The sequence below is a fragment of the Plutella xylostella genome, chromosome 18 (assembly GCF_932276165.1).
Source record: "Plutella xylostella chromosome 18, ilPluXylo3.1, whole genome shotgun sequence".
Taxonomy (NCBI): domain Eukaryota; kingdom Metazoa; phylum Arthropoda; class Insecta; order Lepidoptera; family Plutellidae; genus Plutella; species Plutella xylostella.
The window spans coordinates 7,731,115-8,019,472 of record NC_063998.1 but is presented as its reverse complement, the minus strand read 5'-3'; the positions used below and the strand labels follow the sequence as shown (position 1 = coordinate 8,019,472).

Here is a 288,358-nt window from a genome sequence, read left to right as displayed (position 1 = left end):
TGAATTTAGTAAATAAACAAAAAATATATCTTCAAGTATCAAAATGTTAAGGTTTGACTCAACTGAAACCAGATGAAACCTAACTACAATCAGTGGTATGTAAACAATGTTCGACTTGGGCTCTAAACCTAGGTTTATCGATAAATAAAGCGTTGGTACTAATAAAAAATTAGTTATTACAATTTGTTCAATGCTACATACCCGTCATACACGCTGTACGAGCGTAAACATCCTCCAAATTCGACAAAATGTGTCCAGCTTGATGTTCCGCTAAACATTGTATAAAAACTCGATAAATAACTTCACTAGCTTGACTACGAATATTTTTCTTCATCTTCCTAATTGCAACCAAGCGTAAATTGTTGCTTTTATCTAGATTATCCTTATAATTAATAAGAAAATTCAAAAAAACAGCCAACCGCCTATTGACATAAACAATTGTTATGACTTTTATGTTTCTTTTCTAATGGTGCCAGGCTCCTGACAATTTTAGTTCCTCAAACATTAATTTCAGGACTTTATAGTTTCACTGTATATTATGTTTACCTATGTACCTTGTCAATCCAACAAACCACCTACGCCTAACCATTCATTGAAAAATTTACGGTTCGTCAGTTTGAGTATATAAGAGGTTCAGAAGGTACATAAGCCTATAGCTACTTATGCAGCTGACCGTACTATCTACCAATAATAGATTTGTTTTATAAATTACCTAAGTTGCTTACTTTAATATGAACAAAATAAATTACCTAGTTACATAAATTACAATCTACTTGCGTGAGCTTAATGTAACAAACTTGCCAATAAATGATTTGAGAAAGTACATGAAAAAATAGTAACTGTTTGAAAATGTTTCTTTCCGTAAATTTCCGTTTAGTTAGTTTTATTTATTAATATTTTTTATATTGATACAGCAGCTGTCGATTAATTATTCTAACAACCCCAAGCGATTATATCTCTCTCTCTCTCTCTCTCAGCCTTCTGTAGTCCACTGTTGGACATAGGCCTCTCCTAACGATCGCCACCCCAAACGGTCACCCGCCATCTGCATCCAGCGGCTTCCCGCTACCTTCCGCAGATCATCAGACCAGCGGGTTGGGGGGCGACCGACACGCCGTTTGCCGACACAGGGTCTCCACTCCAGAACCTTTCTACTCCAGCGGTCGTCGGCTCTGCGGGCTACGTGGCCAGCCCATTGCCATTTCAGCGTGCTAATCCTTTTGGCTATGTCGGTAACTTTAGTTCTCCTGCGGATTTCTTCATTACGAATCCTATCTCGCAGGGACACGCCTAACATAGCCCTTTCCATAGCACGCTGAGCGATTATATAATTAATTCAAATCGATAGCTGCAAGCGAATCAAAGAGATCCTATGAAAATAAATTAACTATTTTTGTAGTTGCAGTCTCTATGTGCTGGAATAGTATAGGTGTTTGAGTAGTCTGTGGGCTGAAAATTCAACATTGATGGTAAAGAAGACCATTTTTGTTGTTCTATGCTTCGGAATCACTTTGTATGTCAAGACAAGACCCTTTATCTCAGGAACGCGTAGAGACATCGATCTGAAATATAAACTACCTATATAATATTAAATTCAAAACGTACGTAGAAGTTAAAATAAAAAAATACATAACTAAGTAGTTACATCTATTTTGATAATATCATGTAAATCGAAATATAGTAGGTTCCCACCCTGCTAATTCCCGCTAACTAAGAACCAATAAATTTGACATTTAGGTACCTTTTATGAAAAACCTACTACAAATCAGAAACTGCACATTTGTAATGACTTCGTTTAATAACAATATTACTAACTTTGTTTTCCATACAAACATTATGAAACAAAAGTCATTTGCACTGGCAAAGTATTTAATAGATATTATGCGATTCACACTTGACTACTTTTGTATTTACTAAAGATGAATATCTCGTGAAATTTAAAATTTTACATTATACTACTTTTAAAATATAGCATGAGCCCCATGACAACTGTCGAATCTATTCATTTTATTCGTCATTACATCGTTTCCAATTGAAAAACAACTTACCTGGTATCTGTCAAACAAACGTCAGTGAACTCATGCTAAATTTTATTTTACAAAGTACAGTAAAAAACACCTCAATGGTAGATAATTTTATAACATGCTGGTATTCTTATTTCCTGTTTTTTGACGTTTTGTAATTCTTTCAATTTCATTCATCCATTTTGTGTGAAAAATTGACTAAATTATATTATCAAAAAGCGTGCTGAAATAGCATACATAAATATTTTAGTTGAAAGACTATTTATAGATTTAATTACGTTAGTGAAGTCAAGTCTGACATTGATACAATTTGTGCAAAGTTACTTGTTCTCGCCTCAACTTTCTTTTCTACTGATCATGCCTAAACGTGGTGGAGGAAGAAATAACAGAAACTGGAGAAATAATGACAATGATCATTTTGGTACGTAAAATCCGAAATCTTTATTTTAATAGATATAATATTTCTATAACTATAAATTTTGTTTGTTTGTTGACACTATTCATCCACCATTTTGGTTATGCCCTGTTACAATGTCGACGGAATCACATGTGTGAATAACATTTTCAGAGCACGATGACCGCATACGCAGCAACAACACACGGCGTGTCAGCTTCAAGCCTGGCACCAACAAGGGGAAAAACAAGTTCTCCAACTTTCCCAATGACATGTCCAAGCTAATGTTGGATGATGACATCGACATGGGCGCCCAGGGGGGCCACGGGGGGCACGGGGGGCCGCGCGGACCCATGCACAAGGGCTCGTTCAGGGGCCGCGGGGGCATGCGGCTCAACTCCCCTGTACCGAGAGGCCATGGAATACCCAACAAAAAGTTTGTCGCGGGAATGCTACCATACTATCAAGTCATCATACCGTACGGAGCTAAACACGAAAGGGATGTTGTCCTAAAAGCTCTCCTCAGCTACATGTCACCAGACGTCTTCATCCCGCACTACTACAAGATCACCGGCAATGCTGCAACATTCTATGTGGATGATGCAAGTGTGGCAGAAAAACTGTTCTATGCTGACAGAAAGATTACCATGTCTGATGGTTTCAAACTGGTTGTGATTGTGAGGAATTCTGTGCCTAAAGTCACTATTGATGCCGAGATGAAGGAGAAAATGAAACTGACTATGGCTAAGAGGTACAATGCCACTACAAAAGCTTTGGACCTTACCAAATTTCATGCTGATCCAGGTTAGTCTTGTACATAATATGTATAAAGAATATTATATGACTTGAATATTGTTTTCCTTGTAATTATTTGTATTTTGATTGGTGCCTTACATGTGGAATATAATACAAAGTTCAAAATAAACGCCACCTACATAAACTAAACATGATTATTTGTTTCAGATTTGACTGACATATTCTGTGCCCTGTTCCGACCAATGATAATGCTGGCGGCTATTGACATAATGGAGGAGAACATTCCGGACCTTGAAGCCCTCAACCTAAATGACAACAAGTTGCATGGCATAGATCATCTGAAGGTTCTCGCCACAAAACTGAAGAGCTTGAAGATATTGTACATGGGAGACAACAGGGTAAGATAATTTTATATCTGCTTATATTACAGTTTATAAGTATTTTAGTTAGGGAAGATGGTATGAAACATCCTTGGTAAGCATCATGACCATTGGGAATAGTCAGCTACCATTTTTGTTATTGACAGATCAGCAATCAACAATCATTTTATGAATATTCTGTGGACTATAATTGGTTCTAAATCAGATCTAGATTTATGTCTATAGTTTACAATGGTTCACCAATAGTTGAAATTTTGCAGATACCATTCCTGGGCTCTCTGGAGTCAATCAAAGCCCTGCCGTTGGTGGAACTCTACCTCAAGGGAAACCCTCTTGTGAACAGGTTTCGGGACCATGAAATTTATGTCAGGTAATATTTATGGTTCTCATAACTTTAGGGTTGAAAAGTATTGAAACTTTGTAAGTCTGTCTGACGCTGAAGTAAAGTTTCTGATTGGAAAATATCTTCACTACATGAGTGGAATATATGTAGTGCTCAGCTGCAAATCAGTGAATCATAGATGTGTAAAGTGTGACAGTGTCGTTTGAGAAATGCAGGTTTAAGGGGTTTTCCATGTCTGCCCACCAAATGAGTCAGTAAAATGATTAAGGGTTTGTCTGTATGTTTCGTATATTTAAGCTGAACTTGATGATAACTGAAAATCTTAATACTGACTCCTAGCAAATTTTGTTAAATATTTCATCAAAATCTCGTAAGAAAATCTTTAATACTATATAACAATGTATGTATCATTGATGAAGGGTTAAAAATAATGTATCATACCATTGATTATTAAAATTTATTTATGGGATTATATACAATACTGTTATCATAAATTTGTATTACATTGTTTATTCAGATTACATAGCCTACATTATTTTGTATTATCTAGTTATTGCATAATTACCTACAATGTAATACCATACTGTATGATGTGATATATTTGTCATAACAAGTGAAATTTTATACTGAAACACTTCCTATGTCGATAATATTAATCTAATTATTGGATTTGAATAATTTTGAGAACCACTTCATGGTGTTAAGTTACTTATTTATCTTTGTAATTTATAATGATTATTGATTTTCTTACTAATTACAGTTTCCAGCTACTGTTCCCTTAGAAATCCAATGTCCCCTTCCTTAAAAAAAAAATCTAATTCTAATTCCCTGTAAAATACTAATGTTCTTTTGTATGTAACCAGATCAAACCATTCTTGTGAAAAGTAATCAGATCTGTATATATCCTGTATATTATTATTATTAGAACTGATAATAATATAGAATGCAGGTAACAACAATGAAAATTAAGATGGCTATTCAATAGCAAGTTATATCCTAAATAAGTACGATTTGTTTTTACCTGTAGCCTTACCATGAACACTTCATACCAACTCAACTCCAGGCAAATTCAAGACATATCTAAAGTAGATATGTATACAATTCACACATACATTATGTTACAACTTTTGTAAACACAGTAAATAACACTAAAACTGAATTTGTGTTTCACGAGTTCATGGTACAGTACAGATCTGATTGCTATAGTTCTATTTAGGGACTGGCAGTGCAAAGTTTAAATGCAATAGCTTTAGCTTGGTCAGGCCCTGAATAGCTCACCAGTGGCTAGTTGCTTCCAAATGAAACTTCAGGTATTTACTCAATCTGTCATACCCATATTTTCACATTATCATCCACATAAAGCGAATTGATAAGTAATTCCCGGGTATGCAATAGGGTGTTAGAAAAAGGTTATTGTAAGCAAATATTATTACTGTATAATATTAATAGAGGTTACTGAGGTGGTAATGGTGTTAAGTTCAAGAGAAACTCTTGATTTACCATCAAGTGATAATGCTTGTCTAAAGCTCACCCACTTTTGAATTACTATACCATTATTGTAACACTCTTATTGCGAATAAACACCGCACGGTATCACAAAGATTTTGCCTTGTGATTTGGTAAGTCAAAAGGCGATTTTGCAAAAATCAGAAGGCTAAATCTTTCAAGCACTGTGTGAATGGGCGACAGATTGAAGTACAATATTTGTTGGTGAAATCTGGTGATTTTGCGAAGGTCATTTGGTAGTAATCTCGTCCCTGTGTCGGTCGAGAATGGTTTGATCTGGTCACGAGTTTCAGAGCTGTCTGACACCGTTGCCATAATGTCTCCTTCCCAGCGATGTGCGGAAGAAATTCCCCAAGTTGACCAGATTGGTGAGTTTTATATTTTGCTGTAGATAAAATGCGTATATCAGCTTGTCTGTTAAAACTTAACAATAAAGTACAGCATGTTTTTAATATTGCTCATATTTAATTTTTTATCTACAACAAAGCTTAGTATGGCACGTCAAATTTTGTCGGTAGGTAAGTAAGTTAAAGTCATCTTCCGAGCCATGCTAGGTGATACATCTTACAGCGTGGAAATTAATTAAAACATTAGCGTTTTAATAAGTGCTTGGTAATGGCAAAAAACTTCGATTATTTTGTAAAATGTTTTAAATTTTCAAACCATAATGGTGTACCTAAAGTATGTTTTTTAATCTCAGATACTGAATTGACAGATTCTGTACGGTTCATCAAAAGTCGAATGTCCCGCCAATAGAACGATACGTCACTTACTGCCAGTTTCTATAACTCTATCTATCCATGACTGGTAGTTACTTTCATACGATTTTGACATAATCAAAAGTTACAATCTGTCAAAATCGTATGAAAGTAACTACCAGTTATCGATAGATAGAGTTATAGAAACTGGCAGTTAATCGCGGGACAATAGACTGGATGAACCGTTCAGAATCTGTCAATTTAGTATTTGAGATAAAAGACAGACTTTATATGAATCATCTTTATTAACATTTTCTCCAAAACAGGACGGCGCGGACCTCCCCCCAGCGATTGGCTTCGACGTGTCCGAAGTCCTCACCCTGCCGCCGCGCCAGCAGTCCTTCCTCGTAGACCCGTCAGGCCAAGACCTGGTCAGGGAATTCCTGACGCAATACTTCGCCATATACGACTCGGATTCAAGACAACAGCTGTTGGAAGCCTATCATGAAAACGCTATAATGTCTATGGCGACTAATTACCTGACCAATGATAACAGGAACTCGGCGAATACTAGGTGAGTTGGTTGTTTTTTTGCCGCTAGATGGCAGCACTTGTATCTGGGTTGGATCAATGATTTGTAATTTTGTATAAATCACTCAGCTAAAAATCGCTCAGTGGACGTTGGCATCACCCATCAAGAGCACTATCTTCGGTCTTCCCACTCAACCACTTTCGACTGTGGACCACATGTTTGCCTCTTTAAAGTTTTCTATCGAACTCATTTACTCCAACGGTTATCATATCAATTATCAGGCAGAGGCCAAGGATGCTGATTGCCTGATGTAATGCTTTTGTACGGCTTTAGGGTCTAACAAACCTGGTTAGGTCACTCTGATTGACTGCTGCGCCCAGGGTCCCAATCCCAGGCCGAGGCAGACATAATTTTATTTAAAAAAAATTATTTCCCACTTTCATAAGCACACGTTGTCTCCGTCATTGTCTTAACATTTTTTTCCTTCTTTCTTCATCAATAACATAATTTATTTCCTTTTTTCCAGACTGAACGCCTACATAACGAACAGCCGCAACATCCTCCGAGTGACGGAGCGCGAGTCCCGGCGGCGCTACCTCAAGCAGGGGCGGCTGCAGCTCGTGAGCTTCCTGTCCGACCTGCCGAGGACCAAGCACGATCTGATGGGCTTTGCCGTGGACTTACACGTGTTTACTGTGAGTGTTATGTGATTTTAGAGGCATAGCATAACATTTTAAACGCGCAAATGACGATTAGTAATGCGCATCGTCGGCGCTGCAGACACTGATGGTTGCGTTTGCATTGAAGATACAAACGATAGCAACGTGTGTATATAGCAGTAGCTGCCGCTACATGGGTTTGTTATCGACGTAGATAAACGTCACTATATCGCGATTCGCCATAAATACAGCGCTGTTTTTGGTTGAATGCGCTATAAAAGAGTTTATCGACGTCGATAACGGACCCGTGTAGCGGCAGCAGAGTATCACGAAGCGAGTTTCACGATCATTACGTATGATTTGGTTACCATAGTCTTTAAATTACGCTGTAGCTGCGTATACACCCGGCGTCTGCGCGTCTCAAATACATCGTGCGCTATGCTTTAAGAAGCATGCTTCACTATAAGCAGCGTGTAGCGGCCGAGCTACGTGAGCTTCCTGTCCGACCTGCAAGCACCAAGCACCACCTCATGGGCTGAGCCGTGGACCTGCATGTGTTTACTGTAAGTATTATAAGGCTGTATCTGTGGTTTTAAAGGTATAGCACAAGAAATACACACAAACACAAGGAACGCGCTGCGACGGCTCAATATACGCTGATGGTTGTGCGTTTGCATTAATGATACAAACGCGTCTATTGAAGCGGTAGCAACGTACGTATAACTATATAGCAGCAGCTGACGCTACACGGGTTCGTTATCTATATAGATAAACGTCTCTATATCGCGTTTCGGCATGAATGCGGCGCAGCCATTTTTGAAGATGAGTGTGATATGAACGCACGTTGACGCCTCCGTAGAGGCTGATGCTTGCGTTTGCATTGAATATACAAACGCATGAAGCGTGTATACGCTTATGGTTTCTTCTGTTATCTGCATACATTTTCTGCAAAAAGTTTCACGGCAAATTCCGCAAGAGGCGCCACTTTGTATCTAAAGTTTCATAGATTTCCCTAAATAATATACTAAACCTACGTAACTCGTAATTAGTTTTCTGTACTTATAATCATAATATCTCTAACAGTGACCCTCTCTTCCAGCCGACGCTGATAGTGCTGACAATGAGTGGCGTCTTCAAGGAGACGGTGACAGTGAACACGCCCACTCGCAACTTCCATCGCACGTTCACGATCGTGCCCAACGGCAGCGGCGGGTTCTCCATAGTGAATGATATGCTGTTCATTACTAATACTACTAGGCAACAGGTAAGGTCTTTTAACCCTATATGGCAGAGTAAGTTTAAATATTTCATTTGCTTTGGACCTTCAGTCTTTCAAAACATGATATCCCACAGCCATATAAAGTCTGGTACTAGTCTGCGTTCGCGTAGAAAGGTACAGATGATAGAGGCAACTGACGAGTCCTATGTTTGTTTGTTTACCCTTAAAAAGGGGTTATCTGATTAATCCCTGAGTCTCCAAAGCAAAATGGAAGAAATGGAAGGACCAAGTCAGACTTGAGTCAGTACGTATCCGTGCAGCCTTTCAAAAGTTTTAATATAGCTGTAATATAGCTAATCACTTTTTCGACTTGCTGAAATTACTACTAATTTCTAACATGAAAATGCGACACACATATCTGCATCAAGTAACATAACCCTTCCACTTACAGAGAGACGAGGCGTTCGCCACATCTCTACCCGAGGCTTCAACATCATCAGCCCCGGCCCCCGCACCCGCGCCCGCCCCCGCCCCCGCCGCGGGCGGCGACGAAGCTGCCAAGATGCAAGCCATGGCGTTATTGAGCCAACAGACTGGCATGAACCAGCATTGGAGCATGAAGTGAGTGTGTTTTTAAGTGTTTTTGGTGTGTAGGTGGCAAACGCTATAGCAGTAATCTTTGACCTAGGGCTTGTCACTGTGTAAGATAAGCGTCATTCGCTGACTGCCCAGAGTGCGGCGGAAGCATAAAACTAATGATGCCGGTTGATGAACACACATGGAGAATCCTTTAGTGGAATGTATTCGTTTGTTGAACGTTTACTGGATCATTTACAATGATAATATATTATGCAACCGGGAGGGCTAAATTCTAAGAGATGTTTCTACCAGTTAACTTGCGGGATGTTAAGGAGCAGAGAGTATTATTGTCAATAGATGGCGACACTTTCCGTACAACTGATATTCGGTTTTACGATTGCACAACAGAGGTTCCGTTATGAATCGGAAGTAGTTCTTTGGTTCAACAAAACAAAAACATGACAAATAACATGTAAAATAAATAAATAAATATAAATATGTGGGGATATGTCAATTTCGAATATTAATTTATCTTTTCTTTATTTTTAGCTGCCTTCAAGAAACTGGCTGGGACCTCCAACGGGCGCTCTTCATTTTCAACCAGCTGCAGTCGGAAGGGAAAATACCACCGGAAGCTTTCGTGAAATAACCTGCCAAATTAAGAAGACTTGACTGAGGCTGTGCCCAACATGTGTACATAGAGAATAGAGTGTAAGCTGAGAAGCTGCTGAATTTATTCGGATTGGTGATGTCAGAATCCGATCGGATTCAATTTTAATGTGTGGTTAATTGATTGTAACTAAAATTGTTACATTGTTACCTGGAAAATTAATTTTAATTTCAAAATAATGAACATGAAGAGAGAAAATAGAAGATTTAAAAGTTTAGTTTTAAAACTAAGTCAAAGTTCCAAAGTACAGTAAAGTTTTGAAAATATTAGAATAGTTTAGGTTTTGAATTTTCCATGATCTTTGTTCTTGCATTTGTTGCGATTTGATGTCTGTGTTTAAATTCAAATTACTCTAAGACTTCTAAATATAAAAAAATACTTCAATGTGCAATCATATGCATATCATGTAATAAGGTAAAGTCAAATCATTCATCGTATTATCGTGCAAAGAATATTTTAAATTTAGGTTTCCAAGGCATGTTTGTAGCTATATAGCGTGCTATAGTTAAAATTCTTGAACTTGAAGTCTGTTGATTGTTCCTAAAAGCTCTCTTGTAATTGGTTAGCCCAGTGGCCATTTTGTTTAATCTCTTTTCTTATTGGTCAAGTCCACTCAACAGTACTTACTACAATAACTTATAGATGTTGATTCCATTCCTTTCTATCAAAGATTTTTATTGTATGCATGCTGCCAGAATATTTTTAAATTAAACTTTCTATATTGTTATACTTAAATAGAAAGCAGAACTGAACTAGAGCAATACATTTAGTAAAATATCATACATTATAATTAATAATATTAAAATATTGTTTGTGAATGAATTCAAAACCAGCACAATGTTAATTTCTTTACTGTTACGAGTACTTGTTAAAAGTTTTGTCAACTATTACAATTTTCATGTATAAAAATGTACTTCGACTTATATTCTGTTATAAGGAAAATCGTTACGGGGTTGGGATCTACAAACCAATGGATGGAGTTCTCAAGGCGACGCTCAACGATTGGTTCACGGTCGAACTTTGGTGTTGATTGTGCATTGCTGGCTTAGTGCGAGCCGGACCGAGTTGCCTTCATTGACAGCGATTTTTGTACGACATCCCTTGCGATTGTGTCACAGCGGAACCTCCTAAGAACACAGTTCTTTTGTGGGCTAGCTGTGCGGACATCCAGGGACCAATCACACTAGTTGTAATATGACCACAGCGACCGATTTTAGAGAAAAGCCGAGAGACTCCTACAATGGTCTTGTAACGGGGAAGCGTAGGGCCAAATGAGTTTAAGGGCAAACCTTATGTGTAAATATATTAAGTTTATTTTCGAATAGAGTAATAAATATTTTTTGATGATATTTCAGGTGTTTAACTTTGCGTTGCCGCCCTATACAGGTGTGTTTAGACTACTGATTTTTTTATATTATCTTGGAATGTGATAGGTAAGAATGTACTATAATGACATGGAATTCTTGATAGCAGCTATGTTAACTCAAGAGAAAATTAAGCTAACTGATAAGATGACACTTCTTCATACAAGATAATAATTAATAACCGTATACGAGTATCTATATAGTCCTTGTAAGATATTAGATAAGAAATATCCTATAATATTCCCATATTATATTTTAAAATAATTTAAATCTTAGAGGTATTGCAAGAGATTTGAAAAAAGTAACATCTAAAGAATTTAAAAAAAGGATTTTTAAAAATGAAAAGTAAAAACTTATTTCATAGAAAAAACCATACCAATCTTGATATGAGAATGATAATTGCCTTATTGGCGCTATTTGGAAAAGTCCTATGTACATTATGTAGAACTTTTGTTGTCATTGTGTGAAGAAACATACCTACATAATGATGTTATTAGTATAATATGGTAGGAGTAGTATAATATAAGATATACTTCGCGATGCGGCAAGGAAAATTAATTAACCCCTCCCATTTCCTTTCTTAGAAATGAATTTTCCTTATGTACTCTTTTTCATCCTTAGGTACTACGATTCTCTACTAGGTATACTGATTTTGAGTCTAGTAACTTTCCATTGCGTCCAACAATGGCACATGCGCAGTGTGTTGACTAACGAGATAACATACAACGTAACACAAGGATGTTTTATTAAAATCTACACTTACACAATACAAGTCTCATATTTTTAGGTTACCTACGCATTTTATAATTTTTCCGACAGGTATTAAAAATATTTGTTGTTTAGTAGGTACTTGTGCAGAATAATTTCGATGTATTTTCAACCTCGGTGGGATTTCATCAGTGTAGTTACTTATTTTCTATTGGCAGGTCAATGTACCTACAAACTTACTACTAGCTTACTAGGCCAGCGCGGTGGACTAGACCTAAAACCCTTCCTTCATTGGAAGGAGACCCGTGCACCAGCAGTGGGGACGTGATGGGATGTGATGAGGACAATGTACCTACCCTAAATATCTAGCAGCTTTTATTACAGGACCTACTATGAAATCACTAATAAATAAACTTATAGCACCTATCTTTCCGTCCTGCGTGGTAAGTATTGAACTGTTTCTTGAGCCCTTCAGTTTTTAGCATCACATAAAATGTTATAGTTAACTAGGTACTTCATATTTATTTAACTGCCTGTAGGTATAACTATTTCACTATATGACTTAGAGTGGATTCGTCCAAACATCACGTTACACGAGAATAACTATACCGGAATTAAAATTATACGCGAGTAAATATCTAGGATAAGTACATTTGCATTCTACCAAGTTATACCATGATTAAATTGAATGAACGAGGAACGAAACTGTAATGCAACTAAAATAAAAATAGCTGCGTTTCAAAGCATGCAATAGAAATGACATGCCAACTTAGTTTGAATGGATTATAAAAGTATGAAATTGTTTATGTTTTAATATTTTATTCGCTGTTGTTATTCTGAGACTTTGCCTTTTAACGTACTTTTGTTTATGTTTTGACAGATGTGTTTATATGTCATTATGACGGTTTTCTAATCAGCTGATGTGCTGCCGCCATTACAAAATTACTCTCGGATAAGCTCGTTACACGGTCAATTTTGGCGGTATAACATTTTATTCTTGGGATAAGCTAGTTATCTTGGTTTCAGGTTTGGTAGAATGCAAAATCCTGCTTACTCGCGAGTAACTGGTACTTTACTCGAGAGTAAAATTTACTCGACGTTGGCCGAAGCCGCCCTAAAAGTGATTCATTCGTAACCAAGTAGAATAAAAAATCTAAGGAACCTTGTACACTACGTTTGCTAATTTAGTTTGATCTCCAAAGATCACTGCCCTAAACAGTTTATGCCACGGGTAAACCCCGAGCGTTCCCGTCGTAATTTCCCTAAAGACATTATAAGTGAGTGAAGGTGATGTGGGGAATTCCTCTCCAATGAATTAGGTAGGCAGGTATTATTTACAGGAGATTGTCTAGTTGTCAAGATAAAATACTGTTAACAAAGCTGATCTACTATAGTAAGACGAAGAAAACAGTGGCGAGTCAGTGTCCTCGGCCGCGCACTCGGTCACTTGCTAGCCGTTCATTGGTCGAGGATCGGCTGAGGATACTGTCTCATCACTGTACTCGTTAGGTGTAATCGACCCATTACATTAAGTAGCATGGGACGCGAAATTTTAATCGCCAGTATTGGCTGCAGTGGCTGGATGCGAGTGTTGTGGGCTATAAGTAACTAAAATATCCAGGGCTACGACTGGCAACCCTAGTTGTGGCGCTCGCTTTGTGAGTGGCCTGTGTCTATGCTCGGCCAGCTCAGCCAGCAGTGGACGATTATAGGGGCACAACAATAAATACATGGGCTGATGGCACATTATGTATACCTAAGTATGTTAAGGCTGATGATGAAAATGACACTGAATTTCTTTGTGTCCTGTAACTACTGAGTTCCCATGGCCATCTTTCAGCTCCATAATCAGACCTGGTCACCATCTAACAACGAAACTACCTATTTGGTCTTTTTTCAAGACGAATCAAACGAGCTCAAGTGAGTTACCTAGCGTAACATTTTTCGGGTAACTACCTATATCCATGGTCCGAAAACAAATACCTGCCCGATCGGGAATCGAACCTGGGAGCTTCAGCTCTTTAGTTAATAAAATAAGTAGGTATTAATTTCCTTGCTCTATAGTGTTTATATTTTTGTACAACTTTCTCATTTATATTTATAATCAAAATTGTCTCTCTTAGCTCGTAGGGTTGCCTGGAAGAGATTGCTCGCTTCTAGCGATAAGGCCGCCCTTATTGTATTATAGATTTTAAGTATTAAATGTTATTTTAAGTGTTTTATGTACAATAAAGTTATACTACTACTACTAACAGCCGCACCAGTCATTGTTTCCCCGGTGTTTACTTACTAAGTAGGTGGGTAGGTAAGAAAAACTGTTCCATTGACTTCACAAATTGCTTCGGATGCGTGTTGGTTGAGCGGCGTATATTTACTCAATAGTAGGTGAGTATAGCGGGCCAATGGCCGTGCAACGACTTCCGATTTGTATCGAACCCGGAACTCTCGGCTCGGCAGTTATTAACCGCTGCACTAGCATGTCGTACTTATAATGGGACATAATGTCCTCCTGAATTTCGACCATGGCTATGAGATCAGCCATCAGCGTCGGATGAATCGAATTTGATGAAACATCTAGGAAAATTCTCAATAACGTAAAAAGCAATCGCACAGAGATATTATAGTAAAGCGTTAGGTGTATAAAATTATTTGCTGAAGAAGAAGAAGCGCTGCTTGAATCTTTGGAAGTAGGTAGCTACATACCTATACCATACATAATAACGTTGACCAAATAATTTGACCGGATTTTTGGAGCTAACAATAAAATAACGCTGCGTTTTAGTTTAGGTATTGTTGGGATTTATGCGTAGGTTAACTGTTCCCAACAAGGAAAACAATGGAAAAAGTTCATGTTTTTCCCGCGCATTTCCATTCAATTAAAATCTCTGAAAACAGTTATCACTAGTGTTTACCTGCCAGTTTTGTCTATGAGTACAAGTAGAAGAATTCTATTATAAATGCCCGACTTACGGTATACCGCTTTTACTTGTATTATCTAGACTCGCTATCTGAGATACGAAGCGAGGCGTGTGGTGTAGTCAGTGGATCGGATTGGCCGTTGGCAGTCGTGGCTTGAGACGGTATTCTCAATTCAAATTGTTTTAAAAAATAAAACGGTTTTTATTTTATTTCTGTGAATGAAGTGGCAACGGTAACAGCTGTAGTGGACCGTATCGATCCAGATTCTAAGGTCAGTTTTATTCTTAAGTCGGTTAATGTTTGCTTGTAAAGTGCATGACCCTTTTATAGTAAGTGCTTTGTATTGTATTGTTAAAAGGTGCATGCAGTGTGGAATATGTGTCAAGTGAAACGATTACCGATTAGCTTACCAAGCTTTCTTCTTCTTATAGTGCCTCTCCATCATTGAAGGTTGGCAGTCAGCTCTTTGCAGCGCTCTCTATTCCTGGCTGTTTTAAATAATTCTTCCACGGTTTTTACACCGGTCCACTCTTTGATGTTGCACAGCCACGTCAATTTTCTCCTTCCAGGCCTTCTCTTTCCTTCCACTTACCAAGCTTTGTTTCAGTTCATTTTCCTCGTTTTTAATGTTGTCAACAAACCGGTTTAAAAAGAGTTTGTTAAACTTATGCTGCACCTACGTTTATATAACTACCCTCGTTTTCTGGCATTTGTGTTTCGGCTATGAAAGCTGGATACCTACCTTACCTACCTATATTTGTTATGATATTTTTTGTAGTAGGTATTATTTAGTTAAAAAATATGGATACAATTTGAAGATAGACTCTTCTAGTGTAGGTACACTACTTAAAACTATTGGAGAAAGACCATCATCATCGTCATCAGTCCCACTATCTGTAGTCGTTAAGAGTGCTCCGGAGAAAACCATAGTACCAATGTTCCACTCTGTTTTTTAGCTTAGCAAAAATTAATGTTATCGGAAAAAATATGCATAAGTAGATAGATGTGTAGGAAAGTATGAACGTTTTTGTTTTTAGCTAAAATATAAAAATTTTATGGTCTGGCCTGGCAAAACGTAGGCCAATAATTCCGTGGGTTGTCTTTCCTTGTTTTATCTCATTTTACTCGTACTTGTTTTGACTGATTTTGAAAATCACCGAAGTGTGTCAAAACTTGTTTTGATAATATATATTTTTAAATAGGGTAGATGTGATAAAACCTGTACATATGAAAATGTGAGGTTAACAAGTTACTGTTGTCGAGTGGAGACCACAAACAGGCATTTGGCGTAGCCACAACACACCGTGGCCACATACTAAATATTAATTAGTAACCGTTGGGAGAGGCCTATCCAGCAGTGGAAGAACAAGGGTTGATGACGATTAGATTTTTATAATCAAAAGTTCACAATGTTGGTGGTAACTTCGATTCCATCACTGATAAAATCTACACCAGGAGACAAACCATTGCATTAGCAACAGTACAAACACTAATTACTATAGCCCGTTACTTTTTTAAACCGTTAGGCATCCTCGGAAATGCTATCTCACTGATTCTAGTTCTCGCTCTTAAAAAAGAAGTAAGTATTTTCCGGTTACATAGCTCATGGTTGGTTTTTTGTAAATGCGCCTTTACTTCTAGCCTCGGCCACTTGTCGATGGTGCTTCAGTCCAGCTTTCCCTGACGGTCGAATGGCATAGTGGTTAGTGGCCCTGACTGCTATGCCGAAGGTCCTGGGTTCGATTCCCGGCTGGGGCAGATTTTTTTTAAAGACAGATAACAGACGACCGAATGGCGTAGTGGTTAGTGACCCTGACTACTGAGCCGATGGTCCCGGGTTCGATTCCCGGCTGGGGCAGATATTTGTTTAAACACAGATATTTGATCTCGGGTCTTGGATGTGCCCGTAAAATGGCAATAGGCCCGCCCCCTATTACATTGGGACTAACATAACACTCTGGCGAAAAGTGGGTGCAGCAATGCACCTCTGCCTACCCCGCAAGGGAGTACATTAGTACAAGGCGTGAGTGCGTGTGTGTGTGTTCTTCTCATACTATAGATGCGGGTTGAAATACCACACCTATGTACCTACCAATGAGTTCTTTTGATATTAAATTCCAATGTATACCATCGCCCTTATGGTGAAGGAAAACATCGTGAGGAAACCTGTATATCTAGATTTTGCACCTCACACATAGTGACATATATGTGTGAACCCACCCGCAGTGGACCAGTGTGGTGGGTAATGGTCTAACTTTAGTAAGGGAGTTTAGAACTTAAAGAAAGATGCACAAAGGTTCCATTCGAGAGAGCCAGGTGCATGTACTTAGGTACACTTCCACAGAAAATAGATAAGAATAAATAAAGGTGAGACAAAAGACTTCTTACATAATATCGCATAATACCAATACAGTCGAAGACAGATAGATAAAGATCAGCACTTGCTATTAAAAGTTTCGTTCAGGCCGTTTCAATACATTAACGTAACCATGATTTTATCATTGAAACAATTAATAAACCTGGAAGTAAACTTTCCATTAGATACGTTAATAAATTCAATTAAAAATGCCAGCGAAGATAAATGCACACATACATATAAACACCTTTTGTATATTGGGTGCGGAAGCGATCACCAATCTGCAATACCACGAAATCAGAATTTTGCACCTTGCTCCATTGTATTAAATGTTACGTTTTGCTTTGTTAAATTGCGTGATCGAATACGAGTATGTCGGAACAATGAGAGGTGTCGACATCGGCTTTTTTATCGATTCTAAAATCAGGACGCTTCCGAGATTGGCACAGACTGAAGATTTCGCGATATGTGCGAGAATCCATCTCACTTTCAGATCGCTAATGCTATGCTAATCATTGTGGTTGGCGCAAAGTCACGAATGTTACTAATTACTTACCTTAGGAAATCTTATCAGTCGGCTCATGCCTTAAACTGAATTGCAATACAATCTTATGATATTTTCATTCATTGCGATTCATAATTTGATTCTTACTTATCACTTATTTCTTAGACTGTCGGTGACAAACACTATGCTAGAATGATGGTGTTGGATGTGCTATGCCAGGAGGTTCATTTAGTATTCTGCATTTAAGAGGATTTTGTATGCATCCACTTGTAACCAGTGAACGTATATAGTGCAAAGCAGACGGATCGATATAACTTTTTATTTTTCTTTCACAACTTATTAAAGATGTCTTATGTTAAATTAAATTAAAAAGGGTTTATCAGTTATATTATTAAGTAAGGTCATTTTCTTATACTCATTTCCCCTTATTTAAAACGGTTCAATAGCTAAAACGTTATATAACTTTTCTATGAATATAAGGGGAATTGCCTTTACTTCTGTCGATGCCTTCACTACTAAAGATGGGCGCAAATCTTTCAATAAATAAATGTCACAAAAACTAGTCCACAGAAATTAGAAAGCATGCAATCCGTCGCACCTTTCTTTACCATTCAAAGAATGCGAAACCATCGAATACATCAAAATGATATTGGATTACGTTACAGCCAAGCAATCATCTTTTTTGTCGTGGTATATGTTTACAAATTATACCAAACACAGATTGTGTTGTGAAGTGAAAGTATGAGCATAATAAACTAAAAAACAGACTTGAATGTATTGTTGGTCTTAATTTTCGACTGTAGGAAATGTTTTATAGGTACGAAATTACAATTTCTGATGCAGATTATGAAAATAACCTAAAATTTTACGTATGTATAAGATATTTAACCTAAAAAAATATAAGAGTATAAACAACTGAATGCAATAGTTGGTTTGTGTTCTCTCAATCTGTTATGTTGGTAGAGAAAATATCAATCTTTTTCAGTATTTGTCTGAAATAAACTTACGAAAATATTTATTCAGTTTACCTATAGTTAAGATTGCAATATACGAGGAGCAGGTTGAATAGCCGACCCCGACATTGCTACAATCATTTTTGTGTATACACAGATCTTAGTCCATATATTATGCACATAAATAGTAAAAAAACGGCCTGTGGATTTTCCACGATCACGAGACTTGAAGCAAACAAAGTTATCTTTCAGTTAAGCCACAGCTCATGTAAAACACACCCATAAAGGAGGGTTGTTGTGTGTTATCCTTATCAGGAAAACTGTTTTTTTTCAGCTATCGATTTACAAAAGTCGTAGATCAAAACTTTTTCAGAATGAACCCCTAAGTCACTCTCCCTTTCAGGTTATACTCTTTGTTTAACAACCTGTAGGTATACAGGATGTTGCAATAAGGGTATACTAAGCCGAAACCAGCATGTGCAGCATAGATAGGGGCTTAGATATCGTACGGGCTTAGATATAACATGCTGCACATGCTGGTTTCGGCTTAGTATACCCTTTTTGCAACATACTGTAAAGTAAATCATAAAAATACATCTACGTCTGTGCTATTATAAAAATAGACAAATCAATTCAAACCACTCGCTCCCTCTGATCTTAACTCGTTGATATCAATTGAAACGGCGTATTTCATGAAGGCCTTCAATAGGTTAGTGGATTTTCTTCATCTTGTAGGTACCTTCTTTTATAGGCGTAAGGTTCATATTTGTTTTCAGTGTCATAGAAACTTAGTTCTCAAATTAGTCGCAGTCTAGATTTTAGTACTTACCTTGGATGAGATTAGGGTAAGCTTGAACAGTTAACTTTATGGCAGGTGTCTTTTCATTGGCGTAATTTCAGTATTTTATAATAAATAACCACGATTTTAAAATAATTTCCTCCCATTGGACAGAAGTGACGAACGGATGATCTCGTTAGCCGATGCAGCGTCCTGATTGGTCGATGAATAAATCACAGACACGACACTTTAAATCAGTTCGTCGGTCGTCGTGATCATGGTGACTTTCACTCCAGTAGGATTAGCGAAGATTTCTACCAGCACCAGCACTTCACTTGAATTCATCGTACCTTGTTATAAGTACTAGGTATAGCTAGATAGATAATTAGATATGCAGGGTTTAAATTGAAACGAACGAAATTAAACGAAAGATTTTTCAGAGGGTGTAATAAGTTCACAAAAAACACCCGAATTCGCATAAAAAATTGTTGTAACAATAACAGCAGCTTTACGTTGGTTTTCTTAAATATCACTTTTTGAAATTTGCGTTAAAAAAGGTTTCGTTTTATTGATGCAGTAAAACTATTATGTCCTGAAAACGGAAGTGGATTCTAACTAATTGTTAAAGACCGTATTTAATCAATCTATTATATTTATTAAAGGACAAATCAGTTAAAAATCCATTATCAATCGGTACTTTATTTTTTAAATGTATATATAAGTAAGCAATTATACCTGACAATGATAAAAAGTGTTAGCAAAATCGCACTCTTTATTGTCAGGACTTTATAGTTCGACTGTACATTGTGTCATGATAGTTTCTGATAGAGGGTCATCTTTGTATTTTGCGAAAGAACCATGAGGTTCGGATGGTGATTTTATCTCAGTCTATACCTAATTGTTGTTTAGTAATAAAAAAATCGCACTCTGTACTTAAAAAGCTATTTAAAATTATTGTGTCATCTAATCGGGAGCCACTCTCACTTTAGACAAATTCAGATTATCGATGTTTTTATGTGAAAATCGTGGGCTAAATTATATTACACGTAGAAATTTCCTTTGGTATTGATTGCTCCATTCTAGTGTATCTTGATGAATGGTCTGCTATTATTGGGATTCTGGTTATTTCACTTTTTTTAAGCCTATTTACTTTCCTACTGCTGGCCAAAGGCCTCCCCTTTTTCCTTCCATATCGTTCGATCCTGTGCACTCTCAGCCCAGTTATTATCAAATACGTACAGGTCGTCCCGCCAGGTTATTTCACTTAGCTTAACTTTATAATGTAATTCAGCGGTGTGATTGGCTAAATTATCGATGACTGGCGCTTGAGTTCATGCTTAGCTATATTTAATTAACTGTGAAGCTGGGTCGTCCATCGTAAAACCTACCAGTAGGCCTACATTTGAGATTGCACAGAGGTCAACACCTTATGCAAGTCTGGTCTACCTGTATTCATTCAGATATCTATGTACTCTATGTACAGGGTGTCCGTTAAAATGCACTCACGAACGATAGTGATATAACTCGTAATTTTAAAGAACTTTCGTTCTAAGCCTTTTAACAATTCGCGATATTTTTTTACTTCTTTATAGAGACTTTGTTAGGATTGAAACGTATAAGTTGGGTAGTTTTTTTAGCACGAATATCCATAATTCGTAGCAAAAATGTTGTTCAGAATGACAAGTTCACTACCACTATATTTCACATGTGCAATTTAACCAGGGACATCCTGTATATGTGTTTAATGTGCCTGTATGTCTGTTTGCGTGTGGTTTACCGTTATGACTTGTTATCTGGCCTCAGTTGAGAGACCAGCGGTAATTGGATCACGAGTCTATTCTATTCTGTTGGACTGGTGCTGGTGAAGTAACAGTTTAATTCAAGAGTCAACGTTGACTAGATTGAGAATATACGAACACGATGTCACATATTTTATTATATTCTATTCTATTCTCTGTGGGGGTGTAAATACCTGCACCTGGCTCTCTCGAATGGAACCGTTGTGCATATCCCCAAGGTCCAAACTCCCTTCCTAAGCTTGGACCATTTCCCACCACGCTGGTCCGCTGCGGGTTGGTGGGTTCACATATCTAGATGCGCTAGATCTAGATATGCAGGTTTCCTCACGATTTTTTCCTTGGCCGTAAGAGCGATGGTATACATTGTACTTAAGTTAAAATAACTCATTGGTACTTACATGTCACCGCCGATATACGAACCCGTATATCTTGCGTGAGAAGCGGGCGTTTACCACCGCTCTTATCACAAATAAAAACCAAGCTAAAAACTATCCGCATCCTCTTTACTGTCAAACCGTTTTAAGTTCAACCATTGTACCAATGAATAAAGTCACTAATCTTATAACAGAATTAATTCAAAATAAGAGCTCTGTGCTACAGGTAGGGTGTTATTTGCGTTTATTTTGCACTGACACTCCATCTTCTTCGTACATTATTAATCTAAGGTAAGAGTTTAATTCAAGAGTCAACGTTGATGGTGGAATGTTGTAATGTTAGCTGTGAGTAAACTGATGCCATGATAAGCGATCCGTGCTGCCTTTACAGGTGATTGTTAGTCAGTGTATGTTACTGTGAAATCATTATCGGAATACTTAACTATTGAGTGATAATTTTAGGAAAATTTACCGGATTTACGTTAGTTATGAGAAATAACAAACTCTCATAATATTATTTCCTGAAATACATACCTAGTAGGTAGATAGTACCTAAGCTTACTGTACATGGTGGAATATTAGTGAAATAGCTTAAATCCTGAAATAATCAAGTTCTCATTTATTTCAAATAAGATATTCTTGATATCTGGATATCAAATAAACAGTAATTTATAATTTGCATACATATAAAAAAAGATCAAGGAAATATGGGAAAGGAAATGTAATAAGTGTACAAAAGAAAGTATACCATCTGCAATGTCTCATAGTATGGTAAAGTACCTTCTAATTACTTAAAATACGGAATAAAAAAACTTCCCAGACGCAGATAGCATCTTGTTTGTGTACAAATTAGTGTGATTTCCGTTTTAAAACAAATGTCAGAGGAAATTGGGGTCATAAAGATACAAAAGGTTCTGGTGCGAAGTGTATATATAATTAAGGTGGTTAAAAGGAAAGAGTAATTAAATTTTCAACTCTCACTTTCCCTAATACAAAAGTAAGATTGAACGCAGATGCTAACTTGTTTTTATTTTTTATGAGTACCTGCCTAAATTGTTGGTTTTGCACTATATCTATCTGCTTTATCATGATTCAAAATACGTGACAATAAAACGAAAGCTACTTTTATTTTTTATTATTTAATAAGGCTTTGAGGGGCCAGAATGGGGCTGCCAGCCTGAAACTTTTATACTTATTTATGTATTTATTTATTAAACTTACATATTATTACATAAATACATATCCATGACCCCTGTTTACCGTTACATGAACTCGCAGGCAACATCGTCAGTTTTTAAATTTAATTAGGTATTAAGTATAAATACTTTATTGCACATATTATTATTAAACAATTATGTAATCACAAAATACGTAAAAAGGCAGACTTAGTGATATTAAAAACTATCTTCTTCCAGACAAGCTTCCTTTATCCATAATTATCCTCAGGATTTTTACCACGCTTTTGCCGCTTGACCAACATTCTATAAGTAGGTCCCTACTGAAAATCAAGGCCAGTGAAGTATTAAAATAAACAAACATTGAATAACAATAACAACATTTAGTGTCGGTTTTAAAACACTGTAGTAGGCAATGCAGCAAGTTATGTCGTTGCATAATTTAGATTTCTGAACGTGACGTCAATCAATGGTATTGTTGGATAAGGGTTTTCACGATTGTAGGCACTAAGCATATAATACATACCTTAGTTATACTGTACATGACCTGCGTAGATAATTATTATGATCTTTGTAGCCGACTTTAAAGGGAGGAGATTCAGTTTAGAAGGTATTTATATTTATATCGGGCTGAAGATGACTCTTCTTAGGATTTCAGTGACTGACACACATGAGACACTAGAGATCGCCAGAGTTTTTCACCGTGGTGTTGAAAAGTTTAGCCAGTCAGAATAGCATCAGTAGCTGATTGCCCAGGGTGCACCAGTCGTATACAATAGTACCTATACATATAAAATGCAATTGATACGTCACTCGGGGATGCTCATTTTATACACCCCGTGCATATAGGTTTGATTATGTATTATTAGAATAAGTACACATACTAACAAAAATCGTAGACGCTGTGTCTGAGAGGTCATGTTTTTTACGATGGTAGGAGAATTTTCGATTAATATGACCCACAGTTTGCCGACACCGTATAAACAGAATTGCGTAGAACTTAGTGCATTCATAGGTAACCTTGGATATTCCTTATCGCTATGCTGGCTTAGGCTATAATGCGATGGCCTAGAAATTTCGTTATCTGAAATTGAAGCCTTAATTTTTGCTTGAAAGCGTACAATTTTATACAGGATCTTACAAAAAGGGCATACGTAAAGGATAGTAAGATAAAAGAAGGTGACCTTCTGAAAACCTTTTTTTCTTCATGTTTTTGATTTTTTCAAAGGGTCTTTTTGTATTATTGACCAATTTTATAGAATTTGTTTAGTCAAAAATTATGAATGCTGATTAGACCAGGTACTAGTTTAAGCTTTTATAATTTAAACAATCACACTAAACATTTGTATATAAATTACAAGATTTTAATAGACGGATATTTAGTAACAATATCTATTTTAGCTATTTCTGTTCTTGAGAATAAATAAGTTGGGCAACGCTTCAGAAGACTTATGAAATACAACATGTAAATACTAAGGCACTATGTGTTAATTGCATTGTGTGTTTTATGTATTTTAGCGATTTTTTAACTAGATAGCAAGCTTAATTGCCAAAATATGTGTAGCGTTATTTAAATAAAAGCTGTTAATTAAGCCGACTACTTATACTTTTGTTGCACAATTTACATTACATTACTTTTAAGTAGGTAATATAGTATTATCAGGTGGACTCAATGCATTTTCTACCAGTCAACCTGCAGGAGGGTTTTCTTGGTGATTTGTACGATATACACCACTGAGTTCTTGGAAATGTGAATACTGTCGTGCTTGTCCTTACGGTGAATAAAATAAAAACACGAACATATGGAAAAACTTAAATATAAAAGTAATAATCTATCTATTATGTATCTATGCGTTTATTTACAAAGAATAAAAAGGAGGCGAAAATATATTTCACTTGGATACGTAAACTGTGTCAAATAAACGTTTCTTTAGCTCTTACTTATTTAAATTAGAGATCCATATTATCTACTTTTCAATAATTATTAATACAATTAATATGGATGGAACAATACGAAGATAGTTGATATAAGATTGAGATATATCCAACTAACGTAGACGTAAAAATGATTGCAGCATACCTACCAACAATTTAATATCTTCGGAATTTTAACAAGCGTAGTGTATTATTTATCGTTAAGAAACTGATGGGTTATTTTTAATTATGATAGATTTGAATTGTAATGTCTGTGTAATAAAGACACACATAGTGAAAGGAAGATAAGAAAAGCTAATTTAAAAAAAAAGCTAACCTTATGTGTGTTATCAAATCATATAAGTAACATGTTTACCTCATATTAACTTATCACAATGGAGACAGGTCATGAAATAATAGAAACATGTAGAAGGAATGTACCTAAGTACCTTGATTTTTATTTTATTTTTATTAGTTTCATGGTCGATTAACCATTTATTTTGACTATAATAAATATATACATAGGTATAAATATATTTATTTTGTAGTTTAGGGTACAGTGATCTGCGTAGAAAGGGGGTCCAAATTCTTTGTAACCCACTGTACACTTCTTTGGAGAAATTATTACCTAAATCAAAGATTAAAAAACTTATTTCATGTAGGTTCTTATTTTATTTTTTTAAATAATTAGGTTCTTAACTGTATTTGTAAAATTAATTGAGTAATAACGGTACGTCACGGTTTCTAGTCCCGCAATGGCTGTAATAGATCGAATTTTAGTATCGCGTTCAGAATATCTAGATCTTGTCAAAGATCCTCAATTTCTGATAAATAACTAACCGAGTCTGCTTTAATTGAGCAGTTTGCGTGCTGCCACATTACATAGGAATACTAAAAAGACGTGGTGGACATTCACCGGAAATTAAAAATGGTTGCAGTTAGGTAGTTCCTACAATTATGTTTTTGTGTTGACATGTTCAGCCATTAGATGTTTTGTTAGTGAACGGTGTTCGATGGACTATAACCTAATCTATAATATAAGTATAATGGGTATGTTTTTTGTATACTTACCTAATATTTTTGTCGTGTCCGGTTACTGTTGCATGGATATTTCTCTATCTATGTTCCTACTATACATATACCTACCAATTTTTTATTGAGTATCGTATTTTCATTGATTGCGAAGGTATTTTGACATCTATAAATCAGATTCATAGTTTATTTCTTTCAAAACAGAGTAATAGTCTGGTGGTGGTACTGTGATATTGCATAAAAATTGCAAATATTCATTTAAAAGAGCATAAAATTTAAAATGGATTTTCAGAAAGCACTTAAGGTCCTACATGGATTATTTGAGGTGTAATACAATCACGAGCAATAAAAAGTTTCATATTTAAAATATATATTTAATTTGGATTTTGATCTGTATAATATTTCCTAAAGTTTTGTACATCAACATTGCTGACGGCTTCATTAAGCTAGTCTTTTCCGTTTATGATTTACTTTAGCTGTTCCTGCGAGCTTCGCTTCGCCTTAAAAAGTTTTCCCGTGGGAATTTCTGGATAAAAAGTAGCCTATGTTCTTTCTCAGGGTCTAGCTAGACCATATGTATAACAATTTTCATTCAAATCCGTTCAGTAGTTTTGGCGTGAAAGAGTAACAGACAGACAGATATACACAGTTACTTTCGCATTTATAATATTAAGTTAGGATTAGGATTAGGATTAGTTAGGATTTGGTGCTATTGTCACTGGAACTTTTTCACTGCTCGTTAGTCTTCTTCATCTTCTTTAGGAGGTTATGTACACATTCAAATCACGGTAGCCACCACAGCTTCAAGATAAAGGTGTGTTTACACTAGCTCGACCCCAAACCGTCAGATCCGTGCCTTATCTTGCCTGATGTTACTCAGATTGCCCAGACGGACAAGGTTGATCATTGGCTGGGTGACGTCTACCTTAGCATAACCTATTTTACCTAACCCAGTTAAGTGAGTAATTAATAATTAAGGCATCTAGGGTATTTCGCAGGTATTGGTTTACCAATATCAAATGTTTTTCATAAATACTGAGTGTTTGGCACATGGCTGTAAATGGCACTGGTTTGTGTGCCTTAAATAAATAGAAAATTTTGTACACATTAACGCATAACGTAGGAACGTTTGAATAAAAATACAGTCTGCGAAACAGATACCTGACCCTCCACCAAACTTATTTTAGACATGCACTTTGTCGACACGTACAAAACCACAAGCCTCTTCCATCTTCATCATGCGTCAGAGGCAAAATTCGCACGTCATAACTTTTTTCACTAACTTTTTTAAAGGAACCGCCACTCAATTAGTCTGCCACTACAATAGTTGTCTAAATTGAGTCAATTTGTCGTGGATCAGTTTAAATTAGGCCATTTTAGTCGAGTAAGTATCACTTCCATTGCCCTTACTCAGCGCAAGGCTAGTTCTGACGTCAGTCGTGGGGACACAGTTTTGGGACGTTGATCTATGAATCAAGTGACGTTGATTTGGATGGATGAGGCAAACTTCCGTAGGTTTTCATGTTAGTCTATTTTTAAAATTAAATTGGTATAATAAAGAGTGTTTTGACAGTTCATTATAAAAACTGGTTTATTTGAATGATTGCACCCGATTTGGTGGTAAAACGGTTGTCGGTGACAGCCACTAGAGCTAGTCTAGACTTTGTCACCGTGGGGATAAGATTAGCTAACCAGGATAGTTGTAAGTCGCAAAATATTTCTTAACCCTAGTTAAATCATTAAGTCCACCTTTTGTACACTTATATTTCATATTTGTGCAATAAAGTATCAAATAAATAAATAAATAAATTTATATTAATAGAAGGGTAAATTCCAGAGGCCAAATTAAAAACACACTGACCTCAGTAACGTGGGTGGAAGATTACACTGTTTTACTCTAGTATTTATTTAACTCGTGTAGTTATCAATTAGTTATGTTGAAGTTATGATTAAACATTATTTATTTAAGGTGTTTGTTCGTCCAAGGACTAATTAATTTATATATGTGTTTGGGATGTAGTAAAATAACCACTTTCAAAATGTATTACGCAGTTTAAGAACACGTAAATTATGGGGGCAATGTACTGATTTTGGATAAAACCTCAGACATCTATAAAGGGTGATTACAGTTTACTGAACCCTATAATGATTTATACGAAACTAAACAATACTGCTACACACAATAAGTTTGAACAAACACACAGAGACAGTTGAAAATAGCGATACTCATTTTTTCGTTTGTAATGTTTCTTCTAAATTTGCCTTCTCCGGTTGTGCGAAGATACGTACAGATCTTCACATCTCCGTGTCAGGTAGTTACAATTTAAGTCTCGTTTAAATAATAAATCGCTGTGTAAACTGAGCTAAGGTTATTTTCCGTGTTTTTTCATCTTAATAACAAGTCTAAGATTATCATCCTCTTTATTATGGCTATGAATGCTGTAATGTAAACCTTCATTGTGATAAAATATATTTTCCGGTTGAATGTGTGATTTGAATGGCGTTTGGATTGAGATAGTTTAAATATAAAATAAATTTAGTATTATGCCGTAATACCTACTATGGATGTTATGGTGATGGCGCCTTAAATAAGACATTTATTTAACATAATTATTCACGATAGCCATAATAATAGAATTTATAGGTTATGACTAGTTCTTATTATAGGATCCATAATTATGTTTACTAATTGTAAGTGTTTAAGTACTAATCTAAAAATGGATTTAATTTCAGCTAGAAACAACCGGTTTTAAAAATTAACGTCTAGAGTCTAGACTCTAAGTAGGTATGAAGTAGGTTCTGAAAATTTCATGACGAAAATTTACCTTACAGTTTAAAAACAAACGCTTTACAACAGAATGAAAAGGGTATATATTTTTTTCAATTGGCTCTAGTGAGCTATTAAACTATGTATAAAAGCATTTATGGCGTAATAAAGGTAGGTTTAACACCTAACTATTGTGGTTAAAAAACACAAAACCCAAACATTTATTTCACAAATACCTACCATATAAGTATGTATAGGAATTAGGTACCTGCGTAATTATTTACTTGCAATAACGAATGCAGTTGCGTATTTGTATGCATTTGCTGACGACAATCACATTTCAATTTCGTGCGTAACTACATAATATAAAATAAATAATTTGCATTGAAGTCAGTACTCCCTACACCCATTACGCCATTAGGTAACTTCTACAATATTTATAATATTAGTTGTAGCAATAGTAGAATAGCTCTATTGTAAAAAATATTTAAATTAACTTAACATCTTATAACACAACACAACAGCTACCGCGTCACCACCAACACCAACACAGCATTAGCAGCGTCAAAATATCTGTCAGATCCATACAAGCTAGAGTGCGACAAACTTATCTGTTCCGGTGACAGTTCACTAAATTGGTCCATATCTAATTATTTACTACTAAATTATATATTCATATAGATTAGATGGGTTTATTAAAACCGCAAGGGTAAATTACCATTACGAGAAAATTTAACATCTTAAAGAATTAAGAAATATTAGACATTTACGTGAGCTCTCACCGGAACAGTGCCCTGAGTGCGAGTGTTTTAACCTATCGAGAAGTGAAATCGAAACGCAGACTTACCGCTAGGTGGCGTGTCTAAAACGCCATACAAATTTGCGTTTCGATTTCACTTCTCGATAGGTTAAAACACTCGCACTCAGGGCCCAGATAAGTTTGTGGCACTGTACGTCAGATTTGACAAGCGAGTGAGGCTGCTTTTGTTAATTGCCAATGTTCGGTGATGACAATCCCATTAATCCCACAAGTTGTGGCAGTATTGCTAAAAGCTCTCCCTTCCATGCAATCTTAGGTTGAACGAAAGACTTTATAAGCATATGGGGTAGTCGAAAAATATTCTAAAATACCTATAAAGATAAGAGTGAAATTAATGAGTATTCTTCTTTATTCCAGGATCGTTGGCGATGCGTGGCACTGCAACTATTGAAGATTAGCTGATAATTTACCGAACACTTTAAAAACAAAAGGTAAGAAAAAAGAAGAGGTTGGCTAAGAGAACAGTGCATATCCCCTTAAGGTTGAAACTGACTTCCTAAGCTTGGACCATTTCCCACGCCTAAAGTCACCCAACATAGTCAATGCTTTTAAATAAAATTATAGATAGATAGATTGCAGCAGCTTTAAGTTACTTCTTGATACCACCTTTAATAACCCTGTGTATTGCTGCCCTATATAACCCAGGGTATATCGGCCCTTACGGGACCCCCTGTGCCCAGAGTAACGCATAAACTGGGGGGTCATTCTATATGACGAAAATCTAAGTTTCAGAGCCACGACTCTATCTCGAACGTGCCGATTGCACGACCGCTCCCGTTCGTTTGTTTTCCGTTAGTATAGAGACTATAGACTATAGAGTATCCCTCCTACTTATGTAAAGTTAGTATACGAGATTGTCTGACTGGCTGACTCGCGAATACAACTAAGATAGGTATCAGGATCAGATTTTCGCCAGCTCTGTTTGTTGCCACGTGTATCTGTCTGTTTACGCGACACACGTGTACTATGACGTACTTGATGATTAATTCAGCCATCAGCCGGGCCGGGGTGGCGAAAGCATACAATTGTGTTTGTATTCACTTTCAAGGTGTTCCGTTTTAGTTACTGTGTCAATTGTTTCATACTATGAAGGGATACGGATTTTTACGATGTTTCATATCTGTGACCTATCACTATATATCCCTCAAGACGGAATCATTATGTATCATAGCTTGTTTTGTTTCAGTATTTAACTGAAGTACTGAAAGAATCTCAAAATGAAGTGCCCAAATCTAAAGACCTACTTAATACTACTTATATCTTAATGTAGTGTAAATTTCTTTAAACCCATGAAAATTTTCTGAAAAAAAACCGCTCTGCCCAATAATAACCTAATCAGACTGAAAATACCCTCCGTCTAGGGAATTCCCGTCAAATCTACTACTCTCCTAACCCGCCCCTGCATCTCATTCCAGGCACAATGCCGCGCGTGGAGCAGTCCCCTGAAGACTTCCGCCAGCTCCTGCGAGAGAAGGCGCTGAGCCACAGCCTGTTCTACCTGAAGCTGGGGGCGGGCGAGGCGGGGGGCGCGGGGGGGAGACCACGCCGAGCGTCGGCCAGTGCGGCCGCGGCGCCCGCGCGAGCCCCTCGCGTGCAAGACCTGCTGCGGCGCTTCGAGCCGGCCCCCATGCAGTACCTGCGCCCGCCGCGCGCCTCCTCCCCTCTGGAAGACATCACGTCTTCCGATGACGACGACCGCGCCGCCGTCAGACGCCGGAGTCGCGACCTGTCGGACGACTCGGCTGTTGAGTTGGAGCCGAGGCGGCGGCATTCCCACCCTCGAGACATAACTCCTCCGCCATCGGAGACGATGTCGCCGCGTCGTGAGCGTACGTTGGTAGAAGCTCATGATGTGGAGCTGCGGAGGGGGAGCGAGGGGTGCGAGGTGCGGGGGCGGTACGTGCGCACGCCCAGCGTGGTGGTGAGCGACTACTCGGAGGGCGGCGTGGGCGCCACGCGGGAGGAGCTGGCGTGGCTGCGCGCGCGCTCCCTGTCCGCCGACTCCGCGTGTTCGTCGTGCTCCACGCTCTCCAGCCGCGATGATGAGGAGTTCGAGTCGCCGGCGCTTGTCAAAAAGGTTAGTGTTTTGTTTGGTACTAGTGCTACCAGGGTGCCTACCACCGGGGATGCCGCCAGATGCGTTTGATATCCTCCAATCATATTCATTGGTCTAAATAGCCTAGCTGGTGGATACAGATTTCTTTTATACAATCGCAACAAAGCTTCATAGCACATCTCTGGTGGAAAGGCACCCTTATCTTAAAAAGGATGGATGAAGATTATCTTCAACTGCTAATCAAATTGATAACTAGATTTTTTTTCTTATTTACCAAAGTAAATGTACCCAAGCGTAATCTTATACTTTTCAATGACAATTCAGCCAATCACAGCTCAAGTTCTGCTTAACTGCTCTTAGCTTAACGTCCGTTAAGGTGAGAAATTTCAGTACACATTACTAAACTACATAATACAATAACATAATTTGTTTACTAAGCGCTCGCTCAGAACATTTTCCTCCGTAGCAATGTTTCTCTCCCACGCCTGTAAAGGAAGTAGCCAATTATTTTGATTTCCTTTTTGACTCTAAAGTGATACCTAACGTCAATTAGATGCATTAACATCACCTAAAAAGGAGGCTATTAACATGACAGTCAGTATTAGGTAATTAGGACTTCAGTATTAAGTAGCAAGCCTAGACTAGACCTAGACTATTTAGGTAATTCATTATATAAGCTAAGTAGGTATAATACTTATATGAGTTGATTAGGAAATAGGTAGTTTAGTAACCATTAAAATCGTACCAACTTAGGACTAATAATAATAATAGGTAATCATATAAAAAGAATATACAAGAAAAGAAGATATTTTTATAAGTATCAGTTATTTTTGACTGAGTGAGCAAGTTAGTAGGTATTTCAAGGAATTCAGTAGGTAAGTATGTACTTTTAAGATAATTGGTGTAAAGAGGCGTAATGAAATGTGACAACCTGATTCATTGTAAGCAATTTTGCGTATTTCTCGGATAATTGCTTTAATTTGTAAATGACACTATGTTTACGAAAAACATTGCTTGGTATTTATAAAACATACTTGACAACATGCATTTAATTATTATTGATTTAAAACTGAATACATAAGTGCACTACAGTGAAACCTCTACGTAGCAATCCAGATAGGATAACTGCATGTAAAAAGTTTTATAATAATTATGCATTATCCATCATAACCAAACATAGCAATTTAGTTCATCCCAATCAACCAATAATTTATTGGGCCTCTTAATTATTAATAATTACAAAGTCATCGGTATATAATATTTTTTTACGCATTTTCATGCAAAATGACCGTTAACCTTTGTGACGCTAGTACGTACTGTAGGGTTACTCTATACTGACGAAAAACGAACGAGCGAGAGCTGTCGTGTAAATATACGTTTAAAATACAACGAGACAGAGTCGTGGCTCGCGCAGCAGCGTTCCAAAACTTCGTTTTTCGTCAATATAGAGTGACCCCCCCTGGTATATACAATATACAGCATTTTACTGATAACCGGTTGATTGTTCCTCGGGCCAGGACCGTCCGGGCCTTGACTCATGTCCTTTGAACAAAGCTTTTCTTCAGCTATAAACATGCAATGCAATACCTAGGTCATTCAGATTGGAATGTGCTGGCGCGATGGAGGTCACATCTGATCCTTAGGCTGCGTTTTCACCAGATACTGGCTATATCTGGTGAAAATCTGGATGTTTGTCATAGTGTGGCGATATTTATAGTGAAAATTTAGGTCTCAGCCTCAAAAGCTCAAAGCTAAAATGATTAAGTTAAGCGCATTATTTGTAGATAATAACAACTTAATTAGTGAGTAATTTAGAGACGGCATAAGTTAGCTTTTGAATTTTAAAAGACAATAATCTAGCTAAGTATTCTTTTATTTTTCTTGCATGATGCAATGCGTTTGACGAAACTCTCGATCATTTACCTCTTCAAGGTCGTCCATTATTAGATGTACTAAGTCTAATCTAGAAGTCTGAGACGGGAAAATACCAATTTTGAATCCGATCTGCTATTTAAAAAACAAAATAAATATAAAGGTGGCATTTTTTCGGGTTCGCGTGACGTCAATTGTAACATTTTCGGATTGTTATAAAATTCCTTAAATGTGTTGCTACGGCCTGTTAGTACTGTATTTATATTTAAATATATATTTATGTTTAAACATGTACACATATAAATCATGGCTTTAAATCTACAATGAATTAAATATCTGATATGAAAGGCCTGTATTACGTATATATAAACGCTGTATTTTTCCATCTCTCAATCTTATAAATTTTGCTTCGTAAGTGCAGGTTTTCACGAATCCCTAGAGAAAGTTCTGCTGTATGATATCTAAATGATCACACTATGATCGTTACGATTTTGACCGTTTTATCAGTAAGTTATTTTATTTAAAAAAGGAGAGCTGAAAAGAAACCAAATCCCATCTAGTGATCAAAGCACTGATGAGATTGCAGTAAAAGAAATACTTAGGTATCTATAGGCCTGGTATTAAAGTCACTAGCGAATAAAATACGTTGGCTTACTTAAAACACACACTTTAAAATTATTCCCGAGATTACTAATCAATAGGATTAAAATTGTAAACGGATGCCGACGTCCGGTCGGTCTTTATGTCCAGTTTGATAATTCAATGAGGGTATTCAGGACTTTAAACTAACTATATACACTCACGGGCAATGAAAAAGTCTCACTCACAAAATGACCAAAACCAAAGGACGCCAATTTTTTCAAACATTTAAATTAAAATTTAAACAAAATATTACCGTTTTTGCTGGTAAAATCCTGATGCTCTATTCAATGTACTGCAATGTTGTAGAAGGCGTCATTAAGCTAGCCTTTTCCGTTTAGGAATATAATTAGGTGCTTTTCTCAGTAGAACCTTTTCATTGCCCGTGAGTGTAAATACAATACAACAGTATTACTTTATTGATAAAAAATTACACATGAACAAAAGGGGGCAAGGGCTTATCGTTAAAAGCTGTCTTTTTCAGGCAACCCTTTGTTAACCAATGCTGCTCATGGATTTAATTTGATGTCTAGATACTGCCTTCACTCTGAACTGCACGAAATGAGGCTAGCTAATAAAACACCAATAACCCACAGAAAATACAGTAAATTTCTGTATCTATTGTATGTACATTCTGTATAAACCATTCATTTAGACACCATCATCATTAACCATGCAAAAACGACCTCTATAGTCAGAGCCGAAGAAGGTTATCATGAAAGTGCAGGGGACAGAGTTAAATTGAACGGTTATACAGTCATAACAAATCTTTACAGGGTGTTGCAAAATGGCTATACTAAGTCGAAAGGGGGTAACTCAGGGGGTCATTCTGAACAATTTTTGTTCTACGAGTTTTGAATGTTCATGAAAAAACAATCCTTTTTATAAAATCTTTGTTGGTCACATGACTTTTTCTATGCAGAACGTTTCTTTTTTCGCGAATTTCTGAAACTTTTAGAACAAAAGTTGTTCAGAATGACCCCCTGAGTCACCCCCTTTCGGCTTAGTAAATATTCCTGTTTTACAACACCATGTATAAGCAAAGCACAGGAAAGGAAGTAGAGCGTGCAGTAATTGTGAATGAACAAACAACATGGTTTAAATTTCGAACAATGGGCCGGCAGGGTTACTCTATACTGACGAAAAACGAACGAACAAGAGCTGTCGATGTCGTGCAACGTTTTATATTATACAAAGAGATGGAACCTTTTTCGTCATGTAGAGTGACCCCCCAGTTCATGTTGCATTCATCAATCTTTGGTTCAAGCGTTGGGTGCAATCTGGTGGGTGTTACGGATTTTATGCCGTATTTAGTAGTGTATATGGCGTCCACTGCTGGACGTAGGCCTCTCCCAAAACACGCCACTGGATGCGATCTAGTTTAGTATACCTCTGAGCTATTGCAGTGATTAGTAACGCTGACTTTTGTACGAAGTTCTTGGATTCGATTCCCGATTTGGTTAAATTTTACTAGCTTATCCCGCAAGCTTAAAAGTTTTTTTTGTGAATATAGCCTATCTATGTCATTATATTTATCTCGAGCATGAGTGAATTACAAACTTATGATTTCTGGGATGTACCTACCAATACAAATATATACACTTTTTATTAAGTGAAAACTTGTAATTGGCTTTCAACTACATACTTTTAGCATCTTTCCATAAACTGTAACTTTTCATTAGAAGAATAAATAAAATAAAATAAATAAATTAATACAAAAAATAATTGACGAATTATGGGTTCTTCATAAATGCATTGATATGAATAAATGACATCTTTAGTTTATTTACAGATAGAGAAGGTTTCTTCGCATATAGAAATAAATCGCTAAATGACGTTAATAACACCAACAATAGATCAGAAAAAAACGTCTAATTAATTATCGACTGAAAAGGCGCAAAACCTGACGTTTCAACGAGTTAGATAAAACTAGTCTATGCTTAGGGTTGCCAATTTTATGTTTTGTAGACTTACATTAAAAAAAAAAACATTACACCTCTATAAACTATAGCCGCTACCAAATTAATTTCAAAATTGTGATATAATTTAATACGGGAATGATTGAAAGTATTGTTAATTTTGTAACAGAAATCGACAGGTAGACCGTACTATTCTACCTTAGGTAGTGTATGTGTAATTGTGTAAAAAAAGGGTATAGTTCTCATAATTAACATAAACTAAAATTACATAGAAATGAAAACATACTTTCGACAAATTCAAAGTAATAAACAAAAATAACTAAATAGGGTTGCTATTGCTACTATGTAACATTTTAAATATAATGTGGAAGTGGCAGCCCTACTTGTGTTCAGAATTTACTGCGTAGTTGTGAGATAGCTGACGGAAAGATAAAAAATACTCACTATTAAATGAAGTTCTCTGCAATTTTCCATGAGAATACAATTTATCGATAGAATTGAAACCTTCGGGAAAAGGAGCAGTTTAGAAAAAGATAAGTTATAACTAAATTCAGAACGAAAATCATAAATAATATTTCTAGCTTTCCCAGAAGCTTTGTTTACTTTTCACAAGGAAATTAAATTGTTCATAAAAAATCTATGTTTTCGTTAGCCGCTTGTGAAACTTCATCGCCAACGCATATTTTGGTTAATTTAGGTACAGAAAGTAGGTACATCATAATGATTAGTAGGTAGTCATATGACGACGAAATGTCATGTAAACAGAGTGTGAACAATTGCCGGTTATGGCGCTCGCACTCGCGACTTCCGTTGATAGTAAATTGATAGTTTTTTTAATGTTTTTTTTTTTATTTTTATTTATTTATAATAAAATACATTTATTGATTAGCTATATAAAGTGCCATTAAACCAGATAGGTTTGTCTTGACACTTGAATCTGTAATTGAAATTAATTTAAGTATATCTTAAGTTTATACATTAATTTACGTAGTACAAGTACAGTTAGGTAGATTATTGTATCCTATATTATTACTTATACGGTAATTCGCCTAACCACCCAACACACATATTACAATTACAATCCACGGCTCAGGTATTTGGCCGCTCGCACGACTCGCATGCAGAAGCGACGAACCAGTTTCGTTATCAGCAGTGACCAGGTGCGATCTTCCGTCTCGCTCAGATAATTACCGGTGTACATGGTGTTCTAGGATCAGTAGTATGATATGAGCAGTGATAATATAATATAAACAATATAAATATGTATAAGTAATGAGTTATTAAATGTATATAATGTTCTTATATTACGTGGCAAGTAGGTATGTTATTTACTAACTATAAGCGGTGTAAATAGATAGTGTAAATAGATATGTATACCATATGTGTTGTTTTTTATTATTATTATTATTATTATTATAATTATTTATTTATTTTTTTAGTTTGCTAAGTGTAAATAATGTTCTTTTAGTTTATATTTTATATTATTTTTATTCATGTTGTCTTTTAAGGAATTTGGTAGGTTATTAAGTAATCGAGGAATTATATATCTTATTGTTCTTCGTCCGTAGAAGTTGTTGGCTTGATAAGTACGTAATTTTTTATTAGTAATTTGTCTAGTTTGTATTTTATGTTGTACCGGCTGCCAGTCAGTCCGGTTGTGTTGTTCTACCAGCAGAGCATATTCTAACTTGTTATAGACAGGCATAATTTTGCAATATTTGAAAAGTTCTTGAATATTTTCTCGATTTTGGAATTTAACTTTTTTTGGCACAATGGTCTTTAGGAGCCGCAGTTGGATGTTATAAATTTTTTCTAAGTAAGTTTTGAAGGTTCTGCCATAACTAGTTATGCCGTAGAAGATAGTAGATTCTGCAAGTGCCGTATATAGGTTGAGAAGAATCCTGAAGGGAACTTTATTTTTAATTATATATAGTTTCGACATGATCGCTCGAAGCTTGTCACAGACATTTACAATGTGTGGACCCCAATTAAATCTGTGATCTATTGTGACCCCAAGATACTTTGCAGTGTCCACCTGCTGTATTACATCGCAGTTGGTACATTTATGATTGTTGTCATGCATACAACTATGGCTATGGGCAATCAATTTCATAGACTGATCACAAGCGTTATGACTGGATCTGATGTGCATTGCCAATGTTTTTTGAGCATTAAGTACCAGTCCTGCATCGTGTGACCATTTACATATAGCTGTGAAGTCCTTTTGTAGCCTTTCCATCGCCCTAGAAAAGTTCCTATCGGCTGCAACAAGGCAAGTGTCATCCGCATATTGATACAGTGATGTGTGTTTGACTATTTTAGCTACCTCATTGACGTATACTAAATAATGTAGAGGGCCCAACACCGAACCTTGTGCAGTGCCTATATTGGTATTTACAACGTTACTATATGCATCATCAATTTTCACTCGATAACTGCGATTTTTGAGATAGTCCTTGCACCAATTTAGCAGTGGTCCTCTGATTCCTGTGCCATCCAATTTATCCAGTAGGTAATCGTGTCTCAGTGTGTCAAATGCCTTACTATAGTCGATAAATACCATGACAACATGCTTTTTTTTATCTAAATTGGCATTAATTTCATCCGTAAATTGCGATAGTAGCAATGTAGAACTTTTATTGGGCCTGAAACCGAATTGTGTCTCTGTTAATACATTATTATGTTCGTAGTACGAGTGCATAAGTCCCGCAATGTATTTTTCAAATATATTATCTAGTATTGGTAGAATCGTTATTGGTCTATAGTTGCCATATGAGTCATATGAACCTTTTTTATGGATTGGTCTAACAATACCTTGTTTTAGGTCGTTTGGGTATATTCCGGTTGTAATACTTTTATTAATTAATCTTGTTATAGCTGAGATAATTTTATCTCCTAAGTTTATTATGTCGCATGGTCGAATATTGTCTTGGCCAGGTGATTTGTGTGATTTTATGTTTTTAATAATTTTTTTAATATTAATGTTCTGGGGGGTTACTCTATATGACGAAAAACTAAGTTTCGGAGCGTTGCTGCGAGAGCCACGACTCTATCTCGTTGTATTAAACGTGCCGATTGCACGACAGTTTCGTTAGTTTTTCGTCAGTATAGAGTAGCCCTTCTGTAGCACCCACCGTTCATTGACGTCACTAAATTGTCATCCAACACGGGCTGGCAGATAAATATAAAAAAAAATGCTTAGTTAAAAATGAAAAGGTTTGCAAAGTATTACAGCATATACCTGTAGTTAGATAAGACCATGGTGAGAGTACATAACATTTTTATCGCGGAAATTCCTTTATGAAATAAATACTATATAACTATAATAATACGAAAACATAACTTATATGTATTTTTATAAATAACACTATTCAGAATAATGATAAAAAAATGTGACACCCCTTTAAAAGCCCACACTTGTATATTAACCAAGTGTCAAATCGCTTGAAGTTGAAGCTGTGTAGACAACCTACTGCCTGCCTATAATAATTATGATGTACCAACTTGCTGTACCTAAATTGTGGAACCACGACATCATCATCATCATCATCGAGCTAAATTCACAGGGTGAAATTTTGTCAAAGTCACACTACTCGCAACCTGCCTATGCCTACCGGACTCCCTGAACCAGATTCAGCTAAAAAGTAATGTTTTTTAGAAGAATAAAAAAGGAAATTAAAGGCTATAGCCGACAGAGAGCTGGGCGATCCTTGGGAGGCAATTTGTTCTACAGTGGACTTTTGTTGGCGATTAAATTTGATTATACACCTACTTAATTAGGCTTAATTTATAAAATTAAATGTGTACACTATTTTTTTTTACTATTTAGATCAAGCTGATGTCGATGCATTGCAGTTTACCCCCAAAGATATTCGCAATAAAAAAATATGACGACCATTAAATTTTGTCTTTGGTTTTTCTTTTCAAATAAGATCGCTCAGGATTCATTAAATCCCTGCCGTGGCGTGTGGTAGCATTAAAAAAAGAGATTAAAATAGTAAAATTACTTGTTACAGATCATAAATGCCGATTGAGGGGTTGAGTCCTGAGCGATCTGCGAGCGACACATCACTACTGCAACGGACTTTGCTGCGTGTTTCGAAATTCAAACTTACGCTAATGATTCTAATGAATGACAGTTTTCCAGCGCCATTTTCCTTTTAGCTTGGATTGGTGTTGCCAGTTGTAAAATCGATAAGGATATCATAAAATCAATAAAATTCAGTTTTCTTTTCCTATCAGACAGAAGCAAGTTTTGTTTTAAATGTGATGATTCTAATAACTACGAGCCGCTTTCTCAAGATTATTAGGTATAATTTGTCACTATTTTATATTGATTGGATATTTAAAATTTTGTGAATGATTTTGTAATTACATTGACATCAATAACTGTAAATATTTAATTATTACTCGTATGTTATGAGGTACTTTTAAAGTATTTTAGGATCTACCTAATAGGTTGATTTTGTATTATTCCTACATTGTTAATGTAAATTATTGTTTACTTGATTAATCACTTACCGTAAAGTATTATTTGTAGAAGTAGAAAACCCTAACTAACCTTGAATTGAAAGAATAAAACATATCACCATTTTAATTAAAAATATGTAAATAATGTATGCCTCGTTGTTTTCGAATAAAAACTATAATTATTCCTAACTCTCAAAGAGTAGAGTAAGTACATAGTTATAAACCAATATTAATAGGTAGGTTTATTTGCCAAAATTATGTTTCAAAAACTGGTTAAGTTAAATTATTTTATGATAATTACAGTATGTTTTATCTAAGGATGTTAAAGCCAAAATACCCCCCGATTCATGTTAAGAAATAGTTATGTTTCAGAGAATATAATATTTATATACTGTTTGCCTAATCCATTCAATAAAATGGTTAATAACTTGTTCATATCAGAAACAAAATAGAAAAATGTATCATATAATTTGGACTTGGGCTCCAGTGATACGACCAGAAAAAAAAATCATAAGGAAAAACAATTTAATAGCCTTTGTGTCACCACATATCTGGTGCAAATTTAAGAGAACTGAATCTCAATTTATAATTTTAAGTAAAATATTTTACAAATTCTATGACATTGAATCGGGGAGCTTTTCTTGCCAAAATTAAACATAAAATGAAAAGACTACGTATTTGCAAAATTTTAAACGGTAACAGAGTACAGCCTATGTACGCGTACATAAACGATATATTTTAAATAATATATATGTACATGGATAGATTTAGGATTTAAAACATTCCTGAAAATTTCCCTATTTTATTGTTATTAATTTTATTTAATTATCATGAATACTGCTATGCGAATCGATCTTAGTTAAATGAATTAGATAATCTTACGTTACAATAAGGTACCTTAAAAATTAAATTTGTATTTTGTGAATTTTATTAAATTGTTGATAATTATTATAAAATAACCAAGTGTTTGATTATTTTAATAGATACTTCGCCATCATAAAATACAAAATGCCTATTGGAATTTGTTAATGACCTACCTACATATTATGTGTATATGAATAATATACTTACCTCGAACCAAATAGCATCAAACATTCCTCCTAAACTAATCAAGCTTTAACAAGTAACTAGCCTAGGTGGAAATTAAACTGTTGAACTGATTTTGATGAAACTAGGCTACGAACACTCTTATTTCTTACCCCTCTCAAATAAAAAGCGGTTCTAGATGGCTAACAAAAACGCTAGGTGGTTTGTGAGTTTGCCAAGGTACTACAGTGTATAGCTACCACCGCTATACTTATGAAGCTGGGGGTCACACTATATTTCGAAAAACTAAGTTTCAGAGCGATGCTGCGCCGAGCCACGATTCGTTCTATTTAACGTGCCGATTGCACGACATTTCTCGTTCGTTCGTTTTTCGTCAGTATAGAGTAACCTCCCTGGGACTGTACACATAAGGCCCTTTTCAAACAAAGAACCCCACGCCTGTCGCAGATTCTGACGCACGCAGCGACCTCGCACGCGGCACGCCGTCAAACATATCGCGATCTCCCTCACACGTGCACAGATTGTAAACAAATCTTCAAGCAGAAATACAGCTGACTCTTTCTTTAGCGACCCATAAACGACGGTTTATGATTGAAAGAGCAGACGAAATACTACGGGTTTATGCATGGGAATTAATAATTGTAATACACAAATGCGAGGTCACACACTAAAGATCAATGACAGATTCTTGATTCTACTATTCATCAGCCAAAGGGATCATCATGCATCACGTAAGGATTTGGAAGTACTATTCTAGGACCTCTAGGAACTATTGCAGTACTAAGAGATCTATTCATTATCATAGACAAAAAACACCTACTCAATTTGCCCTCGAGCTTCGCATCTCTTTAAAGTGATTTAATTCCGGCATCCCGTTGTATTTTACTTCAAAAACAGAGGATCATTATCAAAGCATTATTTTCGCTGCACTGGTCCATGCTGGGTGGAGAAAAGCCTTCCCAAGTTATTAATAAGAAATATTATATACCTATAATTTTAAATAATAAAAATATACGTTTGGTCCAAATACTCGTTTTAGTTTAAAAATGTCACGTCATAACTTTATTGTTTGCGAGGCAAATATTATTATGATCATCATGAAAGCTCCTGAAGTAATACGTATAGCCTCGCAGAATCGTTTGTATAATATGGCTTATAACACTGTGGTAGGCGCTATCAGAGAACAAATATGTAGTACGGTCAAGTGCAGAGAAACCTGATCCCCCTACCATAGTAACAATGCTTCTGAGAGGGGTCAGGTTTTTCTGCCCCTTACTGTACCATTATGAAGTATATCGGATACATACATAATAATATAATATATTAAGTTAGCTATTTCCGTTTAGGAGTAAATTGGTGCTGTCACTGAATTTTTTTCATTGCTCGTGAGTGTGACGTATCTCTGGCAGTAGGTATTACTCTTAATTCATACAAATAATAAGATATTAGTTTTCTACTTGCAAGTATGATTGCTATATAAATATCAATTTCTCGAGTGTAATGACTGTTTTTTAATTGACAGATTCTGAACGGTTCATCAACAGTCGATCGTCTCGTCATCGCCAATAGAACGATAGGTAACTTAATCGCCGTTGATAATCGACTGTTGATGAACAAAAAACAGACTTCTATGTCGGAAATATGTCTCCCAGTGAGCCAAGTCTAGGTATCCGTAAATCAATTTCAGTTCCCCGCCAGCAGTAGTTTGTCACACACAGATAACAGGTGAGAAACTCGCTGTTAGTCTGCGCACGAGATATTTTATTCATGCTCTGTGATTTTATCAGCAGCCAATGCCCTTTTAGCTTAGAACAAGAACCGAAGTTGAAAAATGACTTAGGGTTCCGTGGACGGGGATAATTAACCAATACATTCCGTACAATAATACATTTATAGACCAAGGGAAAACTATCTTGGTCTATAAATGGAAAATTGAGGAAACGAGATATAAAGGAAACTTACATCTGATGCGACTCAAATGTAACTGGGTCAAAGATATTTAACAGTGATTTATTGAGAAAAAATAACATAATAAAAGTAATAATAATAATAATATTTATTTATTATCAGACAAGTAGTCCATATTAGTAAGTAATACAATGTTCTTACATCTAGTGTTAGTAGGCATATACAAGAGTGTTTTAATTGGTGTGTAGTATCATCCATCTCTGAGACAGTGGAGTCCCATCGATCAGCATTATGTAAGTGTTCAATTCTGTAAATTCTGTAATTTTGATTTTCATACAGTGGAAATTACCGTATGGTGTTTATTGACCACCCAAGAACATAACAAATATTATATTGGTGTCTACGGAACCGCAAGAACTTCTATGGCAATACCAACTTGACGCGGACTAGACTGAACAAAATGGAAGGAATTTCTTTTGATATTTCATATTAGGATTATCTGCAATTTATTCAACTTGTGAACGCACGAAATGGTAGTAGAAATATATGACGTGTCAATGAGAGATTTATTACGTGTGGTTATCGCTGATGCGTGTGTCCATATTACTGAGTCAATTTTGCAGACTTCAATTTATACATACAGGGTGTTGCAAAAGCGGTTTCAACAATTATTAAATATTCCAAAAGTTGAAGAAGCTGCCGTTGTTCGGAATGACCCACTGATTTACTATCTATCAGCTTATTTATTTGTGTTAGATATGAGGGAGAAAAATATTTAGGTAGTCAGCTAGGTTCCACAAACGTTGCACTATAGGAAAATTGTCTTAGGAGTCTATCAGTAAAATAAAATCTATGCGAATAGTATTTTTAAATATCTTAAAAGCTTCTGAATGACTATTTATGCTGAAGTGGCAGTGGGCTGGTCATATCTGCCGAAGAACCGATAACCGTTGGGGTAGACGAGTTCTCGAGTGGAGACCACGAACAGGCAAACGCAGCGTGGGACGCCCTCCTGCCCGCTGGACTGACGACCTTAGGCGGGTGGCGGGTAGTGGTTGGATGAGGAAGGCCGAGGACCGAGTGTTGTGGCGCTCCTTGGGAGAGGCCTATGTCCAGCAGTGGATGATTATTGGCTGATGATGATGATGACTATTTATGCTAGTGCGTGTATAATATAATATTTTATGTAATAGAGCGTGTACTTAGAGTTGGCTTAGAGTAGCTTGTGAAATAGTTTACAGTAAGTTTGAGACTTTATAACGTTTTGTAATTGCGAGTTTTGGATAAAATTCTATGTAGGAAATGTTTTAGATCTGATAACGACAACATTAATGCATAAAAGTAACATTTTTGAAAAAAAGTAAGGTAACTTCGTATGATCACAATAATTGTTTATCTTAAGATTTATAAGGAGGCCATATGAAACCTGCACAAGTTTCTACAATTAAAATATTAAACCCGTTTCATTAAAGTCTGCATTTGTTTAATAAATAATTACTGTAAGCTTTGTCGATGAGAAAACAAGACCATTAACAATCATTGAAAAGTTAAATTTAGGGTTGTCACCTTATGTGTCAGGTGCATAAATCAAAACTTTTTGAAAAGGTCGTTGCTAGTAAAAATGACATAATAATTGGAATCAGAATAGCAACACACAAAAAAAATAGTTAAAGGGATTTAGAGAAAGATATAATAAGTATTATTATTTGACAGATTCATAAAATCTCAGTAATTGTGTGTGTGTTAAAGCATAAAAAAGTACATACGTATTATTTAAAAATCTTCCTTCACTGGAAGGAGAGCCGTGTCCCAACAGTGATGGTTTGTGATTATGATGATCATGATGACAAAACAAAAAGGTGTAAGAAACCTACGTTTTTCAGTTTACAATATTTAAAAAAACATGAATTTTAATCATTTAAACTCCGAGCATGAGCTGTTTAAGTGAAAACCGTTTCGAATGCACAGTCAGTTGAGAAATTACATGTAATTTTATTGACCGCTTTGGTGAATTGAAGTGGAATCGAAGATGACGTATAATTATGCGTTTGCCTGCAGGCGGCGCGGCGGCGGCGGCGGCGGCGCCATCCGTGCGCAATTTATTTGGTGAGATCTGTCTGTTCTTATGCTGTTTTTTGGAGTTTTTGTTTAGTGCGTAAAGTATCTGGTACCTTGGGGATTTCGTTTTGTTGATTTGATATTAAATTTATTGTTAAATTATGACTATGTATGACTTTCTTACAAGTAACTTCCGAAAACAAAATAAGTAGCCTTCGTCTTAGGTCTGCGACTCATTTAAACTTTTGAATGCATTGTTTTCATTTATAAAATTGGTAATAATCCAATCTCGTAATAGAGAGCGTGTTGTGTAGTGTATAAGTACTTATAATAATAATAATAATAATAAGTTCTTTATTTACAGGTAAGACCCATTAAAATACAAATACAATAGTAAAATTAAAAAATTATACAAAGTTCATGTTTATTTTAATTATACTTAACATATTTTATATTGATAGAAGAAGCATTTTACCAACCCTACAGTAAAAAGGGATCTTAATCGAATTGCGTGTGACTGTACAGCGCTATCTTAAGGACTTAATTTAAATAGTCCCAACTCTTTTACACGAACTAAAAAGAGCTTTCGAAAAGCTTTTTCGCGTGCAATAAGCCTTAACGAGGTGTCTGCTTAATCCGAAAACTGGTTAGTGGTGACAATATCATGTCAGTCTGCCTGTCTGTTACTAAATTATTATACTTACCGAGAAACTGAATGTCCGAGCCAGTCTATAAACTTGTGCGAAATATGTTCGAGCTAGTTTCGCGAGCTGTGATGTTGTTTTGGTGTTACCGTCGACACAAAAAGAGGCGTGTATTTGTATGTGTATGCATGCATCTGTCTCTTTTCATGTAGCTTCGAAACGGATGGGCTGATTTGCATGCGATTTTATTGTTCGACAACTCGAGAATGTTATTAGATATCTGATCAAAATCTGTTACGGAATGTGTTTTGTTTACTGTACGGTGATTTAATCTTTAATCATGCATGGATCAGTGATCCATGTTTCATTTGATTTGGTTATTGTATGATGTACGTTGTACTGTTAACAATGGTCCATTGTGATTTTGTATTAGTAAAATTTTTATGTAAATAATACATATATAAACTGCATTTCTAAAATTACTAAAATTTATTTTGTAACAGAGTTAATAGTACTAAATTTAACTCGGCAAGCATCTCTACAAAATATTTAGTCGCTGGATGAGAAAGGTCGAGGACATAGTAAGGCTTGCGGCATGAGTATTAATAATATTGTCAAAACCTTTACTTTATCCCTTAGGTAGCCAAGCTAAACCGGTGCCACAATATTTTGGACTTACCACATTGAATTACGATCGAAATCCAATGAAAGACAGTACGATTCTACGATTCAAAATAATTATAAAGCGGCTAAATGAAAGTGAAAATGGTCGACTAGTGCAACACAAGACCGGAATGATTCCTCGAATATCGCGGATTACGCACGCAGCTCTTGTTGTGAAATATTACCTACTAGCTCCAATATCACTTCTCATAACTATTGGATCAGCTCGAACTATAATCTAAGTTTACTATTTACCTACCTACACGAATATTTTGATGTAATCGTCGTTATAATTAAGTAGGGTATTGATTTTGTCATGTTCTTCAGATCCAACTTTGGTTTTGAGTGCCATAAATCATGCATACATCATAATCAAAAAGTATTTTTTGTATCATAATAATAATAGCTCTATGATTTTTTGTCGGAATTACCATCGTCAATCCCACTGATACAGATCGAAGCTCACGGGAAAAACCTAACTATACACAGGGTTTTATAAAAGAGGTTTAGAATTTCCCTTCTCGGTTTCAATTCACTATTTATACTGACCCTTTTTAACAACCTATTATGTATGTGAAGAATTATTATTAGAATGTTAGAGACATATATTGAAACCTAGAAAGAGAGCAAGAAAAATATGTTTTTTTTTGTAATCTAATCATCAAATCTAATTCTATAGTTTATTGAACTACAAAATAATAAAATAGGGATAAAATAAATACCGTAAAACTAGCAATGGGGATCAAAGGCGCAGAAACACACAGTAATACGGTCATTAAATGTTACATGTGTTAACATCGGCATCGTTCCCAGTAATTCAGGACAGCCCCAAACACGTGTTTAAAATACGGCCACTGCATTCTCCAATCAAAAACTGAAATATTTCAGTATACTCCGGACACTGAACAACTCTACTAGTCTCACGATATCACAATGAAGACTGATCCCACGTATTTCTGTTTATAGTTATCTTAAATCGTGAATTAATACGAGAGTAATACTGCCTCGGGCTTCGTACAACAATTTCTACCAGTAAGTGGCCATTCCAGTAAGGCAGTGGTCCAGCAACGGGCGACGCGCTCTCACGTCACATACGCGATCGATCAGCGCGAAAATTTCAACAGCCATTTCGAAAATCGAATAGTGTTTTTGTTTTTCTTCCGAACTACAAACAGCCAGCAGTGACCAATGAGGATTTAGTGATGTGCACTTATGTGTGAAATTTTGAGTGTACATACACATTGCAATGTGTTGTTATAGTATAGTGTTGTGAACGCATTTTTTGCTACGAATTTCAATAGTGTTATGTTGAGTGAGTGCAGGAAGCAATAAATTAATAAAGTATGAAATCAAATTTACAACTACCAATTTGATCATATTTTATATTTTTATGAACGCAGTAAAACCATAACAGTGTTGAATGAGAAATAATTTACAGTCAATAAAACATTAAAGTGCACGCGTGGTTAAGCAATTAAAAGCAAAAATAAAAAAAAAACAAACAAACGTTTTCAGTTCAGTAATTAGGTACTAGACTAGTGTTCGATTACTCGAGTTATTTCGTTTTGATTGAAGTTATCGTTGAATCGATCTTTGCGCTGTCCGTTATGGTACACGCACTATCGTTCTTAACCATCTTATCTCGATTATAAAGTGCTTCTGAACTATTTGGCATAAAATTAAAGTGCGAATCGTATCTGATTGACATGTTTGTTCAGGAAAACCAATTGGTTAATGGCCTGTTTCACTATACTTCATTTTAACTTACAATCGAAAGGTGTGTAATTATCTATTTATACTTATATGTGTACTTCTGGTGTATTATATCTCCAAAAAAGATTAATTGATTTACATTTTCGGTTTAAGAAGTGATTTAGAAATCGAAATAGTTATTAACTTTTTGGGTGTTTAATTTGCTCAGTATAAAATTATAGATACAAACTTTATTATACGTACTTAAGTTAAACAATATTCAGTTAAAATTATCGGAAATACTTGGAAACGTTTGGACAAGATAATTGTTAAAAGATAATAATTATATTTAAGGAGAATTTGATACTAAACGCACGTTAAGACATTGAATAACCTAACACATACATACATAAGTACATAGTTTCATACACGGCCAAAGTTGAAACGGTGTTATGAAAATAAACAGTTCATACTTAAGTAGATCGCTATTATTGTACCTTAATAGTATAAAAAATATACAATTCCTAGCTGTTGGTAGAACATGTGTAGGGATTACCCAATATTACATACATAAATACTACATACATACATATGCTCACGATTTTAATCCCCGAAGGGGTAGTCAGAGGCCTCGTTAACGAGCCACCCGCTTTTCGGTACATTTGTAATCACGTGATAGAGGTTGCGAGCCGTATCGCCAATACCCTGGCTGAACGCTGATTTATTTTGAACGCACTGTTTTTTTTTGAAGTACAAATACATTTTCTTTCGGGATGTCAACACCATAATAGCTATAGTCCTCTAGCATTATTTTTCATGTAATTATTTACCTACACATTTACCACAAAACAGTGAGTACATTATTATTTCATTTTGTATAGTTTAAAAAACAATAACTTATTAAGTATAGAACAAAAAATCATAAGAATACGTAAATTAGTGTGAAATATTATATGGTAAGTACTGAGGAAAGTAAATTTACTACAATTTTAATGTTCAATCTTGTTGAAGTTAAGTGAATTTGTACCCACATCAAGTGTTCATGTAAGTAGTACTTAAGGCGAAGCACTGGTCAATATTTGAAAGATGATTAAGTATGAGTCGAAAATAATCTGTATATTTTAGCGCCAGAAGTCAAGGTAGTGGAAGCGACGTGATTTATTATGTCGGAAAAATCCAAAACAGCAAATTTTTTTTAAATGTAAGTTTTCTTTAATTATTATTTGTCTATTCTAACCTAAATGTAAATGTTATTTGTGAATAAATTGTTTCCCCAAAGAGCAAATATCTGTAAATATTGGCTCTTTTGACTTCAAATAAGCGTTAGTGTAAAGCCCACAAAAATATGTCTTTAAATATTTAGTGTGTGCGACAAATATTATCGCATAATTCTATTAGGCAAGGCGCTAAGTAGCTAGTGAAAGTTGTTCACGCAACACCGTCAAAATATAATTATATGTAATACCGATATAGTATAATATATTTTTTGCGAATAATGGGAAAAGTGTTAAATCTACTATCAACAATTGTAATTAAATTAATCAGATGAAATTCATTAAAATAATACCAGTGGATATCAAATTTTCAATATATAAAAAACTTCCCGTTACGATATTCCTGTTAGTATATAGGAAGATAAATTTAGAACGGTCAGTATGTATCGAAGAATGGATAATCTGCTCTTAGTTAGGTACCATATTATTAATTTCAGTGATAAAAAAAACTGTTTATTCAAACAGTGGTGTTATGAACGTCAATATTTACGTAGCACACTACCTTAACAGGCCACCTAGATAAGTCATATGCAAAATGAATGAGTAGACACAACCCCGTGTACTTTAGACTCACCAGAATTAGTTACCTTTTATGATTTATACGATTGCTTTATTTAACTACGTATAAATATTATAAATCTAGACGGTCGTGAGCGTAAATTGAGTTTAGTGCTCGTTTATTTTAATTACTGATCAGTGGATTTAGGTTACATTCAATAACCTCTAGTGCCTTAGGGTCTTAAGTCGTATGGGAGATAGATTATTGCTAAGTACCTGCCATCGGGTATATCCATGTTGTCCCGATTTCAAAACAATATCCCGTGCGAAACTTGTCATGTGTGAGTGTCTTCGTACTTCTTCTTAGTTAGAGTATTGACGTCAAACATAAAAGTGTTTATCTTTATTAAGACCTATATTAAATAAACAATTATTATAAAGTCGCTAAGTAATACCTACATTCCCAGAATTAAGCAACCGATACTGCGCCGTCGGTAGTCAATCTGGGTACGTGGGGCATGCATTTCTACTGTGGGGTTATCACCGCCGATCATTAGCAATCCTTAGGCTGCGTTTCCACTGACGCGGAGCTGTGCGGAGATGAGCGGAGAATAGCGGTGAAAAGTGGTGAGTGTTTCCACTGAAGCAGAGCGGAGAGGAGCGGAGCGGGGCGGTGCGGTGCGGAGCGGAGCAGAGCAAATTACTTTGCGCGACCTTTGCTACCTTAGTTTCGAGAGTGAGAGAGAGTTTCATTCTGTTCTGCAAATAAAAAATGTTAATTCTATGTATGTATTTGCTGCTTTATTTTACATCACATTAACAATAATGACCCAAGTAATAATTACTAATATAAATATACCTAGCTACCCTCCGCAACGCACCGCCCTGTCCTCCGCTCCACACCGCCCCGCTGTCCTCCGCTCCGCATCACCTCGCTTATTTTATATGAATATCCGTTAAGCTCTGCCCCGCTCCGCTCGTGCTGTTTCCATTGAAGCAGAGCGGAGATTTCGAGCATAGTGATTGGACAATTCATGCACCGCTAAGCACCGCTCCGCCCAGCTCCGCGTCAATGGAAACGCAGGCACCGTCGCTCGCTTATCAAATCTGACGTAACTTCTATGGATATTACAGATGTTTGACAAGCAACGCTGCTAATTGATTCCTAATTGCTAATGTGTCGGTGGTGATACGGTAGCTGAACTTGCCTTCAGCAAAGCAGTTTTAGGGTACAACCGGACAATTTGTATTGAAAATGTTAATGACGAAATGTTTTCCTACGTTATCTAACCTTGTTTCAGGAAACTTATCCATGTATCTACGTATTGTATTTCATTGACTTTACTGTTTTATTTTACATATGTTAATATGTTTTGTCATTACGCAGATTTTACGTTTCCGGTGAAGTATGTATCCATTCGTATAACATGCGTAAAATCGGAAAATTATGCGCGGAGTCAAATACTATTGTTATTGATGTCTTTGCCGTCATCAAGTAATCTTCTTTGCCGTCATCGGTTTTCATCTTTCTTGGGTCTTTTGGAATTCGGTTAGGTCTGGTTGTGATTTTTTATAATCTATGAATACAGATTTCCTAAGTACACATCTATGTATTATGCACTCACGGGCAATGAAAAGGTTCCACAGAGAAAAGCATTCTCAACACATTTATCCTAAACTGAAAGGGCTACCTTGATGACGCCTTCTGCAATATTGAAGTACATTTAACAGAGCATCAGGACATAAACAACTAAAAACACTAATAATTTGCTCAAATTTTCAATTAAATGTTTGAAAATATTGGGGCCGTTTGGTGTCCTGATTTTGTGAGTGGAACTTTTTCATTACCCGTGAGTGTATCAGGTTTCATTAGTTCCCATACTGATCCAACTCATTAACTATTTCTTCTATTAGCGTGCCCTTTGGGCTACTTTCGAAATGAGAAGTAAACCTTAATTTTGATGAAATAATACATAAAAGACATATTACGAGATGCAACTCTTGAATGCTTGGGAAATGACTTTGATTGATGGTGAATATTCCAGCACACCTTGTATAATTAATATGCATGTACTTTAATTTACTTCATGACATGGAAATATTAATTACGTGCAAGATATCAATGACTTGAACTTATATACAAGGAATATAAGTACACATATATAAATAACAATCGTCTTTTGAGACTAATGTTAGAATTTTTGCAAAATATTAACTACACTGACGGGCAAAGAAACAGTTACACTTACAAAATGCAGACACAAAATAGTCTAAATTTTTTTAAACTTTTAATCGGATATTTTAACAAAATGTTTACGTTTTTAGTTGCTAATATTCGGATCCGCCGTTAAATGTACTTAAATATTGAAGAAGGCGTCATTAAGTTAGTTTTTTCCGTATAGGGGTGATTTGGTGATTTTGTCAATGGAACTATTTCATTGCCCGTGAGTGTATTTATGTAAATGTCATCAAAATTGCTACAACCGTGTAACAAACATCCATCCCTACAAACTTTCGCCCCTATAATACACTCACTGGCAATGAAAAAGTTCCACTCACAAAATGCTAACACCAAACAACCCCAATTTTTCAATCATTTAATTTAAAATTTGAAAAAAATATAAAATTACTGTTTTTATTTGGTACCTCATATCCTGATGCTCTGTTGAATGTACATACTTTAATGTTAAGAAGGCGTCATTAAGCTGGCCTTTTCCATTTATGAATGCTTTTCTCACTGTAACTTTTTCATTGCCTGTGAGTATATTAGTAGGATAAATTAAAGTTCAATAAATTCGCCATATCTTGTCCTGAACATGAAGTTGATGTCTTAGTAAGCTCTCTAGTGGAACTGTTCAGTTTTTGCGGTGTTGTTGGCCTCCCACGGCGCCGGCGCGACAAACATTTGGTTCACTAGTTACTTGAATACCAGGGACTTGCAATTGCACGGGGACTATCGGACTCAGGACGTATGGATAGATGATAGACATACATAGATTTTTATAGCTATTAACATGTATTTTATTTCTAAATTATCTATTTTTGAATTCAACAAACAGCGGTCTTGCTTGTTGATTTTGTTCTTTGTTTTCCAGTTTATTCGGATGCTTAATTAGCTTTTTAAGCTCATATATTATAACTATGTAGGTATTAACCATGCTTATCATATTAATAAAATACCTAATAATAAACTAAAATTAGTTTCCAATTTCTGCAGAATTTTCTGATCGATAATAATAATTTTATGTTTTAAATATCGATGTCAGAAAGTTATCGATATCTTGATTTAATCATTTATTTACGAATAATTTGGTAATCGTACTACTTAAATCAGACTTTTTAAATTTTGCACTTAATTAACCATGTCACTTTCTGTATTTACTTTAGGGGACGACGTGAAATTATTAAAACTGATATTATCGAATCGTTGGCATTTATGTATGCATTTTTCGGTAAGACTATTATGAAAATTATTATCTTGATCAGTGGTTATATTAAACACTTTGACGGATATTCACAATTTGTGGCGATGAGTAATTCTTTATCTCAAATTTTCTGTAAAAAAAAATAGTTTTAGAATGAATGAATTGAATGAAATTTACTTTAAGAACTATCAGATTTTTGTTAAAATTATTATAACCCTATAAGTAACGTGAATATAAGTTAAGTACGTAAGCTGAAATATATGCAGTCACAAACATACATGTGTATCTTAAGATCAAACCATATGATAGGTTCCACATGTTAATAGTTTCTGATGGAGGTAATTAAGTAATTACTAATTTTACGCCGATTAATCGGTTTAATCGATTTGTCTGATCTTAAGATCTGTCGTTTAGGTCACTTGTGTATCCGGTGAAACATTGTCATCAAGGTTTTTTTAAAGGTACATTCAAACATACGTATATTTACATAATAGCTAGGTACCTACTTCGGTTATCGCTTCTTGTCGCGGTAGTTATAGTAACATGGCATATAAAATACCTTACCACAGTTAATATGTTGGTAAATAAATACACTGTTTATTGTTGTTATGTACATTACAATACCAAAAATATTTTTGTACTTAAATAATGTTACTTATAGTAACTCTACTGTGATTGTTATAATCTAATGATTACATGTTACAGCGAGTTTGGGAGTATTTTTTTCTCACTGAAGTATGCTGTGTCTGACTGTACATATGGCTGGGAGCAATACGTAGAAGTCATGAATTTAAATTTATTTATACCTGACATTACCAGATAAATGATGACACTAGTTACTGGTTTTTAAACAGCCATGATTTTATCCGAGCGCGGTAAATACCACAGTAGTTCGTCTTTTTATAAATTATCGTAAAGGGAGTACATAGGCTTGTTTTATAGATGTTAAGTAATTATTTACCAATGCATAAAATCTTTAGATATTAAATCGAAAAATCGGTATCGGTATAAGTTTCAACAGGTATCAAAAAATCATAAATTACATAAACATAACTTAACAAAAGGTAGCTAAGACAAAATTAATTAATTGAGTATTATAGATTATATTATGTACACGGTTGCCTCATCCAATTTTCGAATATAATTGAAATCTCACTTTTATGATATACGGTATATTATGTTATGTAGCTACATATCCTGAGATCGGTTCGACTTCACAATATTGTCATAAGCGCTGATGAAGTACATCTATGTAATTACCTAAAATGTATTAATTGCAGCCCATTTCTGGTTTCAACCCCACATTCCTAAGGTAATTCGATTTGCCTTATTGAGGGTGAGCAATCAGTGTACACTTTTTATATGTACCTTTCCAAATAAGGAAATTCAGCATTTATGGTAAAGATAATAAATACCTTAGAAAAGGTTCACATGCCTGTGACAAATTACTGTGCGTAAACATATCGGTAACGTTATCCTTAAAGGTTTTTTCCAATGTTTGCCACGCAAAAATCGTAGCTCGTAGGCGAAATATATTTATCATACAAAAGAATTCAACGCGTTGATGCACTTCCTTTTCTAGGTGGTTTAATGCCGAGGCCGTGTGGGGTTCATTTGACTATGTATTAATAAAAAAACGATCAAAAATATTAGTAATTCTATAATTATTTCTATACAGGTTGTAAATGATATTTATGGTCCCGAAATTCCATCACAAGAAACCTATCCTAATTCATTTATTTTGTTGTATGAAGAGCGGAAAAAATCACATTTTGATTCGGCCTTTCTTACACATACATAGATCATTATTTAGTGTAGCAATTGAATCGATAAAACAATAAAATATTACGGCTTAACTCCCAGAGCTGAGCAGTCTATTAAATCTTTCGTTTTCGTAACGAATTTATTGTACAATATAGACATAGATCAAGAAGTCAATATGTAACAAGCTTATGGCGTTTTTAAGCTATGGCAGTATCGGTCAAAGATTAATAGAGTAAATATAAATTTATGAACATGAAAACTGAGTATAATATAAATTTACCTAGAATATAACCATTAGCTATACATATGTTGGTGATTTCTGCGACGACAATTACGTATACATATACGTATATGACTGTAGGTTTAATTTAAACGCATTTCTCAAAGTAATTAAAATAGTTTTGCCAATTAACTAAGGTATTATAACGAAATTTAATGAAGTATGTATTTTAATTTGTTAAAAAATGCACCTGCTCCAATTTTGTGCAACGAAATTAAGAAACAGTAAATCAAGGTAATGAAATTTCTTTCTGTCTGTCTGCTATATTATAATGTCGTGTGTTTATATTTATCATTATCTACCTAATGTATTGTGTATAGTAAATAAAAAAATATTTATCTACCTATCTAAATACAAAAGAGTTTATTTTTCTTTTTTTTAATATTTGATTTAACGGCCCTGGAAACATGTCCTTTTGAGCCACCGTATTTTCTCAAGTTTGAACCGCAGATCAGAGGTTGTATATTTTTTCCCATGCCCGTAGGCCGGGTAAGGTAAAACAAGTTCATACCGGAGTGATTTGTTACCTATTCGCACCGTGCATTCTATTATACTGCCTCTAGAATGATGCCACAAGGAGTATTTGCGCCTTTGGTTAGTTTCTTGTAATGCCTGCTTAGGACTAAATACTGTCCAGGTCATTAAATTAAAAGAAATTTGATTTATTTAACCCCTTTAGGTTTTATACATAATACCTTTACCTACACATATAAAGAAGAAAGAATGAAGAAAGAAAATAAATTGATTTCACACACACTCAGAAACAACACAAAAATAAGAAAACGTTTAAAGTAAGGAGAAATGTGCGAGGGTATTGCTTCCCGGTGCTGAAACGGGTTCCAGCTCAGCTTGTCAGCTCAACTTATCTATTGAACGTGCCATCGGGCCTGTCCATATACTCCATATTTTTAAACGACAATGGTAGGTGGAACTTTTTCATTGCTCACGAGAGTACAACACTTTTTTTATATGATATACCTGTGCATAAAAATACATAAAAATCATGTACGTGCGCAAGTGAAAAATAAATTTTTTATCACGTAAACAGAAATGTGCAGCATTTTATGCGTCCATTCTTCCGTGGCTTCACATAACAAGAGCATTTTATTACCCCTCAGCCAGAATATATGACTTTGCACTTTCCAGAGGCAGTTTAATGTTCGACAACATTTCGCTCATTTAAATGTTTTCGTTGACATCGGCTTTAAAAAGAAAACGTTCGGAATTTAAATCTGCAGTCGCGATGACAGGCTAAACGGTTATTTCGCTGAAGGCATTAAAAGTTATGGGTTATAAAATTAAGCTGTGAAAAGGTTTTTTTATTTTGCATACACAATGCTTAAATTCAATATGTAACGGTCATGTTCATGTTTATGTTTCCGTAATTGAAATTTAAAGACTCAAGGTGATTTTTATAACTTTGACCACTGTAAACGACGCCGAATATACTTAGGTACTGTGTAAATAAGAGGTCGGTATATAGAATAAAAAAATAGCACATTGCTGAAATACCTACAGTAGTAATATTTACTTGGAACAAAGCGTACATCTTAGATCAGACAGGTTAGTGAAAAATGCCAAATACGCATAACTCGCATAAGCAATTTAACTTCAATCACGTAATACTTATTTATTGTTTTATTTAGCCATAACTAAAATCAATTCACTGTTAATGTGAAAACTTCTTCATAAAGAAACAACCTTAAATTGCTGTACCAATATGGATGCGGCTCTTGAGTTATACGCGATGGCTCGACTGTCACATCTAAATGCTGAAAAGCTGCTCAAAGATCGCTATCGGATTAGTTAGTCGAGTACGGTGGCCATGGTATAGGATCATAATATATATTATGAATATATATTATGAGGCTTTATGCTTCATCAGAGAGCTTGGCAAGCGCCTGAAGGAAAAAGGTCATGATGCTCGCTCTGGGTCGTTCCTGGTTCAGCGCATTTCGTTGGCGATACAGCTCGGTAATGCGGCTGGCTTGTTGGGCACTTACGAGCCAGGAACGATACATCTTTGACTAGTTAGACTAAGTTTGAGGCGAATACTTTGAATTTGTAAAATTTTATCTTTTAGTTCAGTTTTCATAATTGTATTTACAATTAGGTTAGGCTTCATTAGTTAAATGTTAATTTATATTATAACCTTGAATAAATATATTAAATAAGACTTATGAATATACATAGTTTGTAGGGCTCAGGAATTATTATTATAATTTAGGTTTCTGTGAGTTTTACAATCATTTATAATTATAGATGGTATTTTTTGCACACACATACATTCCATCCTCTGTGCCTCCTACAGGTTGACAGGTAGAAAATGCTTTAAGAATTACGTCCACCTGATTGCACATTAATATTTAGTTAGTAGGTAATTGTAGAAAATGTATATTTTTGTGTTTCGTGAAATCAATATGTAAAACACACAGAAAATAATTGGACATATACATTATATTTATTTATTTATTTATTTATTTATTTATTTATTTATTTATTTATTTAATACTTTATTGCACAAATATAACATAAGTGTACAAAAGGTGGACTTAATGCTAAAAGCATTTTTATACATTTATACATTTTCTTATTGTAAAATAAGTGGATAGGTTTGGTTCTGACATAGACTAATACCCTAATTACACTCTGTCCATTATATTATTGGTTTTTTGACATTCGAAATCCCATACATATTTGATGACTGCAAAGGAAAACCAACTTTACTTACCAGACATAAGGAAACGTCTAAAATACAATAACATAGTGGAAGCTATATAGTCTATGGTTCTGATAACAGTATTAACATGAGTAATGCTGTAACTTACAGTTTATGTTGCCCAGAGCTTGTAAGGCAAAACTAACTTTAACTGTAGGTGTAGTTTTATCAAACATATGCGGTCCCTACACTTGACTCTATAATCCAGTTGATTTTCTAGCGGAGGGGAGGGCAAAGGCAACGCAGATTATGGCATTATACACCGCACTGTGTAAGAACAGTTAGTGCCCGACTGAAGTGGGGAACTCCTAAATCAACAGTGATCAGAGCCCCTATCGCGAACCTTTTTTTGATAAGAATTTTTGGATTCAAAATGTTTTTGAATTTGACCCTAATTACTTCGTAAATATTAAGTACTTCGTTTGGACAATACATCACAATCAAACTGTACAGTGCCACAAACTTATCTGTTCCGGTGACAGTTCATGTAAATGTGTAATATTTCTTCATTCTATAAGATTTTAAGTTTGCTAGTAGTGGTAATTCGCTCTTGTGGTTTCAATAAACCCATCTTATCTATATCAATGTATAATTAATTAGTAAATAATGAGATATGGATCAATTTAGTTAGCTTTCACCGGAACAGATAAGTTTGTGGCACTATAGCTAACTTAATCGACATGATGACAGCTGACATAAAAAATCTTATGTTTGAAGAAAAAACTGAAACTGAACTGAAAAAGAAAACTGACAGACTTTAGGCAGGCGACTAAAAACTTTTGGTTTAAGTCCACACTAGATGACTTGTTTAACATGTATTATAAGAACGGAAGATAGTACTCACACTTTCAGGTCACGCAAAATCAGGTGCACCAATTTTAATGAATGCAAAGCATACTCTTTTCTAAAAAAATACTGATCTAATCCATTTGAAATTACATGCCAAACATCAGAATAAGTATCAATTTAATTTTAGTATTTCATAAACAATGATATATGAATGAGTGTAACAGGAACAAGCCTTGTTAAATGAAGGTGTGGTGCTAGTTTTCGTAAGTGCAGTTTCAATTGCCACTTTATACCTTTATTACGACACAATAAAGCTCAGAATGGCTCGTTTGTAACACATTTTAACAACTTGTACCGAGACGTGCTCTGCATAAACAACAATGTTTTGACATAAAAGCTGCGGCAGTAAATATAAACATAATTTAATAAAACTATTTGTTAACATTATTTGCTTGTAGACCGTACATTAATTTCTGGTTAATATAATGTTCTAGTGAAACAGGCCCTTATCAATTTATAAATTACGATTTAATTCAAGAGAAAGTGTTTAAGATATTTTGCATAAACATGTCATTTATTCTCCATAATTATTCCATAGTATACAGGAAACTCATTCACTTCAACACCTACATAATATGGGTCTATTGCAGATACCTACTAAAATAATCTGTAAGTGTAAAGCCAAAGTGACAATAAGCGTTAGATCAGAGTGAAAAGTGTTAAATCAACCTTAATTAAAAATCACTGGCAATCAATAAACCGCAAAAAACAAAACATTAGAATTTCAAAAACAAATGCAAGTCAAATGCGCGCGTCAAAAATGACGTCATCGCAGTGCAGAAGTGTCACGCCTCCCCTCTCGAGGGCTTCCTCCACCGACCTGAGGTCCATGTCTCCAGACCTGTCCCGAGCTCGCAACATGTCTCCCGACTTCTCCCGACACCGCCCGATGTCTCCCGACGTTCTAGAACTTTCTAGATACCACCCTCTCTCACCCGACTTCCAAAGACGCTCGCGGTCGCCCGCCAGGCCGCGATCTCTCATGGAATCCTTGCTTGTGGCCAAAATGGAAGCCCTGAGTACTGGCAAGTTGGTGCGGACAGACTCTATGGATAGCTGCAGCAGTTTTGGATCCATGTCTTCGTTGCCCAGTGACGTGTGTCGCTGTGACGACTGTCTGCTGGGGATCGTGGACTTCTATATGCAGGGCCCCATTGACCCGAATAAGGCGTTTAGAAAGGTATGTTGTTTGTATATTTGCTACCTTAAAGTTTTAACAGTGATTAGATGTATGTTTATTTCCGAGCCAGTGCCACCTAGTGTGGATCAATTGAGACTGGTATGCCGTCAGTGTGTGCGCGTGAGTCAAGAATGGCTTGGCCGGTTTTCTCGGTTCCTGCGGTAGGTATTTACGAGTTGTATGGTCGCGTGTAGAGATGGCGCTAGTATACATCAAAACATTACTGTATGAAAATGTATCTCTACATCGTATAAGTATACTTAATACCTTTTGAGTTAATCTATTGCAAATCTCAGTTAAACATTTCTGCAAATTAAAAAAAAATAGGGCTTATAATTTATATTGATAGTCTGCCTGTCTAGTCTGGATATTTAAAAAATAATACATTTAGGTATACCAATTTCAGCCATTTTTTTTTTCATATTAATATGAAAACAAAACAGTTCGAACTTAAAAATAAACCTGCCGCGGATAAAATATTACTACCACATCAGTAAAAAATATTTACTACAGAACATGGACTTTTCGCAAATAGTGGCACAAGACGTCCTCGGCCGTCCTCATCCATCCACTAGCGGCTAAATGTCCAAGCTCTTTTCACAGCTGGCTGGACGGGTCCCCACTCTCACCCTAATAATAATACTTACGATGACTAATTATAAGCTGAAAACCAGTGCTGTAGCCTTATTGTCTAAAGCACATGCTGAGCTGGAGTCTTTTTGATGCTCTAGGCCTGTTATTTTATTGTTTGTTTTGTATTGTATTTGTTGTTGTCAGTGTGTCAAATAAATGTTTCTTTATCGTTAATTATGTCGATTGTTTAGTCAACAATTCACACGATTCAATTAATCACCAATTAAAATACGTATCGTCTACAACTCTATACTAATTATGACTATCAAAGGCACAACCATTCTCACCAAGTACCTACAATACGTATTAACTACGTTTCATCCGACATCACAAACCGTGCAGATCCTCGCTTGCGCCATCACAAAAGACAATGGGAATAAAATTAAAATGGGTCGGGTAAAATGATTCCACACACGTCCACACTTGGACACTCTACCTTACGAAAAACTGAAAAACTAAGTTTCGGATCGTTGCTCCTCTAACCACGACTCTATGTCATTGCAATACGTACCGCTTGTGTGACAGCTGTCGCTCGTTCGTCTTTTGTATTGCTAGAGTGAGTATGATGACGTCAGGGGTGCTGTTGACGTCAGCCCTGGTGGTGTGCGCGTCAGCAAGACCTGTCCCGGCCTCAAGGACTGGAGGTGTGCAGGTGTACTCCATGATGAATGGTGTTGATGACACACAGATACTTTTTTATTATGCCAAGTTACGGTGAGGTCGCCTAGGATAGACAACAATATACACGTGTTTTGGTGTATTGATTCAAAGCTAAGCTTATACAATCACGAGCAATTAAAAAGTTCCACCTTTCATTGCCTTTCCATGTCAATGGAAATTTTTTCATCATTTATTGCTCGTGAATGTATTCAGTTTCAGTATTTTTGAACCGGCGTGGTTCGTTCCTGAGTGGACCTAATAATTTGATTAGTAAAATACCTATACTCTCCTATGTTTTGATAATTCATGTCCATAGAATGAATAATCGAGGGTCATGTCGCTAGCTGTCAAATAAATCCCTTTAGAACGGAACGGTATAGGTATGCCTTTGAAGAAATTGGAAATATTATTATTGAATAAAAAATAATTAAGTAAATGGTGGCCAATGGTATTCCAACCAAATAGGTAGTATCCGCAGTACAATTATAATTTATCCACTTATTGCCTCGCTAGAATATAGTTACCAATACACAGTAATTTTCTAGTTATATAGTTGCTACAAATCTTTTAATAAATGTAAATTTGAAACGGCAGGTATGTCAAGGGCGTAAATAAATTCCGCACTAAATTTTTAAAGACCACTCGAGTGTTCAATTATTTATGGCTCAATCAAAAGCGAACATAGTTTCTAATGATATTTTGTGAAAAATTTATAACGAACTCTGTAGTTCACCTTTAAAATATCCTAAGTGCATAGTGGGTTAAGGCATAACCAGGGATTATTGCCTGACTTTTGACACATCTGTCAAGAATTTAATATGGAGATAACGTATACCTATAATTGATCAACCTTTTCGTTACGATATCACCGACTATGGAGAAATTGGAGCTAAGTGAACTTTTCAGAATCTTGCTTATATCATAGAATATAATCTAAGTAGGTACCTACTCGTTCTAACTACCTACATATCTCAAGAATAAAAAATAGTTTTTCCAAAAAAATATTTCGTCCTTTCCCCAGTTTCAACAAAATGTCTGTCTAGTAGTATACAGAATATTGCAAAAGCAGTATAAAATGAAGTAAGCAATAAGGGTGACTCAGAGGGTATTTTAGAAATTCGCGAGACAAATTTTGTTTATTCCTTGTATATACAGGTGTTGCAAAAAGGGTATACTAAGCGGAAACCAGCATGTGCTGCATGTTATATCTTAGCCTGAAACTGAAATCAGAATTTCAAAATTCGTGAAAAAAAAAATATTTATAGAAACATAGTTGGCTACGTGACTTTTTACTATGGAGAATGTTTTTTTTTCGTGAATTTTGAAATTCTGATTTCAGTTTCGGGCTTAGATATAACATGTATAACCTGCTGCAGGAGGCGCCGCTCACGACACCGCGGATATTGTCGATATATTCACCGTTTCCCTGAATGAGTTCACAAAAGTAACATAGGCTGTATTATGTAATTAGTTAAGTTTTTATAGTTTATAGTTGTTTGTTTCACTGCACTACTGCATTAGAATAATTCTGTAATAGTGGTGTAAGTATTTTGTAATAATAAATAAAAAAAATGTTGCACATGCTGGTTTCGGCTCAGTATACCCTTTTTGCAACACCCTGTATATGTGTTGGTCTCATTTAATTATAAGTACTATGATTGAATATGATTAATGGTTTAACCATAAGCGTTTCGATAAATTATTCATTTAAATTCTATTTTTTTTTAATTGCTATAGTTTTTTGGATGAGTGAATTTATGTACCAAATTTTACTTTACTGTGTTTTACTTATTATTGATCCCAACTGGGTTCCTGGTCTTCATAACCGTGTGCCCGCCCACCCACTCAAACAGCGTGAACGAATTCCGTTCTAAATTATGAAATATTAGCATGCCACAAACTAAAATTAAATATTGTTTGTTGCTCCAGGAATGTTTTATTTTCAAACATGTTGAAAAATTATCAATTTGTCAACAACATTTGAATTAATTTCACTGCGATATTGTCAAGTGGATGTGCCTTAAAAATCATCAGTTAATTATAATAAATATTTATGTATAAAAATAAGTTTAAGTTCAATAACTGTATGTTATTGAAAAATGTATCGATTTCGTAATTATGAGGTGTCCAAAACGTATGAAAGTAACTACTTACCACGGTAGTGACTTTGACTGGTAAGTCATTGGTAGATAGATTTAAAGAAACTGATTGTTAATCGGCCTTACTTTTAAGGCAATGAAAAATTAAAATTATAAATTCGCTCTATATTTTACCTATACATAAACAGGAACAAAAATGATGAAGATGCTTTAAGGAAATATCTTTGCCTATTTCGTTGTTCAGAATAAATAAGTTAGGTAAGCAACTAAGCATATACCTCTAGTAGTTATACATTTCAGAGACTTATTCAAAGGCGGTCTTATGAAAATATGGTAACGTTAGATCGTCCAGTCCAGAATCCAGCGAACAAAGTCATGTAGACAATAATTTATGACTTACGATGTAGACTCTGATGACGTCCTAACTCCATTTAAGCAGCCTATTGCACGCCATACATAGGTGCCAATGACCTTCTAGTTATTATCTGATGGTTAATTTTTTTTTACCATGAGAGTTCTTCTGTTGTGTCGCTCCTTGGGAGAGGCCTATGTCCGGCAGTAGACGATTACTGGCTGATGATGATCATGAATTACTCGTGTGCAGTTGACCATCCAATCAGAATAATGAATTGTAAGAGTTTCGTGGAATTATCTACATCTAAACTTAATATTAAAGGTTTATTTAATCCTACTTAATATTATAAAGGCGAAAGTTTGTGAGTATATTGTGTGTGTGTATAATTTGTTACTCTTTCATGTGAAAACTCATAAATATTTTCATGAAACATCATTGACGACGAATGGCGTAGTGGTTAGTGACCCTGACTACTGAGCCGAGGGTCCCGGGTTCGATTCCCGGCTGGGGCAGATATTTGTTTAAACACAGATATTTGTTCTCGGGTCTTGGATGTGCCCGTAAAATGGCAATAGGCCCGCCCCCTATTACATTGGGACTAACATAACACTCTGGCGAAAAGTGGGTGCAGCAATGCATCTCTGCCTACCCCGCAAGGGAGTACATAAGTACAAGGCGTGAGTGTGTGTGTGTGAAACATCATTCAAATCCGAAAGTACAACTCTAGTTAATGACGTCTTGATGACGTGATTGTATTCGAAACAGCGTATAAACGACCTAGAATTCGATACGTGGAGCCTGTAGTACAATGAACATTACTATTTGTATGTTAATTATTGTGTAATACTAACAAGATCTTACCTTGGTACTTAGTATAACTTAATATAAGGAAAGCTTAAAAAAAATCTTTCAAAAATTGGTCCAGTGTACATACATACAGATGAATTGAGAACCTCCTCCTTTTTTCGAAGTCGGTTAAGAACAATACATATTGTACTAATATTAGCCTGTAACAGAATACCAGTGGACTTTGTATAAGATATCAGCACAAACATGCGGCTGTAAGTGTACTAGTGTACGTTTGTTCAGCTATTACCGATACGTTATCTGTTAACACGAGGCTCCTGCAAAAATGGCCTTTAGCTAATGTTCTTGCACGCCGTAATTCAATTTCACGACCTAAAAGTAGGTCACCAATACACACTAGGTTTTAAAGAAAAAATATAGTCCACTGACTAATTTTCTGTATCTGCTAAGGTAAAGTTCTCTCATTATCGCGTCGTTAAATTCGTTTAATACGCGTTCCACCAATCACAGGGCCGTATACCTATGTTTATAGCGTACCTATAGTGACTTTTATCTACACCGATAACGGACTCGTGAAGCGGAGCCTGTTGGTATAAGAACAGTGAGACAAACGAACTATCGACCGACCAGAAATAGGTGTAATGTATTTCGCATGTCTTGCAAACTATGTACATCTTATATGTACATCATTAGAGTGGTTAACGTATACATACTAATACAATTTACAACAACGCACTCACAAAAAACAGGCACTCGATCCTACAGTTCATATTTTTCAGTAAGTCATGAGGAAATGCGTGTTTTTGTTACTGAAAAAAAGTACTTATTGCAAAATTACTTACATACTTTTGTTACATCATTGAGTAATAGTAGATATATCAACTAGTGAAAATTCTGTAAATCATTCCAGAGAATACCGGTTCTGTAAAGTCATGAAAATTTCATTGTTATTTAAAATATTTTAATTTATATCCGGGTCAAATACGATATCAATAAACAATACGTACTTATTTAATCTTGTGTATTCGTAGTGAAACGTCAGCAATACAATAATCATACATAAATAAATACCTTCACCAAATAATAGTATTTGTAAGATCGATATGAATCAGGACTTTGACCTTTTTGTTCCCGGCCTGAACATAATTGAAATTAAGAATATGAAAAAATTGCGAGTAAAAATTATTGTCAACTGAGAATTTGAAAACCGGTCTTCATCATTCGTGACTTGAAAACAGGCTTTAGTGATTATTTAATTATTTTCCCATTGCACGTGACTCCAAACGTGAGTCCAAAATATTTTAGAAATCCTTTTTGCGTATTTCATGAATCGAAAATATTTTTACATATTTATGTTTCGTACATAATATCGGAAATACTCTGAATTTAAAATGAAAATACTTTTCCAAATACAAAAAAAAACGATATTAAACTACTTCCTAAAATATAAGTACCTACTATAGAGTACCTTATTAAGAAACCCATACCACGGATTACTTAATTTACGTAATTTTGCTAGTATGTAAATGTTTATATACCTCTGTCTGAATATTTCATATAGGTATTTTTCTTTCAAATTATTTAATTCAAGTGACTAGAATTTTCATAATTGTTCATAGTGATAGGAAAATATTTCAGCTCGTAGTACCTAGCTAATATTATTTCATATGGTGAATTTGATACAAATCGTAATGATGATGACACCACCGTTCTAATGCTGTATTTGCCGTTTCGGTTTACATATTATGTAATGTAAGTAGCTGAAGTGGAAATGAAATCAGTGGACGGTCATACATATCTGCCGAAAAACCGATAATCCTTAGGAAAGACAAGCTCTCAAACAGACACAAATTTAATAACATAACATAACATAAACATAAACATTTCTTTATTGCAACACAAATAGTACAATCTAATGTAGCCCTGGTTCCTAAACTAGGGTAACCTGTGTGTCAGGAACCAGTTCCTTCCATTTGGTGGATAATTCACATTGAGTTACAGTAGGTATAAACATTAAAAAATAAAATTACTTAACGTTATGTAGTTACTTATCAAAAATCTATAAACATATCACTTATTTATAAGAAATTCGAATGGCAGGTAGTAATATATATATAGTAGTTAATAAACATCTACTCAGTTAGTTTTTTCTAACTAGGGTGGATTTTTATTAGTATTCTACAAATAATGGAAAGAAAGAAGTAGGTAATTAGTGTATTTTTCATTGACGTCAATCGTAACATTGGTGAATATTAATAAAGTAATGCAATTTATATAGTATTCTAACTGTTACTTTTCAACACCTGCGATTTGAATATTAATGTAGAATAACAACGATATCTTAATAACGTTAATTTAAGTAGAATAAATGACTTATGGACCGCTGGACTGACGACCTTAGGCGGGTGGCGGGTAGTGGTTGGATGAGGAAGGCCGAGGACCGAGTGTTGTGGCGCTCCTTGGGAGAGGCTTATGTCCAGCAGTGGATGATTATTGGCTGATGATGATGATGATGAAGTAGAATAATGACTATTTTTCTCGGGCCTGCGACCAGTTTTTTTTTAGTAAAGTCGACTTCAGCAAGATTTTCATAAAGTTGAGCGTCCACCTATCAATATCGCACGTATCGGAGAGAGATGTCTGGAGAAAAGGCTTCGGCAGTGCCGATGAAGTGGAAGCACTTGTGTAAATTTCAAGAGGTATACAAATAATACTGTATACTTTTTGTTGGTTTTTTTGGTTGTCTGGTAGAGATTGCTATAAGCAATAAGTCCGCCTTTTTGTACTGTTCTTATTTTTAAGTTTTATTTTGTATTGTTTCTGTTTTTTTGGTGCAAATAAAGAGGATTGTATTGTATTGTACTTTGCATTCGATGCGTAGGATGCGAAAGGTGGGCGCTTGAGGATGTCGGTGACAATAGAGAGCTGGTGCAAGGATTTGGCACCGTATTTGATTCTGTCCACTAATCCGAAGATACAGGTGGATGGAAGGTAACATCAGTCATATAGGTACTTTATAACAGGTTTTTTTTCCGTTTCCCACCGCGAACAAAAGCTGATAAGAATCTAGCCCATTACAATGATTACCAACCTTGTTGGTAATAAGCACTTAGGTAAGTGTGGATAGCTGTATGTACATGGTACATGTACAGGGTTTCACAGAAAATGATAGAGTATGCAGACCGTGCCCAGACAACGTTCACTTTTTTTTTCTTTAAGTAGTTTATTATAGAATAAAAATCGCGATTAGGTTAATTCTTTTATGACAAGTATTTTATGTACTTGATATTGTTTCAAATACTTCCACTTTTTAGGGACACATATAAATATGTAAGTTGTGTTATTGGGAGTTTTGTTACTTTATGTTAGGTTAATAATGCATTCTGAACCCGGAATCAAGGCCTAAATTTGTACAAAGGGCATTGACATTTATTTATTTACAAGCTTGTGAATCAACACCAGATATCATTATATATTTATAAACTTACCGTTTACTTCTGCACCGAAAATAACCTAAAATTATGGCAATTGGCATTATCATCACGAGAGAAATAAGAAACACGAAAGGTACTCGTAAATCTTCGGTCATTTTTGTTTTTCATGTAATTCGGTGTTTTAATCGATGATATCTATCGTAAAATTTATAAAATAACTATGTAGCTAGCCGTTTCATTAGTGTTCTAAGCATGGTTATAAAATATATCACTTTTTTTGTCAGAACCTCCAGTGTCATTGTCATAGATTCTGAATGTATTCAGGAGTTAGTAGCCACTGTATTTTATTTTTTTGTTTTTATATCACATTTTTTTTATACCAAGGTTCTTAATTTAAAACATGAGTATTATGAGTCTATATAATCGAATGAAGATTTATTATCTGGTTTATTCGTTTGCTTCTCCTTGCCAGTTTGATAATGATAAGGTGAATAACTGAGGAGCCTTCATTATCGTCGTAATTAACGAGCAGGTTAAGGATAAGTAAGTCAAGGGGTATCCGAGTTACATCACCTGTCACGGTCTAATGAACATCATATATTTTGAACCATTCACCAAGATTAATTTAAATTCTAACGTAATCAGGTGTCATTTAAACCAATAAAACTGACACACATTGATTGTAAACCGTTCAAGAAATTAAGCTTCAATGTTTTCAAAAGTAATTATGCAGTAGGCAGTGGTCCATTAATTTGATAATGATGTCTACATAGAGCGCGACGGCGGCGGCGGCGGCGGCCCGCAGTCCTCGCCGCGCGCGCGCCGCGACCGCCCGTGCCCTCCGCCGCCACCGCCAGCCGTGATCCTCCAGTCTGTTCTAAATTTGAAAATGTCGTGGCCTCTCCTCCCCAAGTCCGGCGGGAGGCAGTTCTCAGTGCAGTGACCGCGGTGACGATGCCGGAGTGCACCGAGCAGTGCACGTTCACGATCCCGATCATCCGCTACACGATGGAGGAGGAGCAGCCGCCGCCGCGCGCGCCGCCCAAGAAGATGTCCCTGCTGGCGCCCGTGAGGATCGACGCGCCGGAGCCGGCCCGCCGCGCGTCCGCGCCCTGCCGCTGCTCCCTGCCGCCGCAGTGCAGCAACCGCCTGTCCCCGCGCAGCGCCCGGCGCCGCGTGCCCCGCCGGAACTCCAAGACTGACGTGACCAGTAACTCTCCCCCGGAGACCCCGCTGGGCCCCCGGCCCTGCAACTGTGAGGATTGCCGCGCCTCCAGCCCGCTGCCGCCCGGCTATGGCCCGCAGACCCTCTCCCCTGGCTATGACCAGATGCAGATGTCCCTCCTGGACGTCCCCTGGAGCGAGGACTACGCCGAGGCGTCCAGCGACGACCTCAGCTCCGAGTGGGACTCCGACGTGCCCGAGCCTCCTCCCCCGCCAAAGGTAAACATCAACATCGTAAAACTTGACAAGTCTCATGTGTCTTTGAAATATGTTAAACGTGAACATTTAAATAAATAACGTGAACATACGGTTCACTTTTAGAATGTACGTAAACATAAATGACAACGTGCGTCACAGTTTTAATGAACGCATTACCAACTGCTGCTGAATAGGAGTACTTACATGTTTTAAAAATTATTACGCTTTTTTCCGTATTCCTTAGCTCGGAAATGGCTTTTGCATCTGCCGCCACATCCCGTGAGTAAACAAGCGAGTGTGAGTTTGCATCATGGAACACGAACGAGTTGAAATACACCGTTTTACATGCAACACGAGATGAATTTGAAATTGCTAATATTCGTAGTGTCGACCTCCCCTGCCCCACATTGCGCTTGCCACATACGCCGTTGCCAAACCTTGTTTTGTAAGGATTTGTACTTATCGACTCTAATTTTGGGGGACCAGTTATGCAAATAATCATTGAAATTCGTGGTGCGATCTGCCTAAATCTGTTAAGGCGACGCGGGTTGAAACAAATATGTGTTTTATTCAACCGGTTCCGTTTTTTTTGCCAGATATAGACAAAAAGTTGTATCTTTCCAAATTGCGTATTATTATAAACTTATCAGATCAAAAAATCTATTCGTCAGGTCAGTTTCTTATGTTTGTTCTCAGTTTCTTATACTACATAGCTCGAAACAACTTGGTGATGCTACTGGATCAAACAGAAGATCAAGAGGCACTAATGAAATCCAGGAATAACACAGTCCGTGCATTCATTTAAGACCTCTTTTACTTCTTTGATACGGTACTCATCGGCGACATTAATTTTTCACAGCCTAAGGATACCCCACTGCAGTAAATTTAGAGGGTCATTGCCACAATCTCCACACTTGGCACGCGGGTTCGAGGTTTCAGACAACACATTTTTAATGCAGAAATACAGTTTTGTGTGAACAAATATTTAGACACGGGCGGGATCACAGCATATCAATCAGTGCTACTAATGCCTGCACCATCCGTTGTGGTCTACCATGTTCCAGGATATTGCATTGGTACTTTTGACCATAAAAACTAAAGTAATTTTGGACCAAACTGGTAGAGCTTTACAAAAACCAAGTTTCATAGGGCTGTTATGCAGTATGATAGAGATGTGATTAGCGCAGCTCTCCGTAACTTTGATTTCGTAAAACTAGAATGACCCCCATAGTCATTTATTTTATTGCATTGGGAACGAAAGTTTACAATCAAACCACTATTTGTGATGAAAATTTAAATGTTAATATCGTTAAGCTCAGCAGAAATCTGCAAGGCGCAAAAAAACGGGTAGAGCCAATTAATGTTAACTAAAGAATATATAGGAATAAATTAAAAGGACGGATTACCATATCAGTAAGTAATGTAATAAAATTATAGAAAAATACCCAAGTATGAAGTATAAAACATGACCATGACCAGTCCAGTTAGCGCCATCATTTATTGATCCTGAATTCAGATCCAAATGATCCGATCCTATGAGTAAATCGCAAAACTTTTATGTCTTCATGATTAAGTTCTCAATATCTCATACCTACATAACGTAATTGTTTATGATTTTCATAAACACAATAGAAATCGGGGCTAGTATTCGTAGGGGCTAGTTACCTATAAGGTGTCAAGACGAATATTTTTAAAACCGCAATGTCACAATATAAATTGTGTGGCATTCACACATTGTTGGTGATTGTTCTTGCCGGTATAGTGCATAGTGCACAATACTTAGTGCATACTATTCACCTATTGTTGCCCATATTTGTGTTATTATAGTGTTACATAACGAACGCACGTGCTATTCGTATACTTTGATATTGTTGTATAACCACAATCCTTGGACTGACGTTCGTCGGTGAATGACCTTCAACTATTGTTATGTTTTTTTCTTTGCTAAAATCTTGCAGTGATTTTGGTTTTGGACAAAAAGTGCGAAGCCTTTTGTGTTAGGTATCACGGTGCTATGTTTATGAAGTAGATTTTCACAGATTTATTGTCTGGCTATTGAGAAGTGCTAATCAAAAGTAGAAGTGGCCTTTTATCATTGGGTACTTATATATTCTGGTACGAAAAAATATACAACATACCTTTATGTATGCTTAATTGCATATTAACAGATTATAAAATTGAATAGGTACCATTTTTTTCTTTATCATCTTTATGTACTCAACTACTCACCTCACTTAAAAGATTATGTTTAATTTTATGAAAAGCTGTTTTCTATTCGCAATTTCATAAAATATTATAATTTTCAAGTGAAACTGCAAAATACAATAATTTTTTTTGCGTAAGTGCAACGATAAATGAAATTTTCAAAAAAAGAACCAACAATTGACATTTTGAAGTGTCACAAACGATCGTAAAGAGGTTATTAGCACAGTGCGTACATCGACATAACGGGACCTTTAATGTTACAAGTATAGTGAAAGTATCGCCCATGCTGGTACTCAACCGGTGCTAGTGTTGCCGAAAATCGATAACTGTAATCGATTTTCGAAGGACAAAACACGTACATCGATAGGACAATCGATGTCTCTCTCACTACAATTTCTACCAGTAAACATGAATATTGTCGATAGCTCGTAGCTGAAGACCAGAAATTTTATTATTCGTTCAAAATACTATCGATAACATATTGTCGATAGTATCGATACTATCGTTTGACTATCGATAAGATCCTGATTTCTTCAACTATCGATAAACAATAATTATGGCAATCTCGCGTAACAACACTATCCAGTACCGGCTTCAACGATGATCGATAGTGACATGTGGAAATTTACTGTTTAAAGGGTTTACAATAACCCTGTATTAATAATTTGATAAACAAATTAAATTGGATAAATACTTAAAATATAAATGTAGGTAAGTAACGCTTCACATTACTATCGCAAACTAAATTGTTAACAGTAATTAGAAATTAATCCTATCGTCAATCCCTAATTAACTCTACTCAATAAGAAGTCTGTTCCGACATGTACTTTGACATACAGGTGCGAAAATAAAACAAAAAATCCTAATATATCTAATATCCATGATTTCCGCCATTAATGCCTATCTATGAAGGGATAAGTTTATCTAAATTATGTACTCGATTCTTGATTGATAGATAGATCTTATTCGATCTGCGTAGACGCATCTAGGCTAACGAGGTCCTTTTTAGGATCTAAGTCAGTAAAAAAAAACTTTTGAAGCCTATGTAGAGCCTATTTGCTTAAATGGTTAGGTATACTATTTAAATAAGGGTTTTGATTAGTTAGCTCAAGTAAATAAAAAATATACTTATCCATTTTAAAGTATAAGAAAATTTTCTTCGATATCTAATAGATAAAACTAAAGACCTTCACTTTGCTTTAAGACATTTTCCCGGGGAATTTCCGGAATCGTTTTTTTTTGTTAAAATTACGTACGTACGAACCCCTACAGTTTTATTTTTTTGCACATGTTGGCCATAATTATTCTTTCTTTATTCAGTGGCACATGACTGTATATAACATAATTTAATACCTACTAACATTAACCCCCTTATTCATAGAAAAGTTACAATACGTTTTAACTAATAAACTGTTTTGTCCCTCTCTGTCAAAGAACAAATTGTACTTTGTCGGAAAGGGGACAAAACCGTTTATTAGTTAAAACGTTCTGTAATTTCTCTATGAATAAGGGGGTTAAATTATAACATATATAATTTAAAAACAAGCTAAACCCAACACGGCACTTGCAGAAGCTAATGGATTGCCATAAAATAAAGTTGAACTCTTGTGACATTCAATTCATTTGATTTTTGTTTATCGGTGTAAACTTTGTACCGGGCGACCCGTTTTGCCGTATTACTTATTTTAAAGAATTTGCTTTTCCTTACGCTAAATGGAAGAAGTATAATATAATATATATGTCGCAGGCATCTGGTTTAATCTCCTGTTTGATTGAACCGCTAGCCCGTTCATTGGATGACGCTACTCAGTTGAATGACTAAAGAACAACTCGTCAAGTGGTTGACTGTAACGTCCAACGTCTTGACTGAACGTTATTCAGCGAAGTCGTTAAATGGGATATAGTATAGCAACTTTGTAATGTCTGGTTAGGATGAACATGACCAGACAAGAGTCAACAAAAAGACTATGTTACAAAGCTCTCATCTCACAAATTAACTAAACAATAACAATAAACGTACCTTGATATTGTTGTTCATAATTATCCAGTTTCAGCACATTTTTTTCTTTGAAACTATCCGCCGGCGGTGTAATAATAGGTAAATCCATGTTGTCACACTATTTTAACATAAATAACGCACTTTAAAGCTAATTTATTTCCAAATATAACAATACAAGTGCTTTTTGTGTCAGCTGTTCGCTGTTAGACGCCATATTTTTTTTATTCACCACCTGACTGATTTTAAGTCCGCTAACTAGTTGGACGTTTTGTGACGCTTGTACAATCAACGTTCGGCCTAGTCATACAACTGAAAAGCGTCATCCAATGAACGGGCTAGCGGTTCAATCAAACAGGAGATTAAACCAGATGCCTGCGACATATACATATAGGGGGAAAAATAGATAATGTATTAACATTTATTAGGTTGAGCTGCATAGACTAAGAAGTTATAAAATAAAATCAAAATTTTCATTTCTTACTTAAAAAGTAAAAAAATAATAACCCAAATAATTATGTACAATTCCTTTTTTTAGGTAAAGCGTACTAAGCAACTTTACTTACAGCTATTAACGTAACGTGTTCCATATTTAAATTTAAAATCCATAACCGTCACAGGTAACAATTTACAAAAATCTGTCAGCGCGCGCCCTTGATTTAATAGCAATTTTCATAATCTCTTTAATGAATATAATTTCGTAATGATTTATGTGCTATGCTTAATTGGCCATTAAATATATATTAAGTAATTTACCGTCATACACGTGTTCTGTCTTTGAGGATAGTCACGTCAGAAGATAATTATTATTTCTACTATACACAATAAAACGTTAAAACCGGTTTAAAAAAACTTATTTACTTTAGTGGTGAAAAAGGGCAAATAATCCGTTCATTCATACAATAAGTACCAAAATACTCTATAGTAATTACTCTAACATGCATTATAATCTAATAGTCAACCTTTATATTATATATGAAAGTGAAGGAGTGAACAATTATTTTGAGGTAGCTGTGGTGCAAAAATATACAATTACCAACCAAATTTCATGAAATGTAAAAATTGGTTTTCTTCTAACGCTGTCACAGTTGCAATATCATTTAAACTATACTGCATCGCAGATATATTAATCCGGCTGTCATACTAATTTGTTATATCGATCGCCACTGCAACTCATGTCAGTTATCTCTTATCAAACAGTCTCTGAGGAAAATAACTTGGCTGATTATATCATCTCTCTATAACTATGGTCATAAGGTCTAAATTACTGTCGGAATTCTGGATCCGTTGCGCCGGCGCCCAGACAGGGCAAAGGTTATCAACACTAGTCTGTGACGTAATATTTTGATTTCGTGTTCTTATTTTAAATTGATTGAATCTATTTTTAAATTACCCATTTTCGGATGATGCAGTTAGTGCTTCACCCGCCGCTTTTGATATAGGTATACCTAGGTACAGTAGGCATAAATTGGCAATTTAAAAAGGCCCTATTGCGAGGTCACGAAGTAGAATTTACGAAGTAATTAGTGTGGAATTAATACAATTCGAATCCCAAAATCGTTGTCGAAAAAAACGTATTTGCGAAAGGTAATGTGTATATACCTGTTATTTAAGTATCATAGTGATCAGCTGATGTAGCTTAGCATAGCCGACTGAATAGAATATTTTCAGGCGATAACAGGTCGTGATCGTGATCAAATAAAACCATAGGTAGATCTGTACGTATTTGTATAAGAAGTCTTTATGTATATAAGTAATATGTTTATCGCATAAAATAATATAAACACTATTTATATACTCGTACTTAACACCAGAATGACCCATCCAACGTCTTCTCTCCGTCCATCCAATAGTTGTCTGGTAGAGATTGCTCCAGAGAAGGAGAGGGATACCTTACAACCTTTGGATTACCTTACCTTAAAGTACCTGCACCTAGTTTGTGTCTAGACCGTATTGGATACTTATAACAACATAATACTTAAAGCAACGGCGCATGATAGTAACATTATGAATTACACAGACTATTACAAACTGATCGGTTGAAGCTGGCATGGAAGTAATAATACAACAGGAATGCGCACTCACCAAAATGATGCAAACAAAAATAGACCTAACTTATTCACCTTAAGATTTATATTTGAAGTGAAAGAGGCCGCGAGCCGATAGAGAGGGTTACCACAGAGCCCTTCCTCTCTTTCTAACAATTGCCAGGATTTAGTTGTGTAAACTTTAGTAGATTTTGTACGAAGAGAGCTGTTCACGCCGACGCCTCCTTATTACGAGCGTCGGGCTCTATGCCCGGCGCTTTAATTTTAGAAGAAATTCACGTGAATCACATTACGAAAATAACATCAAGAAACCACAACACACTTTAATACTTACTAATTCTAATACATAACTCTTAATTCTTATCTTGTAAAATACTTAATTTAATAAACCACTAATAAGCGAATTTCTATATCTCTTCATCGTCTTAATCATCACCGTCTCGCTCATCGACCCTCGTCTTCGAGTCTTCGCCAACATTTTTTGGGGAGCATGTTCACGCCGACGCCTCCTTATTACGAGCGTCGGGCTCTATGCCCGGCGCTTTACGTTTAGAAGAAGAAATACGTCAATCAATGAAAATAACAACACGAAGAAATCTCTACCACAATAATTCTAATTCTTAATTCTTATCTTTTGTAAAATACTCTTTAATATACTATTACTAAACAAATCTCAATATCTCTTCATCGTCTTAATCATCACCATCACCGCACGTCACCCTCGTCTTCGAGTCTTCGCCAACAAGAGCTATGCAAAAAAAATATTAAATTAACTCATAGACTACTGTATATCATATCATTTTCAAAAACAAATTTATAATAAATCATTATAAACATGTAATTGTAATGAAATATTTGGTATTTGTATGAATAATAATTTCATAAAAAATATTGGTAGTTTTTCTAAATACTTTACGACAAGACCGAAGTTGTCAAGATGACGGATGACGTTTATACTGTTGTGAGAGACGTTATGGTTAGGGTGACCATTTATTCGTACTTTTGAATCACTTTCCATTAATTAGGACCTGTTTCATTCAACTTTTTGTTTTATTTTATACCTAAGTATCATTAGGTATTATTGTGGCTGTTATCTTATAAGGCTGGTAAAGAGTTATGAGCTGTTGATTTTTTTGGTGATAGATATGAGTATTATAAGATAGAACAGAATAGTAACGTGTAAATAAAGAAGATCCAATAAATACATTGTATTATACTTATTATAAAAATGTGTGTTGTTTGATTTCGCTCATCTTATTATTTACGTCAATCCTAACTCTAATCGTCAAATCTAAGTCATCTTAGTAGAATTTGGTAAAAATACATATTGTTGTTGCTAGTTCAAACCTTGGGAATATCTAATTGATTTGGAAAAAAAAACATATCAATATTACATTGCAGTTTGCGCTGCAACAACATATCTATACAAATTTTACCTTCTCCCCTTTTGTTTACTCAATTGTCATATCACCAAAATACATTCGTACCTACATTGCAATCGAATTATTCGAATAGGTGACTTTGAGACCATCGACACCTATTCGCGAAATGATAGATTAGAAGTGATGTCTCATGAATTACCTAAAATTATGGTCACCAAAAATAGAAAGAGATGGAGGGCTCCGTGCCGACTATCTCTATCGGCTCGTTTTTTTGGTGCAGTGCGCATTCCTGTTGTATTATTACTTCCATGGAAGCTGGTTCAAGTGACTCGAAGAACTGGTGGGTACTTACTCTTAATCTGTCATTCATTAAAAACGACCAGCCAGTTGATATCTTGCTCACTCGGATCTGATTTAATAGTTTCGTTTTTCACTGGATCAATAAACTGCAATCATTAGGGATTGTTTTGTTAGTTTTCTATAAACTTGGCATACCTATAAAACAGGTACATAAGTATTACTAAGTTTTCTTTAAAAAAATATGGGTTGGCGAGGAACAAACACCCTAATTTAAAGTTATAAAAATTATGTCAGTTTTTTTTAAATGTGTCGAAATAAATTGAAAAGATCTCTTTTATTTTTATATATTTATATTGACTTCAAAAACAATCAATTCTCTCGAATTCCAGTAATCTAGGTATTTAAAAAAGTTTTATTGCTCTTCAATAAGCAATTCACATATAAAATAACATTTACTCAGTAAAAAGGTCAACAAATAAACAGCAATTGCTGCAAGCAATTACATTAAAAACAAATGACAGCCATTTCATTTAAAGGTCAGATCAGTGTTATATTTGGTTGGATAAATTTAAATAAGTAAAATATTTAGGCTTCTGCTTAAAGCATATAGTTAAATGAAGATTAATATACAGGATGTTGCAAAAATGGTATACTAAGCCGAAACCTACACGTGCAGCATGTTATATCTTAGCCCGAAACTGAAATCAGAATTTAAAAAATCGCGACAAAAATTTTTCATTTTCCATAGAAACTTTGTTGGTCACGTGACTTTGTACTATGGAAAAAAAATTTTTTTTCGCGAATTTCCAAATTCTGATTTCAGTTTCGGGCTTAGATATACCATGCTGCACGTGTAGGTTTCGGCTTAGTATACCAATTTTGCAACACCCTGTATAAAGATAGTTGTAGTACAGTGATAATATTGTTAATAGTGTTTGGGAATGCCAAATTTTCGGTCCGCTACCTGACGAAGGAGGTCCAAAAAAGTACGTAATCTATTTAAATTTACCATTCATCACTCATCGAATTTAACGCTTAGTTATTCAAAAAAAGTTAAGAACCACAAACACAATATTTCGTAGAGAAAAGTTCAGAAGCATGCAGGTCACATAGCCAACCTATTAGGACTGTATTAATAACAACCTCTTTGGTGGTCCGCGCTCACATTAAGTCCAAATTTGAAATTCGAACCTAATCCGCCAATGAATGGGTTTCTCTATGGTATAAGAGGACTTATACGAGCTATTTTTATCGCTTGCCAGGATAGTTTTTAGTCAATAAATCTTTATTATGCTATTGTCATAGTTCAAGGTACTGTTGAGTATGTATTAAGGATCGTATTGTAGGTACTCGGTACTGTGATACATACTGCATTATTTACCAACCTTTACTAAATAATAATCGATGATTTTTTAAATCCCACTTACCATGAAGGGTGTCAAATTTTATTTAGTATGAGGCCTTTTGGATATTTTATAGAATAAATAGGTTAAGTGCCAATTTCGCCATAGTCGGTTAGAGAATAACCAGGGATTATTGCTTCACTTTTGACACGTCTATCAAAAATTTAATATTGAGATGACGTATAATTGATGAATCTTTGTTTGGTCGATCTAACCGACTATGGAGAAATTGGAGCTAAAGGTAGGGGCCGGGTAAAAAACATACCTACCCACATCTCTACAAGATACTTACTTACCTCAATTAACAAAGCGATGGCGCCAACTGAACATAAAATGGATGCCCCAACAGGATTCGAACCCGTACTATCTACTAATACGGTAGCCTAATTACCTAATTACACCGACTAATGAGTCGGACAGCTGACGTCAATGTCTGTGTTCTTGTAAAAAAATACTGATAATTGGGTAGTTACTTAGTTACTTACTCTTTACCTCAAACTAGATAATGTAATTATTTTACTTAATCGCTATTGTAGAAATTGTAGATACGGGTGTTTCCATGAGAGGAAATATACAAACCATATCAAAGTATTTTTATCCGGTATTGAAAGTAAATAAATAATGAGACGTACCGTAAACACTACTAGTAAAATAAAAATAAACAACCCATGTGTAGTAGGAAATGCACCCTTAACTCAATAAGTATCTACTTACTTTAAACTGAACAAAAAAATGTATAAAAACTGTCCCTTTATAAATAATCAATTTCACAAAACGAAAAAAACTGCGTTTTTTTAACTCATCCAGGGTGTTAAAATTAGATTAAGTCAAACTTTATATTTAGAACGCTGGAATTGGGTCATTATCGTGGCGTCATCATCAGTAAAAGAAACATAGAGTCAACATTAACACGTTCATAAAAAAACACACACAAACATTAAACTACAGTTTAATTGCTAACAAAATGTAATTCTGATTTCTGAATCTGAACAGCCGCATTTCTGTATTTACTCCACAATAATAACTGATACAACTTTTTGATTTCATTTTGTGTCTGATCAGTATATATTGTGGTCAGTTTTAGTATGGTGCGCCCCTATTTACCACTGTGTACTTACAAATAATTATTTAATTATGTAGCTATATTTTCACATTCAGGCGTATCTAATTTTACGTTATAAATGATTTAGTTATTAACTTTTTAAAATCTTTTGTCACAATAATGTCTGGACGACGCGACGACGTCAGCTCAATAATATTAATACAATAATATCCGTCACAATATTAATATTCCTCGCAACATGCGTCAGATTGACAAATTGTTATTGCATAAAGAATCTATAAACATAATTATTTTCAATTTATTGTAATTCCATGATAAATTCATAAAATACAGTCAAATTTAATTTACATGAAAATACACCTATGACAGTTTACATTTTATAAATGTATATATTTTTTCCATTGCTTTATTATTTTTGTTTCAGTAAAGTTTCAATATAAATTGAGATTACTTTAAAAAACAAGTACCTACGCGCATTTATATGTATAAATATTAGGTCCCCATAATTTTTCAAAGACTTTAGAATTATCGACTGACGCCTTATGGTTTCCAAATTAAAAATAGTTTTTAAGGCTTCTCACCACGGAAAAATGTAACTTCAGCTTATTTAAAGGTGTTTATTATTTATCATTACATAACGATGCATTGGTCGGACTAATTAGATAGATAGATAATTCTTTATTGCACACACAAACAGAAATTACACAAGGAAATGTACAACATAGACGGTACAAATGGCGGCCTTATTACTAAGAGTTATTTCTTTCAGACTACCTCGGAGGAGAGAAATTATACAAGAAAAGGGGAAAGTGCAAAAAATTACAAACAGAAAATATGCAAGCAGAAAAATTACAATTTCTAATTTATTTCATTCCACAAGTACCTACCTACCTAACGGCCGATTAAAATTCACTTGTAGACTAGAGATAGATTTGATTTTCATATACTATAACTTTTACATCTACCTAGAGGTGTATTACTTAGTAAGTTCGTTCCCCATTAGCTTTCCAACAGAATCATTTTAAACTGGGGGCTTTGGCATTCTAGTTAATTTGTATTAATGTTTTTATTGAAGTTGAACCGATAATGCGATCCGCTCGGATCGTTCTCAATAGAATTAACTGTTTAAGTAACAATAAACCAGTTTCCGGTTTTCATTGACGTCAGAAATACGGAAAGTATCGGTTCAGTGACGTCATTGGGCAAAGAAAAAAAGAAATCATGTTTGTAATAAATAAGGGAAGGCTTATTAAAATATTAAATAGTTTTTTATAAACATGTTATTGATAAACATCGTAGATTTCTAAAGTTTTGCGGTTAATGTCCTTCTACACGAGCAGTTTTCTCATAAATTAACCGGCAGGTTTAACCAACTAAACGGAAAGATTAAGTGCCAATTTCACCATAGTGGGTTAGAGCATAACCAGGGATTATTGCTCGACTTTTGACACATCTGTCAAGAATTTAATATGGAGATGACGTATAATTGATCAACCTTTCCCTGGTTACGAGCTAACCGACTATGGAGAAATTGGAGCTTAAGAGAAATGTTTCAGGTGTCATCTGATGCAGTAGATGTCACTAGGTGGACGTTAGGTGACAAGCGTTCTAGGTACTGAATAAACTAGGCAGGCACTATTTATAAACAAAATGGTTAAAATTCTGCCATGTGAAGTAGAGTATATCCTATCAATTCCTATCATTAAACACATTGAGTAATTTTAGTAATATATATATTAAAATTATGTTCTCTTGTTTTTTTCAGGTAATTTTTGCAAGATGTCACCTGTCGGCAATTGGTAAGAATGCAATAATCGGGGATCAAGTCATGATCTAATCAGTATTCTTAATAAAAACTATTTAGGCGTAGACAGAAAAATCTAGGTACAATGTTTAATGAAAAGTTAGCTTTTCGGCTACGGGACCTTAAAAAAACGGATTATGGCACTTTAACGTGAAAAAGAAACACTTAAAATGTAAATTTTTTACCTTCCAATCCAAACTTCCTTACCCAAAAGTCTATCACCATTTGCAAACCTTAGTCTAAGCTTAAGCCTCACTGAGCTGTGGAACTAAAAAGGACATTCTAATTAGTGGAGTCGTCAACTTCCCTTTAAGGAGTTTCTAAAAGTGTTTAGCGGAATGTGAACAAAAAGCTCTTCAAGTTAGTAGCAGTATTATGTAAATAAGCCTCATTATTCACTGTGCACAAGGTTGCATTTATCATGATTGGTATATCGTCACTTATTAACCGACTACGCGATAGCAAAGGAGTATTGTTTAAAGGTCTGTGTGGGAGTTTTTCTATAAAAAAATACATTATAATCAGCCAATACCTACACTGTTGGACTAAAGAAGTTTTAGGTGGTAATTTTACTCAAAGCGCAAATTCTTATAATTGCCCTAAATATTTTTTGCCGGTTGATAGTAGGTAGGTGTATAGGACAAGGTATATCTTATCAACTAATAGACTTTTAGCGGCTGTTATATGCAGAGCGGTTGTTAGATTAAACAAACATACGCTTCCTTAAAGTAATTACTACCTATCTAAATATTTTTTAAATATCATAAGAATAGAATTTCGCAGTTTTTCGAGCACGGTGAAAAAATCATATCATTTTCAGGGATCAAATTTCAGAATAAACTATACTCTCAATGGACTTACGACATAATCATAGACAATGCAATAACAATCATTGATACATACGTGTTTGCGATGTGTCGTTTTCCTACACCATTTTTCAGAACCAATGATATGCGGGACGTTTTCATGACGTTTTGAGTTTGGCAGTTTTAGAGATGTCCGAGAGTAAAATCCTATCGACTTGTACCTATCGATATTTGTACGGGTCAATTTGTATGTGTCAGATTCAACACCGACATTGATGATCAGTTCATCTTGCAAACAATTTATCCGAAAATCAAATAGTCACAGTCCTGTAATATAATTCTTTTTGTTCTATCAACCAAACTCAAATGAATTACAAACTCACGACATTTCGAGTTTAAAAGAGCCTTTCTCGGCATTTTGACAAAAATAAAAAAAAATACAAAAAACAGACCCAAATTTTCCAACAACAATAAGATAATAAAACCATAAATTAAACTTTACTCAAATTATACGAAGGATATCGATGAACTACATGAAGGTAGATTATTAATATTATTGAGATAATAAAAAATTGTTTTTATTCTGAGAGGCGGCATGAGAGAGATATGCACTCTTATTAAAAAACATCATAATCATATAGTTTGTTTTAAAGCTGTTGATGAGAAAGTAAACAAGAAATACTATATACCTACCTACTTACTATAATACAATGTAAAAAATTCTAATATTTTATCGATTTCAGAACGTCGACTTTGATGTGTCCCATCTCTAGTACGTTCCATTTTACCAAAGTGTGTACTCAAGAAATATATAGTGCCACAAACTTATCTGTTCCGGTGAGAGTTCACATAAATTTCTAATATTTCTTAATTCTCTCGGATGTTAAGTTCTCCCGTAATGGTAATTTACCCTTGTGGTTTAAATAAATCCATCTAATCTATATCAATATATAATTTATTTGTGAGTAACGAGATATGCACCAATGTAATTCGTTCTCGCCGGATCAGATAAGTTTTTCGCACTATATTTTATCTGTGGTCGTTGTCAATAAAATTACAGATTTAACAATATTATTCATGCATAAAACGGAATTTTTTAAAGTGTCACCCATGTCTTAAACCCTGAAAAAGAGCGTAGAGTCTTGTATGACTGAAGTAACGTGTTAAAATGTCGTATCTAACTCACTTAGGTAACATCCTCAATTCATTCAATTTTCAAAGCCACTGACTGCGCTCTTCGTGAACTAGGGCAAGAGCAAAAGACTGGACAATAGTGGTCACTTCGTCACTTGTTCTGTAAATAAAACATTGTTAAGAAAAATATATTCTTAAGTAAATAGTTAACATTTTTTAGCCGTAATGTAATTGTGTTCTTATAATAATAATAATAATAATAATAATTTATTTAATGAATTAAATAACACAGATTTTAAGCCTAGTTACAGTCACTTAAAACTAAGTTTTAATATCTAGGTAATTAAAGTAATTATCTTACTTATACAAGTTATCATTTGTATGTTAACAGGACTTAAAATTTATAATAATAACTACTCACCCCTGATACCTGAACTAGGTGTTAACCTGTATCTCAGGCACCAGGTTTCTTCCAACAGGTGCATAAACAGAAGCTACCAATTACAAATTTATAAATGATAATATGTTTTTGTAATTAAGTTGACAAGGAAAAGGACAGCAAGTAATCATCAAAGCATAGTAGGTGCAAATTATAGTATAGGTATAAGTATTATATAATATTATAAGAGGTTTACGTTGGTAAAAAGTTTTATTTGACTATAACCAGAATATTCTCAGTACTGTCATAATTTAAGTCATTCAACCATGCAAACAAAGTTTTTTTACATTCTCTTCTCGTAAGGTCGTGTATTTTCAGCACGAGATTAATTTTGTTATAAAGGAATGTACCCATAAAAGGGAAAAATCTATTGGCAAAACTGGTTTTACGTGATTCAGGGTAAGGAAATAAAAAAGGTCTTCTCCTGTGTTGGGTCAAAGCTTTATTATAGCATATGAGTGAGTGTTTCCTAAGAATAGTTTGAGAGATAAATAGTTGTCGAACGCTCAATACTTTGTTCAATCGTTGGGAAAGTAAATGGACGAAATGTACTAACCTTCAGTATAGCTCTAACAGCTCTCTCAAGGTTTAAAAGAGTAGTCTTATATGTACCACCCCATGTTGTTATACAATATAAAATTAAAGACTGACATAGTGCGTAGTATACGGTTTTAATGACAGTAAACTTAGCAACGTGACGCAAGTTTTTGAAAATGTAAATAAGTTTGCGCACTTTGGAAGTCAAAAACTGTACATGGTCTTTAAAGTTGAGGTGTTTATCAATAATTACGCCCAGGTACTTGATATTGTCCGTTCTCAATAGAGATTTACAGTGGCATACAATATCATTATTATTGTTTTTGCAAGAGTGCGCTATCAGTTCTCCACGATCTGGTTGGGTAAGACCAGAGATGGAGAAGGTGATGTACTTAGTCTTGTCCGCATTTAGTGTCAGCACATTTTCATTTAACCAGTTACAGACTATATTAAAACCGGTTTGGGCCAGATGAAAAACCTCCTCCCAGGTGTCAGAGTTAAAACTTAAAACTGTATCATCCGCAAAAGATGAGACTCTGCCTTTGTACAATTTAAGTCGGCTGAGGTCATTTATGTACACCAAAAATAGGGTAGGACCTAAAATAATTTTTTGACCTTATGATAAAATAAGAAGTTAGAGAAAATACAATTAATAAGTATACCTACATACGGTCGTAAGTGCCATATAATATCATTATGTTAAGAAGGAATAGTGCATACGTTCACCACCAAGCCCAAGGATACAAAATACACAACACTGACTGGATTCGTAAAATATTTTGGTTGGCAGAGTAATGATCTAGTAGAATGTGAATTTTCCATGTTTATTTGCTGGCTCCATGTTAACATATTCACGGGAATGCTGTAATTTGACACATATTTGCTAGTTTTTGTCTAGTTTCTTCACACGTAGCATGCAATAGCGGTCAGTAAATGGAACAGGGGTTAAATTGTATATTTTTTTCTTACAAATCCAAAAAAAAATGCCACCACCTGCAGATTCAAAGACTTTGCTGGTACGTGGATAATAAATTTTAGTGAGTGCATTAAAAGAAAAAAAAACTCTTTAAATCCGGTTTAACGGGTATTTGACAGATGAATTAGGTAATTGACAGCGCTATGTTGGGTTGGATAGCTGGCATGGCTACCAAGTGCTGCAAATACTATTCGAATAGTACGTAAAAGATGAAATAACAAACGAACAGTTTGTAGTTGCAATTCTTATAACGCTATAATAAATATACCTACATATCTGAGAGCAGTTCTGAGTGATGATTTGATGACACTCGAATGCTCTGCGGTTAAAGTGTCGGCTTCCACTCAAGTTGAATGAGTAACACTCGGATTTGCGGTTAACCGCAGGCTGCATAGTAGCTGCATACGCATCCTTTGATAATGGCAGTGACAAAGGACCGATTCTGGAAAAAAAAAATATGATGAACTTGGGGACTACCCTCATAACTAATTAGAATATAAGTATTCTATATTTTGATAGATATCATTCGATCGGTACGTTTAATACCAAGGGCCACTTATTACCAAACGCTAAACGTATTTAAATCAAATTTTAAAAACATTTTCAACTAATTGACGGACGACTAAATTCGTTTAGCTTCAGTCGTGGTAAGCGCAAGAATTCGGCGAAACCGTGGTATTTCGTCAAGCAAATGTCCTTTTTAACCAACTTCGAAAAAAGTAGGAGGTTCTCAATTCATCTGTATGATTTTTAGGGTTCCGTAGCCAAAATGGCAAAAACGGAACCCTTATAGTTTCGTCATGTCCGTCTGTCCGTCTGTCCGTCTGTCCGTCTGTCACAGCCGATTTACTCGGAAACTATAAGTACTACAGTGATGAAATTTGATGGGAATATGTGTTGTATGAACCGCTACAAAAATATGACACTAAATAGTAAAAAAAAGAATTGGGGGTGGGGCCCCCCATACATGTAACTGAGGGATGAATTTTTTTTTTTCGATGTACATACCCGTGTGGGGTATCAATGGAAAGGTCTTTTAAAATGATATAAAGTTTTCTAAAAAACATTTTTCTTAAAGTGAACGGTTTTTGAGATATCAGCTCTCAAAGTCGTAAAAAGTATGTCCCCCCCCCCTCTATTTTTATAACTACGGGGTATAAAATTCTAAAAAAAAATAGAGGTGATGCATGCTAATTAACTCTTTCAACGATTTTTGGTTTGATCAAAGTATCTCTTATAGTTTTTGAGATAGGTTGATTTAACTGTAAATTATATTTGCTGCTACGGAACCCTTTGTGCGCGAGCCCGACTCGCACTTGGCCGGTTTTTTATTATTATTAAAGCCAAAGTGAAAAATACGTAAATTAAAATTAAGTTCTTGATCAAAGATTGAGACGGCAAACGGAGCCATATCATTCATTGCTCATCTTTTTTGTATTATTCAATGTAGGTACAAGAATACGCAATCAATTAGTATGGCTATCTCAATCGGCATCTGAAATAGATATATCGACAAAAAACTAACTCTAAGACGGGACCCAGCCCTTTTAGGGTAAACCTACCGGCGATATTAATAAAGATAAGATGAAATGTCTGATTTATTAGACGGATAAGTTAATGCGATTTGAGTTTTTCGCCCCACAAGTACTTAAGACTTGTAAATGTGTATAAATGTGACTGCTGGCTTAGATCATAGATGGGATATTTAGAGGCCTCTGTACATTCAAGTTTTATTATGTATGTGTACGTATGTTTATTTATGTACCTACTACTAAAGTTTTCAGTGTATGCAAAGACATGTTCAATTATGTTTCTTCTGCTTATAGAGCACAACTATTTCGTTCTATATCTTTTTTGAAAATCCTGTGCATTATTTTTAACAAATTGACTGATTAATTACTGTTAGTTGGTGCCGAGTTCCGACTACGACTTTAGGTGAAAATGCATGAAACTATTTTTGTTACTCTTTCACTGGAAAACGGCTGAACTAATTGGAATGAAACACCCTGAGGCACCCTGGATACACTCATAGCCTTGTAAAGATTATACTTTGTACGGAAAAATTTGATGAATTAGATTCAAATAAAGTTATGTACCTATCTACCTATCTTTTTAACAGAATAATATTGTTTTTTCGCTAACTGTGGTGAGTAATTCGTAATTCTGAGAGCGTTTGTACGCAATTGGCCCTTGACCCACTCGCGGCAAGTGACCAAAAACTAACTAACAGGATACTGAAATTACCATTCGGCCTTTGTACGTGGAGTTTTATTGAAAAAACTTGACCAATTTTCTTGTAACATTTTCTTAAATACCTATTAATATGTAATCAGCTAGTTTCTTTCAGCCTATTTTCTTCTAAGCTAGATCTTATTATAAGACAGCAAATTTTCGTTCAGTGATTTCAGTGTTGGTAGTTGGTACTTATCTAATAAAATTTGCTCATTATGTTGACTCTTGCCAATACAATACAGAAGGTTTATTACGCACTTTATTATTCACTTTACTTGAACCAAGAATTAAAAATACAAAACAGAAACTGCAAGCGGTGGTAGCTCAGTCGGGTGAGCGCCCGCTTCTCAATCAAGAGATGCGGGTTCGAATCCCGGCGCTGACATGTACCAATGAGTTCTTTTAACTTAAGTACAATGTATACCATCGCTCTTACGGTGAAGGAAAACATCGTGAGGAAACCTGCATATCTAGATCTAGCACATCTAGATATGTGAACCCACCAACCCGCAGTGGACCAGCGTGGTGGGAAATGGTCCAAGCTTAGGAAGGCAGTTTAGACCTTGGGGATATGCACAAAGGTTCCACTCGAGAGAGCCAGGTGCAGGTACTTACACCCCCACAGAGAATAGAATAGAATAGAATAGAATAGAAAGGTTAACTGGAAGAAAATGCTATTAGCATTAAGCTCGCCTATGTACCTACACGTAAAATTTGGTATATCAAAGAATTTTAAAGTAATAAAACTTAAAAATAAACAGTAGAAAGAAGCAACCTTATTGCTTAAATAGCAACGTCCACTTATAAATTTCCCCCCTGCATAGCTACAGTATGCCTGCGCACGCACAAACAATAATACGTCCATCTCAAGAGCGCCGGTGACGCACTTCGCGTCTTTGAACCACTCGCTAACGATGTAGCGTCTGTAGCCACAGCCTACAGGCTTCTTTATATACTTACTTGAACGTATATAATGTGATAAATATATTTTATATGCTAACCCTCAAATTCATAGACCGTATTGTAAATTTACAACAAGGTTAAAATTGACTTCGAAACACACGAGTTTCGACTCTTTACGTCAATCAAAAGGTTGAAATTTGTATATCACAATGTCAATTTTAAGCCTATTGTAATGTGTCCTAAAGTTCTATGAATGGACAACATTTCAAAAAACTAAAGCTGCTATAAATCGAAAACCATTTCGAGATTTAGCTCTCAAGGCCACAAAAAAAATGTTTTTGTATTTTTTGGATGTATAATTTTCGAGAAAATCATAAAATAGTTAAAAAGTGCTGATGACGTCATGCATCAGGTGCGATGCATTTTGATGATCAAAGCCTATAGATTTAAAAACAAAGTAACTGTCACTTCCATTTTTGATTGACGTTGACGTTTTATCGAGTCGTTGTTGTTTATTTGGGTCATTTTCATAAATTGTATTCTGACACTTTCTGACTATTTTTTTAATTTATCATATAAAATGGTTAGTACTTATTAAGAGATGACCTCTATTTAATATGTCCCAGAGCATGCCACCGCCTACACAGCTGAAAAAATGCTTCTGCTTATTTTTTTACATGATAAGTACCTACTTTGTATCATCAGAAATATCAATGTCATTTGAAAATGACCCATTTGTTGGTTGGCATGTAAACAAAGTTTAAATGTCACTTGTCAGTGTCATTTATGTTTTTTTTCGAGACTAAGGCAATAGACAAAAATAAAAATTGAGCCTAATATGTGATGTCACTTCCGGTTTTAAAATAATTAACTTTAAAGTTAAAAGTACCATGCAAAAATTAATATATATACAAAATAAAAAAATACGGGTCCTCTAATTTTTTATAACCTTTCCGAATAGCTAATAAAAATATAGGGTAAAGAAAATGAAATGTTGTCCATTTAGGGGTCAGTATATTATGTTACTAGATGTTACCCGGTCTTATTCCATTAAATTTTTTAAATGCAGTTTTTATTGATTCAATTTAGCTCTGTTACCCCATCTTAATAAATAATCCCATCTTGATAAGCTACCTTATTTAAGGTAGTTCCCACCGGTCCCAATTTATCTGTCCACCATATAGCAAGCATATAACAACGCGGACTCGGGTTAGCAAGTTTTTTTAATTTCAATTAAGTACAAACCACAGCAGTTAAGATACGGCCGCTCCCTACAAATTTCAATTTTACTCACATTTATTTAGGCATTTTAATACGTTTACGGTTTTTATAGAGCAGTCGTTAAGATAATTGTAAGTCAGATAAAAACTGAGCGTTTAGATTGAAATAAATTAACACCTTATTACGTATCCTTTGAAATTACTTTGACTTACGTTTTACGCAGCAGCGCTGCAGCCGCGCGACACTTAGCGACTAATTTGAAGGCGCCCATACAATACAATATACTTAATTATTTATTTATTTATTTATCGTATTATTATTATTATATTATTAAATATACTTAGACCTTCCTTGTAAAACTAAATTTATATTGTTTCAATCGTAGTTTTTCCCTATTTCGATAATGTTTTGTCATTTTGAGGATAATTTATCCTCATTTAGCGGCTGACGTAGGTTAATTATTAATATAGGTAATTATGTAAAGTTTTTTATTGGTATTAGTTTATCATTATTTATTTAATCAATAGAATTGCACAAGGTGTCCTAAATCAAATTATAAAACACATGATATAAAAATTTCCACTTGCAAAATGCCGACACCAAATCACCCCAATTTCTCAAACATTTAATATAATGAAAATAATATTTACGTTTTTAGTTGATAATATTCTGTAGCGCTGTAAAATGTACTTACAATATTGCAGACTTTTCACTTAGAAGATGTGACTCTGACAATACACTGTAGATACATTAAGATGTTATCATGAGATACTCGGCTGACATCAATTTAACAAAACTACCGATGTAGTTAGACACCATTTAGAGATGGATAAAAATAAATTTAAACTTCTCTCTGCGTCATTGGTTAATTAAAAGAGCCGCTCTGACACGTGATTCTGATTATTATGGATTTTTTAATCAAGATGTCTGATGGAATGTTCTTCATTTTACCTTTAATTTTACCACCTTCTATATTTAATACGAAATTTGTTTTAAATTACTTAGGCTCTTGACGCCAGATACTAAATTCTGTATCAATACGTCATCCAAGTACACACTTTTGCTACAACACATTTTTGTTATTGTTCATGTTTAAGGTTTGATGTACCACCATATCAATTTTGGTAAAATCTATGTAGAGCTCTTATCCAATCTCTTAAAAGTTTAATTACAAAACCAATTATAAAACCTGTGCATGATAGACAGATATTTCGTGGAACATCTACACACAAATAAAACCTACATATATGAATTGAATACCTCCTTTTTTTGGAAGTCAGTTCCTCGAGCTATTCTCCCTCTTCTGTAGACATGATACAAGCAATAAAAGCGCAGTAGAAGTTGATTTTGTTTGTGGGTCAAATGCCCAGTCCCAGTTGAAACAGCACCTCTAGAACAATAGTTGAGAACTAGTCTCGTTCTCACAGGACCAATTGTTGATCATCCTTTGTATTTGTTGTTTGCTTGTGGCAGCAAATTATATGTTTCTAACACATAATTGTCATAATTCATACTCTACAAGTCTACAGTCTACAAGACATTATATATTATGGTATTGTAGTTATTTATGTAATGTCCAACCTTATGACTGCATGATATTCTTTACATAGCATCTTAATTAAGCTTTTTGTTTATAAGGCTGCTGCTTACGTGTTTAGGTACGGAATTAGATCCTTTTTTAGATCATCTACGTAAGTGTTCTGTATTTTTTACAACATTTCATCCTTAGTAGTGTTGTTTGTTACTAAGAATAGCTATTAATAATATTGTTTTTGTCGTAACTAAGTGGGTACATTTATTTATCAATAGCTCATTACTACTGACCGCCTTGGACATTGACGTGCGTTGCTTCAAAGTTTTTTGCAATAATTATGCTTGACTAGAGTATTATAGCAGAAAAAAATGAACATTTCCATTACTCATGAATACCTACTCTGTTACCCGAAAAGCGGGTGGAAAGTAGATATTTTCCTCCCTAGTGGTAAACATGTAGGTATTTACATCTTGTACATAGGATACATAAAATGTGTCGTTGTTAATTAATATATTAAGCGGTCGTGATTCATGAAAGACCTTTCAACCATTCATATAAAATATATTTATCATTATCGCAGCGGGTTTTAACTTCAGTAAAGTTTTATATAGAAGTCCATGCAAAGTGAATCTATGTAGGTACTGTTACTTAAGCATAATGTTTCCATATATTTTCTTGCTAAAATAAATAAGTGCCTACGTGAATATACTAGAAGTAAGTATAAAATTAAATGGATTAATCTCCTCGATAATAATGTGACGTATTTTTACGTTAATTGATATAAATAACGAACGCAATTAGAAATTACAGTAGGCATTTGATGTATTTTAGTCGAAGGTAATTAAGTTTTTTCTCAGAATCTCTCCTTTTTAATGAGTCATTGTAATTTTCTGCCAAATTTCCGTTTATGTAATAGGTAAATACAGAATGATTTTAGTCAGGGTTTCCATATGCAAAACAATACAATGACGCAAAATTTCAGCATAGCATAATAAGGTATGCTATGTATCAACAATATCAACATGGTTACATAGCATATACCTGATCATCAAACAAAAGAGCATCAGCAAACCTTGCGCAGAGGTTCAGGAGAGGAGCCTGATGTATCAACTGTGCCATATGTCCAGCTAAACAGTCAGCTATTGGGGGTCACTCTTTAAAACGACGAACGAACGAACGAAAATTGACACGCAATCGGCTCGCTTATTATAACGAGATAGAGTCGTGGTTAGCTCTACAGTTTTCTTTTTTCGAAGCCGTCAATTAAGAGTGGCGTCCTGATGATACTCTAATCTAAATGACCAACCCTAGACCAGCTCTATAAGGTTTGTCACCGATACGCCATGAAGAAGAAGCTATACCCTTTAGTGAAAGTATTTTATCACGCAACATTCAAATAACATAATTTCTTTCAACTTTCTCAATAATTACATTAATTATGTGAAAATGCACGTACTATTACTATAACAGTCAACGGCCTACGCCTTCCAAACACGAATTGGACCAATCGGCGCGGTTTTCTCTGAATTACCACGTCCCATTGACGTCATTATTATAGCGACTCGAGTCCATATTTTAACGACCAATGTGAGTCAGTTCATAGATAGTAAGGTTTATATTGGCAAATAATTGTTTGCTCCACTCAGTAGTAAACTACTTGTTGACCTGACGACTTCTCTGTTGACTTTCACATCTTTTTTTAACGAAAGTTCCTTTCGATCTCTGAGGCCCTAGTACTTTTTAACGTCATCATTTGAAAAAACTTGTATGATTATATAATAAATACGTAGTGTTGTGCGTATTGTACGTAGTGTGAAAATAACAATATAGTGTAAAGTGATCTGGTATCGGTTTCGCATGATGTATTCAGCCACACTCATGTTGAACATAGAGGATTTCATGGACGTTGTGTATTGCGTGTATGTCACCAGTCACAAGGAGGTGAGTTCCTTTCGAATCATCGAAATCTGCATCATCATCAAATGATCGGCAATCCTGGACATATACCCCTCCAAAGAAGTGATACAATTTATGTGTTTTTAGGATTACTTCATCAACCATTGTGTGTATGGTACCAATTAAAAAAAAAACTTATGGTGTGGAATGCTTTATAACCTTTCAGTTTTTGATCTGAGCCCTTGAGACGCTTCGGTCTAAAACACTAGATCGTGTCGAGCTGTTTGTCACCGTGTCAAAGAATCTGCCAGACTAGCACCAGTCCACTCACTTGTTTCAGTGATCGAGTAGAACTAGAATGCATGTGGCTACAGCCGAGATACGAAATGAAAGACATTTGTTATATTTTTATCAATGAGGTATACATATAAATAAATAGAAAGTAGGTAGCGATATACGAAATTTAAAGAACCTACCTGCATCAAAAATAGTACTAATAGTATAGTTGTCTAATACTTTACATTTACCTCCATCTCAACTAGTATTCCCAGATACCTACATTTTACGACCGAAACACTAAATTAACTGAGTCATATCAAACATAAAATTTTACCATAAAAGGGATTGAATTCTTTGCACCTTACTGTTGCCACATTCTTGCAACGTCATCTAACCGGTTCCAAGAAATAGACCACTGCAATTTTTGTCCCACTGACGTAGTTGGGTTGCACATAATTGCAAGTAGCTCTTAAGTACACGACGTCATCATTACTATTATTATATGCTGCTCTAGGTCCTTCATTACAATACATGTGGAATGCGTATTTTATACTTGGGAATAGAAAATATTATACATTTTGTCACAGGAAAAACTTAATGGAAACTTGAAATGAAAGAAAGAAAGAAAATACATTGATTTCACACACACACACGGAAACAACACAAACATAAATAATAAAACAAATAAAGAGAGAAATGACATTTGTAATTTTAATTCCAACTAAACCTATCATGATTTACTAAGTATGAAACTTAAGTTGAATATAATATAACATGAACTATAGATCATAATTTTATTAGAGAGGCTTCTTATAAACGGTTGCCTGGTGCGGTACCAAAGGTTTAAAGCTATTGCTTACCGACTTTTTGTGCTATTTTATTTATAAGTTGACATATTGCAATGTTTTCTTTAATAATGGTGCAAAATAGAGAGTATTCTATTCTAAACGTAAGGCTTTTGATGAAATAAGCTTTTCGAAACAATTACCCGACAACTTCTACTAAACTTTCCCAACCCAATTTTACCCTTCGATCCCGTTCAACCCCTCTAACCCTTTTACCCTCTTCTTTCCAGCAATCCGAGAGATGGCGCAAGCTCCGCAACATCGTGCAGTGGACGCCCTTCTTCCAGACGTACAAGAAGCAGCGGTACCCGTGGGTGCAGCTGGCAGGGCACCAGGGCAACTTCAAGGCAGGGCCGGACCAGGGCACGATATTGAAGAAACTCAGCTCGCAGGAGGAGCGGTGTTTTCAGGTTAGTTGGAGCTGTTTATTTTACACCACCGACAAAAAGAGGGGTGTTGTAAGTTTAGCGTGTTTGTGTATCTGTCTGTAGAAACGTAGCTCCAAAACGGCTGAACCAATTTTTGATATTTTTTAAGGTCATAGGTAATCCCAAGTGTTTTTAGCCATGTCTCATGAAAATCTGTTCAGCCGTTCAAAATTTATGCAACTTTAGGTTTTTAACGTTGGTTTGGTTATAAGGCTTTAAGTGTTTTCTGTCGGAAACATTCTTTAAACATAATATTAGTTCATATGATACGAAAAACTGAATGGTGTGAATGTGATCAGAGTAAGCGCTTTATTCGTGGATTTCAGGAAATAATTTGGTACCTTAATATTACTTGCCCCCTTTTGGTTTTTAATTACGTTAGTTTGTACGTAATTGTAAATATGCTTGCGGTGAAAATACCGAACGGATGTTTACCTAATAACAGGAAAAAGTATGAAATTGCAAAGTTGGTAAATTATGTAAGTACGTCATTTCAGTCATTGGAATACTGATGAATCTGGAATTTTCTTGCGAAAAGAACGACATCGGTTATTTTAAAACTATGTATATGTACCAACCACCATATACATTGTGTAAATAAATATAACAAGGTTTTCTTGTAAGATTTTTCGCTGAGACGTCTTTTTGGATAAAAAGTGTTCTTGACTTTGCCGTTTCATCTAACACAGGTACAGTCTGCCATGCATGTATCGGACCTCCCTAAGTAATTTAATATGTGTTTACGTTGCTGAGAATCGTCAACCTCTTTAACAACAGCCGTCAGACAATAACTCTGATTTAGATATTAGTTTCATAGCTCAGAAGTAAATATTGAAAATGTGTTCACATACCTAAATCAAGGGGGTCAGATATCTGCTTGGCATATTTTACCATGCGAAGCAATTCTAATTAATGATTACACAAATGTTTAGAAATTATTTCATGATATGCCGAGTCAGTCTTAGGATGTGCGTCATTCTTTTGTTTTTTTTTTGCAATGTACCTAGACTATTAGTTCGTTGAACTTTTTGATGAATGATTCACAATATATTGTGTAATTATTTAACAAATTAGGTGTGACTGGTAGGAATTGCTCTTTGATTTAGCCTAACATACCAAATCAACATTTTGATTTATTTCATTTTAAGTTACAATGTTGCATGAACCTAACAATGATTTTATTTTTTATTTCAGTTGCTGATGAAAGACGTGTTAAGGCCGTTTGTTCCTGAATACAAGGGACAAGTTACGTGCGATGATGGAGAATGTATCCTTTTCACAAATATAAACATCTATGTATATAGTATAACTGTACAAAATATGTTGCAAAAGTGGTATACTAAGCCGAAAGGTGGTGACTCAGGGGTCAATCTGAACCACATTTGTTCTAGGATTTTTGGAAATTCGTGAATAAAACTTTTGCATAAAGTCACGTCACCGTCAAGAACTTTCTAAGAAGAAGCAACTTTTTCTTTAATAGTGCCTGACTTATCTTTCCTTTTATGTGCTTTCCCAAGGTCATTCAAGTGCAAAGAAAAAAAAACATTAATTTATTTTAACTGACCTGATAATGGACCTTCCACCGATTTCTAGTATCCGTAACCACTACCATAAACTTACACTTTCTCAATTTTTCACAAAATAAACCCACTAGTTCACCACACGATCAATTCCAACCAGTATTCCCTTGACCACCTCCCCTCAGTATACCTTCAGCTTCAGGACCTGCTCAGCAGCTTCGACTGTCCGTGCGTGATGGACTGCAAGGTGGGGGTCAGGACCTACCTGGAGGAGGAACTGGCTAAGGCCAAGGAGAAGACTAAGCTGAGAAAGGTAGGTTTACTTTTATTAAAAAACTAGCTGTTCCCGCGAGCTTCGCTTCACCTTAAAAAGTTTTCCGGTGGGAATTCCGGGATAAAAAGTAGCCTATGTTCTTTCTCACGGTCTAGACCATATGAATACCAAATTTCATTCAAATCCGTTCAGTACTTTTGTCGTGAAAGAGTAACAGACAGACAGACAGACACAGTTCCTTTCGCATTTATAATATTAGTAAGGATATTCAGTTTATCGAACTTGTATAGAGGTACAGCGGTTTTTCAAAAGATGAAAGTAGGTGAACTCTGGGAGTCATAATGAACAACTTTTGAAAAATCGTGGAAAAAGACAAGTTCCCATAACAAAAAGTCACGTGACTAATAAAGATGGAGAAGCAAAATGTTATTCTTCGATCATCTACTACGATATTCTACGTCCCTAATAATACTACGTACGAATACTCCAACCTTAAATGTTATCGTCTAACGAATGCGATCAAGCCATGATTATAAACAATATTGCAGAAATAAATAATTCATTTACGTCAATAGTACATATTTCAATTTATCGTACGTTCAACTTACCAAGATCTAAGGTTGTAATCATAAATGAAAATAACCGCTATGTTACTGGCAATAAAAACCATAATTACGATCACTTAACATACATCTGTAACCTTTATCTGTATCAGAAATAGAACTGTTTTATTATTACAATGGAATTACTTGAAAATTATAATTTTATCGCTTCTTTCACCTTTTTTTAACCTCATGATATATCAGCATTTTAAAAAGTTATGACGTCAAACGTAACATTATTACATTCAGCAAAAGATTATGTGTATTGGTTAATGTTTACAATAATTATAGATAAAACTAATATTTCAACATTCTGAAATAGGGACTCGTGTTTGTAGACTAGAATAGAAACATTCGTACCTATAACTGGCTTTAATACAAAATTCTTGAGATAGAAAAATTGTGATATGGACAATAATTATGCACACATTCCAATTATAATCTAAAAACAAACTTTGTATTTGTGAACTGGTCTCATAAGATATCTAAAAATACAAAACTGGAAGAAGTGCGTAGAAAATACCAGTTACACGGGCCCATTTTGATCTAAATATACCATAATAATAATATGGTGGTGGTAGTAATAAAGCTATAGCAAAGTGGTATACTTGGATATAAGATAAATAAAAGTTGCTTAGCTTTTAAATAAATGCGTAATTTGAAGTTAAGGTTTGGACTATGACTAAGTGTATAACGCACTTAGTCATAGGTACGGTCATGTCATGTGCAGAGAAACCTGACCCCCTTCTTAATGTAACAATGCTTCTGAGAGGGGTTAGATTTCTCTGCCTTGTACTTATTAAATTTTTAAGTACCACAATAAGGCGTTCCTAGTTAGCAAACTGTACGCCGCCAAACTAAGTTCGGCTTAGTATGAGAGTTTACTGCATTAAAATTTTCAGACTGGCTAAAATCGAATATTTTCTTTGAAATTTCAGGACATGTACGAAAAAATGATCCAAATCGACCAAAAGGCGCCGACGGAAGAGGAACACAGGAGCAAAGGTGTGACGAAGCCTCGATACATGATCTGGAGAGAGACCATCAGCTCTACTTCTACCCTCGGCTTCAGGATCGACGGAGTCAAGAAGGGAGATGGCACCAGCTCTAAAGACTTCAAGACTACGAAGACTAAGGAGCAAATTTCTGAAGCCTTTAAAGAATTCACGGCAGGATTCCCTAATGCTGTGGTAAGTTTTAAAATGCTTTTAAATAACTGATCTACCTATAATTCTAAAGGATATCGCCATCGAATTTAAAATAAGTAGTGTTAAAACATTTAAAATATGATTTATTTGAAGAAAATATACCTACATGCCTAACATGATTAACTGCACAATGATATCTACTTATGCCTTTTTCAAACGATGTGTGTGTAAATTATACTAAACTTTTATGTGTATGTGTACAAATAAAGAATATTCTATCTATCTATCTATCTAAACAGTAGTAGTCTTACGACAAAACTATTAGACATAGGTACATGCGATAGACAAAAGTCTAGCATTGCCTTATATCCATCAGATGATCAAAGCCGTAAAAAGCAGGCAGGTTTTAACCATCAGTAGGTTTTTTCATGTAAGTATCTCACACACCGATTCGAACGAAACTATCTCTCGGTTTTACATGTGCTGACGTCAAGTTAATGATGAATTAAGTATAAAAGTCACTACTGTGATTCGCTGAGTGGTCGTTATCAGCAATTTTCATGCTTAAGTACATCTATATAGGTACCTGGTAACCTTTTATAAAAAGCCTATACTTATTTGTTTTCCATTATCAATTGCAGCCTCGCTACCTAGAAAGACTGAAGAACATCCGTGAAACCCTGAACGAGTCCCACTTCTTCAGAACCCACGAGCTCATCGGGAGCTCCCTGCTCTTTGTCCACGACAAGAGGAAGGCGTCTATCTGGATGATAGACTTCGCCAAGACCGTCCCCGTTCCTGACAACATCAACATTGACCACAAATCCGCATGGAAGGTCGGCAACCACGAAGACGGCTACCTCATTGGAATCAACAATCTCATTTCTATTTTTGAATCCATTACGAGCAAAGACGGCAACGGTAACATTGAACAATGTTACTCCAACCTCAGCCTCGATAAGGACGTTAGACAGGACAGTCTAGCCACTTGAATCAACAATAAAGTGTTGCTAAAGAGATCTGACTCTTGTGTACCGAGATGTACATGATGTGAATACGATAGCGGTATGAAGTTACCGCGCGCCTGCTGACGACAGACCTCGCCTCTTGTGACGCGGGACGTCTTGATAAACTGTTTTATTTGTAAATAATTATAGTATTATCCACTTTTATTGTTACTATGTTGTTTGAAATACTCATTGTAGGATAGGATAAGAGCACCACCAACGTTATGTTATCGTTAAGTTCAACTTCATTGTGATTTGAAGAATATTTTTGTAATTAAATCTAAGAAACTATGAACCCATTTACGTTATATTTATTTTTCGTCTGAATCTACACTATATTAGTGTAAATGACAAAATTACATGTTTAGTAATTAAGACAAATCTTTAAATAGACACTAATTAAACTATCGAAAAATAGTTAGTTACTTTTATTGAACTCCTAGTGATTAATCAATTGAAACCACATGATTTAGTATTGGACGGCGTAATTTAATAATTAGTTAGAACTACTTAATCATTAATAATATACATTACAATATAAATAAATTGTTCTAATAAGGCACTATGTTATGTATTGTCTTTATTATTATCTATCACAACATCGGTCAGACTACCTCGCCTACTAGTCGAGGCTTCTTCTTCAATACTATTAACACTTTCTTTGCGTATTCTAGAGAAAAGTCTTGGAACTGGTCCAGTGTTTGCTCTGCCAACATTCCCTGGGGCGGGAGAGAATCTTCTCTGCCTTGGCCCTTGTGTTTCTGCGTCACCCGTTGCTGTTGCTTCAGAATAAGGAGGTGGCGGCGGGTGGTTGATCATAGACATTCGGTTCTCTCTGGCTGCGGTGGCTGTAGTCTGCAGCTCGGCACCGGCCACCACTGTGGCTAAAGTTGGGGTGAACTGTGGCGTGGCGGCCCTGGCTGACACCCGTCTTCTTCTAGGGCCAGCAGGTTCCTCAGATGGTTCAAGCCGGCTTGGCAAATTAGGCATTGCAAAATCTGGACGGATAGATCCTCTCCGTCGGGTTGGCTGAGGGGCCGGAGATGCTGCCTCGCCCGCTAATAACCCCAAAAAACTAGTAGCATCAAATGACCCTCGCTTTTGTTGCGGTGCGACTGCTTCAAGCACTGTTAATGCGCGTAATAAATCCGCTACACTAGTTTGCTCTAGGACCTCTACTTTTTCATCTTCTTCTAAGTTATCCATATTTAGATTGGGATCAAAAAGACTTGGTCGGCCCCTTTGAGTCGAATTTCTATAGTTTTCAATATCACCTGAAAATAGGCTATTACGACCGCGACTGGATTGTTTTTGATACTGCTTAATACTGGCTTCGAGATCACTGGGTTCTTCTTCTGTGGAACTACTTTTACTCCGATCTTTACCAAATGATGGAAACAGGCTTCCACGGCCACGTTTGGTTTTGTTCTGGTACTCTTTGATACTGGCTGCGAGATCATTGGGTGAATCCTCTTCAGCTGAATTATTCTTGCGGTCTTTTCCAAACGAAGGGAAAAGACTGCCACGACCACTTTTGGTCTTGTTTTGATATTGCCTGATACTAGCCTCAAGGTCACTCGGAGATTCATCTTCAGCTGAACTATTTTTACGGTCTTTGCCAAATGAAGGGAAAAGGCTACCTCTTCCACTTTTGGTCTTATTTTGGTACCTTTGTAGTTCATCAGAGTTTTCAGGCATAGCATCTTCATCTTTAGATTTTTTAGATTTTCCAAAAGTAGGAAAAAGACTGAGTCGCCCTTTTTGTGTCCGACTTTGATACCTACGTAATTCTTCTTCATCTATGTCATCATCTTCCTCATCATCACTTTTTTCATCCAAAAAGTCGAATGTCGGGAAAATACTGTGGCGTCCACGTTTCGTTGATTCTTTATATTTTCTAGCCATATCGTCTTCAGTTTCACTAAAATCAAAAGTAGGGAATATGCTGCGTCGACCTGCTTTAGTCTTGTCTCGGTAGGCTTTAGCAGCGGCGGCATCTTCATCCTCGTGAAAATCGAATGTTGGAAAAATACTGTGTCTCTTACTTTTTTCACGATAAGCTCGAGCGGCTGCCGCGTCTTCATCTTCAGAGAAGTCAAACGTAGGGAATATACTGGTTCGACCACGTTTAGTCTTTTCTCTATAAGCTTTTGCCATGTTTTCTTCCTCATCACTTTGATTTCCTAAATTGAACGACGGGAAGATACTACCACGACGTTTTGGTTTATCATATTCTTGGGCTCCGCTAACTCTGCCCTTCATTGTATTTTTAAGATATTCTTCTGGATTGCTATCTTCAGAACTTTGTTTTCTAAATAGCTTGGATAGGAAACTTCTATGCTGCGGCTCTTTCATTTGTATTTCGGGTGGTATAGTAGTGGGCAGAGACATTTTTCCGTGTCTAACATTTACAGCTTCTAATTTGGTATTAGGATCGCCATTACTCCATGCGTGATCAGGGTCCACTGGCTCTTTTCTATAATTAGGAACGGCTACACTCAACGCTCTGTTTCTTTGAGGTGAGTTTGTTATAATTGTATCTTGCCCTATCGTCCAGAGAGGTGGTTTTTCAGTTGCTAGTATTTGATCATCATCAAACATGTGAACTCCTCGATCTTCTTTTGGTTCTAAACCTCCCAAGACATTGACAACTCTTGCAAGAAGTTCTGCTGGTTTAACGATAGCTGAAGCTGTAAATGTTTTTTCTTTATCAATGCCTAATAAATCCGTATCAGATTGTATTCTAAGCATATCCCGTGCGGATAGGGTGATATTTTCGGAGTTTGCTCGTTTTCTCTTTACTACTGGATCCCTTGGTTCTATGTCAAAAGTAAGTGTAGGGCAGCTTTTACTTCGATACAGGTATGGCGCAGTTTCTATGTAGACGGGCTGTAAGTAAAAAAAAAATATTTTATTAAAAAAATACTATAATAAAGCTAACATTGATATAGCTGAATAATTTTTTGATTGGGACAGATATTTGTATTGTGTTTTTTTCTACACAAGCCTATAAACACGCACTAACACATAGCACAGGGTCAAAGTACGTAGGTAGGTGTGGTAATTCATACCTATCTATTTCCCCGCATAAAAGAAAATTAGTACAATTAAGACGTGCATATTTATATTATGTAAAAAAATAGGTTCGTCCGATAGATTAACAAAAATGAAAATAAAATAGCTAATGTATGTCTGTAGATACAGATGAATTGCTTCTATATTAGTTCGATGTCATACTAATTTATTCGACACCGGTCGAACACTATTAATATTTGTATGTGGGTAGATTGAAATCATCCTACTCCTTTGATACGGTAAGTTAATTTTACTTTGACAAGATATTAGTTGTGGTCAGTCTTCGTCTGGTTGTCGCCATTATCGGAATAATTGTGATTTTCGGAAATTTCTGTTATATATCACCAGCTGCCATTACGCATTATATTTGTTTACAAAACAGACAAGTGAATTTTCTGAGTGCACATCAGGATTCCTTCGAGGGGGCCCGATGCCAAGCCCTGGACCTTCAACGTGACTACGTGAGCCTATCAGCCTATCATATTAATTTTCGAATTATTATTATATTTATCTAACATAATTAATCTCACCTTAATCTTAATCAAATTCGCTTCGTTGATAATCTTCCTTATCACATTCATGTCTCGCGAGAACCCATTTAGAATTCGGTTCTGTGTCATCTTAAAGTGATAAGCGAGTTTCTGTTCCATTCTATGGACTCCTTCAGATCTCATTCCACTAGTGATGAAGCCAAGAAGCATGACAATGTAGCCGAGGCCAAATGTGATCCAGATTATGAGGAATATCTCATAGATGAAGAAGTAACCGGACGCAAAGCCATTGTTCACGGTGCCTGAAATTAAGAAAATGTTTGTTTCAGTGGTGAGGTAAGGCTTTAGTTTTTTAAGGCGCTGTTAGAATAGATGACTTATAAGTTATAACTGTGCAGATAGATTGAATACTCTTTATTGGTACACCAAAAATAATAATAAAATTATCAAAAATTTGCTGTAGTAAAACTTACCAGCGACCAAATCACCGAACCCTATAGTAGTCAGCGTGACAAACGCATAGTAGATAGCGGCGACGTAGTCCCAGCCCTCAAACACGATGAAGATGCAAGCCGGGAGGAATATGAAGAAGAGGAACCCTGGCACCAGGTACAGGAAGATCTGCCCCAACATGCCCAGGTTGTGGAAGAAGTAGTCCAATCGATCCGCTCGCTTCTCATCCCGTCTTTTGTATCGACGGTAGACTGTTATGAGCTGGAAGAGAAAGAAACAATGCGTTACCCAAAAATGACTGAAACATTTTTTTTTTACATAAAATAAGTAAGAATAGACGAATAAGTAATTAGCTTTGCAGATGACAATCACCAAGAATTCTATATTACGAACAGTAGACTCCAATAGGTCGAAAAAGTAATGATGACGAACTAAGCGGACATAGAAACTAACCCCCACTGATCTTCGCCTTTGACGATTCTTGAGTTTTGGGACCACCATAATTATAGCACATGGATGGCAAGCGTCTTGGACTAACGTTGGTGCCTTGGGAGAGAAGGCGTAACTTAGTGTGGGAAGCAGCTGTAGCTACAACTTGTTCATTGTTATTGATTGAAATTGAACTACATAGTCATAGTTATAATCAAGGTAGCAGTTGATAAATATAAACCTGAGTAGCGAATCATTTTTAACAGGTCTGTGTTGAAACGTCTTCACAATAAACCAAGTCACCTAAAAGCCAAATTCAGTTACGTTTTATTTCCTATCTTACTACCTCCATAATCTAAGGATATAGCTAGCAATTGCTGGAGCTTTTTAAAACTAATGCAAAGACGTGCATACTTTAAATAATTTAAGAAACTGTACACGTTCTATTGTAGTGCAGATACTTATCATTTTCCGTATCTATTTCAACCCAAGGCTCTAGCAAATCTATCCTAGGTTAACATTCCGAACAAGGTTAATATGCAGTCATATAATCTAACGATTCTTGATCTGCATTAAATTTAATTAGGCAAGTATGTAGGTCGTACTGGCAAATTTAACGACGCTCTGGAGGTCTAGCTTTCTACCCACGACAATATGTGATAAAAAATTATGTCTCATTCGTTCAAAGGGCAACGCGATGTTAGCGAGAGACATAGGAAGCAGTGACAAAAGTTTATATCGAACCTAGAGGTATGTTAGGTCCAGTAGGTAATTTAGGTAAGGACATAGTTAAAGTTATGACTGAAGATTACCTGTAGCCCAAAGTACTCTCCGAGGTTGGCGAGCAGGATACCGTTGATAGGGATGCCGAAGAGACCGTAGAATATCATCAGGATTCTGGACAGGTGGGTGGTTGGCGACAAATTTCCATAACCTGAAATTTAAAGGATGGATGATAAGGTAAGGTACCTACAGAATATCTTGATGCGCTGTAGGTATTAAAACTCTAATTTAGGAATCCAATGTTGGCTGATGATGATAATATATCCAGGTACGAGTAAAATCTAAACAAATAATAGGTGGCAAATATTCTAAACGAACAGGACTACCTACTTTTGTTTCCTAAGCTGAAAGTACTTGGAGGGAAAAATATACAAAACTACTTACTTAAGTATTTAATTAAGTACATGCAAAATAGTCGATTAATTATACATAGACAAACCCACTTTGAGATAGGATAATACATTTCCGTAAATGATACAATTCTTTTATTTATTTTTGTGCTACATTTCCTGTTATCGCTGAACCGTTGATTGTAAATGTAAGTACAAACTTTCATTCATTCATATTAGTAGTTACCTACTTGGGAAAATAGCTAAATTACTTTATAATATTATTCGTAAACCGGTGACTTCTGCCCATTTCACATGAGTATAATCTACAAAAAATTTACGTGTGAGTGTATCTTTGAATTTTTGTGTGTGTATCTGTCTGTGATAGTGGTACGTAGCTCCCAAACGGCTGAATCGATTTTGGTTTAGTTTTTTAAGGATTAGCAAAAATTTACCTGTAAACGCTCCAACAGAAAACCAGGACGTCACAAAAACAGACCAATCACAATAAACCAACTAACCTATAGTGCTGACGACGGTGTAGGAGTAGAAGAAGGAGTGGTAGAAGTCCCACTTTATAGGAGACGCGTACAAACCCTCCAATAGAAAGCCATGACGTCACACAAACAAACCAATCACAACTCACCGATAGTGCTGACGACGGTGTAGGAGAAGAAGAAGGAGTGGTAGAAGTCCCACTTGATCGGGGGCTCCTCATCCTCAGTGGTGTAGTTGAACATGGACTTGCCGCAGTAGTCTGACAGCTTGCGCAGGATGCTGTCCTGGAAGGGGAGAAGGTCAGATTTATTTGGGTGGACTGGACTCGCGTCCCGTCACGTGAGTACAGCGAAAAACGGGTGGCTCTTACTACCTCTTCGTTGATTACAGCAAAAACATACATAAATGTATGTATGTCATTTATATTTAAGGAACCAGAAGTGTGTGTGAACAATGTGACCATCAAGATTTTGTCGGATTTGTCTTCAAGGGCTCCCCCCAACAAACATTTTACCCTCAGTTACAGCTATTTTTATAACTTTAACCTGTATAACTGTGTTATAATTATCTCAGTTCTAACATAAAGCGATAAAGATGAGTTAAAAAATGAAATTAGTGTTAACAGCAGGTTTAAGTGTTTAAATGGTATTAGTCAAAGCAATTATAATTAAGATGTTATAGGTTTAAACTGTTTCTAGAACCTAAAGCTATACAAGAGTGCTCACTGACACCTGTTAACACTTATGGTTGTTAAGTGGTTTCCTTTAATACTCATATAAATCTTTAGGTGTCATATTGACTTTAGGCTGCAGGTATTGGTTATAAAAGAGATTTTGTCAAGAGTGCAGTAAGACAAGATTCTTACAGTGTTGGAAAACTCAACAATGCAGTTTTAATCTTTAAGGTTAACTTAACTTACGCTTATTGCGTTAGGCAAGTAGACTGTAAAAGTAACGGTGTTAAGCAAGACTGTGCGGATCGACTAAGACTGCATAATACCCTTGGCTAAGGGTGTTCTATTTCAAAAAGTGTAATAGATGACTTAGGTGAGTCTATATGTCTTAAATGTAAGTTCGCCATTTGCATTGGCGACCTAACCTATAAATTGCTGGGATAAACAATATTTTGCTTTAAAATACTTACTTATTTATGTGAATTTTGTTATTCCAGTCATGCCAATCGATTTATGAAACTAATGGACATACAGCAAGGATACAAAAAAATACAAAATTGAGTCGTCTATTTTATATTTACTTATGTGTCATTTGAAATCCTTAATAAATTCGGAGCGCATAAAAATTGAGGTGGAAAATATGGTATACATTACAGTAAAATTACAATGGCATATTATTTTCAATTCACAAAACATGTTAAGTCATTTTAATATATTATATTTACTGTTATTTAGTATTAATCAATACTGTCACTCTAATACTGTCGCGTATGATTACTGTTGACACTATTATTTTCAAAGACATACAACTTGTATGGTAAAAGTGTATTCGAAGAACGGTAACATACTCACTTAACCCTTTTTTACCAAACAAATAAGAGTCAGGGAGTCAAATAACCATTCTACAACTACAACTATACCGGCAAAAGTTCTAGCTGAGAGTGATTAAACGCTCTTCAATAGTAACTTTAGCACTTCAATGACACCGTACTACAGGCTTTCTATAACTTAAACACTTCAATGACACCGTTTTACAGACTTTCTAAAGCCTTTACTCTCAAAATCGTGGGCCTCTTTCGTGGTTATAAGTGAGTTAGAGCACTCTCCTACACTCTTATACAGCTATGTCTTAACACTTTAATTTTCGAATGGAACCATTATACAAGTTATATGAGAGTTTTTTAAACGCTACGGTGTTAGTTGGGCCATGCGATATCGTCCTGCAAGCCATTCATAACTCAAATAGGTACATAGGTATTAAGAGGACAGTATACCTACTCGATTCTAGCGAAATAGGTATTTAGGAAAACATTTGGTATCACTTGTGCTCTCATGCCCCGGGCACGGGTGCGATAGAGATGCACTGCAGAACGCGATTGACAATAGGTTTTCTTGATGAAATTCTGGTTTCGGGAGAAAACATTTTACACTAACTAAATATCAACCAATCTCTTTGATTTTGATGTCAATCTCTTCAGCATAAAATATTCTAGGTTTATAGCTTTCGCTTTTTAGTAAAAAATACATTGTTATTGTTCAACAAACGGTTTGATTCAATAAGGTTTTAATCAGAAAAAATACGTTTTTTGAGGTGCCTATTAGTTTGAATCTATGGAAAATTTTGAAAAAAGGAAAAGCTATAAAGCTTAGATATTGACACAAGAAATGACTATTTCTTGTGTCAATATCTAAAAATCATGGAGATTGCATAATATTTAGAAGTAGTAAAACGTTTTCTCTTTTTGTATGGACGAGCAAGTGGTATACTTCCCTCTTAAGAGGAGAGTATAGCACTTGCACGTCCATACAAAAAGAGAAAACGTTTTACTACCTCTAAATACTATCCAATTTCCATGATTTTTTAGTATGTTATTGACACAAGGAATAACTAGGTTTATAGCTTTTTCTTTTTTCGAAATTTTTTATAGGTTCCAAGTTATAGGCACCTCAAATAACGTAATTTTTGTGTGTTGAATCAAGCCGTTGGTTGAACAATAACAATGTATTTTTTTTAAAAAAGCGAAACCTATAAACCTAGAATATATTATGCTGAAGCGATTGACACCAAAATCTAAAAGATTGGTTGATATTTAGTTAGTGTAAAACGTTTTCTCCCGAAACTAGAATTTCATTATGAAAAGTACCTATTGTCAGTCGCGTGCTGCAGTGCATCTCTATCGCACCCGTTCCCGGGACATGAGAGCGCAAGTGATAACAAATCTTTTCCTAAATACCTATTTCGCTAGAATCGCGAAGGTATACTCTCCTCTTAAGTATATTTACTCATATATACCTAACTAAGTTGGATATAGAGAGTGAGACAGTGGCTCACCTGCTTGTCTGGGTCATTCGGGATGTAGTTCTCGTAGAGGAGATCTGTGAAAATGAAATTTCGGGCTATGAATAATATAGTTAGGTTAAAATTTGAGTTAAGGTTAAGACCAGGGAATATGTAGGTATAAGTACTTCTCTAACGAGAAGGTTAAGACCGATATTTGTAGCACATGGTACCTAATGTTGGCGTTCTGCTGCCGACAGTCTCGGGTTTGTATCTGAATGTAAATTATTACGCCTCGTAAGGTGGGTAATCAAGAATCTCATATTTCAAAGCATTTCAAGGCGTGTGTGAAAATCAATTGATTTCCAAACGGTCATATATCATACCATGCCTAATGCTTCAAAGCTATGTATGGGCTTCCAGGGCATAGGTCCTCCTCTTGGGAGCCAAAAAAGATGAATTTCTAGTATAACATAACTATTTTATTTATTTATTTATTTATTTATTTATTTATTTATTTATTTATTTATTTATTTATTTATTTATTTATTTATTTATTTATTTATTTATTTATTTATTTATAAAATATGGAACGCCAGCAGTTTACACAACACAAAATACAAAGATAAATTAATAGGTAACAATTTCGTTGCGAAAACCATTTATAGGCGTACACATCCTTTTTAAAGAAATTATCTTAAAAACAACAGAATATTAAAGATGGAAATAAACAATATAACAAACATTAAAATTATTTGTAGCAAAACAAATTGAAGGAAAAAATATAACTATTATAGCAATTATTTCTGGCTTATTTTTTTCTTAAAGATATTAAAGGAGTCGTGAAAGATGTCAATGTTTAATTTATTATTATACATGTTACGAGTATAAAGATCACATAACCTATTGATTGGAGAGTGGGATCCAACATTCGTGCGAGCTTGGGGTCCACTGAGAAGTTTCTTTATGGGATATCTTGGAAGGTGATATGGGATTGGGAAAGAGATAGATGCAAGAATATCAGGACAGTCTAATAAATTATTTAAAGTTTTATAAAGAAATATTAAGTCATGCGTTTCACGTCTATTTCGTAAAGAAGTCATTTTAAAGAATTTTAGTCGGTGCTCATAAGGAGATCTGTGGGAAATATTACGGGATATAAAGGCTAGATGGCTATTTTGGCTGATGCTAATGAAAATCTTGTGTGCGGAAAGGAATGTTCGATCATTATGTTCAAGAAGAAACACATCAAGTCACATGTAACTAGACATTTTAACAGACAAATAATTAGCTTCTTACTTAGTATAAGTAAGTACTTAGTAGCTACTTAAAGCAAACAAAGTCGGCAATAATTTGCCGGATGAGTAAGTTCAAATTGCAACCTAAAGTTTTTAACGTAGAATTCAAATTAGCGGAACGCTGAAAAAAAACTAGTTTAAAAGCTTTCTTTACGCAGTTTTTACTCGGCCAATTAAATTATAGAGTTGAAGGACCAACGTAATACCTAGTAGGTACTTAGATAGGTATTTCAGAGGAAAAAAATCTGGTCTTGTATTGTATACAGATATTGTATTGTATTAATTCTATATTTTTAGATCCTATATCCTATCTATAGATTCGTATTGCCTAGAAGTAGACGTTATTTTCGTTTCCGCCAGAAACATGCGTTTTTGTCGTAGGGGTATTGATTATTGAATGAATGAATCTACTTTGGTAAATCCTTTATTACAATACAATACAATCCTCTTTATTTGCACCAAAAAAAACAGAAACAATACAAAATAAAACTTAAAAATAAGAACAGTACAAAAAGGCGGCCTTATTGCTTATAGCAATCTCTACCTCTCTACCGAAGGAAGAGAGTTATATAAATAAAAAAAAATAGGATTAGAGGTAGTTGTGGTGCAAGAGTATAATACACTTTATTTCAGAATTGCTTCATTGTCCCGTTGAAATAGTATCGATGCTCTGAATACGGAGGATGAACTTGACAGTGGGATGTGTCCTTCGATTCGCCGGACAATAGTTCGATTCAATAATACAGCCGATATCGTAAATTGGTTTTATATCTATTTGATAGAGCTCGGTCCTGATTGGGACTTAGAGTTAGATACTTATTGGTTTTTATAAGATGTACCTATATGTATTAGCATAGGGTGATATAAAACGAATTAATGGATTATTTTTATAATAAACTAGGTACCAGTATACTTATGCATTGATAAGACTTAACCACTCTTTTGAAAAAAGCTTTATTTTATTTGTTCAGTTGTCGTTTACACAAGTGAGGCACTGCTCATTTATTCCAGAGATACGACACATATCTTCCAAAACCAATCCAACCTACAAGACCCCAACTTTTTTGTCGGGTTTCAAAATGGGACATAGCTACAGTCCCACTGTAAACCGTCTGATTAGTAATCAATTGTACAATACACGAGCCGCACCCTCACCTTTGTCGAATCCTAAACCGCAGTCAATTGTATGGGGGCTTACTTTATACAGATAACAACTTCCTACTACTTTGTAGCACACATTAAAATGGTTAATGTGCCTATTATAATAGAATTACGGATCACAATGGTTGTATTGGTGATCCTACCTTTGGAGATCTAGTACATATATTATGTTGTATGTAATTATGTATGTATGTATGTTGCTAGATATAAAGGTATTGATGATGTCGAAAAGATTATTTTTGCTCAAGGGTGAGGGTATATGTATACCTTGTATCATCGTGTATTAATTATACCATCATCCTTATAATTTGTAACCCATTATGGAGAAGACATGCATGTAGTATTAGATACCCTATAAGTAATATAAGTATGCCATTTATTTAAAAAAAAATAGACTTTTAGCGGTCTTTTGAATTAAAACCTCTGTAATACTGATCCAGATTCAGCTTTCCAAGTGTGTCAACTTTATACATATAACCATTTCATCAGTAAACTGTTCTATAATCGTCCTCGAAAAACAAAAACATTTTATTAACTACTTATAGCAAACTACGAGTAAATATTATAAGTATCCAGGTATGTTAGAGCTTAACTTGTTCATGACATGCCCTTACTTAGTTAACTAGAATCTGTCATGATTATGAAATAGATGTATTCGATATTTGAAATATGCGAGTTCACTGTCAGGTATTTGTATCTCATGTGTAATTGATGCCCTTATTAGGGCTGCTGTAATTGATTTGAAACTGTGAGATCCAGGGATCGATGTCAGGCTTGGATGCAAAATTTATAGATCTATACATAGATGTTCTTTATTTGAATAAACAATTTCAAAGTTCATGTATACCTACTTATATAATAATATATTGGTACTTACATACGAGTAGATTAGTTTAGTAAAAAAACATTTTAGACCCACTTACAGCTTAACTATAAAGTCCTGAAAACGGAAGTGAATCCTAACTAATTATTAAAGACCGTATCGATCTATTTATTATATTTATTTAAGGAAATATCCGTTAAAAGCTAATCGGTATTTTATTATTAAAATCTATGATAATGTAAGTAAATAACTACAATGATAAAAAGTCTTTGCAAAATCTCACTCTATACTGTCATGACTTTATAGTTGAACTGTGGTACAGATTCATGAAGGTGGTAAAAATATACAACTTAGGTATTTACCTAGGTATCTGAATTTAATTTGCGACCTTAATTCGTCAAAATTATTTCGTGCATTTCAGACTCATCCATTTGACATCTTATTGTAACTTCGTTAACACGCAACTCGATAACAGCCTCCATCCTTCACGAACTTTTTATTCAATTGGCCTATTATCACATTAAAAATGTATTGAGTAATATTACTGTTGCGCGTCAGTAAGGTTCGTTCACTTAGCGTCGCTATTATAGAGATGCAGAGAGGAGGATATGGACTGGTCGGGTGATCGTGTCAAGCAATGACTGTAGGTTGGTATAAACTTGGGGACATCACTAATTAGAGAGCTAATTCGCAAGACATGCCGAGCTCCTCACGACATATTTACTCACATACTATTTAACAAGTTGATTTAGATGTCATCTGTCGCCTTCTGTCAATAAAGGCCAATGCTTGTGGAAATCTCTATGAGAGTATTAGAACTAGGAGCGGAAACATCGGAGGTAAAAAATCTAAACCACTTTCAAAAACAATACTTAGTTTGAGGGTAACATCTAGTACAGTACAAAGACTTGATCTTTCAGCACCTATATCTTCGTTTTCCCATACCTCATAATAATAAAGTTTACACCTGTAGGCTACATCAGTACATCTTTCATCAATGGCTGCTCTGGCGGGTCATAGCACCATAGAGATTTGGCCATTCTCCTTTGATCTTCGGGGATTATAGTCGAGTCGTGACAGAGTGTTGTGGCGCTCCTAGGGAGAGACCTATGCCCAGCAGTGGACGATTAAGGGCTGATGATGATAAATATTATGTGATATTCTTGGATCCTATTACGCTTTGACTACCTAATTCGTTCCTTCAGTAAAACTACTTTTCATTGCCACTACTTAATGGAAACCTAGATCCAAGATCATCTGAAGAACTATTTAATTTTATGATCCATATCATTGTAAAGTCTGACTACCCTAAACTACGACCCTTGAAACTATCAAGCTTTATTTTTGAAAATCAGCATTTTTTTTTATAAAAAATATCATTTACCTTACACACACAATTTAAACTCATTTTTTTAGAAGAAACTGTTTAAGTATAAAGGACAAAAATAAACAAAGCTATATAAATTACACGGTTGCATTCCTAGATGTTACGAAATCAATAAATGACTTTATTGTTTTCCTAACAGCGAGACGGACATACTTTACTCTACGGTTTGTACCTGTATGTATAGATAGATAATCAACAGTTACTAATAATAATTCAATAATATAACATAAATAAACTATTGGAACTTTCTTGCGCAGATATTTCTTTCCAATTTAATTTAATTATCGTTGTCTATAATTTTCAAATATTAGGAGCAGATTTTTTTGTTGAAACCCATAGAACTAAAACTTATTTCAGAAAAAGCGATCTCCAGGCAAGGCTTATAATTATAATTTTATGATTATTTGTGTATTTTTATTATTGCTAGTAATGACAGTACAAAACTTAACTTTTGTTTTAGAATCGTTTACATTGAATACGGTAATTTATCATTTTAACGGTTTCATAATATTTATGATGTTCAAATATGTTTTCTTTTGCGTCAAACCACCTAAATAGGAATATGACGTAGACATTCATGAGCAATATATGTACCTAATAATCATTGAAACATTTTATGACCACGTAGACAGATTACATAGGAAAATACACCTAATTATGTTTGGTAGGTATGTTCATAATGAAATTCAGTTCAAGAAGTTAAAAATGTCCGATGTAACATAGGAAAAATGAGTACATAATTTACTAATAGTATGAAGAGATTGTTAAATGCACTGCATCTAGTCAGATGTTTGCATTTACATGATGATGATGATGAAGAAGATAAATATTATTAAAAGTATACAAAAAAGTCACGTGACGTACGGACGAATTTTTATAGAAATACTATGTAATATGTAGTACCAGCCTCTATGTGAATTTTCAAAGTAATTAGTTAGTACCTGCCTTCATACTTATGTCGAATTGGAAAGAACTATTTTTCGAAGCATAACTTTTTCGCACATGATTTCAAAACCGGACGGGGCGGCGCACCGAAACTTCAGTTTTCGTAAGTTAACCCTCTGGAATCTTTGGCACACACAACACCCCACACTCTTTATTATTAACCGCTGCTCCTTCCGGCCCTTGTACCTACTACACTGTACAGATTATCCTTAGCACTTCCTTATATGAGGTGCGGAATAATAAAATTCATCTAGAAAACAAAAGAACCATACTTACCGAATACTATTCGTATTGTGTATTGCTTTTTTTCTTCTTAATTCTTTTTAATTCTATTGATATGTAAAAAAACGTCGTGAACGATAATAATTAATTAATTAATTTTCTGATAACTAATAGTATCAGAAAATTAACTTCGCTATAATTTCCTACAATCGACTAAAATGTTACCTCCAAACCTAAAATTTTAAAAGACGAACTAATAATATTTAGTATAATAAAGTTTGAGGAAAAGTACCCTGGTGTAGTTAGTATAGTTTTATAACAGACATTAAAAATTATGAACTTTTGACGATTGTATCTGAGACTTGCGTTTCGTTCACATTTTCCTTTTATTCTTTATTTAACTGCTGGTCTGCGAAAATGAACAGCTCATAAACTGCCTATGATAGTAACATAGGAGCGTTCCAAATATTTAAATATGTATCTATTATAGAAACTTTGTAAAAAAAAAAAAAAAAACACGCATTCACGCCTTGTACTAATGTACGCTCCCTTGCGGGGTAGGCAGAGGTGCATTGCTGCACCCACTTTTCGCCAGAATAGGGGGCGGGCCTATTGCCATTTTACGGGCACATCCAAGACCCGAGAACAAATATCTGTGTTTAAACAAATATCTGCCCCAGCCGGGAATCGAACCCGGGACCATCGGCTCAGTAGTCAGGTCACTAACCACTACGCCATTCGGTCGTACTATGTAAAAACTGATAAGGCATTATAGGCTTCAATCGACTGAAAATGCCTTCATATAATAAGTAATCTAGAGACTTAATACACTCATGTGCAATGAAAACGTTCCACCTGTAATCGACGTTCCAAACGTCACTGAAACTTTTTCGTGAGTGTGAAATGAGTAATGTCAAAAAAGCTTTTTTTCAATTAGCACTGGTCGATCACTTGTGCACATGGCAGTACCTACGTAAGTAAATTAAAACCAGTTAGTCATGACCTGCCAAAACTAAAGCACAAACAGAAAGCTGATTCTTTTACAGATAAAATTCATAATACGTTTTATACGCTATGAAGATAGGTTAATGGGTTTATTTCTGGTTTCCTACTGTTTTGTTGTGTATTTTTTATTAAATTTCCTAGTTTTATACTTACTGCTTATTTTATAAAATGTATAGACATGACATAAATTGGCCCCATTAAGAACATTTTGCTGCGCTAGTTAAGCTAACTAGATAGGGCTGTCTAACTTACTAGGCCTTACTTAAAAAGCTCTGACGGTCAAATCTGGCTGTTTTATCCACTGCATCCTTACCATATTTATTGTTCATATTCAACTTCTTATAGAATTTCACCTGTAGCGTCTTGCTATGAAAGGGGAACTTTTATAATGTGTTGGTAGAGTATACCTACTCTAATTTAAATAAATTACTCATTTAAACAAGTAATAAATAAATATCTACCGACTTTGACTTGGCGTTGCAGGGCTTTACTGTGTTTCATTACTCCTTAATTATCTATTCACACGTCCGTCTGTTCAGTATGAAATGATTCAACATACACTCCTCAAACAATACACAAACTAATTGTTTATTTAAACAAATATAATATATTATAACTACCCACATTTCCAACTGTATGGGGGACGATTAGCATCGGCGGACTTCGTTTACTTGTGTGAAGATTTCGAACAAAACTTTAATGGTAAGAGATTTGCATTTCAGTGCGAATGGCTTATGATGGTAATATTCAGAGAATGCGAATAAGTACTCATTCCAAGTGAGTACGCTCGAGTGTCGACTGGCGGAGGACGCTATGCCTGGGTGGATGTGTGGTGTGAATGATGTGATGAACTATAATGAGCTTTAATATGTTTATCATAAATGTTAATTATACACACACAGTTTCTTGTTCTGAAGGTACTCGTACCACGAGCCGTGTTTGTTTCATTGTGCTAAATGAAATTTGTACTAGTCATTTATTATTTTTGGAACAAACAGTATATTGCCATTAAAGTACAAACAGTTCGTTTATTTCAGTAAAATGTAGTACAAGTAACCGTTAGATAAAGGTATCAGAGTCAAAGAACCTTAATAATTATTGGAGCTACATGTGCACCAACCCGCACTTGGCCAGCGTGGTGGACTAGGCCTAAACCCTTCCTTCATTGGAAGGAGTGGGGACGTGCTGGGTCGCACGAATATAAGGATTCATTATACATATGGCGGTTCAAGTAAGAAATTGAAGATATTGATTAACTGCTAGTTTCTATAACTCTATCTATCTATAACTGGTAGTTACTTTTATACAATTTTTACATAATTAAAAGTTACAATCTGTCAAAATCGTATGAAAGTAACTACCAGTTATGGATAGATAGAGTTATAGAAACTGGCAGTAAGTATTGTTAAAGTCAAAAAACAACATTTTCATGACATGTTTTCGTTCTTTGTATTTGTTTCTATAAATTTATGCATTTCCCATAATATGATAGTGTAACGTGTTTTTACATCGTCTATTTTAACATAGATTATGAGGTTTATCATTGAATAGTAAGTAGTGGAGTAAGTAATAATTTAAATAAATAAACGAAATAGAACTAAGTAGGTAAGTACTTCGGTTATTTGTTCGATAATATCTGACCAGCTGATGTGTGTATTTTCTATGTTAATTAAAAAAGTATCACTTTGCCATATACTTAGTAATACGTTTATAAACTTACTAATAAGAAAGAAAAGTGATAACTTTAAATATTTATTTATATGAAGCGGTCCTTATGAGTGTTACCAAGGCATATATAATTTGACAGATCGTTGCCAAAATTGATTTGTAGGACGTAGTAAAGCTCACAGGAAAAAACTATTATATGAATTTACGAAGACAAAATCTTTATACCTCGCTAAATTTTTTGATATCTATAGGTACGATGACTTATCTTGTGAATATTATGAATCCATGACTAATAATTAACCTACCCCACAAGGGATAGTCACAGCCACAGCCCACAGGTGACTCAAAAATCAGCCAAGTAACGTTTTGATGTATTTAATACTAGGTATATGGTACGTATATGAGCAGTAAAATTTGCACAATGTCCTAATGACAACATCTAGATACTGTCACGCATTTTCAGCCTTTCGGCGAAGTTATAGTGTTGCGGAGATACATGGGCGAGGCCTATGTCTTATAGCAGTGTACGGTTACGGGCTGATGATGATGATGATGATCCACAATACATTAAGTCACGTGAACAAAAATTTCAGCAGTTAATAATAGGTAGCGGTAGGTCTCAAACGGTACTTTCAAAGTTTATGAAAGCTCTATCGCGAAGTCAAAAAAAACACGTTGACGACCGAATGGCGTAGTGGTTAGTGACCCTGACTACTGAGCCGATGGTCCCGGGTTCGATTCCCGGCTGGGGCAGATATTTGTTTAAACACAGATATTTGTTCTCAGGTCTTGGATGTGCCCGTAAAATGGCAATAGGCCCGCCCCCTATTACATTGGGACTAACATAACACTCTGGCGAAAAATGGGTGCAGCAATGCACCTCTGCCTACCCCGCAAGGGAGTACATTAGTACAAGGCGTGAGTGCGTGTGTTGTGTGTCTATCGCGAAGTAAAAAAAAGTAACATTTACGAAGTACCTAATTAGTCTCAACTTCAATACATTTTGAGTCTGAAAATCTTTGTCTGTAGGGGGGCAATATCCCTGAGCCAGTAAATAGTAAATACATACTGAAAATACGACTTACTTCGTATAACAAAACCATGGTTAATAATAATACATCGATGCATCCAGTATCGAACTGCTTCAATTGATGTAGTCGTCAATTGTTTTTCTACAAAGAAGTTTTTTTTTATGTAGCGTGGAAAAATATACGAATACAATGGCTGTGTACTTACAACGCTATTAGAGAGGCAATAGAAATTATTTGTACTTATGATTATGTTTAGCGAGACAACTGCATTCATAGCGGGTAAAATGCTTTACAGTACCTAACTATATTACTCTCGTTTTTCTTTCGGAGACATTTGTAAAAATATAATAGATATTCTTTATTTGTAACATATTATGTACACGGGGTTGCAATGTTATAGTATGCTAAAAGCACAATAAAAACTTTCGTTCTACATCTTGAATCTCGAATTCCCAAAGGTTGAGAGAAATACTTCCCGAAACCCTTAACAGTTTTTAGTCTGCACTTTTTATTCACAAAATAAATATACAGGTATAATATAAATTCTGATTTCAGATTCAGGCTTAGATATATTATGCTGTACATGCTGGTTTCGGCTTAGTATACCCTTTTTGCAACACCCTGTATTAATCCAATATGTCTATTACGCCCACTCTATTCTAATGTTCCGTGGGTTCATAAACTTAAACACTACAAACACATACCTCTACATAGGACACAGGTCATGTTCCAATAAATACTATATAGCATCAGACAGAGTCCTTGCTCATACGAATGTATGTAAAACACTATTCAATTTACTTATCCAAAGTAAGGCATTGATTTAAGTCTGACACTAGATATTTAAGTGCATTAGCGTTCTAGTGCCTATCTTTGGCACTAAGTGGGTCGATGCATGCGTATCGCTAAACAAGTGTTTAGAAGACCACACTTAATTCAAGTAGCTTATCATTTTATTTACCTTTAGTGTTACTAACCTTTCGTAATGTGTGTACACTTGATTGATTTTTACATGATTCAGGACATCGCTTTGTCTGCTACAGATTATGCTGGCAGGCATTTTCTTCATGAAATTGTTTTCATATGGAACGATCGACCGATAGCCAGTAGAACATACATGGATGGTGAGACTGAGACCAGTGTGGTGTGTGATAAAGCTAAGCCTCTTACATCTTCATAATAGTAGTATAAATATAGATTTATTATAGTGGAAATGTACCTTACCTACATAGGTAGATTTAGATTATGCTGATATTCTTAATCCGTATGAGAGTATAATTATGTACTTTAGGTAGGTATGCCTGGTTATTTTTAGATGCTTTATATCTAGGTTTAGCTACTTAGACCTACAAATTTCGCAGGCTGCTTACCACCTCTGTCCATTGATACAAAAAGACAAATATGCTTTGTTAGATAACAATATTTTCAAACATTTCGTTTTTAGTCTCGTATCTACAAAGTCCGAGTCTGCACATTATTACGGTGTTTCTGTATTATTTCGGTTCAAATCTACAGCAAAAATTATCTCAGAACTATTATTACTTTTCGTAAGCAATTACATCGGTAGAAATAGGAAAATACCTACCTATTTGTACTAGGTGCCCAGGTGACATCGATTATTTGGTAAGTAAAACTCTTCAGATTTGTAAAATTTCATGTTTAGTTTTTCTATTATGTTACTTTCCAGGAATTCTTTATTTCTTCAGTATGCTGTTAGGTACTTTTCAAAATAAGTAACATGGATGCAGATTTACATCAATCAACTAAGTCCACTGATAAATTAATATAGTAGATACCACGAGCAAGCGCAATTAGATCTTCAAAATGTTTATGTAATCAAAACTTACTTTGAATTTCCAGCCGCTCTAGCTTTTCTTCAGCCCTTTGCGCCATTTCCAGAGGACTCTCTATGTGGTAGAAGATACTGGCTCCAAGCAGCAAGTATATAATGTGGAGGGCGAACATGCACGCCAGCTGCTTCTTGGACATCATCTTGACACCGGTTTATGTTTACTACTTCTTTACTTAAAACTTCACAAAGTACTAACTACAGTAAACTAGCTCCAAAGACCTCCGCAATCCATGGTCCAATCGTAAATCTAAATGTAACATTAGAAATCTAGGAATATTTTGATCCGTGAGCCGACCGATCGAGCGACGAGTCGAGCTCACATCGGCGCCGACACACATCGTCCTGGCGAGCACATCTCCAGGGATCACCGAGACCACTGATCACTTATTCCGAAGACCATTTTCCGGCGGCAAAAAATTAAAAAAGATGGCCGCCACCCGATTGGCGGACGCGGTCGAAGCGATCGAATGAGTTTTCCCGTCTAACGGCGCGCGCAAAACTGAGCGAATCATGCGCAACCGAAGACAGAGATCCTTTTTTTATACGCGTTACTTGTAAATGTTTCACTGGCGACATGCGGCATTAACTCGTACAGGATAACGTGTAAGGTTATTTCATCCACGGCACGCAGAGGCTGACGTAGACCAGATAATGCGAGTCTGGGTGAAAGATTTTTCGTTTACAGCTCGGATTAGCGCGGATTGCAATCGAGATAATAGTCGTCGAGGGAACACTTACTTACATCATTGGATGCAAAATTTCCATTTTATTGGCTTTCACCTTGATTTGTAGTTCGTAGTATTAACCTGTGTACAGCTAATGATTCAATGCGCTGTGATCAAGTGTCGATTGTTCTGAGCGATGGAGAAGCACTTATTTGTCGCTTCAGGGCTGGTGACGTCACTTCACCTGAAGTTTTAGTATGAAGATGTGTACAATTCAATCATTGCTATCTTGTTTCGATAATTCTGAAGAATTTATAACATGTGTTATTGTTTGTCTAGTACTGCACTGCAGTAGTTTACGATTTCGACATGCGGTATAACATAAGTACGTAAGTACGTTTTTCAAGTAGTAGGTATTCATATCATAGAACATAATATTATGTTGCTGAAAATTTACTCCAATTCTTTTTGAATAAATACCGATAAAATGTTATCATCATCATCAGCCAGTAGTCGTCTACTGCTAGACATTGCACGGCCTCTCTATCAAGAAGTGTCTCATCCTCGGCCTTCCTCATCCAACCATTACATGCTACTGGGGGGTCACTAAATCAACGGACGAACGTATAAAAGATAAAGATAAAATATATATAATAGAGATAAAATACTCTTTATTGCGCACAAACAGAAACATTTTCACAAACATAGAAAGGAAAAGAAATAGTACAATCGGCGGCCTTATTACTAAAAGAAACTCTTCCAGACAACCACATAGATAGGAAATAGACAGTATGAAAATGGGTAAAGTGTGAAAACAAGAGAACAACGTATCAATCGCACTAGATAGACTCGTGGTTTGCGCTGCAGATTTGGTTTCCCTAAGTTTCGGAGCGCTGCGTTAACTACGGCTCTATCTCCTTGTATTAAGTGTGACGATTGCGTGAAAATTCTTATGTTAGATCGTTCGCCGATTTAAGAAGTCACCCCCAGGCTACCTGTCTTGTCTACCATATATCTTATGGGTCGATTACACCTAACGAGTACAGTGGCGAGTCAGTGTCCTCGGCCGCGCACTCGGTCACTTACTAGCCGTTCATTGATCGGCCGAGGATACTCTCACCACTGTACTCGTTAGGTGCAATCGACCCTTTAGTTATAGCGGGCTAGAGAGCGTCACACGCGTCACACAGTCTGTTCGTGGTCTCTACTCGAGAAATCGTGTACAAAGATTATCGGTTCTTCATCAAATATGCTGACTGGCCAATGGCTAGATTGCTGATTTTATGTTAGTACACATGTCAGGCCTAAACCCTTCCTTCATTGGAAGGAGACCCGTGCCCCTGCAGTGAGGACGTGATGGGTCGTAATGATGACATGCTACATGCGTACACCACTGTATACCTAAGGTGACCATACGTCCCGCTTTCGGCGGGACAGTCCCGCTTTCAAGCTGTCCGTCCCGCTGTCCCCGGCGAGGGCAAAAATGTCCCGCTTTCATAAAATGGCCAAAGGATAATTTAAATTACCTACATTTTGCATTAATCACTTGAGACAGCTATATAATTATCTTCTTATTACCTCTCACATAGACTTAGGGAATGCAATCTCGTCCCGCCGAGATCCCGAACTCGCGAGATCCCGGCCATATTTAACGAGATTGAAACTCGTTAAGTGAATTCGTGCGAGATAACGAGATCGACAAATTTAGCGTGACAACGTGTATTTCATGCAAAATCAGAAGTCGTCTATCAGATGATTCTCTTGACATGGTGAGTTTTTTGAGAAGCCAATGATGTCGATTCGAAAGGCAGAAATTCTAATTTTAACGCTGTCAAACTATAAATTTTGCTAAAAAGCAGAAAAAAATTACTATTACGGAAACACAAATAGAGTCGAATTTTAAACAAATACAATAAGGTTTTGGCAGCTCTAAAATTATAATTAAGTTATATCTTCAGAATCGAAATAATTTTCACAAAAATTAACTTGCCTTTCCGTACCTTGATTACTTGATCTGACTTCTCTTTTGAACTTGTTTTATTTGATTTATACGATCTCACAACATTTTTATTTCGATTTAAACGATTAACGATTTAAGAACTTGTGAAGTTAAGTTTACTCTAGGTTACTAGTACCTACTAAAAATAAGCATTTGCATAATGTTTTAATAGCGATTATTCTAAACTCGCGAGATACCCTAATTTGCTAGGTCTCACGAGATCTCGCTAGGTGGAAATCTCGTACGAGATTTAATTCCCTACACAGACTACATAATAATTGTAATGAATACCAATAAGTTTTTTTTTGCAACATAAATCCGCAGGTGTCCCGCTCTGACAAAAAAAATAAATGGTCACGTTATGTATACCTAATATAATCCACAGTGGTAGTCAGAGCAGAGGTGACACGAAAGCACCATGTATATCTCAATTTATTTCAGTGAAAAATAGGATTTATGTATGGGCTTGACAATCGTGAGTTCCCATTAGTACTTTTATAAATATAGGGTGTCCTAAACGACTTGTTCCCGTTTAAACACATGATCTTATGGTCAAACTGAATAGAAAAGTTTTAGATCTCCCACATAATCATATCAACCAACTTTGTTCGAAGATCGAAGAAGTATGTGGTATAAGTTTTCGGTAGCTTCACTTTTAAGGTGTACATATCTAATGCCAAGAATTTAGCTCCATTTCCATCACTTAAATTCATAATGTGTAATTACATCTCTCTCAAATGTGGCCAAGTACCTACATAAAATATTATGAATAGTGACTTTCATCAAACATTTCCACTGAATCTTAGCCTTGTTCAGACGTCACCCGTGAGTCTTACATGTCACACCTGTATTTACTCATTAATCCTAGAAGATAATCGTGAGTGGATTTACCGAGTTATCCGAGAAAGCCCCGACTTACGTAGCTTTAGTCTGATTGAAGGCTAATTCGGTTTTAACTAGGTTTTGGATACGCGAATGGCTATTGTAAATTCCTTTATAATGTGGCCAGAGGAATACACTTTCCCATACACGGTGGTTTGATAATGTTCTATAACGCTGGCTGGTAAATCTAACACGAAGATTGAATATACTCGTAAACATTGCAGAAAATTATCGATAAATAGGATGCGGATACCGAAATCTCATGTTTTCTGTTGATACGATTTTTTTACGAGGTCTACCCATGTTTATTCTATACAGGTATCTATCGTCAGCTACCTGAAAACTTAATAGTATATCGATAAAACCTTTCTGGCCTACCTAAATTTTTGCTGACTTGACCCAAGCTGGTAGTTTCTATCTGTAAATAATTAATTAATATTTACCACAGATTACAATATTCTTACTTTGGTAGAGTAAACCAAACCGCTAGACACTTTATTTTTCATACCCTACAACACTGACCGAACTGAAGGCAAACAAACATACATTTACAAATGAGTCTTTTACAATTCGTAAATGACAATATGCGATACGATGATATTGCAAACATGTTGGCAATATTTTTAAGTACCATTCGTTACTATCACCAAAGATAAATACATTTTTCAAAGACAGTCCGTATTGGTTAAGCCAATTGCCGGATAATTATTATCTGTCCAATTTCCTTTGATACTGAAGTGATAAACTGGCTCAGTAATCATGAATACAGGATGTTGCAAAAGGTGACTCGGGAGGACATCCTGAACAACTTTAAATGCATGAAAAATAAATCTGCTCCCATCTTGCTCCCATAGTAAAAAATCACGCAAGCCGCTAAGTTTCAATAAAATACAAAGAAAATAAGTTGTGAACTTTCACCCTCTTTCAGGTATATATTTATAGCAGCATTAACCATAGAGAAAATAAACTACGATATTAACTATATGTTAGATATTTTTTAACATTGACCGTGTTGTGGAGCGGAACATCTTCCGATACGGGGGGCCTACTGCGAGAATACGATTATACCGAGCTTGTATATTGAATTCAAGGCTGTGGAGGTCAATACCACTATACCACTGTAGAGGTAGGATGTGTGATGACTGTGTTGCCTGATTTATTGTCCATGGAACATCGAATGGTGGTCTGGTCATTCGAACATTGTGTGTTGTCTAATAACTGACTCAGGAAGCAACGAATGGTCAACCTATGTGTTTTCAAAGTTCGTTGCATATAGAAGTTTTGTACCTACTGTCGAAATTCAGTCCGCAATTCCAATCTTCCTTATATAGGTAGGTACTTTAAGAGACTAACTGCAATAGTGAAATACACTCACGAGCAATGAAAAAGTTGCATATGTCCATGTGAAGGTACATTTTGGTTGTGTATCTTACTACAGACGTTAACTCATGGTAGTCCTACTGATTGGTATTCGCGTCACCACCACTAATGGCGGACGGCCGGTAACTCATACAGCTTGCGATTTATTTCACTGCGACCGACCGCCGATCAAACGTCGACAGGATACACACTGAATATTAAATAACTTCTCAAAGTACATCACCCATTAGTTCACCTTTAGTTCATGTTCGAGATTTTTCTTTATAATCTACTTACCTCCTTTCTACACCTTCACTTCTAGACAAAATATGTTATTTCTAGCAATTAATAACATTACAACCTTCTAGAAGAAGAGTCATCTAAGCGCAGCTACTAAATTAAAATAAGCATAGCATCATCGTCATCAGCAAATTACCGTCCACTGCTGGATAAAGTCTTCTCGAGAACACCTCAAACCTCAACAGTCCGTGGTCATATTGCTATTGCTCATCCTTTATAATATTCGTTAACATTAAATTATTACATTAACGAAAAGCGGAAACGGAAATTAACATACTTAAACCGTTTTCTAAAAAGTTCTTCTACTCGGTAACAGATGTCGCTTCTTCACAGATTGAAGACTTTTTATTTATTTTTTGTGCACATTGAACATTTTTATATATAATTTATACTCATTTTTTATTATTATTTTTATATATATTCAACACCTTTATTTAATATCCTAATGGTAAAAAATAAAGCATATTGGAAGTGAAACTAAACGCTTTATCATTGACAATGGAATTTGACACTGACACTGACAGTGACAGACAGATGACAGTGACAAAAATATTGTCAACACGTCAATTCCGTACTTCTGTATTTCTGTCTGATTTTAATCGAATTTCTTATATATTTCTAAACCTACTGCCTTTAAAAACTTGTATTACTCACCATGGATAGCCAAAGTAAACGGCTGGCTGAAGACATATTTCTTCGGGAGCCCGCCGACGCTAGAATCAGGTAACCTTTCACATAACCTCAAAGTGTTTTATGTTCTCAATTATTTTTGCTAAATCTTTGCCTAAACTTTCAGAAAACCTAAAGATGAGGTCCAGGAAGATCACCACCCTAACCTTAAGGTGGAGATGCAAACTTTACGACTGAACCCTGATTCTCAGAAGCTTGTGATGGATACGTTGCATTACCTACACGGTCCAGACTTTAAACTTGGCAGTGCTAGTGTGTATAAGGTAAATCCTTGTTATTTTTAAGTACGTTTATAATTAGCATGAAAGTAAGGGTAATACTAATTTATTATAAAATAGCATTCAGCTACATAATTTAAATAACTATTGTACCTACAATGTCTAAATTTATTGATAACACCCAAAAAATATGGCAGAAAGTAGCCCTAAATACATAACAAACATTTAAATACAGCAAATATATCAATATCTCTGCATTTCAGATTATGTTTTGTAAGTACCTTCAGTAGGTTAGTTTTAGTAATTATTATTTAAATTTAAATTCTAGGATAAGGGATCAAACCTCAAGAACCGATACTGGATGGAGCGAGGTAACCTCATAGTACAAGGCGGGTGTGACTACTCTATTGTGAAGAAACCTGACATTGCATCATCAGAAGACAGACTGCGGTCTTTTGCCTTAGCTAAATTGGAAAGGTACAACATTCATTATGGTTATGTATTGTCATAAACAAAATTTGTCCTTTTTGAATATTTACAAGCATGCCCTTATGTACGTACACAACATTATTATTTTTTATTACATATGGCCCTTTAAATTTCTTAAACTAAGTTCTTGAAAATTATATTATCCTGGCCACTAAGATATTAAATTCATTTTTTGCAGGTACAACTTTCACAAAGTACACTGCTCAGAGGCGCTGGGTATGGCTGCTGAGAGTGTAGACCAAGCATTAGAAATATTATTTTACAAATATTTCAAAGTAAACTCACAGGAGCGGCCCGAGGTAGTGCCTACCTCAGGAGAGCTGCTTGAAATGAGAAATGATGAGAAAGCTGTGCTAGAATCTATTTACGACGCCAGCTTCCAAGCTAAAAGCAGCAATATATGGACCGTCAAATTAAACCTGAACTACATTACTAAACTGTATGAAAAGAAGGAAGTAGTGAAACGGAAAGAAAATATAAATTACAACAACAAACACAATGGTTTCAAAACAAAAAAGCAAGAAAAGTGTAAACTTTTCCTCAAAGGACCTTGCAGGTTCGGTGACAAGTGCAAATTCTTACACGAAGTCAAAGTAGAAAATGCTATGAAAGAAAGTGCAGCTACTTCAGAAGGAGATAATATTTTTTACGAATTAGAAATAAGATTTCCTGAAGATTCAGTGTATCCGTACCAAGTTCCATTGATATTTTTCAAAACGGGACACAAAACCAGTGTGATACCGGAACTGACTTGTTTAAAAGTTACCGCTAGATTATTAGAAGAAGCTAAAGTATTAGCGCAAGATGGGGTACCTAGTATTTACTCCTTGGTTGAGTTGCTGAATAACGAAGAAGACATAACACATTTTATACAATTTGATACTACACAATTTCCAACACCGTCTGACATTATGTTCCCACAACTTTTGGAAGATCCCGCTGAAAAAGAACAATTGCCAACACACTACAAAAAGGGTGTTGACAAAAACAACAGAGCTAATGTCAACTTTGAGGAGATTTATCGGGAGAACGCTGAAATAGCCAAGAGATGGCAGGAGAAGACTGACAATAACAAGTACAACAAAATGATGTCGGGCAGGAGAAAATTGCCAGCGTGGGGCAAGAGGAAAGAGATACTTGGTGCAATACAAAAATCCCAGGTAGGTATTAGGCTACTGTTATCATTATCAATCCTTGTATCCCTAATCAGGGACTTGCAATATTTTTCATCACTTCGTACCCCTTCTTGAAAGCCAATGCATTGCGTCATTGCGTCTGTCTTGCGTTTTCAACATTAAAACAATCGTTACTTCTCATCAAAAGCGATTAAAAAAAAAAATACAAAAAAAAAACTGTTGTGTCTTAATCTCTTAATCTAATAGTCTTCAATGACCATGATTAGCAGCTCTTAGTTTTTCTAATGCTATTTGTAATTTATGAACAAATAGTTTATCTATTACAAACCAACAGCTTTTAAGGGCCTGCACAGGGTGACGTGCACCGCCAAATTTGGGTTTTCAATGCTCTTCACACAGCACACGCAGTGACACGCACACATGTAAGTTTGCACAGTGGGTCGATAAACTTTTACTCGCCAACTTTATTGACAATTATGTTCAAGTATATTTTGGGTGATTTTAGGGTAAGTATAATTTTTAATTACACTGGTAAGTACCAGGAAAGAGTAGAAATTAATAGGGGTGTCACTTTTCTCTATACTCGGAACCCGATTAGATTTCTAAACAAATGTGGTATTTACTTGTAGAAAGGTAACTACAGGTATTAAAGTATAGATAATAAGTTATACTAAACCGAAAGGGGATGATTCAAGGGGTCATTCTGAACAACTTTGGTTCTACGAGTTTTGCAAATTCGAGAAAAAAATAATCGTTTTCCATGGTAAAAAGTCACGTGTCCACAAAGTTTCTATGAAAAAGGTTTTTTTTAAGGTTAATTTTTAAAACTCGTAGAACAAAAATTCAGAATGAAACCCTGTCTCACTTGTTTTTACCCGACTGCCGAAGGAGGAGAGTAATGTTTTTCGATTGTATGTATGTATGTATGTTTGTAAGTACCTATATTTTTGGTAGCAGAAAAATATATTTTATTATTTTTAGGTTTTCGTACCTCAAAAGGAAAAAAGGAACAGTTATAAGATCTCTTTGTTGTCCGTCTGTCTGACTGACTGTCTGTCACCGCCCTTTTTCTCAGAAACGGGTAAAGATATCAAGCTGATATTTCGCATAGATATGGGGAGTACCCAAAAAAAATGGGGTACTCCCTCTCCCATACAAGTAAATTGGCGCTGATATTTTTTCCGGTTATTTTGATGGTGTAGGTAGGGTATCGTTGAATAGGTTTTTTTAATATAATAGGTATAAAAAAGGTTAAAATATAATTATTTTGCTTTTACCCTTAAATTTGGGGAACACACCATAGACAAATCCTAATTAAAAAAATGATTTCAATAGATGGCGTGATTTTATGTTGGATAACTCAGAATAAGAAGTGATGATATCTCAGAATAATAATGGTTAATGGTGCTATTCCACTGAGCACCGAAACCAGTGGGACGCTAGTGAAAAGTGGTCATGGAAATGCACCAGGGTAGACCCTGCTCCTAGAACAATGCATGAGTTTGTGATTTGTGTACGTGCGTGAAAAGCGAGGATGGAAACTTTGAATATTTTCTTGATTTTTTTATTATTGATGCAATAACATTGAATTTAGTAAACCCAGTAAACCTAACTAATCCAGAGAAAACCTAAAATATCTTTCTCTCTCTCTGAAAAACATACTTAATAGCCCAAACTCGATGCTTTTAGCTATTAACATCTTTGAAATAAAATTCAATCACCACCGTGTTACTGCCCTCATCAGATCCTCACGAGACCTTACCTCAACCAGCACCATGAAACTGTGTTTTTGAATCCTTACCTAATGTTCCTACGTATTGTCATCACTTAGATCCATTCGCTATATTCCTGCTCCTCATCCCAGGGCCGTGGGGACCGCAGGCACGTCAGCTTTTTAAAGACATCAGCAGCAGACTAATAGAAGTCTCAAGGGACCCTAGGGCTGGCACTTACCTATCACAAAGGCTAAGCATCGCTATACAGCGGGGTATCGCGGCCGGCGTCTTGGGTACCCTACCCGACAGTGGCAGCGATCTGGCCAGCATCATCTTTTTAGTTTAATTTTAATTTTATATTAGTTAGTTTTAGTTAGGCATTAATAATTATAATTTAATCAAGAAGTACCATGTAACTAATAAAAAACATTATCATTTAATGTATTGAGTATATTATAAGAATTATACTTCCTCAATTTCAAATAAAATTATGTTGGTGTCATAAAAGTTGAAAAAGTGCAATAACAACCAATGTGCAGTGATTTTGTGTCTGTACACAATTAGATCGCGAGCTGTCAGTGCTGCCTAAACCGACGTGACCCTTCTTTGGAGGCCACCGGCCGACTGAGTCAAACGTCGCTTGTGTTTATGATTTTATAACACAGAAAGCCGCCATAGATATTTGTATGAAGATTTGAGGGAAAAAAATTGCTCAAGTTTGGGATTAATTTACACAAAATAGGTGTGTGTTCATTAAAAAACAAGGTATTTAGCGCCTAGTCCAAGCATTTATCTTTATAATTTGATAAGAATTATATGAAAATTCTTGATAATTACGACACAGTTGTTACAATACGGGAGTGTGATTTACTGGTTTTTCAGATTTAATTTACAGTTATCCATAAGCATTTACTTAAATTCGAATGATTCAGCACCTAGCTAAACTCTTCGGCTACCTTTGTGATTTTTTTCAAGACTGTAGAGCATCATTTACTACATAATTCTATGACAATGCCAACCCTCGATTCCCTATTGCCGACCCTTAATCTAACAGCTTGATCAAATTAAAAAATAAAAATACATATTTTCTTCCCCAGATTGTAGTAATAAGCGGTGAAACAGGATGCGGCAAAAGCACGCAAGTCCCCCAGTACATTCTAGACGACTGGCTCGATAACTACAGCCGCTCGGATCGCAAGCATGTCGACATCATATGCACCCAGCCGAGGCGGATATCCGCTATAGGAGTGGCCGAGAGAGTCGCCGATGAGAGAGTTGAGAAACCGGGGCAGGTTGTCGGTTATCAGGTCAGTGTTACTGAAATTATTCTGTTTGAGTTTCTTCAGAAGTCTATTCTACTACAGTAACAATCGTATTTTCCACCCGCCAATATATTTAAATGATATAAAGCGCATGTAAATATGAAATCCCTTTCAAAAGTACCCTTGTATTAACCCTCTTTTTTCGTGCATTTTTTAGCACCAGTATATATAAACACCGCATTAAATTTACCATCATCCTAATAGTTTCGTCCATAAAAGTTGAAGACACATTTCCATAAGTACCTATATATATACCTACTATAACTTACATTTTCAAACTCCACAGATACGTTTGGAAAGCAAAGTATCGTCGAAAACGAGGCTAACATTCTGCACCACAGGAATATTGCTGCGTCGACTCGAATACGATCCGCAACTAAAATCCGTCACACACATTCTAGTAGACGAAGTGCACGAGAGATCAGAAGAAAGCGATTTCCTTCTACTGATTCTGCGGGACCTTGTCAAAATAAGGAAAGACCTGACAGTCATACTGATGAGTGCTACGTTGAACGCGGATTTGTTTTCGGAGTACTTTGGCAAGGTTCCAGTGTTGGAGATACCGGGTAGGACGTTTCCTGTTGAGCAGTTCTTTTTGGAGGATGTCATAGAAATGACCAATTATGTGATGGAGGAGAACGGAAGGTTTTCGAGGAAGGTTAAAAAAGGTAATTGATGTTTTTTGCATGCCTTTTGTATTCACAGCACGGTTTTTTCACTTGGTAAGTGCTTTATTGAACATAAGTTGATTACTCTTCCTATTGAATAGAAGTTTTTCGATGACCATTTCGTTAACTGTTTTAAGCCATTGCTAGTTTTAGTATATAAACCCTGAGTTTTAATATTTTGAAAAGGTAGAAAAATCTATAAAAACGGCATCGACTGTACATAAATATCAATCAATCAGTTTTGATACCGTTTCTTTTATACCATAAATAAAAATTTAGTATCCCACATCCCTATTTCCAGGAGACAAAAGGCAAGACATAGAGACAGAATTGGAGACGTGTGACCTCAAGTCAGATTCGCTGGAGCCTCCCAAAACGTCTGTTCGAGATGAGAACCTGAGCATTGCGCAAATGGTCGCTCGATACCCGCATTGCTCCAAGACTACGTGCAAGAATATGTACCTTATGGATACTGAAAAGGTATGTGATCTGTGGATGAATCCGCACTTACTTACGCGCAGTTGTGCAAAGGAATTTGAAAAAGACTGCGTGTTTAAACTGTATTGCTGTCAATTTCTGTCTGTATACTGCCAATGCATGATAGCAATATATTTTTTCTTAAATTGTCCTTTGGTTACCACTTCGAAAGGTTATAAAACCACCTACTCTCTGATCATAATTAAACTATGTAGGTATGGTCTTATACATATAAAAATGACTTATTTATAAAAAGAGTATGTGGTAAGTGACTCAAAATGTAATTTTTAACACCTTTTGCTCTACGACTTGAAAACTCCCTGAAAAAGCACCCTTTCGGCTTACTATCCCTTTTTGAAACACCCTGTATTTACTAATCTTCTTCATAATTTTAATCCCAATTCCAGATAAATCTAGAGCTAATAGAACACGTGCTAGCGTACATAGTGGAGGGCGACCACAACTGGCCACGAGAGGGCGCTATCCTGATATTCCTGCCGGGAATAGCCGAGATTATGGCCTTGCATGACCAGTTGAATGATAGCCCTATGTTTAGTCCCAAGTAAGTTGGATAGATGTTTCATTTTAGTTTATATTTATGGGAGTTTTGAGCATATTATCGTGCATTATAAAAGTGGTATAGATAGACGAAAAGCGTATATTTTTGTCATGATAACCTTAAGGTCTTCGCACATTATAACAACTCGACTCTATGCTAGACATTGATATTTAAGCCCTGTGTGCCCTGTTTAATTTCAACAAATGATTATAAAGTAGTGTACAACGAGTGGCCTACGCATCGTACACTAAAGGTCTAGAAAAACTAAAGGAGCGTGAGTAGAGTTGCTGCCGCGTTGGCGTGGAGTTGCTATAATGTGCGAAGCCCTTTAGTCACTCTCTTTCGGACCCTATTTTGTACGATAACGCTTCGAATAATCTTTTATCAACTTATCATTCAGTCATAAAATATGCAGCATTTGCCGCCATTTTGTTTTTCTATCATACTACGATTGATCGATGTATTACAAGTGTCCGTATCATGAATATTGTCGTATCAAGTCGATACCGTAATTCGATATCAATTTGTATGACATCTTGATCAGCGCCCCTGTCGCTAACATTAGGATTTAATAAATCGCATACAAAATCCAGTATTAAAGTCGACCATATTACGCACAAAGGTATAGCTTTCACTATCACACACACTATAAACACTATTGGTGTTTTATTTATGCTATTTTACTTCCAGAACCGGCCGCTATCTGCTAGTACCGCTCCACTCGACGCTCTCAGGCGAGGAGCAAGCGCTAGTGTTCAAGACGCCTCGCCCCGGCGTCAGGAAGATCGTCATCTCTACGAATATAGCAGAGACCTCTGTGACGATTGACGACTGTGTGTTCGTGATTGACAGTGGGCGGATGAAGGAGAAACGGTGAGTTGGATTAAAGAGTAATAGGCTTTATGGTGTGCTAATAAAAATAAAAAAATTGAGACTGACGTATTCATATTGCTTGCTCCTGTAGTAGCTCTGTCTAGGTATATTCTGGTCTGCCATCTTCTATTTACCAATAGCATGTTTCACATTGTCCCTATATTGACTATTAATCATGATTGTACTGAATTTCTGACCTTACTTGATCTGTAGAATGCGGATTACGAGTTCTTACACTGTTCAAGCGGTGTAAACTAAACACAAATTTGTATGGCGCCACATAGTCGCTACCTAGCGGTTCATTCAGTGCACTACCACAGCGTCATATAAATTAGCAAAAACTCCTTCTTAGACCCTGTTCAAACTATAATTTCCTATACACCTACTTATATGTTTCCCAAAACACTAGTCGCTAACACGTACCAACCTTACAGCTTCGACTCAAACCGCAACATGGAATCGCTAGACCTAGTCTGGGTCTCAAAAGCCAACGCGAAGCAACGACGCGGGCGCGCCGGCCGAGTCATGCCCGGAGTCTCCATACATCTCTACACGTCCCACAGACACAACTACCATTTACTAGAACAGCCAGTTCCAGAGATACATAGAGTTCCTCTGGAGCAGTTGTTGCTGAAGATTAATATGATGCCGCTGTTTAAGGATATGACTGTGCATCGGGTTTTGGGTAAGTTTTTTGGTGATATTTATACAGGGATGTTGCAAAAAGGGTATACTAAGCCGAAAGGGGGTGACTCAGGGGGTCATTCTGAACAACTTTTGTTCTACGAGTTTTGAAAATTCATGCAAAGTTGAGTGTGTTTACAACTGTCATTAGTTTCATCATAATGACTACTAGAGGCGCTGGCTTCTATGTACCTACGAATAGTTACCGTAGCATCATCCACAGCTGGAAGTAAACCACTTCCACGTACAGTCAAGTGCAATGGGGACTACCGTTTTTTTGCTCACCAGTTGGCGCCACTGTCGACTGAGGTAAAGAGGTACCATAGCTGTCAAATTTATCAAAGGCGACTTTATCAAATTGGCGCCAAATAAAGTTTTTAAATCTTGAATCTTATAAGCTTATTAATTATAAAATAACTATCATCATATCGAGTTACTATGCCGCAATGTTGTTCAGATCCGTTATATTGGGAAAGAAAAGGAGGACATATGTTACCAAGTGATAAAACTGTTCTAAAACAGTGGCTTGTGAAATAATTATTATCCGATAATCTCGTGTTTGTGAAAATCATTATAACCAATTTCAGAAAGAACATAATGTAAATAAGGATTAGGCATTTAATAAATACACTAAAAATAAAAGAATTACACACTGATTTAACTTTTATTTATCCTCTCCGTTTAAACACACTGCTATACAAAAAATATAACACATTAGTAATCCACACAATGAATGCTGGTTGAGTTGTTAGTTGAAACTTAATAATGGTAGTATAGTATACTAAGTATTCTATTATTTGTGGGGGTGTCAGTACCTGCACCTGGCTCACTCGAATGGAGCCTTTGTCCATGTCCGCCTTAAGGTCTAAACTCCACTCCTAAGCTTGGACCATTTCCTACCACACTGGTCCTCTGCAGGTTGGTGGGTTCGAAAATCTAGATATGCAGGTTTTATCACGATGTTTTCATTCACCGTAAGAGCGATGGTATGTACGGTGGCCTGCGCCTAAAAGTATACAGGCGGCGATTTTAAAATAGCGATCTCAAGCTCACATGCTGCTCAAGCACATCCACATAAACACCACTGCTACACACATCACACACAACACATCCCCGGATTTATAACAGATGTAGCTGGTCCCTTCATCATCAGGGATCGCTATTTTAAAAACTCCGCCTGTATACTTTTAGGCGCAGGCCACCGTACACTGTACATAAATTCCAAAGTAGTTACTCATTGGTGACAATATCTAGATCTGGAGTTTCATTTTTAGTGTTTACACTGCTATACAAAGTTTCTTAAGGCCACTCAACAGTATACACTGAATCATTTTGTTGTATGATGCTGTCCTCTACGTTAACAACCAAGTTACTGTTACGGTCATAGTCTTGGTGTCTGTAAAAAGCAAAAACATAGCTGTTACCTAAGCAAACAAGCATACATTTCGTAAAAAATAAGTTTGTAAACAGTAAACAAACTAACCTCTGAATTAGCTGCTCTTTGAGACCGCTTATTTATGCGCCTCTTTTCCTTAATTCAGCTTTCAAAGCGTGCACATTCATCGATAAATAATCCATATTTGCGATAATTTCGCGAAAAGAGATCACTTTTCAACAGGGAAATGAACGAAAATATAATTTATCACGAAGCCCGCCAAACAAATTATATGAAAAGTAAAATGTCACTTAACCTCAGTCGACACCAGCGCCCCTAGCGGCAAATTCACACGCGTTACTCCCCATTAATCCTGATCCCCTATATAGCTATAACTACAACCCTCCCACTTAGGCGCCACCTTTGTGAAAGAACCTTGAACCACCTTGTTTCGTTACTAAGACTTGTGCGTGTGTGTTAAAAGATGGCGCTAATTTGATAAATATCGACCTTTATTAATTTAAGCGCCATCTTAGAACAAATATTGGAACTAGCGTCATAAAATTCATGCCCGAATATGACACATGTGTTGTTCACTTTTAACTATTGCAAGCCAGCCCCGTGTGATACGAAATGATGGCATTTTTCACTCAACGACATAGTTGTCAATGTGGTTTAATCGTTAAACTATTCGGTTTTCATTATGGAGGTTGAGGGTTTGAATCTCGGGGACATCTTTTTAAACATTTTTATGTTTTTTGTGAAGTATTATAAATACTGTGTAGATTATAATTATACTATCATCGTCAAAATATTTTATGGCCGAAAATAAAAAAAAACATAAATTAAAAAAACTTTATTTAACTAGGTAAACAAAGTATTACCTATCAGTCTTTAAGCATACAGAATTATGAAACAAAAGTGAATAAATTTAGAAATTTGTAGAATAACAACAATAAGAACCAACATGTTACTAAATTTCACAATTTACATCTTATGCTGTTTACTACAATTACATTATTAAGTATACTTAAATAAAGAGAACCAACATAATAAACATAAAGAGATGTCAATAATTGGGAGAAATACAGGTTGTGCAAAAGTGGTAAGTAACTAAATTTCTCACAATTTACATCTCTTTATGTTTTCTACAATGAAATAAATACCTAATATTTTAATGGGTAGCCGTCATTGGCTATAATTTGTTCTAAACGGTTTTTCATGTGCATGACCATATTCCAGCACCCATCACTATTGCGCATTAATTCCCAGCTGGATAAGACTTCGTCCTGTAGATTCTTCTTAGTCTTAACTTCACTTGTGTCCCAATTTAAAACCATTTGACCCCACAAGTTTTCAATAGGATTCAAATCAGGACTTTTACTTGGCCAATTTATAACTGTAATGTCATTTTGAGTATGCAGCCATTCCTTCACAATGCGAGCGCAGTGCACTGAGCTATTATCTTGAATAAGATAAATCTGGCCTTCAGGATGAGCAACGCGAACTGAAGGCAGCATATCATATTTTAATATTTCCAAGTATCTTTGGCTTGTCATGCGTCCACCGATTTCAACCAGTTCTCCTGGGCCCATAGATGACATCCATCCCCAGTAACCTTAAAAAAACAATATTAATATCAATACATTATATCATAAATATAATATAATAGAACTATGTATATTTTTCTATAGATGTTACCTAACTACCTAATATTGTAAACTACTTAAAGAAAATTTATATAATAGGCATTACTATAACTAAAATACGAAGTATACGAACCCAATGTTATTCTGCCACTCGCCCTATTAGGCAAAAGATTTTTTGGTTCATATCGTTCGTTAGGTTTCCTCCATAAAAATTTACGACCATCTCTGTCTATTTAAAAGTTTTCATCAGTAAATATGACAATTTCATTTCCCCAGTCAAAATTGAGATATTCTCTAGCAAATCTTACTCTATTTTGCCGATGCTCATCAGTAAGAGGTATCTTTTTTGCTGGCTTATAATTATGAATTCCTGCAGCATGAAGGTGCCTTCGAACTGTATGTAGGGAAACGCCATGCTCTTGCGCAGTCGATCTAGTCGTTGCGAACGGAGATTCAGTATGAACCCTTACAATATCACGGTGACGCTGTGACTCATCAGTATAGACTCCAGGAGGTCGCCCTTGGCGAACACATTTCACCTCACCCGTTTCCTGATACCGTCTAATCCATAAACGGACTATATTTCGCTATAATAAAAATATAACATATCAATCGTCAATCAATTATACCTAGGGGTAATCCGATGATGATAATAATAATAATAAGATACTTTATTATTCTCAAAAAAATGTTGAGGATAAAATAAATAAATACTCACGTCAATACCTAACTCTCGTCCAATTTCTTTATAACTCTTATTCTGTTCCCACAGAACTACAATTTTAGTTCTCAAAAAACTATTAAGGTGAACCATCGTATCAAATATAAATATGTAAAGCGGAATCAAATTGCACTTTTAACTTAATCACTTTGCTCAACACAATAGAACATTAGTCGTAAAAAATATTCAAAGAGTTATCAAAACTTGAAAATACCCTCTGCGCTTATTATGTGCTAATGCTGCTAAAGGACCGTAACATATTCACTAATTCGACCATGTGATTAACAGACACCATAGCTCAGTGGTTACGACGCCAGACTTGAGTCTGATAGTCAGTGAGAGCTCGGGTTCGATCCTCGCCTAAGCTCCTAATTTCTTTAAGTTTGTTTTTGATAATAAATAATATATTAACTCACTGTACCGTCATTCGAAGCCTAAAAGTGAGAATAGCGTGTCTATTTTTCTAGCTGTGGCGGATACGTTACGTCAGTTTCCGGAGTAATCCCCCGCCCTCTAGTTCACATTCCTTCCACCAGGTGGCGTGAGTTGACAATATGGCGACCGTAGAATTTTAAATCATTGGCGGTTTTAATTTTTCACTGTGCGGACGTGTCCTAACCTAAAAATCGGTTGGGAAAAATTAAAGTCAGTTTCTTAAGATACTTATTTTACTTGATTATCCTATAATTTAATAAAATAAATTCAGTGCAAGTGATTTTAAGTCGGTGAGTAAAATAACAATCATTATTTTAAACGGTATTACCGTTCGTACTCTATAATGAGTGATTCGGAGAGCAGTAGCTCTGTAAGTTCATCTTCCGAATCTGAAAGTAATGCTAATCCCCCTGATGCGGTGAACGAGCCGTGTCCTGATACAGCCCCTAAGAAAAGTAGAAAGCGTAAGGCGCCTGAAAAGGTTGTTAAGGGAGGAAAATGTAAAAAATCCGATAAAGAATTGCGAAACTTGGCCAAAGAATGTTTTCAACATTTCATGTCTGTAAATACCTATCCTAATTACCCACCGTATCAGGCGCCTTATTTTCGACAAGCAAGTGAGGACGAAGTCAGTGTAAATGTGAGTGGTGAATTGTTTTCTGATGATGATAATGACAAACGCCCCGCTGACCCGTGTGCAAATTTCGAGTTACCCCTGAGTACAGTGCTAAAGGAACCCTCAGTTTCAAAATCATCAAAGGATCATATTGAGTTGTTAAACTCAGCGCAACATTTTAATACTCCAGAGTGGTGTGATGTTCGATACTCAGACGTTCAAAAAAGTTATTGTTCTACCCCCGGTTTTGTTGAGCTCGAATGCAATGACGAGGTTAAACCTTTCGATAGGTTTCCAAATTTGGTGATTTCTGACAGAAGTTATGCTGCATTAACACAAGCTCTGTTGAAACAACGGGATGCCACGCAGGCAAGTTTTCAGGCCCTTCTAAAGTGGGCATCAGAAACAAATGAGCTGTCGTCCTCGACAATAAAAGATAAAGTAAATGAGATTTTTATTGAGGGCAAATTTAATAAAATCTCCGGTGACTTGCTTCAACTTACTTGTGGCCATAGGGCTGATACGATAGAGCAAAGGCGTGATGGCATTCTGCGTTATGTTAAAGATAAATATGTTCGTTCGAAGTTGCGCAAAATTCCACCCACTTATGATTCCTTATTTAGTAAGGATATGTTCACATCTGCTATTGAAAAAGCGGGCGGCATGAACAAAGTTTTTTGGCCTTCCCGAGGCCCATCACAAAAAACCAACTGGCCGGCTGCGCAAGCTGGACCGTCAAGTGCTGAACCGCCCGCGCAGGGCTATCAACCTGACTTACCTAAAGCCTACTACGGCCGACCTGCATACAGTATGCCGCCTGCGCAAGGTGCGTATCCTATGTACTTCCCTACGCAAGGGATGCTGCCTGTTCCTACGTACTATCCCCCGCAGGGATTTGGTCATGCTTTTCCAGGACAGAACAAACGGTTTGCGCAAAACCACAGTAATAGAATGAATAGACCTGACACCAGAGCTTCTCGTCAGAAGTCTCAATATGACGATGGACATGGCAAAATTCAATCGAAAATCCAAAACATTAACTCTAAAAATTTTCGTGGCAAAAGGAAGTTCTGACTCGGACATGACGCGTGTCGCAGGTCGCTTAGCTGGCTTTGTTCATGCATGGGAATCACTGCAAGCTCCAGTAACCCTGTTAAACATTGTAAAGGGCTACAAAACTCCCTTCGGAAAGAAACCTCCTCTTTACCTTCCGAAAAACATAAAACGCAGTTGGAGGACCCCTGTTTCACCACAAATGAATCAAGCCGTGAAAGAAATGATGGAATCGGGAGTTTTAGAGAGCTAGCAGCTTTCCCCCAGCTTTATCTCCCCTATGTTTTTAACACCGAAAAGCGATGGGACCATGCGACATGTCCAAATATCGAAGTTCCGACTCATAAACATCCAGAAAATACCAGACCTTCTGCAGCCACGCGAGTGGCTCGTAAAGATCGATATCTCAAGGCTGCCACCAAAGAAGTACCTCGTGTTAGAATGAAAAATAGCAAACCCAAAGGAGATTCAAAGCCTGGTTGGCCTCATAAACTTTGCCAGCTTTCCAGTACCGCGAGGTCGGCTAAACCATCGCAGCCTCCTTCAGTTCCAAAACTACCTGTTGAAGCTAGATTCTTGTCACCGTGTCGCTCTCCCAGAGCACGCCCTTGCAGAACTGAAATGGTGGGCGAAAAACCACTCAAACCAGTCCCGGCTTCATGCACCATCAGTCCATCACTTACTGGCGACAGACGCTTCCAACCTGGCATGGGGAGCTCGCCTCGACGACATGGAGATGTCAGGGATCTGGCAGACCCACGAAGCCAAACTCGTGCACGTATCAAAAATGATATTCGCGCTTCTCGACAAATTTCAAATTCACCTGGTTGCACATCACCTGCCAGGGAAACTGAACAGCGATCACCTCTCACGGTTTCAAGAGACTCCCGAATGGCATCTACTTCAAGAAATAACGTCAATAATTTTCAAAAAATGGGGAACGCCCCGCATAGATCCGATGGCGACGAACTCGGCCCATGTGGTGCCGCGGTACGTCAGCCTCGACAGGATGGATCGGAATGCTCATCATCACGACGCATTCAGCCGCGAATGACATTACTCGCTGGCATTACACCTGAACACGGCGACGGAAGTGTACCTAATAGTAGCTTCAGTGTGGGAGAAGGTACCCTGGAGGCCCGACATCAAGAATCGTGCCCTCTCTCCCCCCTTCACAATTCGGCGTCTGCACCAAGTGCTGGTGGACACGTCGACGGGTCTGCCACCGCCGCAAGTGCTGGAGATGACCCTGGAGGTGTGGAGATGTGGGGGTGGACCCACAGCCTGACGGACTGGACCCCACAACAGAAACAACTGCTTAAATCAGGTTGGCGTGATTCTACTACTAAAACATATAATAATGCATGGCAAGGGTGGTTAAAATGGTGTTCTCAAAATCATGTTTTATCAAGTAATCCCTCTGGATCTCAGCTAGCTAGGTATTTAGCAGATTTACACCAAGTTAAAAAGCTTTCCTATAATACAATTCTAGTGTACAAGTCAGCAATCTCTACACTTTGTAATCCTGAAATCTCTGAACGACTGAGCTCACATGTTTTAGTTCAAAAGGTCTTAAAAGCTATATCTAGTCAAAAACCAAAAGTAGCTAATAAGCCTCCTATTTGGGACACAGACTTGCTTACATCATGGCTGACCAGCAATAGCCCAGATCCTAACAACTTATACCAAAGCTCCAAAAGGGCGGCTACTCTGCTACTACTCTGCTCAGGTCGCCGGGTCCATGACTTAACGCTACTGGCAATTGACGACCAACATTGCTCTGTTTCAGATAATCAGATCATACTGTGGCCTAGATTCGGTTCAAAGACCGACAAAGTTGACGTGAGGCAGTCAGGGTGGCGTCTAACATCAAACCAAGATCAACTGGCCCTAGACCCGGTATACTGGGTAAAGAGAGTGATCAGTCTGTCAGCAACACGGCGATCTCTGTGCAAGGTCAATAATTTATTTATAACTGCGTGCGGCACTCCGAAGGCGGCGTCCCGCGCCGTGCTGGCCGGCTGGGTGCGCGGCATGCTGGCGGACGCCGGCATCCGCGCCAGCGCGGGCAGCGTGCGGCCTGCTGTCGCCTCCAAGCACTGGGCCCTCAACTACCCCCTGGACGACATCCTGGCCCGAGGGAACTGGCGCTCACAAAACACCTTTTTAAATTATTATTGTCGGGAGATACGCTCATCTCCTTCCCAAACTAACGTGGTGTCGGCTATGTTCTCACCCATAGCAAACTGATTATATGTATTATAAATACTATACCTAATACGTGATTAATCATGAAATTACTGATACATACGATGATTATATTATATGAGTTGTATTATACATAAGTATTTATCAATCACTTTCATTAAAATTCATTTTAAGTAAGCTTGAGCATTCTCATCTAACCTGATTGAATGTATAACATTAGACTCAATTATAATGTTTACTATAATAATATAAAATATAATTTACTTTTCTGCAAGACCTGATTAAGTGATCACAGGCACAGCCTAAACTAATTTATTGATAAAATAAAGACCTGAAAGAAAGTTAGCGTACTCTATATTTTTATTTCAACATTTGTCCAAATCTTTATAAGTACATATACTTACGCTATCACATTGGCGTTACATTACATTCATATACCTACCTTATAATATTTAGTAGGTTACTACCAACATAGGTAAACACCTTCATTCCACCAGGCGATAACAAACAGGTCTCACTTTTAGGCTTAGAATGACGGTACAGTGAGTTAATATCAGCGTTTTACCTACCAATAAAACGCTTATTAACTACTTACCTCATTCGAAGCCTAATTTTTAATTCTGCCTGGTAAAAGTTCGAACGCAATGATTTAAAATTCTACGGTCGCCATATTGTCAACTCACGCCACCTGGTGGAAGGAATGTGAACTAGAGGGCGGGGGATTACTCCGGAAACTGACGTAACGTATCCGCCACAGCTAGAAAAATAGACACGCTATTCTCACTTTTAGGCTTCGAATGAGGTAAGTAGTTAATAAGCGTTTTATTGGTAGGTAAAACGCTGATATTAAGGAAGTGTTAAAAATTTGATCGTTGAAATTATGAGGGAGAAATAGGAATTCTCATAAGAATAGTCTACGAATGATACGAGACGCGATACCAGCGCCACTGCCCATGACGCGAGGACTATCGCAACATAAAAATACACAGACTTGGCTTTGCGAAGTTTGAATTTCTATTTGAAATGCAGGGGGTCAGGATTAATTGCACTTGACTGTACTAAAACACTTTTCCTCGCCCTTCCTCATCCAGCCACTACCGGCTACCTCTCTACAGTCGTCAGTCCAGTTTATCAGAGGGCATCCCACTCGACAAATTGTTTATCATACTTTATTTAATGTAAGAAAAAAAAACTTCCTTATTGTCTTAAAATACCAACAATAGCAATGCTAATTCTTTTCCTATTCTTTCCAGAGAAAGTAATCGAGCCGCCCACAAAAAGCAACATAGATGGCGCCCTAGTCAGACTGCAAGACGTCGGGGCGCTGGACACAAATTTCGCCCTCACAGCGATGGGTGCCCATTTAGGTGCCCTTCCAGTAGACGTGAGGATAGGCAAGCTGATGCTGTTCGGAGCTATATTCTGTTGCGTGGACTCTGCCTTGACGATGGCCGCTTGTTTGAGTCATAAGAGCCCGTTTGTTTCGCCTATGGGGAAAAAGGTGAGATAATTTGTATTTCTTTGCAATACTGTATTGATAAATAACGGGTGTTACACAGGTGATCAAATTTTGTTCTACAACTTCACGAAAAAAGTCACGTGACCTGCAAAGTTAATGTGGAAAAGCAGTTTTTTGTGATTATCTATAGACGTAGAAATAGAACAGAAGTTGTTAGAAATTACTGCCTGCCGCCTCACCTCCTGTCGGTTTACCATACCATTTTACAACCTGCACATAATATTTTGATGAGAAAATGGCAGGGCTCATAAATTTAATACTTACAGTGCGTTTCATCGATTATTATATATGCCGTTATGTTGGCAGCAATGGTTTTTAGTGTTGCCACAAAATAGAAAATAAGCTTCCGCAAAAATTTGGTTATTTTATGTTTTTTTTAATTTATTTATGTAAAGAAATATAAATACATTTCTTTACTCAAGCCTTTTTACCCATTGTCTCAATATTATGAGCAGGGTAATTGGATATTTGATATATTCCTTTAAATAATAAATTGTTGCTGCCTGACATTGAAAAATTTATAGATTTAGCTATAAAGTAGCTAAGTTGACAACAGACTTGACAGACAGGGGTTCCAACATTACGGCATATCTAATATTCTATGAAAATGAAACGCACTCTACTATCCTTTCACAGGGAGAAGCAGACGCTAAGAAGAGAGAGTTCGCGTTTGCAAATAGCGATCAACTTACCACTTTACGAGCTTACAGGGTAAGTTTACTATTTTCATATATCGTTTTCATTGACCTGTAGTTACCGGTTGGCCCTAAGGTCGGTGAGTATTAAAGGTATCATGCCATACCGTCTGAGATGTTGGGCGCTTGGAGTCGTGAAATGAATAACGCGTCGTGTCTTAACTGTATAGAACTCTCTTATTCAGTAAAATAGTAACATATTTATATGAAGATTCTGGAATGCGCTATGACGTAGACATGTCAATAAAGTCTAGTTTGGCTATCTATTAAATAGAAGGTATGTGACTTGTGACGTATGTTGTTTAGAGATAGTATTACAAATATTTATGGAATGCATTGTACTACTTCACATGCTACACGTCTGCATAACAGGGATGATTGTAAGCGTTATAAGCCATCCTTGTATGATACCGCCATTTTTTTATTTTTATTTTAAGCGCGTTTTTAACATATTTTTTTACCTTCCCACAGAAATGGCAAGAAGCTATGAAGCGAAGCACCCACGCAGCCTTAGTCTTCGCAAATGAAAACTTTCTCTCGCACAAAACCCTGCTGATGTTGGCCGACATTAAACACCAGTTGTTGGGGTTGCTAGCGGTGATAGGGTTTGTGCCTGATATGCCAGATCTACGGAGAAAGATGAGGAAGGACTCAGTGGCTAGCCTGACTGGGCCTGAGGTTAGTAAAATACTTGTTAGATTAACCCTGTCTAAGATAAAAAAAACAAAAGCAAGTTATATTTTCAAAAAAACTACCATTTCGAGTAAGAAATATAATTATGTTCACGCCGTCATAGAAGGTAGCTAAACTCTGTTTTTCCGCGATTGACGTACTCGTATCGTTCTATCGGCGGGACAATCGTCTGTTGACAATTTAGTAACCGAGATAAAAAAGTGACTTTAATTATTTTTTATTTCCAGTTAAACAGCAATGGAGACAACGAGAAATTACTGGCGGCCATATTGTGTGCGGCACTCTACCCCAACGTTGTTAAGGTTATATACCTAAATATTTTAACATCACAATTTTATTTCAATTGTACATCAAAACAAATCTGCCTGCCTGAAAGAAAAATACCCTTCAGGAAGGGTAGCAGGAATAATGATTGCTGTCAGTGTCAGTAAAGTTTTATCTTTCTTCTTTCTTTCTTTAAGTTCAAAGTTCGGCTCATATTCAAAGTTGCAAAGTACATTGAACTGGCAACGCCACCACTGCTAAATTTCTAACCCGCATTTTGCGACAGTTCCCGCTAGCCACTTTCTACATAAGAACAATTATGGTTACAATAATAATTTAAATACACTTAACAGAAGGTTCTTCCAAAAGTATAACTCACCATTTTCCACGTCCACTTTCCAACGGATTTTTTTTTATTTTTTTTTATAACGGTTCACCTTTCTCCAGGTGCTAACGCCAGAGAAATCATTCCACATGCAAGCGGGTGGCGCGGTGCCGAGACAGCCAGCGCCAGAGGAACTCAAATACAAGACGAAAACCGACGGATTCGTCGCGCTACACCCCTCGTCCATCAACTCTTATGTCTCCTACTTCTCCAGCCCGTATCTGGTCTATCAGGAGAAGGTCAAAACGAGTAGGGTGTTCATTAGAGAGTGCTCTATGGTACCTCAGCTGCCGTTGGTGCTGTTTTCAGGTAATTTTGCTACGTAATTATGAATTGTATTTATTTAGAGGTGTGTGATATTTATTTTTATTTATTTTATTTATTTTATTTATTTAATTCTTTATTGCACAAATATAAAAATACATGTACAAAAGGTGGGCTTAATGCTAAGAGCATTTTCTACCAGCCAACCTACAGGAGGTGCAGGAAAACAAGTACAAAGATGTGCAAAAAAAAAAAAACGAAAAAGTATGTAAGATGAAAAAACTAAAAACTAAATAGTCACTTAATAATTATCTTAATATATAATAACAATACATTCAAATAATTATATAAATTTATAAAAGATAATAATAATATACATATAATATTAGGATACATAACTATAATATACAGGTGTTGCAAAAAGGGTATACTAAGCCGAAACATACATGTGCAGCATGGTATATCTAAGCCTGAAACTGAAATCGGAATTTGAAAAATCACGAAAAAAACATTTTATTTTCCATAGAAACTTTGTTGGTCACGTGACTTTTTACTATGGGAAAAAAATTTTTTTTTTCGCGAATTTCCAAATTCTGATTTCAGATTCGGGCTTAGATATGCCATGCTGCACAAGTACGTTTCGGCTTAGTATACCAATTTTGCAACACCCTGTATACAAACATATAATAATATTAGATGTGTACCTACTGGCTGCATTTTTTTTTTGGGTGGTATGGGCGGTTTTTATTGGTAAAATTGTTCAGTATGATCAGTTTTTAAACTTTATATTTTAACGCTATATCGCTCTTTGCAATGTATGAGATTTTTAAAATACTACTGCAAATTATACTTATTCTAAATCAGATTTATAAACAATTGTAACTAGACTGTAATTAATTCCCTAATTTGTTTTAGGATGCACACTAAATGTGGAACTACATAACGGTACGTTTATAGTTTCATTGGAAGATGGATGGATCATGTTCCAGGTTGAAAAACACGAGGTACTTATCGTTTTATTTACTTTTTCGTATTCATATGAAGCCTAAATATTTTTACAAATTAAAGATTTAAAAAAATTCTGTACTTATTTGGTTTATAAAAACGCTTCGCGCTCCCCTAGCGTTCAGTAGTGGAACTAAATTAAATATTTTGACGACTAAAATCCAATTGGAATCGGCAAGAGTTAAAAAAAAAACATATTTGACTCTCAAGTTTCAAAAGTACGGATATATTTAAAATTTATAAATATTATTCGTAAAACATGCACTCACGACTGTAATCCCCGAAGGGGTAGTCAGAGGTGGCTCACAAGCGAGCCACCCACTTTTCGCAGCACATTTCTACTCACGTGATAGGTTGCGAACCATATCGCCGTTTTTGGAATAAGTACAATGCACTTAGGATGCACATCTAGAATCTAGATGTGCAGGTTTCCTCACGATGTTTTCGATCACCGTAAGAGCACGTGGAATTATTGTACTTAAACTCCTTAATTGAAAACACAATTTAAAGAATTCATTGGTACTGGCCACGATTTGAACCCATGGCCTCTCGATTGAGAGGACGAGGCCTTATCCATTACGCCACCACCGCTCCAAAACATGATTATGATTCTTCTTCTTCTTCTTCTTAGCCGTTTTCAACCTCAAATGTGTAGGCCTCCTTCAGTCTATGCCACTCATCTCGATCTTGGGCTATCTCTATCCATTTGCTACCAGATGTTTTCCTTATATCGTCGGTCCATCGCATTTGTGGTCGACCACGAGGGCGTGTCTCACCATACGGTCTCCATTCCAGCAGCGTTTTGCACCACGAGCCATGTTTTTTGGCGACGTGACCAGCCCATTGGCACTTCAGGTTCGCTACACGTTTGATGACGTCAGTGAATTTGCTTTGTTCTCTGAGCCATTCATTTCTCTTTCGGTCCCTCAGTGTCACTCCTACCATCTTGCGTTCAATTGCTCTTTGTGCCACTCTCAGCTTGGAGATAATCTCTTTTGTAAAAACCCAGGTTTCGGCCCCGTATGTAAGCACAGGTAGGATACACTGGTCATGTATACGAGCTTTCTGCTCAGCCGTGATGTTCATCTTTAGAGCGAATTCAATTTTGGAGTAGGCTGCCCACGCTAGTCTTATGCGCCGATCAATTTCATTGGTCTGGTTTTTCTTTCCCATGACGACTTCTTGACCAAGATAAACGTACTTCTCTACCCTTTCTATGACGGTTTGGTTTATTCTGATGTCCATGGTGTTGTTGGGACAGTTCGTCATGACTTTGGTTTTATCCAAGTCCATCTCAAGCCCAAACCGCCCTGAAGCATCGCTAAGTTCTTGTATCATGGTCTCAAGGTCATGTGGGTTGTCCGAGAACAAGACAATGTCATCAGCGAATCTTAGGTTATTCAGCCTGTTTCCTGCTATGTTAAGACCCCGATTTTCCCACTTTAACAACTTAAAGATATCCTCAAGCACCAGAGTAAACAACTTCGGAGAGATTGTGTCACCTTGCCTTACTCCTCTCTCTATCCTTACTGGATTCGTTTCTGGTGGCAGGTTTACCTTTAAGCTTGCGTTGTGGTAGATATTTTCTATGAGTTGCGTATAGCGGTGGTCAATTCTGGCATTTTGTAGAGACTGAATGACTGCCTAAGACTCCACACTATCAAAGGCTTTCTTATAATCTATGAATGCCATCCATAAGGGTATCTGATATTCTGTAACCTTCTCGATTATTACTCTCATAGATAGTAGGTGGTCCATGGTGCTAAATCCGCTTCTGAAGCCAGCCTGTTCGACTGGTTGGTAAAAGTCCAGCTTTTTTGTCAGACGATTGGTAATAATTTTTGTCAGTAGTTTGTAGAGCTGGGATAACAAACTGATGGGTCGGTAATTGTTTAGGTCTGATTTGTTTCCTTTTTTGAATAACAGAATATGAATAGACAACCAAAACCACGGCCCCGAGTTCCCAGCGGTGACACGACCCCCAACAATGGCAGCAGTCTGGGACATCGTGAAACCAGGGGTGCTAAGAATCTCTGGGAGAATACAAGCTGCTCGTTTAAAAAGGAAACTAGATTGATGATAGCGTCATACAAGGTGAAAACCCTAAGAACAGATGACCGAATGGAAGAACTTCTATATGAATTAGATAAAATCAACATGGTGGGATGTGGTCGGACTGTCTGAGGTCCGAAGACCGGGTGAAGAATGTCTCAAACTTAGCAATGGACATACAATGTACTACCGAGGATCCGACACAGACAAACACGAACATGGTGTGGCTCTCCTTATTAATAAACGGCTAAACAACAACATAAAAGAAATAAACTCGATCTCCGATAGAATTCTGTACACCATACTGCATATTAGTAAGAAAATTACCTTAAAAGTCATTCAGGTATATGCACCCACTAGTTCTGCTGCTGACGTTGACGTAGAACAATTGTATGATGATATAAGTAAATGTATACGAGAACACAAAACCACATATACAATTGTAACAGGTGATTTCAATGCTAAGATCGGGGTAAGAATAGACAGCTCAGAGAATGTATGTGGAAACTTCGGATATGGCAGTAGAAACGAAAGAGGATCCACACTTGTTAATTTTCTGGAAAAAGAGAAGATGTATCATATGAGCTCATTTTTCCAAAAAAGACCAGAAAGAAAATGGACATGGATATCACCAGGTGGAAGGTACAAGAATGAGATCGACTACATATTCAGCAGCCACAAATGCATAGTACAAGATGTAACGGTTTTAAACAGCCTCTGTACTGGAAGCGACCACCGTCTCATCCGAGCCTCTGTACTAATAAATACAAAACTTGAACGATATGCCACAATAACACGTAAAAAGCCCAAGGTGAATCCCATAAGTTTAGTGGTAAACAAATAACCATATCAGAAGCAGATAAAAGAACAACTGAAACATGTGGACATCAAATCCAGTACAGATACACTTCTCGACTATCTTAGCAAGACCCTTTGTGATGTAGCAAGACAGCTGCAACCAAAGAACACAAGCCGGTCACAGAAGTTACAAGACCAAACTAAAAATCTGCTAGAGAAAAGAAAGTCTTTGTTAAAACAAGGAAAAAGCCACACAGACTTATTTAAAAACATCTGCAAGGAAACACGAAGGCACGTCGAAAAGGATCTCGAGGCATATCGCGAAAGAGTAGTACAGGAGATCATTAATAAGTATAAAGGCCCTAAAGTATTTAGAAAAGCTTTACAATCTGGTACACAGCAAGTCACCAAGCTTAATGATGAACAAGGGAACCTAGTCACTGAAAAACAGCAGCTATTACAAGTTGTAGAGGGTTATTACCGAGAGTTATACAGGTCTAGGAACCCTAAACCACAAATACCAGTGACGCGGACAATAACAGACGTTGGATCCGAAGATGTGCCAGAGATCACAGAAGCTGAAATACAATTCGCCTTGAGCAAGATGCACAATGGTAAAGCCCCTGGTGAAGACGATGTCATAGTAGAAATGGTAAAAATGGGGGGTGATCCGGTCATACAGTTTCTGAAAGAAATCTTTAACAGGTGTCTAGAAGAAGGTCGAATACCTGAAAAATGGGAAAGTGCCACTGTCATCCTGATTATGATTATAGAATAGAATAGAATAGAATACTACTTTATTGACTTAAAAACAACAACATTATACATAGTTTTCAAGCATAATATTTGTATCATGCTCATTATCTCAGCAACTTAAATAAATAGCATTTTCGTGTACCTGTCTGGATATTATATTATTATATTTTTGTATATATTATAGTTATGTATCCTAATATTATATGTATATTATTATTATCTATTATAAATTTATATAATTATTTGAATGTATTGTTATTATGTATTAAGATAATTATTAAGTGACTATTTAGTTTTTTCATCTTACATACTTTTTAGTTTTTTTTTTTTTTTGCACATCTTTGTACTTGTTTTCCTGCACCTCCTGTAGGTTGGCTGGTAGAAAATGCTCTTAGCATTAAGCCCACCTTTTGTACATGTATTTTTATATTTGTGCAATAAAGAATTAAATAAATAAATAAATAAATAATAAATAAACTTTATATAACACCAGCGCTGCTCAGCCCAGCCATCACAATCTTATTTAACCAGCGACATTTTTTCAGGTTGCAGAAATGCTGAAAACCATCAGATTAGAACTGGTGTCCCTTTTGGAAGAAAAGATCAATGACCCATCTCTGAACCTACTTCATTACGAGAAAGGAAACCGAATCATAAAAACAATAGTGCACGTTATTTCCAAAGACTAAATGCTTATAAATTATTTTGATATTGATAATTTTATGCGTTTGGAATTGACATTTGGAATATTTTGTAAATGTAAGTAATTAAATTAACTTATTTCCAACGGAATATTAGTGTGATGAGCAAGCAATGGTCCATTTCTGGACATATACCTACATATGTTTATATACCAAAACACTATGTTTAAAGCCTTTTTAAACTCGCCTACTTGTATAAATAAATAAATTATTGTTGTTTGTGATAATTTGTCGATCTTAATATAGATTTTACCCACAAATACTTACTTCTATGTAAATATTAATTTTTAAACGTAACTGCCATCTTTAAAATAAACTTTATTTATTGAAATTGAATGTATGGTTTTATGTATGTATAAAATTATGTGTACCTACCTACTCAAGTAGATATTTTATTGGAACTACATGGTGTAAGAGTTTTCGGTCGGTCACTGTACGTGAATAAACATTTCGTTTATCCATTCACAGTGGCTTGTTTAACAAAAAGTGCCAATTTGCATCGGAATATTATTAAAAATTTATTAAGCAAGACGTCGTCAGCACGCGTTGATATTTAGTTATAGTACCTATCAAAATGCATAATTTTGAATTTAATTAAGTATAAGAAAAATACGACTGTAGCTCTCCCTAGTGTTCAGTAGCGGCATTAAAATACTCAATCGTTTCACGTTTGTTCTATTCGAATCGACAAGCGTCAAATATCAACAGCTCAAGTGTGAGTTTTTCAATACCCATCGAGCAGTGAAACCTGTTGTAAGTACCTGTACTAGCTCCGCGCCATACAAATTGGCGTTATCAAATTTCACTTCTCGATAGGTAGGTATTAATTAATTTAAAACCCCCACTTGAGCTACAGCAGCTGTCTTATACCCATATTTCAGGATCTGCCTAGCTTGGAGTCGGATGGCCGTGTGTGAGATGTCCCCACATATAATTATAAATCATTCGTGGTTGCCTGTTCGTAGCCTATTTAGCCGATTCTTAAAGAAACAGCGCGAAAGCATTTATGATATAAACGATAGGCTTAACCAACTTTAAGCATAGGTACATTCTGAAAGCCCTGTGCTATTATACCAGGCCTATCTCACTCCGCGCGCGGGCGGCGCAGGCGCCAGCATGGCTCCGGCCACGTCTGCGTGGCCAATCTAGTCGGCTGCCGCAAGCGAAAGACGACACACGCGCGCGCGCGCGCTATTTAATTTTGTTCGACTATGTTTAACTTTATAAAAAAATATATATTAAATTTACAGACACAAGACTTCCATATTATCACACATTATGAAGAAAAAAATCATTTTTTGACTGAAGTAAATGTTTTAAGTAGATACCTATAGGTTCCTATCTACCTCTTTCTTTACTTCAAATAATAGATCTATGAATAGGTCTTTAACTATGAAATTGCCGTAGCTTTTACTAGTCATTTCCAATCATTGAGTATGAATGGTCTGTAGCCCTACTCTTGGCACGCAATGTATTGGTTTCATCTTGCCTTCTCGCCATTTGGCACTCCCGAAATCGACGGTGGCGCCATCTTGTCTTAACTATTGAGCGGTTTTCCGTCGAAAACCATCAAAATCGAGTCCAACTTGTGAATTGGCACTCTTGACAACCTTTTTGACAGATGTTATTGTGTTCATTCTTGTGTTTAGGCAAGTCATTTAGGCAAGAACAAATAAACAACTTTTGAGTGGAGATTTGTGAATAAAATAGTTAAATTATAGCTCGTTTGGCGCTACAATGTACAGGAAATTTAAGTACAATGTGTACCATCGCTCTTACGATAAAAGAAAACATCGTGAAGGCAACCTGCATGTCTAGATTTCGCACATCTAGATAATATGTGAAACCCATATGTAATGGCTCGTTTGGTACAACAATTTACATAGGATTTAAGTGAAATGTACCTATATTATCCCTCTTACGATAAAGAAAAACTTCGTGAGACAAGATATCTAGGCAAGAAAAAATACATTAACTAACAATTTGTGAGTGGAGATTTGTGAAAATTGTGAATAAAGTAGCTGAATTATGTCTTGTTTGGCGCTACAGTGTACATGAAGTTTAAGTAACAATGTATACCATTGCACTTACGATGTAGCATAACATCGTGAGGCAACCTACATATCTAGATTTCGCACATCTAATGATAATGTCCTCCTAGCCGAATTTCGACCACGGCGGCCAATCTCAACTGAGATCAGCCATCTACGCAGGAGTAGATTATAGTGCCCAAGTGTGTGCGCAGTACACAGGAGCACTCTCTGTTCCATCACTCTCATAGCCCAATGGGACGGATTGACCGACACGACTGGAGAGAGCTAGGCGCAGGACCGACTGCTTTACATGCCCATCCGACAGCATGGATCGTTTCACTGTTTCGGACATCAGGTGATCAGCCTTCTATGTCCTAACCAAACTCAGAACCACAATTTAGAAACACAAATTGATGGTCCTACCCGGGAATGGAACCCGGGACCTCTGGGTCATGAAGCGAAGCTTCTACCACTAGACCACAGAGGCAGTCATTTCGCACATCTAGATAATATGTGAATCCATCATCCCGCAGTGGACCAGTATGGTGGGAATAGCTCGTTTGGCGCTACAATTTACTTACATGGTTTCTAAGTTAAATGTATACCATCCCGTTTACGATGAAGGAAAACATTGTGGCAACCTGCATATCTAGAGTTTTCATATCTAGATTATAATGTGAACCCACCAACCCGCAGTGGACCAGCATGGTGGGAAATGGTCCATGCATAGGAAAGCAGTTTAGACGTTAGGGAAATGTACAATGGTTCCATTCGAGATATCCAGGTGCAGGTACTTACACCCCCGCAGAGAATATAATAGAGCAGCCCGTTAAGCCACAACACCCGGATTGGTGGGAGGATCCACCATTTACAATGGAGATGAACCACCTCTACCAGCACCTCTACATGCCTAAATACTATAGTATCTTGTAAATATTTCAGTACATAATCAAAAAGATTTAAAAATAAAAACATATGTAAGTTTCAGAATTCTTTATCTTTATAATAATACCGACATACTTTTGTAGAATAATAATTTCACCACCACTGTTGAAATACTTACAAACTTATAATATATAAGGGACATATTAACATAGGAACACTTTTTCTAATATTATTCAACATTTCTTAAAACAAAAATGTTCATATATTTAAATCAACATAGGTATTACCTAATATAAAATAATATTTTAGTCACAGGAAATATAAATTTCTACTTAAATCATCACATCATCCACTACTGCACAACAGCATCTGGACCCATAACTAGTGACGATGGTTATGGGTCTAGATGCCCTTAACTTTGTATTTCTTGATAACTGTTGCGCAATTTCTATGAGGATATTGACTCCATCACGGGCAGCTGCTGCAAGGTCCCCTTTAGGCTTTAGGGCATTAGCCCATGCTGTCAGCAGTTCGGCCTCTCCCTGCTTTTCCTCTATGGCCATCACTCTGTCTACTTCTACATCAACTTGGTAGCGGCGGCTGGATCTATGCTGTGAGGTGCTGTGAGGATGAGCTGAGCGGCTTGATAGTTTAGGCCTGGGTATGATGCACCTCGACTTTAAGTATGTTATGATCCTGCCATTTACCACAGCAGTCCTCAGTCTGAAAAAAATAATTACACATTAAACATTAACTAACATTTAAAATAAAATGTTTTTCTTTCCAATACTTAATATTTAAAAAAAGTAATGAAGTATGATTAGTGGGTCATCCTGGGGGATTTTAGCTTACGGGGATTTTAATTTGGTAGTCATAACAAAATGAAAAGTAAACTTAAGATTTTAACTTACTTTACGTTACGTCTATCTTATCAAGACCCTTCGACCGCATTTAAGGTCGAGGCCATTGATGTTATTTTCTCATAATTTTAACTTCCCTAGGTCGGTCTTAAGAAGATCCCTGGCCATTCCTGGGTAACTTTCTAGATATTCTACAAGTAATTTCGTCTGGCGGTACGACGGCCGAGTTGCGGAACTCTGTGGGGAAAAACTAGGTTCATTATAATGATCATAGTGGATATACAGATGATTCTAACACGTTTGGTAACTGAACAACTTACCATAATATTGGTTTTTAAACTTTTTACGTTGTTACTTATTATGAAAATCCACCGACCGGCCATGACAACAAGAATTTTAATGACAATTTGTTTTTTTTTTCGTTTTCATTCATTCTTTCACAGAGTAACTGTCAAAATTGACTCACAATCCAACACAAGTTAGAACAAATTCGAATTAGAACACGATCGTGAGCCAATTCATGTCGGGAGTGCCAAATCTAACTTGAAATTGCCATAAACTTGTGTTCGATCTTAACACAATATGAATTTACGTCTTGCGTGCCAAGAGTAGGCCTACTGGAGACGAAATAGGCAGACGTTCCCCTCTGCCGGGGTAGTAGGCCAGAAAAGCCCACCGATTTATAAAAACTAGTTGCAGTCTCAATTTTCACTAGACTCAATCTAGTTGGCAAAGCGTTTGTTTCATAGAAAATGATTTGTTTACATACTAAAATGACAGCTTCAATTTATAGAATATCCGGATTCCGGATTTGATCACAGATTTGGTCATGGTTTATTGTTATTAGATGTTTCCTAGCAACCAATGTCATAAAAATGCAATAATGATGTACCGGTACGTAGATATGTATTAATCAAATTAATTAAATTAAATATAATATATATAAAAAGGTCATAGTTGGGAAGCGTCCGTAGTCGAGTTGGCTTCAGTAATCGTAACTGATCACTGAGGTTAAGCAACAACTGACATGGTCAGCCATTGGTAGGTACAGCATGGGTTACCGATTTCAAATGGTTCTTTTCTGGACGCTTCCGTGCTTCGGACGGGACGTTAAGCCGTGGGTCCCGGTTGCTGCTTCGGCAGCAGTCGTTAAGCCTAGTCAGAGGCCGCCCGAAGGGGCGGCTTGAAAGCATCTGACCGTCGGGTTGCCCACTTACCCGACAACTTCAGTGCATTGTACTCATTCAAAAACGGCGATACGGCTCGCGACCTATCAGGTGAGTATAAATGTACAGCGAAAAGCGGGTGACTTCGTTTATTAATCATTCATAATTCAATTTTACTATACCTAATTAATTTGATATTAGTATTTCTAACCCTTGTTCTCGAATTCATCGATAACACTTATCGATAATTGTTAAGGTCAACCGGGGCCATTGCGCCACAATACTTTGACTTTCATATTCATTTGATCATAACAAACAGACTATACGCCCTATTAAGCTATAACTTATGATACATATTAGGAAATTTTATCTAGTTTCATATTTTGATGCAATTTTGTAGAATTTTAAATATCTTTCACGTGTAAACGACGTTTCTACAAAAAATGGGATTTTTAGGCGCAATAACCCCTAGTGGGGCTAATGCCTCTTTCACTAGTTTTGTGTGCTTGGAAGAGCTTTTTACAAGTTTAAGTAGATATAATTTATAGAATTACTATTAACGTAGCTAATTATTAGCTTGTAAACGAAATACTGCGCTTATTTAAGGAGAATTAGTTGATCAAAAATTTTTGGGGCTATGGCGCCTACATACCCCAATTTCTTGTAGTGGCATTTACCCCATCCAAGATTCCAGGGGTGCTCAACATTTTATTTATGAATACTTTATAGGACTTAAAAAAGTATAAATACTTCATGACAAATTAAAATACAGTATAAAAGCATACAAGGGCATATTTTTTTCTAATTTGCAATCAAACCACAACTTTAAATTAGTAAGTATACCATTTTTAGAGTCTGACGGAATTTTGCTCTTACGAGGATAATCATTACAAAACTATCAGAGTTTTAAAAACAAGTGGGATCATTCTGTAATATGACTATTTTTTATTTATTATATGATTATTTTCTATATACCGTGTTAACAATATTATAAAATCGACACCAAATGACGCAAATTTTTAAAAATATTTAGTTTAGTATATATTTAAATTATTTATTTATTTATTAATGAAGTATGGAAAACCAACAACCAACCAATGGAATTATAGAACTAGTAATAGTTAAATTAATAGTAACAAACATGTCAGTTAAAGGTTTTCACATATAGAAACCTTATATTTTACTTAATTTACGATTAGCATCACAGTGAGCTAACAAATTTATTAATAATGTGGTCCTTAATTGAGTTATAACTACTATAAAATAGATCAACACCGGTATTCCTACATAGACGGTTGTAATACCGGTGTTGATCTATTTTATAGTTAATTTTTTAGTATTATTTACGTTTTAGTTGGATTACCTATCTAAGAATGTTAATTCTGATACGCTGTTAAATGTTCTTTAATATTGCAGAAGCCGTCATTAACCTAGTATAGGTATTTCGTTTAGGAGTAATTTAGTGCTAATGTCACTGGAACTTTTTCATTGCTCCTGAGTATATAAAATACTTTTATCATAACATAAAATGTTTAGAACCTCTGAAAATGGGGCTATTGCGCCGCAATAGAGGCAATAACCTCATCAGCCCAGAGGCATTTACCCCAAAAAAAAAGCTAAGCCTACACATTTTTAATTGCATATTGTATCCGAATCTTACGTTATTTCAATAAAATAATCAAAACAATATGTAAAGCAACAAAACAATAACAGTATTTACAGTTAGGAAATATAGATTCTTTTAAACAAACACACATTTGGAACGATTAAAAAAAACGTGTCAGGAAACCTGAGGTGGCCAAAAGAGGGGAAAAAATTAAAATGGCAGATTATTTAAGAAAATTTCCTCGGATACGACATCTATTGGTCAGTAGTAAAAGTTTGAGTTCCAAAGATAGATAGCAGATGACTCCAGTAGTTCTAAAATATGTGGTTCGGAAGATAAATGGATTCGAGGCATTAGCCCCGTAGGCGACTTGGCCCCGGTTGACCTTACATCCATTGGCAAGAAAAATGAAGACACTGTGTTCATTATTAAATGTCACTTCACGTAACCCTTATTGCTGGGAATTAAAACTCATAATGACATGTCCCATGAGACATAATCATAGTAAACGGTAATATTTCCCCCCGCAAAAATTGGCAGACTTTTTTGTATCAAGAAAGATCGCTATGACGCTTCCCGAGGGTACACCCGAGTCCGCGTTGTTCTATGTTTCCAATAGAAAATAAGTTTGGAATAGCTTTGTATTCTAAATTCAAATTAATTTTGTTTTAAAATCATGACATTCTTTTTTCAAACTCAGTCCGTTGCTTAGTAATCGTTGTAGTCTGTGGTGCTGAGGCAACCCTAAGGTGGCTTCTTTTTCAATGCGTATAACCACGTATAACTTATTATGCACCGTAGTCCAGTGAAATAAGGCGCATATTCCCTCAAAAATAAATTGGTAGGTAAGTAAATAAAAACGTGTGCGGCTGGAACGCGATCTAAATTAGATCTTATTGCTTATGGGATATTTCTTTGAAAGCCATTGCGAAGATGGACTTCTGTACTGGTACTAGTTATTATTCTGTGGCTATACTGAAATTTACATTGTTGGTCATCGTAATCAGACCCAAGTCGAAGGGTCATTCTCGTGACGTGTCTCCGTTTGACCAACCGTAAAATATCCTCTTAAAAAACAGTCAAAGTGGGTAGAGGACCTCTAGAGGTGAATAACTGGGATGATCGTTTTAGACATAGACTATTATTGAGGTCGCTTCACGGACGAACTTAGATTCTATCTATCTATCTATCTAATAATATACGAATAAGCGGAATAAGATGATGTGACACATACAAAAACAAAAGAAAAAAATCTGTCAGTATTTTGTTAACTGTCGAACCGTAAATTCAACCTAAGGACAACCTTTGTACCAATGAATAAGGCAATCTCCTAACCTAACTAATTCAAAATAAGGGCTCAGCGGCAATGATTTCAAAAGGAAGGATACGCCCTTCAGAACATTTTACTCAAACCTTCTTCATACAAGCAAAATAACTGCCATCTGTCATAATTTGATGGAACTATGACAGAGCCGAGCTACTTATCCTGACGACGCAACCTTGTACGTGCGTTCATATTTTACCGTCATCATCGGATAGTAGGTACTTAATAAATAATATGAGTGAGTTGCATGCGGACGTCCGTACAAGGTTACATCGTGCGGCCATTGTAGACTTTGGTAGTAAAATAATTATCGCTTTAAAATGTGTTTATTTATTAATTAAGGATGATACGATATTTCATATTCCTTTTTGACCTTCGTATCATAGTTTTTGTAGCCTTTCACAACAAAAATAGGTATATTTATCACAAGAAACAAAGACTATCTCTCCGTCACAGACAACTGTCGACTGAGGACCGTTGGCCCTAAAATGTCTATTTTAGGGCCAACGCGCGGGTGCCATTTTCTGGAGTGGTTTGGCCTGTCCTTACGCAGTAATATATATGTCAATGCTCAGCGGTAGAAGTTGGGTGTTATTTTTGGACACATTTATTTTGCACTGACACTCCATCTCGTATAAGTATTGTTAATCAAAGATCCGAAGGCCAAAAGTCAGGGCACTACGGGAAACAAGTTTAAATGTTAGGGGTAGGGGCAGGCTTACGCTAAATAAATCTCTTATCTACATACGGCCAACCTTCCGAGGGTCCAGTTAATGCACGTTGATCTTATACGTACACTTAGTTGTGGGAATGGATTACTACGGTACCTATGTAGGTACTTTAAGTAAGTAAGTCACTTTTACCAAACGCTAAACAGACAGACGTTTGACAGGCCACTAAATACGTTTAGCGTTTGGTGAAATTCCACTTAACTGGTTAATTTGATGAAATGCTGCGAATATCATATTGATAGTACCTACTTAATGATATCTAGAATATGTATTTCCTACCTACCACACTTAGGGCGTCTTGCATAACAAAGTTAAATAAAATTAAATAGTTTGTCTCTTGCTCTGACAGTATAATGTCAGAGCAAGAGGTCATAGATTTAGGGCCGATTTTTCAATGCTCAGATAGACAACCAGATAGCGTTTATTCGACAGATAGCGAAATATTGAATTTTTCAACCGTCAGATAGAACTTATTCGTCCAATAACTCAGTTAACTGGAGAATAAATCTATCTGCTGCTTGAGCCGCCAGATAGTGCTTATTCGATTGATAATTTGACATTTGAGGTTATTAAGTAAGTTCTTTTTTGTGTTTATACCAATTCTAAACTATACAAGCGCAGAGAATAATCGTCTTTTCAATGGATATTTTCGATGATATTGATGATTTGGCGATCGAAAAAGAGGTAGTAGGTAATGAACGAATGTATTAATCCTGTTGAAAAGAAAGTCAGAGTCGTCAAAACGAGGCACTGATCATTACAGCATGTGGGATGCAAAAGAATTTCATCGCCGAAAGGCGCCAGACTACAAACATTATGTTGATTTATTTTCAAGCATTAATTTAAAAAAAAAGAGGAATGTAGTAGCATTTCCTTCATAATAAAATATTAAGGTACATTATAGTTTTTCATTTTATGATAAGTAGGTAACCTATGCTACATATACCTAAGTATCTAAGACATCCCTCCTGCTTGGCGGCATGATCTTCTATGTCCAGTAGTGGACGGCTATAGGCTGAGGAGAAAAGAGAGAAACCATCCAGTACTTGATAATAAAACATAGGTGTTATTTCTTTCAGTTTTTATTCATTAAATTTAAATTAAGGATACGTTGAATGCTAATGTTGGAGCAAATGCCTAACACCTTTTCTTCTACATCGTTAAATGAAGGAGCATTTGAGGGCCCAGCTCCAGTTTTGTACATCTCCTGCCTTTGCAGGGAAGACTTCTTCTTACGACTTCTTCTTCATTGTTTTTTTGATGCCCTCGTACTTAAATTAAAGGATTTTCAATGAGCGGACTGGTTATACCACTGGAGTTAAAAGAAACTCAATTTTCTTCCATGCAGACTGCATGGAAGAAAATTATTATTTGTTGCTGCATCGGTCTTTTTATTTTCTATGACATGTTTGAATAAAATTTATCTACCACTCACTAACACAGTAACTTCATTAATATTAAAATTCGCCGAACGCTCTCTTTTTTGTGATTCCATTGCGATCCAAAAATAACAAATATAAATACCAAAATTGAAACAACCCAATAAACAACCAAACAAAACAGTCAGTGAGGCTTGTGGCTTGACAGTGACAGTTGACTCTGACAATCAAAATAGTAGTCTGTCCTGCTTTAGCACTAGGTGTCTACATATACTTGTTTCACCTTTCCAGAGTTCAAGTAGAAAAATCGGTAAGATAGTTACCTATGGAATAAATCACAATTGAAAAATGGTTTAGCAACTACCAAGCCGATAAACAGCCAAATAAAATTATTCGCTAGATAGTTATTTGACCTTTTATCCTGGCATTGAAAAATCGGCCCTTAATTATATTTAACTTTGTTGTGCAAGACGCCCTAAATGCCGGTTCCTCTACCAATTAATAATTTAAAGTTTTTTTTTGTAAAAAAAAATTATTTAATTTGATATGCTACAAAGCAACAAATTCAAATAATATAAGTAGGATCGTAAAAAAAGATATTGGGTAGGTATACACAAACGAATAAGTGGCCCCTATTGTCTCTATATTAGATTTAGGAACCTCTTAAAATCAGCATAAATAAGCACTATTTAAGTAAGTTTGCTTCACAAATAAAAAAATATACGCGAACGGCCATGACTGTATAGAGTTGCGAGTTTGTACACCGATCGAGAAGCGGCGAGTAAGGAGAGACGCCACCTAGTGGTCAGTACCGGCACTAACTCCGCTCCATACAATTTTGCGTTACGTTTCACTGCTCCATAGGTCATGATTATAATATCCTTGCCAGGTTAGGTTAGGTAATTAGAATGTCATGCAGCTTTTATACTTAATTGCTTCATTGAATACAAGTGCCTCAAGTAGGGATCCTGGTTAAACTTTCATCAGTGTCCACGCGATTCTTCTATGTAAATTTTGGACATAAGTTATTTTCTCAACTACACAAATAATAAATTATGATATTCAACTGATCAATTTGTGCTTTTAAAATCATTTAATTACCTAATGTACTTGATCAAAGTTCATTCTTGTGATTTTGGACCTATACTAGGGTTCCGTAAAATGTTGAAGCTAGCCTTTAGCCTGGTTTTCCGCATGTTGTGATTGAAACTTCGAGCCTTCGTGTCGTGGCGTGGGTTCCGTATACGTGGCCAGATATACTGGTGATGGCGACTTCATATCCATCGTTATGTCATATCTGTAAATAATAAAACTGATAAACTATCTTAAATCTCGATTTAAGAAACGTCAGTCCATATAAAACTTTACACTAATTCGAGATTTAACACTAAATCTAGATTTAATATGTTTGTGCAAGTGGGGCTATCTATAAGTAGCAAATGAATATGAAAGTTACAAGAAATCTATGGTCGATATCGATATCACCGCTCGCTCGCTGTACAGTGCCTTATTATTATATTATTCTTATCATAAATTTTCAACGTGAACGTGAAGTATAATTCATCGAGTAATTTTGTATGTAAATATGAACAGTGCCCCTGGCGGTCGGCAGCAGAACTAAAATTTTCCTACAAAATTCATTGAGTAATTTTACGTTCACAATTAAAATTTATGCTAACGGCTATGTACCTACGGCTCGCAAAAGAAGACCATAATGGGGAAAATAATGGGATCACTCGGAACGGGTAATGGTCGAATAGACTAATATAGACCGAGGATGCGTGCTTCACTACTATACCGTTCCATCTTCATTAGTAGAGTACAGCTATAAATGTAAGTATGTACCTACTTATGAGGTAGATACTGGTCGAAGGGTACACTTACACGTTCTGATAGCGGCTGATAAATCCCAGTACTAAATAGTAAACGATCGCAACTGCGAACAGCAAGCCCAATGCTACGTTAACAATGCACATGGTACACTTATTAAACTGCTACAAATAAAGCTGTAAAAGTAAATATAGTAGCTGTACAAAAAATATGTTTTTATCATATAATATACTCTAAGTAAGTTTTTATTGATGTAAAATCTTTTGTGACATTGAGTTAACGTCAGTTAACGTTGACATTCTTGCCTTGAAGCCACAGAGAAAGTAAACCACTTGGACTTGGAACATACAGTTGGAATCATGATATCATATCTGTAGCTCAGAATATGTACGTACGCTTATTAATTACCTACCACCACAATGGCACTCGCATGGCAATGTGAAAGAAAGAAAGAAAGAAAAGAATATTTATTGCCGAAACATTTGCAAACATGCGGAAAGAAACACTAGTACTAATACTATTTCTAAACATAATTATTCCTATAAATACAGACTTTCGGCAAAAGGTGCCATGCTCAGCATTTGCTGCCGTAAACAGATCTTTTGTGACAGGGCTGTTTTTCAGCACGTCCCTGGGTGTTGTGTTAACTAAATAAATATATCATTATATGTGAGTGGTGTGTGTCAGTGTGTATGTATTAGTGTTGCCACGAATAGTGAATTGGCCGAATACCGAATACCGAATATTCGGCGACGCTGCCGGCCGAAGCGCCGAATATTCGGCCGCCGAATATTCGGCGCTGTAACCTGCTTTTTTTGTTCCTGGAACTGCTTTGAAGAAGTCGCTACAGATTATATATTATGAGAAATGCTAATTATTAGGAGGCAAAATGCTGTGGCAAACGAGTTGAATTTTTATTTGATAATAGTTCGCCTAGATCGGATGGCCGATCCTTACAAGTGGTGGTCAGCAAACAAAAAACAATACCCGAACCTTTTGAAATTTGCAAAAACTTATCTTTCTTCACCTGGAAGTAGCGTTTATAGTGAGAGGTTATTTTCTGAGGATGGTTACAATGAAAAGCGCAATCGTGGGCTACCAAAAAATGCTGAAATGCTCGTTTTTATCCAGCACAACTTACTACTGATTAATTTTAAGTATTAAAATGTTGTGATTTTGAAATAAATACACAATTTTGATTAAAATAACAAGTCATTTTCTACATGATTTACTATTCGGTATTCGGCCCGAATAGTACGCACTATTCGGCCGAATACCGAATACTGAAAAAACTGGCCGAATAGGCCGAATACCGAATAGTTGCCGAATATTCGTGGCATCTCTAGTATATATGTATGCGTGGGTGTTGTGAGAATGTGTGCTTTGGTATGATTATATGTAGGTAATAATATATTATATTATGCAGACTTATTTTTATGTTTATGCTTGTAAATTTCTTTAGACGCAGATAATTGTTTTTCTAATAATATTTTTTTCAATTTTATTTTAAAAGATAGATAGGTCATAAATTCATGCAATGGTGGTGGTAAATCATTAAATATTTTTGACGCTGCATATTTGAAACTTCCTTTAAATTTAGCTGTTTTATGTTTAGGAATCTCCATTCTACGTCATAGTTTGCTTCTGGTGAAGATATTATGTGCATTTCCCAGCCATTTTATCTTGTCATGCAGATATCGGGGTCTCCCTGTGTGAACTACCTTATAGATAAGCCCAGCGAGGTGTAACAATCTCCGTCCTTCCATTTTCAGTATTTGGTTCTCGTTTAAGTATGGAGTTATGTGAGTGCAAGCATTCTGTACCCGCTGAATAGCGCGACTAGTTTTATCGAATAGTCTCGGACCATAGACAGTATCACAGTAATTAAAAAAAGATAAAACCAGAGACTCTGTAAGTATAACTCTTATGACCTCCTTTAAAAACTTTCTGATGCCGTACAAAATCTTCAGACGAAAAAATGCAGTTCTAATTTTTGAATTTATATGCTCTTCAAAACGCATTTCCTCATCAATCAATAAGCCAAGATTTCTAGCTGTCTTGACTCTTTCTCTTGTCTTGATTTTTATACAAGGTGAATGCTCTGTTATCTGTTCGCATTGTCTCTTTGTTCCTAGAATCATAATATTTGGATTTTGTTGGGTTGAATACCAGAGCATTTATTTTAGCCCATGTTTATATCTTATCCAGGTCTTCGTTTATATGTTGCACTGTAGTGTCTATCAAATTGTGCTTAAATGAGTGATATAGCTGCGTGTCATCTGCATATAGATGTATATTGCAGTTTGACAGGTTTGTAGGAAGATCGGCTGTGTAGAGGATAAACATAAGAGGGCTGAGGATTGAACCTTGTGGGCAGCCTCGCGTGATGGATTTTAACTGCGATTCCTTGTATATATATATATATTACTTTATGTATATATATTACCGTTATATACTTAATAACCGACAGACTTAGAATAATCATATAAAAATATGTGGGGACATCTCACACACGGCCATCCGACCCCAAGCTAGGCAGAGCCTGTGTTATTGGTATCGGACAGCTGATATATCTACACAAATACATAGATAAATTCATATTAAATATAAATATCCACACCCAAGACCCTTGTACAAATATCTGTCTTTAAACAAATATCTGCCCTAGCCGGGAATCGAACCCGGGACCTTCGGCATAGCAGTCAGGGCCACTAGGGACACTACGCCATTCGACCGTCTAGATTCTAGACGGTCGACGACGGACGCTTCGGTTATTCTAGACTCTAGAATAACCGAAGCGTCCGTAGTCGAGGTAGTTTCAGTAATCGTAACTGATCATTGAAGTTACTAAACACAGTCATGGCACCGTCACTCATTGGATGGTGAGCCGATTTCAATTGGTTGCTTTCTGGACGCTTCCGTGCTTCAGTACAGAAGGCACGTAAGCCGTGGGTCCAGGTTGTGACATGTTTCGGTAGCAGTCGTAAAGCCTAGTAGCCTGACCTTCGGGCTTGCATGTGTTGGGGTCCAACAACTAGCACTAAGGCTGTTTTTTAACAACGTGCGGGATTCATCACGATTGTCGCGAGCATATTCGTAATTCGTATTAAGTACTGCGTGCGGGGTAATCCCGCATGCGTGATAAATCCCACACGTTGTTAAAAACAAACTGGGTCCTGGGCCTAAACCCTTCCTTCATTGAAAGATGAGAATTATGTGTATGCGATTAAAGTTGCACTATGTTTTACCTAAGACAGTCCGAAGCTGGTGGTAAATGATGGGTAAAATCTGATAATGAACCAAAAAACTTCGTCAGTTTTCCGTTTCTTACCGCTAGACTGTCGTAAACCACGAAACGAGAGGTGGGACACTGAAGATACCCTTCCCACCTTCCTAAGTAAGTATATATTATTTTATTATCTAAAGCCAGTCAGGACGGAGTCGGCAATATCACCGTATATAGATTCGATTTTCTACGTGAATTCGTTTGACGGCCTTCATAATGCTACATATAAAATGGGGGACTTACGGACCCCGAAACCAATTTCAGGTTATGACCCGACGTCTTTCTGATAATATTCTCGGGTTATTAGGTTTGGGTAGAGTTTTTACTTGAGCAATTTTTTTGCTGACTTCGAGCTATCGGCTATCGGGGACACGACATGACGATTTTTGTATTCTTTTCAATTGGAAACGTTCACGTAGCGTAGGATACAGTTGGCGAATAATACCCACCATATTAATAATTAATACCAAAAGTACCGGTCTACTGACTATTTACAATCTTATTGGGTGTATTAGTAGAATCCAAGTAGAATCTACATAGAAAAATGCTCTAAGTTTGATTCCTAAGTAGTTTGTGTATTCAGAGTATTTTCTTTTCTTAACCCATTAGAGGCCAAAACAGAGCAAGAAAGATATTACGGGGTTTTACTATCATACTAAACAAAAAATATTTGTGCAGCCTACTGCAGGTCTGGTACCAGGCGGAAATCTCGTATTGTTAAGCTATTTTTGTTCATGTTTTAGCACGGAATTCCTATGAAACACAACCGACTAATATATTCATCCCGCATGGACCACACCGTTCATTGCAAAAAACACATACATAAGTACAGACGAATTGAGAACCTCCTCCTTTTTTCGAAGTCGGTTACAAACAGTAAGTATATTCACGGTTAATTCTCAAAAACTCCACCCCGCCACGGGCCAAATGGCTCTGAATTTGTTTAAATTGTCACATTCATAGTACAGCATGAGGTCACACAATGAATGGCAGCGGTTCTCAAACATTTAGCTAAAAATATTGATTTAATAACTTACAGTATAATTCGTTTTTTATTTATTTCAAAAACTATTACTTTGTACACTTTTTGGATCGAGGTATACTCTTCTTTCGGGTTCCCCTCATCTAGCCTAATCTTTATTGCCCTAAACTCGTTTCGCATAACTCGTAAGGTCTAAACCTTTTTGGTAGAATCATCACTTCCCACATAGCGAAAACAATACAAGGCACCAGTTTGCGCTATGTAGGGAGACGCTCCATCAAAGTTAAAGCCAAACGAATATTATTACTTTGTATAACCTATGCCACAGCATTATTAGGCTATTCAAGATTTGGCCATACCATTATTAGGCTACCTGCGAAATAAGTTTTTACTAAAAGAGATTTATGCCATACGATTTTCGGCGAAACGAGACTTTGACCAAACGTTACTGTGCAATATGAGATTAGGCTAATAAATCTTAGGCCAAAAAAGGTAGAACCTCTTCTTTCTCTCTTAAAATGAATGGTATTATTTTATTCCATTATCAGTCTTGATACCACCAATGGCATATGAATGGACTTAAATTACAAAATTAAATCTGAGTAGGTACCTACCGATTCTAAAGCAACCAATTTTATTATATTACTTACGTTACCAGTTCCCGAGAGCTTCGATTCGCCTTAAAAAGTTTTCCCGTAGGAATTCCGGGATAAAAAGTAGCCTATGTTCTTTTTTAGGGTCTAGAGTCTAGACCATATATTTACACATAGTTAGGATGTACCAATAATTAATCAAAAGGGCCGATTTAATTAAACCATGGAATAAACTTGTCGAATAAACTTTGGGATGCAACGACTTTTTTACACGCAACGGCGGCGAAGGGTTAAAAATGCATCGTCGGCGTTGAAAAAAAACTATACCAAAGAGATATCGGATTTTAAATTTTAAAATGGGGATCGTATTGAACTGGTGATCGGCAATCGATTGCGTCATGGCTTGAAGGGTTAAAACTATTAATAATAAAAAAGAGTTTTGAATAAAGACACAGCTTGCACATCCGATAGCACATCGGGTTCTACTCATCATTAAATTTGGATTTTTTTGACTACCAGTTCTGTTACAATATACTTACCCTAGGTACCTACTAGGTAGGTGTAATATTTAAGTACTTATTCAATACAATACAATCCTCTTTATTTGTACCAAAAACAATATTAACTTATTCAAATGTACCTATAACGATCTAAATAATGCACTATTACTGTTAATTGAGGACTTACAGGAGATACCTACATAGGTAATATACAAACAAACCTCAAAATTGATATATTCTAATGTGTTGATATTAATTTTGTTACATTTTTATTGTCATTTCTTGTATTGTGTCTACTGCCAAAACCTAATATGTAAGTAGGTGGTCTTCATGAATAAGTATTACAAGATTGAATCCAAGGCAAAATGAGTCCATGCTACGGACCCCTAACATGGGCGGTGAATGATCCTAACTAATATTATAAATGCGAAAGTATATAACTGTGTCTGTCTGTCTGTCTGTCTGTCTGTCTGTCTGTTACTCTTTCACGCCAAAACTACTGAACGGATTTGGATGAAATTTGGTATATACATGGTCTAGACCCTGGGAAAGAACATAGGCTACTTTTTATCCCGGAATTCCCACGGGAAAACTTTTTAATGCGAAGCGAAGCGCGCGGGAACAGCTATGACCAATAAAGGCTATCATTCCTACATATGTACTACCTAAGTAGGAGGTTAAGTATGAGTATCGATAATTCTCAGTTACTCCGTTCTAAAGCAGAATAAATATCTAAAAGCAAACTCTAAATTAACTTCACGTTATTTTAACGTCACTCAGTGCCACTCACTCAAGTCAATCTGAACAAACGAAATCCACTGAACATAATTAGTTAATACCACTTGAAATGGTACAAAACCTCAAAAAATGCCGGATATAAACTCGCCGCCTTTTCTTTGCACTCGGATCGAAAAAAATAACAAAAGACGGCGTCTACGTAAGGGTTAAACAATATTCGGTGATGTTACGCCAATCTCGTAGGAAATTAGATATCCTCTTACAATAGACATGGTTAACCCTTTTCGTGTGGGAACGTATACTGTGTATGTGGGCGCATCTTTAGTTTTTGCCACCTGCTATCCCGTATGTTGGCCATATGCGCGATACCTACCACTGTTTTGTTTACAACATCAGACTTTTAGATTTTGGTCCGGTAAGTAGGTATTATGATAAATTGAGAATGGTTGTAGTTAGGTTGCCCAGAGAAATGACTAATTATGATACTCTGCAATAATTACGTACGGTCACGTGCTTATGATGATGCAGTGTCAGGAAATTTTGCCACACAATAAAACTATTCAATCCAACATAAATCTAGTTGATACATATAAATCACAAAGCTTATAATATAATTATAAAACTTTCTTTAAAATCTCCGTGCCATTATTAATTGGTTCTATTGCAGCGCTAGCAATTTATATTTTTTTTTCCAAGTTAATCTGACTTTTACAGAAACAAAAACTTAACTGTATTTCTTTAAGAAATAATGATACAGGCAGCGGCGGTAACACCACGACGACGGTGGTGTTAACGTTAAGGCCGGCTCCACACGTTGGTCTCAACGCTCGTATACCAACGTTGGACTGCAAATTGGGTGAGGCGTACATACATACGTTGGCTAATAAACCAGTTCTGTCCCGGCAGGGCCAACGTGAAGACGTCCCAGAAATCTAAACTGCTCTGAGGCGATAAATATGTGCTCATTAATGATTCCCGCTTTTTTTAAATCTTCAATTGAGAAGATCATGCCCATATTCTGTAGAATGCTGCGCCATGCATCAGCTAATACATTTTGATTTTTATGTTCCTTTCGAGTTGCGTCCCATATTATTGGATGTGCTTGTTGTTAAGTTCAATAAAATCTGTAGCTTTTTAATTTTTCCATAAAGGTGACGATTTTGTGGATGAGATCCATTCTCGCTCGACGTCCGCACTCGTTGCGTGTTGCAACAGCACTGAGCAAAGCGCCAACGTGTGGGCGTGTTCGCCAGCGTTGGCGCAGATTCCTTTGATAAAACCGACACGAGCCGGCCAACTACCAACGCTCGCCCCAACGTTGGGGCCAATGCAATTTTCTAGATCCATACGTTGGACGAATAGCTTTGGGACCTGCGTTGGGGCCAGCGTATGGAGCCGGCGTAACCCCTTGCGTGCGCGGGGCGGTAAGACGGACCGGCAGCGACCGGTAGGTAATTTCCCTCCGGACGACTTTCACCGGCGAAGACTAATGCCGCCTGGACGACCGCCTTGTTTCCATCAGGCGTCGTGCCCTCCTCTACGGCAGTTCTGTTCTTGTTTATGTGTCTATAAATTACTAGGGCCACCTATTGAATTGAAAAACAAGAATACTCATGTAACTGCTGATATCTTTTTCTAGAACTTTATGTTGTTGTTTTTTTGTAAATAAGTTCCTACATTACCTAGGTAGGTACCTACGAAAGAATCATCCAAACATAACGGCTATAAATTATTTTTTAATAAGTATAGAATTCAATAAATTTTTACACATGATCGATTATCGTGGGACGCGTAAAAACTACAGTTACTACGGATATAGCTATAAAAAGTAAAATAAATCAATTTACACGGAAGAGTCTTGGTCCACCTGCCTTAGTGCAACCCATGATCACCCTTGAACTTTCTATTGTTGACTGAGGAGTGAGTTACTTAAACCCTTCCGCCAAAATGTTATATGGGTTTAACCTTAACGGTTTGATGCCAGGTGCAGTTGCATCTTCCGTTCCGTTCTCACGATGTGACGACACACAACACAACTGTGCTATTTTTTTACCGTCGCGTCGGAAGGGTTACGTTACGTGTAACTGTTTTATGATGTGCATATTGAAGGGTTAATAGATTAATGGAAAAGGATGCTATTATCTCTCTTGAGATTTGCTGTAGTGGACTAGTGGTATATGACTTCGTGAACACCAGTGATTATTAGTCCTATCATAATATGTATAATCTCGCTTTTACCAGGTCGGTCGACTTTGTTGAGTAATGCGATATTCGAGGATGTCTATTTGTGAGTCCACAGACGTTGTTTGCTGACTGCCAAATCCTTAGCCCGTTGGAGTTGTCACGATGGCGGCTTCTTCAAGTTCCGTCTGACCAAAATGGGCTCTGTTTGCTAAAGTATCAAGTTGTTTTGTGTTGTGAGTGACATAAGTAGATATAAGTATTCTACACAAATACGTTGGGTATCTGGTAATTGGGTTATTATTAATTAAGTAGTTATACAAACTCTTATCATGTTTTTGTGTAAATAATCAATCATTATTTGTCACAAAATATCCTACCGATATTTTTTTAGATGACACTATTTTCTTATATGTACACGTGATAAGAATTCCCGTCGATTTCTATAAAAAATACAATTCGAAATAAACAACATAAAAAATCTCCGCAATACGCAATCCAATAGTAAATACATATTCACCCACGGCCGTTAAGACATCGCGCACGCCCACCGTATAATAAAGGTTTATGCTGCCCGAAGCCACCGACTCGTGATCTCATAAAATGGCATCACGAAATCGAAAAACTACAAAAAAGTACGAACATATACGAAGAGGAAGCCATATTTTCCACCGATACCCACCCCGGTTTCCGTGGCGTCCGAAAAAATAGTAGATAATCTAACTTTTTCAAACGCCCCCGTGGACGCAAGCTGCCCAATATGTCTAGGTCCCTGACACCTATGACAGGGAAGCATGAGGGAGGTACAGATAAACTGGTGTAAGGTTACCGGGGGCGTAAGTCGGGGGAAAACAGCAAATCATTACTGACAGTTGACCAAAGGGTGTAGGTATCCCCTAAAATATGTATGAGGCTAGGAAAGGCCTGTTATAGTGTCCGAATGTTGATAAGCCAAGAAGAGGGGCCGTGAGATTGGCAATAGTTGGGGGGCTGTCGGGAACTGATTAGAATTTGTCGCCCAAAAAATGTTCTCCTGTGCAATGGTGTTATCTTCTGATTTATGGGGGCTTTTGATTTATTTGTTGTTTCTTGAAATGTATATTTTTGATTGGATGTATCTTTATTGAAAGTGTGATGGTGGAAATTCAAACTTAACTGGAATTTGAAGACATGAAATCAGCCATCTAGTCCTAGACGCCGCCATCACGGCACCACTCTTGCAACACAAAAACCACCGAAACGTGAGAAAAAACCCAATATCAAACTCCATAAACATCATTGTTGCCACAACAAAGTATCTAAATCCCTTTAAATCCGAGAAATAGGATTTTGCAAAAAAAAGTCGTCAAAAAAGTATTGTACACTCGTTGACTCCAGCTCGTTACAAAGAATTGGGCGCTACCGAAAAAAAACCTGAATGGCTCGAAAGTGTAAGCTACCAAAATACTAAATACAATGATTGTGACTATTTTTTTTGACTGCACAAAAAAAGGATTTGTAGAGTCCCACAAGTTTTGCAACTGTTGCGAAATGAAAGGTGCATTGAAGGGTTGAGTTTTATACTGCTTTTCAGGGTTTTGGAATGTATAAAGTATTATAGTAAGTCTCTCTTCAAGTCCTTAAATAAATTATTGCCTTATGGTTTCAATATATTTGTCATAATTTAGGGGTATTTTTACTTGTAATGCATATTGCATAATGCGTAGGCTATGTAACGGTTATAGCATCCGTTTTATAGTGTCAAATGATTTCCGTATTTGACGGTTAAAGGTGTATTTACTTAGTACGTATAATACCAAAAACGACCTTCCTAAAATGTAATCCACATTTGTTTTTGTTACCTATACTTAACAAATTTTCTAAAATGCTTTGCTCATACTTTCAAGCTCAAAAATTTCAAAAAGTCAGTTAAATTTTCTCACCGGATAGTGACACATCAATAAATAACTTCAATCACTGCATTACTACAAACAAACAATTTACAAAAAGTCGCAGTTCTGAACCCTATCAATTACGGAAATTCACAAAAAAGAGCAACAAATACTTCTAAACACTATACAAATATAATTAGTTTGAAAGGGAGCATTTTACCCCAAAACACGGTGATTTGAGAATTAACCCCATTTTCATGTTTTTTGTTGCCAACAATTTGGCAATGTTATGGTGTTATGATGTCAAAAGGTGAGCGGTGTGAAAATTGTACTCTCCTGATTGAAGTGTTATTTATAAATGTATTTTATGTTATAGATATTTACCGAGACATAGTGGGATAGATTTATGTATAATATGCATTAGAATGACTGTTATTGTTTTTACACACACCACTCAACACTCATGTCATGACAAAACCTTGTTACTTATAGGTATAAGTTATAGACATACCTAACAACATTTTTTTAATGTATCCAATAGTATTATTCTTACAACAATACAGACTTAAACCTTGCATACATTTTTGGACTTTTTAATAATAGGAAACGTTAGGCCTTTGGGTGTCTAAATCCGCCATTGAATTTTGCATAGAGGGTCTATTCTAATGTTTGATTTAAAAAAGATGCGAACGGTTTTGCGCGGCAGATGCGTAACGGTAATAATTCAAAGTTCGAACGCGTTGTCTGTGGTTTATTCATCAATAATGGCGTGGATAAAGCACGCAATGTGATCGCGGGAGCAGCTTACGCTTTTAAGTGCTTTATTTAAATTGAGTTTTCGAATGATATATCCGAGATTCTACCCGTTAAGATAGAGCTGGCTGGTAAAAAATGATTAGGAAGGTACTAATTTTTGATAGAATTCACGTACCGATCGATGGTCGTTACTCTAACTGCGAATTGTTTATGCAATTTTGGAACTGGAAGAAAGTTACAATTGATTGGGTACTAAATTACATTTAACACATATACATAAATAGGTAAATAAAATATGTAGATAAATCAAATTTATTAAAAATATGACCGTAACTGTTGGGTAAGTACTTACTGTTACGGTGTAGAGGATAAGATTTTTTACAAAATCATGAAACAAAATAAATTTCGTAGCTGCTTGAATTTGAAGAGCCGTTGACGTATCTCTACATCTCCACGGCTGGTACAGTTCTCAAATTAGGCGAATGATTTGTGTTTTCAAGAGTGGCGTGTGTCAAGTATTCCATTGAAATGTTATCAAGATCTACACTATATGCAAATTAGAGCTATTCAGTGTAAGAGTGTGTTTCTGTTGTTATTTTAATTGTGTTAACGCGCGGTTTGTACGCCGATTTTATTGTATGGCTTATTTCAGTTTGTTTTCTATGTAATTATAGTATAACCATAGACTAATACATTAGTCTATGCTATAACATATATAATCGTAGAGGACAGTTTCTTAAAGTTTGTATGCAGGTAAGCCAGGTAGGTTCACTTTGACTTGGGTAAAGTTGACTCTTGTCGAAATATAAATGAAGAAACCGTAAAATACATGTCTATGGCAGTCTGTGCCGTTTGCTTATGATAAGGTATAAAAAAGTGCACTCGTGTAGTCTAATATTCTACAACACATAACATTTTTAAAATATAAAATTTGAGTGTAATTATTGTTTAGTTTTTTATAATTTAGGAACTCACGCGGGGAGGTGTTGCTATGAAATTTATGGCCAGTGTCACAAACTTTTGAAAAGAGAACGTTTTTTTCATAAATATTTGTGTTACTTTTTTTGTGTGCACGAATTCGCGAAGGGGTCACACTGACAACGAGTTCGCAAAAGGGTTATTACTATTACTAGACTGTGTGTAACTCTATCTTTTGTTAGATAATGAATTATTGGGTCGGAAATATTTCAGGTACATTAAGTATCGGTAAGGGTTGCGCAGACAGTGTGCAACTTGACTGTAGAGCGGTTCTCACGGAAAAATTAACACAAAAAAAACTGTATTGTGAAAGTTTAGATATTTTAAGACATTATATATTTATCATGTTATTCGGCGTATAGTGTGATGGATAGTAGGTACGCATTATTGTAAGTAGTTATGATAAGTTCTATTTAGGTGTATTATTAATTACTTTTTATGTGAGTTCCGTTTGATTAATTCTAGTGTACTTACAGTATGATGAAATATGAATGACAATAATTCCTATAACTTAAGAATTATAATCTAAATAATCTATGATTTTCACTCATAATTTTATATTGATATCAACTGACTTATTTGACGCAATTTATAATTCCTTGTTAATCCAAATTAAGATTACCTATTTAAAAATAATTGAATATAATACCTATACATTTTCCACCCAAGTTTCCAATAACACCTTTGCTTGTCTTTCACAGGCGGCACAAAAACTTAATTTGTCCATTGCTTTTATTCAATTATTACTCGAAAGACGTTGGAACAAAACCGGTCACCGACAAACGGACAAAGACACAGACAGATTCTTGACAAACCCTAAAACCATAGAGCGTAACCTGACACGCGTTTCAAAAGAACCGTTCTTTATGCCCTCCTTAAGGCGTAATAATAATTAAAGCGCACCTTTTTTGTTGTTAACCCTTCGTCGTTAATTCTTAACCCTGCTACCTGACCCCGCTGCCTGCTTCCTGTTCCATTCCATTTTCAAATCTTAACCGGTGCGCTGCGTCTGCGCATAAAAATGCCGTCAATATCAAACTGTGTTGTCGTTTGTGACATGAATTTGTGTTTCGAGTTGATTTATACTTATAAGTGATCAAATCATTCTCTTTGATTTGAAATTAAGTTTTAAAGTGCATTGTTTTTATGGTGAGTTAAAAATGATTTATATTAGTTTTAAGTACACTTTATACTTACTGCAAACTGTATCTCTAAACATGACATTCCGCCAGTGCTTAAATATTATATTATGATAGTGTATTTGCGCTAACAATAGTTGATCAAATCCGTTAATAAAGGAACTATCGAGGAATCATTTTGCGTAGGACATCGCATATATTCATCACGAAAAACACATGGGCAACACGCAGCAAAATCGAATCAGTACCGCGGTTTATCAATGTCAATGTAATATTCATACAAAAGGGGCACATACCATCGCGTCCACCGAAATTTATTCATAGAACAAGAAAACAACAAACATTGTATCTCCCGAAACAATAAGAAACTGGACTCGTCAAAATACGAACGTCTTTATCCTTGCGAAGGATAGCTGTGTTATTTCCAACATATTCCAATATATTATTTTTTATTGCCTCCCCTCAAAGGGGGTAGGGAGATGTGGCGTCATCCGTGATATTTGATATAAAGTCAGATCTCGACTTCGTTATGTCATATTTCTTTTTCAAAGGACAATGGCTCTGCTCCCGTATTTTCATGCGATATGTTGCTGAGTAGTATTATTAGGTCTAATATCGCGGACTGGTTGAATATGTTTTCTAGTTGTTTGTGATGTGATGATATTATTTTATATTATTCTCGGAATTCGTATGTTTTATTCGCGATGTACGAGTGGATAGCGAAGTATTAGAATAATATTGTTTATGCATGAGTTTGTTTAGGTTGATATTGGCTTAAGGAGCTCGTTTTAATTTACTTACGATTATTAAAGTATTAGGAGTTAGAAAAACACATATTTTCATCATATATAAATTTTATCCGTGTATAAAGGTACCTACTGAGATAAATGATTATAAGTACTTAGTACTTACTTACTTACTCCGCTGGCTCAGCGACCCGAAGTGGATCTTGGCCTCAGACACAAGAAGTCGCCACTGGTCTCTATCCTGCGCAGTCGCTCTCCAGTCGCCTGCCTGTAGTTGGCGCAGGTCCTTGCCGACTTCATCGCTCCAGCGATATTTGGGACGGCCAACTGGTCTAGGACCGCTTGGTACTCCAAGGTAGGCCCTCTTGGCAGCGCGATCCTCCCCCATCCTTTGCAGATGACCAAGCCAACGGAGTCAGAGAGAAAATTTACCAAACGAAGGAAACGAAAAATAATTTAATGAAAAATCACGTAGGTAATTTGTTTTTGAGCTACGCTGTGTACCTATGATGTATATTCTCATAAGTACGAACTCTCAAAAGTTATTGATATTTGCTTTATTAATTAAATTAATGTAATATGTATACACATTCCTAGACTCTAAAGAAGCTGGAAAACCTCGTCAACTATTCGATCAGAGAAGGAACTTACTAACTTAACTTTTATTTTCTACTAAAACACTCCAATCACAAGTAAAACAAGAAATTACATAAAAAAGAAATTACCTAAACGATAACGATCGGGACACGCATTGAATGCAAAAAATATGTGCGAAGGAGAAAAAAAAGAAGGGGCGATTCCCTGACCAAACGGTCAGTATTCATAGTGACCCGCCCTAGCTGCCTAGCCAAGGGACTTCTACCTCTATTCTCTGAAGTTAGAGGCTAATTTTGACCGGATAACTTATAGTTGGGGTGGTAGGGCGTTTTAATGGCTAGGGTCCGAATTGCCCTAGTTGCGAATTATTACTCTCCTGCCCAGTGGCAACTGTTCCGAATTCACACATGGAGTGGAAAGTTTTACTCTGAGTTTATCATAGTTTTAACGATCGTAATGCGTAATGAAACTGGATCAAAGCGAATTAATAGGCATTCGCAATCGTATCAGCAATTTTATATTACTAAACCTATTTATTACCTGTCTTATACTACTAAACAAAATATAATTTAGGAGTACATTTTCCATCTTCAAACATTTGTGAAAATATTATTTCGTTGGCATGGTTTACGTAGAAACCCTGTTTTTACTACATTTTAGAATAGCAAAATTACAACATCCAAGCAGCAGCGGCAACCCAGGTGTGCAATGAACAAATGTGTCCTTCCTCCTTATAAATAGAAAATTAGTCTTCCCACCTCAAACTTACTCTCCGTAGCGCTCGTAGCACGGCGTAGCAGGGGGGCTACGCCATAACGGGGGGGCCACGCTGACCGCAACATTTGTAGCCGTCGTAGCGGCTCGTAGCAATCCGCCTCCCCCCACGAATCTCCCGTTTTACTTGGAGCTGAGACAGCTAATTCATTTCATAGTGGATTTCAGCTTTTTTAAAGCAATTGTGATTTACCGGTTTCGATATAATAACTATGATAGAAAAATATCTACTAAAAATGTATAAGTAACCTCTAGGTAGACGTTGCATATTCACAATCCCTTTAATTATACTTAAAACAAACCTACCATTGCTTAGAAGGTTGGCCTATTGAATAATGGAAACTCTACATTTACAGTCGTCGAAATATAAGAGGCCCCTTTGGACAGCTCTAAAATGTATGGGATGACAGCTGGTGTCAAATCTAAATCCTAATAAAATCTAATGAATAGGTAACTTTTGGTGCTTCAAAAGTTCTTTTTTCTTTCTTTCAACGGTTCAAAATAATCCAGATTATGTGTCTTTTTATATATTTCATCAAGTAAATCAAGTGTGTAGCTGTCCAAACGGGCCTATTATATCTCGACAACTTTACAAACGTGTTACAATAGCTTTAGAAAGGCTCAACTGTGCAGAATACAGCTCTCTGCACTTCTTTGTCTTCCTTTAGGGCTCATCTGTGCCGATGTTTATAGCCCAAATAAATATTAAAAGGAAATTGTGTGATTTCAACCCCTTTATGGATGTCAATCTGTGACGGGAATTAGCTCTAAAAATGTGTTTTTGCGCCGTCCAGGGCACGAAATACTTAAAAAGTTTATTTTTCTGTAATGTAGCAAGTTATTGTTTGTAAGTACCTAATGTTTACATACTTGTATAATATAGTATTGGTATCATTATACTTGAATTATTGTTATACATTTTTATGGTCGAATAATATACCTCTACTTTCATAATTTTTGGCTATATTCTACGCATCCGAATTATAAATATTAGTAAGGTGTGTCCTATACGTAAAGAAATAAATAGAAATGAAAGTTTAATGAGAATTTTAAATGAATTTGTTATTTCATATTATTTTAAGTAAGAACATTATAGTTAACAAATTAATTCAAATGACCGCTAAAATTCAAACATCGAATGGGGGTCGAGGCAGATTTGAAAATCGAAGTCCGAATAGCCAATAAAGGGAAATGGCTCGATGTAACACTCTATACATATCCAGCTATCGAAGACCTCTGGCACTGTGATTTCCTCCTACTTTTTACCGCATTTAGGGGCAAGGGGGGGAGTCAAATTATGCTGGTGATACTACCGTCTAGGTTATGACGCCATTAGCGTGTTTGCTTTTTGTCTTGGCCATTCATTTTTGCTCACAACACGTTCCGGTTACATTCCTTTATTGGTTTTGTTATGTTATTTGGTGTCTGTAAGAGGAATGTTTTTACGTTTGTAGATCTATGCTGCTGGTCAGCGATAAAGTTTGTTTGCTAAATCAAGGCTTAGATTACCTTATCAGTACCTAAAATGCTAAAAGATTTATTAATATTAATGCGATGTACTTACATATTAAGTAGGTATTATGTACCTACATCGCATTCATATTAATAATGCTTTTTTAAGCCTTTACTCACTAGTTCTACTATCTTTAGTTCAGTACAAGTAATAATAATTCTATCGATTAATAAAATAATTACCTATTTACATTAATTACCTAGGTAATATATCAAAGTTTACATAACTGTAAATAAAGGCTTCCAATTTTAGATTATAAAACCTTCCAACTAAACCGTAAAACCCGAAAACATACTTTTTTCTGTAAACATCTTAACTGTACGGTAAAATAGTAGCCAGTTGCCATCACAACTATCTCTTAGCAACGGGAGGCATTAGTCGTTATCTGAAGGAGCTTAAGACATGATTTCCCCTGGCAAGGGGTGGGGGATGATTTGCTGAATTGTAAATTACGAAATATTTGGATAAGACACTTTATTCTACCAATAATAAAAAAATATACTTGTGTTTGTAAAGAACACTTTTACAAACACATATATTTATGTATGCGACTGTAATACTCGAAGGGATAGTCAGAGGTTATCATAGGCTTTTCGCTATACACAAGTACAAGCGAAAAAGATCAAAGCGGGTCACTCGCGTGATAGGTATTAAACTGTCTAGATTAAGGGCCACTTGCAGAAACATATTAAATCTAGATTTTGTGTCAAATGTCGATTTAAGAAATGTCAGTCCATATAAAATTTGACACTAAATCGAGATTTAACACTAAATCTAGATTTAATATGCTACTGCAAGTGGCCCTTACTGAGTTATGTCAATACATAATCTGAATAAAATTAAATCGTTTATTTTTTGTTTATAGTACCTATGCTAATTTGTAATAATGTAGGCAGGAAAAATTCTGAATCAAGTCTTAATACAATAGATACAATAGATACCTTTTCAAGATCATATCTATGATACAATACAATACTTACATTTTTTTCTTACAGTCTACGCAGTACAAAGTCTGTACAAATATACAACAAATGTTCATATACCTAACTTTGATTTGAATCACACATTAATAAGTGCCATAATATATCCAGGCGATTCGTCGCTCCACGTACAGAGGTAGCGGGACAGTTAATATATTTGAAGTAAGGTAGAAAAAGGGTTTCTTGTAGCGCTGCCTTTGTGTGGAGATGCCCTTTAGTGGGATCTAATAAAACCTTGTTACGGCCAAAGGGATACCAATCTCAATATTGAAAGTGTTCTTTGCATAATACGGAATTTAGGGACTTCTTTCTGATATTAAATCTCGGGAAATCTCGTTACAATATCATGTTCGAGGCTTCTATGCTGAGGTTTTTTCCTTTTTTGTGTGTTATCAAGATGTTTCGGATTTCTTAAAAGGATTACAGGTTGTTGGGAGATTAGGATGTATTTTTGGCTAGTGGAAATTTTCGTACATATTGCTTATTAGTTCTCAGAAGTGCTTTCATAACAAGTCAAACTTATAAATTCAGTAGTTTAGTTCTACGTAATATAACGTACACTATACATCTACACAACAACGACGACAGAAGTGAATAAAACAAAAACCTACACACGCTTCACACCTAAAAACAAAAGAGCGTCTCATCTCTATTCCAAATTCAAATGATGAAAACCACAAATCTATTCGACGCTCGACGCACTGGCTGGCAGAAAAATAGGTCCACTTGGAGTAGCCGGTACATTGTATCACATTTTACATCTCGTGTTGTAAGTAGATTGCAAGCGGACGACGCATGCGCCGCCGGGCGATACCTGACCGCGGCCGGACACTGATCAATATTAAAGTCCGTCGGTCTGGGAGGATGCAGGGGGACTATTCGGTTTGTCTGTAATATGTATTTGGAGCTGCTATTATTGTGTACTTGTTTTTTTATTTATTTTTATGTAAAGCATTTATTTGGTGATACGACTGAAACGTTACACTCATAACAAAATGTTGTTGGTTCTTTTTTTAAGACTTTAACTGAAAATGCATTAGGTATACATAGCTGCTTGTAGAGAAAGCAAATAGTTAAGTCTATAACTTTTGCATAGATCCATGAAACCTTAAAAAAAACACCTGTCTCATGGCAATGAGCACCTGTCGCATAAATTTTTATTTCATTAGGTTTTTCCGTTTACAGCATAGAGAAGCTTTTCTATCCACCGTACTAAATGGCAAGATCTAGGAAGTCTCAACTTATACCTAGTACCTCTTTTTCAGTCACCCTTTAAAAATATTAAATTTAAAAGCCACCGAAATAACAGCTCCATATCAATCCACCTCAACTCACCTTTCTGCGGACACTAGCAGGGAGGGTCCAAGAGAAATGACGACCCTTAACTAAAACACACACACACACACACACAACCCACACTCCTAAGCAGTCTACGCTATACGTAAACGAGGTAGTGTCTGTGTGTGCGTCAACATAAAGGCCGACGTCTATGTGTGCGTGTCCACTTTCCATGCGCTTGGGTTTTGGTAATTTAATTAGGACACACAAAAAGATTAAGGTAAGGACGCATTATGGGGATTCCTTTGTTGTTGTTGTAGTAGGTACTGTCTAATTATAGTTTTGTTGTGTTTAAAGATGGCCGCTTTTCTGTGCTACATTTGTGTCTGGTTAGTTTTATGTTTTAATCTCCACAATGATTCTGTTTTCATTTCTTTTATATTTTTTATACTGTGTGGTATGTAGCTTGGTATCTAGTAGATTACACAAAGATTCATTAAAGTATTCATGAAAAGTCAGAACCATATTAATACTTTATTGATCAATTTAGTATACATATGCGCTATGCAATAAATAACCTATTCATAGACTCAAAAAAGGTACATTTCAATTTAATTTAGGGTAAGCGATCTTCCCGTGGTCCAGTGACCTTTGACATGGTCTATTTTATTCTGTGTCCACGCCAAGGGGTAATCTCGTGCCCTAATCTGACGCAGTGGCTGTGTGGACCCCGTGACACGAACCCTGACCTCTGTCGTCTTGGGCACACGCTTGACCACTGGACCAGGGGAGCAGAGTGTTTGAGGGATGGACAAAGACAGTTTGTTTAGTAGGGAAGACCAAGATAGTTAATATTGTGTGGTCCTGAGGTTTATTACAGTTTTAGTTCAATATTTATGTTTTTATAGAGCCAGACATTTTTCTGTTATAAAAGTAAATAAAATTAATTAGGAAACCGTGTCACATTTTCGTGAAAAAAAGATATTTCTCCATAGTAAAAAAGTCACGTGACCAACAAAAGTTTCTATGGAAAATGTTATTTTATCACGAATTTTGAAATTCTGTTAATTTTGGGGCTTAGATATAACATGCTGCACATGTAGGTTTCGGATGTATACCCTTTTTGCAACATCCTGTATATTAGCAGATATTATTTAAGTATTATAAATTAAAAAAAACATGTAATGAGCATGTTTAGAATACACGCTCTATATATATTGTCTATCGATATTCCCAGTAATCCCGAGTAAGTGCTAAATTGCTGAAGTGCTATCATATTCCGCACACATTCATATTCGATATAATACAATTCCACCATAACACACGTAAGGGCTTTATAGTAAAAGCTGAGAACTTCTTTGAATACAAGACATGATCTTCGCTTATCAGGGTTCCGTGGGAATATCGGCAAATTGTGCTTAATAATCAAAGTAGGGAAAATAAAAACAAAAGTAGGTAAATGTACCTAATCATTTATGTTATTTAAAAATACTCCTACTGGCACTATGAATTGTTTTTGTTAACAACGAGAAAATATCCAAATTATTTGATAGAAAAATCAGAGCATTTGCTAAGCGCAAAAACACATCAACACGACTCGGCGTACGCTCCCGACGTTCAAATCCGTATAATGTTTACATTATCATCTCAAAAAAATATCCGTCAAAAATGGCTCTCACATCAAGCCGTGTTTACCATGAAAACAGTGGCCCATTCCCTCCGCAAAGCCTTTGAATATAAAAAGTAACTCGATAGCTTACCGACAGAATTTATACTTTTGGATATGCCGAATGTCTACACGGCCGTTTCTATTAGAACTCCCGTCTGCCCACGTTGCACCTACAAGCCAGGTCAGAATACACTGGATATGTTTCAGCACAGTAAATATTCAGCCCACGGCGCATATAAACGTGTGGTTCTCTTCAGGCTGTTTTCACATAATAGAGCTATATTCCTTTTGTTTTTCTTATACTATACGACACTGTTTTGCTATAGGCGGCCGCCAAAATGAGTGCGGTGTTTTATTTCGCTGGTTTTTATTTCAGTTTTTTTTGTGACGCTGTGAAAAGTTGTGTTGTGACCTGTTCCGATATTCACGCCTTACCCTTTTATCATAGCATACGTTTTAAAAAACATGATACCAATCAATAAGACCCTCTCGAATCCATCACATCATTATTACACTCGCAACATAATATCATGAATTTCACATGTGCACACGCGACGCACACACGCACACAAGTTATTCATCGAGGCAAAAGTGGCAACTTCGTAACGAAGTCTAGCGAGCAGTCGCAAACTGCCAGGTACCCGTTTAGTAGATATTACTTCACAAAGTGAACTACTATACTTGCATGGCCGGCCGGCCGCTCAAAGAGCATAAGTTTCTGTCTGCCAGAGTTGCGTGTCAATTAATTAGAAAGTCAAATTATGATAATCTTGATGGTCACGTCTTTAGTATTGATGGTAGCATGAAACATCCACTGTATTTTGTATATGTATATTTTAGTCTTTTAAAATGTTAGAATCCGACAAACCTAACTTAGTACAACAAAAATAAATAACCTAGAAGTACTATGAAGTAAAATAACTAAAAATAATTTCTGAAAGTAGGCAAATCAAACGTCTACACCGACCACAAACAGTTACATAACAACCACGAACTTTTTTCAATTTCGTGTTAAAAGTGTCCCTAATTCCGCGTCATCAATACAGTTGCTTGGGTCCAGTCCACATTAGTCCTGCCTGGGTCTGGAGTCTAGCCATCGACGCAGACTTGTGGAATTTAGCTCCATTCAGTTACCTACCGTTTCCACTGTAGCCTTTGGCAGTTGCCGACGCTAGGGTGACCATATGATATTAGAGGGAGAAGTTTTAAGGTAAGCGTCTACCTTTCGGCATCTTACGCAACGGACGCATCGCAATCAGTATTTTTTGTATAGATGCGTCCACTTCATCGGCATTGCCTACGCCATTTCTCCATACAGATGACAATCCGTTTATGTACGTACCTACGTACGTTCGGATACGTACCTACTATACCGATACGTGACGGAAATAAATACCAAGTACTTAAATAAATTGCGTAAATTAAGCTGCTGTGCTGATTCACCTATTATGCCAGTTCCTATAAATAAGCGTGAACCCTGGTCATCCTACTGATCGGAAACTTAGTAAAATACCGTCCAAGTTGTTACCGGTCGGTTTTGCAGTTACAAATTCGTTATGTAGCAGTTTGTAACTACCGTACTTATACTCGGGTAGCACCGCGTATTGCATCGACTGGTTTCAATGCTATCTCGGGTTTTTGTCAGCCGGATGTAGACTTTGGAATGCTGCGGTAATGCTATTTGCAGTCCAATTCCCCGTCTGGGATAGAATACAATTGCTTTCCGCAGACTAACATTTGCTTGTAGGTTTTTTGGAGGTACCTACATGTGTACTAATTATTGTGGAAGTGCTAGGTTTAATTACTAATGTACGCATGTACCTACATTTTTCTTTCAGTAAGTTCCGTTTTCTATCTGAGGTCGGCCCTCATATGTTGGGTTATTTTTTCTCTTGAGACTGCTGCTCAGAACAAGGGTGTTGTGTCAATATATCTCTTCTGTTAAGTATCTGTTCCTAAATAAAGTAACATTATATGTATACAAAAAGTGGTCAAAGAAACCCACGTATGATTAGAGTGACATGCGATATTTCCAACGTGAATGCCTATCGTATACTGTCCGTGTATTCAGAGACAATTCTGCTACTTACATTTTGGCAACAACGGTCGCTTTAAAATACCCATACCCATCGTCACTAACCCTTTCATTTTGCAATCAGTTTCTGCACTTTAAGTTTGGTCAACCATTAACTTATGTATGGCGGATTCCACACAACGAGAGTGACGTCACTTCACCAAATCGGTGTTGAATTACTAGAAACTGCCCTCGGATGTCACGCGACGGACGAAGGATGGACAAGATACCACGTGATGAGGGTTGTACGACTGTCTCTGGTTCACCTATGTTGTTGCAAAAAGTTTTTGACTTGTACATACATATTTCTTTTTATGAGTATTTTACTCTTGGTCAGTTTTTGGAGGTAACAAGAACTGTTTTTTTGTTATATCTAAGAAATCACTGTGTTTTATAAAATATATACTTATTTATATGCTAACAAAGTTTCCTCATAATTTTATGGCCACAAAAGTGTCAAAGCTCAAAGGTAATCAACGTAAAACTCTTTACAGATGGTACAGTTCGGGATAAAAAAAAACCCCTTCAGGCATTGTCACATTGCATCAGACTGTACTCTCAAAGCAAAGGCCTCATAAATTATTTTTTTTACGGTTCGTTACGTGTTACGTCCCTGTTTGGTAATACAGTGCCAATAAATACTCAGTTTAACAAGAAGGTGTCTCAAAGTAATCCGTCACTAAAACAAACCGCCCAAATCACCTTTGACTACACGTTTAAAAACGCACACGCATTCACGACAAAAAATCCACAAAAGGGGTGTAGGGAGGCACCACCCACATCACCCCACTCATATCTGTGCACTCAAACCCCACGAATTTCCAAACGATTCAACGCACGCAATTTCACCATTTAAAACTGGCCTGTAAACCCCTAGCGATATGGTTGAGAATTAGATGAGTGAGCACAGTTTTAGTTCAGAAACGCCGTGTCCAAAGCGGAGGGGAGTGAGCCAGCCTAAAAACGTGAAACTCTGATGAATGTTCCCCATTAGATGTTATTTATTTAGTCTGTGGCCGAGAAGGGTAGTCGGTCGCGTTTAGCCCACTTCGTTTGCTTAGGACTGTATCGCGGGACGGTGAAAGGTAGACAAATTATGGACGTTATGAGGGTATAGTTTTTCGCCATGAAGGCCTGTATGTCTTCAGGATTCGCGGTCGGTTGTTGATAGCCTCTTTGTCATTGTTATGAGCGTGAGATGGTGGCTGATAACGACGGCCATTTTGTTTTATATGGGCTAAATTAATAAACCTGTTTGTACATTGGTCAAGTTATTATATGCCTAGGTAATGAAGTGGATACAACTAATTGAGTAATTAATGTAGGTTCTGAGTACCTAACCAAGTCCAAAAACATTTTCAGTATCACAAATACGTTTTTTTGGTGTAAGTACACTCGCGAGCAACCAAATCGACTCAAGCCTTCACGGCGCACATATACATTGATTTTCCTAAAACGATAAATGGTAAATATAAAAGTGATATGTCATTCGAAAGCTGAAGAATTAGGCTTTCAATTAAGATCAATACCATAAAAAAAAACTAAGCGCAGATTTAATGACGCATTTTAATTGCCCGTCAGTGTTAATTACCTCATTAGGAATCCACGCCTTGCGCTACCTGATCCCGCTATAAAACCTTTCCACATCCGGTGTACCTTATCAGTCGCTTGTTGCAAGTTGACCGGTACACATCTCGTTGCATTGTATTCCTTGTTTTCGCAAACCCATGGATACCACACCAGAAGAAGCTGCTCAAGTTGTTGCCTTGCTGCAACAAGGGTTAAGTCAGCGAGCAGTCGCTGCCCAGCTCCACTTGAGCCAGTCTGCTGTATCCCGAGTATACAGACGGTTCCAAGAGACTGGTGCCTTCAATCGAAGACCAAGAACGGGCCGCCACCGCTGCACTTCAGAGAGAGACGACCGCTTCATTGTCTCAACCTCGCTGCGCAATCGACACCTTACGGGCGTTGATGTGCAGCAAGAACTGAGACGTGTACGACAAGTGGCTGTCAGCGAGTGGACAGTGAGAAGACGCTTGAAGGAAGCCAACTTGACACCAAAAAGACCTGCATCAGGCCCCAAATTGACTGCAGGCCACCGACAAGCGCGTCTTCAGTTTGCTCGAGAGCATCTCGATTGGAGCATTGCGCAATGGCGGTCGGTCCTGTTTACTGATGAGTGCAGAGTGTGTCTGCATGGCAGTGACAGGAGAGGCCGGGTCTACCGGCGTCCGGGGGAACGATTTGCCCAATGTTGTTTCGCTGAAACAGTAGCATATGGCGGCGGTTCCTGCATGATGTGGGCTGGTATTTCTCTAGAGGGAAAAACCGCACTTGTTTTCGTGCCTGGAGGCGGCCGAGGAGGCGGGTTAACAGCTGATCGGTACATCACCGACATTCTACTCGGTCATGTTGTGCCCTATGCAGAATTTGTCGGTGAAGACTTCGTGCTAATGCACGACAATGCCCGCTGCCACACGGCACGAGTCAGTCGGCAGTTTCTGAGAGAGAAGGAATTGCGCACGATGGACTGGCCTGCGCTCAGTCCTGACCTGAATCCCATCGAACACTTATGGGACGAGCTCAAAAGAAGAGTTCGGGCCAGGAATCCAGTCCCTGCAAGCGTGGACGAGCTGAAGACAGCTTTATTAGAGGAGTGGGACGGCATTCCTCAGGAAACTGTCAAAAAGTTGATAAGGTCTATGAGAAACAGGCTGCAGGCTGTAATTAGGGCAAGAGGGGGCAATACAAAGTATTGATTTAAATAAATAAATTTTTATCTTAACATTTTTTGTTTAATTTGTATAATACGATACCCATACCCTTTTTTCCTAAATTCCCGTTTTTCCTACAATTGCGTTCAGACATCATTTATTTCAAAAATGATGAATGGATTTCAATAATAATGATATCAAATTAAAGCTGACATCTTAAGCTTTTAAATGACATATCATTTTTATTATTTCTATTCATAATTTTACTTGTATTAATGTATGTTTGCGCCGTCAAGGCTTGAGTCGATTTGGTTGCTCGCGAGTGTACTTACTTGTACTTCGGGTTTCTAAAAAACCGTAGTTCAGTCTTTTATCAGTGCAATTTTTCGCGTCCGATGCTTGAGCAATCCGTCTTCTGGGGCTTATTCTAGTAATTTAGTCGTATGCTTTTTTCCACAAAATAAACTATAAGTGCAGGTGGGTAATGCCGAATTTCGGGTAATTCCGATTTTTGCCGATTTCTTCCAAACGCACCATACTTTGAACCGTGGAACCATTCACCTTGATGGCAATTTAATCTTCTACCTTGCTTGGGTTGACTCAGGGCGCTAGAACCGAGCGTGCGTGTTATAACGCAAAATTAGTAAAAAAGTGCAAATTTCCGCATTTTTGAATCTTCGGAATTAACCGCACATCGATAATTAAAAAAATCAATTAATTTATTTAACTGATTGTTGTTACATCCAAAAGATTGTCGTTTTTGTTCACTACGTTCGGAGTTTAAAAACCCTAGCTCTCATTTTTGTATTTTCCGTAATTCGGATAATTCCGAATGTTGGAACATTTTATTATGAAATTCTGTGGATCGGGTAATTCGAAATTAGAAATATCATATAAATGTGTATAAGTACTTCTGGGCAGTTCCAGGCCATATTTCGATATAAGTTTTTGCGAGGTTATAGATGATCGAAAAATACATATATGGTGCTTTAGCTTAAATTACCCAAAACTAATTTTAAATGTCATTCGGAATAACACGCATTCAATTGGAATTACCCTCATGCAAAGAAAAAAAATATCAGCTTTTGAAACTAAAATATCCACGAATTCCGTGGGGATTTAGATAAGACTGTTAAACAGAGTTTTAGGTAGTATATTCAAGTATACAAAGCGTCCTTACACGAATCAAAATAACCCGACCAGTCCTCATAAATTGACAAAATACGAACATGTATCCAACTCACCCAAAAACCTTTCGGAATAACCCACCTGCACCTTACCTACATTTTAGCACTAAAAGTTGAGCTTTCGAAATGACTAAATAAAACAGATCCCGTTCAAATATTGCGTGCATATTTTGCAATTTTATAGCTTAGGGCACAAAACACTAATATCATTCGCTTTAGTACCTACCTATCTATAGCCTGTAAACCTAGATGCAGATTTTACGTACCTATTTATCTACCAAGATAATCATAAGAAGGTAAGTTATTCCTACCTACAATAGTAGGTACCTATCATGAAAAATAGCAGAACATGGCATGGGCGGTACAGTAAGCGACAGAAATCCATTAGTTATTGACAGTCGGACTGACAGACTGCGTGGGTCCCAGACTACTGTCAACAAGATTAATGCAAACAGTTTTAGTTTCAGAACGATTGGCGAAGAGGCCCAGCCGAAGAGGTCGATTTTCGGCGCCGTTTTAGAGGAAACTCTTTGGATATGAAGTTTTCTCTAAAGGCTATTATTTTAACTCAGATAAACGTACTAAATTTATACGTCAAAATGACATGTATTTGTGAAATATTAAACTTGAGATTTGTATACTAATAAAGAAATGATCTTTTGACAGTTCTATATTTAAAATAGGACTCTTGAGAATCGGATTAATCGCTAACAAAAACTACAGACATAATTTTCGCTTTTCAGTTATACCTATTTACTAATCACTTTAAAACTTATTAGTTATTACTAGTTATGTACTTATTTAGTTATTTTAAGAAATTCATCTTAAAATAACTAAATATGACAAGCCCTACTCCGTACCTTCACCTTAGTGTCCATTTTTGTAATACCTATCATACTCACATTTTACAAGCACCAAAGAGTGTACAATATTTCGACAAAACACCCGTCCCCCTCGCGTCTGTGGTGGAATTAAACGTGAACCATGAGGAGGCACTTTCAGACCCACTCACCTCGCTCAGTTGCCATATCCAAGTCTAATGTATACTATTTTTTAATACATCTACCTATCAGCTCATATTATGGACTAGTAAAAGGTAGGGTCAGCAAAGTGAAGATACACAAGAAAAAAATATTTATTTTGTTTATTATTATTTTCTTAGTATACAGTAAGAAATAAACTTATTAGAAAACTAGAAACTAATTAGTGCTTTTCCATACTTTGTTGAACCAGCGCTGATAAGCGCGGGAAAATATAGGTACTTATGGTAAAGTAAGTTTATAAGTTTCCATCTTTCTTGGTTTATCCGGCCTAAAAAGTGATTAGGTAGCATATTCCACATAATTATAACATGACATTTAGCGACACAATAAAATAAAAGGAATAAAAGGATACATATTATAGGATTTATTGTTTTGCTATCCCTATTGGTCGTCCGTTTCGAGCAAATGTTGTGGTGAATTTCATATTTTTGTAAGTATCTACTTCGTCTGTTTATTTTCCATATGTTCGGTTCACATGAAAATTTTCTTGATTTTTTTTACGCTTTCATAGGCTTACGTGGGAGCGCTCATGTTTGAAGTGCTCTCTTTTACATATGGAATTTTATATTAGCATCGCTTTTAGCTGACTCATTTGCTTATTTTATTACAAGGGTTTTTTTAAACAAAAATGACATGTGCTGTGTCGAGCTTCAGATGTTTTAATCAATCAGAAAGCACTTTGAGTAACGGGCCTGACAAATGAACCGAATAAAGCGTAAAGTAGTTTGTGAACCCAATTATTTTGAAAAATGACCTCCCGAGATTCACAGCTACCCCGAATGTCATTGCAACCCCATCTTAAATAAAACCTGGCTCTGAAGCAAACGTATTGCTGCCCATATTGTCTAAATAATTCAGCACCGATCGGATCAACTACTCTCCTTACAAAATAAACCAAACTACCAGCCTAATACGGTCGAAAACTGAAAACAGCCCCTAAATTTGGTTTTAAAATTTCATATTTTACAAAACAATAGTGCCGTAAAAGAACACAGGCCGGACGTTTCCATTGTGAACGCTATTACAATGCGCGAAAATAGAAATTGGTCTGCAATTTTACAATTTAAAGCTACCGATAAAGCAAAATTTTCTCCTTACATTCACAACGTATTAACCGACAAATTTGTCTTTACGTATTCCGAGCCTTAATATTACTGCAGTAGGGTATGTTTATCAATGCGTGCCAGGTGTAAGAATTGCCGTTGTTCTTTAGCGTGAAGGTGCCGGTTGTCGGTCCATAACAAAACACATAAATTAAGTGCTCAATAATAAATGGAAATGTCCCTTGCAGAGGACGGGGCATTAAGGCGGGATTATAAGGACCGGCGGTCTCCGCGTCCTCACTCTGGACCGGCCCTGCTTCAGTTTAACTTCGAATTGTCTCATTTCTGTGGCACGGTTGGTCGTCTCTGAAATTGTATGTAAGTAGGTATTACATAAAAAAGTAGTTGTAAAATAAACTCACGAGGAATGCAAATGTTCCAGTTACAAAATGTCGGCACCAAATTACCAACATTTAATTTAGAATTTGATCGCAATATTTAGGTTTTTAGTTGATAATATTCTGATGCTCTGTTACAACACCTACTTCAATATTGCAGACGGCGGCGGCGTCACTTAGCTAGGTTTTTCCGATTAGGAGTATTTTGGTGCTATTGTCACAGGAACTTTTTCATTGCTAGTGAGTGTATTAGGCGTTTTGTTCGTTTGTTCGTTTTGTTTTATTAACGAACCTATATCGTATAAAGAAAGCTTAATTTCATAAAATGTAGCGGTCATAATCTCATAATAAACTACTCAGTAACCCTTTATCCACCAGCGGATATGATAGCTATCATCCCTAAATCCTTTTAATAACACCATTCTACTCTTTGTTTGCATTCATCTCAAAACTGGTCAGTATCACGCGACCAAAAAAACTTCATAACAACAAAATAAACGAGCTTTTAGGGAGAGAAATCTCAACAAATACCCTTAACAAGTCACGGCCAATATGTGGTCAAATATACCGCGCGTGTCAAACGTCCCATTGTCACAGGAGTACCTGTCTCAAATTGACAAAAGGATAATGTTTACCCACACCTTAAACCCAACATCCGAGGTCCATCGTCAATTTATCTTGAATAAAAAAAACGTTACAAACCTGTATGACTCCTGTGGACCGCTCGTGTCCAATCAATGGGACGGTGATTTATTGAATACAGGGGACTGGTCAAACTGGACTTACAGGGGCACGCGTCGGGTGAAACCGGTCGGCCATTGGTCAGTTCACCTCTGCGCTGCTATTGGTCGATCGGCGGCGCCAGGTGCGAAAACCGAAAAAACAGAATGCAAATCTAATTGAAGGGTGCAAGCTGACAGGCGTTCTGTGCGAATAAATCCGTTTGAAATTTAATATGTTGCGATTTAGTGGAGTGAATGCGTTCAAATATGCATGCATGCACGGATGCGTTCGACCGGGCCGGAGGATGGGACTGATCGATTTTATACGTGTACCGCCTTACATTTTATGACATAGTTGCTTTTGATCCGCGCCCGTCTCGTACGGTCTCGCTGTCCTATTATGCTCCATGTTTCTTATAGTGTAGGTAACCTATTTTATATTATGTAGTTCAATTTTATTCTACAGAGTTGTTTTCGCTGACTATAATATACGTACTTACCGATTTATTGCTTTGATTGATATTATATGTATAGTATAATATGTATTTAGGAAACCAACTTAACAATAGATAGAAATAATAATAATAGGTAAACAGTACCTAAGCATCCATTGCAGCAAAAAGCCGAGGTAACACCGCCCACCAGCCAGGCGGCCCATTCCACTAAATTACAATTCGAACGGCCGTTTTGGGAGAACAAAAAACATTTATATCAATGGCGGGACGGTTCTAAATTCTGCAGTCATTGACAGGCAGTAAAAAGGCTGGGTAGTCCCTGGTGGGTCGTTCTAGGCGGATGTAGTGGGGCAGCCGTAAGTGATAAGGAAAGTAAAACTGTGCGAGATACTGCCCGTGGCTTGGACGGCGCCGGGAACTATTGAGAGCTGTTAATGCGGAGATTTTCACTTGAGTAAATGTGCCCGTAAAATGGCAATGGGCCCGCCCCCTATTACATTGGGACTAACATAACACTCTGGCGAAAAGTGGGTGCAGCAATGCACCTCTGCCTACCCCGCAAGGGAGTACATTAGTACAAGGCGTGAGTGCGTGTTTTTTTTTTTTTTTTAAATACCTATTCCTGAATTAGTGCTTGATGCAATCACAGCGCTGCATTGGGTATACTTAATTTCAGGTGACAAAATTTAGGCAAACGTAGTGTAGGACGCCCTCCGGCTATAGAAAGGGTGACGACTTGCTAAAGGTGGCTGGTAATTACTGGTTGTGGAAAGCTATAGATCGCATCCAGTGGCTTATTTTGTGAGAGGCAGGTATACGTCCAGCAGTAGACTACTATAGCTGAAGATGATGATAACCTACCAATGGTGCAGTAACAGCTCTCAACACATATTGACGGGAGGGTCAAAGAAGAAGTTCTCGGACGGCGGGCGCCCGGGGGACTCGGCCGGGTTCGAACCCGGATAAAACTGTACGTAATTCGCACATACTACCCCCACATTTGTCAGTTTAACCGCACCTAACTTTGTAGGTAGGTACCATGTTTGTTTCCAACTAACCAAGCCAAGGGTGTATTTGTATTTCAAGCAGAAAATGTGATGTTGTTATGAGGATAAGTGAGGTTTTGATATGACAGATGAGCGTGTTTTGAGCAGCTTAAACAATTTTTCTGATGAACTTTTCTTGTTTCTGAAACAAGTCAAATATTACCAAAATTTATAATATATGGAAACCAGTTCCTATCCTGCAATGCCTTTTATGTGGGTGACTGATTTCATACGGGTATTATAGATTGTAGTTAAGGACGTAGGTAATTATGGTGCCGGTGTTGTTATAGCTATTTAAACATATCAGATATTCGTATGTCTTCAGGGGTTCGTATTGACCTTAGTGTTACACTCTATATCAATAATCAAACACAGTATCAAACAACACAAAAAAAAATTAGATTCATCTGTCCTTGATCTACACATATGGCCAAAGATAGACTCACGCACGGCACGCACCACACGGCCAACGCACAACACCTTTCTTTTACAGACCGGGTAAAAAAGTAAGGTTTGATGCGGCCAGCTACGTTAAACATTGAGTATGTCAGGTTACAGCAGTCCGTCAGAGCGGGTCTAACCCAGGGGCGTCCCACGGGACGTTATGTACACGCGCCCTTAGTGTTATGCACAGTTTAGACATGGCAACTTAATTTATTGGCCGGCTGTAATGGCTGTGAACTGGTCATAGTATAAGTAGCCATAGACCTATGGCTAAGCAAAAGCATTGTATGAGTTACAATGCTTCTATGTACCTACTATCGGCGATGATCGCTCGGACCCAGCCGAGACATACCCGAGTTCTTTTTAAATTTATATATATATACAAATACAATTCCATCATAAAAATATTAGAATTAAATTCAACATTATTTATTATCTATGTACCTACCTACTACTTGTAATTTATTTATTTCGGGCATTATTAAAAAGCGGAACCAAACAAATTAAAACCTTATCATGGTACTTCTACTAGATTCGTAACTCTACTTCGGCATCGGCTACGTCCAAGGGTCATTCTACGCAGCCACAATAAAATATGCACGGCAGGACCCTGGCTTGTAAAAATGTTGTTTTTAGAGATCCCCCGATCAATAATGTAAACGTTAAGTGCTCTAAGGCTGAGCCCGCGACTTTCGCGACCGTAAAAGACCGCATTTAGGTAAAAATGTTATTCGAATTTGAATACGTCTGTCATATTTTTGTAGGTAGGTTTTCCTTTGGATTTGTGGCGCCCGATTCTAGTAATTTCAGTGTTCATGTCCAACTTTTGGGGACCGATTCTGGTGATGTCGGTGATAATGTCCGAGATTTCCATGGTGATTTTTCTTTTTATCATATTTCTTTCTGTCAACATCGAGAACGGTTTTTGAATATTCTGAAATTTAACTCGATGTCGGTCGTTAAGTGGCGGAATATCTCGACTAGTGACTGTTTATAATTTAAGGACATAGTGTAATAAAACAATATAATGATAATAATAAATAGTTTGTTTTTAATTCAGCTGTTTGGTTATTTCACCAACATAGCGTCTCGGCTCTACTTAAAAACTCTGCTGTATATCCTGTACATACAACCAAGAGACACTAAACTACCCAAAACTACTGAGCAGCCGCTATCAATAAAGTACGAGCCATTGGGCAAAGGGCGGCACTGATCGATGGGACTCCTAATTTATATCCAAAGCCCTGTGGGCATATCAGTTACGGAACTTGCAGCCTGGTGGCCTTTTTGCAGAAACTTCCAGAACTATCGAAGGAGGTTGGTATGTTGTCACTGAGTTCCAATTTTGAATTAGTATGTTTCCATTTGCGTGCGTTCGAATGTTAGAATTTTATTTGATAGAAAAAGCTCTACTGCTCTACTTACTGTCAGTAATGTTTTTTCCATATTATTTAACATGACTATATAGTTGACAGATTCAATTAGTTCAGGCACTTTCCGATTCACACCTATGATTTAGATTTAAATAAGTCAGTCATTATAAATTTAGAATACGCACAATTCATTGCCCATCCATGATGGGAAAAATGTACCTAGTAGGTACCTGGATAGAGACACCTATGAAAGAAGTCATTCCCTTGCTTTTTGCTTCAACAACCTTCAACTTATTTTGATAATGACCCAAACCAACCCGAAATCCCTTTCTTCCGTTCTCTGTACATACATAAGTATATTACAGAACCCAGGGATTTCTCAGTGTAATTTAAGTAATATTCTAAGTTTGTTAAACAAAGGTCATCCCGGGGGTCATCAGAAATGGAAGCCTTAACGAAGGGCCCGGATTAAACCCAATATTAATTGCGGGGGTTTAGTTTTATAACTAATAGCCTTGGAAACTATCTCGGCTTTCGTAATGTTTGGCTTATTTGGGTACTTAGAGAGAGTACTTTTATTCGATTATTACGTGGTCAGAATTATTGTATTGTATTTAAGTCATTTTATGTTTAGTATACATTAATTGGGGAAGATAATGACATAGGTACATTGATATAGGTACCTATGATATACACTAGTCACTAGACATACTCTACAATATCTACCTAAAATAGGTGAAAAGCAGGCGTATTTCAGATACATAATATGAATGAGATTTGTGGAAAGCTCTGGACCGAGCTTACCGGATATCCGGATATCTATAATTCAATGGGTCTCTGAAAGCTCGGTAACCCAGTACCTGCCTTTATTGCATTCTTCTTACCTATACAAGGTATATTCAACATACTTTACAGTGTTATGAACGTCATTGATATAATTCGTAAGTTCAGGATTTAGTACCTTATACATAAACCTAGTGTTACAATATAGGCATTAGGCACGATTTCCAACTTTTACTACTCATAATTTTAATAGGTACTCACAATTTTGAAACGTAAAAAGGGCGTAACAACGTAAAAACTCATATATATGTCATTCTTATTTATATTTTTGCTACAGTATTGTGCTTCAAAACAAATCTCAGTGCGCGTACAGCTTTAAACAATTTAAAAAAAAAAACTTTTACGAAAGCACTCCATATACTCACTGTAAAATATCCTAAACAAACAATGTCACGAACATAAATACAAACTAATAAATCGCTACCAAGTTCTAACGTCAACTAAAATCAAACAGCCGGATTGACCGTTGAATAATAAAAACAAGATGGCGGCCACGGAGGGTAGACGCGAAACTCAAAATGAAAAACGTTGTAATACAGGACTAAAACAAACTGTAAGTAATACAAGTGTAGGTGGTTTGGAGCAAGACGTGACTTTTTATTACGGTTTGAGGGACAGGGCCCGTAATGTACCAATATTTGTTTCAGCCAGCCGGCCAAATATAACCCTTCGAATGGCGTACAGTCGGCGGGAAATTCGTCCGGATTTTCAAGCTTTTCGAAAGCCTGGAAAACCTGGTATTGTCAATACCTTTGTTTCCTTGATTTGTAGGTAATTTTATTATCCTAACTATCCTAACTAATATTATAAATGCGAAAGTAACTGTGTCTGTCTGTCTGTCTGTCTGTCTGTCTGTCTGTTACTCTTTCACGCCAAAACTACTGAACGGATTTGAATGAAATTTGGTATACATACGGTCTAGACCCTGGGAAAGAACATAGGCTACTTTTTATCCCGGAATTCCCACGGGAAAACTTTTTAAGGCGAAGCGAAGCGCGCGGGAACAGCTAGTCATCAATAATTTAAAGACAATGTAATTATGGTAGAGGTAGGTATATATGTAAAATTAAATGATACCTTATTTAAAATTACTGTGCGTTACCTACCCTTATCTGTGACACTTTTTGCCGTTCAGTCATTGGTCGAACCCTCGTCTCGCTTCCAAACGCGTGCGTCGATGAAACTGGTTGAAATTTAAACTCGTTATGACACCTATGTTTTTTTCTTAGTTTTCTGATGTAACTTACTTAATTTTAGTACTTACTTGACTTCTGTAAATATTTTGTATTCATAAAATTACTAGTGTTTTCCATAAATATGGAACTTAAAATCCAAATCGAACACATCAATCAAATCTTACCAAAAATTATTAAAAAAATCGTTTTCAAAATTTAACACGTTCACGGCCGTCGACTGTACCGAATGGACACCGCAATTTATAAGCGGGTCGGGTCGGCTGGGACAGAAGAAAGGGTACGGCGAGCGGCGGCTGTTATTGTATCGGAAGGTGTCCCGGCCTTAACGGGCTTATTCTAAATGGGACAGTAACGTTATTAGACACGGCTCGTAACTAAAATCGAATATTTGATTAAAATTTTAGTTGGCTGCATACGTGTTAATATTTTTCGTGCAGCGTGTCAATACTTTTCGTTGGATGCGAATGTTTTTTGTAAAGAATGTTTTTTATTGACTGTACACTATTCAAGTCTAGATATTTACTGTTGCGTATCTAATAGTATCTATCATTCTGATATTAATTTAAGTACTATTAATGTAGCTATGCTTATTAGATTGGGTGTGTTCCACAATGTCTGGTTAGTGGCTACCTGACGGATAAAATACATGCTGTCACTTTCTGTTATTATTTTTTAGACAGTGACAGCATGTATTTTATCCGACAGGTAGCGACTAACCAGACATTGTGGAACAGGGGCTTATACTTATACCTGGTCTCTGATGGATCATATCAAAAATGAGTTCATTATGTCAATAAGTTTCTCAAAAAGCTGTAACTTTAGAGTTAAGTACGGACTGAATGACGGTGATGTTAACGTTTTCATATGATTTGATAATTAACATTTAGTTTTTCTTCTTTACAGATATGCCTCAAGTCCATCGTAATGTAATGCTGCTTCCACCGGTCTGAGTATGGGAGCCCTTACAGACATATTCATCAGTTTCTGATGATAACATTTGAGTGATCTATAAATCTGCGTTTGATAGATAATTCTCCAACCATTCCACATTGGATATGTTTCGATCAAGATAATCTTTAGGTAGGTATAAAGATACCTACCAAAATCATTTCACAGAGAGAATAAGTCACACGAAAAATCTTAAATAAACACACAAAACAAAAATTTGAAATAGACCTCTACCCCTTTCCCAAGTCTGCGGTACACATTTGCAAATACGGGACTGTAAGTGTTAGTGTGTCCATACTGCCTGTCCCTTACCCACACACACGCAAAAGGGATAAAGGTCCCTTGGCCAGAGGGATACCTTGTCCTTCTTATATTTGTTTAAGACTCAAATTGTACCCGAATAATCCCATTTCTGTATTATAACCTGCGATTTGAGGTCAAATTGGATCGGAAACGCATTGTGGTCCGCAATACGGTGTATTAGACTGTTTTATTGTTACATTTTGATGGAGAAAAATGTATATGACCATAAAGTTAATATGATATTCGAAGTCTATTCATTCCCGTAGGTTACCTAGCTTCACCTACCTAGCTGTTATAGACGGCCTCAATGCTACAAGAAATATCTATCGATTTGCGACAGGAAGTGGTTAAGGAAGAAAGGTTTACTGTAGATTTTTTGTATGCCTGAAGCTTAAAAATCGACCATAAAAATACGCAATTCGCAAGTAGTAATTTTACCATACTTTGATTTGTTAATACAAACTCCATAGCGCAATTTAGGAAGTGGCTAGAGGTAGATTCCATTCCACTGCTTAATGAGGTCTAGTGGCAGCCATATTGTTTTGGCGCGTGACGTCATCGGCCCACCGGATAACCGGCCATATCTTATTTCTCGTTATCAGTGGAAGCGCCTAAATATCCGGACCCGTACAGACGTACCCCCTTATTCATAGAGAAGTTACAGAACGTTTTAACTAATAAACTGTTTTGTCCCTCTCCGACAAAGTACAATTTGTTCTTTGACAGAGAGGGACAAAACAGTTTATTAGTTAAAACGTATTGTAACTTTTCTATGAATAAGGGGGTTAGAGTACAAACGCATAGTAATGTTTCTTGTTAAACTTCTCTATATTATGCCGAAAGTATAGTATTGTTTGTAGCGGTAGGCATATTTCACAACAATATAAGTTTTTGACCCTGAAAATTAACTCCAATTATGCTAAAAATTATGATAGGTAACTTCAAAAAATACTTGATAGCGAATCATCTGTGTTTCACAGTTCATAGTAGTTATTGGACGTTATGTTGTAGATTACTCTAGGTATCACCGTTAAGTGCTAAAAACAATAAAATTATCTTTAGTTGAACCAAAAACATATAAATAAAATATATATACTTACTTATATTTCGAAAAACAGTACAAACAGCGGCCTTATTGCTTATACCAATCTCTACCAGACAACCTTTGCCCAAAGTCTATATAACACATGCAAGTAGCAAGTAAATTCAGACAGGTATGAATATTGCGGGAGTCTGGGGCTTCTAACGCCCAATCAGAGTGACGCGTAATTCTATTAGACAATCGCTGGCCTGCTCACTTCACGTCAATCGTATCGTCGGGACGAAAAGTTTACGATCACAGATAAGTTTTCTGTGATTATTCACGACATAACGAAGTAGTGAGTACCCAAAAGCGTACTTGAGGATAGACAGATTTCGTTGAAGGCAGTATTTTTTTACGAAATTGGTGTGAACTGTTGCTTATCTCTATGGAAATTCAGGATTGTGATCTATGTTATACACGAATGAATTGGTATGAATACACTAATAAATTAAGAAAGAAGCAATTAATGTCTTGAATTAATTTTTTACTATCTTATGTAGAGAGGCCTAAGTCTAACCACCATACTCGTATGTAATCCTTATCTTCACATTGTGTACTTGCCAGTACCTATCTCGACCAGTGGCTCCCTCTTCCCTAATTAATCCTGTATCGAGCAAACCTCTGGAGATGACCCTGCCCCATAGAGGTTGTATCTGAGAAATACGTAGACATCAGTAGGTATAGCAAAAAATATTAGTTTAAAAAGTAACTTTAGGTAGCCAAATAGAATACGGGAAGTTATAAGTAGATAAATTCCGAGCCTGTATAATCTTATCCCATTATTCATATAAAAGTTATAGGACGTTTTAGCTATTGAACTGTTTTGTCAAAGAACAAAATTTGAGGGACCGAACACATAGCTAAAATGTCGTATAAGTATCCTATGAATAAGAGGGTGATTATCTAAATAATTATGTAGCATAATTATTGGAATCGAACTATTCGACTTTACACACTTTCCGCTTCGGTGACGTTCATCAAAATTACACAAAACACGGATTAGCTATGCCAGCAGCCAGCAGCTGTTACGCATCAACAGGCTAACATCCCTGGTCTCTAATGAGTTTAGCTGTGGATCCAAACGGTGGCCGATGTAGGCTTGCTGTAGTTCCGGACAAATTGCGTTAGCCTGATCGAGGTGGTCGGAGGTGGGTAGATATATCTCTACTACGTCTGTGTCTATGCACTCCTGGTATCTATTAGTAGGTTTTGTGAATACAAAGCTATACCTACACCGAGCACCGAATTACTCCTAAATGGAAAAGACCCCTATACACAAATGTACAGCATAATGATATCGTGTTTTCCAGAATATTACCAACTAAATGTACCAATATGTGTTTGTTAATAAATAAATAAATAAAATAAATAAATAAAAAGTAAATATTTTGATAAAATTCTAAATTGCTTTAAAAATTAGTGGATGGAGTGTATTAATTTGACCATGCAAAGTAATGTAGTGGTACGAAAATAAGTTTGTAGATACCTATGGTAATTGTGCAAATTACTAAAAAACAAGTTATTTCAACAATTCATCGGGCAAACAGTAACTCAAAACTGTCATTAACAACACGACTTTCCTAGCTTACGAGTTTATTAAGCCGACTTGCGCGATCTAAACGAGGCATAAACCGACCCCTTTGTCCAGCTTTCTCCCTCGCTATGGGCAGTACACCCCACCAAATGTACTCACAAACAAAAGAGCTTAAAGCTCACATCCTGCTTTACCAATTTGATACATGTAGCCGGTGGATAAGGTTCGTTTTTGATGAATAGGTGCTGGGATGCGGTGGGCAAGTTACTCGTAGGGGGATGGTCGAAGATCGAAAGCGTAGTTTTTGCGAGTGTAGTGGTGACTTTTATTAGCATTGCAAGAAATAGTTTTAGCAAGCTGCCTTTGTTAATTTCTTCGTGTTAGAAATTTATGTTGGCGAGCTTACGAATGGTGTCTAGTTAATAAGATGTTTTATGCTTTTATTAAGGGCTTTCCTAATATGATTGTCGTGATTCCTCACTCATAATCTCGTTAAAAATAGTGTCTTCTGTAGTGTGTGCTTTATAGAATCTTGAATTCCATTATGCCTAATAATTTACATATTACAAGCTAAAGAACCTTTGTGTTAAAATTTCTCTTTTGATAGTATAAAATCTCTCAGTTTAAACCAAGTCAATGCTTTACTAACATATTTCCATCCAAAAATCATACTCATACAGAAAATCTCCAACTATGCCTGGTAGTAATAATAATTCTACAGAATAATAATTCTAAAGAATAATTCTACAATTACCTACCTAAATAGAATCCTTTCCTAACATTATATGTATTTCGAGTAAAAAGTAAAACCGCGTTTCTATTTACTAACACTCCTCCGCAGAATGTAGGTACAGGCAGCCAACACTAACATGGGTATTTTTAAATTGGCCTGTTTCCGCAACATGTCCGCAACATAGTTTGTACAAGACCGGTCACAGAAAGTTAAAGAAATGACCCTCTTTACGAGCCACACGTAACATTGTTAGATTTACGTGTGGTCCAAGTTACAAAAGTTAGCTGGCTAATTAGATTCTTATTCGAGTATGCCACATTTGCCAACATAAGTATTATATGTATAAACTATACCTACATAGTTTTCTTATTGGGAAAACTAACAAGATTCGGTGGTTATCCAACTTGTTGTTCTAATTTAAAAAATAATTATCTCTCGAAAATGTGATTTACCCATCCCAAGAAATTAAGGGAGGTGGTGGCTCAATCGCAAAGTGGAATTTTTCAGTGCAAGTTTCAGTTTGTGCCATATTCGTAACATAGACACAACATAAGTCATTTAGCTTTACTAGAGCTCTGCAGTACCTACACAAAGTTTATAAATATTTTTCTTTCTTACAATATTTCAAAGAATAATAACAATCCAACTAATATTATAAAAGCGACAGTTTGAGAGTATGTGTGTGTGTGTAGGTTTGTTACTTCTTCACATCAAAACGGCTGAACTGATTTTAATGAAATTTGGTATGGAGCTAGCTGACACCCTGGACTAACACATATGCTACTTTTTATCACTGAATTCTCACGGGAAAACTTTTTAATGCGAAGCGAAGCTAGTAATAATTTAAATAAAGGAAAGTGTTATATTCTTGTTTTACACCACACGGCCGCCCGTGTCAAGCTGACGCGGGTCCGGCGGCGGACGCTGCACAAACACAAATATTCCCCAGCTTTTCTGCTATTTGTGGCATTTCCAACGAGCTACCTACGTCCTTTGTTGTTTTTCTTATGGAAAAATCGTATTTACTTTTGTAAAGTATGTATAAGTAACTATAAAATTAACTCTACAATTTAGAGGACCTGATTTGGGGTAGGAGAAAAGTAAATAAGTAATTGAAAATGTAGTGGAAAAATTTAATAGTACTTTAACAGTACATTAATTGAACTTCAAAAATTCTACTGATATTATTCTAATCAGAAATATTTACTAGCGCCATCTTTTGCCGAGTAGCGCGCAACGGCGAAGGTTAGGGCAGCAGTTTTAAATTCGTTATAGAGGGCGCTACCAGCTATGAATTCGGATTCAGAGTGTAAACGTGACGATTCCGAAAAAACCATGCAAATAATATTTTTCCCATAAAACTGAACAACTTTCAAAAAAGTATAGATTTTATTCAATCCTAATAATTAAAGTGGTAAGGTAGGTATAGTTTTAGTTACATAAGTACAAACAATATAGTCAGCTGAAGCCTGAAATGGAGTAACTTTTTAGTGAAATGGAGTAAGATAACTATGTAGTTGTGTACATAATCAGCTACGCACTTTTATGAAACAATTATTTTGCTCTGCAAACTTTGGTAAAGAAAAAAATCTAAGTAGGTGCTTAGCTTCCTGGGAGTACTCCCAATACTGAAAACTCACGTAGGTATATTTACTACTGAAAGCGGTCGGTTTTTCCCAAAATGTCCACGGGCACGGCCCACCGCGCCTCAAAGTCAAAGTCAAATGTTTTTATTCATCGTATAAATATAAAGTTTTCTGTTGAACGTCAATTTTTACAAACTACTCTCCGTTCAGATAAGAGGCTCTTTCTGTCTTAGGAGAACCTCGAAGATAGTGCTAGAAAAACCGCGGAGCGCTAAAATGCCATCAGCAGCAACGCTTCGCCGCGGCGAAAGTGTGCAAGTGAAAAATGCAAGCGAAACCGAAAGCGAAAGTAGTCCCAAGTCGTGGTAACTGATTTACAGGCTTCAGCGCGAAAAGTTTAAAAACTTCAGCGCGGTTCAAGTTGAGGACGCGCGCTTTGTTAGCTCTTTCAGGGTGAAGGGCTATCGGTTCTAGGTTTTCTCAATTATAGCACAGCAGTCTTACACCTCTTATGTTAAAAAAATGCTTACTTAAACTTGCTCAACCAACCACCCAATATCTCTTGTAGTAGATGGATACGAATTTGATGAAAATAGTCATTATAATGTAAAAGGCTCAATAAGTTTTAAATGTTCCCATGTCTAAGGTTCCATGTCTAAGGTTCGTCGGGCATTTTATTTTACTTTTGCGTGTACGAGGCGTTTTATCATTATCAAATACTAGCTGTTACCACGAGCTTCTCTTCGTCTTAAAAAGTTTTCCCGTGGGAATTCCGGGATAAAAACGTAGCATATATATGTTCTTTCTCAGGGTCTAGACCATGTGTACATACCAAATTTCATTCAAATCTGTTCAGTAGTTTTGGCGTGAAAGAGTAACAGACAGACAGACAGACACAGTTACTTTTGCATTTATAATATTACATCTACACATCTACAATAAACAATCTGCAGAAATCTTCAATAGGCGTCCGATTCGTTCATTCAGCCCTGAGTTAGTTCCAGGCCACTTCCTAATCGCTGGTTCGATGGATCTATTAAACTGGGCGTCTCTAGACGAGGCCTGGCGACGGTCATTTCCGGACGCAGGCAGTGGGTCCAATTATCGAATGATTGACGCGCAGTTTGTTCCTGTTTGATTTTGTGGTTGAGCCTTATTTTACATAATACAGGGTGTCGTTTTACTTTAAGCTAAGGAGGTCTGAAATCAGCTGTGCTAACCTAAATATATAGTTACTTGACCAAAATGTATGGAGTAGGGTAAAATAGAGTTTTTTAGAAATAGCAGAATTATTGGTCTTAAAATTGAAGAATAGTAGTTGAAAGGTGATTTAATTGAGGAAATTCTACGTAAATAAATGCAGGTTGGTCTTATAAGAATATTAGGCAGGGTAGTTGGAATGGTCGTATATAGTCCCCAAGCTAATTACTTCTCCGGTTCTGTGTGTATGTGGCAATAATTAATACCTAGGTACTTAATAAATGGTTTAAAACAGTTACGGAGAAAACTAAAGTTAAACATAGGTTAAAAAATTAAATAGGTAGGTATTAGGTGTTTCTAAGTACGATGATAACTACTTTATCTGATCTGTAGAACATAAAAAATTATATATTTTTATTGTACGCTATACTATACAGTATGTAACAGTTTTCTAATCAATATTAATTCTAACTGGAACCCTGTACCTCGCTTTACGCCCTTTTTAACAAATTTGGTACGCCCCGGACGTAGGGGCGGCCGAATTTTGACGAAATTATGACGACTGACGAAATTGATTTTATTTAGTTAGATTGTATTTTTTGTGTGGAGCAATGATACTTTGTTTAATTTATAGAATAGAATAATAGGTACAGTGGATAAAACGCAATAGGCTGCCTTATCGCTAAAAGCTATCTCAGTCAGCGTGCAATTCTGTGATGAGCTCTATTCCAGCTCTGAGTAGTGTTTGTTATAGATAGAACAAAACAGATCATAGGATTCATAGGCCATTTCAGTTGGTACTTACATTTAAATATTGTTTACTACCTATATGTTTTAAAAAAAAAGTTTGTATTCATTTCCAGATCACTGTATACGATATTGACAATACTCCGAGATATTATGAATAGATAGGTGCAGGATTGAATCTTATCTGTGATCGAATTAAGAATGCTTAATGTAAATACAATATTAAAGAATATCGATTTATACTTAAATGCTTTATAATAATATATTGTTCATACAAAGATAAGAATGGTATGGTATGGTACTATGTAATATTTTCAGGATGTTAGTAGATATGTAAATGAATAATATCTGTATAATATACTAAAATAAAGCATGAGCATGACCAACGAAGTTTGTATGGGGAAGCAAATACATCTGTCAGCAGAACATTGAGTGTGAGAGTTATACTGTCATTTGATACACTGTACGTTTATTTTTACATTTTAGTTAGGTTGATCGACCGATGTTCGTCGTTCGCCCCGATCAATAATAAATTTCTACACTGTACAGTGTAGATACATGCAACTACCTATCATGTCCTCCTCATTATTTCTGCCCGTTCATGTATAAGAACGGAGCACTTTTGAGTTATCTCTTACAGTACCAACTACAAAATATTGTGACGTAATACTCTCTGATGTGTGTGGAAAGATAGATATACTTGAAGTACCTACCTAATTTTTTTTTAAGAGAATAGAGTAGAACTACACAAAAAATAAAGAAGTTATGTAATGACTTAATAAGTAATCTATACACGATGAGCTTATTGGCTCAAAATTATGCCGATCTCACAATTATACAATTAATTAATTATTTACCTTCAGAAAGAGTTTTGGTACAATATTATTATTTGGTTTTGAAAGTGCTAAAATTTGAAAATTCACTATTCATCATCTCGACCCATCACGTCCTTACTTCTGGGGCACGGGTTCCCTTCCATCGTAATGAAGCAGGGTCTTAGGCCTAGTCCACCACGTTGGCGTAGTGTGGGTTGGTGTTAGTTGGCTATTATATTAACACGTGAACGTATCGTAACACCCGGAAAAACTGCCAAACCGAACGCACCATTAGAGCGACACAAAAATGTAAACAAACACAATGCTTCATATCCTTACCTCTATATAAATCTATGTGTACATATTTCCTATTGTAGTCCGGAAAAAGAACGACAAATGTCCGTCCAGGACTAACAAAAGACCTTTCAGCTCCCTTCTCGCAACTAACTAGGGTGTGGGAGGTGCGACAAGGACGGAATGCAAAAATGAAAGGGATAAAACAACGTAATGGATGATGGTGGACCTTGGAGAGCGGTGGTGATTAAAACGAGGTATTTCTTAAGGCGTTTATCCGGTTGTTTCTGTTTTTCACTTCATCAAACTAACAGAAAAAAGGGTGGTGAGCCATCCAGTTTTTTATAAGTACTTACCTATAAGTATAATCTAATTTGAATCTAATAAACGGACTTATTTCAGTTGATATTAATTATCAGAATGAGGTGGTAATTCTTAAATTAAGAAAATGAAAGAAAAGAAAATATTGTTTATTACAGTAAATAAAATAACAGTTTCTGAACTAAGGCTAGGACCTCCCTATTAGGTATACAAAGATACCTGTGCCAGGCGGCCCTGCTCTTTTATAATTATGACATACTTTATATATATGCTAACGCGGTTAGGTTAGATAGATTAACATTAACAGTAGGGAAAATAAACTATTCTTGAAAGATAACTAATTGAAGTGTATGTGTGTGTGTGTATGTGTGTTATATTAGAAATTAAAACATTTAACTTATTATTTGGTTATTTTAATCTTAGAACTACCGACATAGACCTACTACATACCTACTTACTTAACCTCTAGAGACCCCGAGACCTCATACGAGCACATAATGATGAGCCCAAGACAGGGTTCAGTCAAAGCAGCAGTTTGCAGCCGCAGAAATCATTTATGGTTTTTCAATCTTAATTGTGCTATGAAGATGTCGTCATGATTGTAATAAGAACTCTGTAACACTAGATTGGTCTCCACATCCCACCATAACCACTTCACATCCGTAAAAACAACGCCTGCTCGAAGCCCCTATATTTTTTTATATAGACATATTTGTGTCTCACTACTGGGATTAAAGGCCTCCCCATGTTTGTTCCACACTGTCTCTAAAACCAAGTACACTCACGGGCAATGAAAAAGTTCCACCCCGAAAATGCGGATAGCAAACGACCCATTTTTTAAACAGTTTATAAAAAAAAAAATAATAATATTATTGTTTTTAGTTGGTAGTATCTTGATGCTCAGTTAAAATTACTTTAATGTAGCTGAAGGCGTCATTAAGCTAGCTTTTTCCGTTTAGGAGTAATTTGGTGTTTTTCTCAGTGGAACCTTTTCATTGCCCGTGAGTGTAAATAGACAAATCTGGTAAAGTACCTATATCTCCCATGTACCCATGTACCCGCGTGGGCCAGCTCACAATACATAGAGCTCTGATTAATTACCGGAGGCTCCCGATTGCGGGCGCGGCGTCCGAACCCTCGCCACGTGATTAACGAGCGGCCGAAATACCCGGACTTTATGTAACAGACGTAGGGATGTGATAGAGATGCAGCTTGAAGGCGGAGGTACGGAGATTGTAGAATAAAAATATAGTTATAAGCTGTAACTTTATGGGCTATCACAAACGGATATATAAACCTCGATAGAAAACTGACTGACTGACTGCTACTAAGAGGAGGTCAGATTTCTTTAAAGCCTACTGTAACAGAAATCGTCTCAGTGCCTCCAAAGAATCAAAATACATAATTGTTACAACAACATCCGTTAACCGTATCGTTGGACATAACATTACAACCATCGATTCTTTCGTCCCACATATTTACCAAACCCAGGGAGGTTACGCTCTAAAGGCCAGTTTTTTGATCCGTGGTCAACTTTAACCATTAGTTAAAGGACGTATCAAGCATGACAGCTCCATACGAATTTTGATGGTTTATAACTAATGGTTGCCATTTTTGACCAATGGTTGAGTTAACTAGGGATCAAAAAACTGGCCCTAAATCAACGAACGAACGAACAAGAATGAACACGTAATCGGACGCTTAATAACGAGAGAGCCGCTCCAAAAATTCGGGAATTTCGTCTATTTAGGGCTGATTTTTCAATGGTCACTGTCTAATACAAACATTCAGATGCAACAGCAACAATTTTATTCCTCAGATAGCACTTATCTGACTATTGAAAAATCAGCCCTTAGAGAGAGACCCCCCAGTTCCGTTAAAGGTTCCGTATCCGAGCCATCCCTATCAAGTAACACATGATTAATACGCAGAGCCGTGCGCCTACTACGAGCTATGATTGCGGAAATTGCATGAACGCACCGACAACGTGTGTATTTTGGATGATTGATTGTTTACGGCCTGCTATTGATGGCCTTATTTTTTTTCAGCTTGGACTTTTGTATTTTGGTAGGACCTAAAACGTTAGTTTGGTACTATGGTAGGAACAGATAGGTTAGTTAGAAAATGGAGTGTTGATGTTCAATGAGTATGTAAGAAAGAAAGAAGAAAAGAAAGAAAATTTGTTTATTTCAAACACACACAGAAACAACACATAGATTTACAGGAAAAACTAAAAAAAATATAAAACTAAATAAAAAATGTGCATGAATGTTGCTTCTCGGTGCCGTAACTCTTATATGTGGGCTTTTAAAACCTATAGCCGATAGACTACTGACTAAATCAAGGAAGGTCTCGATTTTTTAAATACCTACGATCGTGCTCTTTGCGGGTCTTTGAATAGGATCAGTTGTGGCTGTACCCAGGGTAGAAATATTTTTGTAGGTAATTGACTTTACTGAGATGCTATCGATACGCAATACGCATGCTTAGATTGCTTAGGCTTATACAAGGTAAAGTGCTAGATTACCGGTCATGTTTGCCAAAGAACCGACTATTGGATATGCCCGCGTTATGGAAATTTTTCATGGAAATGTTTGCATGGATCATTTCAGTAATGTAAGATTGATGGGCTTATTTGTTATCTTCAGTAGCCTTAGAATTCGGCACAACAAGATTTTCCGCTCTGTTAGCTCCCTATACTAGTACTGCTTTATCATAGTTTAATATAAGGTCAGTCTATATAAAAAAGGTCTGGGAAAATAAAAAAAAATATAATTACCTATAAACAAACAAAAAACCCGACTGCACGCTAAAAAGATGAAAACAAGCCCCGATGTTAATGGAAAGTATCGAAGGCGGGGACCAGCAGAGAGTTCACCATTTAGCTGAATGTTACCTAGCAAGGTAACCATATATACCTTGTGTTGTGGTCAAGTTGAAAAAAAATTATAATTATAAACAAACAAAAAACCCGACTGCACGCTAAAAAGATGAAAACAAGCCCCGATGTTAATGGAAAGTATCGCAGGCGGGGACCAACATGACCACAACACAAGGTATCTACCTATCTAGGTAACATTCAGCTAAATGGTGAACTCTCTGCTGGTCGGGTTTTTTGTTTGTTTTTAATTATATTTTTTTATTTGTAACTTTTTAGTTTGTCTTTATTTTATGAAATTTTATGTCTGTAGTCGGGTTTTAGTTTATGAACATTTTTTATTTCAATAATTTTGGTGTTGTGATTTAAATACCTACAATATGCATATTTTTGTAATGTGCTAATCAAGCCCTTTCGTTTGATACCCCACACGGCATAGTTGTTTTATTTTTCGATCATCACTTTTTGTCATCTAGAGGGCGCTATATACATTTGAATGTAACGTCACATAGCCGTTAACCATTGCGCAATCAATACGCTTCTAACGATACCTCATACATCAAAATCTATCAAGTCGTTTAGGCTACAGGAGGGAACAAAGAAACAGACAAACATACATACATACATACATACAAACATACAATCGAAAAACATTACCCTCCTCCTTCGGCAGTCGGGTAAAAAATGAGTACCTAAGTTATATTTTTTAAGTCTCATAATTAGTAAAGTAAAGTTAGTTAGTAGTAGTCAAGTCCCTAAAAAATAATATATGATATTTACACACACTATTAAATAAAACCTGACCAGGCAATTAAGCCACAAATAACCCCTGTGCCCTCCTCTATCACCCAAAAAATTTACGGTCCATAAAAGATAATAAACACCTAACACTAAAGAAGTACCTACTCTATTTTTCTATTCACTACCTATTTCAAAATCGAAAACTTTTTCTACAGATCAAAATGATTACCAGCTTCAAAATCACAAGACCAACAGTCAGCGTGTCCGTAAAAAAACTAAGCACCAACAAAAACCTGAAATAAAACTACGTAGAGAATCTCGACTGCATTTCTAATTTGTCCACATACTCCGGTAGGTGGCGCCACTAAAGGGGAAGCTGGGGAGGCGTGGATCGCAGAATTCCTGAGCATTCCGCCTGGTCATTCTGAGACTCATAATTCTCGCGGCGACAGTAACGCCGAGCGTGGCATGTATGAGGTAATTGTTTTTCTGGGGCTTGCATTCCTGAAGCCTTTTCAGGTACCGTAAAGGAGACGTTTTGGGATTAATGAAAAGAGCTGGATATTTTTAGAAAGTATTTATATCTATTAAATATCAACACCATTATGAATAAGTATTACAAAGAAGACATAACAGTTCATAATTTTAAAGCAGAAAATAATGTACTTATGTGTTAAAAAAATTTAATTTACAAATACCGAGATACTTGATTTCTAAATTTGTTACTTAATAATCGAACATTGTATCCCTTATATTAAAATTTATAGGTAGAACAACTTATGTCGGTATCAATTTTATTTCGTACGTCATAAATTACAACTTATATTATCTGAAAATAAATAACTATCCGTACTCCAGCACACATATAATAAAGTTTTATAGAGCATAGTAGGTCGTAAAGCTTTTATAACTCAAAACACAAGTGCGAATAGGAATGTAACATGTACAATAATAGTAGAAACTTACGTAATTACACGGTGAAAATTATTCGTTATACGTGCTGGTGCTACACTGAGAACGAGTGGTAAAATGGCGTCCCCGAGGCGAATTCTTCGAATACCACGCTGGAATAGGGAGGAGACGGATTTTATTCTGAAATTATTAAATTAACCATGTAACTTAGTACACATGGTATATGTATGTGATGCTATTAAAGATGCAGTGTAAACTTTTTGTATTGTTATGATTTGTCTATGGTTGGTCAAATAAATGACTTCATCAATAAAGTGTTTAATAGTATTTATTCATTTTACGATGAATAAAAATTATTTATTTCCTTCTTGACAATTTCTTTAGGTTTCTTTTTTATCATAAAATCTATAACAATATTATTCAGAATAATAGCGAACTGAATACCTTTGGCGAATATATCGGGCGAGACACAATATATTTTTACTGTGTGATTTCACGGGATTTAACTGGTAAAGACACAATACTTGCACTTAGGGTCACTTTCACCAAACGCTAAACGTATTTAAAATCGTATTTAAATCAAATTTTAAACACGTTTTGTACTAACTGACAGACGTTTGACAGGCCACTAAATACGTTTAGCGTTTGGTGAAATTCCACATTAAAGAAAAAAAAACCCTAATTATAAAAGTATTCTCCACAACGACTTAGCCCGGAAGACCGCCAGAAATTGTGAAAATGGCAATGACCATGCAGAAGTGTACGCATCAAGATTCCATGAGCGGCACTATGGAGGGTCTGTCGGGCGGTTCACCCTTTCGCAAGTACATAGGTATATAGAATGTCTATGCCTAAAATATTAATTAAATAATATTAATTAAGGGTGACTTGCATACCAAAGTTAATAAAAATTAAATAGTTTGTCCCTTGCTCTGAAATTATACCTACTGTCATAGATAGAGAATATTTACTTTTTTAGAAGTAATAATTTGGACTTATCTAACGGCATTGGAGCTTTTTAATTGCCCGTGAGTGTATTTACAAAGATAAATATTCTACACACCTAGTTAATATTAATTAGTTTAAATAAAATGTGATAGTAGGAACCTACCTAAGAATTTAATAAATTTCAATGCATTCACACACACACTCACAGTAAGTAAGTAAACAAAACGTGGAATTATCGCCGAGTAACAAATCGCTTCCTTGTCGGACTAATTTTGTTGAAATCTCCGACCGTACCTTACTAAATCATCTATGCCATTATATACTGCGGGCTTCTTCATCCGTAGCAGTCCGTATAAAGCCTTCACAGACAAATGTATAAATATTCTAAATATACGGAAATTTCGACCTTTTCTGCGGTACCACTTTTACCCTATCTCCCCTTTCTGTAGCGTTTGAATATAATCTCTGCATCCAAACTGTAGGAGTTAATTCGGCTTGGTTTTCGCGGGTGTTGAGGTCGTTTTAGAGTTCCTTGGGTCAGTCCTTACAATCCTTTCTGTTAAACTATTCTCTTTGAATAATTGCTGCCTGGACCTGAAGGGTTAGAGGCTCGTGGCTGCGGTTCCGTAGGGTTTAGATGAGTTTTAACTTGTCTAAGTGTCTCTAATGTGGGTGTGTGCGTGAGGGTGGTAGGAAATAAAGGGACCAGCCATTTATTTTGGATTTAACTGTAAATATGTGAAGAATTCGCGTCTATTCTAACAAATATACGATGCCAAATAATCTTTGTGTATTACTTAAATAGTGTAAGTAAAAGTATACTACATATCTTTCAGAATTTTTATAAATCAAAATTAAATTACTTTTATTTCTTATGCTTTTAATTAAAATACAATAGAAGACAGACACTTAATGAAAGTTAGGTAGGTAATTACTTACTTTAAAGTGTAATAAGCAATAATAAAGTAAAGTATTCATATCACAGATAAGTACAATGTTATGTAAAGGCGATTCAAAATCTTTCACCCTTTTTATTGGGTATTCGCTTTTGATCTAGAAAGAGGGTAACTCAACGTCACTAACCCTCTTGATCTTTATTTGATTTCAAATATAGGTAACACAGTTTTTTTATAATCACGTCAAAATCTCCTAAAAAGGTATTTATTTATATAGTTCTTTTTACTATTTAGCTCCAAAACCGGTCCACAAATTGATGCTGCGGTCAAATGGACAAAATGGTCATCCCATCTTATGTCATGGGTCAAATGTTACGGTTAAAGTGATAAAGGGATGCTGTATGCTACATGACCTGGGGTCAAATAGAGTCAAAGGTGGAAATAAGATGAGAGGGGTTTGATGCAAATGTTAAAACTGGTTCATGATAAATATAAAAGAAACAATAATACATCAATGGCGTCTTTGTGACGCTTAAGCCCAAAATTAAAGGGACACATTAATCAATTCCGAAATATGACGCAGGCCATTTCGCAGAGACCATAATATATACTTATATTACATAATAGTTATGTATATAGCCACAAACAGAAGCGCGGTAACAAAAATAACCAAACTCAGTTATCACCAAAACTCGCTTTACTAATCCCAATTGAACAAAACAACAATCTTTGAGAGCCGCGAAACACGTAGCCATCCTCCCGACCAGGGGTCACTCTATATGAGGAAAAACTTAGTTTCTTTGTGAAGCCACGACTCTATCTCGTTGAATTTAACGTGCTGATTGCACGACAGCTCTCGTTCGTTAGTTTTAGTCAGTATAAAGAGTATACAGGGTGTTGCAAAATTGGTATACTAAGCCGAAACCTAGGTGTGCAGCATGGTATGGCCAAGGTAATGGCCGAAACTGAAATCAGAATTTGGAAATTCGCGAAAAAAAAAAATCTTTTCCATAGTAAAAAGTCACGTGACCAACAAAGTTTCTATGGAAAATGAATATTTTTTTTCGCGATTTTTTTTTTCTGATTTCAGTTTCGGGCTTAGATATAACATGCTGCACATGTAGGTTTCGGCTTAGTATACCAATTTTGCAACAACCTGTATATAGAGTAACCCTCCAGGATGAATGAGAACTTTCATGATATTGGTACGTTGTACAGGGTATTGTTAAAATGAAAAAAAAATAGTATTACGGGTTATTACGGGTTAATTTACCTTTTTTAAAAATTTGTATAAGACGATATAGAGTCGATACTTACGAAATTTCACTTTTCAGGTCGCTCAAAGGTATCTTATAGGGCCACTTTGTTGTCCGTCCATCTGTCTGTCTAACTATCTGCCAAGGCCCATTACTTCAGCAGGAAGGCGAGGAGCTATCAATTCAAAATATAAAAAAATACTCTATACTACTACCCCCTGTTTTTTATGTTTGATAATGACACTGAATACTTTGTGTGCGAGTCCTAGTCGCAATGAGCCCGTTTTTGTATTCTGAAGTGACCCCCAGACCTCCAAGTTTCTAACTCTTAACTCCGACAATTCATTCCTAAGTTCGGCCCTGCGCATTGGCCGAACCCTTGCCCCCCTGCCCCGCACTTGCCCCCCCCACCCCTCTAGAATTAATCGCAATCAAAAGGAAGGACACTCTAGTCCACCCCTAACTTCGTATGCCATGTTGAAAATTTGCGCGACATCAGAATCTGCATTTGTGTGCGTTTAGTTGGAAATTGTGTACGTGTGTGTGTGTGTGTGTGTGTGTGTGTGTGTGTCTGATAGCAATGGCGTCATGAGTTAGACTTCGGGCAGTTCTTTGGAACTTCGTTGGTTAGATTTTAGCAAGAGAACTAAGTTTCCGAGTGCTTTATTTAAAGTAAGAGGATATCGACTTTCGGTTGTCTTTGAGACCTTGTGACTACTTACATGGAAGTTTTATTTTCAGAATCCAGCTTCACATATAAGTATAGATTGTTATATAAAGGTACCAAACAAGTTTATCCATGTAGCAGTGATTTCAGATGGTATCCATTATTATGAGTATGTATTGAGTCGGCAATAGTCGGCATGACATTCGCCTACCCTATTAAAAATGCCCACCCACCGGTCTTCGAGTCGAGGGAACGTATCCTCATATACGATTCTCAGAAACTATATTAATATTTCAAAACTTGGGGTCCAACTGTAGGTCCTTTCTAAACAGCCCTTGGTCTTCGAAAGTTATTCCAACTTTAGTTCTCTGGTTGTATTCGTAGCAAACTTGATGGGCTACCCCGCCCCGCGCCTCTCATACAACTTCAGGCGTCAGAGGGGGGAAGCAAGCCAAATGAAAGGTCATCAACTTTTTGCTAAGAGTTTGCTCTGGGGGCCCAAGAGTTCCAAAGATTACTTTAGGTACAAGACACAGAGTTTGTTGCCATCAATGAGACATGTATTTAGATCGGAATAAAGGGTGTTTTTGAGTGAGTTCTATGTAGAGTTAGTTTGCGAGGAGTATGGAACGTGTGTGGGTTGTCATTAATTTATGCTCGATGTTGTGTCGTGAGTTTTAGAGACGGTTACTTTTGCAGTTATCTAAAATGTAAGTATTCTTAAAGTACCTACTTATCAATAAATATAAAAAATACATTTTAAAAAGGTTTCAGGATTTATTCATAAAAAAGACTATCTCTGAAATATGGAAGTATATTGAACAGAATATTACCAACTTAAAACGTAAATAGGTATTTTGATTTCAAACAAATTCTAAAATTAAATGTTTTTAAAAATTTGTGTAAGTAATTTGGTATCGTTATTTTTAAGTTGAACTTTTTCAATGCAATACTTATGAGTGTAGTATTTTGTGTTCTCTTCAACTAAGTATACCACGTATTTCATTACAAATGCAACAAACAAAATACTTCAGTTATAATCATATCAAAAAAAACATCTCTAACTCACGAATTAGGTTGCCCCTTCAGTTAAGTAAGTACACTCGACGTCACAACTAATAAATCACTAAGGGTACAATCACATTCATAATACATAAAGGCCGGTGTTATCTAACTTCGATACAAACATATTGTTGAACTTATACATGGTGATGTTATCTTTCTGGTGGATGAACGCGGGGTATCCGGTTGAGCGCGACTGTACCGATATGGTACTTAGCTAGCTTTCTGTGTAGGGTGAGCATAGATTTGAAGTTTTTGTAAAGCTACTAACTTAAAAAAAAATAGGCTGTAAAATATTCAAACTGGCAGTTGAGTTTAACTGTGACCATGAGTATTGGAGAATGATCTTTACATTATCACTCTATTCCGCCTATTAATTAATTAATATTAATATTATTTTATTTTACAGGTCCACATACAAAATTGAAGAATGGTTATGGCGTTTACCTGCTGTTTGGAAGAGTCCATTGATGAAAAATAACACGTCATTACAACCATGTATGTTTGTACCCAAGGAGGCATTGTATTTGGTCTCCTTAGCAATAGATAAAAAAATAGGCAAACATGTAAACCAGAAGCCTAACCGAAATATTTTTGTAACTTACAATTATGGCCAAGCATTTTTGAATCCACTGGAGTTGTTTATTATAACTTGACTTTTTTTGAACTACAAGTAATAAATAAATGTTCTTTACTTCTTCGGAAATCATGTACCCCCTACACCTTACACAGCTAGGCAGAACTTTGGCGCTCGCGAGATTTTGACCAAATTACCAAGTGCCAAGTGTAAAGATAAGCTAATGTGGCTTAGTCAACAGTGGGTAGGGGGTTCGAAAACTAATTTTGCATAGTAGAAACCCGTTGAATATACCAAGGTGTAAGTGCACTTGTTCTAATGTGTTTATAGAGGGATAGTAGGCAGGTGGAATGCGATTTGTTTGAAGTGTACTTGGATGATGGATTGATTATTATTATGCTTGTTGATCTTGGCTTTCCATCTCTACTCACTGTTTAGTTTAATTTTATAATTATAATTGTTAAATATAAATACAGGCTAAGTACTCTATATTTACTGCATCTATGATAAAATTTGAATCCAAAGGACAACGACCTGTTGTTTTTTTTTTACATTCTTTTTTAGGAATTAGAATCCACAAGATTCTCAATAACATAATACTGTATAGTACCTAATTTGTTCATAAAAATAATTATAAATGGCTATTATTTATTTTATCCACAACCCCACATCCTCAACATTTTAACCTAAAACGCAATTTTCTAAATTCGAACGCGTCACCAGCATTTTGAACGTCGCCCAAATACCTACCTACACTGTCGCCGAAATTAAACTTAGACCCTTTTACCCCATCTACAATTTACATAGCCTCTTAATGAGTACCCACGTGTCTGGACGCTGGGGGTGGACAGAGAAAACTTCGAAAGGGTTACCCTTTAAAGCTGTAATTAATGCGCCATTGCTGAAAACAGACACTGCGATCCCAGCTTTATTCCCAATTATTTGAGTCGCTAATGGATAGGCCATGTTTGCGGACTTAGGACCTTTCTGGTAACGGGTTTTATCTATGTATAGGTATAACATTAGGTTGATGAATGACACTCGATGGGCCCATAGCCCTTTTAAGGGGTTCGGATAAGAAATGCGCTCTGTTTGGCGAATATTCGTTTGTCTATGGTAATTAATACGTGAAGTTGCTGCGTTAAGATGTGATATTGCGTTGTTTGTTTGTTTAACGGATTGATGGGTGAATAGGGAATTGAGCTTAAGAAGTGTGTGGGAAATAAGCTTTATGTACACAATTACTTCATATTAATGGTAATCTAGGGTGAAGGCTTCGGCAACAGTCGTTAAGCCTAGTCAGAGGCCTTCGGGCGGCTTGAAAACATCTGACAGTTGGGTTGCCCAATTACCCGACAACTCTCTCAGCACAAGCTTGCTTGTGTTGGGGTCCACCAACCCGCACTTGGCCAGCGTGGTGGACTAGGCCTAAACCCTTCCTTCATTGGAAGGAGACCCGTGCCCCAGCAGTGGGGACGTAATGGGTCGTGATGATGATGATGATGATAGGGTGATTAATATGTATCTGTTATAGGTGGTTAATATCTGTAATTTCAATGAAATATTGAATTAACAATTAATTAATGACATCTTTAAGGTAAGGTCTAGCTAGATTATTCTGTCAAACTAATTTACTCATTGATGTCGATTCTGAAGGCTCAAAATGTATTTTTAACAACGTCAAACAAGTAGAAAATGAGACTTTAGAAAAACACCAATGGAGTCAAATTTAAAACAAAGAATTTAAGATTTTGACGGACAGACAGACAGCATAAATAAATTGAATTTGTGACTTTAGAATCGACATCATTAGGTCTATCGATAAATTTAATTATCAAAGTCAAAACATGCCTTTTTCAGAGATATGTATGGGTATGTATCTAGACATAAACATTTATGATATCCCTCGATGACCATAATAATTTTCATACAGAATCACTTAGCAGTTTCCACCCATAGTTTTAGTAAGTATCTCGTCCCCCTGACAAACAAACACATCTGCATGGATTCTTCATAGTTATTAAAACAAATGACAGCGCCCCTGCGTGACTCGGGTTTCAGCCGTCGACGCGTCATCCTGCCGGCAGATTAGTGACGGTAATCTAAATTAGTGGAATAGCCCTCTCATGTAATATGTGGTAATTGGTCCGAATGTTGGTGAGGTATGTGTAGGCAATTGTGTGGGTGATATGAATTTCCAAACTACCAATAAATACACCGCATCGCATGAATTTCAAAATACCTTTAAGTAAATAATACTTACTTATTATTTGGAAAAATAACGGATACATCGCACTCATCGTAAGTATGGAAAACTTGTTTTATGACTATTGAATTTACTTCTAAAAATATGTGAAACAATTTATTCATGTCAAGTAAAATTATACAACTAAGTATTAATAAATATACAATTTAAATCTACTTATACTAAAATACCTATATATTTTACAAGTACAAAAATATGTTGAGCTAAATAATATTCACTCTTTTGACATAACACAGGGTGTAAATGACATGGCATATTTACGCACATGATCAAAAAAACTTTATTGAAATCAGGTAAGTGTAAGTAGGAAAGTATGTGGACTTTGCAGAATGACACAATATTATCTACTTACCTAATGACTATAACCCTGTCTTTTTGAAATTATCGTAATATTTTTATACAGGGTGTTGCAAAAAGGGTATAGTAAGCCGAAAGGGGGTGAAACAAAAGTTGTTCAGAATGTCCTTCTGAGTCACCCCCTTTCGGCTTAGTATACCCTTTTTGCAACACCCTGTATAGTAAATGTGATCCCAAATACCTATATTAATCGGTTCTCATAATAGAAGACGGTTTCTTCGTCTTCGTTGTGCTACGTGTAGTAGATATGAGGTCCATATAACATTGACCCTCCACGAAAGTTAAGGACTGTATGAAACGGAGGCCAGAATATACTGGGTGCGTTAGGGTTGTCAACAAGCATATCGCTATCAAAGCGATATGGTTCGATGCTTCGTTAATGTGTCTCCATTGACTCATTTATGAAGTTAACGGAAATTATGATATACGATAATGTTCTGCCATTTAATCACGGTAAAAGGATAAGTAAGATTGCATAGTAAGTATTATGTAAAATAACATTACATTAAATTAGTATTATTTCAATGACCATTCAATATGTTTGATAATTTTATATTAATGGTTCCGAGATTTTAATAGTCTTCCATATTGCAACTGTGTGTTAGGTATATATTAGCTAAACTAATATTTAGTAGCCCCTTAAGTTCATATATACTCTCCTCGTACAATGTTTAATAAAATGTATAAACATAAAAAAAATCTAACTAGGCAAAAGTTTAAAAATTATAATATGTAATATGTGTGGGGACATCTCACACACGGCCATCCGACCCCAAGCTAGGCAGAGCCTGTGTTATGGGTATCGGACAGCTGATATATCTACACAAATACATAGATAGATAGATATTAAATATAAATATCAACACCCAAGACCCGAGTACAAATATCTGTCTTTAAACAAATATCTGCCCCGGCCGGGAATCGAACCCGGGACCTTCGGCATAGCAGTCAGGGCCACTAACCACTACGCCATTCGGTCGTCATTCAAATTTAATTTAAGTGTAATATTTAAATATAAACCTTTACAAATTGTCTGTTTCTAAAAACTGCCCCGGTTGCCTTTATGGCTCTTCATTTACGGCCTAAATCTCGCAAGAAAACGGCAATTTATCATACACCATATACTAAGCACATTAAACACACAAAAGCTATCATAAACATCTTACGAAGGCGCGTCTAACTTCAGCCTTTATGAAACTATGAAAACATAATGACCATACGTCATCACGGGAATACCTACGGAAACAATGGACGGGCGACAGAAATTAATACATCATTATGTCAGACGCATGTACGGTGCCAACCCTCACGATTTACATATCTCCGTCTCGTCCTAACCAAGCTCGCCGACAGTGTTGCCGCACTGCTCTAACACCATAGGGGTGGTAAATTGGAATGAGTGGAGAGATTCTCGCCCGCTCATTGGGATTTGTTAATCTTCATGCCTACTGAATTGTAACTGAAAATGATAATGTGATGTGTATTCGGTATGCTATAGGAGTTTGCTGTTGATTTGAATAACATTTTGGTATAATTTATATCCATTCATAAATAAAATATCATAATTTTGAAATTGTTAAGTGTTAACATAAAAGCTGTGATGATTAATCCTTTCTATATACATATTTTTTTTAAAGCTTACGTAATCTTGTATTTCATTTCTAACCTGAGCTCATTTAAAACACGAACAAAAAGAGCTAAAAGCAGGGATTTCACATTACGACGGTGACGATAGCTCATGGGTTATGCGTCGTAACTAGCTAATTTTGAGTTGCAGGCGGATTTGACACTAAACACCTAAGCTGTAGGTCTCAAAGTGGATGGTGCACTTTGACAGTTTTGTCATTTTTCGCAGCTCATTCTAATTTTTCGGCATTCAGCGGCAGTAGACTGACATAACTGCGGTATGGTTGGCAAAAACATGTTATTTCTTTCACCGGTTTTTTTTGGTGAATACCAAAAGTATACTTGGGCTGTTTAAATAGCTGTAAGTGATTATAATTAGAGATGCAACAAATATTTGGCCACTATCCGGTATTCGGCATATTCTTCCACTCCAAATTCATAAAACTATATTAACTAATTTATAAAATTGAGTATGATATGAGTAAAGTTATAACTTATAAGTAATTATTACTGTGATACAACTTACAAGTAGGTGATTAATAAATTGTATTTTTTGTATTTTAGTAGCAAATGTTCAGTCAGACTAATTTTTAATAATATGTAGTACCTTAATAAAGGTTTTTTTTCAGCAGTGGGAGTGGGACACCAAAAAAGTACCCAACAACCAACCAAAAATTTAACACCACTTTAAAACAAATAGTATACAAAAAATAGAAGAAAATGTTCCTTTTTCAAAAGTTAAACTAAACTGACGGATGCGCCAGAATTTTCCCCTTGCTCTGTTCCAACGGGGGCAATAGCACACGCCGGCTGTATAGAAGCAACCCTTTGCCTGACTCAGTACTTCACATCACAGGCTAATTCCCACAGACCCACCACAAAGAGAAATGCGCTAATTAAAAAGACTCGGCACAAAGTGTCATGGCGAACGGAAAAGTTGGAAAAACGGCGGGAAAGCTGGAGACGTGCAAAAGAAGCGTGCCGTGTGTGCTCTCAATGGCTAATGGATATTATTGTTGGGCCGTTCGTATGTGATGTTGATGTGATGGTTATAAAAAAAACATTTTATTACAAAAAAATTGTCTGTCATGTCGATTCTGAAGGCACCACATTCAATTTTAACAATGTCTAACTATAAATTTTGCCCCTAGAAAAATACTCAAATTTTAAGCAAACAAACAAGTTAAGTGTTTTGACAGTGCTAAAATTAAAATTTGTGCCTTCAGAGTTGACGTGAATACCTAGATGCCTTCTACCTTTTATTTTCCGTTACCACTGTCAATCAGTAAATAAACTTCGCTGTCAAAGGAGCTTAGAAGCCCATTATTTATCTATCTTTACCACTAAGAAAAGGAAAATATATTCAATAATCTTTAAAGTCGCTGCTGTACCTAAGATACACGTCACAAAACCCGCAACAAAAATATAAGCCTTATTAAATTCTTTACAAGCTCTTTCAGGACCGAACCGGACTGACTTCTGCTAAACGAACCGGAATATTGTAAATACCAACCTATTAAATAATATATTTTTATCAAGTTGGTATTTAACATATACAGGGTGTTTCAAAGGTGGTATTTTAAACCAAAAAGACAGCGTTCTACGACTTTTGGAAATTCACGAAAAAAATATATCCCAAATAGTAACAAAGTGCGTGACCAAAAAATTAAGCCTATGTAGTTTTTTTTTACTTTTTGATAGATAAATGCCCCTTTTGTAACAATCTGTATAAAGTACCTAATATTTTATATGAACTAATAAGTTCAATTCCATTAATTTCCACACAATCATTAAACAAACTATCAAAATTTTCTAATTCGTCACAACAAATGCTCATTTTTAGTTTAGCAGAAATAGTACGGGCGAATGCGGCGTATTTTATAATATGAATTGAAGACGACATCTTTCAAGGAAATGATGCATGCTTTTCAAATTTTAATGAGATATGAAGACCTATGTTGTGAACAAGGCTCATTGTTAAAGTTACACAGACTTCAGACTTAGCAAGGAATTAAAGTTTACTATCGAGCTTTCTCTCTTCCTCTATCAATAGACCATAATATAATTAGGAAAGTACACTATAATATTACTATGTTGGTGTACTTACACAGTATACTTGAAGGTTATCGCCTATACAAATAACTATTATTCACAAGTTGTTAACCAATTGTCCAGTGTCAGCAACTGACAAGACGATTTCACCACAAGAACAATCATTTAATTGAGCTCTAGTATTTGCCACTGATACCTACGCTAAGAAAATTATTGTGTCCATGAAAAACAATAAGTACGGTGGCCTGCGCCTAAAAGTATACAGGTGGAGTTTTTAAAATAGCGATCCCTGATGATGAAGGGACCAGCTACATCTGTTATAAATCCGGGGACGTGTTGTGTGTGATGTGTGTAGCAGTGGTGTTTATGTGGATGTGCTTGAGCAGCATGTGAGCTTGAGATCGCTATTTTAAAAACTCCGCCTGTATACTTTTAGGCGCAGGCCACCGTACATTTTATCTAGTAAAAGTACGTAACCTATCCTACATGGTCATCATTTTCCATGTTCTTATCGTGTCTGTGACAAGCAAAAGAGGTAGACTAGGGTCACAGTGGGAAAAGGAGTGACAAACCATAGCCAGTCAGATTAGCATCAGTTGCTGTTTAACCAGAGTGCCCAGGATTCGCCGAACGTAAATTAGAGAGAGGAGGCTCTTTCGTGATCCATACAACAAAATCCCATGTAGGTAAGTACATACTTACTTACTGGTTTTTCTTTCCGGTGACAATTTGAATATTTTCCCCTGTACAAACGATGTCACAAACATATCTTCGACACACTTCTTTCTGAGAAGTCGCCCGCTCAATATTTACATACATATTATGCCCGTACTTTCCCGTCGACGTTTTAGAACATGTAAAAGACATTGAGTAGCAATAAACAATTTTATTTGTGCCGTCGCATGTATTGATGTGAACGTAAATGGGAACGGCATCAAGAATTAAAAGGCTTTTAATGACAGCCCGCTTCAGGGGGCAGGTACCAGCGGGTTACATGAAAGATGCGTTTATAGTGATTATGTTATTCATAAAATTATTACTTATTACTGAGAAGTTGTTCTATATAGTATTGTACTTCATGTTCTTTTACTTAACCGATACTATAGCAATTTTAAACCCATTTATCGATGTTCTTAAGATACGCGTTTCTTGAATATCATCAGACCGTATATTCATGTACTGATAGACATAGGCTTAGGCTTCTTCCGAGGGTCACCAAAGTACTTTATCCTTGGTCTTGCTCATACAGCCACTCGTCTGGCGTCGGAGTCAAGCTGTCTATGTTACGTTGGCCACATCTTAGTCCACACGAGCAGTTACATATTTAAACGATATTATACATTTATATAGTTGGTAATTAAGGATGAATTGGGTAAGACAAGAAAAAAATTAAGACAGTCAAGTTGCCTTTTTCACGATACACAACTCAATATTAAGTCTAAAAAAAAGTCTTACTGGCTCCATCCTGCACGAACCCGTCCCGTCTAAGTGCTGCATCGTTCTTTAAACCACACGTGGTTTTATCGAGAGCGAGGCAAAGCGCAGAGCGAACCGAAGCGAAGCGGAGCGAGGCGAGGACGCGAAATGTTACCGAGCATCGGGAGCGATTGTTCGAATCAAATATTTAAATGCGGACCACCATTTAGGTGCTTTTGTTAGAAAAGTACATACCTATTGTGTTATTGATGTAAGAAGGCTATTACTAAAGTCTGCTGAAAGGTTTTGGTTTTTATTTGAGTTGCGTTATGTTTTGTTTTAAGACGTAAGCGTAGCTCTATACAGGGCCCGAAAATGAAATCAGAATATCGAAATTCGCGAAAAAAAATTATATAGGTAACTTTTCATAGAAACTATGTTGGTCACGTGACTTTTTACTATGGAGAATGACTTTTTTATTCGCGAATTTTGAAATTCTGATTTCAGTTTCGGGCTTAGATATAACATGCTGCACATGCTGGTTTCGGCTTAGTATACTCTTTTTGCAACACCCTGTATAGCATTAAGAATCGGCGCTGGAAGGAAACTTGCTTTATTACTCAAGCCAAAGTTAAAAATACTTACACACACCACAAGGTGCAAACTAGTATGAGTGTGCGTATTTCTTTTGCAAATCATATAAATTTATAAATAATAGTCAAAAATTATAGAGTGCGTTCGAGTAACGTTCAACCTACCTACTAACACGGCATTTAACTCTCTGTAAACTATCAATACAAAACAATAATTAACAAAGTCGCATACAAAAAAATACCTAGGTACAAAATATGAGTTTGTTTATTATTTGAGCCAACCCGATCTGATAATTGAAGAGTCACGTTTCATTCCTGTGACACTTTTTCATTACTAGCGTATTCAATTAACACTGCAATTGACGCCATTTTTTTATTGATCACCGTCACGATTTTTGAATTTCATATTGTTAATCCGAATTCGCTTTTATAAGTCTCGCCAATAGAGTTCAAAATGACCTGGTCGATTAGCTGGTACCTAGGGTACCCTACAATAAGTGGAAACTTGGAAAGTGCCAATTTCCCCACTTCATAGTGTTGCCAGTACTCGGTGTCGCCAGTAGGTACTCAGTGTTGCACTAATTAATCATACAATAACGCACGTGGTTGTGAAAAATGTTTTTTTTTCTTTTTTCAAGAATAAAACTAGTAGCTAATTGGTAGGTATGGGTTGGTGAGGATTTTATTGAGGTTTTTTCTGTTTAGTCTGTAGTTAATTACTTACCTTATCGTGAACATTGAGCTGCGCCATTGCCAAGGTTAATTTAAATTAAAAATCTAGATATTGCATCGAAAGTTCTTCGAAGAATCCTTGGTCATACTTATTTACTATACTTATACTTACCTAGTGAAATATATATTATTCTGTTTATGCAGATGCAAAAATGCCCACCTATTATGTAGAATACGTAAAGTAGTAGAAGACATTGAGTAGCAATAAACAATTTTATTTGTGCCGTCGCATGTATTGATGTGAACGTAAATGGGAACGGCATCAAGAATTAAAAGGCTTTTAATGACAGCCCGCTTCAGGGGGCAGGTACCAGCGGGTTACATGAAAGATGCGTTTATAGTGATTATGTTATTCATAAAATTATTACTTATTACTGAGAAGTTGTTCTATATAGTATTGTACTTCATGTTCTTTTACTTAACCGATACTATAGCAATTTTAAACCCATTTATCGATGTTCTTAAGATACGCGTTTCTTGAATATCATCAGACCGTATATTCATGTACTGATAGACATAGGCTTAGGCTTCTTCCGAGGGTCACCAAAGTACTTTATCCTTGGTCTTGCTCATACAGCCACTCGTCTGGCGTCGGAGTCAAGCTGTCTATGTTACGTTGGCCACATCTTAGTCCACACGAGCAGTTACATATTTAAACGATATTATACATTTATATAGTTGGTAATTAAGGATGAATTGGGTAAGACAAGAAAAAAATTAAGACAGTCAAGTTGCCTTTTTCACGATACACAACTCAATATTAAGTCTAAAAAAAAGTCTTACTGGCTCCATCCTGCACGAACCCGTCCCGTCTAAGTGCTGCATCGTTCTTTAAACCACACGTGGTTTTATCGAGAGCGAGGCAAAGCGCAGAGCGAACCGAAGCGAAGCGGAGCGAGGCGAGGACGCGAAATGTTACCGAGCATCGGGAGCGATTGTTCGAATCAAATATTTAAATGCGGACCACCATTTAGGTGCTTTTGTTAGAAAAGTACATACCTATTGTGTTATTGATGTAAGAAGGCTATTACTAAAGTCTGCTGAAAGGTTTTGGTTTTTATTTGAGTTGCGTTATGTTTTGTTTTAAGACGTAAGCGTAGCTCTATACAGGGCCCGAAAATGAAATCAGAATATCGAAATTCGCGAAAAAAAATTATATAGGTAACTTTTCATAGAAACTATGTTGGTCACGTGACTTTTTACTATGGAGAATGACTTTTTTATTCGCGAATTTTGAAATTCTGATTTCAGTTTCGGGCTTAGATATAACATGCTGCACATGCTGGTTTCGGCTTAGTATACTCTTTTTGCAACACCCTGTATAGCATTAAGAATCGGCGCTGGAAGGAAACTTGCTTTATTACTCAAGCCAAAGTTAAAAATACTTACACACACCACAAGGTGCAAACTAGTATGAGTGTGCGTATTTCTTTTGCAAATCATATAAATTTATAAATAATAGTCAAAAATTATAGAGTGCGTTCGAGTAACGTTCAACCTACCTACTAACACGGCATTTAACTCTCTGTAAACTATCAATACAAAACAATAATTAACAAAGTCGCATACAAAAAAATACCTAGGTACAAAATATGAGTTTGTTTATTATTTGAGCCAACCCGATCTGATAATTGAAGAGTCACGTTTCATTCCTGTGACACTTTTTCATTACTAGCGTATTCAATTAACACTGCAATTGACGCCATTTTTTTATTGATCACCGTCACGATTTTTGAATTTCATATTGTTAATCCGAATTCGCTTTTATAAGTCTCGCCAATAGAGTTCAAAATGACCTGGTCGATTAGCTGGTACCTAGGGTACCCTACAATAAGTGGAAACTTGGAAAGTGCCAATTTCCCCACTTCATAGTGTTGCCAGTACTCGGTGTCGCCAGTAGGTACTCAGTGTTGCACTAATTAATCATACAATAACGCACGTGGTTGTGAAAAATGTTTTTTTTTCTTTTTTCAAGAATAAAACTAGTAGCTAATTGGTAGGTATGGGTTGGTGAGGATTTTATTGAGGTTTTTTCTGTTTAGTCTGTAGTTAATTACTTACCTTATCGTGAACATTGAGCTGCGCCATTGCCAAGGTTAATTTAAATTAAAAATCTAGATATTGCATCGAAAGTTCTTCGAAGAATCCTTGGTCATACTTATTTACTATACTTATACTTACCTAGTGAAATATATATTATTCTGTTTATGCAGATGCAAAAATGCCCACCTATTATGTAGAATACGTAAGTATCGTAATTAGTCTATGGTATCGTATAGGTTAGGTACTCAAAGAATAGAGAACTTATAGCATGGTCGGGAATTAAAATATTAATAATGTAACTCGTAGGTAACAATGTGGTAACAACATTTCACATAATTTTAAGTTTTTTCATAATGTCATTTTTTTTAAATATAAATAGATACTTACCTAATACGTATATATAAGTATGTACGGATATATAAGTATGTATCTAAGTAGTTAAACAGAGGTGCAGTCGTTTGTATGCTAATTCTGATTCCTGTCTGAGAGCAAAGCTTCTCAGTTAGGCACTACATGGCTACACTATATTTAGCAACTTCAACTATTTCAGTTGTTCAGTATGCTACCTAGGTAGGTATATTATACAGGATATTAAAATTGTTCTCCCGAAAAAATATATTATTACCATCAAACAGAACTAAATTCCCCAGTGTAAGTATCTATCTACACTTCAATTATTTTCAAACTAAAAAAAAACGGAACATATTGGGGAAAATTGTCAACTTTGGTCATTTGTACCCTTTAGGTATTATTTTTATATTGTTTTTTTGATTGTCCATAATATACATTATTACATTATAATAAGTAAATAAATTCAAAGAAAGGTCATTTCACACCCGAGCACTACCCATCAGACCCTCAAACGCAGCTGCGTCCACCATGCTCAGCCACCGCTGAAACTACTTACACAACTAACCGTGTTACACCCGTCTGAAGAACCACTGATTACTCCAATCTTGCCCAATTAGGACGACGACAAAAGAGGTAACAAACCAACGAAAACAAAATTACTCTTATTTGAATCTGTCTGTGTTATATTAAGTACCTACTTCATTATTGGCCATACAAGTCCACTGCTCTGGACAGAATAACATGTTGGATCAAATAACACAAGAAATACTAGAATTTTTAACTTAGAAAAAGAGAGTCAACACTACAAAAATTATGATAGATGACTATCTAAAGCTCAAACATTATCACCTTTTTTGTAATCGTGATAATTTGTCAAAACTTTAACCCTTAAATTACGGGTCCCTCGCGCCTTCTGTTTACAAAACTTTGTAACCGAAAATTGGACAATATTACCCCATTTTGGGCAATAGTTTTTTTTGTTCAACCAACGCGCAGTTGTTCGACGCTCTCCTTTTAATACGATCTAGTTTTTTGACCCCAAAATACGAATTTCAACAATAAAACAAGTTATTCTGGTTTACGGATAGACGGCTCGGGTTCGAAGCTTAAATCAAACATGATTATGGCTGTTTTTATTCATTAATACGAAACTAAGGTCTACACCGTACTAAACGTTGGTAAAATACAAGGTATTAATACTCCCGAGTTATAAGTACTTATACCCCGGATAGATGGATGGGGATAAGCTTTATCCCCATGGTATGAATGAGGAAGGGATTAGACAATGTGTTTTATGTCGCTCAGTCTTTATCTCAAACCTCCACAGAATAGTCCAGGTCATAAAAATCCATTTATTTACTCCGAAAGTATATGGCTGCCATTGTTTCTTTTGCATCAGTTCGCGAGGAGACCATTAGAAAAGCTATTCAAACAATAGTTCACTTACAACAGTCCATCGTCTGCTGCACTCGCACGAACAAAGCACCCCATTGTAGCAGCGTCCATTTTAAATGAGCAAAATGGCGGCGACCGCGTTCCGAATTTAAACAGAGAAAGCCGAGATTTGAAACAATGGTCGCGTCTAATCCTCATAAAGGGTTAAATGCATGCGATTGGTCAACGCCCAACCCCCGCGGACCGCTTTTGTTAGAGTTTGCGGCTGTGTGCGTGCGGTGACAAAGTTTTTTGCGTATGTGTGGGTTTTAAGCGTGTGCAAATTTTGTGTCTGTTAGGGCTGATTTATCAATAATCAGATAAAGGTTATCTGAGGAATAATTCTGATTCTTTCGTGTCTGAATGTTTGAATTAGACAGTAACAGCAACAATTTTATCCTTCGGATCGTAACGTTATCCGTAACGTTTATATGTTCCTTGTAAAATCAGACTTTAGAAAATTTAGGCTAGAAATGTAGCTATGTTTATTAATGCTAATATGACAAGGTACCTATAACTATCGACTAATGAACTGTACCTACCTCTATAGTAAAGTGACTAAGATAATACGAGGACACTTTGATTGACTTTGTTTTTAAACTTATTTTAAAAAGAATGAAACCAACAACGCTATAACATTTACGAGTATCATACTTTATCAACATAAAGTACTCAACAGACAGCGTAGCAGTAACAAAACAATCGTCATTGTCACGACGCAACGTGACAACGTATTCGCAATCAAAATTTGCTATAGACAGGGTAAGTCCGGGTATATTGAGATCTCGCCTACACGTCCCACTTTTCTCTAAAGACTATTATTTGAATGTCTTTCAACTTGTGAGAAGGGTCTTATGTCCCCCCTTCCCCCCTTAAAGGGACCGAGTGTGCGCGCTAGATAATGTAATTAAAACAACACCTTTATTCCAAATACTCACATTTTAAGGTAAAGGCCCCAGTTGAACTAAAGTTGCGTTTACGTTACGAGTTAGGAAGTTAAATTTTGTTTGGTACCTAATAGCAATGTTACGTAATTAAGTTAGGTAAACCTACGTTTCTGAAATTGTGTAGTGTTTCCTTATAAGTATTTAAAAATATTACTAGCTAGGTAGTGTTTTTTTTATTCAGTAGGCAAAACCTATTTTATTTTAAAATTATGTTTGATGCAGTTTTATAAAGCTTTTAAGTTAAAGATGTTTAGTGTTTAAGGTTTCAGGTCCGTATTTGTTTTTGTTGCTTAATTTACCGAGCATGTCACATTTTTTAGGACGTGGCAATAGGTGATTTACAAATAAATGTAGAGAATATTTTTGTTCCTGAAAATATGGCCATGCTACGTTTATAAAACAAGAACAAAATTGTGTAGGCGACCACACATTCTTATTTCAAACATAATACAATCGCTTGAGCGCGACCGTTACATAATCACAGCAAGAACAAAGGACACCGAACATTAAAGTTGGAGCGAGATTTTAGTCGAATTTTCCCCAAATTTTGGGGGTAACATTATACCCTTACATTAGGGCTAAGTGATAGCGTCACATTTGTTGGATTAATTCATCATCTGAATTGCCGTGGCCAGACTGATGGGCCGGAACGCCCCCACCACCCCTTTACCCCCCTTGGTGTCTCGGGGATGGCACCCCTGAGAATAAAGTTGAAAAAAATATGTTTTTATTGTTAATAACGTACGAAAATATTATAAGTACTAATGTTGACATTAGCTCATGGGTCAAGATTTTCCGACTGTCTGTTATGTCCTTTACGATAATATGATTTTATATCTGCAGTACCTACAGGATCAGCATAGCACTAAATAAGATAACATAATTATTGTATTGACGTTTACTTAAGCTGAGGCCACAATAGTTTCACGAAGGAAAAACATAATACATTTTAGAAAAATGATGCTACAACTCTAGGTTATTACATAAACAACGTGTTTTACCAACCATCCAAAACACTGAGCATCTGATCCTCATTTTCACCGACTAATGTTCACAGAACTGCATCCTTGTAGCACAAACGAAACGCAGGAACTTGGTCAAAGAGCGAATCAAGCGCTTAGCCGTCTGCCGCTGCCCTTTACCCCCCGAGTTACCCCCCTTTACCCCACCCCTGGGGGGTGCAGGACACTCCAGTGTTGGGATAAATGGGAGGGCTGGCTCTGGTTAAGTGTAGATTTTCCGAATGCGGTGTTGATGACGGCTGAGGGATGGGAAACGATTTTGGTGTTGTTTTTAACCGATTTCGAAAAAAGTAGGACGTTGTGTATTTAGGTAGGTATGTTTTGTGTACATTTGTACGTAAGTATCTATAGTTTTAATGCATGTAAGTCATGAACGAAATTAGTATTGATAAGTGCACGCCTGGCTCTCTCGAAAGGAATCTGCGCATATCCCCAAAATCTAAATTCCCTCTAAGCTTAGAGCATATAATCCCGCCTTTTAAGGTTGTCTGGTAGATATCTATAAGCAGTAATTTTTTGTCCTATTTTTTTGTTCTAGATGCAAATTAAGTAGGTATATTTTATTGTAGCAAATGATATATTTTTTTATAAAATTATGGTACCTACTAGGTAAGTAAGTACATGATATATTATAATCCTAACTATATAATATTATAAATGCGAAAGTAACTGTGTCTGTCTGTCTGTCTGTTACTCTTTCACGCCAAAACTACTGAACGGATTTGAATGAAATTTGGTATACATACGGTCTAGACCCTGGGAAAGAACATAGGCTACTTTTTATCCCGGAATTCCCACAGGAAAACTTTTTAAGGCGAAGCGAAGCGCGCGGGAACAGCTAGTTGTTAATAAATTATCGACAGCTAGTGCAGCCCTAGTGCGACAATTTCCCGGGTCCGTTGGACAGCGAGTTGTAAATACTCTTGCAAAATTGTCCACATTTCCTCTTCAAGGCTTTTGTTTATAACACACTCTGTATATGCGGTGTTATGTTGTGGTTCTTATGAAAACCTACATACATACCTAATATTATATGCCTGAATTTAAGTTATTATAATATTCATAAAAGAAAAAGGAAGTTAAGAGTATAAGATGATTACCTAGTGGGAAGGTCGGTAATATGATGTGGGTTATTTGTTTAAAAAGTTATTATTCTTATTAGGTACCTATTATATTATAGTTAGTATTCTTTATTAAGGGTGACTAGCGACAAAAATTTAAACTAAATTAAATCTATTGCTCTCTTGTTTTGACAGTATACTGACTGAGCAGGACAGCAATATATTTAATTTCGTTTAAATATTGGTTCAAGCCGCCCTATGAAAATAATTCAGATTTGTGTCGCTAGTAAACAATGTTATAGAAATAATCAAATTATGTACTGGCTTTATTCATAGATTGATGCTAATGTGACTGTAGAATCTTTTTACTTTGGTGACCAACTCTAGTCTAGATTTTTTGAATGTATACTTATACTTAGCTATTAACTGTGCTAGCTATTATGTACCTATCGACCTACCAATTACAACCACCTAACCTCAAACTTTTTCCAAAAACAAACATTTGCAAAGCGCGGCAAACAGCCCTTCAACACCGCAACATTTTCTAACCCCAAATATTCGCAACAATCCGGCGAGAGAGCGGCGCGGTCTCAGAACAATGACTCGTGCGAATTTCGGACGGGTTAATTGCTAGGTGCGAGCCAACCGTGACGCAGGCTACCTGCGAGCCGGCTGCCAGTGTACTGGGAGCAGGATCATAGATAATAAAAAAGTTAAAATTCAAAATAAGAAGTTATTTTATATACGAGGCTGAATGTTCCTCCATGCCTTTCAATAATAGAACAACGCGGACTCGGGTGTAGTACCCTTCATACTCAATGCTTTTTATCATCCAGAAATCGACTAACTGTATTTATTTAACAAATGTATTTAATTAATACTTTATTGCACAAAACATATCCTAACTAATATTATAAATGCGAAAGTAACTGTGTCTGTCTGTCTGTCTGTCTGTCTGTTACTCTTTCACGCCAAAACCGCTGAACGGATTTGAATGAAATTTGGTATACATACGGTCTAGACCCTGGGAAAGAACATAGGCTACTTTTTATCCCGGAATTCCCACGGGAAAACTTTTTAAGGCGAAGCGAAGCACGCGGGGACAGCTAGTTTTGTATAAATGTACAAAAGGTGGAAAATAAATTTAGTATTAAGTCCATTAATACTAAATTTATTTTCTACCAGCGAACCTACAGGAGGTAAAGGATAACTAGTAGAAAGGTCTTCATACGAAGTGATGTAATTGCAAGTCTCATCAGAGTCCAGAGGGAGCGTTGCTGTTGGTGATGGTGGAAGAGATGATAAAACGATCTTGTATTATTAATTGTATTTAAATAATTTGTAATCAGGTTGTAATTGCGCTCAGTGTGTCGCCCACCTTCCCGCAAATGTCTCCCTTTCGCCTTCTACTTTCGCTTGGATAATCTTATTTTTGTCACCACCAACCGTTTCTCAGTCTTCACCCGCGACAATACGAGTTAAATTCCCTTGCGGCGATGCGAGGAGTTAAAATGTATTACCTTTTATTGTGATCCTCAACACGGATTAAGAGAGAGCGCGGTTTTGAATTTTGATTCGGATTGTAGCGTCTAACGTGACCATTTACATTAGAACTTCGGCAATTTACGCGGGTTCCCTTCTTGTAACCGAATAGTGATGATTTGCGGGGAGCGGCAGGGGTCTGGGTAGAGTGGTGGATTTGTTATTGCACAATTGCCTCTATTGCTTTGATTACGTTTAGCGCGATGGCATTTAAAGAAGGACTTTAAAATGTTGTGGTTGTTGTTCAGTGGCGCTTCTACAAGTTTCGCTATCAGATGGATTTGTGAATGGAACGTGGCAACGATAGCTATTGACAACATTTCAAATAAAATGCTCACCGATTTTATTTTATTTTCGACGAGATATCACAAATTTAGATGACCCGTATTTTTTATTTCTTAATATTTCTATGTTTTAATATATTTTTTTAATTTCAAAGTTCAAAATATTTTTAGTATGAGTGACGTCACGTCGAGGCTTTGGATAAAAATATTTTCGTTGCCTGCCTAACCTAAAAAAAAAAGTTGGATGACATTAACTATGCATTAACTTGACATGAACAAGGACCAATCAACTTCAACTTCAACTTTATTTTGTGGCAAGGACCAATCAGGAACTTCCGTCATTGACAAGGACACATAAAAGTGACAGACATTTGAGTGATGTTTGTCATTGTCATTGTCAAAGTGACATATCATGTTTTTTTTTGTTCATGTTTTAGGTGTTTTAGAAGTAAAAGCGCGTTTAATTATTATGCCACATCGTGATGTCACGAATGATAATTTAGATTTTTATGTTTTTCTCTGAAATAAATCAATAGAAAAATCGGAAACATTTTTTTTTGTGAATATTAGAGCCATATCTCTAAATGGTTTTCGAATTTCAACTGTATAAAATTTTGAAATGTTGTCAATTGAGTTCATCTCAACATTCAATGCGTAACCCTTGCGTTGTGTTATTATTTATTTAATGAAGAATGTTTGAAATAAGAAAGGAAAAATGAAAAATATGAACATAACTTGAAAATACCATCCTTCTTTTTTAAATAACTTAGAGCGTTATATTGAGATTCCTTATTGTTATTAGTTAGATAAATAACTAGCTACTTACATACAAAAATATTCAGCAAATACCACCGTGGCACAGAATAATAACTTGTCACTAACCGTTGTACTTTTTCAGAATCATAAAATTAGGTAAGTACCTACTTGACATAAATACTTTTGGAGTAGACAGCGAAAAAACTTTGATTACTTCAGCCGTATAAAGACTTTGTAAGCTCTGTGCAGCGATCACAGGATTCGATATTATTTTCGAATCTACACAAACATATATGGAAATCATATATGGAAAGAATTATCGACATTTGTTAGTTCCAAAAGTAACATTTATTTTTTCCATATGTTTGTGTAGATTCGAAAATAGTATCGAATTCTGTGATCGCTGCACTGTTGTTGGATAGAAGAGGTAAATGTGATGAAGCTAACCAGTTACCATTGCCATATAGAGTCCATGTGGCCAGTTATTAGGGCGGGTTAACCCTAAAATGGAGCCCCAATAATACGCAGTGACCTCTTGGACCGGACTTTCCCCATTTCTCTACAAAATCAACCCTCAACGCGTGCGCTCTGTATAACCCTAAAATGAATGTTTTTTGTAATAAAATTAGTTTTTTTGTTGTTGTTGTGCTGTAATACTTGTCTACACTCGTTTATTTTTGTAGTTGGTGATGTATTTTGAGTTATTACTTTAGTATAAATAAAAGCATTGGAAAATTACGTTATTTCCAGTATTAAATTTTGAAAATCATAATACCTACCTTACTTATAATATTTGCTTTCTATTATTGAACAAATTCTACGCGTTAACTTATTCTACACACCTAGGTATTCTTACAAAAGCATTCACGGTCTATATTTTAGATATAAGTAGATTAGATTGCAGTTCAGACACCTTCCAAATAAATTTAAATATTAAAAATTTCGCAATAACCAGTTAGTCCAGATTTCGCCCTATCTATGCAATTTTCTATCACTGGCGACCGTTGGCAAAAAATTGCATTATGCCGTGGCAGATGGCAGGAATGGGTTATTGTATGCAAAATATAATAGGAGCGGGATTTCTAGTTATTGTTGCAACGGACAGTGGCCCTTTGGCGAGTGTGGTATATAAGAGTTAAATCGATAAAAGTACGTAATTGAAGTGCGTAGGTATATAACTTTTCGTAGAATACAATCACTAGCAATGAAAAAGATCCACTTAAAAAATGTGGACATTAAATTTAATAGCCCCAATTTTTTAAAAGATAGGTCTGTACAACATATAATTTAGAATTTCGACCAAATTATTTTCGTTGCTAATAGGTATTCTGATGCGCTGTTAAATTTAACTAACTTCAATACTCTTCATTAAGCTAGTCTTTTCCGATAAGGAGTAGGTAATTTAGTGTTTTTGTCACTGGGACTTTTTCATTGCTCGTAAGTGTACTATGGTAGCTTGTAGCGTATTATGTTGTTTGTATAGCTTGTAGTGTATTATGGTAGCTTGCTAGAGGTGATACTGAAAATAAAATTATACCTAGGCCTTTCCCAAGAACAGTATAAAATATGTATAGTAGCCTTCCTTGTCCACATGCCTGATTTGTGAACGATTAGGTACTTTGGTTAATAAAATTGTATTGGCTAGTTTTATTTTATACCTACTTATTTAATAAAATGGCCATCCACTGCAGATACAAAACACTACGGCCACTCTACATTTTTTATTGGTGGTGAGAATGATAATGTAATAAACATCAAGGCGGACAGCAAACTACCTACAGAGTTTAAATAAGTGCAACACCGTAAAACCACACAATATCTACACAAAAAACAAGAAAATTTATGCCAAAAACAAACATGCCAACCAAAGACAAGCAGCAAAAAACTTACCTTCTTCCAAAGACATACTTGAAGCAGATCAATGAAAATATTCCAAATACAAAAACTGCCCCCACGAGCTAGTGTCCAGCCAGTGGGCGGGGCTTCTCTCCCCCCTTGACCAATCGCCACTGCCCATTGGTCAATTAGACTCACTCACGCGTCACGTTTTGGCTGACAAGTCTAATAAGATTGAGAGGCTATTGGTTTTTTGTTGTGCGCTCAAATTCGTGTGTTTGTATAGGTATATTGGGTTTTTTGCCGTCTAGTTTTTTTTTTATTTTTGTGTAGTTAGGTTGGGTACCTATAGAAAATGCTCTTAGCATTAAGCCCACCTTATGTACCTACATGTATTTTTATATTTGTGCAATAAAGAATTAAATAAATAAATAATAAGTTATCAAAGTTACTGTGTAAGTATATTATTATTTTATTGTAAGTAATAATCCTAACTTCCTAACTAATATTATAAATGCGAAAGTAACTGTGTCTGTCTGTCTGTCTGTTACTCTTTCACGCCAAAACTACTGAACGGATTTGTATGAAATTTGGTATACATACGGTCTAGAACCTTAGAAAGAACATAGGCTACTTTTTATCCCGGAATTCCCACGGGAAAACTTTTTAAGGCGAAGCGAAGCGCGCGGGAACAGCTATAAAATAGACGCATTTTTCCTGAAATAAAAATGACATATTATGTATCTAGCCTATCTGAAACCTAGTTAAACATTGTGAGATATGGCGTTTCGACTTTCTCCGTGTTCGGCATCATAAGGGTCACAGTGACAGTTAAATAAAGTCCATTTTTCTCTCCACCTTTAATTTGCAAGGTGCGGGTGCCTATATAAATAGAGTGAGTCGCCCGCGCGCCTCAGTTGTAATATCACCATGCAGAATTGACTAGGTTTCAGATAGGCTAGATACATAATATGTCATTTTTATTTCAGGAAAAATGCGTCTATTATGTAGTCTGAGCCTATCTGAAACCTAGTTAAACATTGTGAGATGTGTTTATTATCGCATGGTGGAGAGAAAACCAACTGTGACCCATAAGCTACTGATGTGTATATCAGTAGATAAATATTTGAATCTATAAATTTATAATGCATAGATTTCTAGGTAATAGATATACTAAAAAGAAAGGTATAAGTATACATAAGACTTATTAAGTACTTCCTGATTATTCCTGACTTGTCAGAAAGTTATGGAAGGTATGTACCTCTACATATAGGTAGGTATTTATACATATGGATACACACAGTGCCTCTTCGAAAGCAATACTTATAAGTAATTATTGATCAAATCTTGTTATTGTCAAGGCAATATTTTTAACATACACTAGCCGAATGGATGGAACCAGTGAAATACTTTGCAACCATATTTAAAAGCTGTAAAATGTAGAATATCGATCCAGGCCGCTGGGGCTCAGGTCAGCACATGCTGACTAGGGTATGTAATTCTGGACTGACCTCAGAAATGCAGCAGCCGACCCTGGAGCCTCGTGGACCTGCTCAGTCAGCCCTGTACGACGACACGGCCTGCAACACCTGGCGCGGCATCTAGTCCTTGGAACGAGGAGTGGTGCTTGAAGGGAAGATAATTTTACTAAATATCTCAGCCTCATCAGCTACTGGAAAAGATTAGATGAAGGCTGTGACACTGGCGGATAACTAAGTATTCAGTTTTTCAAAACATGATGCAGGTCACTATATTCATATTCTAGATTGACAAGTAACGCACAGTCTAATTTTGTATTCTAACTAACTCGGCGGTTAACGAGTTCTTGTGCAGTCCTACTAGGAAGGAAAGTTATTTTATAAGCCTTTGCACCGATTTTGTGGGCTACTATCATTCTGTATCATCATGTGTGAATATTATGAGCTCTGGCAGCATTCCTTGGTAGATGACATCAATTAATAAAGATTGATTAACACAACAATAACAATTATAATAGTTGATAAATGAAACCCGGCTAACATGTCTTAACTGGGTAAGTAAATGATCAGTCATGCCACCAGGATAAGTAAAATGTTCAGTACTTCATATGAAAAACATTAACAAGGTCACCTTTAGGTATGTTCGTCAACACTAAGGGCAAGTCTCGGCCAAAACCTTAAGGCTTCGCCTTGTTGCAACTTCAAAGGTACTATCGAACAAAAAAGTGTGGACCCCCTTAAGGATCATTTTCCTTTGCAGGCATAAGCCATCAATGACTCGCTCTTGACCAATGGGGTACAAGTTGACCAAAAGTTACTGTTTCTATTGCCACCAGATGTGTAAACACAAAACAACATTGCATTGTCTTAAAGGTGCGAAAGTCCGAAAGTAATAAATAATACAAAGGGAGAAATTTAAAATAATGGGGTTGGTTAAAAGAAGGGCAAAGGCAAATTTGGGATTGCAAAGGATTTGTTTTAAAAGTGGCAAATCACTTTTTTGTTCGATAGTACGTAGGTAGGTACCTACTTACATTGTTGTAGGTTCGATCTTGAAACCATTAAGTCAACCTAGATAAAACAAAATAAAATAGCTCGATTAAATAAAGATGGTACGTAAAGATGTTAGTTGTACCTGATCAGACCTGATGCAACGACAGCCAACATAGACTCTCTAATCTGTGGAAGCAACAATCATGGTGGCGGGAACATGGACAGTTGGACGAGCCACCTCGAGCCTGACTTATCAATTAGAACTGACAGTTCGCCAACAGCAGATAGCTTGCGGCTATCTATAGGTAAACTTAGGTAGTTAGCTATACCCAAGAAAAAGTCCTTGGACATCGATATGACAGTAGAACGGCGAATAACTGTGACATTCTTTAAAACAAAAAGGCTTGTTGTTGTTGTTGTCCAGCTAAGGAAGGTTACCTACTCGTACTTCAGCGACCTGGTATTGCATTCTGAAAGAACTGCGAAGAGTTAATATTAAGACTAATAATTATTACTTATTTAGAAAGTTTTCAGCAAACTTTAATAAATCAAGCAGCTACCACGTCAGTCACCGCTGCCCGGTTATAACTCTGTACTAGCTTAGTAGATATATATACCAGTTCTAGCCTTCAGCTAGAGGCCAGAGAGCTCCTAAATGAGATGCGAGTACGAGCATGACACAAGTAATTTTTTTACTTGGTAACTAGTTACGTAACTAACTGAAAGATCCATAAAACAGTTGAGGATACTCAAAATGGAATTGTGAAAACGGCACGTCTGCATCTTAACCAGTCAGTCTAAGTAGTTTCAGCAGATACAGTGTTGAAAAATAGTTATGAAACGTTTGCGCCAGAATCGAATTAAAAATACATTTTCATTAGAGAAGCCGTTTAGGCATGAATAGGTACTTTCACCCTTTGGATTGTGCTCCAAATGATGACCTTCGAAATTCATAGAAATTTAATGACGACTGCCATTGTTTATTATCTAGCCCCGTACATTGAGTAGGGCTGCGGCTACACGTGATGTGATACACAGTACACAGTAGGTATATGCATGTTCCCAGAATAGTGGAAGTTATAATTTTACCAAAAGGTAGTCGTCTCGTGCAAGAGCACCTTTACTCGATTTATTCGATACACAACTAGTAGACAGCTGCTGCGTAGGAGGTTCACGCATTTTTCAACAAAGAGCTCGGATTATACACACTCACAATCCACTGGGACATAAGGAAGACAGCTAATATGGTGCCACTCAGAAACCGTGATGACACTCCGATCATGATTACCCGACAGTAGGATTATAATAAATTCGGTAACTTGTGAAGCTGTATGGTATAGCAACAGCGACTTTCACGAAATCAGGAATTAGCTCAGTGCTTTTAGGTTGAACACTCGCCGGTGGGATTCACTTTGCTCACAGCCGAGAAAAGAAAAGACTCAAAGCTGGAATCTGCCGATGTGTCATGACACTTAAGATAGTGTCTGGGGGGGTCACTTTATATGACGAAAAACGAACTTTAAGTGCACTGCGGCGCGAGCCGCTCTATCTGTTTGTATGTATTAAACGTGCCGATTGCACGACAGCACTCGTTCGTTCGTTTCTCATCAGTATAGAGTAACGCTCCTGTACTTACCGTGTGTCACTATTCCCATGAGCAGTCCAATGATCTTTAGGCAGTTTAGAACAAAAGCTGCATTAGACAGTTTCTTCAGCAGAGACATCGAAATAAAAAATTGATTGCACAACTATCCCCAGGAGCAGTCTACAGGTCACTTTGGGCAGTTCAGAAGAAAGCTGCTTTAATAGAATACCCTACCTCAGCGGAGGCATCAAATTGAACTGCTATAACACTTTTAGAAGCGGTGCACGTTACCCGATTTGTCGTCATCCATGCCGATGCGGCTACGGCGACTGCAGGTGGTTACTCAGGCTTCGTTGGTGTGCCCTTGTATGGCTAACATGACACCTTGGCAGTAAACGTTCGTCTGCATATGCCAAAATCACTGATGAATAGCGCACGTTACTCGATACCTTCTAAATAAGTCACTCATAATGATGGCTGATGATGCACAGGGCCGGGTGTATGCTGCGATGCAGGTGGCACGAACCGGTGGCCAGGGCAGGAGCGCAGGGCCGGGTGTACGCTGCGATGCAGGTGCCACGAGACGGCGGCCAGCGCAGGAGCACAGGGCCGGATGCAGAATACACGAAACTTCAATTTCACCGAATCGGCCTGCCTACCCTCAGCGGGTAGGTACCGGCGGATCACATTACTCGCCGCACATGCCACAATGTCCCAACATACTGAAACTCGGAGCCACGTGCTTCCTGTAAAAAATCCTATGACGGTCCTGGAAAGCTCCTGTTTGTAAAGCCTTACATAAGCTATAATCAAGTGCATTATTGTAATAGCAAAGTTTTTATCTACTGTTTTCTAAAAATATTAGAAATTGAGGGTAGAAAAATATAATTTAATTATTTTTTCCTGTATAAAATTAACATATGCTTTACTTAAAGCGGTCATTAATGTAACTAGCTCAAGCGCCACTAGTAGGACCGGAATATGTGATCAATCATCACCACGACTATTGAATCGGACCCTACTGCGTGGGATAAAGACCCCAAGCGCCGGAGCATTATGACCAGTGGCTGAGCTTTTAAAAGCAGTAAATAATAGCATTTTACTCACGGCTTATCAACTCAAACCTTCGTTGCGAAATCCTCAGCAATGGCTGCGTGCGCAGCAGCCGGCAGGCCCCGCGCCGCCTGGTCCGCATCACGCTACAGCTCCCGGCATCGAGGACTCCGCAAATTCAATATTATATTTTTCCCCGTCGGAGCGAAGCCGACGAGAACCGTGGCTACATTGAGCCATTTTGCCGAAGTGTTCACTTCAAAAATAAAAAACCAACTGAGGCGCGCGGGCGACTCACTCTATTTATATAGGCACCCGCACCTTGCAAATTAAAGGTGGAGAGAAAAATGGACTTTATTTAACTGTCACTGTGACCCTTATGATGCCGAACACGGAGAAAGTCGAAACGCCATATCTCACAATGTTTAACTAGGTTTCAGATAGGCTCAGACTACATAATATAAGAATCTTTGTTTAACATAAATGGATATTTAAAGGGCAAGTAATTAGATATGAATTACAACCCATAAAAATGATGGTAACTTACTTAATAAGATTACTTTATATGGTACCTAGATAAATTTAGATTGAATACATCGAACTATTGTTGCTAGGACATTGTTATAAATGATTAATGTATTCGGATCCATAAAAAATTTGGTAATAATAATCTAACCGAAGGTAGAGACATCTGTGTCTGAAATGAAAAACTTTTAAGTAAATTGCAGTAGCGACATCTATTAGAATTGAACTGTACTGAATTCCAATGATCTATCGACTTTTCTTATTGGAATAAAAAGTAATGTTGTTAAGAGATTAGAATAAGGATACATTTTCAAAGTCTAAGAAACATATTTTATGTATTCTAACAATAAGTACGAATCTAATCAGAATTGATATTGTCACTGTCCTAGACATAAATTTAGACGTGTTAGTATATACCTATACATTATGCAACAGAAAATAAATATTACTTATCTCAATTAGGGCTGATTTTTCAATAGTCAGATTATGTAACTCTAAGAAAAAAAAGTTGTCTTAGGGCACACCTTTTAATTGAGAGAAAAATTAATGTTATTTGAGGAATAAAATTGCTACTGACACTATCTCACATAAACATTTAGGCGTGACAGCATCATAAAACTAACCCCCAGATATAACTTTTAACTGACCATTGAAAAATTCGCTCTAGGTAAAAAAAAACAGCTCTTAATGTGTTGAATATAATTATAAATTAAATTAATTTGTATCTATGTAGTACCATACTATTTTATCCCTTTAGGTAATTATTTCCTAAAAACCCTTTTTCACAAAATGAAATCATTATTTAATGAAAAACTTCTTACTATAGTGCTGTGGCGTAAGAATATTTTACATACATTTTGTAAAAGTCTATTGGTAAATTTTGTCTTGTGATTCTATTAATTTCAATATATTTATTTTACTAAATTCTGTTTTTTTAGAATATCAAACATAATCTAATTGGAAAAACGATCAAAAAGTGCTACGAAAGTTTTAGTCAGAGTGCTACGAAGTTGCTACGAGAACGTTTAGTTCTGCTACTCCCCACTAGATGTCGCTGTAAGCTTAATGTAAAGTTTAAGCTTAAGCTTTTGTTTATTTTTATGTCACAATAATATAAGTTTTTGATTAAATTTAAGTTTTAATTTCTTCATTTATATGACTTTGTCAATTTTTGTAATTTACAAAGTTGAGTCATCCACTTATCTAGGTCTACAACATAAACCTTAGTATCTTATACTACTAACTTTGGTAGGGCTATGCCGTAACTCACCTTTTTATTATAATATCATCAGTCAATATGATTAGTTAAAAAAATATAAGTAGGGTATTAGTTTAAAACTTTGATCTAAACTAACGTTTAAACCATTTGCAACCGAACATTAGATGCTATGAATACTGGGCTAATCTCTACTAATATTATTTTGCGTATCAGAATGACTTTAGGTAGGTGTAAGTAATTTCGACAGCTTAAAAAATAACTTAAATTGGTATGATTTTGGTTAATTTATTTAACTTAACTCGGTACCTTCTTATTCAACCAAGTTATAAAGTGGTCACACTAAAGAATTTTTTAAAACATTTTATTACTTAGTAAGTTAAGTTTCTAAATGAGACAAGGTATAAAAATTACGATCATTGACTTTCTCAAGTCTCAAGTAACTACCACTAACTAGTGGAAAAAGAAATCTCTCACAGACCTGTGAATTTTGTATAATCTAGAATACTAACTTACTTACCTATAGAAAATCGAACCAGCCATATTTTGAAATCTGATGTTTAACTGCTTCTCCGTAATCCAAACATAGCACCTCCAGCAGAAATTTCTTTTTTTCGTACTATGTCGGTGACAAAAATTGAGCCAGTCTTGGATCTGTCACCGTGGTGAAAGGATTCGACAGAATAGCGTCGCGTCGTTCGCTGATTGCACAAGGTGCACCGAACGCAAATAAAGAACAGTTGATACGTCATCTCTTTTGTACATCCCACATTTCTAGATGGATACTGCGAGTTTTTACACTAAAGGTCCAGCTTACCGCATCGTACGCAACGGACGGATTCCATCCAATCTTGGTAAACAAATTAACAAGTGCGACCACTGCATCGGCATTGCCGACGCCGTTCCTTCATACATTTTTGAAAATCCGTTTGGTCCGATAGATGGACGTGTCCTTTTTTTCTAATTTTCATGGCTTAGGAGAGTCACCACCTAGCGGTACACACGCTGCACTAGTTCCTATTGCGCTAGGTCTCGATGCTCGATCGGTTATGAAAAACCTACACTAAACCCTCATCTAACTAGTTGTCGTGATCGGGTAAGTGATTCTGTATGCAATTCATCGTAGGCTCATCGTAGCCCCTTAATATAAATGTCAAAATACCTGAAAAAGTCATCTTTTGACATTAACATTCATCGATGAGCCTACAGCATGCAGTTTAAAAAATTAAAGTTTGAGATAAGTGCTGATTTTATTCAGTATAGCTGTTCCCGCGAGCTTCGCTTCGCATTAAAAAGTTTTCCCGTGGGAATTCCGGGGTAAAAAGTAGCCTATGTTCTTTCTCAGGGTCTAGACCATATGTATACCAAATTTCATTCAAATCCGTTCAGTAGTTTTGGCGTGAAAGAGTAACAGACAGACAGACAGACACAGTTACTTTCGCATTTATAATATTAGTTAGGATTAGGATTGCTGTAATATTTATAGACAGGATTCATAAGATAACCTTTATCAACATAGCTTACTGTTTATGTAAATTACGTTTGCAGCAGGGTGGAAAATATTGATTGGGCAGCAAAGCATGTATGTAGTTAAAGGTTTTAAAGTAGTGGTTGAGTTTAAAAAGTTATAAAAATGTAGTTGTTTCCTTTTAGGTATACCTACATTTTACCAAACTACTAATACCAATAAACAGTCCCATAACTAAGAATTACCAGAGGTATCCTAAATTACTAATATTAAATATGTTTCAGCATTTACTACTGCCTATTTTAGTACTTACCACTTATAGCTAGCTGTTGACAAACCAGCACCTTTCTCTATATTTATCAATAACTATAGCGTTTTCTTTTGCTGCCCAATCTTTTCTTACCTTTAATGTAAATACCCCATTCGCCACCAAGTTTCGTATACCACATTGCGTTTTAAGGATAAAAAGAAACAACAGGTCTGATTAACAAATCGTGGATATTTATTGAAATAAAAATAATAAAAATGAAAATAATAAAAACAGTTCTTCTTTCACGTTACACAATAAAATTTGTCTTACTTTTTTGTAGGCTATTTTGTCTCCTTACATCGTCTTTTATTTTACGGTATAATATTCACTAACAATTTGATTTGACATTACTGGCCAGATTAAACTTAATGGATTGCTAGTTTTTACCTAAGTTTATTGGAGTAACCTACTAATTAAAAATAAGTCACATGGATTTAACATAACAGTGAGTCGCGTCAAACCACACAACCTGCAAGAAGTAGATATTATCGATCCATAATGATGCGACACGAAAAATATTAACTTTTGCGGTACATCCAGGAGATAGAAAATAAACGATATCTAGGTCTTGTCCACATGGCATATTGCAGGTATCTCCTATTTATCAAAAGGAAAGCATCAAATACACCATGTGAAGAGACCTATATATAACGGTTTCCGAAAATAAGTTATATCTAGGAGATCGATAGGGAGACAAAATGTTTCTATTATAATTTACTTACAATTAAAATTTATAAATTCTATTCAAATTTACATTAAGTACGTATACTGAATGATTTCACATTTGGACTAAATTTAGTAGTACATAAATAAATAGTAGGTAGGTGCGATCAAAATTCACGAAGACATCAGAAAAACAAAACTCGAATATTTTCAGTCTTAATAAAATAACCAGCTCATGTTTACGTAAAAACAAAAAGCAGTTCAAGACATGAAGTCCGACAAAAATATTTAATTTAATTTAAATACTAATTAAATCGATACGTATAACAACTACCCTTAAATCGATCTCAATTTTGTTCTCTAAGATACCTAAATTTACCGATTACAGGAAACTCACCGATTTTCCGAACTCGCATTTTTTATTTGCAAAATTTTACGTGGTTTATAAATATGAACATCAATAGGTACTCAATTTACACAATACACTTACATTCACTATTTACACAAGTTTTATCTAAGATAGGAAACATCTCTTAATATTGTACATTTACCCTTAAATAAGCCGCATGAGCCAAACACATATTACACCGAACTATATTGAAGATCCTATGAAAATACTGGGAATTACTATTTTAATTGACACTATACAGACTTAAAACTAAATCATACACTTATTCAACATAGCTAACTTTGGCATTGGTTTCCACAATTTCTCTATAAATAAAACATGTCAAAACAAGGATCGAAAAATTTCACTATTCAAGATAACCATACACAACCGAAACTAATAAAAAAGACGTATTAACAAAAGTATTACTCAATTCGAAACATTAACAACTCAACGGAAACTTTCAACTGGGTCTTGACACACTTTAGATATGTCGCTTACGTAGATATCAATAAAACTAATGCCCTTCGATGCACACATTTGGGCTAGTATTGCAATTGGTACAATTTCGCCGACGTCAGTTCTTACGACTAGAAATTGGATTCTGTTGAGCTCTGTCTGAGCTTCGGTCGCGGGGCAACTGCCTGCCGCTTAGAAGATCTGGCTGGGGGGCGCGGGCGGCGGCAGGCGGAGGCCGCCCCACGGGTAGAGTCACGAGGCCTCGTCGCGACACGCGTTGGAGTCGTCGGACAGCGCCAGCTGCCCGTTGCCCTGGTTCACCACGCACTTGCGCATGTGCTTCTCCAGGGTCGAGGGCACGGAGAAGGGCATCTCGCAGAAGCGACACCGGTACACGTCCTTGCCGAGCCGGCCGTGCGTCTTCATGTGCCGCGTCAGCTTGGAGCTCTGCGCGCACGCGTAGGAACACAACTCGCACTTGTATGGCTTCTCGCCCGTGTGCGACCGCCGGTGGACCGTCAGGTTTGAGCAATTCTTGAACACTTTCCCGCAGTATTCGCACGTGTCGTTTCTGCGACTCTCTTTTGTCTTTAGCATCGGGTTCTGGAGCAGCCCGTTTGCGCTGTTCTTGAGGCCATCGAAGATGTTCTCTGGTGGCCTCTGCGCGTGCAGCGTCGGCAGCCACCACCCCTCCCCGCGCTCCATGTCCAGCTTCATGCGCTTAGACGCCTCAAAAGGGTTTTCGAAAGGGTTGAACAGCGGATGCGGCTGTGGGGGCAGTTTGGCAAACTCCTCTTTTAATCGTAAAGCAGCGGTGGGAGGAAGACCATTCGGCTTCTCATTGAGAGGGGCATTGTTGTTGTCTCGGTCCTTGGCCAGCTGCCACTTCAATGAGTTTCCAGACTCTTGCAGGGCTTGTTTGTAGGCTTCACTGTATTGTGCAATGTTAGAGAGACCAAATTTATCCATTAGCTCTCCAACTAGTGAGGCGGTCGGAGGGTGAGCTGGTATGGTGGGCGCTTGCTTGCGCGGAGGTGCTGAGGGTGCGCTGCTGTTGGAGACCGTGAGATCCTCGGCCTCTTCAACATCATCCCCCTCATCATTTTCATCTTCCTCTTCACCGTCCAACTCCTCATCCTCCATATCATCCTCAGATTCATCGTCCGGACTATCTCCGGCTGATTCACCATCATCACCATTAGCTTCAGCCGGCCGATGTACTTTCATGTGTCTTTTTAATTTGGATGCCCTTTCAAATGCCTCGTTGCATTCGGAGCATTTGAAAGGCTTCTCGCCGGTGTGGGAGCGACGGTGAACAATCAAGTTGTTTTCAAAGCGGAATTTCTTTCCGCAAAATTCACAGGAATGTACAGCCTCATCATTGCGTTTACTCGGCGGAGTGGAAGTGGGTCGGTCGGGGCGCGGCGCGTCGGGTGCGGGCTCAGCGCGGCGCGCGGGCGGCGAGGCGCTGGGCGGGCGCGCGGGCTCGCGGCCCGGGTCCGCCGTCCCGGGGCCGGCGCCCGGCGGAGTCTGGCCGACTCGGGAGGGCGACGGGGAAGCGAACGGCGGGGAATGCTTCCTGGGGCTAGGAGAGCTGGAATTGCCTGTGGCCGCCCCTGGACTGGTTGTACCTGCCAGTTGCCGCAAGCGCTGCGAGTAAAAATCCAGCTGGGGTTCTAGAGAGAGGGGTTGTGACACCGGCGGTGCCCTGTCTCGACCCGAGACTGACGTCGGGATTGTCGGAGCTCTGTCTGCCGGAGATGGGAACGGCTGGTGTTGCGGCAGCGAGTTCGCCGCCACCGCCGCCGCAGCGGCCGCCAGGTTTAGCCCATGGTGTCGAAATTGCTCTGAAACCAGTTGCTCCATCCGAAAGCGATGGTCGTGGTGGTTGGGACGCGCAAACAACGGCGCAGATGGAACAGTTGGGTGAGCGAGTGGGGGAAGACTGCCGGGGAGCGGCATTCTTAGCAGACCGCCGACTCCGAAGGGGGAATGCATGTCCGGGGGCGGCAGCAGCGGGTGGTGGCGCAGCGAGGGCGGCAGCGGCGCGCCGGCGGACGAGCAGCCCGAGCTGCTGGAGGAGGTGCTGGACGAGGAGTGGTTCTGCTTGCTGGCCGGCGCCGCGCCCTCCTGGTAGATCTTGACGCCGTGCACGTGCTGCACGTGCTGCAGCAGCCGCCACGCCGAGTGCACGCGCGCCTTGCACGTCGAGCACACGTAGTTACTCGGCTCTGCGGACAAAGAAACCAAACATAAGTATTTATAACCAAAATAATGGCAGCTTTCAGGAGAGCAGACGTTGAATGATTTGGAGATATCCGAAGAAGATTTACAGCAATATTAACAGGGGGAAAGTGTCTAGTAATAGCTCTCACATATCGCAGTGTGGGCCTAGGGTGCCGGCGCGGCGCGCATGCTAATGAGGCGAAGGTCCAAGGGTTCCGTCCGCGCTGACTGATCGCCGCTCCGTGTCTCGCCTGATTCATGCTGCACTAAAATCTTATGAAATATATTTCGGGTCGGAATCACGTCCGCACGCGCGGTTTAACACTGTTGATATTGAAAATCTCCGTCATGTCTCCACGGTATGAAATCCGGGGTGTTTTACTGTCGACCTTAATGAGGAATACGGCGCCCGGAAATGAACTATCTGCTCGCTATGTACGTATGTATCTGAGGAGTTTACACTGAAGTCGGAATCGGAACTTTCAGCATTGTACTGTGTGCTTGTATCAATTAAGATTTCTGTTTAAGATGTTTCAGTTGTTTCTAATTCAACTGCGGTATAAGCCTGAATTATAGATTTGAATAGAACATTTTATTTTATAGTCATAGCGAGCTGACGTGGTCAAGTGAAGGCGAGGCCCTCCCGTCCCGTGTCTTGTACAATAATTTGATTGCTCATTGTGAACCCGAGACATTTTATCATGGAGACAATCACGCCTGAACGAACTGCTAGTGATGTGCTGTGTGTGTTGATTCCGTTGCAATATCTTGTCCGTTCGTAAATATTCAATGCCGATACTAGGAATCCTTGTTACTACACAAAAATATCACTTCTTATAAAGAAATTTTTAATTGATTATGGATAACTAGGTAAGATGCGAGTGTTTATACTGAGTCTTGTTTCACATAATATATTTTCTAGCCTAAATAACACCTAAACTCCTTTAATTTAAATTAAAAAAAATATATAATAATATGACTAATAATATTTATACCTGTAGTCGCTATAAAAATGATAGAGGAGGAAATGTCGATAATTGAATACCCCGTCACTACTGCAGTGGGCGAGGCTCGATAAGCAATCTCGACTGTTAAGACGATTATTGAAATGTAACGGTCAGATTGTGACCGACCGGAAAGAAGATTTCAACAGGGTGTTCTAGTTTTTCCATTAAATGAAATTCCGGAATTTCAGTAAAATGTTCTTCATTCTACCTTTACACAATAATGACTAGCAATGACACATTTTAAATTGTAAAGTCCAAGTTAAAATACATCGTTTTTTCGTGTCTATTGCTGTTTTGATGTAGTGGAATCTGTTAATGAAGTGCATAATATGTAGGCCTATATGCTACCGTTCCTCCCACTTACACAACTATTAACGTTTTTCTTACTCGCGTATCAGATTAAATGAATCAATTCACAAATATACTTTCTCTAATCATTCGATAGGCATCTATTAAACACATTCATACGTCACGGCAATCCGTCTCGCTACATATAGGTGACAAGATTAATGGTATTTAGTCGAAAAAATTAACTGGTTTTTTATCGGAACATGCTGTATAAACGATACCGATACATCGCGATATCAATGTTGTGACCTTTTTGTTACATTGTTCATTGTGTTACTCCTTGGTCATCGTTGTGTACTGATAGCAAAAATGACAACTGAACCTATAAAATTATTTTAAAAACGAAATTGGTGATTAAAAAAACTATGGAATTTGTCATTTCATATTTGAACGATGGAGAATCATTTCGGGATATTAGAATACGCACTCGTAAGTATTTGCACTGAAGACTTCAACGGAAAAAACATATTTTTTTTGCCAACCATACTCCCATAGCCATCAGAACATGTCCATAAGTAGGGTGACCAACACAAGTAGCGGTAACCAATAAGTCACAACGAAAACCGGCTTAAGTTTGATAACTCAGATAATTCTTATTGTTGAAAGAGATCACACAAAACATTTAATTTTGATCGAATCGACGGCGGGTGGTCTAGATTGACTTTGATTTTAATGTGGTCAAAATGGAGTTCTCAAGTAAGACTTATTAAAACGGTGTCTATTCATTCTTCACTAGTAGATCATTTTACGCTTATAACTGTATGCAACAGGGTAGTTATAGACAGTTTTTCAATCAAAGCATCCCGATTTCTCCTTATGCTTTTCCTTTTATTTTTGGAATGCCAAAAAAAAAACAGTTATAAGTAAATAGCTAAATAGTCCGTTCATCAGTATAGACACTGAGGCCTGCAACCATTTCTCAGTTAATCCAGCTGCCAATATCGGCAACGTAAAAAAAATAAGAAACAAAATGTTTAACTACCCGTTTCGATTTCAAAAGGCAATCGCTGATTACCAGCATTGTATGGGCTACGAGCCAGTGGTGGGTGAAATTTTTAAACATCACCCTTTTCCCCCCTTTTCGGACCCCCCTTGTGGTCTGGATGTCTAAGGGGGGGTCGTTTAAGCGCGGGTAGCGGTGGGAAACGAGGGGTCACTCTATAAGACGTAAAACGATGTTTCGGAGCGCTGCTGCGCGAGCCACGACTCTATCTCGTTGTATTAAACGTGCCGATTGCACGACAGCTCGCGTTCGTTAGTTTTTCGCCAGTATAGAGTAACCCCCCGGTTTCCGGCGGCCGTGTTGGCGTCTCGGACACTGGGTATTAATGCGTCGGGGTTTCAGGTTTTTCCGACGGAATGAGAAAAGTTTTTGGGATGTGCATTTTTTATTTGTCTCTTTTATTGTTTGTGCTTTTGATGGCATTGCCTTTTCTTTCATTGATATATATATATACAAGTGATATGTACCTAAGTATGTATTATTATTACTTAAGATTTAAATTAAAACATATTAGTTTCCAACAGAAAATTCACCGTTTTATAATATTCTACCCATCGTATCGTCACGTATCTTCAAAACATTGAGAAAAGGTTGCAAAATATAGCCAGTCTTACAGCTGAAGCCTAAGACTGGATTTCGCAGCTCAGCGTGCAGAACAAGCCGAGACCGGAAGTAGACGGCGCCACTTCCGGCGACGGCGGCAGTCGTTCGCACCCCAGCGCCTCTTGCGGACACCGAGAGAAACTTCTATGCAACTCGGGTGGAATATTCGACCACACTTTCTATAAGATCTTGACGTGTTGGATAACAATGTTTTGTTGTTGAAATTTTTATGGTTGGTTTTATTAAACGATTAATAGCAGTTGAGTAGTAAGAAAGGGGTAAATTCATACTTGGTAGATACTAGAAGCATTAATAAGTAGACCCTGAAAGGACCCCCCATATTCGTTCAAGCAATATATTTTACAACGGTGCGTACTTAGCACAAAGCATATAAGCAAGTCTGAAAATTTATTTGTAACTGTCATCGCCACAGCCAGGAAGAAAATTTTAAATTCCACATTTGAAAATATGCAAAATTCGAAATAAGAACGACGGGGGGGCGCATCCCGCCGAGACTCGCCATCGACTTGTTATTCGGCGGATGTCCGTCGCGCCGCTGCTCTGAATGACCGCCTTCCCCTTCCGCCCCCCCCCCCCCCCTCACCCCGCACCCCACCCCCGCCGCAAACCTACAGCTACAATTGTGACCCATAATTGCCGACATGTCGCCGCACACTGGCTGGCAACACTCACGCGCGCTGCAATTCGAAAAACGAACTAAGTGCTGGCCACTTTTACAACAATTGCACACAAACTGGATAAACCTAATTAAAAAACAAAACAAACATTTTCCGATCACCTGCGTCAATGTTAATATTCTCGAATGACCGATTTGACCGCAAAAGTGGCTGTTTCGCACATGTTCTTCGCATTTAAATATCCACATACGTGTAGGTACATGGAATCCATAGTGACCTATGTACAACTACAATTTTACAATGCACATTATACAGGCATTATTGTAAAATAGAAATCTCATAATTATTGTCGTATTTTGTATTTATTTTATAAATATTTACAATTCATTTTAGGAGGCCACCGTCAGCGGTCAGGCTAAGCGTTAAATCTTTTGGCTAAAAGGTTTGTGACAATGACGAGCTTACAAACATTTTAATTCGGTGCCGGCCGCCTGAAAATTCGATGTAAGCCTAAAGGCGTTGTTAAAAACTGTCATAACGCACGCCACGCCTCACCCTCCACGTCACGCCACTAAAATTGTGATTTTCGTCAACTATCACATTACAATCTAAATTACCGCTCCCCTCAATCACACCCGCGAATCAGGTACGCCTCTATCGTAAAAAATCCATATAATTATTTAGTAAAAACATAATGTTATCGTCATAAAAAACTGTCAACTTTTTAATTTCCAATTAATGTAAATACAAACAAAAAAACCTATGGCAATTTTCTAATATCACCTGGCAATAACTAAACCAGCAGTATGTGGCCGGTCATTATCCCACCCATTTCGCTGTACCTTCGTCCCAACCGTTTCGAGAGGGCGTCCCAAGATGTAACTCGCTGCCTTCATAAGGCCACGGTTACACTCTCATAGCCGGTCCTCACAGATGTTGTGCGGCTATTTTAAACTCGTAATAACCGTTGTCGACACGTGTGTGACGGCCATTACCACATATTACAAAAAATGGAGGGAAAACAATAAATAAAACGAGGGGGAGAGCATCCCGGCAAGATGGTCCGGCTTTAAAATTGAGTTTCGGAACGTGGCATTGATTTCTGGACGATCTCTAAGTGAATGCTTAGTCCATGGGGTGTAAATGTGAATGTAAACCAATAAAGTACATGTCAATTTGCTAATATGTATTATCCAATGGACAATTTACTTTTGTGTGGACTTACCAACTTCAAGATCGGAAGTTAAGACCATTCGGGTGTACAAGGTGCAAAAACTAACATTGTCACCAAAAATCACTAAAATAATAGAACTAGAACCACCGTAATTAGATCACGAAGGTAGCAAATATTTAGACCAATCAAAACGCAAATTTTAATTAATAAATTCCCGAAGCGGTCACTGCAGAGGCCCACCCCAAGCTCACTACAAAGCAACTATGACAGCTATTCAACAATGCACCAGCCCGCAGTCTGCACAATCGATAATCACCATCACTCCTTTAAAATTCCTGACCTAGGGGATAAAAACTGGCGTACCCTATCTCTACTTTCAAAACATAAATCGAAGTCCATTGTTACCGAGCCATCCTCTTCAAAATACGCAACCGGCCACCAAAGCCATACATCATACGGCTAAATCTATGATATATTTATATCCTGTGAATGCATTATCGCTATTCCTAAATCAGCTATCAACGGACTCTTTTCACTAAAAGGGTGAACCTCACTATAGAAAAGGTTTGACCCCTCATAAAGACTTATCACCTCATATACAAAATAAGGTTCTACTAATCCAAAAGATCACAATCGAAAGTAAATCTTCAGTGGTCGAATCGAAGGCTGAAATTTCCGTGTAGGCTAAGGAGTAGATGGGATCTCGTCAAAGTTAGCGGTAGTTTTTTCACAACAATCTTCTGTTGGACTTAAGTTACGTTATCTCGCCACGAGTGCCACGAGGAATGGAAACCCGCACGTACATAATAAGGACGATATTTCTAAAGAAATTTAAATTTCACCCGCAAAGGTCCCGAGATAGGATTAAAGATTGGGCGGTGAGATGGCCCTTTTGTGGCCCAACCCTCAAGAAAACATGTCTTGATATGGAAATGTCTCGGACGCAACATAATAGAGAAATCATTTTGGAAGTGCGATTTATCACAAAAATGCTATCAGCATGAATAAATTAATGGAAGGATTTCTTCGAAAGAGACTCCCCCGTATTGACAATGTGGATGACTGATTCTGTAAAAAGCGTATCATTGTTTAAAAACTGCTGTCTGACCGCTATTGTGACACGGTGGACCATGCACGCTCAAGTTTAAAGGATAATTTTATCTGTGAGGGGCTCTCGAAATCGATATGGCTACAACTGCTCCTGACCGCATGATTGTTGAACAATAAAATAGCACTTTTTATGTGTGAGAACATACTATCGATGTAATGTAAAATCAATAAAATAAATAGGGTACATACTTAGTGCTGTTTAAATCAACATCTATTCCTCTATCGTTAAGGTGGCTCCAAAGTTAATAAAAACCAAAATCTCTTCGTAATATTCAGGCGTTGTCACAGTTTCTCCTAAAATCGGAACACCTAGTTAGTCCGACAATCCTTCATTAATTTGTAATCCAAACAAAAGGGGCCAAATACTGGACCGTATGCACACTTGGTCCAATATTTGTTTAGATACAAATAATTGTCGGCCATCGGATGTCTCCCGGCAAGAGTTTTGTCATGATAATGAATGTAGCAGACGGCCATGTGGACACACACCTCGCCTCATTTCTCCACTGACAGTCTCTTTGTTACAATATTTGATCACACGGACGCATTTAACACAAAAGATTTAAGCGTATCCCACATTTTCAGAAATATCTTTGTCTTGGGATGTATCTGTGTTATTTCCAAATATAGCGTCAGACATGGCGTAAGGAAGGACACGCGCAATGCTCGGCTAAAGGCAGAGACAATCTTCCCCTCACCTTTACCGATGTCACTTCTAAAATTAAATCCCACATAAGTATTTAAAACCAGCCACTTAGCCACCTTCCCGCGCGTACAAAAACTAAATATATCCTCGACCATTGTGTCACGTTCAAAGCAGTTCCATAGGTCACGGCGCGAGCAGCAAGCCCCACGTGTCAGGAACACGCCAAACAATTTTTTATCTATGAAAAAATTATAAAAGACCGCTTCTAACAATGGGGACCTCGGTAGCATCTTTGACAATTATAATATCATTGCTAACCGTTTTAGGAAAGTCATTATTGCTGTCCGAATTACACTCGATGTTCGACTTAAAAACCATGAGACGAAAAGTGATTATGGCATTGCTAGTTAGACGAACTTGAATTTTTTCGCCGGCGATGTCGCTTGCGTTAACATAAGGGTCATCACAAAAGGCACAAGATAACAATGCGCGCACGTCAATCGTGTGCTCATGCAAATACTTTTTTTTTCTTGAAAACATCCCCTTTATCTGTTCGTACAGCGAAAGGGTTAATTAATATGTACAAAATCATACAATTAAAATTAAGATCCCTCTTTCAATTGACACGAGGTCGTGGCTTACTGTCACCGTTTAAAGAATTTATAGCACTGTTGTGACAAAAACCTTCCGTATGAATGCGGTTTGATAGTTTAATAGATTTATGGAGATAAATCTTTTGTTTCTGGTTATCAATTTAATATTATTGCGACCTTTTATAAGTGTCTATATGATAGGGGACCCCAATGTAACGGGCTGTCATAGTTTATTTAATATAGCTAGTTTGACAGCTCACTCGAAAGGGTTTAATATGAACGGTTGCGATTGCGATAGACTCAATAAGCCGAAACAACTGGTGTTGAGGCGCAAACCTGCTATTGACACTGCGATGATAGCGCAATATCGCAGGCTCCTGACGTTTCTGACGTGCTTCCTATTATCTTCCTTGCGTGATGCTGTCTCTCACTTTTCTTCAAATTGACAATATTATTATCATCACCCTTTCATTGTTCGTGTCGAGAAAAAAATGAAACTAGGCTTAAAAGTTTCGCAGCCGTAAATTATTTTTAAACGATTGAATATTATCATTAAGTGTAAAACGAGCGATGAAATGGATATTCAAAACGGAGTCCAGTGTTTTCCACTTTGTGTAACTATGACGTAGCGTAACAAATAAGAGACGCGTCAACACAAAATGCGGGCGGAATATTTTAAACGATGCACAATTTTCTGTTTAAGAAGGCTTTTGTTGTGCAACGGTTTAATACAAAAGTGTCAAATGACGGCACATCTGCTGTTGCACAAAAGGGTTATACCAGTGGAGATTATTTCCCGAACCTCCCCCGTTCGAGGCGGCAAGATTGCGCTTATACAGATGTTTTCAATTACGACCTCCGTTTCTATTAGCTGCTTTCTTAAATCCTATCACGGGTTTGTGCTTCAAGAAAGAAGTATAATGCTTTATCGTTACTACTTTATTTTGATCTTGAGCTCTTGTGGCGTGGTATCCACTATATTTACTAATTTTGACTGAAGTTTATATTATTTTAATCAGAATATGGGTTGAATGATAGTTATCTTATATGAACCATTTAAAATATTAGTAGTGGGACGCCACATGTAGTAAAACCAAAGTTTATTTCGAAATTACGATAAATGTATTGAACACCCTGTTTGTCCAAACCCAATACAGTAGAGTGACGAGATTACGTCCAACCAAATCCAAAATGTATGGACATGCGATGACATTGCAATTTAGAACAAAGTAAAAGCTGTATTGTTGTGCAACATCTTGCGTAGACACGAAACTGGACAAAGGATCCATCGGAACTAAACGTGCTAAATGATAAGATTGTCGTCGTAGAAAATATCGGCGAATCCTTTGAGGGCGATCCGAGAACTGCCGACGGAATCATTAATAATCTCCTAAGCACAGCGATGACACGGAGCTTCGAAATAAATAAAATCTTACATACACGATGCACGTGGCCAATTTACAGAATCAGATGGTTTAATCAACCGTGACAGCATCTAGCCTTTTTTGATCAAAAAACCCTTGTCAAATTTGTCAAATACATTTATAAATTTCTACAACTTACCACTTTGCATTGTATTGGACTCAGCATCAGCCATTTCAGTCCTGGACTTCTTTTGGTCTTCGGGCGAGCCGGAGACGTCCATTCGTTCTTGTTTTATCTTGGGCTTGATGTCCTCGTCCGGAGAACTGGAGGGTAGTGGGGACGTCGATGCTCTTCGTTTAGGTGTGGATGCGTCGGCGTCGGCTTCTAGAAGAAACATTTTCAGATAAGAATCTCGTATGTCTTTATTTCTTGGATAACATTAAAAAAACTCAGTTTTGGGTACATACCAACTTATTTATTTATGTTTTATTTATTTAACTCTTTATTGTACAAATGCTTATGCTAATAGACTTTTAGTTTGTTATTAATACGCCGTCTCTTTTTTTACAGAGAAAGAACCATACTAACCATCCAAAAGCCGTTTCGGCGTGCTGGAAGCGCCACCATCCTCGATGAGGTCAGGCGGCGCTATGGAGGGGCTGGCGAGCGGCGGCGTGTGGACGCGACTGCTCGGGGGTCTCCTGGCAGTCAGAAGAGACGGCCTCCGACTGTTGGAGTTGGTCACCTGGCCGGGCCGCGAACCGTCTTCAGGGTCGGAGTTGGGGCCTAGAGATCGGAGCAAATATTAGTCGTACAGTCCTTTTACCTTATGGAATGGCAACATAATTACAAGCGTGAAGTGTCTAGGCTTGATGGTGAGAATCAAATCACACAACTGGAACTTACCAGCACTATAGCAATGATACGAGGTGAGGTCCTTGTCACAGCTGGAGATCTTGTGCTGGATGAACCTGACGATGTCGGCGAGGGCGAAGGCCCGACGGCAGGCGCCGCAGGTGAGGGTGTCCGCGGGGACCCCGGGGGTCGGGGAGCCGCCACCCTCCGCCGGGCTGTCCGCATCCGCTGGAAGGAAAGAGATTGGTTAGTCACATGGTAATAGAGGATAGAATTGTGGTGGTATTTGGGGCAATTTGGCTTATGATGAAATGGCTTATGGTAATGAATGAACTAAGTAGGTATGGTTTGTAAGAGGTGTTGGAGGGTAGTAGGAAAGGTTTCAATTAAAAATTTCTATTAGGTAAGTACATATTATAAGAGTTTAATGCTGGAATTGTGTGGACACCTACATGCTGTAGTAATATTTTATTTACAATATTATTTAGAATTCGTTTCCTGGGTGTCACGACTTTACGAAAACAGAAACTGAACACAAAGAAGCAATAAAAAGTCTACCTGTCATAATACGCATAATAAACAAATAACAAGCCCTTTGAAAGGACCTCAAAAGGATAATAATTATCCCTTGTGTGAAGATAAGTGGTCAAACCTTGCAACTGACACCTTTACTGTGAAGCAGCCGTGGTTGGAAGTAAATTACAGGTAATTTTACACTAAGGGTATTGAATGAAAGTGACTTTTGACCATATGTTTTGACCGGCTGTCAGAAATCATTTCTTGTGTTCAAGTTGCGAATTAAAAACTGGTTTGGTGTTCCATCCTTTATCTAGGTTGACAGTTTCTTTGAAAAAAAACATGTGCAAGCTAATTAACGAAATAAAAGGGGGTAATAAGAATGACCAAGGATGATGGCTTCTTAAAACAGGTGGCGCAAATTGTATAGCTATATGTCTTTGTATTACTTTTGGTCTGCTTAAATATTATCAGTTGTTTAAACATAAAACGATTCGAAACTTTATAATGTACACTATTTTTATCAGTGCTATTTTTCATTCCATGCCTGTTGTCATGGCCGCAATATTATTCCTTCTTCGAATTATTCGTTTAGGTACTCTTAAGAAAAATCGGCTCATTGTTTAAGTACAATCGCGTCGGCAGATCAAAGCAGTTCTTCAGCTAATTTCACATAAGTACCACAACGCCCTTTATATATATTCCCTCTCTCCTTTTAATTATTATTACTCTTTAGCTTTTCTTTTTCAAATACGTACTTATTAGGGCTGTTTGAAACCGGAGTATTAAATTATTGTCGTGAAGAAACTGCGTGCGATTCGACGATTCGTTCGGCCCTAATTTATTTAAAAGGGTCCATTCAAATAGGGTCTTAGTTATTAATATTTGTGATGGCGTGTGGCAAGTAACCTAAGATTTAGGGCCGACATTTAAAACTTTCAGTAATAGGGATTATATATTGGCGTTCACCGATATTGGGAGCGTTGGGTTCAAGAGAAACCCTTTCTAAGCCCAACCCAATCGACCTGAAACTAATACATAATCGACCCTATTGAATTCCAGTTTTCCTTAAACACGGGTTTACCTCACCGTGGGTGAGAATCGGACAAATAGGGGAGAGCGCCGCCCACCCCGCCGGACAGCGGTCACTCGGCGCCGGACACACGGTTACACCCACATCGTATCAAATTCCCGTGATTTATTGCTATATTCTGGACATTGAAAGGCGTCGAACCGAGTGGATTACTTCGGGTTACTAAATTGTAGAGCCGTCGGAGCTATTACAACTTCAAGTTGGGCTGCTATTAGCTCACAAATTGTATCGATTTAGACAGAATTTCAGCCCACAATTTTAGCAGACAATGTGACCCCAAACAAAATGTACTCCCCCGCAACATTTGAAAGTTATTCGTGTTATTTTTATTATCCAGCATTGTGTTGAAAAACGTCGATTTCTATGAACACCGCGACAATGGGGCCGCGGTGATCCCCTGCCAATTAACATCAGGCACGGTGGTCAGGCTCATGTCAAAGTTGGACATATTTTTTGTTTGCGTCGAATCAAAACGTTATAGATAGGAAGATTAGGCCTAATCAATCTTCACAGCTACAGACGAGGCTCAAAAACGCTACCGTCGAAATGTGTTTGTAACTTGCTTTAAAACAAACGGGAATGTAGACATTGAGAGCTGCTGCAAAATGTTAGTAATTAATAATTAATGCGGAGAGGGTACGAAGTTGTCTAACACAGAAGTTTGTCGCGTACCCATCCGCAGTGACCTTTTCTCTGGCGAAAAAACAAAAACAAATATAACTGCGAGTGTTACGCGTGTGGTAACGAGCTAATTTAAACTTTTCGGTCCTCAATCCTTCGGGTTGGGGGCTCGAGATGAGCGGTGAGGCGGGGAGGGCGAGTTGAGTAATGAGGACCTTCCATCTGTTGTTGCGGACAACTTTAGATTCTAGAATTTATAATAATTTAAGTTTTACTTAGTATGTATATGTTTAACTCCATATTAAACTTTTTAATTCCCCTGAAAGTTCACTACTTAAACCAACTGTGTGTCCGTGTCAATATTAAAATTTCATCTTGTAAGCAACTATACTTACCGAACCTAATACTACATAGACTAAAGTCAATTAAGACTAATAAGTATCTTCAGACGTTTTTCCTCTTGTGCCATTGCCCGCTAGTTCCTCGGCTCTGCATTAGGGCGGCCCCCACCTGGGGCTGAATGGCCGCCCCTACGCTTCCACGGACATATTTCAATAAACTATACGTGTCTCCGTTGTTTTTACAAGTCAACTTAGATGTGTATTCAGCGATGATGGTTTGCTTGTAATTAGTTGCAGATGAGCGGGATTAGGGTGATGGATTAAACGGATGAGGTATTTTTAAATTCGGGACACATAAAAGCAAAATAACTGAAATTGGCAGAAAATTCCATTTGTCTGTTTTTGAATTTGGAACAAAATGGTTTTGAAAGGAGTTCCGATTTGACCAGTCGGAGTGGTACCAAAAGAGCCGATTAGTATTCACAAACAAAGCAACGGTTAATTCAAGGGGCCATCAGCTCTTTCACTGAATGAAGATTTTTATCAACCAAATTGTATTTTTATTTTTATTTACTGCGCTTTCTTGTTTTCTTGCGATGAAAGGAGGTCGGAATGCAGAGTTTGACAGCGGCTCCGTTTGACAACTATTCAGCGTTTCTCGAGTTGTCGGAAATGGACATTCGAGACATTAATGGCGGCAACTACAACAAACATACCCGAGTTTACAATCAGACATCCCCTAACCTCAAAAACATTCCTATGTACTCCACGTCAAAAACTCGAGGGCAATACGAGCTAAGGAACGCAGTTTTACTTTTAAGCGGCCGAAACAGGCCGGTATACACCACGCCTACCTCTTAGAGCGGGTCTACTGCGAACTGGCGGCTCGCGGCCTCGTAACCCTTACTGCGTAGATGTAGAGTGCTGATTAGCGAGGCAGCTAATGGTGCTACGACAGTCGGAGTAGAGGAGCCGGCTCATTCATCGTCGGCAGGGCGGGCAGAGTCAACAACTGCACTAATGACGTCACGCGTCTCAACATGGCCACTCCGAGTCTGTCTCCTTTCTTCACCTATAACCGGTGGCTAGTGAGCCGGGTTTGCTCCCGTTTCTTCAAAGGGTCTAAAACTGCATGGAAATACGTCGGTTTTCTAGATTTTTCAGTTGTACGGTTTTTTGCAATACGCAATATTTTTTCATTCTTTAGATGTTAATTGTTTGTATAGCTTTTGATATCCAATTCGGAATGGTTTTTTATTTCATTACTATTAGATGTGGTTATTGTATTGGGAAGGTATAGTAATGGTAATACGGCTGTAACAAGATGATGGTGTCCCTTTTTTCGCCGATAGAATAATGTGATTAGGAGGAGTAATTCTTTGAGACAAAAAACGGCTGATTATTTTGTTTTATTTTTCCTCGAGGGGCCAGGGATCGGTGTCAGCCAGTAAATTGGCATTAACTTGACTGGATTAGGTACAAGGTATGGCTGCGGTGGCAGAAAAAGGTGAAAATAATATTTACACATAGTCCAGTAGGTACCAAATTTAAGTACTTATCTAGTAAATGGCTAAAAATAATTTGTCAATAATCATAAACTTAATGATCGAAATAGTTAAATAAGATTAGGTACTTAAGAATGCTTTTTTTACAAGAAAGGATTTTTTTCAAATATATTTAATAACTTTTTTAAAGTTTCACTAAACTAATAACATATAATATAGGGTCATAGGGTATTATACAAAAAACACTTAACTAAACCTTAGTAACAGCTTTTCTATGAAATAATAGGTAAGTACAGCAGACAACATAATGTCATAGAGGCGAAATTCGATTATTGAACAACACCTGACACCAACTAACCGAACCTAGTTATTCCTCTGAGGAAAAAAACAGCGGCCACGAAATATGTGATCGAATTAGGTGCGGGTCAGTAATCAAGTTACACCCAATACTGGGTCGAACACTGCGGATAACCCTGGGCAGAAACTCGGCTCGCTAGTATAGAATACCCTCCAGAGTATTACCCTGTTCGTTAGACAGATTTGAATTTTTTTATTCGAGTTTTTTTTCTGAGGTGTAACGCGATACAGCGCCAGGGGAACGCGATGGACAAGTCCTGCTAATAGAAAAAAATGTTTGAATTGAAAAATGGCGGTGGAAATTTTGATGTTTTATTGATCAGGCAATGTGGTAGGGTCGCGGTTTGGCATATTAGTTTTCGAAAGTACCTAGGTGTGGCTGTTATATATTACCTGTAGGTTTTTAAAGACAATTTGGCACGAAAAAAGCCTTTTAGGTATTCTAAAACTGCTATACTTATATATTTTTTCGTTGTTCTATTTCATGAAATAAGCGAAATCTTAAGGAGGTACCAAGGAAACATAACTAGCAAAGGGTGAAAAGGTCTAATTCTAGCGTAGGGCGCACTTCCTTCCGTCCATAGATATTTGTCACAGAAGAGAGTCAATAAAAACGCCAAGCCGGACTGTTTGCCACACTAGATATACAGCTAGTGATGAGACACGACGCAGATATTCGATAAATACTGGACATGATGAGTCTGTAGTCCATATCGAGAATAAGTAACAATTTTCATTGTTTCATACATATGACTTATGTGTATAATTTTTTTATAAATAAGTGTTATTCTATTATATTTTTAGAAAATAAGATTTTTTTCTATGGTTAATGTTGCTGTTTTCTGTGTCCAATAAATGTTTTTTATTCTACTGGAAGACATATATGTTATATAGACATAAATATTTTATTTAAAAACCGATTTCACACGAACCCTGTGTATATTTTTACTTGACTTTTAAAATAATACTCAATTTTTTCCATTAGCCATTTAAATATTTTAACCCAGTAAGCTCTACTTTCTTAATTTTCGATAACATTCGTTATCGATACAACCCCACCTCTGCCGCCACCGTTAAATCAGGCTCTTAACCCCTAATCCTTGAGGCAGTTTTATCTCCTACAGAGCAGTAGCGGCTGCACGTTTATGGCAAAAATCTTAATTTCTTCCACTCCACCCACTAACGGCCGGCCAGTAATTATCGGCACACCCTGTATTTATTATATTGAGTGCTACTTAGATTCCCAAGACAGAGTCAGAGATTAGTGACATTTTCTTTCTATTTCCACAACCAAGCATTTTCTACTAGAAAATATTTCCATATTCAAAATTTATTGTGTTAGTAAATTATCTTATTTTAATTACTTCAAAGGTCAACAACATAGTCAATACTAGTCAAGATTAGTCAAACATTTTCCAAGTTCTTATAAATAATACAAAATGGAACTTTTTTTATTTCTGACCGCATATTATTACGATACTAAGGCCCGGACTATCCTATATGTATGCAAATGCACAGTCCTAAGCTTGTTATGATAATAAAACGGACCAGAGAGCCACTCTGGGCCATACAAGATAATTCTTATTGGTATCTAAATTAAACGTCCGAAGAAAAATATTACAATGCAACGATTGTAAATTTTCTCGACTCATCGAGGTTTTCCAAAAGCAATGAAAATACGGACATAAAGCTCTGTCCACCTCGGAGCCTTGCCAACGGACTTTGTACAGTTGGAGACATATTAAACATAACACTTGCAGTCAAATTTAACTCCTATGTACGAGGAACAAGAGTGTGCTCTACAGTCCTCAGCACCATTGCTAGTTGTGCATACGTTGCTGCTTAGTACATACGTAAGTGTATAGCTATGTGTACCTATGTATAAATAAAAAAAATGCACTGTGGAGAATTGTAAGTAAGTATTGTAAGTATTTAGGTATGCGCAAAAGCAAATATTTTTTTGCGAAGAAAACAAATTATTTCAAATTGTAGTTTAACTGAAAATAATGCACTGTTAAAATATTTTATAATAAGTAGGTAGGTACCTATATTATATAAAACACTGAGTCGATATATCCAAAATGGAGAGTTTTCCTTGCTTAAGAAACAAAGACTGAAACTGTTATTTAAATGTTTTAAATCACGCAGAAAAAGTGCACGAAAAAGCGAAATAATGGCGCAAATATCTGGCAACACCACACACTGGGGCAGGCTCCCTGCCTATTAGTTCTTGGTCATTATTTTGACATACTGCGTCCGAGCACTGCGGTTACTGCAGTCGGAAAACGCAGCCTTACATGTAGATATGGAAATATACACTGATATTTTACTATTCCAATGAAAGTTAGAAGTCAAAGAACATTGGAATTATATCTCAAAAGTTATGGGTAGATAATAATTTCAAAGGTAATAAAAATCGATCGCAATAATTTGACTAAAAGAATAAATGAGCTTGATGTTATATCCTTTCTGTTTTCGCCTTCAAGGAAAATCGGAGGATAAGTTATTAAGTATCTGCACTAAATATCGCCGATTTATTGCCCAATACTTTGCAGACCCGCAGCTCAATCCCGAACATAAATATATAGACATTCCGTCCACTTACGGACTCATTTATATGTTAATGTACATTGCTGCTGCTCGCAGAGATTCATACCGAGATAGCTCCTGGGCCAGATATCATTTTCACTGCCTTATTACTTTCCAATTTGTCTCCAACATTGGTTATTGCCATCTTTTATTGCCCGGCCAGCCCCCAAATTAGTCAGATTACTATATAAATACAGACATGTAGCTATTTTATTAACTTTAATAAATACAGAGTAAGCAATGGGAAAGCACTGATGGTTAATTGGAATACCTTTTCGCCTTATTTCGATGCCAGAGTCGAAAAATCTTGACTTACTCCGCGAAGACAGATCCATTTTTCTTGAAACGCACTAAATTGTCACAAAAGTGTTCCGAATTATTTGTCCTTAAATTAGAATAAAATAAAAATAAAACACACTGAGTTTATCAAACTAGAACTTAACCAACGGTAAGGTAAAAAATAAAATCGCAAAGTCCAAGAGACCACTGGGCAAACTTGAGGGCACTTCGTCTTGAGGTCCCGAAGCATGTGATCATCTTCACAGATGAGCTCAGACTGGCCCGCTACCCGCCGGAGAGCGGCACCCAGAATTTTATTGAAAAAAGGACCCCAAGAACCCCAGGTAAAAAAATCCCGTATCAAAACCGCCGTTTCCTAGTGACCCTGATCGCTCTCGCATCCCTTTGTTACTTCGCATTTATTTATAATAGTACATTTTTTTCACACACGCCACCCCTAATAATGTGTGAGCGAAAATATGTGTAATCGTCGACCGTCGCAGTAGAGCGACCAAACTTCATAGTGAAAAAATCCAAATGTCCCCATTTGAATGGCAAAAAGTGCATGTCACTGCGAAAATGGTTTTAGTGGATGAATATGATTTCGCACAGACCAGAATGGATGGATGACTTATAATTGTCCTGCGCTATATTTAGCATGAATTATTGGTTTGACGTGGTTTTTGTGACGACCGTACACCCTCTGTGAAGCTTAACAAAATCCTCTGTAACTTATGTTGTAATCCACTCGAATTAAACTCTGAAATGTATCAGCTTTTATTGCTCATTTTAACCTTATAATTGTTTAAATAATGAAGAGGCAAACCAACAGACATTTCATTTATGTAGATACATTTTATTGAAAGATCCAGCTGAAGAAAGTTACTAACCGCTCAAAATTTATAAGTTGCCAAATTGCCTCCGAGATTTGCGCAAAACTTTTGTTCGAATAATAAAATTATTACAATCAAATTTGTCGGTCGAAATATAAGCAAAATGACCCTTCGACAGAAAATGTTTGTTATTTCGGCGTAAATAAACATTGGAGATTGACATCGAGTGTACATCTGGCTGAACTGACGCAAATAATACGAATTCGGATAAACAATATAATTCGATTTCCTTCTGTCCCCCAGCGACCAAATTGCATGGACGTAACTAATTTAGGAAATAAACCAAAGAACAACCAAATATCCCTCAATACATACCAAGAAGGTTTGCACATATCGAAACTTCCCGGCAAACATTCGAAAAGGATTCGGATTTCGAACGCGTATTGGATTGGATGAAAAACAGCATGACGGAAGAACAAAAAAGGATCCTGTTACAAAACGGACCGTGGTCTAAGAGTGTTCGATATTTGAAATTCGTGCGTTGTTGTTACCTGTCGCGGGGTCGTGTGAACACTGAACAGGTGGTTGTGAACGTCTTCCGCTTAGGTTTTTCTAATCTGATGTAAGAAGTTTTTACTCAAATTAGGTAAGTTGGCAAATTTTCTAGTTGTATCTTCTTAATATTTCATAAAGGAAACCGTTTTTTTTTTCAAATAACAATAATTAGGTAATGAACAGTTTTAGTAAGAAGACAGTTTGTAACTAATTAGGTAATCAAATTAATCTCATAGTAACTTATACAAAATGTCTTGCCATGCCGACCGCAACTAAAAGTCAGACAGACAAACAAACACTTTGTATTTTTATAATAATAATATGAGTTGATCATCATATTGAGGATTCGATGGGAAAGTACCGTTTCGACGAACCAGTAATTATAGCATCGCGTGGACAATGGCGAGATGCGCGGGAGTGGATCACGAGATTCGCGGTTTTACTTTATTGTTCCGTTTCTTCATGTTCTTGCGGTTCCAACATTTACATTCACGTGAAATATTGATTCGTGCGTGCGGTCAAATACTTACAAAATCTTGTGCATTGATCCAAAAAGTTCCAAATTCAAAACCACACATCAAAACTATTCGGATTCGAAAAAAGAATTTGAAAAAAAAACTTTCTCTCACGCAAATGCTGGATGCGTTCTGGTCAAGTCACCTATTGTGGCCAGTATTGTGTGTCCTTTGATAGATGAATACTTGAAAGGGTTTACCACCTTTGGAGAAAAAAAAATGCGACGACAGCGTGGGAGCGCTGCGGCTCGCAAATAATAATTGCAACCTGACCGGGATGCTCTACATATCCACGCTTTACATTAAAGTGCACCATTTATGAATATATTAAGTTAAGTAATTTGAATTCCATGAAAGAAGTTCACACGTAAAAAGCAAACAGCTTATCCGCCACACAATCAAAAGGTCGTAAATGAATTTTCTCCATCAAATCGCGTGAGCAACTCAAGATTTCTAGCATCGTAAAAACTGGTCGAGTCTATAGTAAACATTCATTGATCTTATTCCCATTGTCTAGGTGGAGCTACGGCGTCCAGTTCCGAAGACCTCTGAACTTACTGCGGTTTCACCGCTCTCGATACTTTTATTATAGGGGAGGAGGGGGGCGGGAGGTCAATCATAAGCTGGTGATGGTATCATGTACAGTACGCTGATGAAACCAATTATCTGTGGCGAGAATTAAGTCGCGCTCAGTTTAGCGCTTTGCTCCGTTCCCAGTGTAGAGCTACAAATGGATAGAAGTGAACGGTATCTTGGAGTTTTGCGTGCGACTTCGTACAAGTGACGCTAGGATTCGTGACAGCCTCCAATCGGCACTTAATATTAGGAAATTAACATTTAAATGTCTTTATTATTATTTATTGTTCTGTGATTAGGTTACCCTCGTTTGATAGCAATCATCGTTCATTATCATTCATGATTTATTACAGTTATAAAAATACTTTAGTACCAAGACAAAACATTCGGCCAAACATATCGAGGCATTCCTATTTTAGCGTTTTAGGAATTTAACACAATTTTTTTACTTTACTCAATAATGACGGCGCCATGTCTAGCACATTCCAAGCTCTCGCCGCACAGTGTGCAAGTTTCCCGCTTTCTGAACCGCGGCGGCGCACAATGGGCCGCGGCTCGCACGCGGGTCACCCGCCAGCAATCGGCGCATCTGGGGGGTCACTCTATACTGACGAAGAACGAACGAACGAGAGCTGTCGTGCAATGGACACGTTTAATACAACGAGATAGAGTCGGGGCTCGCGCAGCAACGATCCGAAATTTTGTTTTTCGTCAAATAGAGTGACCCCCCTGACGCGATGCTCTGACTGTCATTTCTGTATCGTACTGGTGACTTGGTAAATAAGTAATATATGGTGATGTAGATGAAGGTAGTATAACTGAAATGCAGACTAAACAGTATCGGCTCTACCTGAATATAGGTAGTAAAAAAAGCGATTGATATTTTTTATATAAAATCATAATATATATATATTTTGTTCGTTGGTTTTAAACGATTCCTTGTCGATAGCTGATCAAATTCCAGACTACTTATAACAAATTTAAGTTATCCAATTTCCACCACAATATAATTTATCTGATAATGTATTCTTCTTATTTTTCACAACGCTTCCCTGACGACCCCGCGATGGGTCAAGAAGCGGCAGCAGTCATTCCGTCAAATTTATGGATTGTATCACTTCCGTGCCACAGTTACTCTCCACTGTTACTGCCACTGGAGGGTTACTCTACCTACACTGACTAAAAACAAACGAACGATAACTGTTGTGCAATTGGCACGTTTAATACAACGAGATAGAGTAGGGGGTTAACGCTGCGACTGATGTTGCGAAACGTAGTTTTTTTTCATGTAGAGTCCCGATTGTTAATGTGATGTTTGCTGGACTTGGTTATACTTCTTTGTATGCGAAATAATATAGAACGCTTTTCTTTACCTATATCTTTAAAGCTGAGAACTACTATTACTACAACTATGTACTAATTAAGTTATCACTAAAATATTTAATGATGTCAATACATCCAGGGCTATAAATAATACCTTTGCTGAAGCAAAGCTTGCTAATATCATACACTGCCAAGCACGTACCTATCATGCGCTATAATACCGTTAAACACTTAACCGATTCAAATTAAAATCTAGCAAGAGTATGAGCTAGACACTCACGTAGGTCAAGCAATTGTGATGTGACCTCACACATGTCTTGTCTATCCCCCTTGACCCATCCCACTGTGTAGATGAAAATGATTACTTTTGCAATTAATTTTGATTATTCTCCAAGAGATTTTGCTAGAAGACAGAAAACTTCAATGGAATGGAAGAAACTACAATTACCCGTAATGTATTAAAATATATTTTAAGAAATTTAGATGATGGTAAAGTAAGTATTATCTAGGTTTGTATATAAAACAATTAAAATTCTTCCAAAACAATTTGTTAAAGCTCTTGTAGTAAGTCAATAGAAGAAACTTCAATGTAGGTAATTAATCATTGTGTATTTGACCAACTTCTTGCAAAGTATGGTCTCACGTACTGCATAATGGCAAAGCATTTTTCTTCGTCCATAAAAAGCGGCAAAAATCGCCTCTTTGTATGCAGCTCACATGCCATCTCATTTCACATAGTTGCAATTAAGCAGTCATCATCCAAACGGATGTAAGTGCATAATCTGAGTTCAGGTCATCGCCGTAACAAGCGGCTGGTCACGATGCATTGGCCGCTATGGGAGCTTTCCCAGCATAGAAAGACAGATACGACCTTTTGCGAGTGGGGCGTCAGAGTTTCTTGTGCCGGAAATGCAGTTGCGATATTTCGCGAGCACAACGTGTTCATTAGATTTACTTTATTTCTTAACGCATTTTGTTTTCACAATGTTTTGTTTAACCCGCCAGTGGTGACGTATATGTCTGTGAGACCGGGTGGTTCGAAAAAGTCGAATAACTTTCTCACTAGCCATCGATTTTTGTTGTGATTTCGGGTAGCTGCCTCATTTCCCATCCCCCACCGTCAGTCCACCCCGCGACGGTGACTCGTGCGCAGGTTTCGGAGTTTTGGCGCCAACCCGGTGCGTGAGACCGGGGTCACCGACTATGTAAGTCAAATTTAAAGATGTTTTTAAAATTTTTCATACATTTTTTTATTTTTCTTGACTGTATTTTTGTTTTGTGATTGTAAATTTCATGATTGAACTATTTTTAATAGATAGTTGTAGGTATTTATACAAATATAAGTACTTAATAGATTTCAATAAGTTTTTACAGTAATATCAGCTAGTTTCAGCATGTCCTTGAAAATGACGACGGAGATAGCTGGACCTTCAAAAAATTGTCAATGTTATGAATGTGGATAGCGAAAATAACAGAAAAATTTAATATATTTGTCACAAAATGTAAGAAATATATGTGTTACGACCATGTAAGTGCCGTCTTGCAGAGACTGTTTGGCTGTGGAGAAACAATGACTTTCAGTGTATTATTATTTATTTATTTTTGGTAAAAGTATATAAATTTTTGTTTTTTCTTATGAAGTTCGTAGTGTTATAAAACTATAAAAGGTGGACTTAGTTATAAAAAATTACATCATTGTTGTATTTTTTAATTTTTAAGATGATAGGTGAAAAATTATGTAAATATTAAGTGTTCTAAGTACCATGGTAAAAGGACTAATAAACGAGCCGTGATTTATGATAATGCTTTGTTTTATTGTCAAACAAATACTTATATTTAAAATCAAACTAATTTTAAGTAGCATGTGTAGTTAATTAAGTAAAAAAAATAAGTTTGAAAATCCCGGTGCGTGAGACCGGCGTCACCAACGATGTAAGTCAAATTCACGTCACCACTGGCGGGTTAAAAATAAAATGTACAAATTATTATTATGATAACTGTGGATAAATTCTTGAATTGTATACTTTTATATTTGGAAAAACGTAGTAAATGTATACAGGGTGTAAATGACGTGCTCCCGAAAACTGAAACCACGTGATCTACTGGTCAAACTGAATAACTTTCTTTCGATTTCCCATACAAAGTTAGATACCTACTGTAGGAATTTGTATGGGAGACAGAAAAAAAAAGTTCATACATTTTCCGAGGGTATGTTTCTTGGGGAAAGTTGTTCAATTTGACCAGTAGATCACAAGGTTTCAGTTTTCGGGAGCATGTTATTTACACCCTGTATCATAACTATGAAAATTATAAGTTCCTATGTCAAATTGATGTGCCGGACAAAATTATGAGGATTCTTGTTCATATGTTTTGTTATGAATTGCAAAATTCACTCCAATCTCAAAGGGAAAGAAGAAGTTAATAAATCTAAAACAACGCCCACTGGCCCTCGGCAGTCAAATAAACAATAGAGTAACATTAATAACAACACCAAATAAATCATAGTTAAACATCAAACTATCATCTTTCGCTCCTTTAGCATTGAATGTTATGATTTTTAACACCCACTTACTGTTACAACAATGAAAGAAATTATATTTATAACATATTCATAGGTGTTTTAAACGTACATACAGGAATATTTTTTTTTGTATATCATTAATTTAGGTAGGTGAGTGTAGTATTGAAAAAGTTCGATCTGTCCATCAAACATTTAGATGAAAAGAATCCTGAACTGGATGGTTTAGCAAAATACTCTACAATTAAAGGAACAAAAAATGGCACGAAACCTCCGGGTTTCTCTACCAACCTTGTCCAACCTGACATGTCAGTGAATGGCGATTAAATGGAAAAAAAACCTAAGGCTTTGATGGAATGACGGCGAATCAAAAGATTTCGGACAATGGTCACAAGAAGACGCGTCTAAGTATAAAAGTTCTAAATAATAATGCATGATATAGAATAGTTTTTTGATAAAGATTTTTGTGTATTTAATTGAATGTTACCTAGGTAAAACTCATAAAAATAAACCTGTGAACGTATGCATATTTTACAAAGTAGTAACGGGTGCAAACGTGAAGATATTGATCAAATAGAAACCGCTGCAGTACAAACTGCGTAAATCAGAAGTAATTCAACGAAAAGAACGACTACAAAGAAGAAGAAAGTGACACTAGTAAACCCTTTTCTCGTAAAATTGTTGAAAGGATGTCACATAATAACACAATGCGTATATTTTGCCTACGGCTAGCATTGGATATTCGGAAACCAACCCTATTTGGTATTGTTAAAATATTATCGACAATCATTTGGGCCATGTGAGTGCCGAGAATGTTTGGCTGAAAAAATCCCTTTGACCAATTGTTTGTCAAAGGCTGGGTGGGTGGATTTTTTGTAAAGGTGTTTATCGATTGACCATGGGAAAATATTGGAGCTTCAGGTGCCTCTGTCGGATTCTATAGCATTGTGGACCTGTTGTTTGGGACTGTTGATTTTGTGATAAAATCTATGCAGCTTTTGTCTGATAACATTGTAGGCTTTTTCTATTTAGGCATTTTATTTACATGTTTTGAATAATTTATTTTATTTGAAATGAATTTCTCAAGATTAAATGCTTGACTCTCATACTTGTAAGAGCATGTTAATCCACCTAGATAGATCAATAGCAACATTACAGTTACTTAACTTTAATCGGTGCCCGTGTTGAAAGGCCGACAATTACAAATTGGTATCAAGCACTGACAAAGATGGACTCTTGAACGACTGTCCACCCACTCGCCTGCCATTGATCGTGGTCCAAGAATAAATTAATTCTTGTTATGAACATTTTTTATACCATTGTGTTTGTTCTTCGTATTTATTTTACTAGGCCTCTATTAACGTCTAATGGGCGGACATTGGTCAAAGGGGCTTTAGTTCTCTTTTCAATAGTCCTAAATGAATTGCCAAGCTTAAAAAAGCCTATTTTAAAAATAAGGCCAAGTGCCTATTGATGGCCATCTTCTCTGATGGATTGACATTCATAGAACTAAATTATTATGAACATTTAACACGCAATAACGATAAACCCTCTGTTTCATTTAAATATGCTAGAGAATAATATTAATACCGTGTAAAACAAGTATCAATACATCTAAATATTCTCAAAATTGTTTGGACATAATAAAGATTACTCGATCCTGATAACTTTACCTGAACTCAAATTATCATACTGTTTCATCTAAACGTAACAGATTACGTGAAGACCAAACAAAAAAGAACTGTTTGGCTACTGTTTGATTGTTTAGTAACGAGATTTGTATTGTCTAGGCCAGTCTAGGGTGTTAAGCCTTTTTTTTTTTCAATAAAAGAAACTCTTATAAGTACTTATAGCTTTAGTTTACAATGTGGCCTAACTTAAACTCTTTATTCAAAGTATTTGTATATATTGTGAGTAGTATTGATGGTTACATTGTTAACAAAAACTTTAAACATCAAAATTATAATGGGCCCATCCTAACAGATCCAATTTAAATCAATACCAGACCACCACTGACATGTAAATCCATACTTCTTTTAATTTAACAATCACAAAATACAAAAAATCGATCCTGCGCCAATCGATGTGGACATCTGAGAAAATAAACGGCAGCATTTAAAACAAAACACACCAGTCCAGTTTGAATTTCAAAACGGGGGGCCGCCGTCCGCCAAGTCATTATTCTAAATACTAAAAATTAACTTTATTCCCATAATTTAAATATCGAACACAGGATCCCGAGATTTAAATGATTCGATAGACATGTCCCTGTTTGTCTTTATTTTTTGTCTCTCTCTAATGGACGAAAGAAGTCGATTGCTAAATTTATATGTTCAGTTGACGAATTCAATTTATTGCTTGCTTTCTTTTGCGGGGCGGTGAGGAGATGCTCCTTCGATTCTTTCCCACGATCGCGAATGCATAAAGTTGCATGATAACAAAGTGCGTTTTAATAAAGTACATGATAATTAATCCACTTTGTTTTCTTTAGTTCATTGTTGGAATCGTAGCCATAAATTAAAAGAGAAATAATTGTTAACAGACCTAGGGCAATGTTGACACGATTGTTTGAAAATGACGATAATTGTTTATGATCCTGTTGGTTTGATTAGGCCTTATTTGTATATTTTTTGAATAATTAATATGTCAAAATATCATCCAAATAAATAAAAGTAGCAGCAGCAATATTATTAAAACACGAATTAATCTAGAATCCATATTAAAAAAATATATTTAAATAACTAAACACAGAAAGGATCAAGACGATATTTATGAACGCATAACTCCACCTGTCCAAGTATCAAGATCTTCCGCTCCCGGTCCGATCCTTCGATATTCGCTTAATGAAGACATATTGAATCTCTGAACGTTGGAGATATAGCCAATGTTTAAATTGACATGCGGTCCTTTTATGTCCCATCCGCTGTTTTAGCCTCGTCCGATACAATGAAAGCTGTAAAACATATGTTCCCGTACGGCATAATGATACGATAATGAAGCTAATGAAATGGATTGGACCTTCATTGAGAAACAGATTAGTGTGGGATTTTCATGCTTACCGTAATCGTATTGGGTTTTAAATATAGTTTGAAGTTATACTTATAAATATGTTTTTTTCTCCGGAAATGTAGGTTAAGTAGAGTATGATTAAAAAGCACAATATACATATATACGAATGTGTATATTTATAATAAATTTGAGAATAGCATGTTTGACTCAAAACGTTTTTAATACAATCAAACAGTACAGAACTCAATATCAATTAGAAGAGAAAACTAAGTCCCGTCGGCGAATGTTTTATTTAAAATGTTAACATCGGTCGCGTCCGCTCCAAGTTAACTTGGGTTTTTAAAACTTTGTTGGAAACTTCAACTTTTGCTTCGGCTTTTTCTGCGGGTTCCGTGCCGGGCCGCTTTACACCTGATAGATGAAATTTCACGTCTCTCACCTTTGAAGAGGGTTGTAAAAAGGCCTATGGTTGTGGTTTCATCCTTTTAAGACTAATTGGACCCAGTGTGTACTGTATCGATTTTTTTCTACTTATTTTGTTTTGGAGACTCATTACGTTTTGAGGACTGAATTTAATTGTCATTCAGTTAATTCTATTATTTAGTACCTTCCTAGGTATGTTTTATATGCCTACTTTGTTTAATAAACAACGATTTTTACATGAAATTGTATGTATTAAGAACCAGCAATTACTATTCCAAAATATAAAAATAGCTATTAAATATAATTACTGGTACAGAAAAATTTTATGCACATATTTTATGAGGGCACGTACGAGCGTCGAGTTTCATATACCATACCATAGGGGTTCGTCCTTTGTTCGGAGAAAAAACTCTTGCGCAGCCCGGACTCCTTGCGTTCAAAATAAGAACAAACGTGTCATCGACGAAATGACGCGTGGCGACCAATAGCGCGCGACGGCCGCAGACGTCGGTGACGTCACCGCGGCGGCGACCAATCAGAGCGGTCCATCGCCTTCGGTCAACTTGGACTAATTGCCCATGTGTGTAACGGTAGGTTCGAGAGGAGCGTAGCAAACGCACACTCTTACACCGACTGTATGTAAATGCAAAGTATAATGTATTGAACAATTTCTATATTCCTATATTTAATACTTAAATGAGTTCGTCATTCATTTCCAATAAATTAGATGTAATGATAAGTAGATTAGATACTCTTAATTGGTAGTAGAAGTGACATTTAGAAACCGAAAAAATCAAGATATAAAAAACAAAGCGACATTACAAAGCAGAACGTTTGTCGCCAAAATTCAAAACTTCCTAGATTTGCAATATGAAACTAAAACAAATAACAGTAAAAGCCTATCTGAAAAAATAATATGCGAAAAATGAGTTTTATTATGCATTATTTGATTTTATCTAAGCCATATGAAATGTTTAAACTTTCTCAAGTCCACTTTGAGTCCACTGTTTCATTATAAAATTTATCATTTCTATTATTATGATGGCGTGAGAATGCTTTTAAAACTACATTTTTGCTAATAATAACCAATTAAAATACTAGTGCTGGACAGTGGGAACACTTCTTGTTTAAGTAGAATTGTTTTATATTTTATTTGGATTTATTTCTTGGTTTTTAAATATCGTGGCTAGGATATTATTTTTTCCAAATGGGTGAATTTATCACGATTCTTTAATTATTATACACTTAACCATATTTTTAGACTTATCATACATGATGATTGTATAATTTTTACTTAGGTTCGTTGGTAAAGATTAATAATATTTTTATAAGTTAAGTATTTGTAAATATTTCATTGCTACACATACCTAGGTATTTAACAAATAATCTTTGTCGAATTTAGGTTTGTGCCAAAGACACTTTTTTTCAAAATTAACAACATCAATGAAAGTTTTGATATTTCTAAATGCTAAGCAATTTGCCTGCTATTTTCTTTTTACGACATCATCAAACCTATTTAGTTTTTCAGTGGCCAGTCTACTTGTTTTTTGATAGCGGCCACCTTTCTTTCATAAAGCGGGCTATTCACAGATCCCGTAGGACAAGCGGGGCTGACCACAATCCTCTTGTGTCAATGTTTACACGCAAGCTTGAGGATTAAGTAGCTCATTGGAGAGACAAAAACCACTGAATAGCCTCCGTCGTGAAAACGAGCTGCTATGGTCTGGATGTGGCATTTCTGCGCTAAATATGTTTATTTAGATGACGTTGTCGTTATTGTTGATGTCTTTTCTTAATTACTTTATACGGTTTGAAAAGTTAATTACTATTTTTTTTACATAAAGGTTTGATTTATAATACTTTAAATGTATTTTGTTAAGTTTTGTTCAAATATTATTTGTATCTAAAAAACTATTATATTTGCTTTTAATTAAATAACTTAGATAGCTTACCTTGCGCGATGCGTACAGCTGGCATCTTGATTCTCATCTTGATTTGGTCACCTATTTTCAGACCTTCAAATGTTCTTTTTGCCAATAAAATTGTTTATCTAAATATCTTGATATCTATATTCGTAAGTTCACTTCACACGTACCGCCGTCGGTCCGGCGGCTTATCGTCCAACAATATCCACCGTCTCTGATAATTTAATGTGAAATGTCACTAAACTCAATGATAATGTCCGATTGTCCAAAATATCAAAGAGGCTCTTAGTCATCTTCTTAACTTTTTCATGATTATGTTCATAGACTTGGCCGCTGACTATTACTTTTTCCTCTTCATGTTTCAATGTGACGGGCCAGTCCGAATGTGTATCAAAATTCCTGATCACATACGATGTTCTTATCAACACTTGAAAGACCGTCTCAGTACTCAATCTAATCAGCAAGCGTAGTGGCGATCTTGCGATTCAACTTAGTGTTTGGTCACACCTTATCAATCTATCAAAGATATTAGATTTAAGCCGTTGAATTATATTTATCACAAACATAAATTTTCAAGTCCAGTTTTTAAAACAACAAATTCCGCTCACAGTTCATTTATCACATGAGTAAAATCAACAAAAACAGTCGCGGCGTATTCCAATAGGAATTTCGGATTAATTTTCTCGGTGCGAAACAGTTTCGAGTCGCGTTAGTACGCGCGCGTGTCGCTGGCAGGTGCGGCCGGCCGCCCGCTCCCGTCTGATGTCCGAGAGCGTCTGTGCCGTCCCGTGTCCCCGCTCGCCCGGCCGCGTGGCCACATGCGCCGTCTCGCTCGGCCGGCCGACCGACGCGTGCGAGCCGGCCCGACCGGCCAGGGGTTACTCGCGGTCGCCACCGCGTCGGCTCCGCGACAGAGACGCCGCGCCGCGCGCCCCCGCACTCCCCCACGCCAGACAGGGACGCGCGACGTCTCCGCGAGCGTGTGTGCGTGCGCGGGTGGGGCGAACATGCACTCGAAAGAAAAGGGATAATATTTGCCTGCATATTTCATGACTCGATTAGGGGATGGAATTTTTAATTGTAATCTTTGAGCGGTCAGTTGCGTTGAGAGCAAGGTGTTGGTGAATATTTGAAGAGTAAGGGTTTTCTGTACGATATTTTCAGTTAATTACAATTCATATTTATCGAAAACTCTATTGAAAAGTGACCTGAAACAAAAAAATTACTTTTTTTTTATTTCGTCACAATAAACCTGAAAATGAGAATTTGAATTTGGCAGTCATAGACTTGGTCAGATTTTCTAGTAAAAAACTCTGTCATCGTAGCACGTTGCTTGCTACGACGCTACGCCGTAGCTACGTAGCATAACCGTAACAGTTTACATATCTCTTTCATTTAATTCTGTTGAATGAAGGAGTTAGATTACTGATAGAATGATGCATTATTATTTAACACAATTGTTTGTCGTTATGTTGTACTCGTATTTATTAAACCAAAATCATTCCGATAACATTTAAAATGCTGAGAATACAATTATAGGACTTAGGTATTATTTAAGAATAAAAACATCTAGCAAATTCAATTTATTTTCCGTTAGATTCAACAGGATATGCAAAGATAAGTTGTGAAAGTTTCACAAGTACGCAACACGTAGTAAGAGACGCCGACACTAGGTTTTTCACTTTCACTTCTTCAAAGTTCTGAAGCTCATTTTTTCCCGGCGTTATTTTACTTAAGACGCCAACGAACAACTTATCTGAGTCGGTGCTTGACTTTAATAAGTTTTATGAGTGTCAGCGACGTAACTGGCGGGAACTGGCTGGAAAAAAGTTTTTTCGTAATTGTTTTCGAACGGGAACTTTGAGCGTTTGACATTCGATTTTTGAATTGTTTATTTTTGCGTTTGATTGGCTTTGTGCTGCCAGTGTTATTGATTGAATCTTTTGTTGTTTTTCCACCTCCGTGTTTTATAAATAAACTGTATAAATTGCGTTTGGAATGCAAAAAGCAAATTTTTTACCTGTACCAGCTAATTTGAAAAAAAATATATCAAAGAAACTCTTCCCCCACACTTAACACTTGCTAAATACAGCCATAGCTGTTCATAGCCACCTTTCAGTGGAGAACAAAACACGACGCCGCTTGACCAAACAACCCCGGATAGGCTGGGGCAAAAATTCTGTGAAAACTGTGTGGTCATCCACTGTCCACTTCAAACTGCAACCTTGAATCTATTTGCATCTCCCTCTAAGCTTTCTCTGTAGAGCTACTAGAGAAAGACAGTTGAAGGGTTGTCCGATTTTCTTGGAAAACGCGTATGACCGACATATGGCTATCTCGTTTGCGTGTAGGCGAGTGTGAGGGGAGGAGAGGGATGGGGTTGTGTATGTGTGTGTGTGTACGTGATGGATGTACTCGTGAGGCTGTGAGGGTGACAGTTTTCCTTTAGATCGCTACTCGACGCTTGGTGGCGGTAATGTCGAGACAGATCCTGAATTTCATAATTTTCAGGTAAGAGCTAAGTATATGAAAATATTAATATTATGTTTAGGATTTTCACAATTTTACAAGTATTTCATATTATATCAATGACCCTTATTTATTTCAATCAATTCCTACAATAAGTAAATATTTCACGATGTCGGGATCAAGTACCGGTTATCCTACAAGTCTACTATATATTTTTGTATCACATAAATATAAGTACCTACTACAATCTGCACCACAATACGACACCACAAACAGATAGGTACATCAATAAATTATAATTTAAAACTGTCTTCAAACGGTTTTGCTCCAAATTCTGTCATCATAATCCTAACCAAAACCCAAATAAGAAATGTCTCCAAAGACCCAAGGTATACAGACGGGCATTTTTTGCCCACCTCGCTTCAGCAGATGTGGGGCAGGATACTGCGTTGCCCAATTTGAGACTTGTAACGTTATCGCCACAAACATATCGAGTTCTGAAACTAGCGTTGACGTGACATTTTTTTTTGTCACTAAATTTATGCGTAGATTTTAAAGTTTGCATTTATATAATATAGCCAAGATGAATAAGGAAATATAGCTTGAATGGGACCTTCGAGCCTACTGGACATTCGACCTAAGAAACAAAGTTTAGACGTTAATGTGTTTTTCTCTATTTATTGTAAATAAAAAACAAATAGGGTAAGTTTTATTACCCTAATTTTGACCCAGAAGTTTTACCTAATTTTGACCTTAACAGGTTTGTGCGGAATCCCCATATTTAAGGTATAAAAGGCTGTGTTCAAAGGTGCCGCTCTTCCACAGTTATTAATTCCACAGTCTTCAGCAGCGACTGATATTTTGTATTACTGACCAAGCCTTTCACTATACTAGTCAACATCTATAATACCTTATAAGATCGTCACTGACAGGTACTTAGCTTAATAAAAACGATCTTAGTCTTGAAGTCTACATAAAGATAGCTTAAAAAATTGCCACATTGTGAAATAATGAACAAACTTTTTGGTCAATAAAGTTTCATAAGGAGCTATCTATCTTTGATAAATAATATACGATTTTTTTTTGTGTCACTAGCTAAATATTTTCTGCGTTTCGTTTACTGTCAAACTACGAAAAGAATCATTCATTCACCATAATAGAACAACGTGGACTCGGATGCTACGGTCAGGTGCAAAGAAACCTGACCCCCCTCTCATACTAACAATGCTTCTGAGGGGGGTCAGGTTTATCTGCACCTTACTTATGAATAAAGACACTAATCTTCTAACCGAAGTAATACAAAATAAGAGCTCACTTGGAGAGTGAGGTTGTCGGGAGTAGTCGGGACGTTTTTTTACACTAAAACTCCATCTATGTAGTTCGTAGCATTGTTTCTCGAAGATTTGAATGCTGAAGTTATTCATTATTTTCAGACTTACAGGATATATCACCATAATATAGTGGCGTAGCGTTATCACAATAATGTAACAAATGTCCCCTTCGGAATGCCATGGACAACGGTTCACGGCCGCTGTCCCAAAATAGAGATGACGAAACTTTCAAGGGCTCACAATACTAATGAACACACATGTTGTGTCTACGTTTAACTAAGTATAAGAAGATTTTACTGTCCATAAATATCGATGAGAGACGCGGAAGGTCTCTAAGGGTAGATCACACAGTAAAAAGAATATTATGTACGGTCAGCAGTACTTCTGTACCTTGTCAAACTGACAAACAGTCAATGTTCCAATTAATGGATAGGAAGTTTGTAAGATGGACAAGGTACAAAAGTTTATTGCTACTTATACAGCTGACTGTACCTACAGGTATTCTTCAACAACTGCCTGAAAGTTTACCCAGACCCGACTCCAGAGGAGTATAATAAGCTCATATAAAATGAAACCAAAATCTCAAAATACCAAGTACTTACAACTGAGAATTTAGTGATCTTGTCATGAAAACGCCTTATTCCAAAACAGTGCAAATATCAAAACAATTAACAACAAATAACTTATATCTCTAGACGCACCAACATACCCATAAATCGGTCGTCACGTCAGATTCACAAATGACGGCGATAACCGCAGACAAACGACCGTCGACAAGGTGTGAATCAGAGCCCTCGCGAGTGGGCTAAGCTGAGACCTAATCAAGTGCTAGGATTAATAAATCTAGGTGACTAGTGATGGGACTCGTGTCGATAAATTAGATTAACCGAGGTTTGTGGAACCAAAAATCAACCCTATATCTGGGTTTAGGAAAAAAAAAATTAATCAATCATCGTCAAAATGTATTGCTTTAAGTACGTTAGTTAAATTATTTACTTACATAGTATAAATAATGACTATTTTGGGTGCACGAAAGCAGCCTTCTCGAGCGACGTATTACCTGTTCCTTCTATACCTAGGTATTCTGGTTAGTCAGCCACGGACATTGGTGTGACTGGTCAATCTATTTGGCACGGTTACAATTAAGCTGTTGTGATTGTGAAAACGCCACAGGATATTATAATAGCGTAACATTATTAGTTACGAGGTTTTCGGCTTAGGAGTGGGCAATAGAAATCTAAATATTGAATAAATAAAATTAAAATACGATAGAATGTAATAAGTACCAAACGTGTATTTTACGACGCAACAATCGACAAGTTTTATCGATAATTTTACCACATCACTAAAAGCACTAAGCTAGTTAATAGGTCGGTAGCTAAGCACTAAACGGCTAGGTGACGGCGTTTACTATAAATTTCAGCTTGCTGCCCATTAGTTAACAGCTTGTTAAAGCTTTCCCTTATCTCATAGCGCCATGTTAGTGTAGTGTAATCGCTTATAATTATTGCTATTAATTCATACTTTATACAGGATGGAATTTTATAAGTGACGTTTAGAACAGAAGCTATGGATGAACAAATCTTAATCTTTGTTCTTGTTTTGTGATTTCCGTACGGAAAATCTTTTTTTTCATAGTCGCAGTCATAAATGAAGAGGACTAAATTAACTTTTAAAACCGTAATAATTGTATTCGAGAAAACATTAAAAACCCTACGGATAATGCTAGTTATTAAGAAGACTGACCTAGAGTACATAGGCTGATAGTGTGTCTAAAGTGGAGGATATAGGCCGATAGTGTGACTAACTAAAAGTATGGATCTAAAGATCTGATATGATAGTTTCATTTGTTCACACTAGTAGGTAGGTAAAAAAACACTAAACTATAAATCTTTGTATAAGCATATATTTTAGGAGTTATTTTCTATTAGAACAAACACTACTACTGGTATATAAGAGATAGCCTGAAGTATTAATGAAAACCATAAATTGCCCATACAATTCATTGTATTACACCATTTAGATAGCAATCTCGGCATAGCTTTGCTCAAAATGCTTGCGAACCTAGCTGTCTGTCTGTTTGACGTAAGGGTTGTTCATCGCTGATACATATTCAATTCAACTCATAGTAGACATAATTTCACTATTGTCGGATATATTTTATTTGAAAAGTTGCGTGGGTGAGAGACTACTCAAATGGGGCAGACCCAGCAAAGCTTAAGCACCACCTTTAAGTGAGTAGGTACGGTGGCCTGCGCCTAAAAGTATACAGGCGGAGTTTTTAAAATAGCGATCCCTGATGATGAAGGGACCAGCTACATCTGTTATAAATCCGGAAACGTGTTGTGTGTGATGTGTGTAGCAGTGGTGTTTATGTGGATGTGCTTGAGCAGCATGTGAGCTTGAGATCGCTATTTTAAAAACTCCGCCTGTATACTTTTAGGGGCAGGCCACCGTACATAGGTCCACAATTATACATAAAATCTATTTGTCCAATCAAATCATATATTTGTTCTGGATTGTAAATTTCTTACGAGAAATTACGGTTCCAATGCAGATCAGAATATGACAGTTATCCGTAATCTGACGATGATAAAATTCTTTTCAGCACATCAACGACAAAAATAGATCTAAACCATTATTTTTCACCATTGTGAAAGTATTAATAAAAAAATAGCCACAAAGATTATTTTTCAGTTACTGACTGCCCAGGGTATGCCGGTCCTATATTTAATGATTTCATCACTCGGGATGCTCATTTCAAGCATCCTATGCACTGATGAGATCCACAGATCAGACGGGACTCGCCCGATGCACCACCTACGCCCCAATCGATATTCTCACAAACAGTGACTCATCGTTGCAAAACTCACCTTGTATTAGTTAATAAGCCCGGCCAGAGATGTGGGCTTTATTCAATGAATTGCGTGTACTGACTTATGGGATGCCGTGGAACCTTTAACTGATGAGACGGAGGTACTGAGTTAAGGCTGTTGGGTAAATATTGGTTTTGGAGTTGGTAAATGTAGCTGCTACTTCAGTTTCTGCAATAATGGTTAGCAGAAAGAGTAGGTTTATAGCAGTTCTGCAACGATAGGGTCAGGAAAAAAGGTGCAGTGGGTTTTGGTAAGATTTAATATACTACTTAATTCACATTCATGATTTATATAAGTACATAATATTAGTGCTGGTGCTGCTATAAACAGTAAGAAATACGTTTTTGTAAAAAAAGTTACTGACAAAAAAATATATATGTACATACTTATTTATTACTTAAATTATTTTTTTTAATAAAAATGTATTGAAATATTGAAAGCTTCCTAGTTCTCCTGTAGGTTCAACAGTTATGGCCATCAATCTATCTATCTATCTATCTTTTCCACCTTGTACAGTGGACACGACACTCGCAGGAATTTCGTGTCTCCTTCGACACTTCACTTAAAAGTTATCAATACAATATTAACATAGCAAAGCACCATATTAAAAAAAAACTATTGGCAGCTATTTACTACAATTCTTACGCTTCTGCGTCTCTAAGTAACTTAATATAGCGCAACGGACTTTTGTCAAAATATTTACTTAAAGTCCTCAAATAGTACAAAAGGGCTCTCAACACTAATAATGCCATTCGGCTATTCAAATCCTACAGCGTATAATTGTCATTTTAATTTCGCCTCTGTTCTTTAATATTCCATTGCTATAGAGACCGAATTCGCTTGGAAAATTTTCAATGGAGCCATTCGAGAATCGATTGTTAAGTTATCGATTATAATCGCGATCGATGTTAAGATAACAGTAAGTATCGAGTTGCGACATTTTAAAGGAAGTGTTTCTTTATTTCGATACGGATTTTCGCAGCTGTATCGAGAAGAATTTGCAAAAACGTGTGATTGTGAAGTGTCATAGTGACAATGATATTCTTGGTAAAAAATACTTTCGTATCAGGAATGCTTATGAAATAATCAAATGTTTGACACAGTATAAAATAACAGGAGACATATATTATGTAAGTAGGTAAAAAAACAAAGCATCGGCATCAAATAACTAAACTTAAGTTTTTAATATGTCTACTGTTCATTTCCACAAAATAAAGAAAAACAAAACTAATCATTAGAAACGAGACAATGCATAACTTCAAAGAGACAAAAACAATGGACATATTCTGTTAAAGAAATACCATTTAAATGTGGTTTATTAAATTCGTTCCATTCATCCGTATTACGACAGTGACACAGCAACAGTTATCCTTTAAAAAAGCACTACTCGTATATTAATATCATGATAGGTAGGTATGTATGTTTTTTTATTGAATTTTTATCGGGGTAACCCAATTTACCCAATGCGATCGCTACTTAATAAGCAGTATAGAAAACAAAAAAATGTAACAAAATTGCAAAACGATCTAACTCAGTAACGCAGCATACGCTATCACTCGACCCCTATGGTACGCTTGGTCATTATTCAAGCGAGTCTGTTTGTATGTAAATTCTAGTCTCCGTGCTACCTGACCTTGGCCTTAGTCATCAGGAATGAATTAGGAACCGAACTTGACCATGGGGTCTAAAGCCGTAGGTCAGAAATGATTGACATGCTAGTGACGGTAACAATTATTACCTGTTTTGTGTATTTATAAATAGCTTCTAGCCAGTGTCGCTACTCGTTTTGTTCACGCTTTTGTTTTTATATCGTTTTTCAAACCTTTTTTCTTTAACCGTTCATAGAGTTACAAATAAAAATATGGAAGGGCGGTAGTTATGTAATTGAATTATTGATATAAAAAGGAGATGTGAGTATTCAGATTTTACAAAAAGTGGAACATCATAAACCTGAAACTGTTTGGTAATGTTATCTGGGCATACCCAGTTTCTGTCTGACTTGATGGCTAGCGACAGCCATTCTAAACCATACACAGCTACACAGGATGTTTAAACGGGTATAGTTATAGTAAGCCGAAAGGCATGGACTCGGGGGCTCATTCGAAACATAACTCTGACCATCTATCGTCACCTATCTATAGTAATTCCTAACTGAAATATTCACACACACACGCCATTTAAAATACTACGGTGAAAACCATAACCAAGAATAATTTTGCCCGCATTGTGATAAGACCATCCCCAAAACAGTTTACCTGACCGGTCAATATAGGCCGGTGCCAGGCTGTACCGCTCTCCAGTACTGTCGTGACCTCCGCGCCACTATTGATTCATATTCCTTTTTTATGCTAATCTAAACGCGTGGACAATTTAAGGGAATCGTACCGGTCTGTAGAAGCGTGATTTACTCAGGCCTTTGTTTTAGGAGGCACTGCTGGAGATAGTTCAATTGCCATACTTACTAAATTACAGAAAATAAAACAGCTGGCTCAAAATACTTGACATTTAAAGACAACATCGCGCTGTTAGGTGGATGTGCTATCGTCCTTAGTTAAATTGAATTTAGCAGTCATCTTGATAAGTATAGTATATAGTACTTACTCCATACTCGTATTTGTACATTCAAACACTGAATGTTGGACTGGAGTTTGACTACGTACAAAATTGTATAGCTACTTATTATGAAGCTGACCATACCTACCTACAATGCACAAGACTTTAGGCTTACACTTGAGGTTTCTTTCATTGTCCAAGTGACAGTCACGCCACCCAAATGTCAGAGATCGTGAGTCGTGGTTGCGGTCAGCGTGGACCCGTGGACTGCGCAAATTATACGCCATTTTGGAAAACACCTGGCGACGCGACGCAAGGTTCAACTAATGACTGCCGTGTCGAAATAACAACATAATGGTTAGAGGTTCGGAAGAAGTTAACATACGCATTTTGAAATGTGCAAAACGTTTTTATGGAACAAAATGCCAACAATTATACCAATCGTTAAATAAGTAATCTTAATTTAGTACCGTAACAGGAACATGGTGACTGG

The 288,358-nt window shown here is 36.7% G+C and overlaps 7 protein-coding genes and 3 long non-coding RNA genes across 11 annotated transcripts; 6 read left to right on the top strand and 4 right to left on the bottom strand.

The window, feature by feature from the left end:
• The first annotated feature begins 2,224 nt into the window (after positions 1–2,224).
• Positions 2,225–11,109, top strand: LOC105390909 (nuclear RNA export factor 1). Its single transcript, XM_038114035.2, has 10 exons — positions 2,225–2,445; positions 2,593–3,222; positions 3,382–3,572; positions 3,815–3,924; positions 5,735–5,771; positions 6,428–6,675; positions 7,160–7,328; positions 8,392–8,556; positions 8,963–9,132; positions 9,640–11,109. The coding sequence occupies exons 1-10, from the start codon at positions 2,382–2,384 to the stop codon at positions 9,737–9,739; spliced, it is 1,884 nt and encodes a 627-aa protein (XP_037969963.2). The 5' UTR covers positions 2,225–2,381; the 3' UTR covers positions 9,740–11,109.
• A 3,740-nt stretch (positions 11,110–14,849) lies between these two features.
• LOC119692696 lies at positions 14,850–41,135 on the top strand. The gene is made up of 4 exons (XM_038114067.2): positions 14,850–15,022; positions 29,582–29,655; positions 30,640–31,301; positions 39,727–41,135. Exons 3-4 carry the CDS (start codon positions 30,645–30,647, stop codon positions 39,742–39,744), a joined length of 675 nt encoding a protein of 224 aa, XP_037969995.2. The 5' UTR covers positions 14,850–15,022; positions 29,582–29,655; positions 30,640–30,644; the 3' UTR covers positions 39,745–41,135.
• An 18,556-nt stretch (positions 41,136–59,691) lies between these two features.
• LOC105390904 (inositol-trisphosphate 3-kinase A) lies at positions 59,692–99,990 on the top strand. Of its 2 annotated transcripts, none has more exons than XM_048627452.1 (6): positions 59,692–60,181; positions 94,825–95,004; positions 96,217–96,289; positions 96,728–96,855; positions 98,357–98,608; positions 99,208–99,990. In XM_048627452.1, exons 1-6 carry the CDS (start codon positions 59,747–59,749, stop codon positions 99,556–99,558), a joined length of 1,419 nt encoding a protein of 472 aa, XP_048483409.1. In that variant the 5' UTR covers positions 59,692–59,746; the 3' UTR covers positions 99,559–99,990. The 2 variants fall into 2 exon arrangements, with proteins under 2 accessions (XP_048483409.1, XP_037969993.2); XM_038114065.2 differs by lacking the exon at positions 59,692–60,181 and adding an exon at positions 68,964–69,612.
• A 51-nt stretch (positions 99,991–100,041) lies between these two features.
• LOC105390907 lies at positions 100,042–120,685 on the bottom strand. Its single transcript, XM_048627451.1, has 7 exons — positions 119,970–120,685; positions 108,637–108,680; positions 105,780–105,915; positions 104,834–104,955; positions 103,613–103,853; positions 103,179–103,441; positions 100,042–102,462 (listed from the first exon to the last, which is right to left on the bottom strand). Exons 1-7 carry the CDS (start codon positions 120,112–120,114, stop codon positions 100,141–100,143), a joined length of 3,273 nt encoding a protein of 1,090 aa, XP_048483408.1. The 5' UTR covers positions 120,115–120,685; the 3' UTR covers positions 100,042–100,140.
• Positions 120,686–125,704: 5,019 nt separating this feature from the next.
• LOC105390903 (putative ATP-dependent RNA helicase DHX57) lies at positions 125,705–151,535 on the top strand. Its single transcript, XM_011562276.3, has 17 exons — positions 125,705–125,902; positions 125,976–126,132; positions 126,416–126,564; positions 126,755–127,736; positions 130,525–130,734; positions 131,036–131,417; positions 131,719–131,897; positions 132,302–132,456; positions 133,144–133,326; positions 133,761–134,011; positions 143,321–143,568; positions 144,223–144,297; positions 144,753–144,959; positions 145,202–145,276; positions 145,686–145,932; positions 146,803–146,891; positions 151,044–151,535. The coding sequence occupies exons 1-17, from the start codon at positions 125,835–125,837 to the stop codon at positions 151,185–151,187; spliced, it is 3,801 nt and encodes a 1,266-aa protein (XP_011560578.3). The 5' UTR covers positions 125,705–125,834; the 3' UTR covers positions 151,188–151,535.
• Positions 139,929–142,109, top strand: LOC125489843. The gene is made up of 2 exons (XM_048627150.1): positions 139,929–141,186; positions 141,649–142,109. Exons 1-2 carry the CDS (start codon positions 139,929–139,931, stop codon positions 142,107–142,109), a joined length of 1,719 nt encoding a protein of 572 aa, XP_048483107.1.
• A 2,676-nt stretch (positions 151,536–154,211) lies between the features above and the next one.
• On the bottom strand, positions 154,212–155,468 carry LOC125489844. The gene is made up of 3 exons (XR_007267273.1): positions 155,298–155,468; positions 155,029–155,214; positions 154,212–154,840 (listed from the first exon to the last, which is right to left on the bottom strand). It is a non-coding gene; the product is annotated as an uncharacterized LOC125489844 (long non-coding RNA).
• Positions 155,469–161,701: 6,233 nt separating this feature from the next.
• On the top strand, positions 161,702–162,257 carry LOC125489872. The gene is made up of 2 exons (XR_007267302.1): positions 161,702–161,930; positions 161,966–162,257. It is a non-coding gene; the product is annotated as an uncharacterized LOC125489872 (long non-coding RNA).
• Positions 162,258–163,304, bottom strand: LOC125489871. The gene is made up of 2 exons (XR_007267301.1): positions 163,068–163,304; positions 162,258–162,480 (listed from the first exon to the last, which is right to left on the bottom strand). It is a non-coding gene; the product is annotated as an uncharacterized LOC125489871 (long non-coding RNA).
• An 83,445-nt stretch (positions 163,305–246,749) lies between these two features.
• LOC105390905 (B-cell lymphoma/leukemia 11B) lies at positions 246,750–279,486 on the bottom strand. The gene is made up of 5 exons (XM_038114008.2): positions 278,664–279,486; positions 259,710–259,886; positions 259,392–259,589; positions 259,002–259,187; positions 246,750–250,321 (listed from the first exon to the last, which is right to left on the bottom strand). Exons 1-5 carry the CDS (start codon positions 278,698–278,700, stop codon positions 248,343–248,345), a joined length of 2,577 nt encoding a protein of 858 aa, XP_037969936.2. The 5' UTR covers positions 278,701–279,486; the 3' UTR covers positions 246,750–248,342.
• Between the last annotated feature and the right edge of the window lie 8,872 nt (positions 279,487–288,358).

Excerpts from the sequence above, each read along its gene's own strand:
- LOC105390903 (XM_011562276.3), top strand. The coding sequence starts at position 125,835 with ATGGATAGCCAAAGTAAACGGCTGGCTGAAGACATATTTCTTCGGGAG. Across the intron at positions 125,903-125,975 it reads CCCGCCGACGCTAGAATCAG|AAAACCTAAAGATGAGGTCC; the intron begins GTAACCTTTCAC and ends CTAAACTTTCAG. Across the intron at positions 143,569-144,222 it reads TTTCGCCTATGGGGAAAAAG|GGAGAAGCAGACGCTAAGAA; the intron begins GTGAGATAATTT and ends ATCCTTTCACAG.
- LOC119692696 (XM_038114067.2), top strand. The coding sequence starts at position 30,645 with ATGCCGCGCGTGGAGCAGTCCCCTGAAGACTTCCGCCAGCTCCTGCGA.
- LOC105390904 (XM_038114065.2), top strand. The coding sequence starts at position 69,124 with ATGCCGGAGTGCACCGAGCAGTGCACGTTCACGATCCCGATCATCCGC. Across the intron at positions 96,856-98,356 it reads AGAAGACTAAGCTGAGAAAG|GACATGTACGAAAAAATGAT; the intron begins GTAGGTTTACTT and ends TTGAAATTTCAG. Across the intron at positions 98,609-99,207 it reads CAGGATTCCCTAATGCTGTG|CCTCGCTACCTAGAAAGACT; the intron begins GTAAGTTTTAAA and ends TATCAATTGCAG.
- LOC105390905 (XM_038114008.2), bottom strand. The coding sequence starts at position 278,700 with ATGAGAATCAAGATGCCAGCTGTACGCATCGCGCAAG. Across the intron at positions 259,590-259,709 it reads GTATCATTGCTATAGTGCTG|GCCCCAACTCCGACCCTGAA; the intron begins GTAAGTTCCAGT and ends TCCGATCTCTAG. Across the intron at positions 259,188-259,391 it reads GCCGAAACGGCTTTTGGATG|AAGCCGACGCCGACGCATCC; the intron begins GTTAGTATGGTT and ends TGTTTCTTCTAG.
- LOC105390907 (XM_048627451.1), bottom strand. The coding sequence starts at position 120,114 with ATGATGTCCAAGAAGCAGCTGGCGTGCATGTTCGCCCTCCACATTATA. Across the intron at positions 104,956-105,779 it reads CACCGTCGTCAGCACTATCG|GTTATGGAAATTTGTCGCCA; the intron begins GTGAGTTGTGAT and ends TTTAAATTTCAG. Across the intron at positions 103,442-103,612 it reads GTTCGGTGATTTGGTCGCTG|GCACCGTGAACAATGGCTTT; the intron begins GTAAGTTTTACT and ends TCTTAATTTCAG.
- LOC125489843 (XM_048627150.1), top strand. The coding sequence starts at position 139,929 with ATGGGAATCACTGCAAGCTCCAGTAACCCTGTTAAACATTGTAAAGGG. Across the intron at positions 141,187-141,648 it reads GAAACAACTGCTTAAATCAG|ATAATCAGATCATACTGTGG; the intron begins GTTGGCGTGATT and ends GCTCTGTTTCAG.
- LOC105390909 (XM_038114035.2), top strand. The coding sequence starts at position 2,382 with ATGCCTAAACGTGGTGGAGGAAGAAATAACAGAAACTGGAGAAATAAT. Across the intron at positions 5,772-6,427 it reads TCCCCAAGTTGACCAGATTG|GACGGCGCGGACCTCCCCCC; the intron begins GTGAGTTTTATA and ends TCTCCAAAACAG. Across the intron at positions 7,329-8,391 it reads TGGACTTACACGTGTTTACT|CCGACGCTGATAGTGCTGAC; the intron begins GTGAGTGTTATG and ends CCTCTCTTCCAG.